The following is a 212,062-nucleotide window of genomic DNA, read 5'->3' as shown; positions in this document are numbered from 1 at the left end:
ATCCGTGAAACAAAGGATGAGATAAGAGAGCAAAGGCAGGCAATGAATGATAATTCCAATAAGCAGTTGAAACAGCAACTGCAGGAAGCAAAAGATCATTTCAACAAAGAGATAGAGATTCTCAAAAAAACAAACAAACAGAAATCCTTGAAATGAAGGAAACAATAAACCAAATAAAAAACTCAATGGAAAGCATCACCAATAGATTAGACCACTTGGAAGACAGAACCTCAGACAATGAAGACAAAATATTTAATCTTGAAAAAAAAGTTGCCCAAACAGAGAAGATGGTAAGAAATCATGAACAGAATCTCCAAGAACTATGGGACATCATGAGAAGACCAAATTTAAGAATTATTAGGATTGAGGAAGGCACAAAGGTACAAACAAAAGGAATGAATAACCTATTCAATGAAATAATATCAGAAAATTTCCCAAACCTGAGGAATGAAATGGAAAATCAAATACAAGAGGCTTACAGAACACCAAATGCACAAAATCACAACAGATCCACACCAAGGCACATTATAATGAAAATGCCTAACATTCAAAATAAAGATAGAATTTTGAAGGCCACAAGAGAAAAGCATCCGATTACATATACAGGGAAACCAATATAGATAGCAGCATACTTCTCAACCCAGACTCTAAAAGCTAGAAGGGCCTGGAACAACATATTTCAAGCTCTGAAAGAACATGGTTGCTAACCAAGAATCCTATACCCAGCAAAACTAACCTTCCGATTTGAAGATGAAATAAAATCCTTCCATGATAAACAAAAGTTAAAAGAATTTACAAATAGAAAGCCTGCACTACAGAACGTTCTCAACAAAATATTCCATGAGGAGGAAATGAAAAACAACAATGGAGGTCAGCAAAGGGAGGAACTACCTTAGAGAAAAACCTACTCAAAGGAGAAACCAAGTCAAGTTAAAAACCGAAAATAAGCCCAAATGATTGGGAATACAAATCATATCTCAATAATAACCCTGAATGTTAATGGCCTAAACTCATCAATCAAAAGACATAGACTGGCAGAATGGATTAAAAAGAAAGACCCAACAATATGGTGCCTGCAAGAGACTCATCTCATAGAAAAAGACATCCACAGACTAAAGGTGAAAGGATCGGAAAAAACCTACCACACACATGGACTCGGTAAAAAAGCAGGGGGTTCTATCCCTATATCAGATAAAGTGGACTTCAAGTCAAAGTTAGTCAGAAGGGATAAAGAAGGACATTTCATACTGCTTAAGGGAAGCATAAATCAGCAAGACATAACGATAGTAAATATTTATGCCCCAAACAACAGTGCATCCCTATACATCAAACAAAATCTTCTCAATTTCAGGAATCAAATAGACCACAACACAATAATTCTGGGTGACTTTAACATACCTCTGTCACCACTGGATAGATCTTCCAAACAAAAACCAAACAAAGAAACCATAGAACTCAATAACACAATCAATAACCTAGACTTAATAGACATATATAGAATATTCCATCCACCAATGAGTAGATTCACTTTCTTCTCAGCAGCACATGGAAACTTCTTGAAAATAGACCATATGTTATGCCACAAAGCAGCCCTTAGGAAATGCAAAAAATAGAGATACTGCCTTGTGTTCTATCAGATCATAATGGACTGAGAGTAGAAATCAACGACAAAATAAAAAACAGAAATTACTCCAACACATGGAAACTAAATAATATGCTATTGAATGAAACATGGATAACAGAAAACATCAGGGAGGAGATAAAAAAAAATTCTTAGAGGTCAATGAGAACGACGATACAACATATCAAAATCTCTGGGACACTATGAAAGCAGTACTAAGGGAAAATTCATTGCATGGAGTGCATTCAAGAAAAGAATGAAAAGTCAACAACTAAATGACCTAACATTACAGCTCAAAGCCCTAGAAAAGAAGAATAGAATAACAGCAAAAGTAGTAGAAGACAGGAAATAATTAAAGTCAGAGCTGAAATCAATGAAATTGAAACAAAAGAAACAATTCAAAAAATTGACAAAACAAAAAGTTGGTTCTTTGACAAAGTAAACAAAATAGACAAACCCTTAGCCACACTAACAAAGAAAAGGAGAGAGAAAACTCAAATTACAATTTGTGATGAAAAAGGAAATATCACGACAGACACCACTGAGATACAGAACATAATGAGAAGCTACTTTGAAAATCTGTATTCCAACAAAATAGAAACTACCAAAGACATTGACAAATTTCTAGAGACATATGCTCCTCCCAAGCTGAACCAGGAAGACATACACAATTTAAACAGATCAATATCAAGCAATGAAATAGAAGAAGCCATTAGAAACCTACCATCCAAGAAATGCCCAGGACCAGATGGATTCACAGCCGAGTTCTACAAGACCTTCAAAGAAGAACTCATTCCAATACTTCTCAAAGTATTCCAGGAAATAGAAAAGGAGGGTACCCTACCGAACTCTTTCTATGAAGCTAATATCACCCTCATACCCAAACCAGGCAAAGACACATCAAGGAAAGAACATTTTAGACCAATATCCTTGATGAATATAGATGCAAAGATCCTTAACAAAATATTGGCTAAAGCAATCCTTAGCAGGAAGAGTGAAACAGGGGGTATTGCAATACCAGAACTTCAACTATACTACAAAGCAATAGTAACAAAAATGGCATGGTATTGGCACCAAAATAGACAGGTAGATCAATGGTACATAATAGAGGACATGGACACAAAACCAAATAAATACAATTTTCTCATACTAGACAAAGGTGCCAAAAATATGCAATGGAGAAAAGATAGCCTCTTCAACATATGGTGCTGGGAAAACTGGAAATCCATTTGCAGCAGAATGAAACTAAACCCCTATCTCCTACCCTGCACAAAACTCAACTCAAAATGGATCGAGGACCTCGGAATCAGACCAGAAACCCTGCATCTTATAGGAGAAAAAGTAGGTCCAAATCTTCAACATGTCGGCTTAGGATCAGACTTCCTTAACAGGACTCCCATAGCAGAAGAAATAAAAGCAAGAATCAGTGACTGGGATAGATTCAAACTAAAAAGCTTTCTCTCAGCAAAGGAAACTATCAGCAATGCGAAGAGAGAACCTACAGAGTGGGAGAAAATCTTTGCCATTCATACTTCAGATAAAACACTAATTTCTAGAATATATAAAGAACTCAAAAAACTCTACACCAAGAATACAAATAATCCAATCAACAAATGGGCTAAGGATATGAACAGACACTTCACAGAAGAAGATCTACAAGCAATAAACAGATATATGAAAAAATGTTCAACATCTCTAGTAATAAGAGAAATGCAAATCAAAACTACCCTAAGATTCCATCTCACCCCAATTAGAATGGAGATTATCAAGAATACAAGCAACAATAGGTGTTGGAGAGGATGTGGGGAAAAAGGTACACTCATAGCTGGTGGGGTTGCAAATTAGTGCAGCCACTCTGGAAAGCAGTGTGGAGATTCCTCAGAAAGTTTGGAATGGAAACACCATTTGACCCAGCTATCCCACTCCTTGGCCTATACCCAAAGGACTTAAAATCAGCATACTACAGAGATACAGCCACATCAATGTTCATAGCTGCTCAATTCACAATATCCAGATTGTGGAAGCAACCTATAGATGTCCTTCAATTGATGAATGAATAAAGAAACTGTGGTATATATATCAATGGATTATTACTCAGCTATAAAGAATAATAAAATTATGGCATTTGCAGGCAAATGGATGAAATTGGAGAATATCATGCTAAGTGAGATAAGCCAATCTCAAAAAACCAAAGGATGAATGATCTCGCTGATAAGTGGATGATGACACATAATGAGGGGTGGGCGGGGGGGACCAGAATGGAGGAAGGAGGGACTGTATAGAAGGATAGGAGGGGTGGGGGGGAAGGAAAAAATAACAGAATGAATCAAACACCATTACCCTATGTAAATGTATGACTACACAAATGGTATGCCTTTATTTCATGTACAAACAGAAACATGTATCCCATTTGTTTACAATAAAAATAAAAAAATTAAAAAACAGGACTATAAATTTAAAAGGACTAATGTTATACAAAATATGTTTTCCAAGCACAATGATATGAACTTAAAAATCAACAACAAAAGAAAAAACTGGAAATGCATAAATGTGGAGAAATTAAATAGCACACTCCTAAATAACCCATGAATCAAAGAATAAATTAGAAGAGGAATTCAAAAATACTTCAATATGAATGAAAACAAAACACAAGATACCAAAATGTATAGGATGTAGCTAAAGCAGTGCACTGTAAATGCCTACAGTTTAAAAGGAAGAAGGATCTCAGGTCAACATAAGACAGAGAGAAGTGTGGGGCTCTAGGGGAATTCAGAGCGGGGAACTTAGTTTTCCAGCAAAGATGACATTTAAAGGATGAGGGAGGCTGGAGGAAGGTGGGGAGGGAATCCCCTCGTAACAACTTGAGTGAAAACTCAAAGGCTTGAACTAGCATGGTGTGTGGAAAGAGGAGAGAAAACTGTGGAGCAAGAGGTTCCCTGAAGATTTCATATGCTCTGCTGAGAAACCTGAGTTTCATTCTTTGGGTCACTAAAGGATTGTAAGTTGGTATGTGAGATGCTTCAGATTTCCTTTTAGAGAGATCTTTCAAGTTGTAGTTTTCCACATGAATTATCCAGAATGGATTGCATGGGTTTGAAGTGAGGAGACAGAGAAGCTAAAAAAGAGATTGTCTTCGTTAGTTTGGGCTGCTCTAACCCAATGCCACAGATGTGGTGACTTCAACATAATTTTGTTCTGTTCAGAAGGCTGGGAGTACACAATCTAGGTGCTGACAGACATCAGGTGTGTGCCAAAGGCATACTTGTAGCTTGCAGATGACCCACTTCTTGTTGTGTCCCTTCCATGGCAGAGAGCAGGAAGAGATCAAATCCATTGTGTCTCTTCTTAAAAGGGCACTAATATCGTTAGTGAGAGCTCCACCCTTAGGGTCTAATTTCCTCCCAAAGGCTCCTCCTCCAGATACACATTGGGGATCTAGGCATCAAAATATAAATTTATGGGTGACACAAACATCAGTCTGTACCATTTAATCTGTGTTAGGGTTCTCCACAGATCCCCAGAAAGGACAAGGAGCCAGAGGCAGAAGAAGATCAATGCCTCAGCTCAACTAGCCAAGCAGAGAGCAAATTTAACCTCCCTCTATCTTTTTTCTTCTATTTGGACCCTCAGTAGATTGGATGAAGCTCACCCACAATGGGGAGGGCCATCTGCTTTACTCAGTCCACCAATTCAAAATGCTCATCTCTTCTGGAAACATCCTCACAGATACATTCAGAAACAATGCTTAACCAGCTATCTGGGCATCCTGTGGCTCAGTCAAGTTGACACATAAAATTAACCATTGCCTCTGCTAATCCAGAGAGAAGGAAATGGAGGCTGGACATTCCAGCAATGGTGGGGCTGGAGGAAGGGGCCACACACAAGGGGTTTTAAGGAATCAGTCTGCAGATCTCGGTACTGATCGCAGCGGGGTAAGCACAGGAGTCTAGGACAACTGTGTTTGTGGTTTGGGTGATTGGTGGTCACATTATATGAGAACCAGAATATAGAGGAAAAACAGGTTTTAATGTCTTGTATGCTGACTTAAACTATTTTTCTTTTTTCCCCTTTTCTTTTGCCATGGGATAAATATCAGTTTGGGATTATCTTTTATTTATTTATTTATTTTTTTGCGGTGCTGGGGATTGAACCCAGAGCCTTGTGCTTGCAAAGCAAGCACTCTACCAACTGAGCTATCTCCCCAGCCCTGGGATTATCATTTCTTCCAGGGCTTTGCTAACCTCTCTGAAAATCCTTGCACATACCCTTCATGGGTCCCCTTGCACTCTCTTGCCTCAGAGACCTCCATGCCCACGTCATGTTCCCCACTCTTCCCACAGAGTTCCTAAAGGGTGCAGCAGGTGTGGCCGTAAGGTATTGGCTCTATTCTCTATGGGTTTGTAGTCACACTGTGTCAAGAATCTTGTCCTCCTCTGTACTGTCCACCTCCCTGATCCACAAACCTACCTTCTGGGGTAGGGTAACAAACTGAGACTGACAGCCAGATCAATCCATAGATGTGTGCTACTTGGCCTGCTCCATATTTAAATACATATACACGGACATAAGTTGCATAACAATGTGTCAATCAGTGATGGGCTACATATGCAATGATGGTCCCCATAGAGGATAATGGGCTGAAAAACTCCTATTTCCTAGTGATGTTGCTGTCTTAGTCAGTGTAAGTGCCTTTTATGGTGTTTGTGTAATGAAAAAATTGCCTAATGATGCATTTATCAGAATGTGTTCCCATCATTAAGCAATGCATGACTCTGTGTGTGTGTGTGTGTGTGTGTGTGTGTGTGTGTCTATACTTAGGTGTAAATGCTTTCAAAGATTTGTCATCTTTCCTGACACTCCTGGTGGTCCTACCCTTGCTCTGCTTTGCTCATTTCCTTTGTGTCTGGCAGCCCCAGCTTCTGAATGTTTAGGTTTCCTTCACTGGAAGGAAGATGTAGGGGTCTGGTCTACTGAGAAGCCAGCATCTTGACCACACGGGGTACTGACTTTCTTGTCAGTTCTTTCTCATTCTTGCTCACTGCTGGATGCACCTCCTCCTGAAAATAAAAACCAAATGCGTATGCATAAGATTAAACCATAAAATTGCCTATGTTCAACTGATTCTTCCTTTATAGATGGCAGTTTCACATGATTCAATCTATTAACGTGATCCTAGTTTAGTTGCTAACAGGACCATGGTTCTTAACTTTGGTTGCAAACTAGAATAAACTGAGAGCTTTTAAAAAATACCCTTGCTAGGATACCACCCTATGACAATTAATTTACATCTCTGAGGATGGGGGCCGACTTAAAGATACTTAACCAACCACTCCCCTGTGTAGCCAGCGTGAGAACTGCCAGTCTTGTACATCCCTGGGTTGGCCACAGGAAAGGCTCAGTCTCCTGCTGGACTCCTTACCACGTTGCCTGTGCCTGGGGAAGCTCTCTGGCTTTCTGAGCAGGGCCGCAAAGTGAAGTCTTTGAGGACCCGGAATTTCCACATGATTATAATCCCTTCAAGTGTTAAATTGAGTTAATAAAAATTAAAAAGCTTTCATCACACACACCCCCACACACAGTCTGTATTAAATACCCACGTACATGAGGTCCCATACCTAAGCACATTACCAAATTACTGCCTTGTAAGAATTAGTGAATTGGAATTTGCCGTGTTATCTCTGCTCAACCCATTTGAAGGCATATATGTCATAGCGAGGGCCACAACAAATGGAAAAATGTTCAGAAACATAACCCCAGACATTTACTGAGGAGTACGTATCACAACAAAGTGTACAATCTGGAGTGGTTAATTAAATTACTATTCCCAAACACGCCAGTTAATGACAGCTTTGAGAGCCATGCTCCTCTACATTCTAATTCTAGAAGTTTAACTTTCCCTAACTGTATTTTTCTTTTTTTTTTTTTTTAATTTTTTTAGTTGTCAATGCCTTTATTTTATTTATTTATTTATATGTGGTGCTGAGGCTCGAACCCAGTGCCTCACACATGCTGGGCAAGTGCTCTACCACTGAGCCACAACCCCAGCCCTAACTGTATTTTTTTTTTTTTTTTTTTTTTTTTTTGCTTTTAATACACAGATTTTAAAAACAACTTCACAGATAAATCTATTTTCAGGATAAAAGAGAAACTAGTCTATATTACTTTGGGGGTGACAAAAATGTCCTAAGATTGGATTAGAGCAGCAGTTGCTCAACTCTATTAATACACTAAAAAGCACTGAATTGGACACTCTAGACAAGTGAGTTTTATGGTAAGTTATATCTCAATAAAGTCTCTCTTTAAAAAAAAAAAAAAAAACTGAAAAATTTCCACCACTTTAAGAACGTAAGGCAGAATGTCTCCGCAGAGAGCTGGGTGTGCCCCTGTGCATGTAAGAGCCGTGTGCTGCCGTGGCTGGGACATGAGTGGTTTGCTCAGATGGCATTAATAGAGGGGCCACGTGAGGGTTAAGTGGGCCATCCATTGCCAGAGGCAAGGGGGGTGCTGGGAGTCGCTCTGCAGAGCTGGTGGCAAAATGAAAGACAGGCATCCGTTCCACTGGGAAAGATGCAAGAGCTGCTGTCCACAGAGAGCCGGCCGCAGAGAACAAGTGTCCCTGGGAGGCAGCGACAGGCTCCTGGCAGGGAAGGAGGAACACCAGCCTTCCTCACTCACTATCCTTTCCGGTCATCCTTTCCAAGTCTCCCAGCACCGTGGACAAGCACGAGCTTCCTAGGGTTCCCTCCACTTGCTTGATGCAGAATTCTCTTAATGAGTTTCAGGGGGATCCATCATTGTGGGTGTTAAGTGGCTTCAAAGAAAGTGTGTGTGTTCCCTTCATAAGCACAAGCACCGTGAGACAATACTTCCCTTCTGCCTTGGGACTGCGGGACTGTCACTGGGGTTTGGGGCTCAACAAATTGGCAGACAGGGAAATTCTGAAACCATTTTTAGAAAAATTCTGACAATGATGAAGGAAGCCAGTGAGGAGCCTCAGCACCCCCTTCCCCACCTGCTCAGGACCTGCTCTCCTCACACTCCCTTCCACATGTGGCGTGTCCACATGGCCACAGATGGCAGTGGCCCCACAGAGACAGATGTCAGCAACGCTGTCCTTGGCAGCAAAGGCTTTCTAACCTGTGGGAATGGCAACAGACAGGCCCCAAAGACTTCAATGCAAACCCTACCACCAGAGAGGTACAAATAAAGTGTGCTCTCAAGTTGAGGGAAGCACGGGCCATGGGAAGGGCCACAGAAGGCTTCATGAGCAAGTGGCACTGAGAGACACGTAACGTTTCTACAGGTGGAGGTGACGGGGGACCTGGAGGAAGAACTGGTGTGATCACATCCAGGGCACAAGGAATGGGCAGCAAGTGACCCTTGAGGATGGAGGATAAAAGTTCACAGGAAGTGGTTCTGGAGAGGCACACTGGGGCCATATGTGCCGACTGAATTCCCAGGCTATGGACAAGTCTCTGGGGGTCAAAGGCTAATAATCTCTGCTGAAGATGTCCACTGCCCACAGTTGGAGGGGGACATCTGAATCCTTGCCCTGGTTTCAATTCAATGCGCTGCAACATGTCAGTGCAGGGCAGGTACTCCACTAGCCAGGCGGGGAAAAAGATGAAATAAAGTCACAGTGTACATCTTTCAAAAAGAACCTTGTGGTTTGCAGACAGGGGAGAGACAGGCAAAGAGCTCAGACACCTACAACCACAGTACATCACACGAGTATGGAAAGGAGACATGTAAATCTTGACGAAGTGCTCTGACCCTCCTAGTGGGGGTTCCACCTAGCCTGTGAGATTTCAAGGACCTGAGTCAGGCTTTCTTCATCTCTGCATGGCCTGGGTCTAGCTCAGTGCCTGGCACTTGGTAGACATTCATTAAATGAATGAATTAATGAGTAAATGACCGAACACTTCTCCTACCATGCATTATCTGCCCAGGATGTCTGTTATAAGTTCACATGGCACAGCCTAACTGGGGTTCATATTGTTCCTCTTCCACCCATACTTTGCTCACCTCAATCTGCCCTCCCTCACAATACCCAGCCCACACTGTCTTCCCGGACTCTGATTCTTCCAGGGATGACAGTCTGCGCTGCGTAATTTAAGTATCCTGTATTCCTTGCAGCTGCTTGCTGTGCACTAGTCATGCAGCCTCCCTTCTAAAGTGACTGCATCCCTCATGACACTTAAAATATATTGACTGCTATGCTGTCACTGGAGTAGCAGGCAGACGCTGATGTCATGGAGTGTCGGACATGGTGGTGCTGCTGCACATAGTCACAAAGGGCCTGGGTAACGTAGCCTGGTAAAGACAAATCTGGAAGACAGAACAACTTTGCCATTTGAAAGTTTTTGACACAGAGGCCCTGAACCCATGGCTCCACATCTCTAAGGATGGAAGAGGAGAGATGGCCTATCCTACGGCATGTGAAATGGGCATGTGGAAGTAAGCGCTGGCCTGAGTTGCTGCCAGAAGCCATGAGCTCTCCCTCCGAAAAATCCTTAAACACAGAAGGGACCATTTGTCCAGAAAGCTGAGGCTACAGGATGAGCTGACCTTCTCCTGAGTAGTGACAGGTGGAGCGTCTACCCTCACTGTCCTTGTCAGAGTTGCACAGAAGAAAGGACATGTTTGGGTAAAAGTGTCTTAGAGAACTGTTGGTTTACCCTTTGGCTTTTCGATCTTCTGATGCAGTTGAACAAGGTTGAGGCAGATTAGCTGACTGCAGACAGACCTATGTTCCTTGGTAGAGAAATAAGGTAGATTCTCATTACCACCCAGCTAATTTTCTCAAGAATTATATATTCCATGGTCAGATAATGAAACCAACCTTTCAATACATCCCATAAAAGGCATTGACAGTATGCTCCTTGCAGTGATTAATGCTGCCCCCCTAGTCAAATTATCTAGTGGGTGTCAAACCCAATTATTTATCTAGGACCTACTGATAGAAAGTGCTCAATACACAACTGAATAACAACTAACTTCACACAATAATTTGCAAGTACTTTCTCTCACATATTGCCTAATTTAATACAACTACCCTGTGAAGTAGGTACTGTGATAAGTTCACATTTTCCAGATAAGGAAACTAATACTCGGACACAGTAAGAGGCACATCCAATATACAGCCAACAAAGGAGAGTTCTTTCCAATACAATTTGCTCCTTGAAGGAACTGTGGGGGGTGGTGCCAGAGTAGTCAGCTCAGTCTTTCCTCGCTGAAAAAAGCAACAGCTGAGTACCTCCCCACTACAGACACACAAATATTATTCCATGGAGCAACCTGCATTATCTTATATCAGGGTCAGGCACACAAAGTGCAAGATACGTTGAATGAACGATACAGGGGATGTGCTGCATGAAGTCAGTGGAAAGCATATACCCTAAGGGGAAGAAGATGCTTTCCTTCATTTATCAGGGGCCCCTGATTGCAGAGCATCTGAGTCCAAGATGCCACCGACCTGCCCTCATGAGGATTATGGTCTGTTGCAAGGTACATATGTAAAACAACTAATTTACAGCAAACGATTCACAATTCAGTTAAATGCTATTCAAAGTGTGTAACAGGGAATTTGCTCTGGTCCGAAGAGAGATTTGCGCTCAGTGTGGTAAGGTTGGCTTCTTTCCACCAAGGGAGGCTACCTTTAGATAAGAAGAACCTCCAAGCAGAAGGCAAGACAAGTCCAAAGGGCCAAAAGGGAGGAGCAAATTGCTCCTCATAAACAGAACTTGACCATGGAATTGCAACTCTCCGGTCCCATTGCCTGGCTGCCCACCTGCATAAGAGCAGGAAAGAAAAGGCGAAGGCCAGAGAGAAGCGGGAGGCCGGTTTATGTAAGCGTGGCGGGGAGGAGAGGAGAGCCAGGATCCGGCGCGGCTAGAGTTAAGCGGCCCGCCCGGGCCCGAAAGGGTTGCGCGGGGCGGGCGGGACGCGTCCGGCAGGGCCCGCCCACCGGAGGGCGGGGGCGGGGCCGCGCCGCGGGCGCCGCGGGATTGGCGGCCGGGCCGGTGTTACGCTGGGACCGTACCAAGAGTCGGGGCCGCGGAGGCGGGGGGTGGGTGTGGGACCGCCGCTCGGGCGCGGAGAGGTGGCCAGGGAATGGCCGGGCCGCGGGTGGGCGGGAGCCGCAGTGGCGGCGGCGGCTGGGGGCGGTGAGAGCGGCGTGGGGCTGCCCCTCCCCGGAGGCGGCGGGGGCGGCCGGGGCCGCGCCGCACCGCACCGCGCGGGCGGCCATGGAGCGAGCCTAGGGCCCGACAGGTGAGCGGCGCGGGGCGGGGAGGGCGCGCGACCCCCGCCCGGCGCGGCGCGGCGCGGCGGGAAAGTGCGGGCCGGCGGCGGGCGGGGCGCGGGGCGCGGCGCGCGCTGGGGGCGGGGCGCCTCCCCGCGGGGCCGGGCGCCGGTGCCCGAGCCGTCCCGGGGCGCCGCGGGCGGGTCTCGGGCGGGTCCCGGGCTGGGGGACGCGGCCGCCCGGAGGCTGGCTCGAGCCCGCGTCCCTGCGGACGGTCACGGCAGGAGGGACGCGGCCTCGACCGCCGCCTCCCGGCCCGCCTGAGGCGCGGGCCTTACCTGGGGCCGCCCGGACCGCCCGTGGTCCTTCTGGTGACCCGCTCTCGCGCCCGAGCGCGGTCCCCAGAGGCGACTGGCGCGACTGGCGCGGCTGCCGCCTCGAGTCCTGCCGAGCGCCCGTTGCGGCGGCCCGGGGGCAGCGCGCGCTCGCGGAGTCTCTACCGGGCCCGCCGCGTGGCCGAGCAGCGCGGGTGACCTGCAGGCCAGCGGCGAGGGCAGCGGTGCCCGGGGCCCGCGGTCTCCTCCGGGTCGTGCGCCTGGCGCTGGCAGCGGGCACGACTTAAGGAAACGACACGGCAGTCCCAAGTGGGTTGTGCTGGAGATTTCATTTCCGGGTGCGCCGGCCCCGCAAGTCAGAGCTGCCCGAACGTTGCCGTTAATGCTGACCGTGGACAGTGGTCACGCTGTGCCCTTGATTGTGGGGTCTGATACCAGATGGGTTTTTGTTACCTGCCAGTCTCCGCATGGGAAGGGGTGGAGGGTGTTGGAGGAAAGCGGAGGGCACGGGCACCGGTCATTGTGGAATTAGCCCTTTTAAAGGCCGTATCACCATTGGGATGGGGAAGGAGTTTCTAATTAGGGATCAGAGGAGGTGCTTGATAGTGCCGCTGGGGTCCAGGGCCAGGTATCAGTGTCATCTTTACCCAGTTTCCCTGTGGAGGTTTGATTTCTCACCTTGGAAGGTAGTGAAGTAGTAGGAATGTGGGATCTTTTCGCTATTAAAGACTAGGACTTTATAAATCTGTGATGGAGTAAAGTTAAGATTGCCACTTATTAGCCCTGCCTTTCATCCTCGTAAAGTCATGCAAAAATTTTACTGTGGTTGGGTTTGGCTTTTTTTTTTTTTTTTTTTTTTTTAATTGAGCAAAGGACCTCATTGTGCTTCTGTATTAAATTCCTTGAATGCATGCAGCATCTTTGAGCTGAGCTTAGAGTACTTCCACAAATATTAGTTATCAACTAGACGTGTCATTGAGAAACTGGTACGGGTGTTAAAGATACTAAATTATTTGCCTTGACTCTACCAGTCTGAGGTAGATTTAAAATTAAATTATTGGGCTGGAGATGTAACTCAGGTAGAGCCCTTGCCCAGCATATCATGGCCTTGGGTTTGATCTCCAGACTGGAGGAAAAAAAGAAAAAGGAAAAAAATTTTTAAAAGTTTGTGGCAATGTTAAACTTTGGCCCCGAGAACCATACAGTAGAATCAGTCAGCAGGCGGTTTTCCACATTTGAAATTGCTTGTCAAAAGAAAATAACAAGGCACTGCAAGTAATTCAGACTCATTCTCATTCATGACATAGTACAGTGACAAAAAATGATGGCGGTAAGAGATGATCAAGAACCCTAGGAGTTCATTACTTTCCTGGTGAATTTGTGAGGTGGATTTGCTTTGTTTAGAATTGGTAATGGGGGTGTTTTGTTGAAAGAATGAAAATTCATGCCCCTCTTTTCTTTCTGGGTGCTTTGGAATAGGGAACGAACAATTCAGTTTTATCTTTATTTTTCATAATTCTTTGTGTCATAGTTATTTTATGCTCAGTTGACTTTTAGTTCTCTTGGTTTCTGTTTGTAGATTTTCTTCTTTAAATATTTTTTAAGATGTTGTTAGACCTTTATTTTATTCATTTATTTTATATGTGGACCTGAGAGTCAAACCTAGCCTCACACATGGTAGGCGAGCATTCTGCCACAGAGCCACAAACCCAGCCCTATTTGTAAATTTTCTTTCACACAGCCTTAAAGCTTGTGCTTTTTATTATTTCTGAATATTGAATTCTGAATGAAATTTTCTTTGTTTACTTTCCAGACAGACTTCTTCCTGTACTTTGTGTGACTGTCATTTCAGTGGTATAAGCCTTGAATCCAGATACTTCATTTCTTATGATTGATAACTTTTTAAAACAGCTAACCACAATAGGCCCCTCTTGGTGATTGCTATACTCTGATAATAGAGGGAGGAGGCTTCTGTTGGTATTTTGTGTGCACAGTTGCAGGCAAGAAAAAGGAGACTATCTTCTAAATCCGAAGTCAGGTCACCCTGGACTGAGTGCCAGGTGGTTTTGTGAATTGTGGTGGGGAGCAGTTACAACGAGGCCGTATAGTTTGTTGTAATAGGCACGTAGCAGTGCTTAGCACCTAGTGGGTGTGAGAAAGTATTTGTTGAGTTAACGAATTGGAAATTGTTTGGGGGAAGCAGAAATATTCTAGTACAGATGCCAAATTGTTTAGTTCCTCTTTTTATCAGGAGAAAAAAGAAACTCAAGACAAATGTGTTTCAGATTTTCTATTGGAAATGTGCTGTAGGGGTGAGTATCTGTGAAGAGTGTTATTTGCTGGAGCTGCCTTGGCGGCTCCATCCTGTATGGTGTTCTAGCTACTTGAAGCCTGTATGGGCTCCAGTCAAGTGCAGCTTCACAGACCTGCTCCTCCAGCCTGTGGTGGCTAGGATAACTGAGCAGTTGGATAGATAGTTAATGTTTTTGCATTGCTGAAAGAATTTAGAGCCAAGTGTGGTGGTGCATGCCTGTAATCCCAGTGTCTCAGGAGGCTGGAACAGGAGGATTACAAGTTTGAGACCAGCCTCAGCAATTTAGCAAGGCCCTAAGCAACTTAGTGAGACCCTGTCTCAAAATAAAGAATAGAAAGGGCTGGGGCTGGGGCTCAGTGGCTAAATGCCCTTGGGTTCAATCCTCAGTACCAAAAACAAACAAAACAACAACCACCTTAGAGTTCTTGGTAATAAAGGCCATGCTAGCAGCATTGACTGACTGTCCTTCTCTCATCCCCCACATTGGAAGGAGAAGAGGGATGTTATTCCTCCCTGAGGTGCTTCTCCAGCAGCTCCTCCTTTCATACCTGTTCATCTCTCCCTCTTTCCCTTCCCTTAGCTGCCTCTGTAATTCCTAAGGCCTAATGCATGTATTAGTGTGGGCTGGGGTGCGGAACAGAAGGCCTTACTTTGCTGCTGAAACCAGGTTCTGACCAACTTATAATATCAACTGACAGAATATAATGCAAAGGTCTCTCTTCTGATTTGGTCTTTCTTACCAAAAACAAATGAAGAAATGCAAGTCTGTGGACCTAAAACATCTTGGAGTGCAACCGTCATCCCAGTGTGAGATAAGAAGTGGAGGCTGATAAAGAAAAAGGACATTGTGCTTTGGTTTGTGTTTGATGGTGGCCAGGTAACAGCCCCTTGGAGAAGAGCGTGCTCATGTGGGTACGTTATGAAAAGAGGTCAAAGATATAAAATTATAAATGTGTCAAAAGAAACAAGTACAGGGTGAGGCCGTAAAGTCTGTCATTCTGTGCCCTCAACTCTTGATGTTCTACTGTGTATGTTTGGCAATACCTTTTTTGCCAAATGTTGTGAAAATAAGGTGTTTTATTAAAAATTTCTTATTTTAGCCATATTTTTTGTGGAAAACTTCTTACAAGGTACTATATATTTTGCTTTCTAAGCAATATAGTTTAACCTTTTTATTATCTCAAGGTTATAATTACTAGTGTATATTACTGACAGTAATTATGCAAGGCTTTGAGGTGATTGAGAAATGTAGGTTGTTTGGTCTCTCTGCTTTTTGAATTATTTAATCTGCTTTAAATAGGCAGACTGTCCCTTCTTTCGGGGGCAGGAAAGCTCGAGTGCAGCTTCTAATCTTCTGGAGAGTAGAAACCCAGACCATGCTGCTTCCAGAGATCAAGTAAAGCAGCTACATGAGGTTCCACCAGCTCTTCTGGGTATCGGTACTTGAATTTGATAACCATGGTTTTGGCTGCACAAAGACCTTTTTTATTCATTTCTTGTTTCTTACTTGACTCAGTGAATTTGCACCCTGTATAGATGCATATGTTTGTGTGGTTCTTCCTGTCTTAAAAAAGAAACGGTATGAAAGCAATAGTGTTTCAAGCAATAATACTTGAAGATCTGGTTTCAGCCCTGTGTTGTGTCATTCTTGGGCAGTGTCTTCTTGGATGGTCTCCATTCTTCCTCTTAGCATTCCCAGATCTTTCCTCCCACTCCCAGCCAGCATCAGGAACCAGGTTAACAGCACTAGCCTAGAAGGTGGGAGCATGGTATACAAAAGACAGCGACTTCAGCAATTTTAAAATCAGCATATAAAATTAGTAAATGTACTTCTGTATTTTTACTGTACTGAATGCTTTCCAGGGCTTATTTCCCTGTATCTGTAAAAGACTTCATCTTTACACCACTGTGTTGCTTGTCAGAAGAAATGCTCATAACTGTAGAAGTCGTTCTCCTTGCTCTTCACTTTTCTTATTCACAGACATTTATCAAGTGTCACTCACTTGCCCTGCACTGTACTAAGCTCTTGAAAATACAAAGAGAGAGTAAAATATATTTCCTGTTCTCAAAGGACTCACAATATAGTAGAAGAGGTAGGTGCGCCAAAAAGTGTATGCGTGCTGTATTCATACTCTAACAAAGTGGTCATTCCTGGAGGCACCAACCATCACTTCAGCACAGACCCGTTTGAAGATTCTGCTATTCCTGAAAGTGTTTTCCTGTGAGCCTTCAGCTTGGCATGCCCTAGAATATTTGGTTAAAAATTAAATGCTGGACTGGGGAGATAGCTCAGTTGGCAGAGTGCTTGCCTGTCAAGCACAAGGCCCTGGGTTCGATCCCCAGTACCGCAAAAAAAAAAAAAAAAAAGAAAAAAAAGAAATGATAGCTGTGCACAGTGGCACACCCATAGTCCCAGGCAGTAGGGCTGCTTGAGCCTATGAGTTCAAGGCCAGTCTGGGCAACATAGCAAGACCATATCTCAAGAGAAAAAATTGAAGATTATTACATAAAGCTTATAACCTTCCAAGAACTGTGGTGAATTGAACATTTGAAATAAAAGTCTGCCTGGCGAGGTGGTGCACACCTGTAATCCGGGAGGCTGAGGCAGGAGAATCACAAGTTCCAGGCCAGCCTGGGAAACTTAAAAGATGCTTTCTCATATTAATATAAAAAGGGCTGAGGATTTATATAGCTCATTGGGAGAGTGCCCTGGGCTCAATCCCTAGTACCACACACACACACAAAAGATAAGGATATAAAAAGTTGAAGGAAAATATTCAAAATTCCATATTCCTACACTGTATAGTAATAGCATTCTGTAATATAGCCTTAATTGGTGGTTACATTCTGACAGTTGAGAAGTGAAATATCTAAAACATAGGAAACTTCATTATACTGAACTTATTTAAAGCAAAGTGCAAATTCATGCTTATTTCCACTGAGTGTCTAGATCACTGAACACTGTCTTGGTTTTTTGAAAAAAATCATTGCTAGCAGTATGTGCTAAATTTTTTTTTTTTCATTTTTCAAGGAAGAAGGTTAGAGGGTTTCCCTGAATTAAGGCTTACGCAGGACAGACTGCAGGGTTTTTGCCAAAAAGAGAACCCTCTTTATTGCCTGTTACATTTTTTGTCTCATACCCAGGAAGAAAAGGCTGTCTTAATACATCTTTAATGCCTGGCAGTTCTTTTAAGGTAGTTGACTACCTTCACAGGGAGCTGTTAAGAGGACCTCATGTAAGAGTCTCAGGTTACAGATACTGTATGAATGTGTAAGTAGACTGAAAAACAAGGAAAATCTAACACTTTGACCACTTTGGACTATGTGGGAGTTGGGTTTTATATGCCTGTAACTTTTTCTCAAGGCTTATCTTAAGAGCTTTAAGACATGCAGAGTTGCCTGGTTTAAAACTAGTTTTTGAAACTGAAGACTGCTGTGAAAGGCATTCAATTTCAGCTTTTTTTGTGAAATCGAGTGAGTTCATTCTCCCCGTCTGTTTTGGTTACGTTGAATGTAGTAGAATTGAACTTTGTAGAGGAAAGAAACAGGTTAGTCATTTTGGTGACATAGACTCCCAGTCCTCTGCTTCCCATCGTACTTTGAAGATACCTGTTCATTTATAGTTTTATCTCCTTCTACAGATTTGGGAAGGGATTTGGTTCAGGGATGCAAGACTACTATTTACTACTAAACTGTTAATAATTATTTATATATATATATATGTTTATATTCAGCCCCCAGTTATGTAACTAAAAATACAAGATTATAGGATTTTGACTTCAGCAGGGTTATTTTCTTTGTCATTCTTTTTTTCTGTTAGGAGGTCATCTTTGGATTTTTGATAGGGTAACAATGACTAACAAGTGACTGGTATGACTCTTATAGGCACTAGTCTTAACATGGTATCCATGGTATTCTCGTTCACTTTAACAACCCTGTACTTTAGGCAGTAGTGTTTTCGTTTCCCATTTTTCACCACATTAGGAGGTTGCAGTCAGGCCCGGGCATTCCTTTTTTTTTAATGATACTGCCACTTTGCCACTTTACCACTGAGCTATACCCCAACCTTTTCTGTTAAATTTTGAGATAGGATCTGGCTAAGTTTGACTGGCCTTGAACTCGTGATTGTTCTACTTAGCCTGCTGAATAGCTGGAATTACAGGCATGCTGTACGGTTCCTGGCCAGGCCCAGGTGTTCTGAATCCAGAGAATATGCTCTTCACCTCTCTGCTACATCCTTAGAATAAGAAGGTGGATTAAGAAGCTATTTCTTAAGTGGAGAATTGACAAAGAAAGGAAAAAATACCTACAGACACTAATGATGTTATTTTGTGTTAGTTTTGAATTTTAGTTGAAGACTCCCAAGTTGAAGATGAAGAGGGAGAAGAATGTGCCGTTGTGGCAGGCAAGTAGGTGTCAGAACAGAAGTGGGCTCGTTTTCTGGGGGTTCTTGGCATTTACTTAGGTTTAAAAACTTGGTGTTTGGTATTGGAGATTTTGATTTCCTGGAAGGAAGGACACATTGCTAAGCACAAAGATTTCTAAATGCTCTTGATTTTACTTATAATCACTGCCACTAACCATCAGAAGAGACTACATAAGGAGCAAGGGACATAAATAAATTCCTAACAGCTAATAATTAACACAGTACTGTAATGTCACTACCAGTTAAAAAACAAAAAAGGCTCAGCCCAGGGTGAAAGTGTGTATGTGTCTACTTTTTATACTAAAGGATTGTTTTTTTGCTATTATTTGCATTGGCTAAAATATAAAGGGTTACGCATTATAAACTGAGTATGTATACTTGTCTGAATGTGTAAGGTGAGCCTTGATTGAGCTACATATGTCTGAGTAGAGCTCTAAAGTTTGTAAGTGGATTTTAGTAATCCTGTTGAGAATCCTTTTCTTCTTCTGTTACCTTTAAATGATTTTTCTGTAGTACTAGGGATTGGACTCAGGGCCTTGCACGTGGTAGACAAGTACTCTACTGCTGAGCTACACCCTTAGCCCTCCTGTTACCTGTAAGAAACTTGCTTTTTCTTTTTCTTTTTTTTTCTTTTTTTTTTTTTTTTTAAGAGGCTTTCTTAATTATGTACCTTCCTAAACATCTGCGGTGAGCACAGGAAAGAGAGAAGTGTTTTATAACTTTTATGAGTATATTGTTCCTCAGGAGACATTAATAAACCAGGTGTGGTGGTGCCTGTAGTTCCAGCTACCAGGGAGACTGATGCAGGAGGATTGAGAGTTTGAGGCCAGCCTGTTCTCAGCTGCTTAGTTCCTGCCCACATGGTATAAGATGGGGTCATTTATGTGACTCTGTTCAGCTGGCAACTCAGTTGGGACTAGAATGCCCTTGATAACTTCATTTCACTCTCTGGCACTTTAGCTATGTTGACCAGAATAGCTAGGGGCCAGCCGGGCTTCTCTGAATAGGTCATTCATTTTGTTGTCTAGCTTAAGCTTCTTTATGTGGTGGCTATATCCCAAGAGTAAAAGTGGAAGCTGCCAGGCCTCTTTAAGTTCCAGGTGTAGATATGGCATGAAGTACTTCCACTGCAAATTGTTGTCAAAGCAAGTTACATCAGTAGAAGGAAAGGAAAGGAGTGGAAGGAAAGGGAAAGTACTAGGGACTGAACAAATTATGTCCCATGCTTTTATAATGATGTCAAAATGATTCCTATTGTTATATATAACTAAATAGAATCAATTAAAAAGGGAAAAAAAGGAAATCACAAACCATTTCAAATGCAAGAGAAAAAAGTAGGCTCCACCCCTTGATACAAGGAGTTGTTGGTGTCTGTCTTTGTAGACAGTCAACAGAAAGCTCCTGATAAATTCAGATCGTCTTATACTCACCAAACCTTCAGAATTTTGCTGAAACAGGCAATTATCAGGAAAGAAGTTTGTTGTAGTTCCTACTCAGGATGGAGGGGAGGGAGATAAATATGATTATGTAGTAGTTATTAAATAAATTCTACCCCTCTGCCCCAGATTTCTGTTACTAATCCTCTGCATGAAATGTTTGTAACTAAACATTTATTTGCCTTGTGGCACTTAATCAAAAAGTGCATTATATTCCACAAATGTAGAAGGGCCTGTCTTGAACATTGAATTGGAAATGCAAAAAAAATGCAGCTTTTATGTTTACTGAAAATTTCACTTTTAGTTGCTATGAAAAGAGGTTGGGATTTCTTCTCTGTAACTTCAGAAGTAGTAAGTGTGAAATTGTCAGCCTAAATCAGGTCAATTCAATGTGACTCTGCTACTAGCGAGGCTTAGAACCTCATTGGTGGCTTATAGGATGTCCAGTAAAGTAGTAAGCATTGGGGCCAGGTATCATCATGTTCTTTAGCAGCCACGTGTGTCGAATTTTATCACATGATTTCTAGACCTCTGCATTGATACATTTTTCTGTATCTGTTCCTCCAGCATCAGCCAGATACTTAAATTGAGGATTTTACAGTAAGATCTCACTTTTTCCCGTGAAATATATATCTCTTCTCCAGAAACAACTTTACAGTCATGCATTTGTCCTTGTAAAACATTTATCACCCTTGTAGAATGGTGGTGTGTGTATGTGAGAATGAAAGAGCCTGCAGGGGAGCCCTGTGTAACTGGTGAGCTGAGAGTGAAACCACGGTTCAATGGAAGCTTCCTCGTAAAGTCTCTTTTCTAGAACTCCAGCCTGGGAGTTGAAGCCAGCCTTTAGTGGGAAGGCTATTTACAAATGTACCATTTGCACTGCCTTTTTTATAGTTAACATTTTTTGAGTTGTGTTACTACCTTGAAACTGCTTGTCCTTTGAGGTAGGCTTTGTTCCATATATAACAGAAACATTAAAATAAATGACCATAATATAACTGGACAGTGTGGTACAATGTGAGACATTTATAGTAGGAGGTAAGGGTGGCATGAAATAAAGTACACTCCTCTGGGAATGCTAGGGAGGTATTTATGAATAGTTTGGAATATACCCAGTGATCTTGCTTTTATTTCCTTAGTATCTGAAGTGGGGAGTCTTCCTACAATCTGGTTTGCAGGGTATATGGTATGCTGCTTATCTGAAGAAAGAAAGGACAGTAATACAGCCTGGATACCCTGTCTTGAGCATCCTCTCTCAAACAAAAAGGAGCAAAGGGGACCCTTTTAAGGATTCTGAGAGGGGTATTAAGAAGTGTGTATGAGAAGGTATCATACACAGCAGGAAGTAGCCAGTATACTGGCTGAAAGAAGGGAGAATTTATGTAGAATGAGAGGAAGGGTCCAGAAACAGCTTTGGAGATGGGCCTTGAAAGAGGAGGAGATGGAAAGAAAAGATCAGAGAAAGGGATTTTGAGGATTTTCAGGAGTGAGGAGTGGTAGGGGCAAAGGGCACCTACCCATGACAGGAAGGTTGTGTTCAGGTGGTCCATTCGGTGGAAGCTGAGAAGAGAAACAATGAGAAGGATACCTGACTGAAGCCTAAATATTTACGGCAGGGCTTTAATGCCTTGCTAAGGAATACGCACAGTCAAAGGTGGCTGAGTGATTATTGACATGATTTTGTCCGTAGTAGCGGGGCTGGATTGAGAGCCTGGAAGCCGGAGGTCTCCTGCTATGGTCCAGTAGGAGGTGACGGTCACTACAGCAAGTTGGTGTCTGTGGAAATGGAAGGCAGTGATGAAGAACATTGTCAAATCACAGTGTCTACTTGTTCTACCAGGATGCGGTGACTGATCAATCACAAACACAAATGCTTGCTCAGCCTCTTTTTTTTTTTAACCTGCCCTTAATATCAGCAAATAGTGATGTAATATAACAGTCCCTTAATATTTCTGTCCTAGCTGAGCGGATGAATTATTTGCAACCTTGACTTGATGAGAGTGTTCTTCTGAGGCCTATTCACAAGGTAATAAGATTTCAAAACGTAAAAGCACACAAACTTGGATTTCAGAATCAGATCATTTGTCTTATCTGAATTTTAGAACTACTAGAACTTTTCATTGCTTTGATAATTTAAACAAAACAAAATCAGGGCTCCAGGTGTAGGTCAGTGATAGAACTGTGGCCTAGATGCATGAGGCCCTAGGCTCAATCCCCATCACCACAAAGAGAATAGAACAAAATACAGCCTGTATGCTGTATTTACATGGTTTAAGAGTGGATTTTCTTTGTTCTGCATGAAATGCACAACACCATTAGACAGTTGTGTGTTAATCAGACTAAGTCCTGAAGAATGTTTTGTAGAAAGGAAAAGCCTGCTTAGCTGACCCCTTCATGCCAGAACTGTACTGCATACATATAGGTGTCTGCTTTGCTAGTGCAGGTAGACTTCCATGTTATCTCTTGTCACTGCTGCCTCAGATGTGTACTGTTGAACAAGTAATCGAAAATGTGTGGTTAGATTGGGTTAGAACTAGCAACAGTATCGAAATCTGCTGTCCCAACACTGTTATCAGTAGTCACAGGGAACTGCCTTGCTGAGTTCCATACCAAATTTGATATCATCAGAGTTACATTTTAGATGTGCTTGAATTGTCTTTGTTTTAGCTAATAATGTTATTTACTTCCTGGGAGTTGATGAAACAAAACAGGTGGCTGGAAATAATTAGAATTTGACTCTCAGCTTAGGCTTTCTTCATAAAAATGGGCAAGAAAGGAGTGATTAATCACAGAGAATAAACCTCACATCAGCCTGCTTATGACAGTGTGTTGCCCTTAGAGCACATCTCTATGGTTTCAGCTGTTATTAGGGTAGTAGGGTATCAGTCTGGAGTTTAGACAGAGGAACCTTTTTTTTTTTTTAGTTGTTGGTGAACCTTTATTTATTTATCTATTTATATGTGGTGCTGAGAATCAAACCCAGTGCCTCACATGTACCAAGTAAGTGCCCTACCACTGAGCCACCCTAGATGAAGTATCTTAGTCCCAGTCCTTTGCTCTATTATTTGTTATGGTTTTATTTCTTCCATTAGTGGTTTGAGTTGTTAAATGAATCAGAGAGCAAACCAATACCCTGTTATCTTCTTATCATCTCTTTCTTGCCCCAGTACTGCACTGTCTGCAGACATAGCCGGGCATGCTTGTGCATGTTTTTAACTGGCCCTTCGGAGTGAAAAGCAACCTCTCAGTATGCAAATGAGACTGAACTCTGTTCTTGAACCCTTGCAAAAATCTTGTATTTGGAATCTTCTAGTTTGAGAATTTCCTCGAGTGCGGTCAACCCACACCAGAAGTAATACTTCTTTAGGTGTACAACATTAATATCCTCTGTGCACCTGACCATTCTAGACTTAGTAGTGCCAGATTTCATTAGTTTTCTGTAATATTCTAATGGCCAGATGGAATAGGGAGATGTTTTTCCTTTCCTTAATTTATTCAGATTTGATTATCCATTTTTATAGGGCTTTTAATTTTGAAAAATAGTTAGTGAAAGACTGATTAGGTAAAGATACATGTCTGTGGGTTGTATTTAAATACATGAGCAGCAACATGTTCAGGATTGCTGGTGATGGAGATTTGGAGGAGTTATTATTCTCCTCTGCACCCTCTTTGGCATTTTTTATGAGTTCCTGTCTTACAAAATGTCATATGATTTGTATTTGAACAAGATAAGAACTGGAAAATTAACCAAATTACTAGCAGGTTTGGATATTCAGAACTCCTTTATGAATTTTAAAAAGAAAAAAAATGAAAGTTAAGGAACTATGCACATCTAAAAGTTTTGCTTTTGTTGGTTTTTTTCTCATTGTTTTGTTAATTATTAGGCATATACACCCAAAAAGCTCCTATGTGGTTATGCCTCCCAATTAAAACAGGAATATTTGCTTAACTTTTCAGTGTACCCAGTTCTTACTTGTAAATAAGGTCCTTCCTGAGACTCATTTATTTTAAATTATTGGGTCTTCTTAAGTTTGGTCTTAGCAGTGCTAGAAGGGCAAATAACATGTTAGAGACTTCTAAAATGTTCAGGGGTAGGACAGAATTCCTTACTGAACTTTGCTTTTTACTTGACTTGCAGGGATTGTGGGGACACTCCAGTGAAGAAATGGACCAGTGTGTGTAATCATGGAATCTCCTTGCTGACCATCACCACTTGCTCTCCTTAATAAGTGAGAGAGTGGGTTAGGGGAGGAAGAAAAGAGGTCACCATGAAGCTTAAGCAGCGAGTTGTGCTGTTAGCAATACTCCTTGTCATCTTTATCTTCACCAAAGTTTTCCTGATTGACAACTTAGATACATCAGCTGCCAACCGGGAGGACCAGAGGGCTTTTCACCGAATGATGACTGGCTTGAGGGTGGAGTTGGCACCCAAGCTGGACCACACCTTGCAGTCTCCATGGGAGATTGCAGCCCAGTGGGTGGTACCCCGAGAAGTGTACCCTGAAGAGACACCAGAATTGGGGGCGATCATGCATGCCATGGCCACCAAGAAAATCATTAAAGCTGATGTGGGTTATAAAGGGACACAGCTGAAAGCCTTACTGATACTTGAAGGAGGACAAAAAGTTGTTTTCAAACCTAAGCGGTGAGTCTTCATCTCAGAAGCTATGCATGCTATTGATTGATTCAACCAGGGATATATAAGAGTGTTCATTTCCTATTGGTATTAGTAAAATGAAGGAAATAGACTGGAAGATCTTTGGAGTCTTGTCTAGTTCTGAAGATCCTATTATTCTTTGAGTAGAGGCAGTATATAGGATCAGGTTTTGGTTCTTTAAAAGACTGAAATTTTTAACAATTAGAATTATCCTTGATTTCTTTTTGTTTTGTTTTGTTTTGTTTTTTGCGGTGCTGGCAATTGAACTCAGGGCCTTGTGCTTGCAAGGCAAGCATTGTACCAACTGAGCTATGTCCCCAACCCTATCCTTGATTTCTAATTATCTGATAACTACTGTGGGTCAGATATTAGAGACACAAAATGAATTGGTCAGGAAATAAGCAACTTATCCCCCAAAAATGTGCAACTAAAGATTGTATAACCATGTTAGGGATGCTATAGAGTAGTAGATACCCAGAGTTGTCATGGGTTTTGGGGGACTGACCAAAGCCCCTTTCAGTACTGAAGCATTGATTCTTTTGGTTTTGTTTTGGTTTTCAGCAGTTTTAGATTTATAGATTTTTGGATTCAGAAATGGAAGGGATCAGTGTTTGCCTGGAACCAGAAAGTATTGTGTGAAAGAAGTAGAAATTAGGCAAGTTGAAAAATGCAGTAGACTTTTGGAAAACAGAAAAGTCTGATTGGCTGGTAATGTGGGAAAAGTGTGATTACATGGATAGATCTGATTTCTTTCGAATGCACACCATTTGCCAGGCATTACACCAAGTACTCTTTGTATCTGTTAATGCTTTCAGTTGTTTTTTTATTTATTTCTATCCAGTGCTGAAGATTGAACCCATGGCCTCACACGTGCCAGGCGAGTGCTCTACCACTGAGCCAACACCAGCCCTCAGTTGTTGTTTTAGTCAGTTTTTTCACCACTCTGACCACAAGTTCTGACGAACAATTAGAGGAGGAAAAATATATTTTGGGGTTCACTGTTTCAAAAGTCTTAGTCCATAGACAGCCTATGCCTTTCTTTGGGGCCCAAGGTGAGGCAGAACATCATGGCAGAAGAGTATGGTAGAGGAAAGCACTTTAGGACTTGGCACCAGAAAGCAGAGAGAGAGCACCACTCAACAAGGATAAAATATGTACAAAGGCCTGCCGCCAGGGACCCACCTCGGCCAGTCATACCCTACCTCCCTACAGTTAGCAACCAGTTAATCCCTGCCAGGGGATTAATTCACTGATTGGGTTAAGATCCTCATAACCTAATCATTTCATCTCTAAACTTTCTTGAGTTTTGGGGGGGTACCTAATATATAAATCATAACAGTTCTTCTTTCTAGAATAAGAAACAGTCTTGGGCTGGGGAGATAGCTCAGTCGGTAGAGTGCTTGCCTTGCAAGCACAAGGCCCTGGGTTTGATCCCCAGAACCACAAAAAAAAAAAAAAAAAAAAAAAGAAACAGTCTTAGTGACTTGACAAGGTCACCTTGCAATAATCAGTGGTGCTGGATTTGAACCCAGATTTGTCAGAATTGTAAGCAGCTTGTATTCTGCTACACACGTAATTCTCCAAGTTTCTTTCTTTGCTTTCCTGGAAGTGTAATGATGTGGCACACCCATCATCAAAAATTGCTAATCTAGTTCTGAAGTATGGTCCTAGACCTCTCAGATTATAGCTTAAAAGATTAGCAGCATGAGCAAAGTGATAGAAAGAAGGCAAACTACAAATAAAAATTAAATTTATCTTAGAAAAGTTAAGTTATGGAGCATTTTGCATTTAAAGAAAAGGAGGTCCTCTCCACACCTACTGCTTGTACACTAGAGAATTAAGGGTAAGTTGGAATGTTTTAGAAGACGGGTGTTCCTGATAATGTGCAGTGTGAACAGGGCTCATGTTCAGACAAGGTATAAATAGAGGAGAGAGAGACCAAACTGAATAATAGAGGAGGTGGCAATAGAAAAATGCATAAACCCTTGTCACTACTTGCTTCATCTCATATCTTACTGTGCCTGCAACTTTCCCAATATCTTCTTTTCCAGATCACCCTGAAAATCCTTCCCTAAAATACTTAACATTATCACTATGCTCCTTAGCTTTAAAACATCCAGGGACTTCCCTTTATCCAGTGGATAAAGCCCAGCTTCCAGCCCTAGTGATCAAGAGCCCCACAGTCTTGTTCTCCTCTCCATGCTCAGCCTTATCTCCCTTTAGTTACTGTTCTTATCAAACTGGGTGCCTACTCCCCCCTACCACCCACTGGGCAGCCCGAGCCTGCCCCCTTGCCCACACAGCTCATGCATGGCCCCTGGAAGAAGGTGTGAATTCAGTCACTGCACACACTGACCAGTGTTTCTTTATGCCAGGCACAATTGCAGCTTGGGGAAGGTGGGTGGTAGGGTTTCCATACTTGTAAGATTGACTCCGTCCCTAAACACCCAGCCAAATGTTCTGACCCCCAGGGCCTCACAAGCTATTTAGTCCCGCTGTAAGTACAAATTGATGTCCTTGGTCAGACTCTGATGTCCTTCACTAGAAGGATAGGAGTGATTTATTGGCAGTTACTGTATGAATTTTGCTGTTCTGTCAATGACATAAGATGGATCACTCTGCAGAGAGGAGGGTCTGAATCTGCCAAGTTGAGACAAACACCTTTCTTTAGAACCACTGTGGTTTTAGCATTTTTCAAGCCGGATTGTCCATGTCTTACTCTCAGATATGTGTAGGTAGTTGACATACATAGGAATACAGTGACACTTCTGTACACATTTTCCCTTACACTACCAAAGTAATTTTTTTTTTCAAGGTAGCTGTATCCATTCTGGAAGTAAATTGATTTTACAGGTGAGAAAAATGAGATCCAGAGTTATTTCACACAGCCAGAACATGAACCAAAGATTCAGATGCCTGACTGCAATGTAGTTCTTTCATTTTGATTCTTATTTCTTTCCCTTTCCTTCCCTCCCTCCCTCTCCAGCCCTGGACTCCCTAGGATTTTACATTTCTCCCCAGCAGCCTTTAGAGGTATTGGGAAGCGCTCTAATGCTTCACTGACTGGAATGTGGTGCACATCCCCACATAGCTTCCTGGGACCCCACTGAAGCCCTGATAAATAAAGTATTCGAGGACTGTCCCCTAGCTTTATGGATAGCTTACACCTGTAGTAGAGAGAAAAGTACTGTAGTGATATTTTAAAATGGACAGTTAATTTAGAGGCAGCCAGTGTAAACCTAGAAACCTAAATGATCGTTTGTGGGGAGCAAAAACTACATGGCCTGGGGAGGATGCTACATCGTGTACAACCATAGAATGAAATGATTTACCCCATTTGTGTTCAATGACTCAAAATGCAGTCTGTAAAAAATCTAGAAATGAATAGATAATTTAAAAAAAAAAAAAAAAGAAAGAAGAAATGTGCCTGTGTGCAGTGTTGCACGCCTGTAATCCCAGCAGCTCAGGAGGCTGAGGCAAGAGGATCGCCAATTCAAAGCCAACCTCAGCAAAAGCGAGACACTAAGCAACTTAGTGAGACCCTTAAATAAAATACAGAGTAGGGCTGGGGATGTGGCTCAGTGGTCAAGTGCCCCTGAGTTCAATCCTGGATTACCCCCCCCCCCAAAAAAAAAAGGAAGGTGGAGGTGATGCTATTTTCTAACATGAATGCTTCATTACTTTGCCTTGAGAACAAGTTTTGAGATGCAATTTCACTTTGTATCCTAAGGTCATTTAAGTTGGAGGCCACTGCCTTATAGTACCATTTTCCACCTCCTGGTAGTGGTTTCAGCATTGGAAATCTGACTGTCAGTAGTGGAACTGCTTTCCTCCACTTCAGACTCTATTTCTATTTCACAGTTCCCTTGTAAAATCAAGTAGGTCCCCTTTTGATTCAGGAATTCAGGTGAGCAGTAGAGGTCATAGGGAAATTAAATATTTTTTTCTTCCCTAAAACAGTTTTAAATTCTTTCTGGCTGGGGTTGTGGCTCAGGGAGAGCACTTGCCTAGCACTTGAGAAGCATTGGGTTCAATCCTCAGCACCACATTAAAAAAAATAATAATAAAGTAAAATAAAGGTATTGTGTCCCTGTATAACTAAAGATTCATATTTAAATTCTGTCTTTTAAAATGATTAGTAGGAAGCAACATGCTGGTTTTCTTATCCTTTGTTTATGTCATGTAGATGATATAAAATCTTCACAGTGTGGTTAGGATGAAAGAGACCTTTGAAATAACCTCCTGGGCTGGGTTTGTGGCTCAGTGGTAGAGAGCTTGTCTAGCACACGTGAGGCACTGGTTTGATCCTCAGCACCATATAAAAATAAATAAAATAAAGGTATTGTGTTCATCTACAACTAAATAAATGTATTATTAAAAAAAGAAAGAAATGACCTTCTGCTCTAGCCCTACTGTTGTAAATAAGGAATCTGAGACCCAGAACACAGAGGGTTGTGCTCCAGGTTACCCATTCAAGTAACAAAGAGCCACTTCAGCCATCACTGACTGGCCAGAATTCTTTCCACTCCATCATCACAAACTCAGAGAGAGAGCAAAAATGGTTATTCAAGCAGCTTTCTTCAGAATTACTTTTGCCTTCTCACTATCAAAAACTGAGGCATGTCAGTTAAATATTTCCTTCCAATATTTAAACTTCTTTTATAAGCCTTACCCCAGCTATTCTAATAAGTCAGTTTTTCTTTATTTCTTCAGTTCACTATTTAGTAGACATTTATTAAGCACCAACTCTAGTTTTAACATTGTTCTGGCAATACAAAGATGGTTCTTCCCTTCCAGTAAAGTGCTACGTAGCTATACTTTAACTGCGTTTAAAGCCCATTAGAGGAGTAACAATCACCTCTTCCATGTTTCAACCTTTGAATGGTTGCTGGGGCAGATAGGGAATTCTGGTTTCCTTCTTTATCTAATCTTTCTGCTGTCTACTGGCAATTTGTGCTAACCCTGAATTGTTCTTGAGGTTGACAGAGGAGGTGTCAAAGGAGAGAATCAGGCTTGCTAGCAGGTATTCTACCCCTTGTGCTGTCCCCTCTGGTACTGGTATAATTTATGTCAGTGCTTGTGCTTCCCATTCCCTCTGCAGGTATAGCCGAGACTATGTGGTGGAAGGGGAGCCATATGCTGGTTATGACAGACACAATGCAGAGGTAGCGGCCTTTCATTTGGACAGGTATGTGTAAACCCAATAGGTTGTGTTCACTTATTTCCTTTTCAAAATCTCTCTTAAAGAGAACTTGTGAACTTCTTCTAAAGTGTGACACTGTAATTACTTGGATTTGTTACCCATTTTAGATAACTGCTTGACTAATTCCATTAGGTTTGTGTGAGTCCCTCATATGGGTGACACCAGGAACACCAGAGTGAATTTTAACTCCAGATTTTTACTTCCTTTTACTTCATGTCATCCCTGGCAGTCCTTTTGTTGTTATCACGAATAATGATCTTGATAAATAAAATGGCAGGATGAAAACCAAAGTTTTGAATTCAGATCTCTGAATTATATCAATCATTAATTGGACCTTACCAGGTCCCTGTATTTTGTTTTGTTTGACTCATCCCTACATACTGGCAACATATAGCCTGAAATATAGTCTCTTGTATTTTAAAATTTTTTTATATATGTGTGTGTGTAAGTATATGTATGTATTTATGTGTGTGTGTATGTATATATGTGTGTGTATATATGTATATATATATATATATATATATGAAAAAACATATGCACAGCTTCAAAAACCTGAATAATTCCCAAAGAAAAATAAATGTGAATTCTATAATTAGGAAAATTAATAGATTTTTCTCAGTAGGTTGCTAGTCAGGAACCTGTTAGCTGAGGTGTCTAGTATCCTAGTTAACTCTTCTCACCAGTTCTTTCAGTAAGGCATATTGTCTAACTTTAAATGAAGTCTTTCACAATGTTTGTTTTAAAAATGAATCTATAAAAAACCCATAAAGAAATAAGGGTGAATTTTTTTTTCCCTGGATTAGGAAGGATTTTTTTTATATGTTTATGCAGATCTATGTATACCCTAAAACTATATGTGTCAAGAACACAAGAAGTTAACTGAATAGGAATCATCAACTGCTAATAATATGAGAGTTCTTCCGTACTAGAAATCTTTTAAAAACCAGTTGAAGCCATGAGTTACTATTTTTACCTGATGAAAATGGCAAAGGAAAATAAAAAGGAAAATACTTAAAAAGGAAAATACTTTATTGGAAGGAGTACATATGCCCCTTATAGAATTCTTAATTTCAGTCTTTGTGTTAAGAACTCGGGCATTTTGTATCAAAATCTTAAATATTCTTACCCTTTGAACAAATAACTACCTTCTTATGCATATATCTAAGACATTTCTAGGAAAGTACCCTAGAGAAATAATAAAAAATTTAAAGATATGTGTACAGTTATTTTAGCTATAGTATATTATAGTAGTGAAAAACTGGTAACAACCTAAATACCTACCGATATGGAAAAACTCAAATAAATGTTTATAATACTATGAATTTTGGCTACATTTTTTAAGACCTAGTGGTAGAGAGTTGGCTAAATCTTATTCCTCACTTTATGACACACTAGAATCAAGCTGTCCAAGACTTTGTTTATTTGCCTATTTTCTTCTTTCCCACCTCTTTAATTGTTTCCCATTTGTTAGACACCAGCAGGTCATGAAGAACATCATTTCCCTGTTTTCAGAATGATATTTGTATTACCCAGTATAGAAATTTTTGTTAATTTAATATAATAAAGAGGTATCTCATTATTCTTCTATTTTTTATTTTACCAGCTTCTGGCAAGGTTTATCTTTTCACAGAGTGAAAGTAGAGTGAGATACACTTTGTACAGAAATAGTTACTTTTGATAATAACTGAACATAATATTGTAGCTTATGACTTGTGCTTTGGGGGTCTTGTATATGAAAGTTCTTTACTTCCACAAAGCCAGATGTTCTCTGGACAACCTCCCCCGCCCCATCTCCTTTGTTAACTGCTACCTAACCAGCCCCAAGTACTGCTGTGATATTGCCCTTTAGCACTAAACTGCCTGCTCTCCTGGGCCAGCAGTGGTCAGTGGAGAGAAAGAATGTTTCCCACCCTTTTTTTTTCTGTTCAGGCTCCTGACACTTCTCTTTTGGGTTTGCTATTTATCTGTTTAACTCAGATTTAGATACCTTCTTGTGCCTTAAGGGTTTTTGTGTTACTTTGCAGACCTGTTTGCTTTTGTGGCTTTTCTAAGATTAGGCTTATGGCAGAATCAGCAGCCTAAAGAGAGGATTATTTATTACATAACCACTTTTAAAGTCTTTCTAAAGATATGGGGAAGGTTCATGATGCCAGTTTAAGTAAAAAATGGAATACAAAGCTGTACACAGTATAAGCTCAGTGGTGTGCACATATACATAAGTAGCTGTTTATACATACATGTAAAATTGCACAGTGTGAGCTCCATGGTATGTGCATATGTAAGTCAATATATTTCACACGCATGTAAAACAGTACACAGTATGAGCTCAGTGGTGTGTGCATATGTGTGAGTATGTGTTTATACATGCATGGAAAGGAAAATTCTTACGTGACAAAATGTCAGTAGTTATTTCTGGGTTGTACAATTATGGATGATCTTTATTTTCTTCATTATCAATTTTCTGGGTGTTCCAAATTCTGTCCCTCTAACTTTTCTTCAGGGAGTGTGTGTTTTTTAGCCAGGAAGTTTAATTTATTTGAAAAAATAATAATGACTGGTTGTTTTCAGTCATAAAGTAGTGCTTTTAGACCATTGATGACAGAGACCTACAGATGTTCTTTATTTGAGTTGTCTTGTGTTTGTCCTTTTAGATCTGTTGCATAGTTTTATTAGTGTGCTTTTTTACCCAACATTTTGAACCCACAAACAAGTTTAGGTCTAGTTTTTTTTTAATGCTTTGTTAAAATTTATTTTAAATTTTTATTATGAAAGATTTCTAAAGTAGAGAGAATAGCATAATGAACTGATATACTCATTCCTTAGATTTAACAACTGTTCACATTTTGGCCAGCTAGCCTAATCATTTTTACTGAATTGGAAAATAGATTACATAGATCTTAAAATTAAATTCCTAAATACATGTGCCTCTAAAAAACAAGATTTACCTGCCTACCTGAATTCCTTTATACATCTAACATGAGTAACCATAGTTTTGAGACATTTACTTAAATATATCCTTAAAGATTTTTCTCTTCTCTTCTTCAACCTTCCAAATCAGGATTCTGGGTTTCCGCCGAGCCCCCTTGGTGGTTGGCAGATTTGTTAATCTGCGGACAGAGATCAAGCCTGTTGCTACGGAACAGCTGTTGAGCACCTTCTTAGCTGTAGGTAAGAAGATTATAGAGGACATTTAGATAGGGCAACAGTTAATAAGTTAAATGGGGCATCATCAAACAAGCAGGTTCATGTTTCTTAGGACTTGAAGAACTCAAGGAAATGCAAAAACAAATAAGCAGAGCCAGGCACTGTGGCACATGCCTATAATCCCAGCAACACAGGAGATTGAGGCAAGGGGACCACAAGTTCAGGGCCAGCCTCAGCTATTTAGCAAGACCCTCAGCGACCTAGTGAAACCTCTCTCAAAATAAAAAGGGCTGCGAATATGGCTCAATGGTAAAATGCCCCTGGGTTAAATCCCCAGTACCAAACAAACAGACAAACTGCCTGGTCTTAGGTTGGTGGGGGAAACAGATTTAAAGGTAGATGGAAATTAAATTTTGCCCAGTGCACACCTTCTTGCCTCTGAAGTAAGAAGTAAGGTTATTTACTGATAGTGAAAATAGTAATAGCTTTATTTCTTATGCTTGGTTTTACAGCTAAGACTCAAATTCAAAATTTTGCCAAATTAGTTACTATTTACATATCATTGGCTCACTTATTTTTTCATGTACAAGTGTTTTCTTGGGAACTGTTGAAGAAACTTCAAGGTCACTCTGAAAGAGGATCAAAAATTCCCTTGTAGGGTTGCGTTTGGGCCTGGAACATCACCACCATCTCTTCCTACTCTGCAAGGGTCAGCTTAACTCATTGTGCATGGAGCTAGCTGTGCCTCTGGTTTCCATTATCTCACTCTGAAATGAGGAATCTGAGCTAAAATTCTCACTTCCAGTCCCTTTGTGGGCATGAAGAGAATGGGGAAAATTCAGAGGTGCTATGGTTTCTTGTTCAGCCTCTTCATAATGACTCTTCTTCAGCGATACGGTTTTCTGCTTTAATGCCATGAATGTTGAGACAGACATTGCAAGTGAACTTCCCCTTGCTTTTTGCTAGAATGAATGGATTTACATATAAAATGAGGTAAAACTGAATATTTAAAGAACTTGTGAGTCAAAATTCAGAATTTAAATTTATAAGACTCAGGCTGGGGAGATAGCTCAGTCGGTAGAGTGCTTGCCCTGCAAGCACAAGACCCTGGGTTCAATCCCCAGCACCACAATAAAAAAAAAAAATGAATTTATAAGACTCAGGCTATGCATTTCTACAGACAGCCAAAAGCATACAGTATCACTGACTTGTTTCAGATATTTTCTAATTACCTTTGGTGGTTCAATTTTATGCTAGACAAACATGAATTCCTGGTGGGTGCTAGGATATAGGGGACAAGGAAAAACCAAGGTGCTGCTCTTCAGAGACTCATAGAAGATCAATTCTATATTGTATGAAATATGGAGAGGTAAGATGCCAGAAAAAAACTTGTAGAGAAAGTTATTAACACTTGATCCAAGTGTTGAAGAATCAGTATGCGTTCCCCAAGCAACAATGAAGAGAAGGCATTGGGCAAAGTGATAGGTTGGAATAATGGAAACAAGGACACACATACATGATGCTAATGCAGGATCGATGGGTGCATTTGGAGAGTGGTGAGCTTCTGGACACCCTCCAGCATGGGCAGGTAGAGGGACTAGACTGAGGGTATAGTTTCTAACAATAGGCTCACTCTAGCACAATCTTCTTGTCCTGTTTTTCAAGACTTTTTTTTTTTTTTTTTTTTTTTAGAACAGTCTTAGATTCACAGTGAAATTGGGAGGAAGATACAGAGATTTCTTAAATATCCCCTGTCCCCTGCATCAGAGGTTCCCCCATTATCAACATCCCACATCAAAGTGGTATAATTTTTAAAGTTGATTGGCATATGTTCGTCACCCAGAGTTCATATTTTATATTAGGGTTCAGTCTTAGTGTTGTACATTTTGATTTTATACAAATATATAATTGCATGTGTCTAACATTTAGTATCATGCACTATTTTTACTGCTGTAAAAATCCTTACACTCCCCCTCCACTCATTCCTTTGTAACCACTAGTCTTTTTATTGTCATAATTTTGCCTTTTCCCAAATGTTTTCCAGTTATGTCCATGCTGCCACAAATGACAGAATTTAATTCTTTTTTATGGCTAAATGGTAGTCCTTTGGTACATGTACCACATTTTTCTTTATCTGTTCATCCATCTCTAGGCACCTGGGTTGACTGTCAGATGGAAGTGCAGAATGCACTTGGGGCTGTTGGGGTATATTCATATGCATTAAGAGACAGGGATAGGATAGAAGGATTTGAGATAAGAAGTGGAATGGAAAGAATTTGGTGAACAATGTGGCCAGGAATGGCAGTTAAGCAAGAAGACAAAATTAAGAATGACTGTTAGGATTTTGGACTGGATGACTTAGTGAATAATGAAGCTGTTAATTATCTGATCAATATACTGAAAGGAGACAAAACAGAGGAAAAGTGCATTTAATTTTGAATTTATTTCATTTTTAAACATTTTTTTTTTTAGCTGTCAATGGAACTTTATTTTTCTTATTTATATGTGGTATTGAGAATCAAACCCAGTGCATGGCACATGCTAAGGCAAGCGCTCTACCACTGAGCCAATTTTGGATATTCTGTGTCCTTAACAGGAACATCCAGGAGTACATGTTGACTGGTCATTCAGGAGAAAGTCTGGGCTGAGGTTAGTTTCCATTATCAAAGTTGGTAGTTCACCCAAAGAAAGCATGGAAATTGAGGTGATCAGAAAACCAGTTTCAAAAGTTTAGCATGTCCAGGATGTAGTTTAAAGGCTTGGAGCCTCAGGCTCATGAAGTCAGGAAAGGTAAGTGGAGCCACATTCCTACCATCAATAAATAATAAATAGCTGGCATTGATTGGTCTCTGACAGTGTCAGGCCCATGCTGTGCTCTGCAGTCTGACAGTGGGGGAACTGCTGTCTCCATTTTACAAAGGATGTTCAGAGAATTGAAATTATACACCCAGAGTTTTGCACCCTCCTGACTGAACTAGTTTTTATTTTATGGACTGGGGATGTTGCTCAGTGGTAGAGTACTTGCCTAGCATGAGAGCCTGGATTGATCCCAGCACCCAGAAAAATAAGGTTGTTGTTATTGATATTTTTAACTCCAGAAACCTGACCCAGACCCTGAACTCTTAAACCAATATGCCACCTCCCAGCTGGGTTTCTTACTTGCCAAATTCAAGGGTTTGGACTTTATCCTATAGGCAACAAGTCTCCACATCTAGCAGTATGTTTTTATTTTTTGAGACAGGGTCTCACTGTGTTGCCCAGGCTGGCCTTTAATTCCTGGGCCCAAGTGATCCTCCTGCCTCAAGCCTCCTGAGTAGCTGGGGTGATAGGTATGCACCATTGAGCCAGGCTTCTAAGCAGTATTTTATTTGTTTGTTTGTTTTAATTTTTTGAATAAGCAATGCATTCAAACAATTTGAATATTTTTCAAGTTTTAAAAGGGCTGCAGTTCAGATTTTCCTTATATTCATCCAGTTTTTTCTTCCTCCCAATGGTAACTTCTATTAGTCATTTCTGTATCTTTTTTGTATAAAATATGGATGTTTATTTATGATTAACTGTCATTTTATAATACAACATGGCACACGTACTTTTTCATCTTATTCTTTTTACTTAATATATTGTAAAAATCTTTTCATGTTATGTGCAAAAAGCGTCTTAATTCTTCTGTTGGTTCACCAGCTGCAAAGTGTTCCATTTTATAGATCTATCACAATTTATTTAACTAGTCTTTTAATGGGCTTACATGTTATTCCAGTCTTTTCTATTATTTTAAGAGCTTCCTAGCAGTTATTTTTCCTATGGCATTTAGAATTATCATGTCTGGTTACACTCTGAAAGATTTACTGTTATTTCTGATCCAATTAAATTTATAAATTTATGTTATTTTTAAAATTATAAGCATTCTAAATGTGATACCTTTCAAGCAAATCAAATCTTTATCTGAAAAGGTTTTTAAGGTAAAGGAAAGTGATATAATCAGCTTTGCAAATGGACATGTAGTTGATTCATTTCTGTTTACTATGTATGTACTCTGCTGGAAGTTAGAAATACAAATAACTGTGAATGTTGTTTGTCTCTTAAAGGATACACAAACCATTATTAAAAGAATAAGTGTGATTTTTAAGGCATAGGAGGTTGGTATATTTGATGGTTGTTTTTCATGGAGGTTGAGGGTAGGCAGAGGAAATGTTAACTTTAAACTTTCTATTTCGAATCAATTTTAGGTTTACATAAAAGTTGTAGAAATAATTTAGAGTCATCCAGATCCCTCACTTATCATTTCTGAACCACTTAAGAATAGGTTGCAGACATGAATGCCCATTACTCCATTGAATGCTTCCTAAAACTTAATTCCATACCACCAAGACACGCTCCAGCACAACCACATTCAGCCTTCAAAGCCAAGAGATTAACACTAACACAATATCACCATGCAATCCGTGAACTCTATTCAGATTTTGCCAGTTGTCTCTGGAATGTCCTGTATAAATCTAGAATTCATTTTGGGATCACATGTTATATTCAGTTACTTCTTTTTAGCAACTCCATCAGTCTAAACAATTCCTTACTCCTCAGTTTTCATGAACTTGACAAAGTGTCTCTTGGTTTGGGTTTATCTAATATTTACTCTTGATTTTAAAATTTTGGCAGGAATACCAGAGAGATGTATGTGTACTGTGGTACATGATGTAGATTTCTTGATAAGTTCCATTTCTGGTGATGTTAATTTTTCATCGTTTGTTCAATACAATGAGTTTTGAGATGCACTGTTTCTCCAGTATTAAGCTAATAAGTATTTTATATTTACTAGTGAGTACTTAGTACTTAGAACTGTGTAAATATCCCTTTCCTTATCAAATGTTCACCCGCCAGTTTTAGCATTTATTGAATCAGTTATTATGATAGTTGCCAAATGGTGATTTTCTAATTCTTGTCTTGCTTCTCAACTTATTTGTTGTCATACTGTTGTAGGGTAGACCTTTGCAAACCACCCATCCCCAATTTATTTAGTCATGTTGCTATGAATTTACAGATTTGATTTACTCAGCTATGATTTATTACTATTTTTATTTTGATGTTCAGACTGTCCAGGTTTGTCCAGAGGGAGCCCCTACAAACTAGCACCTTTGTGCTTTTGGAAAAATTTAATCATTCACTGAGCACTTCTTACAGCTGGCATGTTGTTGTGGCCCAGGCTCATCTTGTACTTTCCTTGCTCCAGCTTTGGAGTCAGCTGTTTCTTCAAGGAGCCCTTCTAATATAGAATAGTCTTCAGAAACTAATACGTGGTTGTGCTTATTACTACCTGGGTATCATTGTTTTTTGGTTTTCTTGAACTACAGACATAGAAATGTATGTATGCGTGTACACACAGAGATACATGTATATATGCACACACATACACAACTCTGTGTTTCTATGTGTGTACTAAAACCATCAGTTGAAACCAGCAGCTCCAATTCTAATTCACAATGGGGTTTATTCTAGCCATCTCCCTTTCTATGTATTTAACTTCCTTCTCCATCTGTGAGAAATCTGGTTCCCATTGTCCTTGGTCTATTATTTCCTCAACTCCCTACCCTCATCCCGTATTACCAAAACAGCACATGCCCCTCTCTCCCTTCCCTGGGCACACTGGCCTAAACTTCAGCCCTACTGTAGAGGAAAACATTTTCTCTAATCAAAATTCATATATAAAATTAACACCCATAAATCAATTGTGTTCCTAAATATCGTGATGAATCAACTGAAAGAGAAATTAGGAAAACTATCCCATTCATACTAGCCTCAGAGAAAGTTAAATATTTGGGAATCAATCAGGATCTCCTGTGTTCTTGGATAGACAGAATTAATACTGTCAAAATGGCCATACTACCAAAGTGCTACGCAGATTCAATACAATTCCTATTAAGGTTCCGATAACATTCTTCATAGAAATTGAAAAGACAGTCATGAAATTCATTTGGAAAAATAAGCCCGGAATAGACAAAACAATCCTCAGCAAGAAAAGGTAAGCAGGAGGCATCACAATACCAGACCTTAAATTATACTACAGAGCTACAGTGACAGAAACAGCATGTATTGTCACCACAACAGACATGAAAACCAGTAGTACAGAATAGAAGACACAGAAACAAACCCATGTAAATAGTTATCTCATACTAAACAAAGGCACCATAAATGTGTACTGGAGAAGAGATAGCCTCTTCAACAAATGGTGCTGGGAAAACTGGAAATCCGTATGTAATAAATGAAATTAGTCCCCTATCTCTCACCATGCACAAAACTCAAATCAAAGTGGATCAAGGACTTAGGCATTAGATCAGAGACACTGTGTCTACTAGAAGAAAAAGTGGGCCCAAATCTCCATTATGTCAACTTAGGAACCAAGTTCCTCAATAAGACTCCTAAAGCACAAGAAGTAAAATCAAGAATCAATAAATGAGATTTTATCAGACTAAAAATTTAGTTTCTTCACAGCAAAGGAAACAATTAAGAATATGAAGAGAGAGCCTACAGAATGGAAGAAAAATCTTTGCCACCCGCACCTCAGATAGAACATTAATCTCCAGGATATACAAAGGACTGAAAAAAACTTAACACCAAAGAAACAAATAACCCAATCAATAAGTGGGCAAAGAAATTGAACAGATACTTCACAGAGAAAGGAATATGGGTGGTCAACAAATATATGAAAAAATATTCAACATTACTAGCAGTTATAGAAAAGGAAATTAAAACTACACTGAGATTTCATCTCTAGTCAGAATGGCAGTTATCAAGAATACAAGCAACAATAAATGTTGGCAAGGATGTGGGGAAAAAGATACAGTCTGGTATGTGGGGAAAAGATACAGACTGCAAATTGGTGCAATCACTATGGAAAGCAGTATGGAGATTCCTTAGAAAACTTGGAATGGAACCACCATTTAATCCAGTTACCCCACTCCTTGGCGTATACCCAAAGGATTTAAAATCAGCATACTGTCATGATGTGGCAATATCAATGTTCATAGCAGCTCAATTCACAATAACTAAGCTATGGAACCAGCCTAGGTGCCCTTCAACAGATGAATGGGTAAAGAAAATGTGGTACACATACACGATGGAATGTTACTCAGCCATAAAGAAGAATGAACTTACAGAATTTGCTGGTAAATGGAAGGAATTGGAGACTATCATGCCAAGTTAAATAAGCCAACCCAAAAAGGGAAGAATAGAAGGAGAATAGAGGGAAGAATAGAAATTCATTGGATTAGACAAAGGGCAATGAAGGGAAGGGAGGGGGGATAGGAATGGGAAAGACACATAACTTTCCTATGTTCATGTATGAATACATGACTAGTATAACTCCACATCATGAACAACCACAAGAATGGGAAGTTGTATTCCATTTATGTATGATATATCAAGCTACATCCTACTGTTACATATAACTAAAAAGAACAAATTTAAAAAGAATTTTTTTTAATTAGTTCAGGAAGATAATATGATGGTAGTTGACTCCTAGGATTGAGACTAGGTAGAAGGGACAGGAGCAGGGGTAAGAGGGAAGCTTGTTTTTTTTGTTTGTTTGTTTTTTAGGGGTTTTTTGATCCTAGGGATTGAACCCAGCAATGCTTATCACTGAGCTATATTCCCAGTCCTTTCCCAGTCCTACTTATAATTTTACTTGGAGACAGGCTGTCACTAAGTATCTGAGACTGGCCTCAAACTTGTGATCCTCCAATCTCAGTCTCTCAGGTTGCTAGATTACAGGTGTGCACTGCTGCAGTAGGTGGCAGTGCACTTTTTAGTATATACCCTTCTGTACCTTGTAAATTTTTATACCACATGCTTTTATTATCTATTCAAAAAAATGTGTGAAATACAGTTAAGTTCAGGGTCTTTGCTCTCTCAGTGTCTGTTCACTTAGCTAATCTTTTTCCCATTGTTGGGGAGAATTTAGAATCTTGTTTTTTCCTTAAGCGCATATGATTCCTTTCTGTCCTTTAGGAAACAATACTTGTTTCTATGGGAAGTGCTATTACTGCCGAGAAACAGAGCCAGCTTGTGCGGATGGAGACACAATGGAGGGATCTGTCACACTTTGGCTTCCAGATGTGTGGCCTCTACAGAAACACCGACACCCCTGGGGCAGGACTTACCGAGAAGGCAAATTGGCCAGGTAAATCCTCCTTTGAGCCACAACTTAATTCTCCCCTGTGCCTGGCCAGGTGCCAATCCTGAATAGGAGCCAATCATTCTGTCCAAGAGTTTAAAAAAAAAAAAAAAAACAGAACTACCAGGTCAAGGGCAGATAGAGGGATTCTCTTTAATTTTGGCAATGCCAGTGTTTTAGAGACAAGTTTATGTCACTGTGACAAAAACCTGAGATAAATCAACATAAAAAGAGGAAAGATTTATCTTGGTCCTTCTTTTAAAGTTTTTAGGTCATGGTTAGTTGGCCATGTTGCTTTGGTCTTATGGTGTCACAGTACATCATGCCAGAAGTAGATGACAGAGAACACTCACATCAGGGAAGCCCGAAAGCAGAGAGAGGGTGGGGACAGGCTGGGTCCCAGTGGCTCTTCAGGTGCACACCCTCAGTGTTCTGACTTCTAGGCCTACTTCCTAGACGTTATACCACCTCCTAGTAGCTCCACATGTTGTCAACCAAGTCTTCAACACGTGACCTTTGGGGAACATTTAAGATCCAAACCATTACTTTCTGCTGGTGGCCCCGAAAGGCTTGTGTCCATCCCACAGTGAAAAATGCTGTCAGTTCATTTCCAAAAATCCCTGAAGTCTTTAACTGTTTCAGAATTGCTGAAGCCCAAGTTCAAAGTCTCTCTGCGACTCAGTGCAAACTTTTAGCTTTGAATCCCCATAAACATCAAAAAAGCCAAGTAACACACTTCCAAGCTCAGTGGCACAGAGTAAACACTCCCATTCTAAAAGAGAGAAATAGGAAAATAGCAAGGAGGAATCAGAACAAAGTAAGACCAAACTCCAGCAGCACAGACATGAAATTGTTTAGCTCCATGTCTGGCATCTGGGGCCCACAGTGGCATGATGTAGCTTCAGAAGACTTGGGCAGCCCCGCCCTTACAGCTTCGCTGACTGCAGCCTGCACGGCCTCTCATGGGCTGGCTCTGCTCATGGCCTCCATCTTCAGCAGGCTTTCCATATTCCTGGTATCTCTGCCCCTCCTCATTTTTCTGCTAAACTATTTTTCTGCTTACTGTAGTAAAGTACAACAAATACTGTACAGATTGGTGAAAAATCACAAAGGAGCCAACAAACATCCCCCCTCCCTAGGCCCATACAACATTACAAAGGAAACTAGAACATTTTCTTTAAGATTTTAAGCAAATGAGATAATGTGTCATTATCAGATGACTAAAAAAGGCAAAAAATGGCCCTCAAGCAGCAATGGGTCCTTATAGAAGGACCGTAGGCAGAAATATAAACATTTTAATTGGTATAGATCTCCAGATATCTGACAGAACTAGAATCACCAGGAGCTGAGGGTGTAGCATGTGCATGCATGAGACCCAGGTTCAAGCCCCATCTCTACAAATAAACAAATAAAAATAATCTTGGGCTGAGAATATGGCTCAGTGGCACAGTGCTTGCCTAGCATGTGTGAGACCCTGGGTTTGAACCTAGCACCACAAAAATAAAGTTAAAAAAAAAAAAGAACTGGAATCGCCATACTAATGCATAATTTTAGTACCTATTCAGAAAACAATAGAACAGAAGTCCTTAAGAATACTAAGTCACCTTTTCCATGGCTTGCTTTTGTAAGCACACTTTGAAGTAACTTACACAACATAACTACAGTTAAGCCACACTTAATCTTACTTTTTATATAGGTCATAATTATTCATCAGAAGTAAATACTGGAAGAAATCTGAGTCTACAATACAATTATCAAGTGAGAAACATGGAAATTATTTTCTTTTGTGTTTCAAAAAGGGTAAAAGCTGGGTTTTGTTGTGCTGATCTTTCCCCAAATAACCCATACCAGGCACTGAGTCAAGGGGTGGAATCCTGGGCCTCAGGCTTCAAGGACATGCTCCAGAGCAGAGAGTGAGTGAGCACTTGGGCCATATTATATGGAAGGGCTTAGTTTTTTTTTTACTTTTCAGAAGCATTCCAGTATTGTCTCTTCAGCTTTACCTCGTGCTTGACAGTGAAGTATTTAGCAATTTAGTAACCTGTACCTATAACAAAGTGAGTGGAATTCTGCCTCCCATACTGTCCTACAGATGGGCCCACTATGTGAACATGAGCTCAAGGGGTGAGAGCCTGCTACAGACTGAGAGCCAACATTTGACCACAAGTTTTGAGGAAAAAATGTTTTGGGAGGGGGGAATTAAGTAAAATGAAAACAAAGGCAAACCCCAAACCTCATAATTTATTTTACCTAAATAAAGAAATCAATCTGGCCCAATTTAAACTAGTAGATTCATCACTGCAGATACAGTTGTACACTGCACTTGAAGTGCATCAGAGAGAGGAAGATCGTTTTGGTGACTTTCCTTGTCTTCTACAGATCAGCTTGGTTGTCCATTCACCACTCAGTAGCAAAGGCAAGGACAATGGCAGGGTATGAGGAGGGCCTTCTGGAGACCACACCTCCCATCTGCTGCTGGAACACATCAATGGCATCTTCATCCTCCATCTCCAGCTGGGCTAAAGTGTCATTGGTTGCTTATCAGACCTGAATTTAATCAGACTTACTGACAAGTCTTTTCCCAGTAGGCCTTCATCAGCTTGCTCAATAGGAATGTGCCTTTGCTCTTGAACTGAGATGGACACTGAGCATCCTGCCCCACCACTTTCAGGTTGACGCGTCATTCTCCACTGTCAGTCCCTCCTCAGGCTTCTGCAACATGGCTGTGGTGGCACTGGAAGAGGCAGCATGGAGCGTGTGGGTCACAGTCTCAGTCCCACCCTTCTGTTGCTGGTTCTTGGCATCTCTAATTTCCTGGGGTCTCCGTTGAAGCTTCAGTTTCATTCTCATACTTTTATGTATTCACCTCTCAGACTGTCCTTTGAAATCTGACTGGAAGTCTGTGACCCCACAACTCTTAGATTCTGCATGCCTACAAAATCCAAATCACTTATGTGACACCTAGGTCTGCCATGGCTTGAGCAGTAGCCAGACCCACTTGATCCACAGCTGCAGTGGCCTCTAAGAGCCTTGATGGCCGAACACAGAATGTTAGAAAAATAATTCCTTAGACCCTGTGTGAGCAGGGAGCCCCAGGATTCTCTTCTCAAATGAAAGGTTTTTACACTTTTCCATCCTTTTGCACCTGCAATGAATGGAGTCTGGATGATTCCTGAGATGCCCTCAAAGCATCTTTGCTATTCTTCAGGTGCAGAGTACTTGGCTTCTTTTTAATGGCACTAATGTCCCCAGCATCTATACCCTCCTTGGCCTGCACGTTTTTCTGGACAACTACGAAATTTAAAAATCTTTTCTCTGCTTTTTACTACCATTCTCACAGTAAAGTTGACTAAAAGCAGCCTGTATTGCCCTAAATGCTCTGCTATTTTGAAGTTTCCTTTGCTAGATAAACTAGTCTGTCACCTTTAAACCCAGCTTCACACAAAGTCTTAGGGAATGAACAAAATGTGGACAAGTTCTCTGCCAGAGTTTAACATAAATGGCCTCTAGTCCAGTTCCCAATACAGTCCTCATTCCGTCTGAAACCTTGTGAGCACAGCCTTTACTGTCCGTATATCTGCCAAAATTCTAGTCTTGTGAGTTCCTAACAGAATCTCCCATTAATCTCTGCTTCCAGCATTCTAAACTTTCTCTAGCCTGCTTCTCCAAATGTTTCCAAACTCTTACAAACTAATTCCAAAGGTTTCTAAACCATATCGTAAGGTATAGTCACAGCAACAACCCTACTTCTCGGTACCAACTTTCCATGTTAGTCAGCTTTCAATCACTGTGACAGACTACCTAAGATAAACAACTTGCAAAGAGGAGAAATTTATTCTGGCTTTCAGTTTCAGAGGCATGATTGCATGCCATGGTCGCAGTTTTAGAGCGCATGGTTGGTTGGCTCTTAGCTCTCAGGCCAGTGGTGAGGCAGAACACCATGATGGGAGTGAGTTGTAGAGGAAAGCTACTTACCTCATGGTAGCTGGGAAGCAAAGAGAGTGGAAGGAGCTAGAGTCTCAACATCTGCTGTACGGACGGGCACATCCCTGATGCCCTGACTGCCTTCCACCAGGCTCTGCCCCCGATAGTGCCAGAGACTGGTAACCAAGCTTTCAACGCATGGCCCCTGGAGACATTTAAGACCTAAACTGTAACGTCCAGGTACGTTGTCGGCACTCAGTGACTCTTGTGGTGCTGCTTGCCATCAGGTGGGAGTATGATGAGAGCTACTGTGATGCTGTGAAGAAAACGTCCCCGTATGACTCGGGCCCACGCCTCCTGGACATCATTGACACCTCTGTCTTTGATTACCTGATTGGCAATGCTGACCGCCATCACTATGAGAGTTTTCAGGATGATGAGGGCGCTAGTATGCTCATACTTCTTGATAATGCCAAAAGGTAAGGCCTGCAGGACTGTCTTTTGTTCATTTCTGTGTATAAAAGGATATTTTCTAGTGTATTGTGTTAGTCAACTTTCTATCATGTGACAAGCGCCCGAGATTAGTCAGCTTCAGAGGAGGAAAAAATCTGTTTGGCTCATGGTTTCAGAGAGGATTGCTGGCTGTTGCTTTTGGGTCTGTAGTGAGGTGGAGCATTGTGATGGGGAACACTTGGTGCAAAAAGGTGCAGGGGGCAACTGGGAAGCACAGAGACATAGGGAGGGGCTGGCTCCCAGTACCCCCTTCAAGGGCATGCCCCCATGACCCCTCTTCCTCCCACTAGGCCCCACCTCGTGAAGATTTCCCCACTCTCCAATAGTGCCACAGGCCAGTTGGCACTCCTTTAGTATGTGTGCCCTTGCAGGTTACCTAGTCAGCTTCTTATTGCTCTAAGAAATACCTGAGATAATTTAAAGGAGACACGTTTATTTTGGCTCACGGTTTCAGAGGTTTCATTCCCTGGTCACCTGGCTTCATTCCTTCAGAACCTGTGGTGAGGCAGAACATCATGGGGCACATGTGGAACACCTGGGAGGGAGGGAGTGGCAGACAGACACTGGGACCGTCTCCAGTCACCTACTTCCTCCAACTGGGCCCCACCTCCTGAGTTTCCACCACTTCCAATAGGACCGCCCTCTGAACACCAAGCCTTCAGCCTGCGAGCTCTGGGGGGTGTTCCAGGTCCAAATGATAGCTGGTATCCTGGACATGTCCAGAAGACAGTCAACAGGCCGTGTCCTTCCCTGCACCCTCAGGACTTTAAAAAATGGAAATCGTGGTCCTCTGCAGACAACTGGAAGTCAAGGTTCCTAATTTGTTACTACATCATTCTTTTTTTGGTTATGATGTTTACAGAACATCAAATCTGAGAAATGCAGTTCTACTAGAACGTGAAATTTATTTATTATTAAATTTATTCTATCCTAAAGTTTGTGCAACTTAAAAATTTATTTGGTAGGATAGTTTGCTTTTTTGTGGCCAGCTCGGTTCAGGCTTTTTGCTGTCATGAGGGGAAGAATAATTGCATGGCAACAATATGTAAAGAAAGGTTACTTTTGTCTTGAATAAGACAAGTTTATTCATTTTGAATATAGGATGTCCTGTGTTTTTTTAGACCTCAACTATTTGGAGAGCACATTGTATTTTCATTTTGCACTCTGCATTTTCTGTGGTGGCTGGTTCATACCATATTTTTAGGTTTCGTTTAATAAGTACTAAAGGTGCTTCCTTAGAATCCAGAGTTGTCCAGAGTAGGCTACGACTGTTAACACTGGGTGCTGGGAATAAGCTGAGACATGGCTGCTCAGCAGTGTTGGGCAGAATTTGCAAATATGCCGCCTCATATATTGAACAACAGGCACCTCATGCTTTGTGAAAGATGGTAACAGCTACAGAAAGTAAAAGACCCACAGACACGCTGCCTTACCCTGTAACCCATCGCAGCAAAGCAAGGAGTGACCAGTGCTGTATACTTTCCTGAAAATCTTTATGCTTACTTGTAAAAATGATCAGTTTGTGCTCCACATGGTGGCGCACACCTGTAATCCCAGTGACTCAGGAGGCTGAGGCAGGAAGATCGCCAGTTCAAAGCCGGCCACAATATATATGCTTGATTATATCCAAATGATTGCTTAGTCCATTTGAGCTGCTGTAGCAGAATACCTTAGAGTTTTTAATTTATAAGTAGCAGAAATGTATTATTGACTGTTCTGGAGGTTGGTAAGTCCAAGAACAAGGTGCCCCAGATTCAGTGTCTGGTACGGGCCGGATCCTCATAGCTGGTTCCTTCTGTGTGTCCTCATGGGTAGAAGAGGTGAATAAACTCCCCAGGACTTTTATTTTTTTTGGTACCAGGGATTGAACTCGACCACTGAGCTGCATCCCCAGCCCTATTTTGTATCTTATTTAGAGACAGTGTCTCACTGGGTTGCTTAGCACCTTGCTTTTACTGAGGATGACTTTGAACTCTTGATCCTCCTGCCTCAGCTTCCTGAGCCCTGGGATTACAGGCATGTGCCACCACACCTGGCCTCCCCAGGCCTTTTTTATGAGGGCATGGATCTCAGTCATGAGATTCCCATTAATCACAAAGGCCCCACTCTTGCATTGGCGTTAGGTGTCACTGTGTTTAGAGGACAAAACATTTTACCATCACTGCCACTATGCCTTTCATTATCAGAGGACCTGCACTTGTACCAGGCTGTCTCTCCATTGGTTAAGGTGAGCTTCTGGGGGAAGCGTAAAAGGTTGGCACTTTTTCCAGAATCAGCTCTCCTTTCCTAACTCTGAATTACTGCTAATAAATACCATTTTTACATCTGCTCTGAATCAGTGTATTCTGAGCCTCTGGGAGCCATTTTCCAGTTTGAAGCTGTCCAAATACTTACCTGTGGGGAATAGGGTATTGGTGATTTTGGAAAAGGACAAATATTAACTTCTTTTTACCAGTAATGACCATCTACTTGTTTAAGACAACCTAATATGAGCAGCCTTTATGTCTCTTCTCACCCTTTAAAAGCTTTGCAAGTTTAGGGGTTTCACATCCTCCCTTCCGTCTGCGACCTCTGTGCTGTGTTACCATAGTTAAGCTCCAGCACCTTGCAGTGTGTTGAGAAAAAAGGGCCCTTGTAAATGGGTGTATTTGTTGTTAGGGATCCTTGTCTAATTGGTCATACCTGCTTCTTTTTAATTTAAGGGATTTGAGCTACTGGAGCATGAAATTATCTAGCGTCACATTTGGGTTTCTTATGGAATTTGCTGACGCTTTGATACTAAGAAGGGATCTGGTTGTTCTACCTAATTCGCTTAGTTTTACTTTGATTTTCAGCTTTGGGAACCCCTCGCTGGATGAGAGAAGCATCCTTGCCCCTCTCTATCAGTGCTGCATGTAAGTTACGCACAGCACACTGTGCCTGCATTGCCTTCCCTTCCAGCCTTACGGAATAGTGCATCCATTTTCTTGGCCTTAAAACTTCCTGGTTACCTGAGCAGTGATTTTCATACTTTTCTAGTTCAGAACCCCAGAAGATCCTGAGATGAGGTCAGGGAAAGGCGGAGGGGAAGCTCTGACGCTCTGGGCATTTGAAGTACATTTCTGAGGAAGCAAGCTGGCAGCATCGGAGCTTGACAGGCCCTTCTGCCTTTAGTGCGGAGATCGATTTCCTTGCTTTCTAAGTAGTTGCAGGGCAGGCCACCTCTGTCAGTCAGGCTGCCCACCTAGTAAATTCCACTTTACGCAGAGGGTAGCAAGAACTTTCCTTCTGAGATAAATAAAAGATCCTCTTTAGTTGGTGGCTTAGTCTGTTGTGTGCTTCTATTAACAGAATACCACAGACTGGGTCATTTATAATGAACAGAAATTGATTGGCTCATGTTCTGGAAGCTGAGCAGTCCAGTGTCACAGCACTGGCATCTGGCAAGGGCCTTCTTGCTGTGTCTTCACATGGTGAAGGCAGAAAGGCCAAGAGAGGAGAGAGCCACCTTTCAGAGCATCGTAAGAGAGCTCTGCCCTCACAGCCTGATCACCTCTTAAAGGTCTCACCTCCTAATACCGTAACCGTGACAGTTCAGCTTTCAACAGGAGTTTCAGAAGGGATAAACATTCAAACCATAGTAGTTGGTGAAATAATTAAGGAAAATATAGGTATCCTTAAGATAAATTTTTTTCTATTTAAATTATGAATGGTGAAACTTAAAAAATTCAAAAACAAAGGAAATTAAAAAGATCAGTGAACACTTAAAGATAATTCTCTTAACACTGTAATGTGCTTCTAAGCATGTGGTCTAATCATTCTAATAACACACATATTTTACTTCCCCACAGACTTGGAGTAACTTTTTCTCCCCACCCAGCATATAGACATTTTCCCATGCCATGAAATTTTCAAAGCTGACTTGTATTTCTTTGAATGGATAAGCTGTAATTGAACTATTTCCCAGTTGTTGGACATTCAGATTGGTTCACATTTTCCTGTTACAGATAGCACTGCAGTAAACGTGTAAATTCTTGTGTATATATATATATATATGATTACCCAGAAAAAAGTATCACAACCTGGTAATGTGGCTTACTCCTAATTAGATGTTATTCTGAAACAGAAGTTTTTTTTGTTGCTTTTAGTTAAAATATTTTACATTTTTTTTCTTTTATTTTTGTCTGCCAAGCAAGCTAACTCCGTGTGACAATGAGAGGTTTTTATGTAATTTGTCTTGAAACTTTTTCTTCCAGCATTAGGGTTTCTACCTGGAACAGACTGAACTACCTAAAGAATGGAGTACTAAAGTCTGCCTTAAAATCTGCCATGGCCCATGATCCTATCTCCCCCGTGCTCTCCGATCCTCACCTAGATGCTGTGGACCAGCGGCTCCTGAGTGTCCTGGCCACCGTGAAGCAGTGCACTGACCAGTTTGGGATGGACACTGTGCTGGTAGAAGACAGGATGCCTCTCTCCCACTTGTAACTCTCACACAAAATAAGTGAAACTTATTTTTACAAAGATAGAGAAACAGCACAATCAATTCCAAATGGTATGAGATGGCTTAGAAGTGGCCAGCAGCAAGTTGTGGTGGTGGAGGACAGGGTGGCCTTGGGTGTCTTTGTTTTTTCCTGTAATGGAAACTAAAGCAAAGACCACAAGTGTCAGAGCACGGGATGTTCCTTCACAAACACTTACGGCCTCCTCGCAGTTGCCCATTTCTAGTGGTGGTCATCAGCGTCGGTCAGTCTATATTCCTATACCAAAGGACACACTGGTGTGACATTTAGATAAGTGAATGCTGGAATTGGTTCCAGAGTGTGTGTTTTGAGGTGAACCTTGCGGTCCTTTCTCCACACCTGTGAATTTTGTGGAAACACTTTACAATCTCTTGTCTTTTTTACCAAGACTAGTCTAATTTGAAAGCTTACTGCCTCCTACGGAGTGGCGGCAAATAAAACTTTGTGTTCTGTTGAGCCAAAATAGCATTCTCTGTTGGAGGGGATATGTTTTTAAGATAAAATTGAAGGGAAGGGCAAAATCAGAAAGAAGTTCAGGTTTTTGAGCAACTGGATAGTATTGTGTTTTGTTTGTTTTAAATTTTGTTCTAATTAGTTATACGGTAGTATGGTTTTGATGATCTTAATGGAGGGAAGAAAAAAGACACTTGGTAAAAGCAGAATCCAGGAGATGACCGGTTTCCCTGTATTTAGGTTCTTGGGTATCTGAAAAGCAAACGTGACTTTTACGTGGGTAAAATCTACATTCCCATAATTGTGTCCAAATCAACCAAAAAATTGTCTCTAGAGAAAATTCTTTTTTTTTTTTTTTTTTTTTTTTTTTTTTTTTTTTTTTTTTTGCGGCACTGGGGATCGAACCCAGGGCTTTGTGTTTGCGAGACAAGCACTCTACCGACTGAGCTATCTCCCCAGCCCGAGAAAATTCTTTTACAACTCAAACATGAATTTTTTTCCTCCTCTTTTGCCTAAAGCAGCTGGCAGATTCTTTCCAAATTAACAAAGCAAACTGAAATAACCCCTTGAATAAGTGAGACTGCCTGTGATCTCTGTCATCCTCATTTCTCTCTTGAAATAAATTTCCACCACTGCCTTTAAGGCATTTGGTCATTGAAATTGGTGTTTTTGTGAGAAAAGGCAACTCTTCTACAGGGGACAGTGTATACCCTGCTGGTGGCTGGACTGAGCTGTGACTTGGAAGACTAGAATCAAAAGATTTTAAGCCTTCTGGGCCTTGAAATTAAGGAGTTGACAAAAAGAGCCTGAAGATTTTGGTTTACATCAAATCCTGATTTCATTGCTTAGTCTCATTTGATTTTTGACCCCATGATGAATAGTATTCTGTCTCCTCTCAGCACTCTCAAATTCAGGCTGTTGAAATACAGGTTCTGGTGTGTACACAGCTACAGAAAAGTCATAGCGCAGAGCAGGGCAGGCCTGGGAGACCCGCTGCCTGCGCCCTGCTTCATCTTCTCCAGGTGCCGTTGCAGTTTGGTACTTCTTTCAAGCACAGGCTAATATTTAAACAGTGGTTGAACAAACTTCATGACAGTCACTGGAGACCCGTTTGGGGCAATTACCCTTTCAAAAATGGCTTTCAAACTTATGCCCATTTTCTCACATTGAAAGATAACTGGGTACCTGTAACTACTTTAAAACGACGTGAAATTAGGAAACTTTCATACTTTTTATATACATCTTGAGGTGGTTATAAGAATAGACCAAGTTTTTAAAAGGATATTGATTTAAGAGGACAGATGTTAACACACAACGCTGAAATAGTGTTGACAAGGAGGCATGGATTCCAGTTGTTGGACCACTTGCTATGTGTGTCCAGGAACTTCACAGTCCAGCTTGAGAATACCTTGGTTGGTGCTTAACCTAATGCTTCTAGGAGCCAGTAGAAAGGACGCCAGTCTGCTCTGCTCTGCTTGTGAGTGTTCATGGAACTAAATTTTGGATTAGTGTTCTTTTCAAATACCTGCTGCCTTTGGTGTGTGACAAGGAGATGAGTAAGAACTGTTCTCAGAACGGGAACTTTATTCAAACATCAAAGGCAGAAGATTCTGCTAAGGGAAAAAACAGGAGGGAGAGCTGTTTTGACAAATGTTCCATCTGCCAGGCACATTGACACAGGCCTGTATTCCTAACTACTTGCAAGACTGAGGCAGGAGGATCACAAGTTCAAAGCCAGTCTCAGCAACTTAGGGAGACCCCATATCAAATTAAAATGAAATAGCAGGGAATGTAGTTGAATGGAAGAGTGCCACTGGATTCAATCCCCAGGGCTGGGTGGGGTTAAAAAAAAAAGAAGTCTCATACTTTCTTCAGAGCATTTGTAGAAATTGTACCATTTCATTCTTTTCAAACTCATGATCTTAAAATGTGTTCAGAGCCATAGTGGTCAAAATTAGAACTGAGCTGAAAGAGTGGTGTGACGTGATGCTGAGAACATAAACTTATATTCTAAGTTAAGGTTGGGTTAAACTGGAAAAGTATGTCTGGGTGAATCTTAGAGAAAACTTGCCATAAACTTAGAGCCCTTAAACTCACAAACACTAAGTTCTGTTTGAAAAAAGAAATCTTTTAGTTTTGTAATGCTGGCCTCTTTGGGTTTTGCTATTAGAATATACAGCTATTGCAGTCAGACTGTTAGAGGGTTTTTGTCAGCTCTAAGTTAGGTATGCCCACTGAACATCTAGATAGATGCAGATATATTTAATATAAAACTAGGAAAATCAGAACCGATTGCCATTTTTGCTCTCCTCCTACTTCTTAAAAATGTGTATTCCAAAGTGCATGGAAATTTGGGCATATAGGTCTCACTTTAAAACAGTTCTTTAATAATATAAGGTTGAATTGTGCTTTGGCAGGGAGGGTATAAGTAATTCTCTGTGCAAAACAAATTAATATTGTTGAATATAGCTTAAGGCACTTCTCCCAATATATTGGCACTCAGGGTTAATAGGTGAAATGTAAGAAGAAAATGGAAGAATTCGGGTATATTCATTTGCATATTATTTTGGGATAGTCAAATCCTGTACAAGGCAATTTTTCAGTGTCACCTGAAGGCAGCATTTTCTTCCACAGAAATCCATCTTTCATTTTTTTAAAAAAAGCACTTTGGCCTCCCCTTCCCATGCTCTGTGTTCCCCTGCCTCCTCCCTCAGTCCTCCCTGTACCTATCCTCTTTGCCAAGTAAGGGGCCACCCGTGGGGGATGGTAACGCCCCCTGCAGTGAACCATCTTGTACAAGTTGTCCTGTGAGCTTAGGCTTCAGGAAGCATGGGCAAAGCTGTTCGTATTGATAGTCACATAATTCTAGCAAGGAAAATGTATTTGTTTTGACACAGGAAAATACTGACTTACATTGCAGAAGGACTTGAAAAAAGGTTCTCTCCTCAGTCTCTGTACGTGGACTTCAGTAACACATAGAGTATCCATTCTGCACACACCTGCCAGGCAGGCCTGGTGGCCAGGTTGGACACCTGTCCCTGGGAAGCTTGCTCCATGGGGGAGGCCTGCTTCTCTCCCTTCCACTCCTTCAGTCTGGGTGATGAATAGGGTTTGGGTACTGTACTGTGGCAGGTTTTTAGGAACCAAGGTGTTCCTCACAAACAGAATGCTGGGGGAAACAGTAATTTACTGGGAAGCTAATTTATTTGCTTAAAGGGAGGTGTAGGATCACTACCCTCTTGTTTGGTCTGCCAAGGATTTCCTCTCAGAGCAGTTGCACAAATAGAGGATGTACTTGGTAAGACACCACACAGTACAGCTAATGTGTTCTGTGGGTTTCGATGCTGAAAATAAAGATTTTAATAAATATTGAGGTATCATCTTTTAATCATTTTTCCCCTCACTTCCAGGATTTTCCCAGTGTTTTCTACTTGTTTCCTACTCGTTTTTTAGGGGACAGATTATCTTTTGCACCCACTTAAACTTCCTCGGGATTGCTTCACAGCATCTGATGGATAAAATCTTTAAATTTTCATACTAAATAATGTCCTGTGGTTGTAACTATACCAAGTTTCCCATAAAATCATTCACAGGGTCAGGCATGGTGCTACATGCCTGTAATCCCAGCCGCTGAGGCAGGAGGAATGCAGGTTCAAAGCCAGCCTCAGCAATTAAGATCAAGGCCCTGTCTCAAAGGCTGGGGATGTGGCTCAGGGGTTAAACACCCTTGGGTTCAAACCCTGGTTAAAAAAATAATGATTTCTCATTGCTTTTTGTATATTTAGTAGTTAACTCCGTTCTTGCATTTTCTTGTGGCAAGAACTGTGAATTCTAAAGAACTTGTCGGCATAGTACCATGCAGGCAGAAGAGAAGACTGATTGCCCTGATTAGAATTCTTAGAACACCCAGATTTTTAGCTGTTGACATGGAAATCCATCCTAAACCTCGATAAGACAAGAAATCTCAAGCGTTCTTGAGATTTCCTCTTGAGTTGTGTCATATCTGCCAGCTTGGTTGTATGTTCTTAAACACATGCAGGAGACCAAGGCCTGGTATGTGCTCCTCACAGACCCACCACACACAAATCCTCTTGCAGGCTAAATTTCCGGGTTCATTTGCTTCTCAAATGTATTAGAATGACTGGTATTAGAACTTGAAAAAGGCAGCTGGGAGTGAATGGGAGATGTTCTGTTACTAGTGATCTTACCCAGTGTGTTTGCCTAGAAAACAAATTCCTAGCAGCCCTCATTTTGCAAGACTGGTTTCCTCAGTGGGGTTTGGTGAGGTAAGTGGCAGTGTAAACCCCAGGCAACCATGGCGTAAAGTCACCATTTGTGAGGTTTTGGTCTTTGTAGACATTGGATATTGTGAAATGGAAATGACAGTGACATCCCACTCTCAAAGAGCCTCTGATCTCATCCTGGAAGAGGATAACTTTGTGAGGCACCAAATGCTTCAGAAATTATGTAAATTAATTACCTGAAAATAAGGAGCAGGAAAGCAGCATGGCGTGGGGTCAGCAGTAGGCACACACAGAAGGGGATGTGGAGCCGACTACCCCTGGGCAGTAGAGCCTCCCAGGCCTCCACTGGGCTTAGTACCTGGGTGGCTAGGAAGACCTTCAGGAGTTTCCGTGGTCTCATGAGGAAACCTGGCTGTGCCCTGCTTCTTGAGAGGTGAGGCTCCAGCCGTGATGCCCCAGTGCACCGTGGCAGAGATGTTAAAGCGACCACTTACTTACAGATGAACCGGGGAACATTCATCTCATGTTTTGAGAGTTTTATTTATTCAGAGATAGAGACGATTTGTACCCAAAGATTTTCAAGGCAGATGGTTCTGCCCACCTTCAGCAAGTTCGGGAATGTCACATAAAGCTTGTTTTATTCAGATTACTTCAGCAAATGTGTCACATACCCATTTGATCTTAGGAAGACATTGTTAAAATGAAGATGTTGATTCTGTAGGTCTGAGAGCCTGAGAGTGCCTTTCTGACAAGCTCCCACGCAGTGCCAATGCCAATGCCAATGCCAGGATGCATTGAGGAACCAGTGCCTGTAGTTCTCACAATAGCCTCTAGATGTCCCCACCACCCATGAGCTCTTGCTCCAACCCCTGAGAATAACATGTTAGCCATTTGTTGAAATACTCAGACTTATCTAGATTCTGGTGTTTGGATTCGTTGTCTCTATTTTAGGCCTTTTTGGTGAAAAAAAGTTTACCTCTATTTTTTAGGAAAGTATCTCGAAATCAAGTTGGTTCAATAACTTTCTGGTGACCTACTTTATTCACCATTAAGTGCTAAATCCAGACCAAAGCATCTCAGGTATTAGCAGTTATCACTAGCTGACAGTTTCAAGTAGAGGTATTGTTTTCACAATCTTAAAACTTGGATTGTTTTTTGGGGGGCAGTGCACAGGGGCATGTAACCACTGAGCCACATCCCCAGACCGTTTTTATTTATTTTTTAATTTTGAGAGTCTCACTAAGTTGCTTTAGGGCCTCACTAAATTGCTGAGGCTGGCTTTGAACTTCAATCCTTCTGCCTCAGCCTCCCAAGCTGCTGGGATTACAGGTGAGTGCCACTGCACCTGGCTTGTAGCTCAGTAATTTGAGGGTAAGTACAAGAGATTGAACCCAGAGGCCTATGCATGCTAAGCAGACTCTACCATGAGCTTTATCCCAGCCCTGTTATTGGTAATTTATCACCATAAATTCACCTATAAACATCAATATTAACAGAGAAACAACATGTATCCCATTTGTTTACAATAATAAAAAAAAAAACATCAATATTAACTAATGGCATCCCAGCCTCCTCTAGTAGTCTATTTTATATATCATATAAATAAATACATTTGAAAATAAAAAAGTATTTTTATGATGCACTCGAATGAACCCATTTAATCTTAGCAGGCTTATGTATCGCGTCCCACCGCGTCCCTTTCTGGCCGCAGAAAGACACGACATACGTCTGAAGCTTCAGAAGTTTATTGTGCACGGTCTTCCTTCCTTTCCTTCCTTTCTGTCCCTCTCTCTTTTACTCTCTCTCTCTCACTTTCCCCCTCCTGCGCTCTCCTCTCTCCCTCTTACTTAGCCGTTCCTCTCCTTCTCTCACTCTGCTCTCGCCTGCTTTCATCCGCTTCTGCGACCGCCTTCCACCTCTCTCTTGCACTCTCTTCTGCATAACCCCCTCCCCCAGGAAGACGCCAAGCTTATATACACTTCAACCAATCAGGGGAGAGTACACGAGGTAAACGCGCGGACAGCTGCAGGCATAGAACAGTTACGGGAGGGAGGCATGCTCTAATCAATTAGCCACTCATCAGAATTTGCTGGTTGTTTACTGTATAGCTAGCCGCTTTTGGCCCAGCGCCAGGCGCCATCTTGACTATGCCCGAGGCTCTGGAAACCCCGACACTTATGATGCTTTTATGGGTGGGGAAATCGAGGCATAGGGTAGTTAGGTAACCCCTGAAGTTGCACAATTAGAAAATGGTAGAAGCTCTTCAGTTTTTCACTATGCTAGATTGCCATTCACGCTCAAACAACATTGACTGAGTTAAAGTTTTCGGTTTTCAAATAAGCAGGTACATATTAGCTCCACGTCACGTTATATAACAAATACCTGAGATAATTATAAAGGAAAAAGTTTATTTTGGTTCATGGTCTTGGAGGTTCCTTCCTTCCATGCTCAGGCAGACCCATTGCTTTTAGGCCTCTGGTTGGGGGAAGGAGGAGGCAGTGCATCGTGGCAGGAATATGTGGCAAAGCAAAACTGCGGATCTGGTCAGGGAGCAAAAAAGGAAGGAAACTGGATCCCACAGTCCCCTTTATGGTCATGTCTCCAGTGACCCAAAGACCTCCCACTAGGCCTCCAACTACTTTCCCCTACTTCCCAACAGCACTAGGCTGAGAGCCAGTCCTCCAACATGTGGGTCTTGGGGCGACTCAAGATCCAAACTGTAGGGCTTGGGTTGTCAGTGGTAAAGTGCTTGCCCAGCACTCGAGGCCCTGGGTTCCATCCTCAGCACCACATAATGATGACAAATAAATACAGGTATTGTATTCGTCTGAACTTAAAAAAAATCCAAACCATAGCTCGTGTGTCAAGGTTAACTCCTCTAAAGGAGTCCACTTTATTGCAAGCAAGTCATGCTGTACTGGTGCCTTGGCTGCTCTCTGTGGAGAGTTTAGGTTCCCTTTTGACATCACTGTAAGACACAAAATACTTAACATTTCTTGTCAACTGAACTCTCGGTGTCCTGGCAAATGCGCTTGTTTGACCTCTGTGGCTGAATAAACTGGCAAATTTGGCGAGCTGCTGAGGATGGGGCAGCCTTGGCATTGAGTGTGATCTAAGATTGGGATGAACCGACAGGCAATTTGTGATGTTTGTTTGCAAGGCACTGGTGCTCAGATTCACCTGACCAACTGGGGAGCCCAACCTCAAAGCACTAAACAAGACATTGTCCAGGTCCCTTGATCCTTTGGCAGTGGTTTCCAACTAGGACAGGATATTCTTTCGACACTGATTTCAGTACCTCTAGGTTGGTTTTGAAAATTGCATTAGGCTCTTCCGAAATTTAAAACAACTTTGTCCTGTACTCCATATTACAAAGAAGGGAATCTAAGGGAAGTTCCCCCTCAAGTCTCGCTCGTAGTCACAAACACTTGAAAGTCGCAAACCCAGCAGAGTGCGCAGAGCACTTAAACGCCTTTTTCATGAGACATAATCACATCAATAGGAGAACTCGTGATTTCCCCGTGATTTGGGGGACGGGGGTTTCCAAAACCCAAATGCCTCCAAACTTGAAACCTTCAGCTTCCTCTCTTTGGTGGAGGCCCTGCTGGTTTGGCTGCTGTTTGTTTCCCTCGGCAGGGGAGCGAGGGCGACCTCGGCCAGACGGGCTTGCTACTGCGCGCCTTCTTCCCGGGCCCCACCGGCGTCCCCCCTTCCTCAGGTGGTAGGCGAAGGGGCAGGGCACGGAGGGTGCCCGGATTCGGCAGGCCAGAGCTGCCGAAAGCCATGAGAGGACGACGCTGGCTTTCCGGCCTGGCGCCACCGCCTTTGCGGCCGCAGTCTGCCCCAGAATAGACTGCGTCCCTGAAGCGGCGGGGTGGACGGGGCCTTCCGTCGGCCTCGGGATGCCGTCCCGGGACACCGGCCTGGGTTTCGGTTTCCTGCTCGGGTCACGTGCGAAGGGCAGCCGGGCGGGTCGCCATAGCAACACCAATCGCGGGCCCGCCTGGCTGGTGCCCGCCCCGCCCGGGCCTTAAGGAGCGGCACCCGCGGCGGCGGGGGCGGCAGAGCCCGGCCATGCCTCGCGGCCCGCGGCGCCCGCTGGGGCCTGGCCTCCTGCTACTGCTGCTGCTGCCGCTCGCGGCCGCGCCTGGGCACCGCGGCGCCGAGGGGCCGTGGGAGGGCGCCGAGGAGCCGGGCTCGGCGCGGGCCTGGCTGCGCGCGGCCGGGGCCCTGTCCCGGCGGTACTGGGCGCTCTTCAGCTGCCAGGTGTGGCCAGACCACTGCGACGAGGCCGCCGCCGACGCGGGGCCCGGCGGTAAGGGACCCCGCGGGGTGGCGCTGCGCAGCCGCGCGGGAGCCCCGCCTGGCGCACAGCCCGGCGGCCGCTGATGGCTCGCGGGCCTCGGGCGCGCGGCCGCGGGCAGGGGGCTCGCCCTGGTTCCCTCGGGTGGCTCGCCAGGCCAGGCTTGAGCACATACAGTGGGCAGAAGCTGGACGGGGCGACTTGGGACCTGAGCCCTGGTTCCGGCGCTGTCACTGGCACATTGTGTGGTATGGTTGTCGCATCACGGTCGTGGGCCAAAGAACCTTGTCCTTGCCTCACAGCTCCTCTTTTCCAGGCTGGAGCCTTCCTGGTTTGGGTCAGCGGTACCTGGATGTCCTCTCCACGTGGTACCGCGGCTTCCAGGAGCGCTGCCCTGGCGGGGATTGCAGGATCTCCAACAACTTCCCAGGTGGGACCGGGCTTGGCTTCCAGGGGCCTGCGGGGAGGGGAGGTGGCTGCCCAGGTGCCGAGCTTTTGCCATCCCGCCCAACCTCCTCCCGCGCAGGAATTGTCACGCCGGAATTTCACTCAGGTCCGCAATGATTTGAGAATCTTCTTTGGACAAGACGTTAAACCTCTGGGCTTTCCAGAGATAACACCCTCCAAAATGGGAAGAATGTGAGACCAACATTAGTCACTAATGGATTTTGCATTCACCCATCTAGAGAGAGAGGCCAGAGCACTTCTGTCCCACCTGGGTTTTTTTTTTGTTCCATGTTGTTGTCCTGGAGATGGAACCCAGGGCTTCACACATTCTGGGCAAGGGCTCTAACATCGAGCAACGCGCCCAGCCCTGCAGCTGGCTTTTGAAGGAGTATCAAGGTACTTGAATCTGGGAAGAGAAAACCTTGTTCACCTTTAGTTTCATGGCTCAGAGCTTGTTGGAATCCATGGGAATGTCATGAACATGTCACACCAGACTAAGACAACCGGGAGGCGGGGGCACTGCCAGAGGTGGGACAGGCCTGTCTGCCCCCTGTGGAGACGGAAGATTTTCCTCTGTCCTCCCTCCCCATGTTCTGCCATACCTGAGAGTGGGTCCTAGGAAAAAGAATAGCTGATGTCTGTGGAGCTCTTGCTGTGTACCAGGATTGCCCCTTAACGCAGCATATCCTGTGACCCTCCAGGAGAGTCAGGCCCAGAGGACCTTGCTTCTCTAAACAGGAATAGTGACCTCTCAGAGTGGTCAGAAGGATCAAGCAAGAGAACCAATCAGAAAACTGTGTGTTGTGATTCAAACCCTTTCTAATCCTTGGCCAACAAATGTCTGGGGGACACAACTTGGGTTTCCAGTTTATCTTGCATCAGTGAAGATGGCTCAGCAGCTGAAATAGGAGATTGTTTCTGGTTGTAAACTAATCCATATTGGCTAGCACATGGACTGAAAATTGCCCTGCCCGTGTGCCTACGAATGCCGCATGTGCCCTCTCGTGTGTGTTTATTTAATTCCGGTGACTGTATTTGCATGCTGCAGGTGGTTCACATCTTAACTCTCAGAGGGTAACATTCAATCTAGTCTGTTAAAGGACCATTAGGCTTGCAGTGTTTTGCAGAAGTTCCCTGTTTTCCCCAGGAGCAGTTAGTTTCTTGCCTAGAGTTTCCCTGATCCCAGCATTTCCATCCCCACAAATGAGACCCACCCTGGACATTAGGTCGCTTGACTGGAAAAAGTGCCAGTGACACAGTATGCTAGGGACATGGTCTGGCACAGGACAGAACACCAGACTAGGCAGAGATCCGGAAGTCTTTATTTGATCTGCTGATTCGGAATAAGACCTCAGATGTGCAGTTGGCAAGTTTCCTCCCTTCCCCCAGCATACCAGTTGTTCCCCAAGATTGTTCTGGCTGGGGACACCTGTTCTCTCCCTGAGTTCAGTCTCCATTTCTCAGACTTCAGAAAATAGCCCTTGAGTCCACTCTGCTGCGAGGTCTGCCCTCTGAGGTCAAATGGGATGATCCCACCTGAGGGGTGACAGATGCATGGCTGACCACTGCCCCATTGCGGGGTCATGCCCGTGTGTGCCTCTCACTGTGGCCTCCTCTTTCCTGCCCCCAGGTTTAGAGTCTGACCTGAGTGGGCGTCTGCACGGCCAGCATTTGGCCCGAGAGCTGGTCCTGAGAACAGTGAGGGGCTACTTAGAGATGCCCTGGCCAGAGAAGGCCCTGGCTCTGTCATTCCACGGCTGGTCTGGCACAGGCAAGAACTTTGTGGCACGGATGCTGGCAGAGAACCTGTATCGGGACGGGCTGAGGAGTGACTGTGTCAAGATGTTTATTGCCATGTTCCATTTTCCACACCCCAAGTATGTGGACCTGTACAAGGTGAGGCGGGTGCGCCGGGGAGCCATGCGACCCAGGGCTGGGGCTGGAGGGAGGCCTCCGCTGACGGCGCCCCCAATACCAGCTCTTCTTCTCAAGGGGAAGGCTCTGGTGAAGCCTCGGGGAGGGCAGGACCCAGGCCGCTGTAGTGACAGACCCATAAGGCCCCGAACCTTCAGGGGACCACCTACTGTCCCGACTCCACTCCTGGGCTCTGTCTCTTCAACAGCCCCCCTCGAGAGGCCGGACCCAGCCTAACAGGACCATTGTGTGTTGACTTTCGTGTCAGGGAAGTAGTGAAATGTCATAGGGAATGTGGGACAGAGAAAAGCAAGAACTTTGCCATCACCTCCCCGCGCTGACAGCCCGGCTGGCTCTCAGCGGTGCTTTGGTGTCAGGCCTTTCCCGGGCGCCATTCCATGCCACTGCAATTTTATTGGACAGAAAGTTGCATGTCCTGCTTTTTTCTTTTTTTTTTTTTTTTTTATGCCGTGCTGGGATGGAACCCAGGGCCTCCAGCGTGCTAGGCAAGCTACCTCCTGAGCTGTGCCTTTTTACAAAGAGGCAAGTCACATCAGGTGTTTCTCCCTGTCTTCCCATGGTGACTCATTATGCCAACAAGTAGGAGGGCAGAAAGTTCTTTGCTGTTCTGCTATGTCCCGGTTCTTCCCATTCAGACCTGTAGCGTTTAAAATTAGCCAGAAAATGAGCAAATTCCTACTGCGAGGAAATGAGTGCTCTGTCTCTGGCTTTTAGTTACTAGAGTCTGAGGCTGGAGGTTGTCCTGGTCACCTGGCAGTGTCAGTGCGACCTTAGAGGGCGAGGGCAGGGGCAGGGCGAACCGTCCTGAACTCCAGATGGCCTGCAGGCAGACGGCCAACCAGCCGGGCCTTCTCAGGAAAAATTATCCGACTTTGTGGATCCCAGCTTCCCCACTGTGGAGACTGGCATGTCACCCCACACACACACCCGTGCCCTCGGGTGACTGGGGGCTGAAGTCGGACTCCAAGGAGGTTAAGGGTGGGCAGGGTGTGTAGACTAGGGTAAGAACTAAGTATATTCTTTGCGCAGTCCTGGGGACGCCACAAAAGAGCTTTTATTCAATCAAGGGTTTACTCTCTTGGCTGTAGCGAGAGCCCCCCACTTCGGGGATCCCTGCATTACAGGGTGGCTGGGCCCCAGAGGCGCTCAGGAGTCTCGCTCCCTGAGCTCTCGGCCCAGCCTGGGTGCAGTGGGCGCTCTGCTCCTGGGAGTGCAGGCAGGGCACTGGCCCCCACAGCAGAGCCTGCCCCTGCGCTTGGGGAGTCGACTTGGCAGGTACTCCCAGGACAGGCCTAGTCCTGGAGAGGAGGGAGAAGGCCGGAATGGGGGCCTGTTCCCAGGTCAGCAGGTTTCTTTCCATTACCCCCAGACCCCTTCCTCTCCCCGGGCTAGGGCTGCGAACTGCAGGTTCAGGGGAATCAGCTGGAAACCTGCCAGCAAATGGGTGTGAGCCCTGCCCCCAGAGGCATGGATTTGAGGTCCTAGGAGGGGTGGAACCAGTCCCAGGCAACCCACTGCAGATGTCCTGGGGCTCCGACCCGACCCGACTGGCTGGAGGGTGGGATGTCCCCAGGTTCCCGCAGCTGCCCACGTCCCGCGCAGGAGCAACTAGCAGGCCAGATCCGGGAGACACAGCAGCGCTGCCAACAGAGCCTGCTCATCTTTGACGAGGCTGAGAAGCTGCACCCGGGACTGCTAGAGCTCCTTGGACCATACCTGGAACGCCAGGCCACCGAGGGCTGCAGCACCAGGCCTCCCAGAACCCTCTTTCTTTTTCTCAGGTGAGGTCTGAGGAGGAGCAGTCGGCAGGGCTGGGTGCGGGGACTGTGCGGGGCTCGTTGCTGTTCTGGACAGCAGACGGCTCATTAGCTCAAAATCAAGCCCCGGCTACCCTGGAGAATTCCCAGGGCAGGCGGCTCAGCCCCAGAGGCCTGCAGTTCTTTCTGCTAAGAGGAAGCACTGGCCAAACCCCAGGGTGCATTGTGTTGGATGAGCTCTCTCCACTTGTGGCTTGATCCAGGCTACCCTGCAGGACTTAGCACAGGGCTGCATTTCCTGGCTTTTGTTCTGCGGAGTACCCCAGGCTCTTGAAATGGCCTTGAACTTGTCCAACTGTCTTTTTGTGGAGGCTTCGACTTGAAGCTCTGCGAAAGCGTCTTGCAGACTTCCTAAAGTCAGATCTCCCCCCTCGGCCTGCTCCTCCTCCCCACCCCTGGCTGCCCCGCTGCAGGGGATTTTTCTGGCCTTGGGGCACACCTGGTGAGGATGGGGAGGTGGGGACAATTCTTGCCCAGGCTTGAGAGTGGAGGGGTGAGCTGAAGGCAGAACTCTTCAGTGAAGGACCCTCAAAACAAGGTGGGACAGGTTTAAACTAGCACCAGGTCAGGATTCCAGTGTGACGGCAAGTCCACCATGCTGTGTGGGCTTGTGGGACTTGAGCTGTGAGGTGGGGGACGAGGGTCCCAGGGCGAGCTGGAGAGAAGAGACGTCTGATGCGGTTTGCAGGCCCAGAGGCAGGCATGGGGGACGGTTGCTTCTTGGACTCACTCTCACACCCATGTTCTAAGCAGCAGGCTCAGGGGTCCTCCTGTTGCGGTGAATCAGGCAGAGGAGGCCAGACAGAGGAGTGGCCTTGTGCCTAAGGCTTCTCCACGAAAGAAGTGGGGCGCAGGTGGTGGGGCGCGGGTGCTGGTGATACTGCCATTTACCGGTGACGAGTTCTGCTCCCTCTAACGTTGAAGATTGAACACTAGGGAAGCACGCCAAGGCAAGCATATTAAGCAGGTTTATTTAAAGGTAATAATACAGACTTCTCCCTGGAGGAAGAAGGGGGCCATGACTGATGTTCTAAAGTCCCAAGAAGTGAGTGCACCCTACATCTTTTATAGGTTAAAGTCTCTTTTGTTCTCCAGTTCTCTCCCCCTTATCTCTCCTTCCTGCCTATGTGACTAGGCCTGGTTTTGCATAAAGTGAGAAGCCATGGGCAGGGGGAGGGCCAGGGTGATTCAGCCAGGCGGGGGCCTGGGGGCATTAGCATCTCCTTGTCTGTAGTCCCTGACAAGAGCAGGTAATTTGGTAATCAGTGGGCTCTGGAGATCCTTGACATTCCATTCTCCCAGGGCTAGTCTCCTGCTTCCAGAGGCAGATGGCTTTCATGGCCTCCATTTCCTCGATTTGACCGATCCCCTGTTTCTACACTAACTGCCTGTCCCCAATTCTGCCTTCACTGGGGACCCTCTGAACCCGCTGCAGAAGCCCAGGGACCACCATGGGGATCCCTTTCACTTTTGTGTAGAAGCATTTGCTTCCCCTCTGGGATCAGGCCAGGGCCCCGCTGCCTCCGGGCCACCGCTGCACCCACTTCTCCACCTGGAAAGCCCTCGCCCAGCCCGGCCATGGTTGCTGAGCCCAGTGCCCTGGTCTCTAGGCAAACATTTGCCTTTGTAGCATTTTGGTTGCCGGCCAGCCAGCAGTGCTGTCTGTCTCCCCAGCAGTCCCACTTTCCCCCAGTGACCTGACCTTGGTGGACCGATTGAGGCCACGTGGCTGGTCACACGGGACGGAGGCACTGCCCGGGGCAAGTTGTCCTGCTAGACTAGCCCAGACCCCCCCTGCAGGAAGCAGCCAGCCTGCCCTCCAGGGGTAGCACACACCAGTGACAGGACTCAAAGGGTCACTAACTGTGGTGGCTCTGGCGCTGGTTTGCACCAAGCCCTCCCACCCTGAGAAGCTGTGGGCCAGGCTGCCATTGTCCACCCAGGTCATGCAGGGCCACATCCAGCAGGGCTTCCCCTCCCGCCGCCCAGGCCAGGTGTGACTGAAAGTGTGGCTCTGAACTCCTGAGGTGGGTGTCCAGTGGCAGGCAGGGACCGTGCCTCCGGACGTGCTTTCTACGATGAACTTCAGTGGATCCCCCTTGGTGGTGAGGATTTTTGTATTTGAAGACAAGCAATTTAAACTGCTAGCGTGACCAAGTCACACTAGGGGAACTCCTGCCATTTAATACTGGAAAATACCCTGAACCTGCTGTTTGAAATGAGACCTTGGCTTTGCTGGCCTGCCCTCTGCAGCGTCTGATGCCAGAGGCGACACGTCCCAATGCCACGGAACCCGGCTTTGAGGAAAGGCACTGGGTTGAAGGTCCGCCGACAAGGAGAGGAGGCAGCTCAAGCCTCTGCCCGTCCACCAATAGGTGGCGAGGGAAAGACCGGGCCAGAGGAGACCTGTGGGCAGTTCTGGTCCACCCTGCAGCCATCGAGGGTGCACCTTCTAATTTAGGTTCTGTCCTTCGGGTTCTGCTTGTTGGACGCTGGTTCCACCGGGCTCTCGGGTCATCTCAGGGCAGACCCCAGGGCGCCTGGTCCTGAAGAACAGCTCAGGCCCTTCTTAGAGCCTGGAGTTGCCTGTGTCATGGGGGCCTGGGAGGGCATGACAGGGAATTGTACTCCTGGAAGGCGGCGTCTGTCTGCAGGTGGCCTGTTGGTGGCAGCCCCTGAGGAGCTGAAGGTGAGGGGCCGGGGCACCAAGAGAGGGCCTCCCGGGCGATGCCTGGGTGTGAGATAAAGATGACATCCTGGCAGGGGAAAGACATCGGTTGTCCGGCCAGCAGAAGGGACCTTCAGAAGGGAGTGGGAGACGGTGCAGACAGACGTGCAGTGACGTCCACCTGCGGTGACGTCCACCATGCTGGGTACTGTGGCTCTTCAGATAAAGAGGTCAAGCTTCCGGGTCTCAACACACTGGAGTCTGGTGGTTTTCTGGGCGGAAGCCGGAAGGCACGGGGTCTGTGCCCCAGGGCTGGGTGAGCGGCCCCACTGGTCTCACCCTAACCTGGGCCTGCCCTTCAGGCCAGCGGGGACAGGCTACCCGCCTCTGCCTCCGGGGGAATGTGGGATGGTGCGGTCCCCTGCAGCAGGGTGCCTTGCGTCTGCTGATGCCTCAGGCGACCTGCAGCCCTTCCTACAGAGGTGGGAGCTGGGCAGCAGCTGCGGGCAGCAGGAAGCAGTGCTGTGAGCAGCCTTTCCTCCTGCCGGTGTGTGCAGGTGTGTGCAGGTGTGTGCCGGTGTGTGCAGGTGTGTGCAGGGGTTTGGGCAAGTCTGTCTGAGCAGCTGACCTGGAGGAAGCGGGGACTACCCTCGGTCCTGCAGGGTCATGGCCCCTAGTACAGTCTGGTCGTCAGGGATACATCGGTCCCTACAGGAAGGAGGCTCCGAACCACTTGGCTAGACAACCGGGCCGTCTGGCTTACCTGCCTGGCAGGGAGGGTGCCTGGCCCGGCCTCTCTCCGCCCAGCTGGGGAGAAGGGAGGCGGGGCGGGTGAGGGGAGGTGAGCGGAGCACCCAGCTCCTCCCCTTGCCTGGGAGCCTTGCGCATGAGCAGAGGAGGGAGTTGAGAGCAGGAGGGTGTCCCAGGGATGCAGTCGCCTGGAGAGCGGTGTGGAGGTGCTGGCCCCCATCCCTGCGGCCGGCTTGCTCAGTCCTCCCCATTGTCCCCCTCCCCATCCTGCAGGCCTGTGGACGAGCAGGTGACAGAGCCTGCGAGGCCCAGAAATGGAGCTGGGCAGGAGCTGCCTGGCCTGCCGCCTTGGGCGGGGTGGGAGAGAAGTGGGTGCTGGCACTGGGAGGAGGGTGCGCCTGCCTCTGCCAGCTCCTGTGGGTGGCTCTCCGGTTCCCCTCCTTCCCCCTTTCTAACCTCGTCCTGTCCTGTGCTTCAGGGCCCAATTCCCATTGCCTGGTGCCACCCCAAACCCTGGAGAGCAGAGGAAGGCTGGAACATGGTCGAGCCCGCTCGCCTCCCTCCCGTTAGGTCGACCCTGCCCGCTCACTGCCACTCAGTCCTGTCCCTCAGTTACAGGGTCCTGTGGAGGGTGTTGCTTTTCTTGCTTGCTTGCTTTTCTTGCTTTTCTTTTTGTTTTTTGGTACCTGGGATTGGCACTTTACCATTGAGCCACATCCCTCAGCCCTTTTTATTTTTTACTTTGTTAGAGGATCTCACTTAGTTGCTGAGGCTGCTCTTGAACTTGTGATCCTCCTGTTTCAGCCTCCCAGTTGCTGGGATTGCAGGCGTGTGCCGCCACGCCCAGCTCCATGGTGGTTCTTAAACTACTTCTTCAGTCCTCTCGGTCACCTTTCACCTCTAAGTATGGACTCCCGGCAGAAAGCTCTGGGACCCACTTTCTGCAGCCACCTGTGGCTCTTCAGTCCCCTCTCTGTAGCCCTGAGAGGGTCTCAGAACATAGAACTGACCGGTTGCCCCCCGAGGCCCTCAGCTCCAAGCCTCCAGTGGTTCTCCAGGCCTCCCCAGACCCTGCCTCTGGTGCTCGGCTGCACAGCCCCCTGCAGCATCTGCGCCTGAACACGCCCGTCCTCCTTGGGTCTGGGGTCACCGCTCACAGTAACCTGCACAGAAACGACGCCCTCCCTCTGAGGCCTCCTGCCCAGACGAGAGTGGCCCCTTCGTTAGCTCTTGCCACCATGTCCTGGAACCTTCCACACCTCTGCCCCCGTCCCAGACGCAAAGGAAGAACCAGGTCTCACCATGCTCGCTGCACCCGGCACGGTTTCCTAAGCCTTTGCCAAAAGGCAGCAGGAGGGGGACGACGGGTGGCAAAGCAGGACACCGTCTTTCCTGTGCAGCTGCTGGGGGCGCGAGGCCGGGCCCTTGACCTCCACTCTTCAGGCACCAGTGCTTTGGTCTCAGTGGTCAAGGAAGCCCTTGGGAATCTAGGTACAGAAACAAAGCGGCTGTCAACAAGCCTTCGTCTCTTGCAGTAACCTTGGGGGCAACGTCATCAATGAGGTGGTCCTGAAATGGCTTAGGGCTGGACATTCCCGGGAAGAAATCACAGTGGGACACTTGGAGCCCCATCTCCGGGCCGAGATCACGGAGTCCACAGGTGAGGGACCAGGTGGGATAGGCCACAGTTGGAGGTGACTGTCCTGTGAGGCGGGCAGGGGCTGGATAACCCAGAAGACACGCTGTGACCGGCTCCCACTGTCGACTGTGGGTGGCGCGAGGAAAGCGCCTTTTCCGAAAACGCTTTGAACGAGTCAGGGCACTGGCCCTGGAGATCCAGGAATGATCTCGGAGGCCCTGGGCTCTGAGCAGAGTGTCACTGTGCGACCCTCAGTGGTTCAGCCTCCAGCCAAAGGGAGGATGGCCCCTGCCTCCGGAGGAGGCCCCACACCAGGCACCACGCGCACCCCCTGGCCTGCCTCTGCTGGTCACCTGCGCTTGTCACTGAAGGGAGCCCAGCTGTGCTGCAGATAAGCCCCCGGGCACTGGCACAGGGACCAAGCCCTGCCCAGGCCGTAGGCTCAGGGACACATTAAAACCCCACTGGCTCAGCCTCGGGTCAGACCCCGTGTAACTTTCTTTCTTGATTTCAGACAGTGACTTTGGCCACAGCCGTCTTGTGAAGGGAAACCTGATTGACTTCTTTGTCCCCTTCTTGCCGCTGGAATACCATCACGTGAGGCTGTGCGCTCGCGACGCTTTCCTGAGCCAGGAGCTCCCATACACAGAAGAGTCCCTGGACGAGATCGCCAACATGATGACCTACGTCCCCAAGGAGGGACAACTCTTCTCCACCCAAGGCTGCAAATCTGTTGCTCAGAGAATCACCTACGTCCTGCCTTGAAGACCGAAGGAAGCCTTCCTGGAGCTGCCGGGCTGCCAGCCGGCATCCAGCAGTCACTGGCCAGGAGCTGTGACAGGAAGGCCTTACTCAGAAGCAGAGCCAGTTCTTAAAATCACGTGGTGCCTTAAAGACCCACCGACCAGAATGTGGGCCAGGAGGCTGGAGAAAGGCGGTGGGAGAGCGGCAGAGCCAGGGCTGGCTGCGGCTCTGCGGACCTGTCCCCAGCGGCCTCCCCGGCCGCCTGCGCTATAGCTCTTCCTGGCAGATGGCCAGGCTTGGGGGTTGGACCCGAGGCCGCAGGGTTCTTGGGTTACAGCAAAGGGCTGCTGTGGCCCGGCAGTGGGGACTCGACTGGCTTGCAGGGTGGGCAGGTGGCCTTCAAGCTGCTGCTCCCAGAGGAAAGCTGAGCAGCTTGTGAGCGGGTGGCGCCGGCCGCAGGCTGGGCTGCGGGGAGGACTGACCTCACGGAGGGCGCGCGGCCTGTTCGCTCCGCAGGGAGAGAAAACGTTCTTCACGCGGGGCTGTGACATACGTAGAGATTAAAGTTTTGTATTTTTGTAACATCCTTGGCCCACTTGCTCACTGAGACCTAACAGTTGTGCTCACTTAGCAAAATTTCAAACCCCAGGTGGTCCTGATGGGACCGTGGGGACAGGTGGACACCTGTATCCAGGGCTGGCCCTCCACGCGGTGCCCTCCACGTGAAAGCAGCCCGAGTCCGGGAGCGCGGTGCTCCCGGGGCTGAAGGGCAGGTCTGAACACCCTCCCCTCCGACTCCCTCTCGGCTCTTCCTTCTCTGCGGTCCTGGACTGCCACGCAGGTCTGCCCTTCCCTCGTCATATTTCCCAGTCATTCAAAGTCCCCCTGGACCCTCGCGTCTTCAGCTCTGTCTCCCCGCTGACACTCCATTAGGCTCAGCACTCAAGGGCAGGCGTAGCTGGCCCTGGCCACTTAGGTGCTCAAGAAACAGCCAATACATGAGTTAAAGGACTTGGTCTTACACCAGTCACAGGCCAGGAGTGAACTTGCCTGGCTCACACTCAGTCCCAGCTGCTGGTTTGCTGTCGCACCTCTGGAAGAGCATCAGCCACCTGGCCGTAATGCACACCCAGCTCTAAGTGCTAAATACACACTTCAGAAAGAATGTTCTGTCTTCACGTCTCAGAGACACAAAATAACTCATGTTCTGTTCTTTCAGCACCGCCTGTCACAGCACCGCCCATCTTGGTGTCATTGATAAATACAGGCTCTGAACCTCCCACCGCGGGAACAGACCAGCAAAGGAACACTTGCTCCCACGCATGTCCCACCGCCTCCCTGGGCTGCAGGTGGCGCCGCAGGCCGCCTCTTTGGGACACGGGAGTCTACCAACCTCACTTTAGCTTTCGCTTCCATTTGGCTTAACTGCCTGCCTTGTTGGATTTGAGTTACCTTCATAAAGTGCTGGGACACAGGGCCTGAGGTGGAGACGGAAACGCTCTCTCTACGGCCTCCGTCCAAGTCTCCAGGTCCCTGTGGAGCCGGCCAGTCCTGACATTGACCACCTGGGGCGCTGCAGGTGGAGGGCTCAGCTGCCCACAAGGTGGGATTGCAGAGAGCGTCACCCCACTTCCATCACCTGGGCGCGAGCCAGGGCGCCCACAGCCCTGTGATGGCGTGCACACTCGGGAAGCAGCTCACCGCTGCTGCTCTGACCCAGGTCAACAGTGACCGCCAAAGGAAGCCATGCCTGGAGCCCAGCCCCGGGCTGGCTGCGCTGCCACGGCTCTTCCGGCTCCAGGCCCTGTCCCGGCACCGCCTGTGCCCGCCGCGGGAAGTGCCCGGAGCCCGGCCCGGAGCCCCGGCGGTTTTACGGAGGCTGCACCGTGGGCTCACCATCAGTGAAATCGCTGGCTGCTGGCAAAAGTCCCTGCCACCTTCTGCTCCCACCGAGGTCAGGGAGTGGGGCTGAAGGTGCGACTCCAACCGCACATGGCTTCCTCTGGCAGCTGGTAGGCTTAAGGAGGATGTGGGAATAACCCTCCTGTCACCCCCACGCTCAGGAAATGCCAGCACCAGGAATGGAGGTCCAATGTGTGTCCCAGGCGGGGCTGTGGCCAGTGGCAGAGCGCTCACCCAGCATGCGGGAGGCACTGGGTTCGAGTCCCTGCAGTACATATAAATAAATAAAACAAAGGTCCATCGACAACGAGAATTTTTAAAAAATGTATGTCCTATTATAAAACTATCACAAGGTGTTTTAGAAGTGATAAAAGACAAATCTGGTCAATGTTAAATTTTTTGCTCAAAGTTAGAAAGCTAGTGGGTGGATGGTGGGATCCAACCCCAAGCAGTCTGACTCCGGCTCCTGGGCAAATCCCAGTCTCAGGTGCAGAGAATGTTGCATGGAATACAAAGAGGGCGACGACCCGCCTCCCAAATCAAACCAGAAGTGGTGGGAGAAGACACAGCAGCCCAGGAGCCAGAAACTGACGTCTAAACCCATTCCAGTGCCTCCTGGCCAGTGCATTCCACTGGTGCCTAACGAGGGCAGCGCCCACATGCACTGACCTTTGTTTTTAATTGAAGACCAAGTCAAGGAGAGAGTGCACCCCTGTAAGGACCTGCGCTTCATTTATCAATGCCACTTTGATGCCAAACATTTAATTTTTTTATTCTAATTGGTCATACATGGCGGTAGAATGCATTTTCACACATTGTACACAAATGGAGCACAATTCTCCGTCCTCTGACTGTATGTGGTCCTGAGTAACACCGGTAGTGTGATCACACGTGTAGAGGGTAGTAATGTCCGCCTCCATTTACTTTCCTTCCCATCCCCACTGCCCCACCCCTCCCCTCTCCCCCCTCTACATAATCCAGAGTTCCTTCATTCTTCCCTACCCACTGCCCACATGGATCAGTAGCCACTTATCAGAGAAAACATTCAGTCTTTGGTTTTTTGAGAATGGCTTATTTCACTTAGCACGATATTCTCTAGTTCCATCCATTTAACTGCAAATATCATAAGTTCATTCTTCTTTAAGGCTGAGGTAATACTTCATTGTGTATGTGTACCACATTTTCTTTATCCATTCATCTGTTGAAGGACACGTAGGTTGATTCCATAGTTTAGCTATTGTGAATTGAGCTGCGATAAATATTGATGTGGCTGCGTCACTGTAGTGTACTGATTTTAAGTCTTTGGGGTATAAACCAAGGAGTGGGATAGCTGGATCAAATGGTGGTCCCATTCCAAATTTTCTGAGCAATCTCCATACTTTCCATAGTGATTATACCAATCTGCAGTCCCACCAGCAGTGTATGAGTGTACCTTTTCCCCCACATCCTCAACAACACTTGGTATTGCTTGTATTCTTGATAATTGCCATTCTGACTGGAGTGAGATAAAATCTTAGTTTTGATTTGCATATCTCTAATTGCAAGAGACGATGAACATTTTTTCATGTTTGTTGATCGATTATATTTCTTCTTCTGTTAAGTGTCTGTTCAATTCTTTTTTTTTTTTTTTTTTCTGTTCAATTCTTTAGCCCACTTTTTGATTGGGTTATTTGTTGTTTTGGTGTTTTTTGAGTTCTTTATATATCCTGGAGATTAGTGCTCTCTCTGAGGTACATGTGGTAAAGATTTTCTCCCATTCTGTAGGCTCTCTTTTCACATTATTATTTTCTTTATTGAGAAGAAGCTCTTTAGTTTGAATCCATCACATTTATTGATTCTTAATTTTACTTCTTGCACTTTAAGAGTCTTGTTAAGGAAGTCAGGTCCTAAGCCAACATGATGAAGCTTTTGGCCTACTTCTTTCTTTTATTAGGTGCAGGGTCTCTGTTCTAGTGCATGTCTTTGATTCACTTTGAGTTTATTTTTGTGCAGGATAAGAGATAGAGGTTAAATTTCTTTTTTTACATACGGATTTCCAGTTTTCCCAGTACCGTTTGTTGATTAGGCTATCTTTTCTCCAATGTATGTTTTTGGCACCTTTGTCTAGTATGAGGTAACTGGGTTTGTCTCTGTGTCTTCTATGCTGTACCATTGGTATACCTGTCTATTTTGGTGCCAGTACCATGCTGTTTTTGTTACTATTGCTCTGTAGTGTAGTTTAAGTTCTGGAGTGTGATGCTTCCTGCTTCACTCTTACTGCTAAGGATTGCCTTGGCTATTCTGGGTCTCTTATTTTCCCAAGTGAATTTAATGATTGCTTTTCTAGTTCCATGAAGAACGTCATTGGGATTTTAATAGGAATTGCATTGAATCTGTATAACACTTTTGGTAGTGTGGCCATTTTGATAATATGAATTCTGCCTACCCATGAACTAGGGAGAACTGTCCCTCTTCTAAGGTCTTTAATCTCTTTCTTTAGTGTTCTGTAGTTCTCACTGTAGAGGGCTCTCACCTCTTTTGTTAGATTGATTCCCTAGTATTGTACGTTTTTCGAGGCTGTTGTGAATGGGGTAGTTTTCCTAACTTCTCTTGCAGCGGATCCACTGCTTATGTATAGAAATGCACTTGATTTATGGTATTGATTTTATGTCCTGCTACTTTGCTGAGTTCATTTATGAGTTCTAGAAGTTTTCTGGTGGCATTTTTTGGATCTTCTAAATATAGAATCATGTCTTCAGCAAATAGGGATAGTTTGAATTCTTCTTTTCCTGTTCGTATCCCTTTAATTTCTTTGGTCTGTCTAATTGCTCTGGCTAGAGTTTCAAGGACAATGTTGAATAGAAGTGAAATAGAATGTTGAAAGAGGGTATCCCTGCCTTGTCCCTTTTTTTTTTTTTTTTTTTTTTTTTTACAGGGAATGCTTTCAGTTTTTCTCCGTTTAGAATGATGTTGGTCTTGGGCTTAGCATAGTTAGCTTTTACAGTGTTAGGTATAGTCCTACTATCCCTAGTATTTCTAGTGTTTTGAACATGAATGGATGCTGTTTTTTGTCAAATGCCTTTTCTGCATCTACTGAGATAATCATGATTCTTGCCCTGAAGTCTGTTGATGTGATGTGTTATGTGTATTGATTTCCGTATGTTGCACCAACCCTGCATCCCAGTGCCTCAAAACATTTTTAGAACTTACTTGAAGTCAGCCTCATAAAGGATTTTGAAATAATTAAGTTTCCCTTTATAGTCACCTCATGTTGGAGACACACACAATCCACCTTATGCATACCAGCCTGGGCTCCAGAGGATGCCTGTGTCCACTTCCAGAAACGAAGGCAGGATCTAGAATACAACTAGAAAACAACAAAATGGCAATAATCAGTCCTCACCTATCAATAATCACCTTGAATGAAAATGGATTAAATTCTCCAATTAAAAGACACAATGGAGGGCTGGGTTGTGGCTGAGTGGTAGAGCGCTTGCCTGGCATGAGTGAGGCGCTGGGTTCGAGCCTCAGCACTGCATATCAATAAATGAGTAAAATAAAGGTCTATCAACATCTAAAAAATATTAAAAAAAAAAAGACATAATAGCGTAAAGCCAAAGATTTGATTACATACTTAAGAGAGTCACTTCACTGGGAAGGACACACAGGGACTGAAAGGGAAGGGATGGAAAAAAAGATTCCATGCAAATGGAAACCAAAGAGCAGGTGCATAGCAGACAAGACAGACCGTAAATTAAAAACCATAAGAAAATACAAAAGGGCATCGCACTATGATCAAGGGGCCGTGCCGCTAGAGGAACACTGAGTGTAGTGCACCCAGCGTCAGAGCACATGGGTGTGCAAAGCAAACACTAACAGAGCTAATGGAGAAAGCGGCTGCAAGAAAATAATAGGTGGGGCTTCAACACCCCAATTCCAGCAATGGACAGATCATCCGGACTGCAGATGGACAAGGAAACGCTGGACTCCAGACCCAAGGACCCAACAAGCATGGACAGGACATTCCATTCGCCCCAAGTAGAATACACATTCTCCTCAAGTGCACGCGGAGCTGTCCAGGATGATGTGTTAGACCACGAAACAAGTCCCTGCAAATTTAAGGCTGAAATCATATCAAGTAACTTTTCTGATCATAATGGACTAAAATAAGAAGTTAACAGGAGGAGCTGCAGAAAATTCACAAATACACAGTAGTTAAAAGAAATATGCTCTGTAACAATCAATGGGTTAATGAAGAAATTAAAAGGGAAATTATGAAATTTCTTGAGACAAATTAAAACACAACATACCAAAACCAGAAATAGAAGGAAAGAAATAATAAACATCAGAGCACAAAAAATGAAAAAAAATTCAAAAGATCAATGAAATGAAGTTTTTTTCTTAAAAAAAGATAAACATAATAAGAAAAGCTTTAGCCAGACTAAGAAAAAGAAGACTCAAATAACATCAGAAATGAAAAAGGAAACGTTACTAGAGATGCTACAGAAACACAAACGATCATAAGAAACCGTTATGAACAGTTATACACCAACAAATTGGATATTGTAGAAGAAATGGATAAATTCCTGGACACACACAACCACAACCTACCAAGACTGAATCACGAAGAAATAGAGAATCTGTACACCTATAATGATTAATGAGATTGAATCAACAATAAAAAGTCGCCCATCAAAGAAAAGCCCAGAGCCTATAGCTTCATGCTGAATCCTACCCTTTAAAGAACTACCGCCAATTTTAGTCAAGCCACAAAACTGAAGAGGAGGGTATACTTCCAAACTCATTCTCTGAGTCTCATACTTCTCTTGTACCAAAACCAGACAAGGATACAATAAAAGTAGGGGCCAGTAACCCTGATGAGCACAGATCGAAAAATTCTCAAAAAAAAAAAAAAAATACTACAAAAGCAAACTCAACAACACATTAAAGAGATCTTCCACCATGATCAGGTAAGGTTCACCCTGGGAATGCAAGGTGGTTCAACATGTGCAAAACAATACATGTGACCCATCACAGCAGCGGAATAAAGGACAAAAACCATATGATCACTTCAATAGATGTAGAAAAAAAATCATTTGACAAATTCAACATCCTTTCATGCTAAAAACTCCCAACAAATTAGGTACAGAAGGAATGCATCTCAACACTATAAAGGCCATACACAAGTCCACAGCTAATATGCTGAAAGTTTTTCCTATGTGATCCAGAACAAGACAAGGGTACATCCTTTCACATCTATTCAACATAGTACTGGAAGTCCTCGCAGACAATCAGGCAAGAGAAGAAAGGAGAAAAACGCTAAACACACCCCAAAAAACCCAACTGTTAGAATAAACAAATTCAGTAAAGTTGCAGGACACACAGTCAACACAGAAAAGCCAGCATGTCTTTTGGTGTACGCGGTGCTGGGGATTGAACCACGTCCCTGCACGTGCTAGGAAATTGCTCTACCACTGAGCTGCGTCTCCAGCCTTTTTAATTTTTTTGTTCAGAGACAATGTCTTGCTTAGTTGCCCAGGCTGGCTTTTAACTTAGGATCCTCCTGCCTCAGTCTCCCAAGCTGCTGGGATTATAGGTGTGCACCGCCATGTTGGCTTTAGTAGTATTTCTATACAATTATAGCAAACTATCTGAAAAATAAAACAATCTTATTGAAAATACTTTCCCCAAAATTAAAATACTTAGGAATAAATGTTACTAGGGAGGTGAAATATCTCTATGTTGACAACTAAAGAACGCTGATGAAAAAGACTCAAGACGAATCCCACCATGCTGACGGGCTGGGAGACTTAACATTGTTAAATGTCCATACTACGGAACGAATGCAAGCCCTCTCAAAACACCGGTGACATTCTTCACAGAAACAGAAAAAAAAATCCTAAAACTTGCATGGACCTATGAAGAGCCAAAGCAATTTTGAGCAAAAAGAACAGGCTGGAGGCATCACGACACCTGAACACACAATATGTTACAAAGCTACAGTGACCAAAACAGCATGGTAAGGACATAAGACAGACCCAGAGAGCAGTGGAGCAGAAGAGAGGACAGACACAAACCCATGCCCTTGCAGCAGCTCACCAAATTTTGACAAATGTGCCCAAGAAGAGAGAGAAAGGGCAGTCTCTGCAGTAAGTGGTGCTGGGCAAACTGGACATCCACGCGTACAACTAGATCCTCATCTCATCTCATACAAAAAGTAACTCAAAATGAATGGACTTCCTGTAAAACCTGAAGATATAAAACCTCTGGAAAATAAGGAAAATGGTGACATTAGACTGGGCAAGTTTTTGTTTTTTGTTTTCGTTTTGTTTTTTTGCGGTGCTGGGGATCGAACCCAGGGCCTTGTGCTTGCAAGGCAAGCACTTTACCGACTGAGCTATCTCCCCAGCCCTTTTTTTTTTTTTTTTTTTTTTTTTTTTTAATAGGCCCCTTGAAAACACAAGCAGTAAAAGCAAAAGGAAAAATTGACAATTGGGATTTTATCAAACTAAGCTTCTATGCCACAAAAGAAACAGTCAACAGAGTGAAAAGACGGTCTCTAGAACAGAAGAACATGTTCAGAAACTCTTCATATGACCTGGAGCTAAATCCAGAATGTAGAAGGTATTCAAGCAGCTCAACAAATAATCCAGTTTAAAAGTGGGTGAAAGATGTGAGTAGACATTGCTCAAAAGGTGGCGAAGAGCCGGACCAGGGGAGCACGCCTGTAACCCCCAATCCAGGAGGCTGAGGCAGGAGGATGGCGAGTTCCAGGCCAGCCTCATCACCCTAGGGAGACCCTGTTTCAAAAATAAAAAGCTGGGATATAGCTCAGAGGTAGAGAGCGCCTGCATTCAAACTCCTCTCCCACCAAAAAAAGAAAGAATTGACCAGTAGGTACATGAAAAAACTGCTCAGCATGGCTGACATGGCTGATCAGCAGAGAAATGCAAGTCGAACCAGTGAGCCACCTCCTCGCCTGAAGTGGTTACTTCCACAGCCTACAGGTGAGGATGCAGAGAAAAGGGCCCCACGCACATTCTTGGTGGGAATGTAAATTAGTACCACCATTGTGGCAAACTAGGGAGGTTCCCCCCAAATCAAAAAACATAACTACTGTATGATCCGGAAGTCCCACCAGGCATATACCCAAAGGAAATCAAATCGGTATGTCCTGGTGACATCTGACTGCAGTGCCATGCACCAGAGCCAAACCAGAGATCATTATGCTAAGTAAGCCAGGCACAGAAAGACAAGCAGCTCACACAGAATCTGAAGGCTGATCTCATACCAGGTGGGGTGGAATGGAAAGAGCCGGAGGGGAGACAGGAGGGGCAGAGGTCGATCAAAGGCACCGAGGTATCGTGAGGTAGGAGTGGAAGTTCCGGTGTGCTTTGCATGGTACAGTGACTATAATAACAAACGACCCCCCCAAAAAGCACTGCATATTTCAGTGAGCCAGAAGAATTTTGCATGTTTCACTGTAAAAAATGATATTTGAGGAGACAGGTGTGTTGAATTGTATTTAAACATTCCATAATGTACACATGTATCAAAACAGTACATAGTATGCAATAGATATGTACAATTTTATGTGTCAGTTAAAAACTTAAAATTTAATAATAAAAGAATATACTTTCACAGGTATGGGGGCACATGCTTATAAACCCAGCTACTTGGGAGGCAGGGGCAAGAGGATCTCAAGTTTGAAGGCAGCCTGGGCAACCTGGTGACATTCTATGTCAAAAAAAATTTTTTTAAAGGGCTGGGCACAGTGGTGTGTGCCTGTAATTCCAGTGACTGAGGAGGCTGAGTCAGGAGGATCACAAGTTGGAGGCCAGCCTCAGCAAATTTAGTGAGGCCCTCAGCAACTTAATGAGAACCTGACTCAAACAAATAAATAAAAAGGCCTGGGGATGTAGCTCAGAGGGGAAGTGCCCCTGGTTCAATCCCCAGCACACATATCTACATACAACCAGGTATGGTGGATCATGGCTCTTGGGAGGCTGAGGTAGGAGGACTGAAAGTTCAAGGCCAGTCTGCAGTCTAGGCAATTTAGCAAGACCCCCGTCTCAAAATAAAGAGTGCATATGCGAAACTGGGGTTGTGGCTCGGAGGTAGAGCACTTGCCTAGCACGTTAGAGGCACTGGGTCTGATCCTCAGCACCACATAAAAATAAACAAAATAAAAGGTATTGTGTCCACCTACAACTAAAAAAGGCTTTTTTAATGAGTATGTAGTGCACTGGTAGCGAGCCCCTGGGTTCAATTCCCAGTACCACAAAAAGAAAAGGGCTGTGGATACACCTCAGTGCTCGCCAGCACGGGCGAGACCCCGGGTTCCATCCTCGGTACTGCAAAGATACTACTGATAATTTTTTAAAAATGTGTTTAAATGCACTCTCAAGAGGACTGCTTTAAATACACTGTAATGTGTAATATTCAAACGTACCTGTGTTTTTTGGGAATGCTGAAAAACATTCACATACACATGAACATACACACACATATCAATTTACAACAGACCTCGGTAGGATTCGGCGACCCCACTCCTGGGCACATACCCAAAGGAAATCAGCCAGCCTGTTGAGAGAGCCACACTTCCCTGCCGCACTATTTACAACAGCCGGGAGATGGACTCGAACTAGGGTTACCATCAATGGCTGAAAGGATTGAGGAAATGTGGTAGAAAACAATGGAAAAATCTTCAGGCGTAAAAAAGAATGACACCATTTTTTTCTTTCTTTCTTTTATTTTTTTGGTACCAGGGACATTTACCCACTACGCCACTTCCCCAGCCCTTTTTGCTTTTTGAGACAAGGTTTTAGTAAGTTGCTTAGAGCACTGCTCAGTTACTGAGGCTGGCCTTGAACTTGCAATTCTCCTGCCTCAGCCTCCCAGGTGGCTGGGATCACAGGCCTGTGCCACTGTGCCCAGCAACACTGTCATTTGTACAACACAAATAAACCTGAGGACATTATGTTAATTGAAGTAAGTCAGACGCAAGAAAGACGGACATTGCATGATCCCACTTTGGAATGTAAAGCAGCGGACCTCATAGAGAATAGAAAAGGCGTTACCAGGGGCTGGGGAGGGGAGAGAGTGAGACTTCGGTCAGTGGTTACTGCTACAAAGGTACAAGTGACAGAGGAAAAACGAAGCCAGGTGTTCTGTTGCACCGTCTAGTGACCATGGTTAGCAACACTGAACAAACAGATGTTCCCAAACAAGATCTCAATACTCCCGCCCTAACAAATGCATGAGGTCACGGGTATTCTAAACACCCTGATTTTATTATCTTGTGTGCGTTGGAACAGAACAGCATACCCCATAAATATGCTCAGTTATCTGTCAATTAAAAATAAACACAAAAAATAAAAGGGGCTGGGGCTGGAGCTTGGTGGGAGAGTGCTTGCCTCGCACATGTGAGGCACTGGGTTCGACTCTTAGCACCACATGAAATTAAATTGATACTATGTCCGAATAACTAAAAAACAAAACAAACAACAAAACAATAAAAAGAGCCGAGTGCAGTGGTGCACATCTGTAATCCCAGTGACTGAGGAGGCCCAGGCAGGAGGATTATACAAGATGCCAATCAGTAGGGAAGAGAAGAAACTGTATTCCACAAAAGGTAGCATCATAAGTTAAATCAAGAATTCAGACGTAGCTCAAAAGGCATCAACAGGAAAGCATTCTCTGGCTATGCCAGAAGCCAGAAAAGGCTGTTGCCAACTTTTAATACAAAGCTGATAACTGATCATGTGAAAAATACTCGTCATGCCTATTTCCTCCAAATTCAAAGTCAAATGCAGACGAAATATTTTGACAAGGCCACACAGAGAAAGGGAGGAAGGCAAACCAGATCTGTGCCCGCAAATCTGCACAAAGGAACCCTCAGGAAAGTGGCCAAAGATAGTCCAGGAAAACTAGTATTTGTAAGATTCACGGAGGACTGATGATATGCTTGAACGACCTGGAAATGTGCCACCGTGATGTTGGTATTTATAAAGAAATATCGCAAAGAATACGTTCAAGGCCAGCCTGGGTAGTTTAATGAGACCTTGTCCCAAAAATAAATAAATAAATAAATAAAAATGGCTGGGAATGTGGCTCAGTAGTAAAGCACCCCTGAGTTAAAAAAAAAAAACCAAGGATCCCTTATGTGGATCTGTATGTATCCTATTGATGTTACTTTGGCTCAAAATATTTTTAGTACTTGAGATTGTCCTCAGAATGGACTTTGAGAGAATCAGGTTTGCTTTTATAGTCCTCTCACGTGGAAGATCCACACCACCTGCCTTGCGTATACCAGCATGGGCCCAGGCCTTAGGTACCAAAGGATGAGATTTACCCGCTCAGAGCGCACCTGGGGGATGCCTGCTAATCAGCTTCTTCACCTTAAAGCAGCTTCTTTACCTTAAAGATGATATTTATTTTATGTAAAGAGAAATTCTGCTTAGATTTCCTGTTGATTAAAATCATGGGAGAAACACTCTGAGTTCAAGCTTTGTCAATAAAATATTGCAACCTTTATTTAAAACAAAACACAACAACTTGCAAACCTTGTGAGACAACAGGCAGAGAGCAGTCCCTTTCAAGGGCATCATTTATTTACATCAAGTTTAACACTGTTAGCAGTTCACAGTCAGACAACAGAGTGAGAGAATTAAATTAGAAAAACAAAACAACTGAAAATATATTACAATAACAATAAAAAACAAATACCTGACAACACTGGTAGTGTGACCCATGATTGACATGTTTTCAGTTAAATCCCACCTTGTCTCACTGTGCACTGTGTCCCCGCAGCAACACACACAGCGCGGAGGCTCCAGACCTCCCCCTCTGTGCACCACACCCCTGCAGACCATAACCTTTGGTATAAACATTGAACACTTTTAAAATCCGAATTAGCATGTTTCAAAGTTCTGTCAACCACCACGAAATGCTCAAACTTATTTTACCAAGCAAGCACAAAACTGGGGGTTCTCTGCTGATAGTCATTACAGAATCAGAATGCAAAGAAGGACAAGTGCAGGGTCTGTAAGGGACGGGCCTGCGTCTGCACCAGCAGCTCGGCTAGCCTGTCTGTGGCCCTATCCAGGCCAGGGCCTCTGTGCACCACAAAGCAAGGAGATTCACTCCCCTTTCATGCACACCCCGCTTCTCAGTGAGTGGGCGCAACGGGGCATGTGCACTTACAGACACAAACGTGTACCCACCGCACAGATCTGAGAGGGGAGGGCTTTCAAGAGCAGGCCCTAGAGAACAAAATGGTAAGTACCCCACTGTTCTACTTCTGAACATTAATCTCCCTGAAAGACAGACAGCCTCGAGATCTCAGAAAATTCTCATAATGGAGTCCGAGCGGCCACAGTGAAGACTGGCTGTCAGAAAGGAAGCGAGCTGGTTTACGTAGCCCCCATCTATGGGGCAGCGCTCTCTCGGCATCGTCGCCACTCAGTGACACGTGGTGTGGTGCTTATAAAGGACAGAGCAGTACCTGGAATTTATTACCAATGACCCTAAAGCACTGCAGCGTCCTCAGATTAATTTCTAATCAAGAATAACTTTATTTGGCTTATCTATTTTTACTGTATAATAATTGCTTAAAATTAGGTACCCATATGTGGAAAAAAATGATCAAGCACAAGTCTCCTTCTCCAACCAAATTTTATGGCACCTAAACATGATTTAAACCTCTGATTCTGAGGCTTCAGTTCCAACCAGTGTAGGGAAACTCCCACATTTCCTTTTATAGAGCTTGCTAGCATTTGACAGCTTGCCTCTACCATGTCCTAAAGGGTTAAGGAGCATGTTCAGAGACCTCAAGCTGTGTGTGCATAGCACAGCAGCTTGGAGTGACAGACACGATGCTGAAACTGCTCTTACGAGGATTAGAAAATAATCTCCCGAAACAAACAGTTCGGAATCACAACTCTGCCCTGAATGTGGTCTGGTCTGAGGACACGACTGCCCAGTGTTTCCCCTGTCTGGTCTGCAGGTGTGAAGGTCTACTCGCCATGCCATCCGTCAACTGTCCCAGTTCATAGGGCTTTGCCACTGTGTTCAGTGTGTTTAGTAACGGGGTGAAAAGACGTTTTTTTCCTAGGAGAGGTCAACGATTTCAAATCTGTAGCTGTACACAGGAGGAAAGAAGCGCTTGCATCTGGAGGGAAGGCAGGGCCCAGGGAGCGCTCCCTTCCCTCAGCTCACTCAGCAGATCTGCCCATTCAGTGCTGGATGTGAGGAAAAGCCCTCCAGTGACGGAGTCTCACTGCCTGAGGCTTTGAGCCCCACTGAAGGCCATTTCTACCAGACCTAGTTCAATCATCATGACAACCCAGCAGACAAATCTCTTCTACTGCAAGAATCATAAACCCATCTTTGAAGGCACAGATCTCCATGGACGACCTCTGCCTCTCCAAGTCAGTTTAGAATCAAGATAACCTGCTGGAGGCCTCCTTACCCAGGGAGAAGCACTGGATCTTCTTTTACCCCAATTACAAGGGTAGAGCTTCCTAATTTCCTGGCCTATGGGTTTAGGATCATGAGTCAGAAACGCAGGAAACACCATCTTGCATACACTCAGGACAGAGCACACACCTTGGGTGGGTGGCATGGAAAGCAGCAGCCCCAGAGCAGAAGCCCATCCGTTCAGACAAGACACTGCACAAAAGGCAAGCTAGAGCTGTCAGCTGGGAAATCCTCTGCAGCCACAGGCAGCCAGTCCACAGCCCTGAAACCCGGAGAGTAGGGATGGCAGTGAAGTTGTGGTCACAGGACAGTAACAGTAACCATTACTCCAGGCACTACTGACAGGCACCCAACCCTGAAAAAACTAGCTTTGCAAAGTCTGGAAGCTGGAAAGCTGGAACTCTATACGAAAGATGTAGATATCCTGACTGTTGAGAGCAGAAGTTTTAGAACCAGCCAGACCCGGCCTCTCGGGTGGGGGCTGCGCTGCCAACAGCTTTCCCAGGCTGACACGTGGAATGGACAGGTGCTCTTGGAGCTGCCTTTCTCTAGTTCTCTTGCCGGCCCACAAACCGAACCAGGCATTTTCAAAGCTGAAAAATGTTTTCTCTTACTGGCTTGACAGAAGCTAAGAAATAAGGACTGGGGAGTCTACCATACACGAAAGGAAACTTAAACCCAGGGACCCACCTACTTAAAAAGGACTGGTCGTAAAAGATGTTTGAGACACAAAGATGAATCCCAGATCCAGGTGGAACAGGTGAATGCAAGCAAAAATGGAAAGGGGCGGAGGAGTCAGAATGAAGCACAGCTGTAAACCAAAGGAGCCACCACTGCAATCTACTCTGTGGTATTTGATAATCTAACAGGTAAATGAAGTGCACCTACTCTTCTTGGGATAAAAACCAAGACAGATGATAAATGTCAATGCCACTTACAACTAGTAAGAAATCGTAGGAAAGTAATAACACAATGCACCTGGATCTACGGCCATCCTGCCCCATCCATCCTTCCACCACAAAACCACACAGGACGCAGGTTAAAAAGATACTGTCAACACCAACAGGTAACCAGTCTGTTCCACCACTAGGATACCTATGGCAGGGCAGGTTGTGGACAAATGTTCAAGAGTAAGAGGTCTCATTCTTCTTGAGCCAAGGTCCCTGGAAGAGCTTCTGTATTCTGAAGCCAAGTACACTTCATTACTTTTTAAAGATCAGAATTAAACCAAAGAGTTGGTCCCTAGTTTTCCTGAAGTTGTTCAGTTCTGAACTATAACTTTAGCAAAACATGTACTATACCTGCACATATTCATGAAGCAGTTTCATATTTATAAATGTGATAAATTACAGAGGTGATTCTTCATATAGCTGCAGTTTCAGGTCCCCCATAGGTAAAAGCCTTTAGGTCAATCAGCACTAGTGAAATGTTTTCTCTTCTACACAGACATTCATAATACAACTTTATAGTTATATTACATTTGATACTTTCTCAAAGTGCTTTCATATACATTATCTCAGTCATTAAAATGATACTGAACGATAAAGTTGTTTAAGAAAAAGGAATGTAGGACTAGTTTTAAAAAACCCTTTAAATTGATATTCCTTTACTACAAAGTGCAGACTGCTGTTGGTGAGGTCAGTCCAAAAGAATGACCCCAAATAACCTTGTCAATTATGGAGTTCTACTGACGCCTGTTCTGGTAGTGTTGCCATTTCTCAACATTCCAGCCCCTCAAGGTCAGAGTGTGCTAGGAGTCTGTGCTTTGGGAAGTGTGCAGCACCACGCACACTGATTGTCTATCCAAGTCACTTTTTTTGCAGTGTCTCACAAGGCAGCAGGGATGTCGAAAAGCCCACAACCATAAGTCAGAAGACCTGAATTTAGCCTTGGTCCTGTCATTGCCTGTTGAGATAATGCTCAAGTAACCTAACCATCCTCCCCTCTAATTTCCTGACCTATGAAGAAAAGGATATCGACAGTTTTCAGACAGTGCTGGGATTTCAAATACCTGGCGAGGTTCTTTGAAAACACACTGGCTGAGATTTCACCCCATGGGGAATTCTGATCTGGAATGGGGCTAATTCATCGGTTTTTCTTTTTAAAAAAATCCCTAAGGGATTCTGCTGTACATTCCTGGATTAGGTATTGATAATAATAGCAGTTAACAGTTATGGAGTGCCACTGTGTGCTAGGCATTTGAGCTCTCTTATAAACATTACCTCATTTTAATCCTTACAACAACCCTGAGGTAGTTACTATTATTATCCCTGTTTTACAAGGAAGAAACTGAGGATCAGCAAAGTTAAACGACTTGTCTTCTCAACTGGTTTAAGAGTACAAACTCTAAACCATTATCTATACTGTATCTTTTAAACTCAAAAGCTCTGTAACTTTAGTTAAATGAATATGGGCTGTGTCTTAGCATAGGCAGCATGTTGCATGAACTAAGAGCTGTTTTACTAGCCAACTTTCAATTGAATTGTAAGAAAATTTCTAATTTAAACCTTAAAATGCATCTGGAAAAGGATGTCGACTTTAATGACCTCTGTACAAAGACATCTAGAAAAACACTCTCGCATAACAGAGCCCACAGCTTGGTATCACGTTCAATTCACTGGAAGAACATGTATAAAACACATCTTTTAGGAAAGGCCTTTTTTTCTTTTGGCCCTGGGGATTTAATCCAGGGATACTTTACCACTGAGCTACATCCCCAGCCCTTTTCATTTTTGATTTTGAGACAGGGTGCAAGATGCTCAGGGCCTCACTAAGTTGCTGAGGCTGGCCTCAACTTATAATCCTCATGTCTCGGCCTCTCAAGTAGCTGGATTACAGGTGTGCACTGCAGCACCCATCAGGGTCAAACTTTTTAAGGCTGAATCTCTGAAAATCATGAAAGGAGTCTGTAAGAAAATCTGTACATGTTAACTTTACACAAAATCTTTTAAGAGAAAATTCTATGTAAAACACAATTGATGTATTCAATGAAAAACACTGCATTTTAAGGTAGAAAATTTAAACTCAAATCATATACCTGTATATAAAAGGAAACATGCTGTGGTGACCCAAAGGTATGCATATATAGATGGCCACTTTAGAAACTTGTCAACACAATGTACAAGGGTCTTTTCTCTTACTATCTGCTTTTAGACTAAATTAAATTACACTTTTAGTATCTAGAAGCAGTTGTCTCTGCTTTGGATTCAAATCTTTTAATTCATAAAGTTTTGAATTTTTTTCTTTTTTTTTTTTAAACTGGTCTTTTACAAGGAGAAAAAGAAAAAACTTAAATTGTACTTTTATAGCAAGTTGACAGTGCCTCTTTAACCTGAACCCTGAGCCCTCATCCCCTGAAGTCACACAAGTAAGCATCATGTGGACGGGGAGTGCTACAATAGTTAATGCTACTTGTGACAGTGTTGAGAAAAATCAGTTCAATTCATGAATTTACTGAGCACCCACTGTAAGCAAGACAGAACTAGGTGCTGCCCTGAGTAAGACGCAGCCCCCACATACCACCCTAATGTCATTTTTCAGTGAGAAAACCAGGGAGCTGAAATACCTCAGTAGTGTTTCTCCAAGGCTTATTTTCGGAACTCTTAAGAAAAAAATAGAGCCCTTGTTTTAAAAAAAAAAAAAAAAAAAAAAAAAATCCCCTGAAAACAATTATAATCCCTTAACTTGCATTCCATAATGGCAGGGATAAACTTAATAAGCAGCATAACAATATTCTAAATTTCAGCTTTCTGTTCCCCACTTTTAAGAGGTTAACTACTAAAATAAGTTCAAGTTTATGGTATTTGATAAGGGGGAGCAGTAAGGAGAAAAGGTGGCTTTAAATCCAAGTTCTCTTCCAACTACTAAGAGGACCCCTAGTTGCTTTTGTAACAGTTACTGGTAACGTACTGACAGGGACCACTCAACTCCTGCCAGGATGCCTGGCACCGTCCCCTCCCTTCCAATCCTTTTCTTAACCTGAGCCTCCTTTGGAGCAGCAGTGATAGAATCAGCTTCTTTTCTTCCTAACGAAAACTTTGTTCCTTGATGAATGATGCCAAACTTCGATCAAGTTTCCCCCTTAACATTCTAGCCTAATTAACATAAGCTCAGCAGTTCTAAATTTCATTAGCATCTGCTATTCTGCAAAGAAAAAAATGAAAAACAATTCAACATAACAGTGCACTAAAGAGCTTTCCAGAGAGCCTATCGAAGGGTTAGCTATACACTTATTTGTAAAACACCCTTGAGAACATGCAATATTACCGTCATTTAAAAGATTAAGAGATGGGGCTGAGGCTTGACAGTGGATCGATGACAGAGCCAGGAAGAGAACTCACTGCTCAATGCAGAATTCTTATCTTCCTATGCTAATATTACTCTGGGAGAAGAAAATAGAAATATTTTGTACTGTGTTCTCTTTGGGGAGTGTACATGTGGGGTGTTCATAAAGCTTTTTAAAAAATGAAGCAGTAACTGGAAGTAGACCTGATATCAAGAATATTAATACTATTTAACCCATTAGATTCAGTTCTATGCCATCCTAGTTAGTGTTCATAATTATAACTGAGCAGGGAAGGGAAAGGCCTATTTTTCAAGGACAAAATATATTTAAGGATAAGTCATTAGGTTTCCAGGCTCTAACTGGTACTCCCTGAAAAGGACCTGCTCCTTCAATTATGTACTCTTAAAATAGAGATGAACCCACAAAATAAATAAAGAATATTCCCAACATGAACTACACAAACAAGCACAATGATGGGGTGGGGGCAGACATGTGTGAGGAGAGAAGCATGTGAGAATAATGGGGTCATTCAAGTCGAGAGAGAGAGAGAGAGAGAGAGAGAAAGAGAGAGAGACAGACAGACATTACAATGGAGCCAGCTTCTCCCTCTCAGTCACAGGCCTGGCTGTACGGCTTCAAGAAAGGACCATCTCCTTGGTATTTCAGCTGGTGAAGAAATTTGCAGTCCTTGGCCAGTCTGTCAATATGCGGGGGCACTATGTTAGACAAGGTTTCCCCTGTGAGAACCTGCAGTGACCACTACTTTCAAATCAATGTTAGTTAATGCCCTGAATGCTGCCAGAAGTAAAGGAAGACAGTCTGCCCTGCAAGGGACAGAGGAAAACCACCAAGGAGGTCCCCTACACCTATAGTTCACCAACAAGAAGGTCAGTCCCGGTCCATTAAGAAATAATATATGAGACTGGGGGATGTTTCTGATAATCAAGGAAAATTTCAGGAGGAGGTTTTAACTTCCCAGGCTAAACTTCCCAGCATTCTCTACTTCCTGCAAACAAAGGCAAACAAAGACAGGAGCAGACAGACAGGGCCACATTTCCCAGTTTTGTACTCAAGCGATCTGATCTGCAGTTCTTACTACAGCAGCAAGGACCTGTGGAAGCAAAGCTAGCAGCTGCTTCCAACAGCCTAGAACAAACCTCTTGGTACCTTCCAGCTTTCCTTTCTTGTCCCATCCAGTTTGTTAGGTGAATCGGAGCACAGCCACCCTTCGTACCTACCAGTGGCCCAGTCCGCACCTTGCGGGGTTCCAGGCAGGGATGGGCGGCACGTTCCCTGACTTCCTGTACAGTTTTCAACCTCGTGCATCACTGCCTTGCCCCCACCTAATTTACCTCTCCTGTATTTACGTGGTTTGCGTTTTTTATTTCTGAGATGAACCTGTAAACGTGAGAGCTCAGGGATCTGAGGTACTTCACATAAACACACTCAAGTATCAGTCTTTCATTTTTTGAAAACAAAAACACAGGAAAACATGTCCCTTTCCCTCTCCCTCCAGAAATGTGTATGCAAACTCCCACTGGGCTAACAGTGGCTACCTCTGCACCACATCGCTGATTTCCTGTACACACGACAATAAGTTATTAAGGACAGGGTTTGCCCCGGGCACACCAGCAGCTCCAGCAGCGGCTGAGGACACCTGCAGCTCCTGCAGGCTGAGTTCCAGTTTGCTCACAGCCTCTCGGAAGGCAAATTTGTTGCGAGTCTGAGGGATGCAGTCCACGTAGCCTGAGCAGAAGTCGAGCAGCTGGTGTCCAGTGTCCACCAGCTGGCTGTTGGGCACAGGTTCCGTGATTGCACTGGACAGTAGGTCGGCACATTCCAGCAGGGCCTCTTTGCTGATTTTGTCTGCTGAGATTTTCTCAGCTGCCTGTTTGGTTTTTCTCAGAGCCACCTTAGTACCTGCTGTGCCATTGGCCATCTTGGCTGGCGAGATGGAAGATGTGGGCAGAGGCACTTGGGGTGGAGGCATCACTGGCCTCGCGGCTTTCCCGCTGATGGGCACTGCCCCTGGAGCTGCCTTTTTCCCTCCTTCCTGTGTTTCTGACGTGGCCTGTCCTGCAGGCAGGGCAGTCGGCTCCTCTGCAGGGTCTGAGCACAGGGACGGATGCTGCAGTAGTCTCATCACTGGTGGTGGGGGTGGGGCACACTTTGGTTTTACCCGTCGGGGTCGGTCCTTGTCTCCAGAGGATGTGACCTGATGCTCGGATAAGAGCTTGAATTTATTCCCCTGAGAGTCTGTGCCAATGAGCTGCACGTCAGCTGGAGTGTGTTTCAGTGTGGGCGAGATGAGGACTGGCACTTTGTGGTTGTGAGTGGTTGGAAGGACAGCTGCAGCCTTGGCTGGGGAAGACCAGCCTGGCTGCTCTCCATCCTCTGGGACTCCAGCCGTCCCAAGTCGTGCCCCACCATTCCTCTCTTTGCCCTTGGGCGCAGCTGCCACTCCAGCCACCCCCACCCCTGGAGAGTCCTTCTCTGTAATGGCCGCATCCCCAGAAGGGGCTCTCAGAGGAAGAGCTGTGGCTCCTCTGGGCAACAGTTTGGCTTTTGGTCTCTCCCTGGCTGCAGCAGCACCTTCCTCTGATTTTTTTGGAAGCGTGTCATTGGCCCTGTCCACATTCTCTTCTGGCTGAGAAGAGGTGGACACTGTCCTTTCCAGCTGGAGTTTAGACCTCTGGCAGTTCCTGGGAAGGGTCATTGCCATCCTATCCTGCTCTGGAAGCCCTGAGGACATGGAAGATGTAGAGTTGGACCTTGGAAAAGGCTTGGAAGTGTCATCACTGGCTGTAGGTTTACCTGCTCGTAAGCCCAGTGTCTTTTTGATTAAGCGAGGTGTAAAGAAGCCTGTGATGCCAGACCACCCGCCCCCAGCAGCGCCACTGCCCCCACCCCCACCACCGTCGTCATTACAGAGGTTCCTCTGTGCAAAGCTCCCCCCATAGCACTTGGGTGGCACCAGGTTCGTCTCTTGCTGGGCAGGAGTGAAAGAGAACCCATCAGCATGCTGTAGAGAAGCAACAGGTGAGAAGTTACCAGTGAGTTCGTATTTCTTGTGGGGCTGGTTCTCCATTTCTCGGAAGGAGCTGCTGCGTTTGGGGGGTGTGGGAGCACTTCTCTTTTTCATGAAGGAACTGAAGAAGCCTCCCTTTCTGTCCCTGGTGAAGCACGTCTCTTTGGCATCTTCCAAGAGGCTGCTGGGTGACTTGTCTCTCTGCTTTCGTGGCAGTGCTGGGGACCCGCTGGTGGCCTGTACACTTCTAATGAACCCTGATGAGAAATGGACAATTGATATAATGTTAAAGACAAGAAGAGAACACATTAGAGGAACTAAGGCTGAATTATAAAATTCTGCCATCATCAGTAAAATGTCAGGTGTTGGGGTACTTAGAGGAAATCATACATTATCATTTCATGGCAATTAGTGTTCCAAATGTGATGTGGGTGTAAGTGGTGGAAATGACCTGATGGTTCTTACCTCAGTATTCATCCTGGCTCTAAAAACAAAGGTCCCTGGCATCACCTATCAGGCTTAAGGAAGACGGTTCCACCAGGACTATAAGGATGTGAACTATGTAGGAGCCGGGGCTTAGGAAATGGAGCCTGTGGCAGAGCTGTATGTTGGACAGACAGATCAAAACTACTAGCAGGAGCAATTCAGAGTGAGGACTAGAGGTAAAACAGCCATACTGTCTTTGGAGAAGATGGGCATGAAAGGGCACAAAAGCATCACACTCCATGCTTCTTTAAACAAGCCTAGGGACCCTCACCTGGTGCTGAACTGGAAGCAGGATTTTCTGTGGCATCTTGTGCTCCTTCAATGTTCTCCTTGTTCTCCACCTGTTTTTTCAGTGTCCGAGTCTTGGAAGGAAGTATAGGTAATCGGGGCAGATATGGAACAATAGATGAAGAGGAAGCAGCTCTCCCAAGTTCCTCGGCTACCTCTGTGAAGAAGACAAGAGGCTTGATAAAAAGAACAATTGTATGACAGAGAAAAGTTTTTCTTTTCAGAAAAACATACAACTGATGGGGAGCTGAGGCAGGAGGATCGTGAGTTCAAAGCCAGACTCGGCAACTCTGCAAGGTCCTAAGCAAATTAGTAAGACCCTGTCTCAAAATAAAATATAAAAAGGGCTGGGATTGTGGCTCAGTGGTAGAGTGCTTGCTGAGCACGTGTGAGGCACTTCATTTGATTCTCAGCACCATTTATAAACAAATAAATAAAATAAATGTCCACTGACAAAAAAAAAAAAAAATTTTTTTTTTTTTAAAAAGGGCTAGGGATGTGGCTCAATGATTAAGTGCCCTTGGGTTCAATCCCTGGTACCAAAAAAAGAAAGAAAAAACATACAACTGAGGAAGAAATGGAGAGTAGAAGTATATAAATGCACCTGGTGCAGTGGTTGGTGTAGGCTTATAGTTCCAGCTGAGGCTGGAGGATGGATTTTTTTTTTTTTTTGCGGCGCTGGGGATCGAACCCAGGGCCTTGTGCTTGCAAGGCAAGCACTCTACTGACTGAGCTATCTCCCCAGCCCTGGAGGATGGATTAAGCTCAGGAATTCAAGACCAGCCTGGGCAACATCGCAAGACACCATACCTAACCAAACTGATTCAGAGTGTATATTCTTGTCTTGGTTCTTTTACTCAACATTATGCCTGTGGATTTACATGCTGTTGCACATGGGAGGGATTCTTTCTCATTGTTGTCTAATATTCCGGTGTGTGAATATGTCAATATTTTTTTAGGTGTTGATAGGTCTTTATTTTATTCATTTGTTTTTATGTGGTGCTAAGGATTGAACCCAGTACCTCACTGGCACTGTACTAGGCAAAAGCTCTACCACTGAGCCAAACCCCAGCCCCGTTTGGTCTCATCTTAATGGATATTTAGGTTGTTTCCAGTTTCTAGCTAATAAAAAATATGCTGCTAGGAACATCTGCTACATGTCTTTTGGTTCATAATTCTATGCATGTCTGCCTGACATAAACCTAGGAGCATTGTCAGGTCACAGAATACATGTACATTCAGGTTTACTGGGTCCTGATAAACTGTCCCCAAATTTACTCTCCCACTAGCGGGATATAAATGTTCTAGCTACTCTGCATTCTTGCCAAAATGGAATGTTACCACGTTTTGTGGTGCTATTTTAATATTAGCCATTCTGGTAGGCATGTTGTAGTATCTCATGGTGGCTTAATTTGTCCTTTTCTGGTGATAAGGGATAGTTTTATATGATTATTGGTCATTTGGAAATTTTCATTAACTAAGTGTCTGTTCAGATGTTGAGAAAAGTGAACAAAAGTCTGCAGAAATTTTGGATTTTAGGTTATAACTTGCACTAAAAAGGATGGGTAGATATATTCTATTTCATGCAAATGAAGCAAATTAGCCTCTCAAAAAAATGTTCACTCCATTAGTAAGCCCTGGCTAATTTAAAACTTGGCCATGGGTTCTGTGGCTTTTTCTGAGGTAAACACACACTTTGCTATTCATTCCTAAACAAAAATGAAGTAAATGAATTGTGAATGCTTGTAATTATTTTACAACTTTTTTGGTAATTATTTTAGAATTTCTCACAATAGGGTACATGGCTATATATTGTAGCTGCAGTCAGACAAACTTTTCTGATCATGAGCTCTGAAGACAGGACCTCAAGGACACGGACAACTATGTCCATGCAACTTGGAGGATTCTAAGAGTGAGATCAGAGCAGAAGTACAAGTAAAGAGAAACTGGGAGCAGTGGGCGTGCAAGGAAAGGGGATGGAAGAAGTCATAAAGCTAGGGAGTCTGTAGTCAAGAACCAGAGATTAGCACCATCTCTGCTTTGCCATGGCTTGCTTACGAGCCACAAGATCTTCCTTTTATTGCTTAAGGAGTGTGGGTTGTGTTTCTTTCATTCACATCTTACTAATAAATTTATGTCCCTAATTTAGCTCTGTATCTCCAGACTAGTATAACACCTGCCCCAGGCTAAATGATCAATAAAATGTGAGTTGAAAAATGTCAAAATTAAAAACTGTCAAAAAAAAAAAATTCTGAGGTGAAATTACCTCTGAAAATTGGTAAGCACATCTAAAGGGATACATTTTCAAGAGAATCAGAAATATTAAACTAAGGATTTAAGAGAAGTTTGAAGCTGATGCGAAAGTACCAAAGAAGTGATCCCTACTCTTTGACTTCTAGTACTGACTCCATAGGAAATAAACACATAGAGGAAGGATGAGTGCTGTGACTGTCAAGTGCATTTAGGCCCCAAAGACCAGCTGTGCCTCCTAAACCAAACACCAAAGGGCAAGGATGAAAACATTTTTCATTAACGCTGGTGGAACACTTCTCTTTTTCCTTTCTCTTACCTGATGTGATAAATTACTAAGGGAAGCAAAAATCAACTTGCCTGATTTCTTCTTCTAATATAGAACTTGAACTTTAGTACTTGACCGTTCTATTGTTAAGGAAAGTAAAATTTGAAAATACATACCAATTCCAGCATGATACTACAGTGTCTAACAGGCAAGAGAAACTAAGAATTCTATAATTTTAGCTATGAATAGGCTTTCTCTCCTTATAAAAACTAAGTTTATTGTTTGATTTTGAACATGATTTTAGAGGCATTATATACAAAAGTAAAAAATTGCATGTATGTTTGTTTGTTTGTTTGTTTGTTTTGGTACCAGGGATTGAACCCAGGGCACTTAACCACTAAGCCACATTGCCAGTGCTTTTTATTTTTTATTTGAGACAGGGCCTCATTAAATTGCTTGGGGCTCCACTAAGTTGCCCAGGCTGGCCTCAAACTTGAAAATCTCATGCCTCAGCTTCCTGAGTGGCTGGGATTACAGGTATATGCCACCACTCCCTTGTTTTTAAAATAAAGAGTACTTTATCTCTGTTGATAGCTTAATTTATTTCTTTTAAATCCCTTTCCATATCAACAGATTTAAGAATACAATTTATTCAATTACATGGTTATAATTAGTATACTAGATGTTTAAGTTGTTCTTAAATTTTTCAATATTGTAAATTATGCTCTGATACAATATCCTTGTAGCTAAATCCTGTTTATACTCTTATTTTCCTATGATATATTTCCAGAAGATGAAATGATTGAATATTGCTTTTATAACTTAGTTCTGTCTTGGTTAAGTGTGGTTTAAAGAGTTTGGATATTTCACACTTACTTTTTCTTCTTCCCTTTATCATAAATGTTCATACATAAAGAGCTCTCAAATTTATTTTTTTTTGTGAAGGGACTAATTTCTAATTAAAATGTAATTTCAATATTAATTAAATGAGATGGAGAAACAAGGCAATTGAAAGTGAACAAAATAGCAGTTACACAAAATAGTTAAAAGTTAACTAAGTATCTCTTTTTTAAAAAATATATTTTTAGTTGTACATGGGACACAATACCTTAATTAATTTATTTATTTTTATGTGGTGCTGGATCAAACCCAGTGCCTCATACATACATGCTAGGCGAGTGCTCTACCATTAAGCTACAACCCCAGCCCTAACTAAGTATCTTGATATAGTTGTCAACTGTTAAGTGTGGATCACTTTTTTTTTTTTTTTTTGATACTGGGACCAGTTCCAAAAAACCCAGGGGTGCTTTACTGCTGACCCTTCTTATTTTTTTACTTTGAGACAGGTTCTCACTAAATTGCTGAGGCTGGCCTTGAACTTGGATCCTCCAGCCTCATTCTCCCAAGTCATTAAGATTATAGGCAAGCAAGTGCCACTGTGCCCAGCAGGAGCTAAACACTTTGGGAATGTAATTACCACCTACGTCTCCAAGCCCAGAACTAGCCATCAACACTAAATCCACGAGATTCTTACCTTCAGAAATGCTAGAGTCATGGAACATGGTTTCAAAAGCTTGATGTGTCTCAGCAAAAGAGGGCCTGTCAGCAGGGCTCCATTTCCAGCCTGTATGACCGAAGAGAATATTAAAAGTTCTTTGCCAGAATTACATATCCAATGGCATACCAGATAATGAGGTCATGCATCATGATGTGGGTTTAATTAGTTACAACAAGTTTGCTATGGTAGGGATGTAGCCACCTCTCAGTTCTAGATCCAGATGTATAAGAATCCACTTAGTAAGGCTGGTCATTCTGTTTGCTAAATAGTTCCCATTCTCTCTACTGTAAGAATGAGAAGGGGTGTAAAAATTGTTTAGAAAATTGCACATTTTCTTCCAGCAGAAAAATCAAGTATGTAAAACTTGTCCTTAAACTGAGTCTGACTTTGTGAAGAACCAAGTACATATATATTCAGAAATTTAACAGGGAGGGTATAAGAAAGGAGAAGTTTAAAGTTCATGTTTGCCAGGGCTCAATGAGAAAATAATATAGACTTGTATTTGAACACAACTGTAATTTAATCTACTACTCCAACACTCCCCTACAAACCCAATTCTTATGATCTTATTAAATATACACATTTTTGAGAAACTGGGTCAATATTTAGATGCAGAAAACTATTCTTAGGATTCCAATAAGACTCACTGGTAGAGCCTATATTCTTCCAGCTAACTGATAAACAGTAAACTTCTTAAATGTCATGAAGCTAGATTCAATCTAACAATACTGAGAGAGGAATGTTTCCAATTTTGTTAACCATCCCAACTTGTTGGCATTTCAAAATTAAAATATGCACAAATACTCACATGCCCTCATAAGTTCATAAACTTTAGGAGGGCATCCCTCAGGTTGTTCCATTCGATATCCTTTCTCCAGCAGATCATAGACCTGAGACAGGTCAATACCTGGATATGGTGACATTCCATACGTAGCGATTTCCCACAACAGCACCCCAAACGCTGTGCAGGAAAAAAGGGGGGGAAAACACAAAACTTAGTGTTTTCTCTGACTTATTATTTATTTTCTATCATTAGGTAACTTCTCTTTAAAATTATGGTTCACAGCTGGGCGCAGTGATGCACACCTGTAATCCCAGGGACTTGGGAGGCTGAGGCAGGATGACTATAAGTTTGAGGCCAGTTTCAGCAACTTAGGGAGACGCTGTCTCAAAACAAAAATTAAAAAGGGACGGGGATGTAGTTCAGTGGTAAACTGCTAGTACCAAAAAAAGTGGTAAATTCCCGGTACCAAAAAAAAAAAATTGGTTCACAATCATACAGTAACATTAATATATCCTTTTGCCAATTTTTATAGCATTATTTATTTGTCTAAGGTATCTGCCACAGGAATGCTGAAAAAAAAAAAAAAAAAAAAAAAAAAAAAAACTCAAGATAGTTTTCTCTAAAATTCACAATTTTTATTTAGGTTTTCCCTTTACTACAATGAGGCATAATAAACTAAAACCACATAAAAAGTCTGTGACACAAACTATTCTTAGAATAGTCTTTGATCTAGTTACAGAATTTCATGATTTTTAAAGTTGGCTAATATCAGAAAAGTAATGAAAAATAGATTCACTTAAAATCAGATAAAATTCACAGTTAAAAAAAAAAAGAATGTGCTTAATTATGTTGCAATTTGGTTATCTTTGAGTTTGAGCTTTCTAGAAAGAAGTGACTTAGAATACTATGACTATTTCTGCGTACAATCACATTTCCAGACTTGCTCAGTCTGCCAGCTAGAATCTACCAAGTCCTTCTGTTCTCAGGGTACTAGAAACAAGGTATGTTAGAAGGGCAAATACTAGATGTTACCTTCTCATGCCTTCTTTGAAAACAGTGTTCTGTGTCACATGCTCTGGAAACGAACAATATAACCTATGTGAAAAGCAGGGAGCTTTACAAAGAATGGGTCTTTAGCACTCCAATGCAATGAGTTCTAGACTGTGACCTCTTTGAAGGTCTAGACCTTTGGGGTCTTGGTATGTTACCCAGGCTGTTCTTGAACTCCTAATCTCAAATGATCTTTATGCCTCTGCCTCCTCCTAGTGGGGAGTACACACATGAGATACCAGGCCCAGGTGCAGTGCCCTTTTTTTGATGGGTTTATTGTGAACATCGTATAAAAGAGAAACTCAAAAGAATGAAAGGCATTTATAAAGAAAATAAAATGACATGCAGGAAAATCTCTTCCAACCTTACCCCAGACATCTGATTTAATTGAGAAAGTATTGTAGGCAAGACTCTCTGGCGCTGTCCATTTAATAGGAAATTTGGCTCCAGCATGAGCAGTATAGGTATCCCCAGTCATCAGCCTACTTAAGCCAAAGTCCGCCACTTTTACCACATGGTTTTCTCCCACTAGGCAATTTCGTGCTGCAAGATCTCTGTGGGAAAGAGAATTCTAATGTGATTGTATTCGTATGGTGAGAAAAATGGTCATGAATGTTCTAGTCTTAGTTCTTTGTACTGACAATTTTATGTCAGTAAAATTTTATGATAATCACTAACACGGTTGAAGCCACTACATTAGTACCACATACAGAATAGTCATCAAGAGGCAGTTATGTGATGCCAGGATAAAGCAGGTTTTACAAAATGGGTTTATAAGTATTAGGATAGGTTTCTGGGTAAATAAGAGTTGCCTACCAAGCTTTAAAATATTTCCATGAGACAGAAGTTATTTTTTTAAATTCAGTCGCTAGATGGAGCAAAAGGACCTTGGATTCAGTGCTGAGAAAATAGGAATTGCTACATTTTGAGAATAACAAAGATCTCTCATTAGTACTTTTAATCAAAGTACAGTAAGTTTACAAGTTAGAAATTATATTTAACAGGCCCTGTGATAGAGAAAATTAACTTTCTTTAATCATCTGAAAATTTTGGGGAAGGTTTTCTTCCCTTCAACTTCATGTCAAGCAAGATGGCAATAATGAGGTTTCACACACCTATGGATGAAATTCTTCTTCTCTAAATACTCCATTGCAGAAGAGATCTGAGTGGCCATGTAAAGTAGTACAACTGCAGTCACCTCTTCTCGGTTGCATTCTCTGAGATAATCAAGCAGATTTCCATATGGCATGTATTCAGTCACAATATAAAATGGTGGTTCCAAAGTACACACACCTGATAGACAAAGACAGAGGTTGTTTTATTAGTATATATTCCAATAATCCAAGTTGCACTGGGCAAGAATGTTTCAAAAATTCTTAGTTTGGCTCATTTTTACCACATTCTGTGAAATTAACATAGCAAAAACTAAGAAGTTGGTTGATAAGGAAGTCCTTGCTTCCATTATATTATTCTCTGGAAACTCATTTGCCTTAAAATGAGTTTTAAGTAAAAGGGGTACTTGGGTTAATTCCACAAGGGCTAAGATGACAAAAATTTCTAGAGTTCTATACATGCTCATGATTCCCCTACTCAATGACATGCTAACAATGCTTATCTTAAAGTAATAATGATTTTTTTTTTTTTTTGCGGTACTGGGGATCAAACTCAGGGCCTTGTGCTTGCGAGGCAAGCACTCTACCAGCTGAGCTATCTCCCCAGCCCAAAGTAACAACGATTTGTAAAAAGATTTTAATTATTTCCATGGTCAAGAATTTTAACATAGCAGATTTCTCATAAAGAGCCAAAAGAAATCATTTCCTTTGAGAGAGTTTCATTCTATTTGAACATCCAAAGATGCTGGCCCAACTTTATAAAGAGAAAATAAGGGTTTAGTCAAAAGTTTCTTTGTGACATGAATGAATAAAGTCAATCTATTACGGTACAGCATTTCCTGCTTAGGTAAAGTGATGAGTGTGGTAACAATTTTCTAATCTGCTTCTTTTTTACTGTGAAAGTTTACTTATGTTGTGAAAATACTGTGGTAAGTTTTTGACTTGGTAACATTTTGAATGCTTCTGAATTTTGAATCAAGGGCAATCATCATAAGCTTGGCAGTTCCTATATGGAAATGAATCCATGCCACTATTTGTTTTTTTGTTTTATTTTTGGCAAGGCTGGGTATGTGATGCAGGGCCTCACAGGTGCAATGCAATCACTCTACCTCTAAGCTACATCCCCAGCCCCCCTGCCCTGCCCTGTTTTTGTTTGTTTGTTTGCTTATTTTTGTTTTGTTTTGGTTTGTTTTTTGGTGCTAGAGATTGTACCTAGGGCCTCATGCACGGTAGGCAAGTACTCTACCTCTGAGCTACATCCTCAGTACATGGTAACCATTTACTGAAATGGATTCTCATTTGAAGTTTTATCATGAGGATTTCAAAGAATAAAGAAGATAAGGGGTTGGGGGCAAGCATCTTTATGAGAATCTATGGTTTGGGCTTACTCACCTAAGAGTTGCACCAGATTAGGATGCTTGATTTCCTTCATCACTGCAGCTTCTTTTAGGAATTCTTCAACCTCCATGGTATCTTCCTGGAAAAGAGGGAAGGTAAGAAAGAAAAAAAGGAAAGAGCTAAACCTCTATTTTAATAATTTGAATCAACTCACAATCCTACAACTTCAGTTTTAAAAGTAAAAGAAAGTGTCTCTTGAATATTTCAGCATATCACTTTTAAGATATTTTATTACAACCAAAAAAATTTTTATTATAACTTAATATGTTTTACAGAATTTTTTGGATTTATCCAATATTAGAAACTAGAGTAAAAATTAGGAGGGTAAGCAAAATGCAACAGTATGTCCTCCAATCAACTGAAACACAAGAGACTTAGATTGGAAATTTTTTACTTCTTTAGATACCTTGGCGTTTGAATAAAGAGACAAGAGCAGTTTACTATTTACCTGTTTATCTTCCTAATTAAATCACACACTTCTTAAGGAGCGATGCATATTTGTAAGGCCTCACAAATTTTGTCTTATACTCAAAATATGCTTAACAGAACTGATGACTACTCATTGTTGGAAAGTAGCCCCTATGAGTGATTTACCAGTCACTGAGATTCTGGGACAAGATTAGTAAATTGCATGAGTGACAAGCCTATAATCTGATCCTGAGATGCTTAAAGGAGAGAGAGAAGTATCAGGAAAAAAGATTTCTGTGAATTTAAGAACAAGAAAAAGCTATATAATTGCATGGAGATGGGAGGAGCAAGAGGCAGGGAGAAAAAGGACAGAATAAGAAAGAGCCATGATTCATAGACAAGGCATGAATTCTGTCCAGCAGGGGTCGTTGACAGGAAGCAAAACAGCTTGTTTTGTTTTTGTAACTTATAATTTGCTTTTCAACTCCCACCAAGATCTACATCAACATTCTAGAGACAAACCTTTCCCACACGTGGGTTTCACTGCAGTGAATAATCTGCCCTGCGTTGTCAGCAATGGCATTAGGGTTAATCATCACAATTTGCTGATTTGTTTGGCACCAGGGGGTGGAAAGTGTTCTACAGTTAAAGAAGAGCACACTGGTATTTCCCAATGATTTAGCACATACACAAAAAGATGCCTGAAAACTGTAATTCTCAGCTACCCACCTTCAATGTTTTCACAGCAACTGTAAGGCTATATTTCTTCCAGACACCAACGTAAACCTCTCCATACTGACCACCCCCAAGTTTGTGCTTCATGGTAATATCTGTTCGTTCCATTTCCCATTTGTCATGGATGGGGGACACCCCGTAAACTGTTGGCTTATTACACTTGGGTGCTGGGTAGTGTAATGTTGTCACTAGCCCATCAGCCACTGTGGAATGATGGTGAACAAGCTCCGCCAAAGTGCTAAAGCGGCTCTCAGCAGTCACATACACCTGGTGAGGAAAGGAGAAAAGGCAAACTTGAAAGAGATGAGGAGTTTCAAAGAAGCTTGAAAACATGAAGACGGGAATATATCTTAATTGAGGTAAATAAAGAGTTAAATGCTGATGGCGAGGGGCAACAACAGAACTTCAGTTTAATGTTTAAAATCACACCCTAGGGCTGGGGAGATAGCTCAGTCGGTAGAGTGCACGCCTTGCATGCACAAGGCCCTGGGTTCTATCCCCAGCACGGCAAAAAAAAAGACAAAAAAAAAAAAAAAACAAATAAAATCACGCCCTATTCTTAAATTAACTGTCTGGAAGGGAAAACTTCCAACATGTCTCTTGGATCATCAAGTTCACTCGTCTTCAAATAGTTTCTAGGCAACAATGTTAAAGAACCCAAATATATAAAGTAGGTAAAAGGAGAGATGATGTGATTAAAGTAGACAAGCAGGGGTTGGTCTCCTGTGTTAATGAAATATTACCCCAAAATCTTAGAACATAAGTTGACAACCAGTGATTTAGATTGGAGGGGGCTGAGGATGGCATTATGATTATTTTTTATTATCTTATAATTTTTAATTACAACACATAGGGTTTTTTGTTTTCTTTTTTGGTACTGGAGATTGAACCTGGGGTACTTTACCACTGAGCTATACCCCCAGTCCTTTATTTTTTATTTTGAGACAGAGTCTCACTAAATTGCTTAGGGCCTTGCTAACTGCTGAGGCTGACCTTGAACTTGAGATCCTCCTGCCTCAGCCTCCTAAGCTACTGGGAATACAGGCTACAATGTGCTTTCTTTCTTTTCTTTTCTTTCTTTCTTTTTTTTTACAATGTGCTTTCTTGAATGTCTAGGCTGTTAAAAAAGAGAAAGAGAAGGTGTGTGCACAGAAAGCACATGTGCATGCTACAGCTGGGTTCAGTTATAGACAAAACAGTTGTTTATTTGGGATAAGCGATACAAAGTATAAAGTAACACAGTCTTTGGCTTTATCTACCATGGGAGCTTATTTTTTTAAAAAGAAACTTTTGCTTGATTACATACAGAAAACTATATCAAAAACAGAGAATAAGGGGCTGGAGATATAGCTCAGTTGGTAAAGTGCTTGCCTTACAAGCACAAGGCCCTGGGTTCGATCCCCAGCACCAAAAAAAAAAAAAAAAAAAAAAAAAAAAAAACAGAATTGATGCTTTTTATAAAATAAACTCACTCATGTAAATATCAACCACACCAAGAACTTTAACACTGTGAGCACCCCAAACCCTCCCCCCAGCTACTTACTCTCCTGCAAAGGCAACCACTAGTTGATTCAAACATTTCAGGTAACTTTTGCCTGAACAACATACAAAGGAACTCATATAGTATGTCTGGTGTCTGCTTCCTTCCAGTCAGCGTTTGTTTTTATTGTAATATAATTCACATACCATAAAATTCACCACTTTAATGTACATAATTCAGTAGTTTTTAGTATATTTATAAAGTTGCCCAACCTTTACAACTCTAGAATATTTTTAATCATTCCCAAAAGAAAACCCATACCCATTAGTAATTATTCCCATTCTCCCCGCATCCCAATCCCCAGGCAACCACTAATCCCTTTCAATCAGCTTTATGTATACAAGACTCTTTTTAGCAGGGGCCAGCAAACTTTTCTGTAAGAGTTAAGAGATTTTATTTTATGAATGTACCACAATTTATTAATCCATTCTACTGTTGTTAGACAACTAATTCTATTTGCTGGGCCATGATACAACATATCATGTCTGTATGGTGGGGCAAAAAGAGAAAGAGAACTAGTAATTTACTTATTTCCTACTTTGTACCAGCTATTACATTTTACAGAAATTGTTTCATTTAATCTTTACAACAATCCTATAATGTGAGACATTTTTCCCTCTCAGCGATCACTATCATTGAGCTATAGCCCTAGCCCTTTGTTGATGAGGCTAGCCTTGAACTTGTGCCTACCTTAGTCTCCCAAGTATCTGGGATTACAGGCATGTATCACCATGCCGAGCATTAAGTGGGACTTTGGGAAATTGAGGCTTATGTAAATAACAAAGGTAATAAATGGTACAGACAAAGCAAAACAGGTGTGTTTGGTCTAAAGCCCATGCTATCTCCCTAATATACATATCACACAGAGAAAAAATGGAAAAAAGGATTTCACCTAAATTTACTGTTCAATAGAAGAACAAATGATATAAGTTCAGGCTTCATAATTCATAAAATATAACAATTCCATTCTAAATACATCCATTTGGGTCAAACATGGTGGTGCACACCTATAATCCCAGCAACTGGGGATGCTGAGGCAGGAGGATCACAAGTTCAACAATTTAGGCCCTGTCTCAAAAGACAAAAAACAGGCTGGGGGTGTGGCTCACTGGTTAAGGTCTCTGCATTCAATTCCCAGTACCACCCCCAATATAAATAAAATAAGTCCATTATAACATGTGATCTTCCCACCATAAAAAATGCTAAATGACTAAAATGATCTAATTTATGTTAACATACATTTAATGATCAATGCCAGTCTCAAAAATCTCAATTCTTACTCCATGAACTTTCTAGAGATGATCCTAATTTTCCATGAAACAGAGTTGATTCATAAATTCTGTCACTATATTGAGTGTATATTTTTGTGTTGATTAGATCACCTAACTTACATAGAAGTTCCCTTCATTGTTCACCTTCCATCTAGCTCATCTTTAAACTATTAACATACTCCCTCTTTTTAGTTTATATTACTTTATTGTTTTGGAAAGAGCAAGCTCTAACAAGCCAAACATTCTAACTCACAAATTTAGCAAATATCTTATTTCACATGAGACAGAAAAGCTATACTCCACTTGAGTCAATGAGAGTAATGTTTGTACAGAGCAGCCAGTCCACACTAGTGGTTACTAGCAAGTCTTACCTTGCCATCTGTGGTGGTATTGATCCTGTAGTGATACACACGTCCCTCATACCTGAGCGAGATGGACAGCTGCCCAGGGCTGCTCTCACTTTCTCGCACCAGGAAACTGCCATTGATTAAACTGCTGAGTAGATACTCCGCTGCACTGCGTGACACAGGCCCATGGTACCAGGAATGTTTTTCCAAGCTATTCACTGGGGTGATATAGTTGCTTGGCACCCAACCCTGTCCATTCTTAGAGCGAACTTCACTCCACTCGCCATTCTGGTTATAACCAAGAACTCGTAGCTTTTCACCTAGCCACAGAGTCATCGAGAACAAAAGAAAAGAGAGGACTTTATTTCAAACTGATGTGGTTTTCTGTTTATTACATTTAATACAAAATTTTATTATAAAATTTTAAAGGTTTATATACCACCTTAAAAATGTTCCCAGGAAACTGTATGGTGCTACAGAACAATTACTCAACTGGCTAGAAAAAAAAAATAGTGCAAGAAAAATAAAATTCACTTTCCCTCAAAATAGCTTATCATGATAATAATAATCAAAAACTAGAGATAAGACATGAAATACCAAGTTGCTTCTAAAAATCAGTTGGCACCAAGGCAACAAAACCACTTATATAAACAAACAAACACACACAAGACCAGAGTTTTCAGCAATGTTTTCACCAAGAAAACCAGGAGAGCAGGAGAAGGCAGAGAGGACTCTCAAAGCACAGCTACTTCCAGGACTTGAGTTTTAAAACAGTTACAATTTCCCAATATAGTTATGGTTTCCCTCCTATTATCAACAAAGAATGAATCCCCTATTCTTTCCTCTGAAATTAGTGTATGAAAGGGAAGCCGACTTCGAAGATGGAACCCCAAATCCAAGTCACTTAGTGTATCTTTGCCATCAATTTCAATGTTCTGAATTTCTCTATTAAAGTTAACAACAAATTTAGACTTTTTTTTGGGCGGGCAGCAGGTAACCAGGAATTGAGCTCAGGGGCACTCAACCACTGAGTCACATCCCCAGTCCTATTTTGTATTTTATTTAGAGACTGGTTCTCACTGAGTTGCGTATTAGCGCCTTGTCTTTTTTGCTAAGGCCAGCTTTGAATTCATGGTCCTCCTGCCTCAGCCTCCTGAGCCGCCAAGATTATAGGTGAGTGCCACCATGCTCAGCAAATTTAAGACTTAAATGTACATTTTGCCCCTAAATCTTCAGACATATATTAGAAGCTTCTTTGGAAAAACAAGGTGAAAAAGAGATCATTATTATTTAAGTAATGTATAAGTATTTCTAATATATAAATACTAGTTACATACAGGTATTTAGTAATGCATAAAAGTTAATCTAATGAATTCTTGTAGTGCCTCAGGTTCTTATCTCCAACAGACGCAAGGTTTCCTACAGAGTTCACCCCTACTTGCTGAGGGTCAAAAAGCAAAAGGATGTCAAATCAATCACATTGCCCAAAAAATACCAGGCAAAGGCTACTGAAGAAAAATTCAAAATAATTACTCTGGGATTCATCTATCTTTTCCCAGTGACCTCCAGGAACATTTACAGAGCATAACTTTTTAGCCCTACTATCTCACCTGAAACACCTCCATATGAGGAAAAATACAAAAGCACATGTATATACACACGTGAGTATATAATATTCATACAATGTACACAGAGAAGAGAGTGTCTTGTGCAGCAGTGGATATGCGTAAGTGCACAGGTGAATACTAGACAACTATATTTTCTATATTTATAGAAAAAGTTAAGAAAACTTGTTGCTCTGTTCCTTTTCTCAACTAGTCCACAGAACTAGAAGACCAAGGATTTTGTGTGTGTGTGTGTGTTTTCATATTGCCCCTTCCTTAAATAGAACTGGTAATTATATACCATCATAATTAGGATACAAACATCATAGGCTTTTGTTTTTTTCTTTTTGGCAGTTAGGAGAATTTTATACTCTGGAAATTCTGACCACCATAAAAATTGGGACTTTTGGCAGAGGAATCCTAAAAGAACTTTCTTTTCTTTCTTTTTTATTTTTTTCCTTTCTTGAGACAGAGTCTTGCTATGTTGCTTGGGCTGGTCTGAAGCTCTTGGGCTCAAATGATCATTTTGTCTCAGTGTCACTGAGTAGCTCAGCTACAGGTAGGCACCGAGTCCAGCAGAATTCTTCTTTTTACTTCAAGTAAAGTATCATCTTCAAAGAAGAAGGAACTAGCCAGGCACAGTGGCACACACCTGTAATCCCAATTATATGGGAGGCTGAAGCAGAAGGATCCCAAGTTTCAGGCCAGCCTGGGCAATTTAGGAGGACCCTGTCTCAAAATAAAAAATAAAAAAAGACTGGGGACGTAGCTCAGTGGTAAGAGCACCCCTGGGTTCAATCCCCAGTACCAAAAAACAAGGAAAGAAAGGTAAGAAAAATCTGACATTTCATGAATTTAAGAGAAACCACTCTTGGCTATAAGATAAAGGGAATCCCAATCCTTGAGCAGCACATTAGTGGTTGCTATACCTGGTAAATGAGAAATGAAGACTTTCTACATCAATGTTCCCTTGGTGACTGTGCTGTCTTGGAAAATACCACAAGAAAACCCTACTTAGGAAAGAATGTACTGAGTCATCGCTCTGCAAATTTCTCCACTGAAGTACTGGTAAAGGTAAAACAGAGTGCACTGTTGCCCAAGAGGCTACAGAAGAATATTTCTTTGAAGTCCTTTGTTTAATCCTCAAACTTTATGTAATATTTTCCTTCAACTACATAAACACAACACCCCCCCCACATATACATATTGTCCACATCCTGCTCCTAAAACTACCCAAAATATTTAAGTTGATGCCTGGAGAGAAAGCACTTTTACTTTTCCTATATGCCTTTGAAAACTCCTGAAACGTGCTAATATACAATCATATCCACTGTGGGACACACCTACACCTCAGTTTGAGAATTCAGTTTTAAGGATTTCTCCTTTTGATGAATGGGATGGGATGTTAAGAATTAATGTCCAGGGCTGAGGCTGTAGCTCAGTGGTAGGGAGCTTGCCTACCATGTGTGAGGCACTGGGTTTGATCCTTAGCACCCCATAAAAATAAACAAAACAACAACAACAAAAAATAAAGACATGCTGTCCATCAACAACTACAAAAATAAAATTTTTACATAAGAGCAACATTCCTCAAGTGGGGAAGGCTGCCTTCTTGACATGGAATGACCACTCCCATTTAATTCTTTCTGAAACTTACAAGCAGCAGGCATCTGTTTGACAAAAAATCATTAAGTTACAACTTCGCTTAGTTAAAAATTATCCTGAAATACATTTTTCCCCAATGGGAGGCTTTATAAATGCAAAAGCCAAGAACATACATATATACATATATATGTATGTGTGTGTGTAAATATATATACAGAAAGAGCAAGAGACAGAGAGAGAGAGAGCGTGAGAGAACACAAAATTATATACAGTACAGATTTCTGAGAAGACAGATTTTTCCCCCTTAAGGTGTTTTAACTCGGTTTTATCCTCCAAAACCCTAAAAAATAGAGTTACGCTTTATAGGTCAGTACTCTTACACAGCTAAAAAAGAACCAGAAGTATCTAAGCCCAAATTAGTTAGCTATTTTAGTCAGTGGCAGAAGCCAGACAGTCTCCTTTATTTCTTAACCACTAATAGAAACTGGATGTTATATAGAAGCCTCACCTTTAGTGATGCTGAGTGTGTTATCACCACTTGCTACAAAATCATAAAGTGCAACAAAGAGATTAGGGTCACTCTCAGTGGCTCCAAGCAAGTTCTCTTTGGAGCTCCACCTAATGGCTTCATTCAGTGCCTGGGATTCAACATCACAACCATAGGGGCGGTGCAAAGCTTCTGAAAGACACAAAAAGGGAAAGGAATTCACGATGAGTTCAACAGCTGAAAATTCATTTGAATTCAGTATAGACACAGTATTTCAGTTGCTGGCCTATACCCACAACTCCAAAGACACAGAACTGTACAGTTTACAGTCATGAAGATGAGCAATTAGGCACTGTGTCTCCTGAGCATTAGATACAGAATTATTTCTTGAAATGGTAACAAGGTAGTCACAGAAAGGACCACAAAATGAGAGTTTAGCTCTGATTTATATGTATGCACCAAAGTCAGACAAGGTATAGTTTTTCAAAATGAAAAAAAGGAAGCTCAGAAAGAGGCTCCTAGCTTTAAAAAAAAATAGGATATTTTGTTGTAGTGATGGCTTTAAATAAAGAATTGTTATGTTTTATAAATTCTCAACTACATTTCTTCCATTACTTTCTCCATAGAAATCAAACTACAGAAAAAAGAAAATTTTCAGAAATATAGAAGAATAAATCCAAACCTTCTATTTACATATAAAAATTGTAGAACAATGTTTTTAGCAAAACAATCCTAAAATTTCTGCTAAATGAAAGAAACAGGTTTTGGTTCAATGCAAAGTATTCTTGACATTCCAAAGAATCTTTTTAGGTTAGATTAGTTTGCAACTGTTCATTGTTTTAATGACTTTTTAAAAAGCTTTAATTTCTTTTCCTGAGCAGATCTTTGTAAAATACTGATAATTTAGTCAATGGATATTTGAATTTCTACCATGAGCAGTGGTTGAAGCCTTTTAAGATATTTTTCTTCCTCAAGGCTTTGTAGTTCCTAACTTTATTCATACATGTAGATAGGTGATCCCTATATTGTCTGAAAGATCACCTGTTTTACACAGCCCAGATTGCTAATTCAAAAAAATAAATGTTCTTCCAAAAGGAATTTTCTAGATTTCTGGGACTGATTTTAGTGGCTGTGTGCTAAGGCAAACCATAACTGTATGTCTTATAACAAATTTTTGTATTACATCTCTCTTCTCGCTTTTTTAAATTTAAAATTATTTTTATCATATTTGAAGGGAAAAACCTTCAAATCTGTGGTTTTATTTTGCATCAAGTCCATTCTTCTTTTCATCTCTACTTCCAAGACCTCAGTTCAGATTCCCAACATCTCACCTGGACTACTGCCTCCAGTCTTGTCTCCCTCAAATCCATCCTCCACACAGCTGGCAAAGTGATCTATTTAAGACAAAAATTTGACCACATCACTCTTCTTAAGCCTCTTCAATAGTTCACCATCAAGCTGAAGTCTCCTTATCACAGCCTTTGAGACCTTTCAGGTCAGTAGGCAATCCAGACCTACTTCCCCAGCTTTGCCTCTCCCCACTCCTCACCTCAAATATAACATATGTCACTTTGCCTCCCACCTTTTGGCCTTTATTCATTGAGTCTTGTACACATGGAATGGGTTCTGAGCCTACTTTTTTCTAACTAACTTGACTTCTCATCTTACAACACTTAGCTCCCCTAGAAACTGATAACCTCACCTAGGAAACCATCTCTCTGGGCTCTCAAAGCATGACACTTGTTCCATCAGTCATTTCCACACTTCACAATGGACTCCTTAGGGGTAAGAACTAAATCTTTTTCCTGTCAAGTTTTCATAATATGTGTTCAATAACTATTAGCTGAATGAATTGCTAACTTACACAAAAATGTATGACAGGAAACAATGAAATGTATTTTAATCTTAAAATCACACTAACCAATGTTTAAAAATTGGTTTTGTAACTGTCTACATGACATTGACAGAAATTCCCATGGCAGGTTGGATCTGCAATTCTCTTAACAGTGGTATCCTTTCACTTCATCACATTCCTTCCTTCTCTGAAAAGAAAGAAATGTCTACATTTCTAGAGTTAACTAAATTTTGTTTTGCACTAAGAGTATTATGATAAACTTAAAGATATGTTCAGGTGTCCTGAAAAGTCAACTTAAAGCAAATACTTGCTCCCTGTAAACACAGAGCATACAATGAATCAAACAGTTAAATTATACACAAGATAAACCAATTTAGGATTACCAAATAAATAAAACACCATATTATAAGAAACATTCTTTAAAGAGGTCACATGTACTGTATTTTTCTTTATTTCAATGAAAAAATTATTTGCTCCAGCATACTTTCCATTGGGTCACAAATGCCAGTCCTTTATTAAAATCAAGAGCATTGTTCAAAAAAAAAAAAAAGCCCAGAAAATATCGCTTTTATCACATTTATTATTATCACATTTATTATTGCGTCCACACTAATAAATGATTTTGTCAGAAACAGTGGTAACACATTACGATGTTTTGTAGTAATTACTATCTAATGATTATCAAACAGTTTCAAGTGTTCTTCATTCTTTTTAGAAAGAAATCGCTTGTTTGAAATTATAAAAGAAAATCTCACCCCTGGAGAACTGTTCCATTACCAATGACAAGGTAGAGATACTATAGAATTAAGCAGACTGTAGCCAACCTAAACCCTATTAGAACAAAACCAGCAAATGCTATACGTTTATACCTAACTTTGTGAAACCCAGTGTATTAAAGTTTAAGATTGGGGCTGGGGAAGTAGCTCAGTTGTAGAGCACGTGCCCAAGTCAACACTCCTCCCATCCCACTCCCCAAAGTTGTAAGATTTACAAAACCAGTAACTTGAAAGAACATCTATTGTATGCTAAGTATTGTGCTGGATTTCAGAACATAAAGTCTAGATATCTCTAATAACACTATTTAACTAATATACAAAACTACTCTCCATTTTCCCCACCCCACCCCAAATCTGTTTCTTCCACAGAATTCCCATCTCGGCTGATGATAATTTCATCTTTTCAGGTGCTGAGGTCAAAAACTTTTGTAATCATTCACAATTTCTTTCTTGCTTGCTTGTTCTCACCCCACATCCAATTCACTCAGAACTTCTATTGGCACTGTCTTCAGGAATATCCAAAGTCTATCCATTTCTCACTCACCCTCTCCACGACCACTATTCTGTTAAAATAATCATGTATCAACTAGATTATTTCACGATGCCACTGATTTCCTCTTGTCTTCACTTTCTGCCTATTGCTTGTCAACACACCAGTTATCTCTTAAAGCATAAACCGAACTGTGTTACTCCTGTTTAAAACTCTTTCAATGACTCCCCATTTTAGAGTGAAAATCAAAATCCTTAAAAAGCCATGAGGTCTTTCACAATTTGTCTTGTGCAGTTCATCTTTTACTACTCTTCCCCTAGTTTATGTCATTCTGACCACTAACCCTACCCCTGCTATTGTTTAAACATGGTAGATACACTCCTGCTTCAGGATCTTTGTGGTGGTTTTCCTTCTGCCTAAAACACTTATGACATTTTACTCAAATACTACCCTCCCAGCATGGCATTTTCTGATTATTCTATTTTAAAGTGCAACTATTACCAACACTTCCACATCTTCCATGTTTCCTTTCCTGATATATTTTTCTCCAGAGTTCTTATTACCAAACATATAATTTACTTATTAATTACTATATTCATGCTTATTATCAAACTCCTCCTATTAGAATACATGTTTTATGAGGACAGGAATTTTCTGTTTTGTTCACTGAAACAGTGCCTGGATATTAAGAAGTTTTCAAAAAAAGAATAAATCATGTCGACTGCCATACCTGGAGGATGCTATATGAGGACAGAATACAAAACAAAACTCTACAGCCAGGCAAGGTTTCAGACTTTAGATTAGGTAAGCATTTAAAATGGATAAGTAGGAATTCTGTACTGATGACTGTCGATGTGCAAGGACATGTCTATAGTATGTGATTCATCTATCAGGGGAGGAACTCCAGGTCCAAGGAAAGATTGTTAAAGGCAAGTTAGCTTCTTTAAAACCATGTTATTTAGCCAGGTGCAGGGGTACATGTCTGTAATCGGGAAACTGGGGCAGGAGGATTTCAAGTTCAGCAATTTAGCAAGACTCTGTCTCAAAATTAAAAAGAAAATGACTGGAGATGTAGTTCAGTGCTGAAGTATTCCTGGGTTCATTACCAGTACCCCCACCCAAAAAAAAGTTATTTGACAAAAGGAGAAAACAGGATAAGAGTCACAGCACAATTTACATAAATTTTTAAAACATCTAAAGGTCAAAAATACTACATATTCCTGAAATATACAAATTAAGAAAAATACAGGATAAATATAATTTTGTAGGCAAAAATACTAAAAGAACCACCACTTAGAAAACGATCCTTTTCATTTCCTACCCCTCCACTTCTTCCCATCTCTGGTTTTATGGTCTTTTTGGTTGAGTCAAAAGATCTTCCTTCCTTCTTTTCTTCTTTCTTCCCACTCACTCTTTTGTTCTCATAGAACTGAGGGTCAATTTCCTGTAAATTTGTCTGCACAGGATATCCACTGAAACCCCATCCTACCTACTAGCACCAAACAAAAGACAAACTTTTTTAAAGAAAAGAAATCCAACATTTTTCTGGGGCCAAGAATGATTATATATTGAATCACACAGTTAAAAAAAAAAGAAACAGAAAAGAACAAGCTAAGGGGTAAAGGCAAAACCAAAATGAAACAAAAGCCTGTTGGAAGAGCAAGTAAACCTCAGTGGCCTAGTCTGTGGCTCTTTCCTCATCGGTTGAGACAGACATGTCTGGATGCTTCAGATATACTGCAAAAGCCTGAATGGAGGTATGTAGGCTGAAAAGTTTCATTTTTGAACAGTGTGAAGTGACCACTATATACCAAGTTAACTTACATAGTAATTTAACTGATGTTCTAGTTAATCACTGCTATAGAGGTAGATGATGGACTCATGAGAGACTGAAGTTTACTTATGTATGTAAAGGAACTAAGTGGCAAAACTATTTTATGATAATTTTAAAAAGGTAACTTTGTTACTTCTTTCTCTCTTTCTCTATCCTGCACACTCCGTGTTTTTTCCTTCAGTACTAGGGATCTGGGGATTGAACCTCGAGGCACTCTAGAACTGAGTTACATCCCCAGTCCTTTTAATTTTTTTATTTTGAGGCAATGTTTCAATAAATTGTCCAGACTGCCTCAAACTTACAGTCCTCTTGTCTCAGCCTCCCACTTCACTGAGATTATCAGCATGTGCCACTGCATCTGGCTCTGTGAACTTTTTTCTATTAATAAATGTGTAGTATACAACAAAAATAAAGCAAAACAGCAGTAACAGCTTGTACAAAGTAAATTATCATGATTAAACAAGTTAAAATCTAGAATAATAAAACTCAAATTCAGAGTAACCTGAAACTTAATGTTTAATTTTATCAAAAACTCTTCCAACAATTAGTTATTCAATAACTTTTTATCAGTTTTATTAGAAATTTGCCAGGCAGTAATTGGAAAAATTAAAATACAAATTTTCAGTTTAGGTAGTTTCGGGTATTTCATAAAAATTTCTCTTGACTGAATTCTATTTCATCTATGTATTCTCCAAGAAGCTAATAACTTTAATGTCTTTTAAAAACTAAATTGGATAAATTATTCAACAGTTTTCAATACAGCTTAAGTCCTTCACATCAAGACGTATGTGGGGGCTGGGGTTGCAGCTCAGTGGTAGAATGCTTGCCTCACATGTGTGAGGCACTTAGTTCAATCCTCAGCACCACTTAAAAATAAATAAAGGTATTGTGTCCATCTACAACTAAAAAACAAAAACAAAAAAAAGACATATATATGTCTTTAGCATAAAATATCACATTATTCATATATTCTTTCATTTAATAAATATTCAATATTTGATAAATATTCAATAAAGATTCTACCATGAAAGACTAAGGAAAAAAGCAACACGAACCTTTACTGACAAAAAAAAAAAAAACGTAGATGCTAACAGTAGCATGTAAGATTAACTTTTTAATATCTCTAGTCATACTTGACTCCTGTGGTTATCTACCCTTTCCCAAACTATCGACTCCGAACCATACCTGTCAAGTTGGGTACAGCAGATCCTGAGGCCTCACTGCACAGGCAGCAAAGCGATGGGTTCTGATCTCTGCCATAACTATTAGGAGGAAGCAGAACTGTCCCCAGGACCATGCCGCTGATCAGAAGCACAAAAGTTAAACTGTTCTATGTAAAGAGGAAGTCTTAGAATTCCACTCTGACAAGTAATACCACATGCATGTGACATTTACTCATGTACTGAGTGGCCAGACTTAACCAATAAAAGGATAAACATTCACAACTCCCAAAGTGGGTGGAGGAAAATGTCTTGTAATCAGCAGAACACTGAGTCAGAACAGAGTTACTTCTAAAAGGTCTGGGAATATTAAAAGCGTGTGTGTGTGTGTGTGTGTGTGTGTGTGTGTGTGTAAAATAAAAACACAAGGCTATTTTCATCACACATGTGAGTACCATATAGCTTAATAATAAACTAAGAATAAGTACATATAGGAAGGTTTTCATTTCTAAGGGTTGATGAGGTAACACTGCAGATAAATGTTTCCTTGGAGAAAACCTGTTTACAATAAAACACCAAATACACTTTTAAAGAGGAGAGGAAACGCCTAACAAGACTCATCTTTTACATCACTCAAGTTAGCTCAAGAAACCACAATTTCAAAATCAAAGAAATAGTTACAATCTGATTCATAGCCAAAAGCCAGGAAATAACTGCCTCGATGAACATTTTGGCTCTATAGCTTAATATGGGTTAAAAGCATCGCAAGATTATACTGAAACTTTTCAATGTTAAAACTTCAAAAGCAAAAGCCTAATCTTTGTTAATGCAGAGGAAGAAAGTGAAATAAAATTTAAGAACTTAAAAATGAGTGTCTTATGAGAAACTAGTAAAATCTATAAATGGATGACTTTAATGATATGATCTACAAAAATAATACAAAAGAGTGTTTATAACTGTGTAGCTAAGAACATTCATTGATTTAATATTTATTAAGCACTTAATATATGCACCAGCAATAATTCTAGGTCAATAAAAATAAACAAGGTAAAATTATAGATGGCAATAAAATAAAACATAAATTATAACTTAATATTATTAGATAAAGAATGACTTAGATGTAGGTAATTATTAACAGTTTAAAAAAAAAAAACAAAGCTTGTCAGGTATGGTGGCACATGCCTGTAATCCCAGCTACTCTGCAGGCTGAGGTTGGAGGATCACAAGTTCAAGGCAGCCTCTCAGCAACTTAGTGAGACCCTGTCTCAAATAAAAAATAAAAAGGACTAGGGATGTGGCTCAGTGGTAAAGCATCCCTGGGTTCAATCCTCAGCACCAAACAACAACAACAAACTTAAGCTTCCAATGAAATTAATCTTTATAAAGCCAATAATGTCCATATCATGGAGAAAACAAGAATTAAATGACTAATGGTGACCTCAAATAATGACTCAGAATTTCAAATACCAAATTGAATCTCTCTGGATTATAAAAATTTATGGGGAAATATGTAGATTCTATACCATATGATTTACTACTTAATTATTTGCTATTTAAATTATCAATACATTTTAAATTGCTCTTGTATTGTAACTAAGATTAAAGAGGAAATAAATGAATAAAACAAAATGTATCATACATACAATGGAATATTAATGGGCTTTTGATATATGCTACAACATAAATGGGTTTTAAAAACATTACACTAAGTGAAATAAGAGCCACAAAAGGCACATATTGTATAATTCCACTAATATGACACATCTAGAATTCTCTCATTTTCAAAACCTAGTTCTGCAAATAGACTGTTGTACCACATTGTGAATTTCTTTAATGTACACACAGAAATAGTTAAAATGGTAAAGGGTATTATGGATAGCTTATCACAATAAGAATTAAGATTACTGGGGTCTCCAAAGATCTTTGGTTTTTGTGGGTTACAAAATTTATCATTACACACCACATTTGAAATTAAAGCTGAGAAATTTAAAAAATATTTAATTCTAAAATAATAAACCCATTGTTTAATATAAAACATTTAAAAATAACTTTCAGAAGAGAATTAAGAGATAAGAATGACATTGTCATTTTTTTTTTTTTTTTTTTTGCAAATCTCTTAAATAACAGGTTAAAGCAGGAAATTATACTATTTAAAGGAAGTGATAAACTAAAGCTGGAAGCAAAAGAAGGATCTAAGCAAAGAATGGATGGGAAGGGAGGGCAGAGAGAATGAAGCAAGTGCAAAAATAGTTAAGAACCTGGTTATGTATAAAAAATGAGAAGAGTAGCCACTATTGTGGATGTCGGGAGTTGACCAGATCAAGCACTTAAGGGTTTAGGTTTCTATTCCAAGTATAAAGGAAATCCAGTGAATGGTTTTAAGCAAGGAGGTTATACGGTTAGACTTCCATTTTACAAAATTAGAAACAGAAAAATATGCAATAGTTCAGGAAAAGGATCATGTTGACTTGGAACAGGATGGTAACAGTGGAGACAGAAAAGTAGAACTTAAAAGATATGGTTCGCAGATGGCCATGTAACTCACTCAGAAGTAATAATAGTAGTATATCACAAGTCCCATGGACAAATAAATTTGAGAAATATAACTAAGATCTTTGATATAAAAATTTGGAGCTCAGAGATGATCCTGGGCTGCAATCATCAGCATTTATATGGTATTTAAAACTATGGACCTGGATGAGATCACTTAGGGAGACAACAGTCACACCAAAGTATAGAATCATATTTATAAGGGAACAATGATTCAAGTCACTTAAGATTTCTCGTTTGAAATCATGGAGTCTTGAAAAATAATGGAACACATAATCTTAAGTGCTGAGAAAAACAAAAAAAGACTGGGGATGTAGCTTAGTGTTAGAGCACTTACATGAAGCCCTGGGTTCAATTTCTAGCACTGTTAAAAACAAACAAACAAAAACCTGTCAACCCCAAATCCTATATCGACTGACACTATCCTTCAAAAATGAAGATGAAATAAACACATTTTCAGTTGACAGCAAAAACTTGTTGCCAGAGACTTGCTCTAAAGGAACTGTCAAAGATTTTTCAGATAGAATGGGAAAGAATACTAGAAGGGAATTTTGGAACATTAAAAATAACTACAAAAATTGATCAACATTTAGGCAAACAAAATACACTATTCTCCTTTTGAGTTGTTCAAAGTATGTTTGATGACTAGAAACAAAAAGTATGTAATACCATCTGTATGGGTCCTTCAACTTATCTAGATATAACATGTAACAATTATAACAAAGATGAAAAAGTCAAGAGAACTATATGATGGTGCTCGCTTCGGCAGCACATATACTAAAATTGGAACGATACAGAGAAGATTAGCATGGCCCCTGCGCAAGGATGACATGCAAATTCGTGAAGCGTTCCATATTTTTTTAAGAATGAAGTCTGGAGATGTGTGCCTAGTGTTAGAGAAAGTTATCTAGGATCTCATTAAGTAAAAGAAATAAGATATGGATTTGTTGTTCTGGATTTACTATTTCTGGAACAATACATAAGAAATTTGAACAATGACTACTTCAAGAGAGTATATCTGAGGGTGAGTTGGAATGAAAGGGGCATTTACATTTCAACTTAACCACTTACCATGCTATTTGAATTCTTAAACCATAACCATAATATTTTTGTAATAAAAATGATAATTTTAAACATATTACTAAGTGCTATTTACAGTGCATTCATTCAATATGAATCTGAAAATGCCAAACTTAAACTCAAAAGAAAATGAAAGAAAAATGTCTCATCCCATAAAAAAAAAAAAAAAAAAAAAAAAAGAACTATATGATGGTAAGATTTCCACACTGCATTGAAGTGGTAAATATTAAGTCTAAGCAGTGTGTGAAAAGTTCAACATATATATATTGAAATTCCTATATGGATTTCAACCAAACAAGAGATACAGGCATACACGAAAAAAATAAAATGGAACACTAAATAACAATGATCAAATAATTCAAGACAGAGAGGAGCAAACAAAAAATGATAGACCTGGGGGCTGGAGCTGGAGCTCAGTGGTAGAGCGCTTGCCTAGCATGTGTGAGGCTCTGGGTTCAATCCTCAGCACCACATAAAAATAAATAAAGACATTGTGACCATCTATAACTAAAAAATAATAAAAAATAAAGTAAAAGACAGACCCAAAATCCAAACACATCAGTAATTATACCATATATAAATGATCTAATCACATTTATGACACTGTCAAAATGGATATGTAACAATCCAATGAAAGACTGTCGAAAAGAAAAAAATCATACAGGTAGTTTAAAAATTAAAGAATGAGGAGGCCGCTCAGGCGCGGATGGCGTTGGTTTGAAGAAGACCTTCAGCGTTGCCCTGGCGGAGCCCAGACAGGCCCTTAGGTTGGAGATATGTGTAACACACTAACTTACTGTGACCCAGGAAAGGCTGCCAAGGATATCTTCAACAAGGGATATGGGTTTGGCATGGTCAAAATAGATCTGAAAACCAAGTCTTACAGTGGAATGGAATTTTCTACTTCAGGTCATGCTTATACTGATACAGGGAAAGCGTTGGGCAACCTAGAGACTAAATATAAGGTCTGTAACTATGGACTTACCTTCACCCAAATATGGAACACGGACAATATTCTTGGGACAGAAATCTCTTTGGAGAATAAGTTGGCCGAAGGGTTGAAACTGACTCTTGATACTATATTTGTACTGAACACAGGAAAGAAGAGTGGGAAATTGAAGGCCTCCTATAAATGGGATTGTTTTAGTGTTGGCAGTAATGTTGATACAGATTTTTCTGGACCAACCATCTATGACTAGGCTGTATTGGCTTTTGAAGGTTGGCTTGCTGGCTATCAGATGAGTTTTGACACAGCTAAATCCAAACTGTCTAAGAATAATTTCGCCCTGGGTTATAAAGGCTGTAGACTTCCAGCTGCACACTCATGTGAATGATGGCACTGAATTTGGAGGTTCTATCTACCAGAAAGTTAATGAGAAGATTGAAACGTCAATAAAGCTTGCATGGACAGCTGGTAGCAACAATACCCGTTTTGGCATTGCTGCTAAATATAAGCTGGATTGTAGAACTTCTCTATCTGCTAAAGTAAACAATGCCAGCTTGATTGGACTGGGTTATACTCAGACCCTTTGACCAAGAGTCAAACTGACCCTATCAGCTTTAACTGATGGAAAGAACTTCAGTGCAGGAGGGCACAAGGTTGGGTTGGGATTTGAACTGGAAGCCTAATGTGGTTTTGAGTAAAGCATCAGATTTGTTCTTGGAAGTGAAGAAAAATGAACCCACTATGTTTTGGCCTTAAAATTCTTCTGTGAAATTTCAAAAGTGTGAACTTTTTATTCTTCCAAAGAATTGTAAATCTCCCCACACTGAAGTCTAGAGATTGCAAGTCCATCCTAAGGGAGGTTCTTGAAGGCATGCCTGGAAGTTGTCATGTTTGTGCCACATTTGAGTTGAGTTCTGCAGTGTTAATTTAAATTTGTTCCTCAGCGACAGTGTAGTGTCATGTTAAAGGAAATGACCTGACCCTCCAGTTTGTACATCACATCCTGCATGTACCATACCACTTTTTCATGATGTTTTAATATATTGGTCTCTATGCTGTAGTGGAATCTTTGGTTTTGCATCAGAGTAAAATAAAATAAACCCATCACACTTGGGAAAAAAAAAAATTCAAGAATGAGGTGCCCAATTTGTTCTGGACTTTGTTCCATGTGCTTTTACCTTTTGATGGTTCTGTTGTGTTTCTTACCACTTTAATAAATTATAGCCAAAGTACAACCAAAAAAAATATTAAAGGATGAAAATATATGTCCACAAAAAATTTGTATACTATGATTCACAGCATTATTCATAATAACCAAAAGTGGAAACAACCCATATGTTCATCAACTAATGAATGGAAAAATTATTCAGGAATAAACAGGAATGAAGTACTCATACATGCTGAAATAGACACATCTTGAAAAGCTTATGCCAAATGAAAGAAGTCAGTCAAAAACTAATACATACTATGTGATTCCATTTAGTGAAAGGCCAAAGGTTTATGCAATCTGAAGAAAAACCAGAATATTGTGATTCCATTTAGATGAAACACCTAGAATAGCTAAATTCAAAGAGACAGTAGATGATGATAGTCTAGAGCTGAGGTGAGGAGAACACCACAGATTAATTGCTAATAGTTTCAAGATTTCCTTCAAGGAATGAAAAAAAAAAATTTCTAAAATCTAAAAAAAATAAAATCAGATTGTGCTGATGGTTGAAAATTCTGTTAATGTACTAAAACCTACTGAATCCTAACAGTATAAATGGGCAAATTTTATGATGTGTATTACATCTCCATAAAACAATTTTTAAAAAGTCTATATATTTCAGGACTCCATTCATATGAAATCCAAAAAGTAGATTACTGTTACCTGGAACCAGAGATAGGAACACAGACCGACTGCCAACTAGTACAAGGGATTCACTGGGTGATAGAGATGCTCTAAAACAATTGTCGTAAGGGTTGCACAATTCTGTACATTTACGTAAAATTATTGAATCGTACACATTTTAAGACAGGTGACTTTTATGGAATGTAAACTATAACTCAACAAAGCTGTTTTTAAAAAGGTATATACTCTGAGACTCTGTTAAGAGAATGAAAAGACAAGCTATAACCTGGTAAGAAATATTTGCAAATTATATATCTGACAAAGGACATACGTTCAGAATATGTAAAGAACTCTCAAACTTAAAAATATGAAAATAACTCAATTTTAAAATGGGTTAAAAATTCTCATCAGCCAAGAGGATATAGGAATGATAAGTAAGATGTTCAACATCACAGACATTGAAGAATACAAATTAAAGTCATAATAAAATACTATTACATATCTATTAGAGTGACTAGCAAAAAAATACTATAATACCAAATGCTAACTAGGATGCAGACAAAACTCTTCATACATTGATAGGATAATTGCAAAATGGTACCACTACCTTGGAAAATAATTTGGCAATTTCTCAGAAAGTAAACCATATACTTACCATTTGATCCAGAAATCCGTTCATAAGTATTTATCCTGGAGAAATGAAAATTTTGTTCAAACAAAAATCTGCACACAAAGTTTATAGCAGCTCTATTCATACTTACTGCAAACAACCTAAATGTCCGTCTTCAGATGAATTAGATGAACATATTGTGGAACACATACATGATGGAACACTACCCAGCAATAAAAAGTAAAAAATAAAAAGGATACCTGAAGCAAGTGATACACACAACTTAGATTAATTTCAAAAGCATTAAGCTGAGTTTCCCAAAGAAGCCAGTAACAAAAGACTACATTTTCCAAAAGACAAAACCACTGTGGTTGCCAAGGTTTAGGAAAGGTGTGACCGACAAAATGTTTTTATTATTATTATTTTTTAAATGGGGTAATGGAACTACTCTGTATCCTGACAATCACACAAAGCTAGACACAGACTCGTAATTATCAAACTGTACACACAAAAAGGTCCATATTACTGTATGTTCATTTAAAATATTTAAAAATTAAAGTGCAGAATCTAGGACTAAGCACTGAAAACTACATTTAGAAAGCACACACAGAAAAATAAGACGTCAGCAAAGGAGACTAGCAACGTCAAGCAAGGATGGATGAGAAAGTTAGCAGAGACTAAAAGGGTAACTAACTTCTGAGGGATGAGGGAATGACAGAAAGTAACTACTACTGAGGTATTAATAAATGAGTAAAGTATTTATTTCTTTTTAAAACTATATTGTACCCCAATTAGAATGGCGATTATCAAGAATACAAGCAACAACAGGTGTTGGCGAGGATGTGGGGAGAAAGGTACACTCTTACATTGCTGGTGGGGCTGCAAATTAGTGCAGCCACTCTGGAAAGCAGTGTGGAGATTCCTTAGAAAACTTGGAATGGAACCACCATTTGACCCAGCTATCCCACTCCTTGGCCTATACCCAAAGGACTTAAAATCAGCATATTACAGAGATACAGCCACATCAATGTTCATAGCTGCTCAGTTCACAATAGCCAGATTGTGGAACCAACCTAGATGTCCTTCAATTGATGAATGGATAAAGAAAATGTGGTATATATATACAATGGAATATTACTCAGCCATAAAGAATGATAAAATTATGGCATTTGCAGGCAAATGGATGAAACTGGAGAATATCATGCTAAGTGAGATAAGCCAATCTCAAAAAACCAAAGGAAGAATGATATCGCTAATAAGTGGATGATGACACATAATGGGGGGTGGGAAGGGTTAGTGTTGGGGTTGGAGTTGGGTTTAGGGAGGGGGGCAGGAATGGAGGAAGGAAGGACTGTATAGATGGAGGGGAGGGGTGGGAGGGGAGGGGGGAAGGGAAAAAATGGCAGAATGAATCAAACAACATTACCCTATGTAAATTTATGATTACACAAATGGTATGCCTTTACGCCATGTACAGACAGAGAAACAACATGTATCCCATTTGTTTACAATAAAAAAAAGAAAAAAAAAACTATATTGTAAGAATTTTCTCAAACAAATCTTTGAAAATTGATTTCATCTTGCAGAGGAACCATCATTTCCAATTTTGGCCTACTACCAAATAACACACATACTTTGTACCTCCTAATTTTTTTCCTAACATTACTTCATTAGGATAAATTTTCAGGTTAAGGGTATTTTTAAAGCTCATGATACACCCTTCAAAAAAATCTTATACTCATCAGCTATGAGTGAATGCCACTTCACTAGGGTGAACAGCAAGTTGTAAAAGAAACAACAGTAAGTTATTTAAATTCATTAGTAAAGTGAAGAAAATCAGAATGTTGCCCCAAAATATGCCTCTGACATAGAAGTTATTTTTGAGTTAAAGACAAGTAAGATACAAGTGAGCTGGGCATAGTGGTGCACACCTGTAATCCCAGCAGCCTGGGAGACTGAGGTAGGAGGATTGTGAATTCAAAGCCAGCCTCAAAAAAACCAAAATCCCCCAAAAACAGTGAGGCACTAAGCAACTCAGTGAGACCCTGTCTTTAAATTAAATACAAAAAATAGGACTGGGGATGTGGCTCAATGGTTCAGTGCCCCTGAGTTCAATCCCTGGTAACAAAACAAAACAAAACAAAACAAAACAAAACAAAAACCACAAGTGGAGGACAATCTCTTCTTATCCTCCTGTTTTTCTGCCTAAAGGCAGAAGAGAAATTCTCCTTTACTGGTGATACATCTAGATTCATTTGCCCAGAGATAGTACCAAAGGAACAGGCAAATAGACCTTACTCCTCCTTTCCACAAATTTATATTTCCACAAAATTTAGACTGTAGTAAGAATTCATAGTAAGTCAAATGAAAGTCATTCTAGATTTGTGAGAAAGAGTAACACACCTATTGTACTCTTTAAAAAAACATTGGTGAAGACTCCAGGTGTGTGCAGGAGTAAACTGAACTGAGAGGAAGAGGGCCTGATCACAGAACAGAGAAGAATAAACAGATTCAAGAAATCTTTTAAAACAAACTGGATAATTATTTGGAAAGAGGATATGGAAACAAATATTAAAACTCTGGTTTGGAGCAAGACGAATATAAAGTAACATCCAGAAGATATCAAAGAAAGAGTTACAAAAACAAGACTAAAATATACTAAGATGCAAATATGGAAGTTAACAAGGTTTGACATTTACACAAAAGATAAAGGAAATTGTTAGCATTCCATCAAAAACTTTTTATCATTTAAAAAACTGGTAATAATTACAAGGTTTTATATTCAGTTTCTGAAATACTAATTCAAAATAATGTATGTCTGAGTGGTACCAGATTATCACCCTTTCGCTTCTCATGTGATGCACTCTTCACAGGTGAAGTCATTCATACCCATCCTTTCTCATCATCAACTAGAACAACTGGCTGCTGTATTAGTTTCCTTTATCTGCTATAACCATAAAATAGATGGCTTAAACCAACAAAAATGCTTTCTTTCATAATTTTGAAGGTCAGAAGTCTAAAATCAGAACACTGAGACAAAAATCAAAGGGTCAACAGGGCGGTGGATCTCTTTGGAGGCTCTCTGGGAGAATCCACTCCTGACTTCCTTTAAATTTCAGAGGTTTGTGGCCACATCACTTAATCATCAAGAGCAGTGTCTTCAGATCTCTCTGCTCCATCTTCACATTGTCTTCTCCTTTGTGTCTATGAAATCTCTCTTATCATAGTGTTGGCAATAATCCAGGATAAGTTATATACATACGTTTCTCCCCGGTCCCCCTTGGCCATAGGAGGTAACATGCACTGGTTCTGGGAAATAGGACATAGCTGTCTTTTGAGATACTGGCCTACCACAACTCCCAAATAAACCCTATAGATCCAAAAACACTCTCCTGAGAAAGATCACTTGACTCTTACAGCCTATGGATAAGTACACTTAAGATGTTCTTAAAAGCAACCAAAACTCATTTTGTTCCTACTTCTGTCTTATTTCTTAGATTTCTCTGACCTTCCTGACTTCCATCTCACTCTGCTTCAATCTAATATCCACACAGTCTCTAAACTCCCAATTTGAAAAGGCAAATCTTGTACATTTCTATTTAAAGCCTTTGGTGGGCTCTAGATAGTAAACAGGATCCTTAAACAAAAATCCTTAAGAATCCTTAGTATACAAAAGAGCCTCCATGGTCTGGCCCTTGCTTACCTTTCCAGTCTCATCTATCATTCCCTTTCTCTCAGACCTTATGCTATACGGTGGTCCCCTCAGTGACCATGAGGGACTGGTTCTCAGAAACCCTGAAGATATCAAAATCTGTGGATGTTCGAGTCCCTCATATAAAATGATATAGTATTTACATATAAATCAGACACATCTCCTAGTATGCATCAAATCATCTTTTGATTACTTATAATATCTGAAACAATGTAAATGCTGTGTAAATAGGTGTTATAATGAATTGTATAAATAATAGTAAGCCAAAAAAATGTCTGTACATGCTCAATATAGACACATTTTTTCCCCTGAATATTCTGGTCCACAGTTGGTTGAATCTGAGGATGCAGAACCGACAAATACAGAGAGTTCAATGTATGGCTCTATAGCAGTTCTCTCAAGATTCCAATATGTTCATCTTTCTCCCCCCCATCCACTTCAAATTTTTTTATTTTTTATTTTTACAGATTGCATTTAATTCACTATACACAAATGGGGTACAACTTTTCATTTCTATGGTTGTACACAGTGTAGATTCACACCATTTGTGTAATCATACATGTACATAGGGTAATAATGTCTGTCTCAGTTCACTATCTTTCCTTCCCCCACCTCCTAATATATTCATCTTTGTAAGTGCTAATTCTCTTTTCCTAAAATCTTCTTTCCTTCCAGTTACCTAGTAAATTCATCATTTAAAACATCTGATTTATATTTTATCTCTTCTGTTCCATATTCTTAAAGTGTTTTCTCCCATGCTCAAGGTAAACTTCATAATTCTATTCTGCATCACAATCACATGAATTTGTATTATTGTTATTGCAGGGGAACAAAATATTGCACAATACAGGGGAATATAAAGTACTGTTATGTCTGACCCACTCCCATTTCTGCCTGTTCCTACCCAATCCCACTCAGTGGCAGAGATTACATGTCTTATTCATATTCGTTTTCCTAGCATATGTATTTAAAAAATATTTGTTGACATCATTTTTTCCTACTTATAGAAGTTTGTGAGTGCCCATTTTCTAGAATCCTGAACACAGAGTAATGAAGGCAATTAAAAGCAATAAGGATCCCCGTGCTATGGTTTGACTGTGTCCTCAAATTTCATGTGTTAGAAACTTAATCTTCAAATTAATATGTAAATGACTGCTTGAGAGGTGGAACCTTTGGGAAGTCACTGAGTTGTAAGGATTCTGCCCTGTTAATGGATTAATCCATCTGTGGATTACTGGGTTATCTCAAGAGTGGCTTCATTTATAAAAGTGACCTTTCTCTGGTTCACTAGCCCTTGGCACCATGGATGCCGTCCATGATCCAGCAGTAAGGCCTTCACCAGATGCTAAACAGATTCCAGCACTATGCTCTTAGACTTCCTAGTCCTCCATGAGCTAAAGAAATTCCTATTCTTTATAAATTATGCATTCTCCAGTATTCAGTCATAGCAAATAGACTAATTCTTTTTTTTTTTTGACTAAGAGAATTCCAGTACCCAGAAATAATTACTGATAACATTTTCCACACAATTTAATCCAGTCTTTTCCTTATCTTGTTCTTAAAGAAGTCCTCGAAGACATACTCAGCAATTTTCAGCCTTCAAACTAAAATTAAAATATAACCTACCAATTCCTATAACTTAAGATTACAGGGCTAGGGATGTAGGGTAAAGTATGTGCAAGGTCCTAGGTTTGATCCCCAGTACTGGGATGGGGGGAAGCGGGGGACACTTGGCAACAGAAGAAATTTAGTTCATGTGGACCCCATGCTAATTTACTTATTTATTTCAGGGTTTTGTTATATATTCCTATATACAGATCTGTGAAAAGTGTAAAAATTGATAAGTTTTTCAAGAGGCACTCCAGTAATTCTGATATATTATAACTTACAATATCACTACCTAGAACTCTAATAGGCAGGCATTATCCCCAACCTACAAATGCTCAGAAAGTTATTTAAGTCCCAGGGCTAACTGGTGAAATCAGGATTCAAAATGCAGGTCTTATTGAACTCCAAGGCCCACATGCTTTTCACTTTATCAGGCAGCCTCTATAATGCAACAGAAAATAATACAAAAAGAACTGGAGGGCTGGGGAGATAGCTCAGTTGGTAGAGTGCTTGCCTCACATGCACAAGGCCCTGGGTTCAATCCCCAGCACCACAAAAAAAAAAAAAAAAAAAAAAAAAAAAAGGAAAAGAACTGGAAAGTCCTTGATATAGTTTGGATCTTTAATGTCCCCCAAGGGCTGATGCACTGAAGGTTTGATTCTCAGTTTATGGCACTACTGGGAGGCAGTGGAACCTTTAGTTGGTGAAGCCCAATGGAAAGAAGTTAGGTCATTGGTGTGTGCCCCTGAAGGGAATTTTCCCATTTCCAGGTCCCCTCCCATCTCTCTCTCTCTCTCTCTGATTTCTGGCCATCATGCTGGTAAGCAGCTTTGCTGTGCCATGTGCTCTCCATTAGTACAAAAGCAATGGAGTCAACTGACCACAGACTGACACCTCTGAAACTGTGAGCCAAAAATAACATTTAAGAGTCAACCCAAAGAGACTAACTAGAATGCTGTGCGTACACTTACCAACTAGTCTGTTCCATCAAAGGAAACTGGAAGTATCTACCATTTACTCCCAGCAGAACAATCACAATTTTTTCCTGAGCTGATACACAATGATTCAGAAAAGTTTTCAGAAAATTGTATGGATCACACTAGAACCTAGCATCCATCTAAAAATATAACCTTTTCTCTAGTGATTGGACAACTTTCATCTCTTCTTGGAACACCCTTATTTAGACCAAAAATGGAATAGAGTATGCTTCCTTTTGATTTTTCCTGAAAAAAAAAAAGGATGACTAAAACCAAGAGTCTTCCCTTAATGTATGGCTCTTTTGTGTGTGTGTGTGTGTGTGTGTGTGTGTGTGTGTACTGGAGATTCAACTTAGTGGCGTTTAACCACGGAGCCACATATTCAGCCCTTTTTATGTTTTACTTAAAGACAGGGTCTCACTAAATTGCTGAGACTGGCTTTAAACTTGTGATTCTCCTGCCTCAGCCTCTGGAGCCTCTGAAATTACAGGCTTGCATCACCATACATAGCTATGACTCATCTTAAGAACATCACACCAAAAAAAAGTAATGTATATGTGGGTATCATTAGGAGATAATATAGTTCTAGTTTCTTTATCCTAATTCTGTTTGGTTACCTTCACTGCCTTGTAATAGACAACAATCCTATCGGGTAATGCCAAAAGTAAAAATTAAAGTTGACTCTTCCTGTTTCAGACTTGAAGCGCTAGTTCTCCAATTCTATGAAGAGGTACTAAGCATATATACACTCCCTGTTTTACTTGGGTACTGGCTATAAGCTCTTTCCTAATGGCTAAACACAGATATTTTGAATATCCTTAATTGAGAAACAAAGCAATAGAATCCTCTTTTTTCTCTTCTTTCTGTTTTTACAGTACTGGGGATCAAACCCAGGGCCTTCTGCATGCTGGACAAGTATTCTAACCACCAAGTAACACACCCTAGAATCCTAATCCTCCCTATAGTATGAATGGTATAGGCAAGAAGAAAAAAAAATTGTAACTTCAAATTACAAAATTCCTTTGGTTCAGAACACACATTAATTTTTTTGTTGTCCAAATTTATGAAAGTTCAGGATTCAATCTATTATTTTCATTGCTGATCTCTATTCTTCTACATCTTAAAATAAGACTATCAGTGAAATTACCAAATTATTGGAAAACTTTTATGACATACTTTAATCAAGCCCTCTATGAAATTATTCATTTTACTAGAAGATCCATCAATATCAAACTGTTAATGACTCATAGTAAAGGTCACCACTATCACCAGCTTAATCTACGATGTGAGATTAAAAGAACAATAAAAAATCTGCTTTCACTCAATCACCATCACCAATTGTCTTTCCAGTTCTCTAGTTCACAGACCAGGCAAGAACGTAAAGAATTTTTTTCTTTTTTTTATATTTTTTTTAGATGTTGAGAGACTTTTATTTTATTCACTTATTTATATGTGGTGCTGAGAATCGAACTCAGTGCCTCACACATGCTAGGCAAGAGCTCTACCACTGAGCCACAACCCCAGCCCCCTGTAAAGAATTTTTTTAAAAATAAAGAAAGAAAAACAATCTTTTAAGGACTGGAAATGTAGCTTAGTGGTAAAGCACTTGCCTACCATGTACAAGGTCTTGGGTTCAAAACCTAGCCCTGAGGGCTGGGATTGTGGCTCAGTGGTAGAGCACTTGCCTAGCATGTGTGAGGCACTGGGTTTGAATCTCAGCACCGCATATAAATAAATAAAAGTCTGTCAGCACCTAAAAAAAAAAAAAAAAAAAAAACTAGCCCTGAGAAAAGAAAGGAAGGAGGGAGGGAAACAGAAAAAAGAGAGAATGAGGGGCTGGGGATATAGCTCAGTTGGTAAAGTGCTCGCCTTGCAAGCACAAGGCCCTGGGTTCAATCCCCAGCACCGCAAAAAAAAAAAAAAAAAAAAAAAAAAAAAAAAAGAGAGAGAATGAAAGTACATTTCTAATATTGCTCAGAGATGATACTGATGCTACTGGTCTAAGGTTCAAACTTTCAAATCACTGCCTAGAATTTCTTTTAGAAATGGGAAAAGGAGTCATAAAGAAAACATTTGGAAAAAGAAAAACTCAATAAGCAACATAACTCATCTCAAGATATACAAGGTATTCTAAATGCTTATTTCAAGTCTTAAAAAGCTAAATGATATCATGCATCTATATGTTTGATAAACAATGAGTATTTATCATGTGCCATACTATGTGGGACGACATGCTAAATAAGTCAATATTTGCCAACGTGTGTTCCATAACAGTACGTTAAAGAGCTGTCTCAAGCCTATTACTCCATTGACAAGAAAATGCTGAATACAAGTCTTAGAACAAAGAAATGTCGGATTTATTAAAATATCAAGTACTGAGGGGAATGAAAAATGGCACAGCCACTCTGGAAAGCAGTTTCTTATGAAGTAAAACACTTGCAGTATAACCTAGCAATCCCATTCCTGAGTAATTAGATGGGAGAAATGAAAACTAAGTTCACACAAAAACCCATACACAAATGTTTATTGCAGCTCTATTTGAAATTACCTTAAACAATATACATGTCCTTCAATAAATGAAAAGATATGCAAACTATGGTACATTCCCACAATGGAATACCACTCAATAATAAAAAGAGGGGCTGGGGAGATAGCTCAGTCGGTAGAGTGCTTGCCTTGTAAGCACAAGGCCCTGGGTTCGATCCTCAGCACCCAAAAAAAAAAAAAATAATAATAATAATAAAAAGAAATAAACTAATAATACATATGTGGATGAATCTCAAAGGCATTATGAAGAAGCCATTCTCAAAAGGTTATCTACTGTGTGATTTCACTTATATGACATTCGTGAAGAGCTAGAACTATAATGATGGATAACAGATAAGTGGTTGCCAGGGGTAAGACTGAGGAAAGCTGTGTCTACAGAGGGATTCATTGCATGAGGAAATCTTTTGGGGTGATGGAACTGTTCTGCTGATTGTGGGGTAACATGAATTTACACGTTAAAATTCATAGAACTACACAATAAACAAAAAAGCTAACTTTTTATAATTTTAAAAATAAAGAGAAAAAAACAAAAAGTGTTAACTATGTTGAATCACATTTTAATAAGTTACGTGAAAATGATTTTAAAAATTGTATCTTAATTATCACAGAAGCTAAATTTTAGCAATACCCAAAAATGAGAATTTTCAGCTTAACCTGAATTTTAAATTTCCATACTTATTTTAGATACAAATAAGTACTTCTGTTCATAAATTGTGACAAAGGTTTAGGTGAACCTAAGCTCCTGTCTAAAATGCTTAATTAAGTTTGTGGAATTCAGCATTATGAGAGCTTAGTTTAGCAGAAACACATCGCTGCCTATGTTGTTGAGGCAAAAGATAACAAAATATCTAAGGGATGAAAGGAATGTGCCAATCTTCTTTCCTTCCTGGAATCCCCAGTTAGTGTAGCTAGCACCTGGTACAATGACTTCAATGCAAGCTTAGAGCTGAATTCCTAGGAAGGGACTTACAAATAAATCTAGATCATTCCTAAAGATCTATAATACGATCCTTTGTAATCTAAGCAGTCAGCTGTTTCACTGAGACTATGGAAACATGCAACAACTGCTTACACACACATAAGCACACTACTACAGCTTCTGTGCATGGAATGCATATGAAGGTATGTGTGTACACATAAAGAAACAAAGTAACTCAATCCATAGGAAATTATAAAATGTGTAACTATCCACAATCCTTCAATTAAAATACTAAAATATTACTCAGCTATAAAGAATAATAAAATTATGGCCTTTGCAGACAAATGGATGAAATTGGAGAATATCATGCTAAGTGAGATAAGTCAATCTCAAAAATCCAAAAGGCAAATGATCTCACTGATAAGCGGATGATGACACATAATGGGGGGTGGGAGGGGGGCAAGAATGGAGGAAGGAGGGATTGTATAGAGGGAAAAGAGGGGTGGGAGGGGTGGGGGGAAGGAAAAAACAACAGAATGAATCAAACATCATTACCCATGTAAATGTATGACTACACAAATGGTATGCTGTTACTCCATGTACAAACAGAAACAACATGTATCCCATTGTTTACAATAAAAATAAATTTAAAAAATACTAAAATATTTATTGAACTTTGTACTGAGCACTATAACAAGAACCAGGAATATATCAGTAAGCTGAAAAGATGAGGTCTGTGACTCCATTCAGTTTAATACACCAGTAAGTCATTTTTTCTATTAAATACTTATTTATTTCTGTTTTATTTATTTATTTATTTTGTGGTGCTGGGGATTGAACCTCAGGCCTTGTGCATGTGAGGCAAGTACTCTACCAACTGAGCTATATTCCCAGTTCTTATTTTTAATTTTTTATTTGTTCTTTTTAGTTATACATAACAGTAGAATGTATTTTGACATATCACACATACATGGAGTAAAACTTCCCATTTTTGTGGTTGTACATGATGTGGAGTTACAATGGTCATGTATTCATATATGAACATAGGAAAGTTGTGTCCGATTCATTCTACCATCTTTCCCCATTCCCATCCCCCATCCCCCCACACCTTCCTATCAATCCAGTGAACCTCCCCCTTCCTTCCAGCCTTTGGTGAGTCAGCATCTGCATATCAGAGAGAATATTCAGTCTTTGGTTTCTTGGGATTGGCTTATTTCACTTAGCAAGACAATTGCCAGTTCCATCCATTTACAGGCAAATGTCATAATTTCATTCTTCTTTTGGCTGAGTTATATTCCATCATGTATATTTACACAAGCAAGTTATTTTTACATTAACCATCTAAAGCACATGTAAAGTGAATGAGGAAGAAGGCATTCCAGATAATGGGTAATAACAACAAAACGGTATATTACATTCTAGAAACAAAAAACTATTATGACTCTGGGATTTCTAATTGTTTTTGTGTAAATGATGTGTGTGCATGAAGAGAAGTGTTAACAAAGCAAAAATAGAAGCAAAGACTAGATTCCCCCCCCCCCCCCGTACTTGGGATTGAATCCAGGGGTATTTCGCCAGTAAACTACACCCCCAGTTCTTTTTGAGATAGGGTCTTGACCAGGTTCACCTGGAACTCACGATCCTCCTGCTTCAGGCTCCTAAATCACAGGGATTACAGGTGTGTACCACCATGACAGGCAAAGACTAGATCTTGGGAAGACTTGAATGCCACACCAAGGACTTCGGATTTATTTTTGGCAATTAGAAACCATTAAGGAATAGTGGGAATTTCAAGAGTTTTTTGTTTTGTTTTGTTTTGTTTTTAAGATAAATACATAGTTCTAATCTGGATTATGGGGGTGGGCTCAAACAGACCAGAGAAATACAAAATACACACAACCGATACTAGGTCACTGAGATAAAAGCTAAATAGTGATTCTCTAGCTTCAATACAATAAAATATTCAATTAACTCTTTTCCCAATATTAAGAAAACTTCCATAATAATTAATTAATTAATATTTATATTAACAACATTTATACTGTTAAAGATTGGAGGACACATGGGAATTGAAAAACTGCTCTTATTCCAACAATCAAACTATATTTATGTAGCTCAACAACATCTTTTTCTGGCCCTAATTCTACTACTTTGGTTTAGGTCCCTTTTATTCCTTACTTGAGTTTTTGTGATGGTCTTCCCATGGTCTCTCAGCCCCTGGTCTTATCTAACATCAATCTGATATGCACATATAAATAGCCAAAGATTTTTCCTAGACACAAGGAAATCTGATTACATAACTACTCTGTTTAAAACCTTCCAATAAGGGGCTGGGACTAGGTCAGTGGCAAAGCACTTGTAGCCATGTAAGGCACTGGGTAAATAAACAAGCAAAATATAGGCATGCTGTCCACCTACAACTACAGAGAAGAAAACAAAAAAACAACCTTTCAGTGGTTTCCCCACTGTATTCAAATGACAGTCTCTCTTTTTGATAAGCACCCAACTGTTCACCCAAAGCTTTGGATGTACTGAACTCTGTAGTTCTCCAAACCCTCCTCTGTCTGGACAAATCACCTTCAAATATTTTTTGCACATTGCCTCCATGCCTCTCTGCCTGCTAACTCCTACTGTGTCAGATCTCAATTTAGATGTCACTCTAGCAAACAGTATTTACAGACATAAGAAAAAACATCACACCAGGCACGGTGGTGCACGCCTGTAATGCCAGCAGCTCAGGAGGCTGAGGCAGGAGGATCATGAGTTCAAGGCCAGCCTCAGCAACTTAGCAAGACCCTGTCTCAAAATAAAAAAAAATTGAAAGGGCCGGGGATATGTGGTTAAGGGGCCCTGGGTTCAATCCCCAGTACAAAAAAAAAAAAAGAAAAAAAGAAAAAAGCACCAAGAGGTCTGGGGATGTGTCTCAGTGATAAAGCACTTGCTTAGCATGTGCAAGGCCACAGGTTCAATATTTGTTATTATAATTATGTACTAATAGGTTAATAACAAATAAGAAAAGTTTTTAACAGAAAAACTAAAAAATTATATTTCAATTTATATATCTTTGTTAGGTACAGAGAATGATATATTTGGTTAATAAAAATGTAACATAAGGGGGGAAAATTCTATAAGGAAGCCTGGGAAATATAAATCCAAAGAAAAATGAAATAATTTACAACTTTCAAGCATTAAAGAAGAGCTTGGGGCTAGGGTTGTAGCTCAGTGGTAGAACGCTAACCTAGCATGTGTGAAGCACTGGGTTTGATTCTCAGCACCGCTTACAAATAAATAAAATAAGGGATTATTGACAACTAAAAAATACTTATAAAAAAAGAAGAAGAGCTTGTTCATGTATTTTTAAAAATGGATAATGGTAAGTAATAAAATATTGTGGTATTTACATTCCTGGATTGTCATTATTAAAATAATGATCCAATAGTTTCATGTTAAAACGTCATTGTTTATAACACAGGAAAATGATATAATTTACAATTACTTAAACCGGTAATGAAAAAAAATTTAAATATCACCCTAAACAAGTGTAAGTGAGAAGATAGCTATTTTTTCTTTTGGTGTATAGCTCTATGAATTTTAATACATGCATACATTCATATGACCACCACCTGTTTGTACAAGATACAGATTAAACAAATCTTCACTCTGTTCCTCTTTCCATCTAGGTAGCTTTTAGAGCATCTTTTAGGAAGCACAAGAACACTACTATAGTATACTAACTAGGTATGATTTAGTAGTCTAATTACTGAGGCTTTAAAATTTTTGGTCAAACCCTAGTTCACTTAGTAATGTATATGTATGTGTGTGTGTGTGTGTGTGTTTTGTTGTTGATGTTGTTGTTGTTTTTGTACCAGGGACTGAAGCCAGGAGTGCTTAACCACTGAGCCACATCCCCAGCTCTTTTTGTATTTTATTTAGAGAAAGGATTTCATTGAGTTGCTTAGGGTTTCAATAAATTGCTGAGACTGGCTTTGAAATTGTAATCCTCCTGCCTCAAATTCCTAAGCCACTGGAATCACAGGTGTGTGTCACCATGTCTGGCTCACATGGTAATATTAATAATGCCAAAAATATTTGATAACCAATGGTAGAAATCTACACCATGGACCCAAATAATATACAGTATTCAAGTCAATCAACAGAATTGGTTAATACACTTGCTGACTCACAGACCCTAAAGACAAGTTTCTCCACAATATATATAGAGGATGAATAGTCTGATTTCATCTGGAAACTAGTTATATCTTCAAACGGAAATGCTTTGTTATTTCCCATGGTATTAAAAGACCTCAGAGAACTCGGCACAGTAGCAAATGCCTGTAATTCCAGCTACTCAGGAGGCTGAGGCAGAAGGATCATGAGTTCAAGGCAGCCTGGGCAACACTGTAAGACTGGTACTTTTTTTAAAAAGGCCTCAGAGTTAAAATTTTCTCCTATTTTCTGCTTGCCTTATTTTTTATAGAAAGTTGAAACTTAGAAATGAAAATTCTATGATAAAATGAACAAAACAGAAATGGAATCATTTGTACACAAACAACAATAAATCCTTTGATAAGAAAAAAAGGGTTTTTAGCCAGCCCTTGTCAAAACACCCAACACATCACCACTTGGAGAAGCACCAAGAGTCAAGACCAATGAACTTAAAACTAAGAAAAATTGAAGTGGGGAAAATCAAATATAGGAAATTACCTTAAGTAGTTATTGAGTTATTTAAGCACATCATTTTAATTCTATCCAACTCATAATATCCCTTAACAGTTACATACTCTTTCCACCTAAGTAGTTTTTAGGAAGTTGAGACTGAGAAATGAAAATGACAGGATAAAAACCACAAAATAGAAAGTATTTCTTGTATACAAACAAGAATAAACCCCTTTGCACACAACACAAAAGGTGTTCCTTACTGAGTGCTATAACATTTCAAGAAAAGAGGGGGAAAAACTAAGGAAAATCCCAATATATACCACAAATTTAATTTGTCCTCATTAAAACCAAGTACAGAGCTAAAGCCCAAAATAATTCAGGACAAAGTAAAAATCAAATTAATCCACTTTAAAAATCATAACTAATAGGTTATCAGCATTTTCAAAACAGCAAACACGAGAATTAGAAGTTAATATATGCTATACTTTTCTGTATGCACTTATGCATGAATGTATATATACACATTGTCCCAAGTCAGTCTTTTTCTACCTAAAGGACTGCAGTGACTTTAACTTCGACTAAAGGAAGAGAGGTAATAGGGGAAAGAGAATGGATCCAATTTATTTTAACTACTCAGGAGCTGAAGGTTGAGGGTGTTTACTCCTGTAAGGCAAGGTCCCAAACAACTATTCTCTAGAGCCTTAGAACTTAAAGACAGTCTAAGAAACTTGTTCTAACATATAAATAGTGACACTGAATCTCCCCCACCACAAAAATATGACATATGAATTAAGTTACCCAATTAATTTAAAAGAAATTTCCCTAAAGAATTTTAGGTATTAACAAGTAGGAAGACATTTCTCAGCCGGTATTTCTCAAATGATGTAAGAAAGCCTCATCTGTCCCTCTTAGAGAACACAAGGCCTAAAATCAAGCAAATCTCTTCTGAAGATATTAAACTGAAAAAAACAAATGTCAACCCAAAATATTATGGGGTACTTTAACATTGTAAAACATGGATATAATAAACCCATCTAGACATTCTCAAACTATTAAACATCATAAATTATTAAGAAAAGTTTTTGATTAAAAAACTTCCATATATATTCTTCTGAAACCATCAAGAAATGTTTTGATAAGCGGTTCCAGAAAATAGCTCATACATTCAGAATAATGTATCAACAAAATTTAAAGTTAGAAAAGCTTTTAAGACTTTTTAGAAAACAAAATCCTTTTGCTTTGCCCAAAAACAACACAAAGAGTAAAGGCACAGAACCTACAGATCAAGAGACTTAAGATAATATCACTCTCATTAGATATATATATTAAACATATTGTATCAATTATTAAATATCATTAAGTATAATAGCTTTTATCTGGATATTAATTCAAATAAACTTAAAAAATGACATTTGACACTGAATGGATATGTAACTATACAAAAGCAAAACATAAATGTAAAATAAAGAGTAAATTACAATGCTACCTATCCTCTCCAATAAAATAAAACAAAACAAAATAAAATAAAATAAGACCCCTCTGAAGTATGACAAGGCTACTTGCAAGGAAAAAAATTGTTTCAAAAATACTGGAAAGGGCCAGGATTGTGGCTCAGTGGTAGAGCGAATGCCTAGCACACATGAGGCCCTGGGTTCGATCCTCAGCACCACATAAGAATAAAATAAACATATTGTGTCTACCTACAACCTAAAAAACTTTTTTTTAAAACTGGTAAACCAGCACATTTATATACCTATGTGTTCATATCATTCTATATAAAGAAAAAAGGTCAATACATACTTTGACATACTGTTCTATACATATATATGCCTTCCAAGCAGCTGTAACACCACCTCTATCTCCCCCATGCCCACCCTCACTTAACTTCTAACAAGTTTTTAGAGTGCTTTGTTGTCCTCTGACTTTCCTTTTTCCCATCCTGCATATTCCGGGAATACGGCACAGTCTTCCCTCAGTATTCATGAAGGTACTGGTTTCAGAACCCCCCATCCCACAAAGGATACCAAAATACAAGATATCAACTGTCTTTATATAAAAATGCATAGTATTTGCATATAACCTATGCACATCCTTCCACATACTTTCAATCACCTCTGGATTACTTATAATACCTAATACAATGTAAATGCTATGTAAAATAGTTATACTGTAAAGATTATAGAATAATGACAAGGGAAAAATGTCTTATATGTTCAGCACAGATGCAAATTTTTTTCTGAATATTTTTCATCCTTGGTTGAAAGCATGGATACAGAATTCTCTTCCTCCTATCACCTCACCTTGGGATCAAGGACTAAGAAATTTACCCCACCTTCAAATGAGTATATCGTTCTTCGATATTCCTCAATGATATCCCGTTCCTATATGCACACCTACCTAGAATGAGTCTGAAATACTTTGAAATATAATCATAATAAATGATTACTTCAAATTCAGTTCACAGCGTAGTTTTAAAAGTTTCAACCTTGATTTTCCTATTGGTTCTAAAGAAAAAGAAGAAGGTGCAGAAAAACAAAGAGCTTACCCTGAACTCCTCTTAGTACCTTTTACCTTTCTTACTCCCTGTGAAATTTCTTTCCTTTTTGGTGATGCTGGCGATCAAACCCAGGGCCTCACACATGTTAGACAAACACATTTACTCTGAGATACAGTCCCAGCCCCTCTCTGTGAAATTTCTTAAAGCATAAATCATGCAGAAGAAAGATATGAGGTGGGGTTTTTTCTTTCTTTTTTTTTTTTTTTTTTTTTTTTTGGTACCAGGGTTGAACCACTGAGCCACATTCCCAATCCTTTTTAAAGTATTTTATTTAGAGACATGGTCTCACTAAGTTGCTGAGGCTGACTGTGAACTCTGATTCCTCTTGCCTCAGCTTCCTGAGCCACTGGGAGGTAGGAGTTTTTGTTTGCTTTTTGTGGGTTGTTTTGTTTTTAGCAATGGGTAAAGTAGAAAACTCACACAGCCATAGAAGCAATAGGATGACAAGGCCAAAGAAAGAAAATAAAAAGGGGCAAGATGTTATACCAGCTGATGGATATCGATCTAGATACTTTACACGATTCCCTATACCCTTTCTGTTCCCTGCCCTGCCCCAGAACAGAAAAGAAGAAACATTCTTCCAGTCCCTAGGAACTGGTAAAGACCATACTTTCACTCAAAGAATGTTTCTCAATAAAAGTTTACTACATATTTGCAGGCTTAATCAGAATATTAGAACAGACAAGTCTGAGGCTATCTAAAGGAAATAAATTAGCTCTTTAAAGGGTAGGGTGGGAGCAGGGGACTCCTTTCCTTAAATGGCTATCCTTAAGGAATAAACATCTAGCTCTTAATTTTAGTCTCCTGGCAGACACATATCCTAGAAAGTTTTACTATTGTCTGGCATACCACTGTCTTATAAATCTAATAAATGAGAATGTGAGATCATGCCCCAGGCAATAGAGCTAAAGGCTGAAACCAATGACGCAAATTAATAAAGGAGATTACATATTTGACAAATTCTTTCCACAGTCTGTAGTCAAAAGGGGTTATAAGGACTTGATCAATATCAATCATCATTCCTTTTTAACTATATGCGCCAAATATTTCTTAATATTCTGTTTAGAAAATATCACTTTGGGAGATGAAGGCACATATCTGGCATATTCAAGTGCTAGTCAAGAAATCAAAATTGGGCTGGGGTTGTGGCTCAGTGCTAGGGTGCTCACCTAACACGTGTGAGGCCCTGGGTTCTATACTCAGCACCACATAAAAGAAAAGAAAAGAAAAAAAAAAGGTATTGTGACCACCTACAACAGAAAAAAAAAAAGAAAAGAAAAAAATTAATAAGGTTTTTGTTAGCAACAGCTTTAGATTTTGGGGTCATTACATTTTCTTAGCTTAGGAAAAAGGTAAGCAGTTGAATGTTTTTTTTAAAGATCTAGTTTTTAGGACTAAATATTTTTTTAAAAATATTTTTAGTTGTAGATGAACTCAATGTCTTTATTTATTTATGTGGTGCTGATAATTGAATCCAGTGTCTCACACGTGGTAGGCAAGCGCTCTCTACCACTGAGCCACAACCCCAGCCCAGTGGCTAAACATTTTTTGAAGTAAAATCATGCTTTTGATGTACAAAACCTAGGACTAAGTGACAATGGAAAAATAAACTTTAGCATCCTGGCCTGGGAGAAGAGAGAGACGAGTGAGCAGCAGGTTCCTATTTCTTACAAGAGGAGTAAGGATAAAAAATGCTTTAAGAGATAAACAAAAAATAAAAAAACACTGCCAGAGCACTGAGCCTTGGCTGCAAGTCAGGCTGTTACTACAAGCATCCCGATTATGCCAAAGATGCCTTGAGATCCAACCCAAACCCTTCAGTTTCTGCCAGAGGCTCAGAAACAACCAAGTCAAATTCCAAGAATAGTCATGACATGCCATACCCTTCGAATTACAGTCACCCTCAGGGAGACTGTTGGTCTTTGGGGAATATCTTGTTCTATTCCTACCTTACCCACCAGTAAACAGTTGATTAAGGAAACTGAGATTTAACAGCAAGAAATTAATTTAATAGCAATTAATTCTAATTGGAGGGTGGGTGGCTAAATGGCTACCTCTTTGGTAAATCTGGTCTCTCAAGGCTGTCTGGAAAACCATAGGTGCTAAAATCAACTTTCAAAATAATTATGTGTAGGGAAATAAGAATGTGAAGAGAGAACCTACATAATAGGAGAAAATTTTTGCTAGCTAGTCTTCTGACAGAGGATTACTATCCAGAATATATAAAGAAATCAAAAACTTAACACCAAAAACAATTAATAAATGGACAAATTAAGCAGATATTTTTCCAAAGAAAAAAGGACAACAAATACATGAAAAAACATTCAAAATCATTAGCAATTAGGGAAATGCAAATCAACACTACACTGAGATTTTACCTCACTCCAGTCAGAAATGGCAGCCATCAAAAATACAAACAATAATAAATGCTGGAGAGGAAGTAGAGAAAAAGGACCACTTTTACACTGTTGGTGAGACTGCAAATGAGTACAACCACTATGGAAATCTGTGTGGAAGTTCCTTAAAAGACTAGGAATGGAACCTCCATATGACCCAGCTATCCCACTCCTAAGTGTTTATCCTAAAGAATTACAATCAGCATACTATAATGAGAGATACATATCCATGTATACAGTAGCACAATTTACAATAGCCAAGCTAGGAAAGCAGCCTAGGTGTCTAACAATGGATGAATGGATAAAGAAAATGGAGTTTCATTCCACCATTTTAAAAAAGTGAAATTATGCCATTTACAGTAAAACTGATGGAACGAGACCCATATGTTAAGTGAAATAAACCAAACTCAAGAGATCAAGGGTCACATGTGGAAGTTAGGAAAAAGGAAAAGGTGGGGGTGGTTCTCATGAAAATTGAAGAAAGATCAGTAGAACAGAGAAAGGGATGGGGGAGGAGGAGAGGTGGGAAAGGGGAAATACTAGGGAGCAATATTGGCCAGATTATACTGTTATACTATATGCATGTACAAATATGTAATAATAAATCCCACCATTATGTATAACTATAATGCACCAATAAAAAATATGGAAAAAAATACTTATTATAAAAAGTGGCTGGCCCTCTCCCTGCAAAGTTGAAGCCTACTATGTATTAACAGACTGTACAACCAGTTTAAAGGGGACATTTTTGTCAGAAAATAAGAAATATTCATAGTCCTTTCCCTATTCAGTCATCAGTAGTCAAGGGGAAAATTCATACTAAAATTCTTTTCCTTAGAACATCTAGGAATAAGGAGGTATTATGCCTTCTAACAGAATGCCTATAACATGGATCTAGGACTCTGGTTTCCCTACTCATTGTATGTATAATATAGAATACATTGTGCTACACATTTGAGGTGCTATGCAAATACACTTGTATTATATCTGCAGGGATGTGATTACATAAAATGGAATACACAAAATTTCAACATATAAAAATTCCATTTAAAATTAACAATTGTATTAAAGCTTGTACTGACTTGAACCCTTATATGCTAACAAAATACACTTCTATTTTAAATTCTTTTTGTTGTTGTGAGAAAAACTCTTAAGATTTGAAATTCATGATTTCATTGAGGTAACTATGCAATAATGCTACATTCTTAAATACTACCTGTTTTCTTATAAAAGTCAAGCATATGCTATCCTATATAATATCACTCACGTGGATAGCGTATACAGCAAGACCACTGACGAAAGATTGTATAAAAGACAACTGATCAGCTTATGATTTTCTTTTTTTTTTTTTTTTTTTTTGCAGTGCTGGGGATTTGAACACAGGGCCTTGTGCTTGCAAGGCAAACACTCAACCAACTGAGCTATATCTCCAGCCCCAGCTTATGATTTTTATAGCCAGAGTACAAATTCATAATGTATTTCATTATAAATCCACCTGAAAAGTCTTTGATAACTAAATCTTCTTTAAAGGTTCATATCTAACAAACAAGAATTAAAAGAGTATTTGAAGACTTTTATATACTTGTACTCCTAAGCATACAGAAGTTGTCTCTATAATTAACTGCTCTTTAAAATGCATGTGGAGAAATAAAATCACAGTAAATGTGAACATCATGGCAAGTCACTGAAATACCAGTTATAAAACTTAGAGACAGAAGAGAATTTATAGGTTATATGATTCAAGCTCCATTTTAGAAAAATGATATCATTATATTTCTTAATGGAAAACATTCATTTTCTTGTCAGTATTAAATTATTAATCCCTCACAAGAACATATTTTTACATACTTGTATACGAAAAAATTTGGAGTAGTTATATAAACCTTTCACAGAGTTTGAAGAAAACATTCATTCAGATTACCGATTGGTTTTCAAAAAGTTGAAGTTGAATTTTTATTTTTTTAACATTTGTACTATTCAGAACCACAGCCAACTTACATAAAATTATCTTCAACTTTTGGTGAACTATTATGTGTGACACTTTTTCACACATATTAGATTCTAAGTAACCAATTACTGTTTACAAGATACATAAAAATTCCTACATGATGTATTTTCTCACAGAAAGCAGTAACAGATGTTTTAGGTGGTCACATTACTTGCTTTTGATTTTGCTAGTCCTAAAGTATTTGCTGAAATATGTCCTTAAATATATTAAATTTAAGAAACAACTTTTGGAGTTCAAAAAAAAAAAAGCAACAACACATTAAAAATATATATAGAATTAGAACTCTTCTTTGAAGAAGTTCAAAATAATTTATTTATCCAAATTCTTATAGAATATTTTAGCACTGAAATTCTATTATTGCTTGCCTAATATGAAACCAATTTTAAGTGTCAATATTCACAATATTTATAAATAAGTTTTGATATGTGATTATTATTTTTATGGTACTGGAGACTGAACCCAGGGCTCATGCACAATAGGCCTTCACTTTGTCACTAAAATACATTCCCAGCCATACTATATTATTTTAATTATTAATTTTAAATAACAAAAAAATGCAAAATAATCCTAATAGCTTTATGGGGAAAAATATTAATTTAAAAAGAAAAAGAAAATGAAAGCTGTAAATTTTAATACTTTTAATTATGGTATACATATGATTGATATTCTTCCAAATGACATCTTAAAATTAAATTTATGCTGGGTGTGATGGTGCACAACTATAAGCCCAGCATCTTGAGGGGCTAAGGCAGGAGGATGGCAAGTTCAAACCAGCCTTAGCAATTCAGCAAGGTCCTAAGCAACTTAGCAAGATCATGTCTCAAAATAAAACATAAAAAAAGACGGGGATGTGGTTCAGTGGCTAAGTGCCCCTGGGTTCAATCCCTGGAACCAAATAAATAAACAAATAAATTTATAAATTTTATTTATAAAAGTATAGTAATATTGGAATGCAAAACAACAATAAGCTTATGGCACCATGTATAAAAATATAGATAATGGAAAGATTAATCCAACTGTAACAAATGAAAATGAAACAATATATGTCATATACCCGACACTATGAAACTAACAACTGGTGCTGAAATAAAACTGTATTGATTAAAACTCAGTTTTATCTGTAATCTTATGATATAGAGTAGGGATTGGCAAACTACCACATGGGAGACAAATCTGGTTCACCTATAGATCTTGAAAATGATCTTTTATTGGAACAAAGCCACACTTTTTCTTTACATAAGATCCAGGGCTGCTTTTGTGCTACAGTGGCATCAAGCCCCATTTTTAAAGACAAGGTAACAAAAAAGAGAAGTTAAGAAGTTATGTCATTCGAGGTCATATGACTAGTTAAAAGACCTTGTGGGTAGAATTATCTACTCAGAATCCCTTGAATATTGCTGGTGGGATCAAAATGATGAAACCACTGTGGAAACAATGTGGCAATTACTCAAAAGCTTAGCAGAGGGGCTGGGGATATAACTTGGTAGAGTGCTTGCCCTGCATGCACATGACTCTCGGTTCAATCCCTAGCACCACACTCACACACAAAAAGCTTAGCAGAAATGCCACAAGATCCAGAAATTCCACTCCTAGATATATATTCAAACACTCTCCCCAACCCCCTGCTCAAAAAAAAAGAACTCAACTCCAACAGTCAGATACAGTGGTGCATGCCTGTAATCCCAGCAAATAAAGGGCTAAGGAAAATATTAAAGATCTTCCACATGCCAACCATGACCCTCACACATCCTTGATGGAACATCTAAAGAATCTAACTTTATCCTAATTAGAATAAGACATATTCTATGTTTGTACAAATAAGTCAAAATAAACTCCTAATGTCATGTATAACTAAAAAGAACAAATAAAAAAATTTAAAAAGAATGCTGATTTCTTGGTAGGTTTGGCTTACTCAGGAGAACTTACCTTAAGGCCATGACTCCCCGCTTCAGGGACCTGGCCAATCCTTGGGAGGATGAAGTGTCCTTGAGGGGATGACTAGGTCACACAGGTTGTAGAAAGGAGTTTCCTTTATTCTAACTTGTATTTAAGGAACCCCACTGGAAATAAAACTTTGGAGTCTCACTTGAGGAAAGGATGCTCAGTCCAAGACTTCCTAGTCAGGACCCTGAAAAGCTACCCTGAACTCACCAGCTACATGACTTTAGATATTGGTGTTTTCCTCATCAGAGGATGTATTTTCTTCTCTTTTTTTCCTCACCTATCACTTTTGCTTTTGCTCCCATATAATTACTGAAATAAATGCTATCTTATATGAAAAGAGTGTCTTTATTGTCTATCAGATCCAACTTGCCAAATTCAGCAGCTGCACACATACGTAACACTTTCTTAACAATACAGCAGCTCAGGAGGCCAAGGCAGGAGGATAGAAAGTTCCAGGCCAGACTCAGCAACCCAGCAAGACCCTGACTCAAAATAAAAAATAAAAAGGGCTGGGGTTATAACCCAGTGTTAAAGCACCAATGGGTTAAATCCTCAGTGTACACACACACCGCCTCCCCCCTAAAAAGAAAGAAGGCCTCAAACTGTTATTTGTATGTACCAATGTTAACTAAGGCATGTTTCACAACAGCCAAAAGGTGAGAACAACTCAAGTGTCTATCAACTAAAGAGTCATAGACAAATAATAGAATATCATTCAGCCATATCAAGAAATAAAGTTCTGATAAATGCAGTAACATGGATGAAACTTGAAAGCATTATGGCAGGTAAAATAATCTAGACACAAAAAGATAAATATTGTATGATTTCTCTTATACAAAATATCTAAAATAGGCAATTCATAAAGACAGAAAGTAGATTAGAGGTTACCAGGGACTGTGAGGAGGAAGGAATGGAGAATCACTGCTTGTTGATGACAGAGTTTCTATGTGGGTTGATGAAAAAGTTTTGGAAACAGATAGCAATGGGTTGTACAACCCTGTGTGTAAATATAATATAATATAAAGCTGCTCCCCCGCCCTTAACCGGGCAGCCATTTTTCCACCTCCCAACTTACATTCTAGCTTGTCAGTCTGTGGACATCCTAGCTAGCTTTTGGTTCATCAAGTATCCTTCTCAGTTATTGGCCCTCGTTAATCCGCGAAATTCCAAGCTCCCCCCTGTCATTTTCTCTCTCTCTCCTCCTCGTTTTCATGCTCTCTCCTCCTGGCTTTCTTTCACTCTCTCTCTCTCTCTCTCTCTTTTCCTCTCATTTTCTCTCTTACCCTGTTGGGAGACACTCTGCCTGTTTGCTTAATAAACTCTCTCGTATGAGTTCCCGCGTCCGGAGTGGTTTCTGGGTTCTTACATAATCAATACTACTAAACTGTATACTTTAAAATAGGCAAAAGGAAAAATGTTATGTTATATATATTATATAACAATTTTAAAATGTTTTTCAAAGGGTGACTCTCAGAAAAACTGCTCTTCTGTAGACAAATAGCTCTTCCATGAAGAGTTGACCTACTCCAGGAAAAAAGTGATCAGACGTTCTTAACACCACACTCTAACCTGTTAATTTAAAATAATTATCTAGATAAATCTAAATAAACTTTGGATTTTCCCATCATTGTTTTTACAGTACACTTTTGCTGTACTTAGATTTGTGCCCTAAAAATCCAAGACATTTTTAGTATGTTTATGATTTCCTTGACTATCATTTTACCTAAATGCTCTCACAATTAAAATGAGGAACAGAAAGAATGAAAATTTAAGGTAAAATGATTAAGATTCTGAACTTTACAAAAAGGAAAACCACCTAATAGACAGTTTTCTTGTGGAAACAAATAATTTATCACCCACTAAGTCATTAATTCTAAGGAATACTCAGATTACACAACCTTTAATGTCAGAATATAAAATAAAGCAGCACTGATGAGAGTGGAATGGCATTAACAATAGTTACAATTGAAGTAGGAAAATAATTAATGAGTCACCAGTTTAAAATGTGCAACTCACATGTACTGACCTCAAAGGGTAAGACTTATATAATCCTGTCCAATTATTAAAGAGCTCAGATAATTATTCCACAAGAAAAAGAACTCTGCAATTCTAAAATTGCCACTCAACACCCCAATTCAGTAATAGGCAATCATATTAAACTAATTATGACTGTTACAAATTTGTAGTCATTGGAATACTGATTACTTTCCAAATCCAGTATTGAAGCAACTTTCACCTTGAAAAGGCTCTACCATCTGCTTATCTATCTCAGCTTATCAGTAGAGTACTAAATTTGATCCTCAAGTGGGGGGGGGGGATGAAATTTAAAAGCCACGGACATTCAGTATGTAACATTACATACTATAAATATTAGGAAACAAGAACATCTATCTTAAAAGTTTTTTGTACTACAAAGTGCCTATAAAGAACAGGACCAAGAGTGGGATACAGTGGTGCATGCCCATAATCCCAGCTACTAGAAAGCTTAGGCCCAAGGATTTCAAGTTTGAGGCCCTCTCCAGCAATTTAGCAAGACCTGGTCTCAAAATAAAAAATAAAAAGGGCTGGGTGCAGTGGCACATGCCTGGGTGCAGTGGTACATGCCTATAATCCTAGCAGCTCAGGAGACCGAGGCAGGAGAATCGAGAGTTCAAAGCCAGCCTCAGCAAAAGCGAGGCCCTAAGCAACGTAGTGAGACCCTGTCTCTAAATAAAACACAAAATAGGGCTGGGGATGTGGTTCAGTGGTCAAGTGCCCTGAGTTCAATCCTCAATATGGGGGGTTGGCAGCATAGGCCCAGAGTTAGGTGGTACTAAGGTAAACAGGACATGGTTTTTGGCCCTCAAGAACCTCACATACGGGAAGGGGAGATAGCTCAGTCGATAGAGTGCTTGCCTTGCAAGCACAAGGCCCTGGGTTCGATCCCCAGTACCGCAAAAAAAAAAAAAAAAAAAAAAAAAAAAAAGAACCTCACATACAAATAATGGCAGAAACAAAAAAGCAAATCAGCCATTATATAAAGAGACATAACCTGAATGTTTTCACAGAGTTAATGTCTACTAACATTAAGAGAGGAAAGAAAAAAAAAAAAAAAAAAGCGGTAGGGCCTCTTTAAGAGTATTCTTGGCCTAAAGTTTAAAGAAAGTTAAGAGTTAGTAAGTAGATAAAAACTAGTAGATTAACATGTAAAACAGTACAACTGGGATATATAAAATTCATTCAAAAAATACCAGGCCATGTTTAGAGAGCTCCATTTCACATAGACTGCATGTAGACTGTAGTATGGGTGGAGCCTAGGGAGCATGTATGAGACTGGGCCTGCACCAAATTATGAAAGCCCTCAATGCATGGCAAAGGAGCTGGACCCCACCCTACAGATGGTGGGAAATGAGTGAAAGCTGTTTAGCAAGGAAGTAAGGACAGAGGTCTGTACTCAGGCTTTCCTATACATCCTCTAGGAGGAACTGTCAGGAAGGAAGGAGCTAGCATGTCATGTGCTTCACAGACACTACAGTGGGGGATCTGCTTCTGAAGTCTACCACCTCTCTACCACCTTGCTCCATCATCAGACTCCACTGTAGTGGAGTATAAAGTTTTCAGTACTAGTACCAGGTAGGAGACAGACAAGGTAACAGGAAAATGAAGTTCCCCTAGCAAAAATGCATAAGGGTCATTCCCAGGAGCTATTCATATTCTAAAAAGGATATTATACCAATAAGAACATATTAAAACATTACTTGATAAGATGGTAATTTTTATGTTATGCATACTTTATCACAATTTAAAATAATTTTTTTTTTTTTTTTTTTTTTTGGGTGCTGGGGATCGAACTCAGGGCCTTGTGCTTACAAGGCAAGCACTCTACCAACTGAGCTATCTCCCCAGCCCCAATAATTTTTAAAGAAAGAAAAAATTGGGCAAGGGTGGTAGCTCAGTGGTAGAGGACTTGCCTAGCATATGTGAGGCACTGGGTTCAATTCTCAGCACCGCATATAAATAAAATAAAGATCCACCAACAACTACAAAACAAAATTAAAGAACAAAAGAAAGAAATTACCTGAAATTTAGCCATAAGATTTTTCTACTATGGCAAACATTAAAAATTGTAAATATCAGTTCATATTATACTTAATAATTCCCTCATTCTTCTTTCACATTTAAAGAACTCTTTAAAGTCTTCTCTTCACCAAACTAAAAGTGTGAAAACACAAAGGAAAAGCACAGTATTATTTCATTAGGGGAGGGAGAAAAAATCATGTCTCAAATAGACAACATTCAAAGGTCAAGTATCCTTGAGACGTGTAATGGTGTAAACTGCCACAGCAAAGAATGCACATGGTTGGGGCAGCCACATTCTAGCAGTACAGCTGTCTGTCCAGGCATGCTGCTGAAAGAATATTACATTCCTACTTGGTCTCCCCACCTACCCACCTTCAGTTCCCTTATAAGAGGGAGTTTAAACAAAACTGTCATGTTTAAGCCTCTAATGTGTATGTTTCCAATAAAATCAGCGAGATAATAATAGTAACAATGAACTCCTTCAATATTACCCTTAGATTAATCTCCAAAGAGTCATAAAGAAGGCCAGGAGTGGTGGCCCACACCTGTACTCCCAGTGATTTGGAAGGCTGAGGCAGGAGGATTTCAAGTTTGAAACCAGTCTCAGCAACTGAGTGAGACACTGGCTCAATAAAAAATAAAAAGGGTCAAGGATGAAGTGGTAAAGCACCTCTTGGCTCAATCCCCAGTACCAAAAAAAAAAAAAAGTTTAAGTCAGATTGCGGGGGAGGGGAGTAGCTCAATGGTTGAGTGCTTGCCTAGCATATATGAGACCCTGGGTTCAATTCACAGCAATGCACACACACAAAACACACAAAAGTCTCAATTTCAGATCACTCAAGGTTCAAAGTTACTAACTTTCAGAAAACTGATTTAATAGGACATAGTACAGAGAATCAGATTAATGGAGTGTGGGTCTTAAGTAGCCAACCTATCACCACCGTGACCTTAGGAAAATTCCAACCTCTCTAGGGCTTCAGTTTCTCATCCACAAAACACAAATCAAAAGAACTACATGTGGGGGGCTGGGGAGATAGTTCAGTCGGTAGAGTGCTTGCCTTGCAAGCACAAGGCCCTGGGTTCATATCCCCAGCACCCAAAAAAAAAAAAAAAAAAAAAAAAAAAACTACATGTAACCCTGCTTCAGCACACACTCCAATACATCCTCCCAATGATCTCGGTCCTGTGCAATCCCTTTTGAATATTATCTTTCTAGCTCCTTCCTTCAAGTACACAAATCATTTGACCCCACCAGAATCTCCAATCTATTGACCTATCTTTTTACTACTCCTCACCCCTTGAAGTTCTCTTCTCCCCCTATCAAGTTTAAATTTCATGATTCATTATTATAATTTGCTCCTCCCTCCAACCTGGACATACTTCCTTTGCAAAACCACAAGCCTTGCTTAAATTCAACTCTCTACCATCCTCCTCCTAAAATGAATGTAGTTGGAAAAGAACCAACCAACCTGACAGGCCTCACTTTTAACTCAGGACCTTTCACTTCAAATGAACCCTGACCTAGTGCCTGGTAATCACAGTAAATTTCCCTGGTTCATTAACTCTACCACATCTCTATATGAATATTACTTGCTCTCTACCCTCTCTTCAAACTTCTAATATCTTTTTCCACCTTCTTTCTTTTTTTAAATATTTTTAGCTGTTGATGGACCTTTATTTTATTCATTTATTTATATGTGGTGCTGAGAATCAAACCCAGTGCTTCACACATTCGAGGCATGCGCTATACCACTGAGCCACAAACCCAGGCCCCACCCTCTTTCTTAATTAGCTGATTACCTGGCTTAGAAAATTAATCAGGGACTAGGGTTGTGGCTCAGTGGTAGAACACTTGCCTCACACATGTGAGGCACTGAGTTCAATTCTCAGCACCACATAAAAGAATAAATAAACAAAATAAAGCTACTGTGTTCACCTACACCTAAAATATGTATTTTTTTAAAAAAAGAAAATTAACCAGAAGAGAACTTCCAGGGATCACCATTATATCCATCCACAGAGACAGCATCTAACTGCATCTATATGCCTTGCTTCCTTGTTATGATAAATGAACGACTATTTGCTCTTTCCTAGCCCAGTCTCTTGTGTACTAATCCAATCCCTATCACCAACTCAAGGGTACCTGCTCCTCTACATCATTAATTTCCATCCTTCCTCCTTCCCTCTCTCCTTGTTGTTCTCTCCCTCCCTCCCAAAGCCACCCTCCTCACTTCCTTCAGCAAAGAAAATGTTTCTTCCTTCACAAAACTGTACTGGCATACAAATGACATGTTGAACAAAAAGAACAGATAGTACAAAATGTAAAGGGGTCTTTGATTCCCACATTTCTATGAGCAGGAAATGGGCTGAGAAAGTGATTAAGCTGCCAATACAGGTTATACTGTATGGAAAAGGAAGATCCGAGAGGACTGAGCAAAGTTAAGAGGGGTTAAATGCCTTTTTACAGGGTATTACAACCAAATAAGTGGCAAAGCTGAGATTTGAACTCAGAAACTTTGTATTCTTAACCAGGATTTACTAGGTGCCAAGCACTACACGTTATACCATTTAATCTCTAAAATCCTGTAAATTATGTACTATTATCCCCATTTTACAAATGATAAAATCAGTTTAGCTAGATTCAGTTACTTACAAAACATTTACAAAAATATATATTTAGCCCAGCATGGTGGTACAACACCTATAATCCCAGCAGCTCCAGAGGCTGAGGCAGGAGGATCATGAGTTCAAAGCCAGCCTCAGCAACTTAACTGAGGTTCTAAGTAACTCAGCAAGACCCTGTCTCTAAATAAAATATTTAAAAAGGCCTTGGGGATGTGATTCAGTGGTTGATTGCCCCTGGGTTCAATACCCAGTACCAAAAAAAAAAATTAAAAAAATATATATATTTATATATTCCTTAAACATTTACACTATATTGACAATTGAGAAGAGAAATTTGCAAATAAAAGGACAAACAGTTGGGCACGGTGGTACATGGCTGCAGTCCTAGCTATTTGGGAGGCTGAAGCAGAAATAGCACTTGAGCCCAGGAGTTTGAGGCACCTGAACAGTATCAAACTCCTGTATTTTTTTTTTTTTTTTCTTTTCCCTTGTGGTACTAGGTACTGAACCCAGAACCCTGAGCATGCTAGGCAAGTGCTCTACCACTGAGCTATAACCCTAGTCTAATACCCTTTCCCTTAAACACACACACAAACTCACGCAAACTGTAAACATATTAAAGTCATTTTTCTTATTAAGTATGATACCATATGAGAATACGTTATCTATTTCAAAAATTTTAAGGAAAGGATATGAAAGATGAAAGATACATCAAAAACAGCAATGTCTAAATCTTTTTAAAAATGTTTCTGGGGGCTGGGAGATAGCTCAGTCGGTAGAGTGCTTGCCTTGCAAGCACAAGGCCCTGGGTTCGATCCCCAGCACCCAAAAAAAAAAAAAAAAAAAAGTTTCTGTAGTTGTAGATGGACAACATGTCAATTTATTTTTATGTAGTGCTAAGAATCAAACCTAGTACCTCACATGTGCCAGGCAAGTGCTCTGCCTCTGAGTTACAGTCCCAACCCCAGAACATCTGAATTTTTAACCTACCAAAATATAATGATGTAGAGGAACAGGTATCCTTGAGTTGGTGATAGGGATTAGATTAGTACACAAGAGACTGGGCTAGGAAAGAGCAAATAGTCATCCATTTATCATAACAAGGAAGCAAGGCATATAGATGCAGTTAGATGCTGTCTCTGTGGATGGATATAATGGTGATCCCTGGAAGTTCTCTTCTGGTTAATTTTCTTTTTTAAAAAAAATATATTTTAGGTGTAGGTGAACACAGTAGCTTTATTTTGTTTATTTATTCTTGAATCTGATAATAGTTACTAAGTATGACTATTCTCACTAAATCTACTTACTATGTAACTAACATAAAATTCTTTTTTAGTCTTAGAAACTTTTTACTGCTATTGTTATGGTTGTTTCTGTAAATTATCTACAGAGCTATATTTATTAACTGCAACTGCTTTTGCAGCACGATTTCCAGGTAAAATTCTCTCTCTCAGGCAAATGCAGCAGGCCTTGATGTTTCTCCAACAATAAGTTTTCAAACCTTGAAATGGATATGACTAATCAAGCACTATAATGTATATTACATAATATGCTAGTTGTGCATCACCTTATAGACAGGATGGTTTTAAGACTGAGGTGCTCTTTCCATTGCCACTGATGGTTTTGACTTTCTTGCCAATTGTTTATTTTATAACTATCAGGAGAGCTGGCTATGTTTGTCTACAATTAGTATAAAAAAAATGCTCAAGAAAGCAATTTCTTTTAAAACACTTCCACAGGCACAGAGGTGCATGCCTGTAATCCCAGTGATTTGGGAGGCTGAGACAGGAGGATCACAACACCAGTCTTAACAATTTAGTAAGAATGTCTCAAAGTAAAAAATAAAAAGGGATGGGGATGTAGCTCAGTGGTAAAGCACCCCTGGGTTCCATCCCTGTACCATCCCCCCTCAAAATAAATACATATATATGTTAAACAAAAGGAAACTATAGAAATGAATTTGAAAACTGAGAAGTTCTAGTCTTTTCTCTACCATCACTACATGAGAAGTTACCATCATTCACATTTTTCCATTTGTAAAATTAAGGAACAGAGGAAAAGATCACTCTTAGTTATTTTTAGCTCAAAAATCTTGGGCTGGGGTTATGGCTCAGTGGTAGAGTGTTTGCCTAGCATGCATGAGGCCTTGGATTTGATCCTCAGCACCACATAAAAATAAAAGTATTGTGTCCACCTATAAATAAAACAAAACATTTTTTAAAAAATCTTAAGATTCCATGAACCAAACAAAGGTATGCCATATTTTAAATAGAAATAAAAGGGTAATTATGTAATAAGTTTATAGCAAAAGTAAAAGTTCATGAAAGGTCTACAAAGTATCTATTAATAAAAACATATTTGTCCTCCTGAGAAAGTTCTTTCTGTAAACACTTTTTTTTAAAAGTTCTTTTTATATCACCTCCTACACCATACCATCAACTTGAAACACTTGGTTACTTTTTAAGTCATATTTTAGAAAGTCTCAACAAGCAAACGAAATTAATAAAAAGTAAGAGAAAATTAGTGATGTCCCTTTACACTGAAACTGCTTTATGAATAATATAAGCCTTGGAATTCATTTTCAGTTCTTTTTGAGCATGTGCATATGGCTGTTATTTGACTCTCTTTCCTAACCTTGACTGGATCCAGCAAATCCTTATTTAAAAGTTTTTTCTTAAGTTTTCAATATTGTGAGTGTTCCCTGAAACTTAAAGGTTCTATTTCTCTTTTTTTCCAAGACAATTTCTATTTTAAAGTGCTTCAAAGTGTCTACTTTGCTTTCCTACTTCCTACATTTTTACCATATTTTTTATCTCCCTTATCCATTATTTCCTTGATTTTTAACATACCTGTACTTACCCCGGGAGACAGTAAGAGTTCCTGAGACCGCCTCAAATTTCAGATTTCTCTTTTCTACAACAGACACAGCAGGTTTGCCAGCAAATTCAGATATATTATTCAGTCACTGAAAAGTTTAAATTTTACATTTTTATATCCCATTTGTTTTTATCACTAGCAACTTGCTTCCTTAAGGCCTAAGAATTTTGTCTTTTAATACTTTTTAGCATTTTGACACATTACCAGAGAAATCAAAGCAGTTCAAATTCAAAATGTCATCTAGTCAAAAATGGAACAGAAAAAGAACACCCAATATTTTTTTGTCAAACCTGTACAACATAGCCTTTTTTGGAAAGTCTAAAGAAAAAAAACTTATTGCATTACATAAACATAAAAGGTATTGAGCTGGGCACAATGGTCAGTGTCTGTAATTTCAAAGACAAGGGAGGCTCCTGTAGCAGGCAGATCTCAAGTTTGAGGCTAGCCTCAAAACCCTTTTTTTTTTTTTTTTTGAGACTCTGTCTCAAAATAAAAAGACTGGGTATGTAGCTTAGTGGTCAAGTACCCTTGGGTTCAATCCCCATATCAGGAGGGGGGAGTAGGTGAGATTTCTTTTGGGAATCTTACCATATTTCTGCAAGATATAAGTGATACCTGGAATCTATACGAATGTAAATTACTAGAGAGTTTAATTCCTAAAGTATCATTTACAAGTATTATTATGAGTTTATTCAGTGGCAGAATTCAAATCTAGAAGGAAAATACCTAACTAAATGTAATAAAACTCACTGTATCTGGCACAGTGTCGTATATTCTAGTTATTTTGGCCTCAATAACTATTCTGTTTTCACTCTTACCCACAAGAATTTACTCTCCACAAAGCAGCCAGTCTAAGCCATCCCACTCATAAAAAAATAATCCCAATTCCTTATGATGGTACACAAACTCTGTATGAACCAGCCACCAGTAATCCCCATCATCACCCCCACTGAACTCTCTTACTCTCTTCCTCCTTCTATGTATTACCCACTAATCCTCTCCACTGAAGTCAGTCCTCTGGAGCCAATCTAACCCCCTTCAATCTGGAAGGATTATATACCTCTGTTTTAAATACACTGTCCAAAACTTAGCTCTTGATGGTTCTTTCCCTGGAATGCTTTTCTCCCAAAAGCACAAATCTGACACTTTTAGATCACAGTTTTCTGCTCAAAGTCGCTTCATCAGAGGCTTTCTTACAACAACCCTGTCTAAACAACACCTCCGCCATGACCCTGTCCATTTACCCAGCTTTAGTTTTCTTTCCAGAACCTATCACCATATGATACAGTAAATAAATAATTAGTGTCTGTCTCCACCTACCACAATGTAATCTCCATGAAGGCAGGGACTGTGATTGGTTCACTGCTGTATTCCCAGTGTCACCGAAGTGTATGCGAGGTGCTCAGTAATTGCCGAGTAAAACAAAATTTCAAACGTCTGACTCTAGACTCCATATTGTCAAATTAATTATTTATGTATACCAAAGAAGTCCTTTAAATAATAAATGTTAAAAGTATATTTATGTTGGGAATATTGATTGCATCTTAGGAAAGAGAACAGGGTAGTTAAAGGAAAAGAGAGGGAGATTAAATGTATACTCCTTAAATTCTGAACTATATTAATATGTTAAATTTTTCAAAAGTTAATTAAATAATTTAAAATTTGAATTTAATAGCAATAATGCTGCTTGAATTACATTAACTTTCCAGTTCAATTCTCAAGATGCAGAACATTAGAGGCAAAAATGTAGTTCTCTTTGTGTTGTTCTGGGTTTTTTTTTTTTTTTTTTTTTTTTTTTTGGAAGGGAGGAGTTTACTGGGGATTTAACCCAGGGGCTCTTTACCACTGAGTTATATATCCGGTCCTTTTTTTTATTTTTTATTTTGAGACAGAGTCTCACTAAGTTGCTAAGGACCTCACTAATTTGCTGAGGCTGGCCTTGAACCTGAGATCCTCCCATCTTAGTCTCTCAAGTTGCTGGTATTATAGGCATGTGCCAATGTGCCTGGTTTCTGGGGTGTTTTAATACAATTTTTTGAGGATTTCTCAGAGCAAGATGTTGAATGTTTCCTTCTTATATGATCCCTTACTTTTCCACCATATAACATAACTAGCAATCACCTGTCTAGTCACTAGGAAGTTTTCAGCTACATTCAAAAAGTCATCAAACTTCAAGAACAATATTGTCTTCACTAACTAATTATAAAGTCTGAGGAGAGGGAGAAAACAATCAAAGTGTTTTTCCCACTCACACACCACTCAACACCACTCTTCTGACACCAGATGTAGGGCATTTCCTTACAAACTGAGCAAATAATTCTGGCCTGGGTATCCTTCTTACAAATCAACTCAATTCTGACATTAGGTGGAGACAGTATCAGATCCCACAGGCTGAGGGCTCAGTCCCACGGAACTGCTTCCCACTTCAGAAGCCAGCCACAAGCACGGATCAGGACCTCTGCTTCTGATTGCCAACTATAAACTGAGCACTCTACCACTAAGCTACATCCCCAGTCCTTTTTATTTTGAGACTGTCTCCCTAAATTACCAAAGCTGGCCTTGAACTTGGAATTCTTCGGCCTTAGCTCCCAAGTAGCTAGAATTACAGGTCTGTGCCACCATCCCCAGCTTTTTCTTTCTTTTATTTTTTGGTACCAGGGATTAAACCCATGGGTTGCTTAACAACTGAGCCACATGCCCAGTCCTTTTATTTTATTTTGAAAACAGGTCTCACTAAATTGCTTAGGGTCTTGCTAAATTGCTGAGGCTGGCCTCAAACTCAGGATCCTCCTGCCTCAGTCTCCCTGTCGCTGGGATTACAGGCATGCGCCACCATACTCAACATCTTTTTGTTTTTATGTATTGCCTTTAAGAAAAATACTATTGCAAATAAATGAAAAATTATAAAAACAGAAGAATAACCAACCATCAGTGTAACATTTTACCTTTCCCCTCTAATCACGACAAACTATGAACCATTCATTTTCGCTCATTCATTCATCATTCAATAAAGCAGGGAGCTTAACTACACTCTGCAGTTATAGAACTAGAGCTGTCAAAATGATCCACAGGAACAACTTCCCTCATTCTACCAAAGGTACTACTGGGTATACTAGGCAATCTAACTAGATACACAACTAAAAGACATATTTATCTTAACGCTCTTTAGCACTTTCCCTCCTTCTTTAGGAAGATGAGATAAAACAAAAAATATGTCAAATGTAACCCTTCCAAATAACACTACTAAATTTATTTAGTAAAAAAATAAAAATAAATAAATAAATAAATAAATAACTATTGGGGTTGGGGAGATAGCTCAGTTGGTAGAGTGCTTGCCTCACATGCACAAGTCCCTGGGTTCAATCCCCAGCAACACACACACACACACAAATACTACACAGGTGCTAATTAAAACAAACCCTCATTCTTACATAAAACAACCTATATATAGGCATAGTTATTCCTATACCACCTTTACTTTCACTGGACAAATAATTATACTTGTTTGTGTCCCACTGCCTTAATTTCCACTTTCCAAATCATGGAGTCATGATAGCACACAACTTCACCTATCTGCTGTATTTATAAAATAGCATAAATCAGATGAATTGATGAGTTAAATCTAACAATTCACTTAACTTAAAAGTACTTATATGCCAGATGTAGAGAAATGAAATACACCATATGCAGAAAAATTGCACCATTATATCACACAGAATTTTTTAAAAGTTAAGAAAACTAAATTAAAAATAAGGCTGGGGATTTAGCTCACTTGGTAGAGTGCTTGTCTCGCAAGCATGAGGCCCTGGGTTCAATCCCCAGCACCGCAAAAATAAATAAATAAATAAATAAATAAATAAATAAAACTTTGAGTCCGGTGTGGTGGTGTGTATTTGTAGTCCCAGCTATTAGGAGACTGAGGCAGGAGGATTACCTGAGCTTGGGAATTTGGGGCCAACCTGGGCAAAATAGCAAGACCTTGTCTCTTAAAAAAATAGTAATAAAATAAATAATTTTTTGGTTATTTCAAAATATTTTCTGAAACATTAATTCTGATATCAGAATTCTCAAGCTCAGGTGATATATGATAATAACAACAACAAAAATAATAATATATAATAATCAGGTTTTTTTTTTTAATTGAATTGTACACTTTTTCTTTTTTTTTGCTCTGCTAGGGATTAAACCCAGGCCTCACACATGCCAGGCAAACACTCTACCACTTAGTCACATTCCAAATCAAATAATCAGTTTTTCTAAATTGCTCAAGGAAGGTGGTGTGAAGAAACAGCAGTAGAAAATGTGGCCAAAGAACAACACTATGAATTTCTACACTTTAAAAATGCAGCAAATCCTTCTGAAAGGTGAAAACTATTGTCAAATTAATAGCCTAAGCCAGTCTGAAGTCCACTTTCTTTTTTTATATGTCAACAAACAGGAAAGAGATAATTATACTAAGTGGGAGATAATTTTTAAGCTACAGTAGCAAATGGATTTTCTTCCTAAGTACTGGAGTATCCCCTAGTGGACTGGTGAGGAACACCAGTTTACTAAATTAAACATTCTAAATCTGATCCTAATTAATTCACTTAAAATCTCACCCCAAAAAAGTAATTTTTTTCTCAGGGTCAAAGCAATGTTACTACTGGTTTTCATAAATTTGACAATTTTTAATTCAATAGGAGTCCTAAAAAACAGAAATACATCTGTTTCTTCAAAAAAATATTGTTTCCAAAGTCTCTAATATTATAACCTCTTCCAAGAATTCTATATTAAAAGCATGAATTTAGAAATTTTAACTCCATCTTGATAGTTTCCTAATAGCAATTTAAAGCAAAGGAAGTTATTTTGGAAATTAAACTACTTCACTAATCCAAATGTCAACAATCAAATCATGAATATTAAACAGAGTACTTTCTGAAAAGCCAATGACTGCCAATGACTACTCTTGAGAGACCAAGAGTAGCCTGGAAAAAAATTTTTTTTTACATATCACATAATTTCTGCTAAAGTAGAATAAGAAGAATGACTACAAACAACTTTTAAGTCATCAGTGCCCTGCACACAAATGAAAAATAAACGACTACTTTGTGTTTTTGCTAATATGCAAAATATACTGAAGAATACAAAGAGAACAAGGGTTTTTCAATCATACTTGAACCCACTGAAAATAATACTACCCCAAGTCCTCATTCACATGGTCTTTGCACATTCTGTTCCACTTAAAACACTCTCCCTACCGCTCTACTCGTTGACCTACTTAATTACTACCTATCCTTCAAATAACAAATTCAACAACCCTAAGTATAATTCCACTGTTATTTGTCCCTAATAGTACCATGTGTCCTAACTTTTCTTGATTTATTTAAGTTATGGCCACTAATAACATGACAGGGCTATTTAGAGAATTCTATTACTACCTTATACAGTTGTTATGAAGATGAAATGATAAATTTATAGACCATTTTGAACAAAGCCAGACACCATGTAAATATTACTGGTATTGTTAACATTATTTGTATTGGCTAAAACCGGCCAGCTAAGTCACTCTCACAATTCTGACACTTGGAAATTAAGTGATAAATATTGGTTAAGATGCTAAACTTCAGAGTAACTGGCTACTCCACTATGAATATAATACATGACATTTAATATGCATGGGAAAAAAGTAATGATAGTACATGAAAAAAAAAAGGACATGATCAAAAAAGACCCAAGTGGACAACAAAACAGCAAATAACTTGATTTAGAAGTGGGCAAAAGACTTGAAAACTCCAAGAAAGACATACAAATGGTCATTTGAAGATGATCAACATTGTCAGGCATGTGGCACACACCTTTAATCTCAGCGACTCTAGAGTAGTAAGTTTTAAGTACATTCTGGGGCAACTTAGCAAAACCCTGTCTCAAAATAAAAGTAAAAGGGCTGGGGATGTGGCTCAGTTGGTAGAGTGCCTGCCTCGCAAGCACAAGGCCCTAGGTGCAATCCCCAGTACTGCAAAAAAAAAAAAAAAGTAAAAGAGTTGAGGATGTAGTTCACTGGTAGAGTACTTCCTTAGCATGTACAAGGCCCTGGATTCAATCACCACTGCCAAAAAAAAAAAAAAAAAGAAAAAGAAAAAGATGCTGAACATTACTAATCATTAGGGAAATATACATCGAAACCATACTGATATATGACCTCAGTAATATGACCATTACTGTTATTTTTTAAACAGAAAATAACAAATGTTGGTGAGATGTAGGAAAACTAGAACCCTTATGCACTGTGGGTGGGAATGTGAAATGGTGCTGTTACTATGAAAAACAGTATAGTGGGGATCCAAAAATTCCACTTCCAGATATATACCTAAATGAACTGAAGCAGGCACACTCATGTTCATAGGATCATTATTCACAAAAGTCAATAAGTGGCCCATGGACACATGAATGGGCCAAAAAAAAAAAAAAAAAAAACCAGTATATGCAGAAAACAAAATATTCATCAGTCTTAAATTCTGACACATGGTACAACATAAATGAAACATGAGGATAATATATTAAATGAAGTAAGCCAGACACAAAAGAAAAAATAAGAGTCCACTTATAAGATATCTGGAATAGTCAAATTCATAGAGACAAAGAATGGTGTTTATCAAGGTTTGAGAGAGGAGGAAAAGGTTTTTGTTTTTGTTACCAGGAATTGAATCCAAGGGTGCTTAACCACTGAGTCACATCCCTAGACCTTTTTTATATTTTATTTAGAGAGAGGGTATTGCTAAATTACTGAGGTTGGCATTGAACTCATGATCATATTGCCTCAGTTTCCCCAGCAGCCGTGATTACACAACCAGCAGGGTTATTTTTTTAATGGATACAAAGTTTCAGTTCAGAAAAATGAAAAGAGTTCTAAAGATAAACGGTAATGATGGCTGTATAACAAACACACTGAACTATACCTTTGAAAATTGTTAAGAAGGGGCTGGGGAGGTAGCTCAGTTGGTACAGTGCTCGCTTCGCAAGCACAAGGCCCTGGGTTCGATCCCCAGCACCGCAAAAAAAAATTAAGAAGTTATTTTACATGTTATGTTAGTTATGTTTACAGTATTTTACCAAACTAAAACAAAAAGGCTGGTATGGTGGCACAAGTCTGCCAGGAACCCAAGGGACTGAGGCAGGAGGATCACAAGTTTGAGGTCAATCTCAGCAGCTTAGCGAGACTCTTAACAACTTAGCAAGACCCTGCCTCAAAATTGGGAAAAAAAAAAAAGAGAGAGAGAGACAAACGGACAGACAGAAAGACACTGGGAATGTAGCTCAAAGGCAAAGTGCCACTGGATTAAATCCCCAGTACCAAAAAAAAGAAAAAAAGACCAAAGATTTTAAAAAGAATCATGAGCTGGGAGTGTAGTTCAGTGGTGGAGTACTTGCCTAGCAGGCATAAAACCCTGGGCTTTGCAGTCCCCAACACTGTAAGTAAAATAAATAAAATATGACTTGCAGAAGTGAAAAATATAACTGAAATTAGAAACTCAGTGCATGGCTTAAACAGTCATTAAATCAACAAAGGGCACTCTGAAAAAATAAAATTTTGCACAGTAATACAACTATGAAACAGAAGTTAAACAATATAAAGGCAGAACAGGATGTCCAACATATGTCTAAACAATAATAAAGAAGGAAAACTCAGAAGGAGGCAATATTTGAAGATATAATTACTGAGACTTTTCCAAAACTGTTGTAGTTTCAGGAAGCATGAAGAATTGCTAGCAGAATAAGAAATCTATACCTAATTACTTTGTAGTGAAAATGCAGGATACTACAGACAAAAAGATTTATAAAACTGCCGGATAAAAATGACAAACTGTCTCTAGGAAGGTCAATTTACTGACAGTTACTTTTCTCAATAGCAACAATGGGACCCAGGAGATAATAAAATATTTAAAAAGTTTAAGACTAAATCAAATATACTTTAAGGATATGCAATTAAACCTAATGCAATTTTGAGGGTCCTTCTGTCCACATCAAAAGAATATAAACTTATCGCCATATTATAAAGAACCAATTCTTTTGTTTTGAATTTTTATTTTTTTGAGATGGTGTTTAACTATGGGTTATTCTCAAACTCACAATCCTGCCTCAGTCTCTTGAGTATATGGGATTACAGGCAGTGTATAGTGAACTAAATTTTAACTGATGTACATATCCAAATCTCCAGGAAGTGTTTATTTTTTTCTCCAGAATACATCTTCTTGGTTCAATAGGAACACCTATTTTTTTAGTGTTTTCCAGGTGATTTTGATATACTTCTTTAAGGGGAGGAAAAGATAGAGGGACTAGAATAAGACAAGAAGAAATATTAACAAATGGAGAATCTGGACAAAAAGTAACTGAAAGATCTTTGTGCTATTTTTTTTTTAAAGTTGTCAATGGATCTTTTTAGATTTTATTTATTTATATGTGGTGCTGAGACTCAAACCCAGGGCCTCACACAGGCCAGGTAAGCACTCTGTCACTGGGCCCCAACTCCTGCAACTTCCCTATACGCTTCAGTTACTGAAACTTGACAACACACAGGTATCAACTAATTCATCTTTATCTTGACAAGCTCAAGATAAAGGTACAAAAACATTCATAAAGTTTCCATTGAATCCATGTACTTTCTTCATCACAGCATTATGAGTCACATTTATGTTGTCTTTTAGTTCTCCCACAAGTACATATTTCTTTTATTTATTTTTAGTTGTAAAGGGACACAACACCTTTATTTCATTTATTTATTTTTATGTGGTGCTGAGGATCAAATCAGTGCCTCACATGTGCTAGGCAAGCTCTCTACCACTGAGCTACAACCTCAGTTCTACAATTACATATTCTATAACATACAGAACTTTAGCACATAGCAAGACACCAAAATGCAGTTTCACAAAGAAAACCTTAGAAGTTTTTGACTCTTAAGTTTTTTTACTCCTTCAGACTCCAATTTTTTAGCTTTATTTATTCTACCTACTACCCTACTTACACACTATTTAAAACAAACAAACAAAAAAGAATCTAGTCATTAGATGCTTCCACATAGAGGCTTTATATGAACACAGCAGATTCCAGTTACATGTGTATCCAATCCACTGTTATGTTGGGACCACCTATAGCCTCAATGATTCACTAGGTTTCAGAACTCAGCACACAAGTGTACTCATGGCTGTGATCTATTATAGCAAAAGAATACAAAGCAAAATCAGCAAAGGGAAAAGGCACATGGGACAAAGTTTGAAGGAAACCAGGCATAGCCTTCCAAAAGTTTCCTCCCACTGGAAGCACATAGAACTCACTTAATTCCTCCAGCAATACATATAAATAAGAATCTGTGTGTGGGTGAGTAGATGAATGAGTGGATGGATGGATGGGTGGGTTGATGGATGGATGGATGGATGGATGGATAGATCGATCGATCGTGTAAAATGTCTTCAAGGAAGCTCATTAGAGACTTGGTACCCAAAGTTTCTCTTGGGACCCTGTCATATAAACACCCTCTGCCTATTTGGGCACAGTGGCAAACACCTATAATCTTAGCTACTGGGTAGGACGAGGCAGGAGGACTGCAAGTTTAAGACCAGCCTGGGCAATTTAGTGAGACCTGATCTCAAAATAATAATTGTTTCATTTGTTTGTTATTTCCACAATCCCACAGTGCTGGGGACTCGAACCCAGGCCTCCAGCATGCGGGTCAGGCACTCTACGTGATGGGCTATATTGCCAGCACATAATAATTGTTTATAAGGGTTGAGGATGTAGCAGCTTGGTGGTAGAGTGTTTGCCTAGCAATGCTCAAGGTCATGGGTTCAATCCCCAGTACTGAAAAGAAAAAAGAAAAACCAGACACCCAGAAAGAAAGCAGGTGTTCAAAATAAACCACATTGTTTATATAAACACTTCAGGCACAATGAGCCTCTCTTCATTTTTGGGACTGGTGGGAAACCCAAAATCCAAGTTCCCAGATGTCAGCCAAGGGTCAACTTTCAAGCAGGCCTCCCTAAGGATATGAATCTCAAGCCTGCTATGTTTGCCTCTTTTTGCCTAATTGAGATGTTCTATTTGGAAGTTACATGTTTTTGTTTGTTTCTGGTGATTCCTATTTTCTGTCCAAAATGTGACTCCATTTATACTGTCATTTTAACTAAAATTTCCATCACTGATATTTGTATCTTTTTGATAACTTATTATTTATGCCCAACTCTTACAAGCCACAAATATACTAGATATACTATGGGATGATTAAATTCTAAATTCTATATCTATACTTAAATAGAATGCTTTAATATTTAAAGATGGTAAAAAATAATCTAAGATTATTTGATTATCTAATATATCTAAGAGATATCGAAGATAGATATTATTTGATGTAATTTAACAAATAATATCAGCCATCTACATTGTAAAAAAAAATCTGGTAACTATTAATACTTTTTCTAAAAGGAAAAAAGTATAAGTTCCAATAGATTTCTACTTATTACCAGTTAACATGTACATGTGCAAATTAGCTATTAACACTGTGGGAGTGCTATTCCTTTATAAATAACCACCTAAAATCTAGACAGGAAACCCACGCTTCCCTTCTTGAAAGAAATTAAACTGATGACATTTAAAAAGGAATAGCATATAACCTTGCTGTCCTCCTCCACATTTATGTTTTCAATAGTTAACAAAGTCTTAGAATAAGTACGTTCTGTTCAAAGGTCACATAAAAAAATTAACATCAAAATGATATTTCACTTTAAAAAATAGGAAAGGACTTCAAATGTCTGTATATAAAATTAAACATTCTTGGTTTCTGGTTAATTTAGCAAATTAAGCATCACTGAACTAAAGTGAATTAGTGACTGATCTGAAATAATTGCTGAAGTATCTTCGGCTGTTACCCTTACAATCATGTCTGTGACAAAGCATATTCTGTCCTAAAGCAAACCCAAGATGAGCTCAACAGAATAGAGAACACAGAAGCATTCAAGAAACTTAATTTAACTAAGAAAACAGAAATAATAAAAAATTTAAGATAGATGTATTAGATGTTAAACAGTGTCAGGAGTAAATATAAAAGATACTGAGGCAAAAATAAAAAACAAACCTTTCTCCTTCAATTTAAAATCTCAGGTTTAGAAGGTTCAAATATTCAAAGTCTAAAATACAATTAACAAAAAATTGAACTTAATGTTTTGTGTATGTTTTGGCTAGCTATACAAATGACATTCATCAAAGAGATTTTTTTTTTTTTTTTTTTTTGGAGGGGGACAGATACCAGGGTTCACTGAACTCAGAGGCACTCGACCACTGAGGCACATTCCCAGTCCTTTTTTGTATTTTATTTAGAGACAGGGTCTCACTAAGTTCCTTAGAGTCTCCCTAACATGTTGAGGCTGGCTTGGAACTCACAATCCTCCTGCCTCAGCCTCCCAAGTCACTGGGATTACGGGTATGCGCCACCACACCCAACCCATGAAAGAGATTTTAAAAGGGTAATACCAGGGCTGGGGAGATAGCTCAGCTGGTAGAGAGTGCTTGCCTTGCAAGTACAAGACCCTGGGTTCAATCCCCAGCACAGCAAAAAAAAAAAAAGGGTAATACCAGAACTTTAATGATTGTTCTCCAAGTAAGAAGGTGATGAATATACTGCACCGGGGAAAAGAACAGAAAAACTAAATACAGTCACATCTGTAATCCCAGCTACGCTGGAGGTTGAGACAGGAAGATGGCAAGTTCAAGGCCAGTCTGGGCAACTTGGTGATACTGTCTCAAAATAAAAACAAAAATAAAAAATAAAGGATTGGGGATATAGCTCAGTGCTAGAGTACTCTTGGGTTTAATCCCCAGTACCACAAAATAAAGAATATTTATAAGGAAAATTTTTTTTCATTTTCTACTACAAAAGGGGAAAAGTACAAAATGTGCTATATATTTTTCTTTTTTCTAGTTTAAAGACAATGCAGTACCTCTGTATTTTTTTTTTTTTTTTTTTTTTTTTTTTTGGTGCTGGGGATCGAACCCAGGGCCCTGTGCTTGTAAGGCAAACACTTTACCAACTGAGCTATATCCCCAGCCCCGATAGTACCTCTGTATTTTAAAGAACATTTTGTACTTAAATTTTTTTCCCCATTCTTCTGTTGGCTTTGTAAACTATCCTCTTAAACCTCAAGGATTAAAAATAAATTTAATAAGGCTTTGGGGAAGTGACTGGATCACGAGGGCTCTGATCTCATCAGTGAATCCACTGATAGCTGAATGGACTATCTAGAGGTGGTGGTGCGTGTGTGTCTGTCTCTGTCTCTCTCTCTCTCTGCTCAAAGCAGTGGAGCCAGCCAACCACAGACTTGGTCTTCTGAAATGGGGAGTCAAAGTACATCTTTCCCCCTTTAGGGTGTTCATTTCAGGTTTTTTGGCCACAGTAACTAAAATCTTACTAAGAGTATTATACTAAGCACTTTATATGAATTACCTCATTTAATTCTCACAACTACCCTAACTGTATTAGGTATTATAGGTACTTAATAATGGGTATTATCATTATCTCCATTTTACAAATGAAGGCATTCAACTACAGCAATGTTAAGTAACTTGCCCAACGTCACAAAGCTAAGGAAATAGTAGAGACAAGATTCAAAGCCAGGTGGTTTAGCTCAAGTCTACATCCTTATCAGCATGCTATACTGCATATTATAAAAGTGTAAAAATTAAAACAGTGTAATAACAGATCATAATTTAACAAGCAAATCAAGAAAACAGAGGGCTAAAAATGAGTTCAAATGCACACAATGTATCAGTACAGGTTGAACATACTTAGTTTGAAATTCTCCAAAATCCCAAATACTCACAAACCAAAAACTTTTATTTCATATTTTTGAAGCATTTCAGATTTCAGAATTTTTGATTAGTGATTCTCAATCTGCAAAATCAATGCAAATATTCCGAAGTCCAAAAACTCCCAAATCTGAAATACTTCTAGTCCCAAACATTTTAGATTAGAATACTCAATCTAAAAACAAAATGGTGAATAAAAGTTTATTCAGGGGCTGGGCGGATAGCTCAGTGGTAGAGTGATTGCCTAGCACACACAAAACCTGGGTTCAATCCCCAGCGCAGGGCACACACAGAGATGCACAAAATTATTCAGTAAAGGTTATTATGAAATCCCCATACCCCTGATGTCCACAATTCAAATTCCAGGCATTTATTCTTGGGTTTGGTTTATCATCATCATTCTGTTTTTTGTTTCTGAGCAAAAGTCTCACTAAATTGTTGAGGCTAGACTGGAACTTATGGTTCTCCTGTCTCTCTCAAACTCCACAGTAGCTGGGATTACAGGTGTATGCCACCACACCAAGCTTCTTGGGCATTTAATCTACAGCTATACTAGCACTTGTCTAAAGTGACACAACACTCATTAGAGCACTGTAAACATCCTAATTTATAACTCATCCACACAATGAAATGCTGTATTTCCATTTTTAAAAAAAGCAAGTTCTTTCTTTATTGACACAGAATAATCTCTAAGAAAAAGGGGGAAAAAGCAAGGTGCCAAACAGTTTGCATAATATGTTGTCATCAATCTAAAAGAAAAAAGGGCCAGGGGATATGTATGCATAAAACATTTCTGGAAACAAAAAATTAACGATTTGTATTACCAAAATTAAGATGGCTATAGGAAAAGGAGTGGCAGGAAAACTTTAACATATCTTTTGAATTTTTTTTTTTTTTTTGGTACCAGACATTGAACTCCGGGGCTTTACCACTGGGCTACATCCCAAGTCCTTTTTATTTTTATTTTAGATAGGGTCTCACCAAATTACTGAGGCTGGCCTCAAACTCTCAATCCTCCTGCCTCAGCCTTCCAGAGTCTCTGGGATTATAAGCATGTGTAGGTCACACACCTGGCATACCCTTTGGATTTTGAACCACTTAAATATACTGACCCTTCAATAAATAAATGATATAAATTAAAAAAAAGACTGAGTCATTTGACAATGGGGATAATTGCCAAAAAGTACACTGAGAGTTGCCATGATAAGAGGAGCTGAAAAACCATTATACTCCACAGACAGACAAACTGAAACTAAGAAAGCCAGCTGGAAGGAAGGAAACTGAACAGACGTACAGAGCAAGAGTTGCCAAAACCTTGCGGACCCTGAATGAGAAAGATGGAGAATGCAGTCTTGTTTTCTAATAGCTCACCGGCCCCAGTTTCCAAGAGGCCCAGCTATGCAATGGTTGCTGTCAACAGAGTGCCATGATCTCCAGTCATCCACATACAACATTACCTCAAGCCACCTTCTGGTTCTCTGTTCCTTTTTATTTATTTATTTATTTTCTTGTTTTAAGGCCCTGACAGCTAGACTTTCAATGTGTAAGAGTGAGAATGGGAGCTGAGGCTGTGGCTCTGTGGGAGAGCGCTGGCTTAGCACGTGTGAGATCCTGGGTTAGATCCTCAGCATCGCACAGAGAAAAATAAACAAAATAAAGTTATTATGGCCATCTATAACTAACAATATTTTTTTAAAAAGAGTGAGAAGATATTTTAGGATCACTTCAAAGTGACTTTGTGAGCAAAGAAAGGCTGTGATTTACCTAAGATCTCAAAATTATATGCCTTTAACGCCTTTCAGATTGCTTTCAAATATATTTAGAACTGTTTGAAAGGACTTCAACCAATAAAAAAGATAACTTTTAAAAATAATAATAGAATACAGGTTATACACACCTGTAATACTTGCTACTCCAGAGGCTGAGGCAGATAGATCACAAATTTGAGGCCAGTCTAGACTATTTAGTAAGAACTTGTATCAAAATAAAAAGGGCTAGGGATGCAGTTCAATGGTAGACCACATGCCTATCATGTGTGAGGCCCTGGGTTTAAAAAAAAATTTTTTAAAGGTAATAACAGCTATGACTAGTACCATTTACCATTCACTCTCTAGGAATTTTATAATTATTTCTCACAACAACTTTATGAGGTAGGTACTACTGGCATGACTTTTTTTTTGTTTTGTTTTGTTTTGTTTTGTACTGGGGATTGAACACAAGGGCACTTTTACCACTGAGCTACATCCCCAGCCATTTTATTTTGTATTTTGAGAGATAGGGCTTTGCTAAGTATGCAGAAACAGACACACAGAGAACAAATAAGTTGTCCTGGAATACAGGATTTCCAAGGTCTCTTCAGGCTCTAAATGTTTTTTTATAACTAAGTCAAGCTACCAACATCATAAATTTAATCCAGTATCTAAATTCATATAGTCTGACACCAGAGTCCATGCTATATTAACAGCATGCTCAGAAATGGTTACAGCTGTATTATAATTGAAAGTACTCAATTAGAAAACCCAAATGCTTTAAGAATTTTAAGAATTGTAAATGTAAAAAAAAAAAAATTTACATTATAGTCAGGAAATCTCAAATCTCAAATATACTTTTTTAGAGAAATATTTTTCTAGTAATAGTAATTATCTAGGTTACTTTTATTAATATTTCTCTTAGATTTAATTTTAAAAAATGAGGCACAAAAATAGTATATGAAGACTAGTCTCAAAATGAATTAATCAGTTATTCATTAACCCTAATAAAGTGAATTATATTGGATTTTTCCTTTTATTATATTGTCTTGAAGGTTTTGTGAAAATAGTGCAATATCAGTACAGGATTATCTCCCCTAGGTGTAGCACAGAACTGGGGAAACCATAAAACTTGAAGTCAAGCTCTGCTACCTACTTAAGTCAGGAAATAAGTTCTTTGAGCCAAACATTTTTGTCTGAAAAAATAAAAGATGTACAGATCCTAGAGCTAATTTTTAGGATTAAATAGGATAGAATAGTGCATCTGGCACACAAGCACCCAACCCTTACACCATCATCCTACTATTAAAGCATAATAATTGAGTATAATTTTTGGAAATATACATACCGCATTTTGAGACCCATTTTCATCATTTATTGGTGATTGATTAAATGAAATAAAGTTTGTGGCATAGTTGGCACATAAATACTCAATCAACATTGTTACATAATAACAGTATCAAAAGAAAAAAGATACCAACAAAAAATAAACTAGAAACTACATTTAGAAAACAAGGTTGGATCCCAAATTTTCTGTGCTCTATGACTGGGTTCCGGGGATACAACCCCAAAACATAGCAACTTAGTGTTTGAAGAAATAGCAGAAGCAGGATGTTCTCTCTGACCTTCTCCTGCCTTTCTACCCTGAAGCAGAACATAAAAGAATCTGACCTTCCTGTCTGAAGTAGGTCATAAGGCACTCATTCCAGAGGTTCCTCTGTACCTCATTCCTCTATACCTAAAGGAAAGGCATGTCTTTGTATCTGAAGATACAGGAACACTGAAAAGAATCTGAACCAAAGGCACTGCTAATCCATTTTGTTATCATCAATTCATTCTCCCTTTTTCAATTATACTTCTACACAACTGTCTAATCTTAATTAAATCTAAGCATTAAAATTACACTTGTTTCTATTTCTGTGCCTGCATTTCTGAAGGACTCAGTGTCATACATAACTTAAATAAATTTGTATGCTTTTCTCTTATTATTCTGTCTTTTGTTATAATGATCTCAGTCATGAACAGTGATGAATGAGGGAAAGATTACTTTTTCTCCCCTGCATCTACTCTATATATCCATGACCAACTTGTTTCAACTCTCCAAGCATCAGTTTACCCATCTATAAGTCACGGGTATTAGAATATACTATTTCTAAGGTCTCTTCCAGTTCTAAATTTTTACACCTAAGCCTATGCAGCCAAAATAATAAATTTTATCTTAAAAACAACCAACACCCTAGCATATGCCTAGCATGTACAAGACCCTTCATTCAATTCCCAGCACCACCAAAAAAATAAAATAAATAAATAAATAAAATCCCAACTATTATGAAAAAGTGTTGAATTTAGAGTTGCTACAAAAAACTGGAAATACCTACCCAGCCTCATAAAGATTCTCCCCAAATGTCCTCACACAGTGGAGGCTACAGCACTCAAATACATTCGAGGTTAGAGGTTCTCAGACAGGGTAGTTTTATTCCTATACAAACATTTGGCAATATCTGGAGACATTATGGTTTATCCAAACTGAAGGGAATGCTACTAAAACTTAGCTGAGGATAGGATGCTACTAAATATCCTATAAGACACAAAAACTGTCCCCAAAACAAATATTCATTCAACCCAAAATCTCAATAACATTCCAAAGCCTGTTTATAGATGATGTGAGCACCAATGACAGGGACACTCCTGGAAACTTGGAACTGAGACTGAGAAATTAAGGTCCTCTTCATCAGCAGAGAGGGTTAAAAAAACGGGAAGTATGATATGAACTGAATGTCTGAGAGAAGAATAAAACAAGCAAACAGAAGTCAAAACAAGAGACAGAAAATAAATATTGGCTGAGTTTCTAGTCGTCTTCCACTTCCTGTTTCTGGACAAGCCTCACCGCATTCCTGTCCCTGAGTTCCCTGAGCTCCCACTATCTCCATGTGAGTTTTCTATGTATTATACAAGTTGGAGTTGGTCTCTACCCATGGAAAACCACTGAGGTAGAAGAACTGACTTCTGCAGAATATAAACAGCTCAATACAAGCATATCAGAAAAGAATCTGATGAAATTTAACAATGAAAAACCAACTCTGAAGTTCAGAAAAGAGATCAATTTACAAATACAAGGACATTGGAGGAAATAATAAAAGGCAAATAACTGTGAAAATCGGAGAAATAATGAAAATGTCTTGAACTAGAAAGACAACCAAACCCAAAGACGTAATAATCCTTTAAGACAGACTTCTCGGACATCTACCTATCAAGTTCTTAAATTTTAAGAGGAATAATTTTAGCTGGGCATGGTGGCAAATGTCTATAATCTCAGAGGTTCAGGAGGCTGAGGCCCTAAGCAACTTAGTGAGACCCTGTCTCAAAAGAAAAAAATAAAAAAGGACTGGGGATGTGACTCATGCTTAAATGCCCCTGGATTAATAATCCCTAGTACCAAAGAGGGGGTGGTAATTTTAAAGGACAAAAAGGATCAAATGGAAAGATTTTATACACTATCAACAAAAAAGAGGAGGGCTGGGGTTGTGGCTCAGTGGCAGAGCGCTTGCCTAACGTGTGTGAGGCACTGGGTTTGATCCTCAACACCACATAAAAATAAATAAAGATATTGTGTCCTTCTACAACTAAAAATATTTTTTAAAAAAAGAAAATATAAATATTAAATATAAAAGGATAAATATAACCTCAGACTTGAAGAAACAGCTTGACAGGTATTTGCTCAGAGCTGAAGCCACCTTGACAACCACAGCCAATGGCCAAGATGACTTTTCTCTTTGAAGGCAGTTAATAACTTCAGGAAACATAAGACTTGAACCAATTATTGTGAAAGAACTTATAAAAGCATTAAAATTTTCCCAAACAGCAGGATTAATTATAGAACAAAATAAAGATAGGATTTCATAAAAGTTTCATTTAAAGACTTAAAAAGTACAGTTAGGCTAAAAACAGGGTAATCAAATGAAGTACATCCACTGGGGAATAAAGGCAAATTTAAAATAACTCTTTACCAATCAATGACAACAAAGAAATCTCAGGTCAGTTCAAAGCACTCCATTGGCTAAAGCATGCACTGTAACATGCCAGGTATAATATCCCTGAGGACACAATGAAGAAAAATACCCTACTTGCTAAATATATCTATTCATTTAAATATTTATTTTCTACTGCATACCTGCTGGCACTGTTAAAGTACAGGAAGATGGTACATGCTTAATTCCAGCAACAAGGGAGGTTGAGGAAGGAGGATTACAAATTTGAGGCCAGCCCTAGCAACTTAGTGAAACTTTTACTCCAAATGAAAATGAAATGGCTGAGGATGTAGCTCAGTGGTAGAGTGCTCCAAGGTTCAATCCCCAGTGCTGAGAAAAAAAAAAAAAGTATAGGAACTACAAGACCAACTTCCTGCTCTCACAGAGTTTATCATCTAAAGCAGCATCGTTCAACAGACATATATAATCAAGTCACATGCCATTTTACATTTTCTAGTAACTGTATCAAAATTATAATTCATAAGGTTAATTTTAATAACATACTTTATTTGGGAGCTGAAAGTGTAGTTTAGTGATAGAATACATGTTTAGAATTCATGCAGCCTCTGGTTCAATCCCTAGCACCAAAAAAAAAAAAAAAAAAAAAAGTGTATGTGTGTGTGTGTGTGTGTGTACATATTTTTTATTTATTCTGATATATCCAAACCATAATTTCAACATGTAATCACTATAAAAAAATTAATGTAGCACTTCACATTTTGTTCATACTGTTATTGAAAGTGTGCATATGTGTGTTTTATTTTGTTTTGAGACAGGGTTGCCCAGGCTGACTCAGAACTTGTGATCCTCCTACCTCGGTGTCTCCAGTACCTGGAATTACAGGCAAGCAGCACCATGCTTGGCTTCAGTATTTATTTTATATTTATAATACTTATCAATTAGGTGAAGGGACATCAAGTGGTCAATAGCCATAGTGGCTAGTAGCGTGCTATACCAGACAATGCCAATCTATGAATGGAGATGGGGCAGGTGCTGTTTTGTTTTGGTTTTCCACTTTAAACCTTGTTATATTGACTTTTTTAAACTGTCCAAATGCATAAAAAAATCTACATGTCTAATAAAAATAACCAAAAAAAGTTTTCTAGTCAGAATAGAAACTTCAAGCACCTATTGTTTGCAAAATTGGGAAACAATCTCTCATTGATATGAAAAATTCTGAATAAACAGTGAAATCCTACATCAAAAGTTATATATCGAATATTCGTATAATAAAAAAATTGCAAGAAGATAGTATGGTATAGAATTTGTGTAAATCTTTCAAATAAACAATATTACATACTTTGACATATATCATAAATAATTAGGTATGAAATAAATTTACATGGAGGAGGAAGATAAACAGTATCAGGGTAGCATTAACCTTAGGGTAGGAAGAGAGAAGAATGGGTTTAAGCTGCAAAGGTTACTCAACTGTCTCAAATGTATTCTTTTTCTAAAAAAGCTACAAAATATTAACATTTATTAAACCCGAATAATGGAAATCTGGGCCTCCTTTTACCTTCCACACTGTGCTTTTCTTATTTCTGAAATATTTCCTTTTAAAAATACAATTTCTTCAGATACTAAAACAGACTTAAGAGTTTACTGATATCAGAAAATTAACTTCTGATAAACATTTTTATAAAAGAAAATATTCTTTCTTGAGACTTCCCTGAAGTTAAATACCAATTTCACACATTAATCATTCCACACTGAATCTCGTCTTATGAGTTAGTTAATGGGCTACCAGCAGAGCTAGAAAAACATATTGTCTCAGTCAGGCATGGTGATGCACACCTACAATCCCAGCAGCTCAGGAGGCTGAGGGAAGATGGCAAGTTTGTGGCCGGCCTCAACAATTTAGCAAGGCCCTATGCAACTTGGTGCAACTTCTCAAAATAAAAAACAAAAAAGGGCTGGCGATGGGGTTCAGTGGTAAACTGTCTCTGGGTTCAAACCTCAGTACCAAAAAATAAAAATAAGTAAATGAAAAAGAAAATTAAAATGTTGATGGCGTCTAGGGAAGTAGGTTAGTGGTAGAACACTGGCCCAGCATGCTGGAGGCCCTAGATTTCATTCCCAACATTGCAAAAACAATAAGACATAAAAAAGGGAGGAGAGAAAACTTTGGTAGAAAGATATTGTGACAGACAATAATATGATTGCCTGTGTAGAAAGAGAAGTGAAAAACTGCTAAGTACAACATAAGTAAGATAACCAGCAAGACAACACACACACACACACACACACACACACACACACACACTAGCCTTCCATACTAGTAATAAGTAAATAAGCAATTAGGAAATGTAACACAGAAAGATTAACTTACAATGACAACAAAAATTACAAAACACCCACTAAGAAGCCTAACAAGAAAGGTACAAAAACAATATGAAGAGTATGAAAAATCTTTAACTGAAGGACAAAGAATTGCCTGGACTGGCAAAGGGGACAATGTTCTTTGACATGAGAACATAATAATGCAACAATACCAATTCATCCCTCAAATAACCTATGATTCAAATACAATCACTATCAAAATCCCATCAAGATTTACAAATTTTATAACCTAATTCTAAAGATTTTTGGAAGACAAAATGCAAGAACATTCAAATACATTTTCAAAAGAACACAATGACCAGAAACTAGCCAGATAAACACATACCCTATATAAGCTTATAATAATTAAACAGGTCAGGTGTGGTGGCGCATGCCTATAATCCCAGCAACTTGGGAGGCTGAGACAGGAGGCGACAAGTTCAAGGTCAGTCTCAGCAATTTAGAGAGATCCTGTCTCAAAATAAAAATAAAAGGACTGAGGGTGTAGCTCAATGGTAAAATGCTCTAGGATTCAGAACTAAAAAGAAGCCTGCTAACAATATGCACGAGACAGATCAATGGGATGATATAATTTTTAAAAGGCCTGTAATCTATTCTTATGTGTACATATGAGAATTTAATATAGGTAAACAGGCTCTTCAAATCAGTGGAGACTTGATGGGTCTACTCATTAATTAGTACAAGGAAAAAACATCAAGTTGGTTCCAACCTCAAACATACATAAATTTCAAATAGATGCAAATTAGAAATAAAAGGGGAAAAAAATACCAGGTCTAGGGATGCAGCTCAGTAGTCCAGTGCTTGCTTAGCATGTGTGAGACCCTGGATTCAATCCCTAGCACAGGAAGAGGAGGAAAAGGAAGAGAAAGAAGAGAAGGAGAGTGAGGGGGGAGGAAAAAAAAGACCAGAAGAAATGTCTTCTGAACTAATCTCATAAACAAATACTCATCAATAAGGAAGTAGTTAAATATAGCCAGAATATAGAACACTATAAGGGTGTCAAAAAGAATGAGAAACGTATACATAGCGGTATAGAAAGGTCTTCCAGACATGTTAAATACAAAACCAAATTCGGGGAGAAAATTCCTGACTTCCTGACTGTATTTATAAAATATCAAGAGAAACATACTCATTTTACACACACAGACCCACACACACACATACACGGTTCTGAAAAACACTCAAACCATGAAGAGTAGTTTTCTCTAATAAAAGAATATGTATGGGGAGCAGCAATGTCAAAGGGGACTTCCAGGTCTAATTTATGTGCTTCAGGACATTCTTTTTTAAGAATTTAATTTTTATTTGTTTTTATGTGGTGCTGAGGACTGAACCCAGTGCTTCACATGTGCTAAACAAGTGCCCTACCACTGAGCTACAATCCCAGCCCCAAGAATTGTTTTTTACATTGAGATCTTTGTATAATATTATGCAGTCAGAAATGCAAATTTCAAAATTAATACAAGAAAGCTATGCAACAAAAACCTTCATGGATCGACCTTTCTTTTCTATGAGGAACAGATGGGTGATACAAACTGTTAGTACTGTTAGTTTTAAGAAAATGTTTTCTTAGTAATTACCTGGAACCACAAAATGCTAAGTGGCAATCTCCAATCCTATCTCAATACTGCTACTTTAATTTGCTGGAATTAGTGTACAAAAAAGAACATGTTAACAAAATTGTATGGGCACATACCAGTATTTATTATGTTACAGACATTTTCTTTGACCTTGTCCACATCAAGTAAAAAGTTTCTAAACCCTTCTCCTTGGACAGCAAACCCAGGAATACAAATGACTGGGCCTGTTGATCAAGAGCCAAGGCTGGCAGAGTTCACTATGGAGGAGTCTGCAGTACCACCACACAGTCTCAGCAAATTTACAGCACAAAGCAAAGTGGAATAATGCCCAAAGCTGTTCTTCGTTCTTGAAGCAATCAAGTTTAGATTGGGCATACTCATTTATTTAATGTGTACTTATCAATGCATTTGAGTGAAAGACCAGTTGAAAACAACGTTGAGAAAATTTTCTTATTAGTATAACGACCACATATTGAAATTGTGCACACAAATCAAAAAGGCAGTGATCAGAAACCAAGAGATACTATACAAAATATCACACTTTCACACACAGAAACACAAAAATTTTTACTTTTTTTGTTTGTTTGTTTGGTGCTGGGGATTGAACCCAGGGCCTTGTGCATGCGAGGCAGGCACTCTACCAAATGAGCTATATCCCCAGCCCCAATTTTTAGTTTTTTTTTGTGTGTGTGTTTTGTTTTTTTGTTTTTTTTCGGTGCTGGGGATCGAACCTAGGGCCTTGTGCTTATAAGGCAAGCACTCTACCGACTGAGCTATCTCCCCTGCCCCTTTAGTTTTTTAAATAAGGATGTTCATCAAAATCTTTCTGAGCAGCAACATTCTTCTGGATAGCAGTTCTGTCTAAATTAAACCTAAAAATTCTCTCAGAGATGTTAACATGGGCAATTAGTACAGAATAAATGAAAATGAAATAAAGAAAATGAGAGTTTTAAGCTAAATTTTTTTTTAATTCTTCCACCACCTAAGAATACAAAGATCATTAGAAATTACATATTACAATAATAAAGCTAAATAAATCACTTTAAGTGATTCTAATACAAGTTTATTAGAGTACTTAATTTTTAATATTAACATTCTGTAAGATAATAGCCCAAAAATACCACAGAAGCTTCTACATCTGAATATTCTAATATTGAGGGGAAAAAAGTGAACTAGTAAGTTTTATCATGTAAAACTGTTTCTAAGTGGACATACTATTATTTAAAATGTTTTTAACTGACACTATTATAGAAATATATAAAAAGATGTATAAATGTTAAATTAGAAAAAAATTGTTCTGCAGTTACTCAAGAGTATCTACTATGTAGCAGGTACCATGGGAAGGATACAGGACAAAGAAATCCATCCTTATAACCCAGTATCTTAGAATCCAAAAGCTATTCACACAAATATATTTATGCAAACAATACCTATAAGTATATAATATTATCGGTTAGTATTTCTTTAAAAAATCTTCCACCAGTATAGTCTGCTGCTGATATTAGAGGGCACAGGTAACTAATATTGTACACTCTTTTCTATATTCATAAAGAAACACAGCTTAGGGCTGGGGATATAGTTCAGTGGGCAGAGTATATACTAGGTAGAGTGCTTGCCTAGTATATTCAAGGCCCAGGGTTCAATCCCCAGCACAAGAAAAAGAAACATGGCTAAGTGCATCCTTTTCCTATAGTAGCCCAATATACTACCACTGACATCTGTAAATCTTTGTGTGGATAAAACCCAAGTCCTCATGCACACTAAGCATTCACTCACTGAGATACACTCCCATCCCTATAAGTCTTCTTGATAATTTTCTTAAAAAATCAAAAGGATAAAATAAGTTTTAACCAATTGGGGGGGGTTGGCATAAAAGTCTTTAATAATACTAGTAACCTTAAGCCTAGAGATTAAGATAGTAGATCAATATTACCATGAGATTCCAAATAGCAGTAGTGTCTACTGCTCCCTTCATTACAACATCATATATAAGTCTCAATCCACAGTCACTATACAATTTTAATCCTTGCCCACCACTCTGAAAACCTCACCACTGGTCTCAAGAGAGATGAGGTAAAAATCTTGGTATATACATGTACACACACACACAAATTCATATACACTACAAAAGTAACAAGTACACCATCATATACCAAAACTTCAGAATCACAAATAGATATCCCAATTTCTTCAGTGCCTAACCTTTTTCAATTTGGGAAAGTAGGGTTTTATGAGGTATAAGTTAAAAACTAGATATAAAATACTTAGAACATGCCAGGTAATAAATGGCGTTATTTCATCATTTAACTCTTAGCCCACACTACTCTAGCACAAGTCTGTCGACAGAACATTATATTCCCTACCTTTCCTTTTCCCCGATGACTCCAGATTCTCTCGACATACAAACTCTTAGAGATAAACCACAAAAGATGCTAACAGTGGTCACTTGCATGCAAGACACCAGATTTGGAACAAATGGAATTTTGCACTAGTTTTTAGCAGAGAATCAGTACATTGTGTTTTCTGACAGTATCTGAGTCACCTCTGATCCATTACTCTTCTTCATCTCCCATTACCAATAGCTTTCAATGTATGGCCCCACAGCAGCCCTAGCAACCCCTGGAAATTTTGTCAGAAATGAGAATTCTCACCAGGCACAGTGGCACACACTTATAATCCCAGCTATTCAAGAGGCCGAGTCAGGAGAATCTCAAGTCTAAGGCCAGTCTTAGCAACTTAGTAAGACCCTGTCTCCAAAATAAAAAGGGTTGGTTGGGAATGCAGCTCAGTGACAGAGCACCTCTGGGTTCAATTGGAAGAGAGGGAAGGAAGGGAAGAAGGAAAGGAAATTCTTAGACCCAAATCAGAAATTCTTGAGGTGGGACCCAGCAATCTATGTTTTAACAAGCTCTCCATGCTAAAGTGACACTCCCAAATTTCCTAATCCAGGAAAAAAAAAAAATTGAGATTGATGAGGTTCTTAAGCATTTTGAAATCTCTATATGTGGAGTACCCCACTGAGAAAATGCCCAATTTGACAACTTCAAGAATATAAGGGCTGGAGATATAGCTCAGTTGGTAGAGTGCTTGCCTTGCAAGGCCCTGGGTTCGATCCCCAGTACCGCAAAAAAATAAATAAATAAATAAATATAAATAAAAATAAAAATCCTAGACCACAGCTTCTAATAGGAAACTTTACAACCAGAGATAAAAATAATAAGGGGCAAACAAAACAAAACAAAAGGTCTGCAGGAATATCAAATGAAGGTTATAGTATATATCATAAATTTTTATCTGCAAAAAAAAAAAAAAAAAGTCATTAAATTTAACTAGCAAACCAATATGCCAGCTTAGAATGAGGTCCCTATCAACATGTTGGCCAGTTCCTCATTCAACTCTCAAGAAAAAAACATCCACAAGAACCATGAACTACTTATCCTCTGCCACCCAAACCCTGTAACAACTGTCTTGAGATGATACCATACTTTCAGACAGATCTAAAGTGATTTCAGATTCCCAAAATTCCCCTTTTTGCTGCTTTATGAAAGCCTTTTAGTAATCAGAAGTTACTTAAAAAGGAGAGAAAATAAAGACTTAAAATGTAAATGCTAAGACACTTCTACACTTCAGCCTGCCTTCACAGGAGTATCAGTGCTTTACCTAGTTTACAAATCTAGATCTATCAACATCTAAAAAATAGGACTGGGCTCAATCCCCAGTACTGCAACAAACAAACAAAAACACCTACGCATAAACTCAAGAGCCTGTCAGATGTGCCCTGGTGGTATACACCTGTAATTCTAGCCACTGTGGAGGCTGAGAAAGGAGGATCACAAGCTCAAGGCTAGCATTGGCAACTTTGTGAGACCGAGTCTCAAATTAAAAAATAAAAATACCCTCCCCCTGCTGGAGAGGTAAACACGGACAACTGGGATCATCGTAGAGGAGACGGCTCAGCACAGCGCTTGGACTCGGAGCAACCACTGGGGCTCCGGGCGGCTGCCTGAGGAGGAGCTGCGTGGCGAGCTGTTTGGACTCAGAGTGACCGCTTCTGAACACCAGGGGGCTGCCCGGAGAAAGAGGAGGAGCACGGCGGTCGCTTGGTCTAGGAGTGACTGCATCAGAGCCACAGGTAGTTGCCAGAGGAGCTGCATGGCAAGCTGTTTGAACTCAGAGCGAGCGCTCCTGAACACCGGGGGGTTGCCCGGAGGAAGAGGAGCGCGGCGGGTCGCTTGGTCTAGGAGTGACTGCATCAGAGCCACAGGTGGTTGCCAGAGGAGGACACGAGTGGTGAGTTGATTGGACTAAAAACGACCGCTCCTGAACACCGGTGGCCTGCCTGGAGGAGGTGCGTGGTGGGTAACTTGGTCTCGGAGCCACTGCTCCTGAACACCCGGGGGGGCTACCCCGAGGAGGAGGAGGAGGAACAGGGCGGGTCACTTGGACTTGGAGTGACTGCCTAGGGCTACGGGCGGTTGGCGGGAGGAGGAGACGCGAAGTGAGTTGCTTGAACTCCTAGTGACTGCCTCAGAAACCGGGCAGCTGTCCGGAGGAGGAGGTGTGTGGCGGGTCTCTGGGTCTCGGAGCTATTGTACAGGGCTCCAGGTGGCGGCTCGGAGGAGGGGCCACACAGCCAGGCAATTAGGTGCAGAGCAGGGTCCCAGGAGCTAGGTGGCTTCTTGGTGGAAGAGCTGCACAGAGACACGCCTAGGGGCGGAGCGAAGTTTCCAGGACTGCGGGCAGATTCTCTGGGAGAGGCAGCCTAAGGAGACTCGCCTGCGAAGGGTGAGGCTCCCAGGCCCAGGAGGTAGGTCCGGGCCCCTGGGAACGTTGCAGACGAAGACAGCCCAGCCCACACGGTAGTTGTAGAGTGAGGGGAACCTCTAGGAGGAGAACTGACCAGCGAGATGTCCCCACCAGGTGAGTCTTCCCTGCCGGGTGAGGTTTTCCCACAGGGACGGTAAAACCAGAGACACAGGCACAAACAGGACTTGCCTCAGCCCGCAGCCTAGTTCCCCGTTGGATGACCATTGGTCAACAAGTGGAGGCACCTCTGCCCACTAACAGGGAATATACACCACCTGAGGGTCACCACCCCTAGAGAGGCAGCTTCTTCGTGGAGCTCCGTATTATCAACTTCCTCCAAGACTTCAGGCTACTGAAGGATAAGAGGGGATATACTAGCAATCTTCAGGGACATTATAAGTCGATAGAGGAAATCTGCAATATCTTAATGACCCACTGATTCCTGAACAATATGAGAAAACAAGGGAAGAAAATGCCCCAAACAAATCTAGATGTTACATCAATAAAATCCAACAACAGCATGGCAGAAGAAATGACAGAAAGGGAGTTCAGAATGTACATAATTAAAATGATTAGGGAAGCAAACGATAAGATGAAAGAGCAAATGCAGGCACTGAATGATCGCACCAATCGACAGTTAACAGAGCAAATTCAGGAAGCAAAAGATCATTTCAATAAAGAGAGATATTGAAAAAAAACCAAACAGAAAAAATAAAAATAAATAAAAGGACTGGGAATGTGGCTCAGAGTAGTGCACCTGCATTCAATCCCCCGTACCAAAAGAAAAAAAAAAAAAAAAAAAAAAAAGCTGTCATACCTAACTTTCATTTATGAAGTTACATGCTAATATCTCAACATTGCAAATGAGACAGTGATTTATACACTAATTCTAGGGTCTAGATTTTTCTTCACTTATGTCAAATGGTATGTCCAATGAGGAGCTTTTGAATCTAATTCATTTATTCATGCAATTCAGAATCTACCATGTTTCTCCCAGTGATTATCAAATAAGGGTACTTTTCACCACCCATCAGACCCCAGGATTTAGCAATGACTGGAGAGTTTTGGGGGTTTTGTTTGTTTGTTTGTTACCAAGGACTGAATCTAGGGGCACTTCACTACTGAGCTTCATCCCCCACCCTTTTTATTTTGAGACAACTGGCTAAGTTGCTTAGGGCCTCCCTATGTTGCTGAGGCTGACAGCCTCCCAAGCCACTGAGATTAAAGGCCTGCACCACTGCACCTGGCAAATAGAGACATTTTTGCTTGTATTGTGAGAAGCCAAAAGTGGGTACTAATGGCATCTATAGTGCCAGAGATGCTAACTAAACATCCCACAATGCTCAGGACAGAGCACTAATACAAATATTCAGCCCAAAATGTCGATACTGTCAAGGTTGAAATCCTGATCTTTAGAAAAGTTTTTAAATACTCATTTGTCTAAGAGACAGTTCCAAGTTCATCTTTGTTTTCTATATTATTTGTTAATCTCATTCTTTTCATACTAGCTTTGGCAACAAACTTATCCTATACCCATCCTTTCAATCAGCTTCCAACTTCCAAACTTGTCAATAAAATCACCATCATCCCCATTAGCCAGGTTTAAAACCATGGTGTAACTTTTTGACTCATCCCTATTTTTAACAATAACAGTAGTAGTAGTAGTAATAGTAATGGGAGCAGCTAACACACTGTGAGCTCTTAATATGTGCAAGGCACTATTCTAAGCGGTTTGCATATAGAAACTCATACTTCTAGGTATATTATTATCCCAGTTTTATAAATTGAGAATCCAAGAAATAAAAGTTAAATAATCTGCCCAAGGTCACACAGCTGAGTCAGGTTTCAAATCCAGACAAATGGCACCGGGGTTCATGCCCTTAACAAGAACTCTGAAGTGATCTCTCTGCTTTCTTCCTCTAGAGCAAATCATGAGTGCTGGGTTGTAACTTAGTAGTGGAAGGCTTGCCAAGCATGTGTGAGGCACTGGGCTCAATTCTCACACCGCATATAAATAAATTAAATAAAAGTCCATTGACGACTAAAAAAATATTTTTTTAAAAAATCATAAAGGTGGATTCTATTATGTTTACATCATCCCAGAGCACAGTAAACAGATGAATGAAAGAAATGTCCCCTGAACTCACACCTCCTATATCCATTACTTCCAAATCCACTGCCTTCAACAAGGTGGAAGAATGCTTACACATTCTAGCATCTCAGTATTTCACACTTGGTTTTACTGATGAATCCTATAAACAAGCCAATCAGTAAAACTGATCTTAATTTCTCTGCCAGATTTCCCATAACCCAGTTCAATTGAGTTATTCAAAGTTTTCTTCCTACTACTTCTCAATTAGAATCATAAAATTGTAAAGAAACAAAAGGTATCTCCCATTTTATAGATAAAGAAATTCAATGATTGTAACTAAATCATCCAGTCAGGTAGAGCCAAGACCTGAACTTGACTCTCAATTTTTGCTCTGATTCCCCCAACCACCCAACTCACAGGTAATTTCACTCCTGACAGATGCTTCTCCTCACTATCCCTCAACAAATTAGGTTCATTCCCACTGTTCCTGTTTAAGTTGTTTCTCCTACCCAGCCTGCCCTGTTTTTCCTGCTCCACAGATCCAAATCCTGTCCATCCTTTAAAATCTCTTCCTATTCCATTCTTCATGACTTCTTCCTCCTCTGAAAATCTTATGTCCTGAATAAGATACCAGAGGAATAAGATACCAGAGTATATAGTTGGGCCAAGTTTAATGCACTATAACACTTTCCATAATGAAGCAAAGGTATATGGATGATTTTTCCCTAAAAACTATGAATTCATCTTGTGTTTTAGGAAGTAATTCCAATAAAAACTAACTCATCTAGCACCTGCATATAATATTCATATATATATATATATATATATATATATATATATATATACACACACACACACACATTTTGTTTGTTTTGTTTTGCTTTTGTTCGGGGGTGGAGGGCAGCAGGGTACCAGGTATTGATTTCAGTGGCACTTGACCACTGAGCCATCTCCCTGGTCCTACTTTGTATATTATGTAGAGACAGGATCTCACTGAGTTGTTTAGCACCTCGCTTTTGCTGAGGCTGGCTCTGAACTGACAACCTTCCTGCCTCAGCCTACCAAGCTGCAGGGATTACAGGCCTGTGCCATCAGGCTCAGCTTTATGTATTTTATGAAGAGATGCTGGAGTACATCTTTTTTTTTTTTTTTTTTTTTGCGGTACTGGGGATTGAACTCAGGGCCTTGTGCTTGCAAGGAAAGCAAAGCACTCTACTAGCTGAGCTATCTCCCCAGCCCTGCAGCACATCTTTAATAGTAAACATGTAGAGCTTGGATGGTGCCAAATCATCTATTTCTCCTTCTCTAAGAAATAACAATTTAGGCTGGGCATGGTGGTGCACACCTGTAATTCAGTGACTCAGGAGGCTGAGGCAGGAGAATCACAAGTTTGGGGCCAGCCTTAGCAATACAGAGAGACTCTGTCTCGAAATAAAAAACAGAAAAAGGGTTGGGGATGTAGCTCAGTGCTAAAGTGCCCCTGAGGTTCAATTCACAGTACTTAAAAAAAAAAAAAAAAAGCGACAATAGTTTATTTAAAAGTCGAATAGTTTTGACTATAGAACTTCCTAACACAACTCACCTAGTAGCCAAAGATCCTTGAATTCATCTCTCTTGCCACCCATCATTACTTCCTCCAAAATTTCATTTCTAATGAATAGTTCACACATTTTTTTCTTCTTCTTCCCTAAAATATGTAAAACACCCTGCCTCCTTTATTCTTTATTATTTTCTATATGCATCCTCACTGAAACTCCAGTTTGCTACTTCTCATTCAATTTCAATTACGAGTCCTTTCTATAGAAGTCATATCTGTTAACTCCAGCCCCTCTCACGTTTTGGATTATCTACCCAAGAAGGTCAATTTTGTTTTCTCCCCTTCTCTACTCTTCCTCCGTCTAGAAAAATGGTCTCAAAAAGTACACTGTTGTGCCGGGTGTGGTGGCACACTCCTGTAATCCTAGTGGATCAGAAAGCCGAGGTAGGAGGATCGCAAGTTCAAAGCCAGTTTCAGCAATCTAGTGAGACCGAAAGCAACTCAGTGAGACCCTGTCTCTAATAAAATATTTTTAAAAGGGCCAGGGATGTGGCTTAGTGGTTAAGCACCCCTGGGTTCAATCCCTGGTACCAAAAAAAAAAAAAAAAAAAAAAGTACACTGTTGAAAAGGTGCAAAAGGATCCATTGAATTGCAGGAACAAAAATAAAAAGAACTTTTTCTTTTTTATGCAGTACCAGGGAGTGAACCCAGGGCTTCATTCATGCCAGTCAAGCACTCTACTACTGAGCTACATTCTCAGTGCTTTTTTTAACTTAAATAAAGACAGGATCTCACTAAATTGCCCAGGCTGGCCTCGAACATGCAATTCTCCTGCGCTGGCCTCCAGAGTAGCTGGGATTACAAGCATTCACCACTACACCAGACCTTAAAACTCTTATCATACTTATTTTGTTTTCTTGGTATTCGTAGTAGTGGTGCTGGGAATTGAACCCAAGGCCTCACACATGTTAAACATGCACCCTACCACTGAGCTGCATTCCCAGGTCTATACTTATTTTTTCAACTCATCCTCTTTTTTTTTTTTTTTTGGTACTGGGGATTGAACCCAGGAGCACTTTAGCATTGAGCTACATACATTCCCAATCTTTTTTTTTTTTTTTTTTTTTTTGAGATGGGTTCTTGCTAGGTTGCTGAGAACCTCATTAAATTAGAGGCTAGCCTCAAACTTGTGATCCTTCCACCTCAGTCTCCCCAGTCACTGGGATTAAAGGCATGCACCACTATGACCAGCCATCATCTCATTCTCTTAAATTATATTTCTCTAAATGTTTGTTAAGTTATGTAATACATAATAAGGACACAAATTATTAGAGTGCATGCTCAAATTTTTTGCTAAGAGCATATGACATAAGGGTTTGGAGACAACTCTTCTAAAAATACAGAAATATGAATAAATAAGTTCCAAACTGTATAGAGGATATATGCATGTATGTATGTATACAGACACACACAAATGCGGTATAAAGAAAAAACTCTTGTTCATAGCCCCATCAAAACACTAACCATGCCCACCAACTCACAGTCCCTGCCAACCATATCAGAATTGTGTGTCCTACTCAAAGACGCAGAACAGTACAGTCTAGAAAAGCCCTTCATTTCTAGTTTGAATACAAAACAAAAATGTCAGAAGTGATGAGATGCTACTCTTTATTTTTCCTATAGAAGGATATGTCAGGGCACTGTTCACAGTTCACCACTCTGCCGCTGCTCATCGCCTGACTGTACACACAACCTTATAAGCCACCATCTCCTGGGATTCAGTTCCTATTCCCCAATCCCTTGGAGCACAACTCAGGTTTCCTTCGCTAACAACCGGTTTATCCTCCCATATTCCAGATTCAGCCCATACCTCCCTTCGCCTTTCCCTCCCCAGGGGATACCAGCCACTGTCCTCCAGCCGCATAGCCCCGTCCCACGGCAGAAGACCGTCCATCCACCGTGCCGGAGACCCCGGCTCCCCTCCGCCCCCGGAGCTGCCAGCCAGACTGGAGACGGGAGGGGGAGGGGTGTGACTGCCTCCCGTGACTGGCCCAGATGGCAGCAGATTCCGCCCCCACGCTCAGGCACCCCGCCACCCTGAAGCCCCCAGGGCTGCCTGTCCGCCTCCCACCCCGCCCCGACCCCACCCCCGGCCTCCCCCACGCCCTCACGCCGGCTCCCGGACACACTCACCATGCTGGGTGAAGATATTGAAGCCGGTCTCCGTGGTGCGCCCCGCCGGGTCCCGCCTGCGGCCCGAGGGCCTGGCTGCACTGCTGCCCCGAATGCCGCGCGGCTGGGGCTGCTGGAGCCCCGGAGCCTCCCCGACGCGGCCCACCTGCTGCCCCATCCCTGCTCTCGCGTACTCCCGCGCCCCCGCCGACCCCTGGTCACATTCCTCCTCGGCTCCGGCCTCGGGCTCCTGGCGCGGCTCCGGCCTCTCCCGCCCAGCCCAGTCCCGGGGCCGGGCTGCCGGCGGCTCCGCGCCCGGACTCCTCACAGCGACCGCCGCGCTACCTCTCGGCTACTCACAGATTCTCCTTCTCCCTCCCCCTCCGGCGGCTCCGCGCCCCCAACGCCGCCGCCGCCATCTTTAAACCACCGAGCGCTGGGCAAGCGTGGGACAGAGCGTCTCCCGCCCCCCGCCCGCCCAGTCACCGCCGCTACCCGGAGGGAGGGCCTCCCGCCGGCCACGCCCCCGCCCGCCGCCGGGCCCGCTGCGGGGCCGCCCCCGGCCGCCTCGTCCGCTTGTCGTTGGCGGCTGCAAGACTTTGGTCTCTGGGTCCCTCCGCCGCCCCTGGGCTTCCCACGTTTGAATCCGCCTTAGCCGAGCCATGTTCTGCTGCACAACCTGCAGCCTTTCGGGAGGGGACGGTCTCTGACCTGCCCTGTCCCACCTCCACCTGTCAAATCAGTGGAGGGCTGAGTACCCACCACGTGCGCATCTCCATAGCAAACACAGCTGGGGTTTGTGAAGCCTGTGTTTCTCTGCCATACAACTGGGAATCCTCAAATACCCAGGAGCATCCCTTTAAATACCCTTGTTAGTAGCAGGCCTAGAGTCAAACTATAATTGTACGAAATTCACAAGAAGGTAGTACACTGCCGTATTATTATTTCATTTTAACTTTTTTTTTACCCCGGTACTGGAAATTGAACCCAGGGGAGCTTTACCACTGAGCTACATTCCCAGTATCTTTCATTTTTTATTTTTGAAACAGGGACTCGCCAAGTTGCGGAGAGGCTCGCTAAATTACAGAGACTGGCCCCGAACTTGCGGTCCTCCCACTTCAGTCTGTCAGAGTCAGAGGGATTACAGGCCGACGTCCACAGTCCTGGTTTGTTTTAATTTTTTGAAATTAGTTCTTGATGTTAAATTGCACTCGCTTGGGTATGTGCACCCTACAGTCTCATTGGCAAAGCAGTTTCAGTTCATTTCCTCCTATGATCATGAATTTCTTTTTAAACTGCTTTACCATCTCTCTGACCACAGTTTCTGTCTTCCTTACAATGCTGGATGGTAAAGTTCATCTTCCTACTGGCATGCTTTACTTATTGTGCACGTGGTCGGGCCTTCTTCTGATGGCAAAAGAGAAAAAACTATATATATCTTTAACCCTGTTTTTGAGTCCGAACTTACCCGTCGTTATCTTAATGTTGCCTAAAGGGAGTGAATTAGGCAGAAGAGAAGTGGTTTTTATACACACACTTCCTGGTATGCAATTCAACTCACCATCCTCCCTCCACTGTGCATTCTTGTTTCTTAATATCCATCCAGCTTTAAAAATTCTTAACTCAATAATGAATAGTCTCCTGCTATTCTTTTAGCTTCCTTGTTTGCTTTTTTAAAAAGTATCAGTTACTGGAGGTACCACCTGAAATTTTGCTTAAAATTAAAGAGGATGGAGCTGGAAAAGATGGTGCGTGCCTATAATTCCAGCTACTCTGGAAGCTCAGGCAGGAAGACTGCAAGTTCAAGGCCAACCTGGGCAACCTAGCCAGACCCTGTCTCAAAAATCAAAAAGCCTGGGGCTGGGGATATAGCTCAGTTGGTAGAGTGCTCACCTCGCAAGCACAAGGCCCTGGGTTCAATCCCCAGTACCCCCCCAAAAAAAAAAAAAATCAAAAAGCCTGGGGATATAGCTCAGTGGTAGAATGTCCCTGAATTCAATCCCCAGTACCAGAAGAAAAGAAAAACAAAATTAGAGGGAATGGAAGCCACCACAAAGAAGGACCAAAACAACCACTGAGAGGATAGGTTTGGGGGAAGAGGTGGCTTTCCATGTTTTCCACAGAACCATGCTGACTTGAGATGAACTGAGATGGATATTCACTGTTATAAGAACACTATGAAAATATTCCATTGCCAAAAAAAGGAAATATTCTATTTCCACCCAGTAACCAATGAAAAGGTGTGGAATCATATATCACTATTATTAGTCATTCCTACCTGATTATCATCAGGTTACCACCAAGTGAATCATTAGGTACACCTTGGTTTTGCATATAGAGATTCCCCTACCACTGATTCTTGAGATCCTATCTAGACTAAAGTAAATACCCTGTAAGTGGAGACTTAGAAAGCATGCTTGATCTTGTCAAATGTTTTCAACTCTTTTATTTTCAAAGTGACATGGGAACTTTCAAAATGGGGGATGGTAGGCTAAACTAGAGAGATGTGTGGGAAACTACCTCACCTCAACATAACCAAACCAAAATGACTTGCCCATGAATTGCTTAGGGTTCATTATCACAAGCAGTGGTCGCTGCCACAGTTCAACATTTAAAACAATTCCCAGTAGTACCTCCTCAACCTGAATTGAAGGCAGCTGGGAGCTCAGGGCATGGGCAGAAGCCAGGGAAAGAAAAGTGATAGAGGCTTGGGGGTGTCACTCAGTGGTAGAGTGCTTGCCCAGCATGAGTGAGGCTTTGGGTTCCATTCTTAAAGTAAATAAATAAGTAGAAAGGAGAAGAAAGTAGCAAAGATAAGCAGGCGGGGGTAGTGGCACCTGCCCTTAATCCTAGTGACTTGGGAGGCTGGGGCAGGAGGATCGAAAGTTCAAAACCAGCTTGAGCAACTTAGCGAGGCCCTAAGCAACTGTCTCAAAAAGAAAGGAAAAAGTGGGAGGTGGCTGGGAATGTAGTTCAGTGGTAAGGCACCCTTGGTTCAATCCCCAGTACCAAAAAAGAAGAAAGTAGCAGGGATGGTGTATACTGCCTGAGGAAGGTCCTAGCCAGGTTTCAGCTGCTCAGGGTCCTCACTACCCCTATAAAAGGAGCAATGACCACATTTTCCAGAAGCAGGGAGCTTGTGAGCAATTCACACTGATCCCTGTCTTCACCAGTCTGTTTCCAGTAGATTGCCGTATTTTTACAGTTTTTACAGTGCCTACTGCATCCGCCTCTCTGTGCACAGGGTTATGCAGGACACTACTACTGCAGGCACAGCTCATCTCTGCTGTCTCCTGCTACTGGCTCCAGTCGCCTCTCTGCTGTCTCTGGCTACTGGGCTTTGGCATCAAGCAATCTCTTAACAGAAACTATTTCTTTCTCTCATTGCTTCAACCTTGTTCTTCCTACCTTTATTATGTACAAAGCCTAAATTTCCACCTAATGTTTCAAAGCTATTTTCCAAAATACCCTAGTTCATAACTGCCTAATGTTCTTTATCTCCTCTTCCTCCACCCAGAACCTTCCAGTGGTAGACATACATGCTCTATTCAGTCGGCCTCATTCTGAGACGTCTCCTTCGTAGCTATAACTTTTGTAATAATTCTATTTTCCCCATCATGATTCTGAGTGTTCCCCTTAGAGTATTCAGGATTCCACTTAACTGTACCTCCTTCATAAAAGAATCTCAGAAGTATCAATTGAGGGGCTGGAGTTGTGGCTCAGTGGTAGAGCGCTTGCCTTGCATGTGTGAGGCACTGGGTTCAATTCTCAGCACCACATATAAATAAATGAATAAAATAAAGGTCTCTCAACATCTGAAAAAATTTTAAAAAAAAAGAAGTATCAATTGAGACCCAACAATTTCCCAGGACTCTAGAGCCCATACCAAAAACAACCACAACTGCTAACAATTCTTTGCCTATAAAATTCACTTACCTTCCTCTACATCCCCCAAATATGTTTAACTTTTTGTAAGTAGATTAGTGTTGTTGGGTTGGAAAGAAACTGATCACCTAGTCGAATCTCCTGTAATCTGCTCTATGGTAACTCCATTGAGGGAGTCCATGTATTTTGAAGAGGTCTAAATTATTAATAGGTTCTTCCTAAAGATAAACTGAAATACACTCCCTTGAAACTTCCACCTGTTTTACCGTGGTCCTAGTTCTACCATGGCGCTAGAGAGAACACATCTAACCTTACTCATACAGGACAGTCCTTGAAACATTTGAAAGCTACTATGTTTCCCCAAATCTTTCCTTTCCCTGCATCAGTGCATGTGCCTGTATAGTTAGGTTTTTCTCTGTTTATCTACCTAGTCTGAAAATGTTTTTGGAGATAAGTAGGGAGAGAAAACAAATGTTATCATTTTATGTACAGCATTTTTCTTCAGCTGTCTGTGCATGCAATACTTTGGGATTTATGTATGCTTTGTCTCTGCATTGTTGTGTTAAATCTTTAAAGGCCTATGGAGTGCCAAATGCAGTTCTACTTCCAGATCAACATTTTAAATGCTTTTTTGGATAACAATAATGAGGAGGAAGAAGAAAGATGAGGAAGAAGAGGAAGACAGTAATTCTTATCTGGCTGGCATAGAATAAGTTCCTCTCTTTGAAGGTAAGGAGATGGATTAAATGACCTCTTGTTCCTTTTAGTCCCCCAGAGTCTATCATTCAATATTTCTTTGATTAAAAAACCTTATAAATTATTAAGCGATTACATCAAACAATTGGCAAAGGGCTATATAAATGTTACCAGTAGCAATATCTATTCATTTGAAATTAATAAATTAGTACTCACTTCCTTTTCAATGGTAATAATGAAAGAGCTGACTAAACAATCCGTTTACATGTAACCTGTCACTAACTACAGGGTAATGGACTTGGATCTGGCGTGGAATTTATGTGCAGTGGGTCTGTTTCAGTTAACCATTGCTGCATAACAAACAATTGGCAAAAACTTTGTGGCTTAAAACAATAGTGATTTGTTGCTTCTTGTAATTCTATGGGGGGTGGGCAATTTTATTGATCTCACCTCATGTAACAACATTCAGTTGGAGGGTCCACTGGGCTAGAAGGACATGATGGTGTCATCCCAATGTCTGGCAGTTGGTGCTGCTGTCAGCTGGAGTTTCTTTCTTTCGTTCTTTCTTCCTTTTTTTTTTTTTTTTTTTTTTTTGTTGTTGTTGGTACCAAGGATTGAACCCAAGGATGCTTAACTACTGAGCCACATCCCCAGCCCTTTTTATATTTTATTTAGAAGGAGGGACTTGTAGGATTGCTTTGGGCCTCGTTAAATTGCTGAGGCTGGCTTTGAACTCGAGATCCTCCTACCTCAGCCTCCCGAGCCTCTGGGATTACAGGCATGCACCACTGTGCCCAGCAACTGGAATTCTTGGTTCTCCTCTGTCAGGCCTCTTGCCATGTCCTGAATTGTGTCCCTCCCCGCTCAATTTATATATTGAAGTGCTAACCCAGGACCTCAGAAAGTGACTAATTTGGGGTAGATGATCAAATTAAAATGAGGCGCCAGGTGTATTGGCATGGTTTTGGAGATCGAACCCAGGGACTTAATTATGAAAGGGAAATGATATTCCACTGAACTACATCCTCAGCCCATAAGTTTGAGCTGATGTTCAATCATAATAATTGATACAACGAATTCAGTCAAAATAAATGCTCTCACCAAGCGTGGTGGTACATGCCTGTAATTCGAATGACTCAGGAGAATGAGGCAGGAGAATAGCAAGTTCAAGGTCAATCTAGGCCAATTCATGAGACCCTGCACAAAATAAAGGTTGAAAAGGATGGAGAACATAGTTCAATGGTAAAGTGATCCTGGGTTTAATACCTAGTATTGAAAAAAAGAAAGAAAGAAAGAAAGAGAGAGAAGGAAAGGAAGAAAGGAAGGAAGGAAGGAAGGAAGGAAGGAAGGAAGGAAGGAAGGAAGGAAGGAAGGAAGGAAGAAAGAAAGAAAGAAAGAAGGAAAAAGAGAAAAAAAAAAGTTGTGGTGCCACCATGTTGACTCCATGCAAAAGACTCATACATAATCAGCGAATTGGAGAATGGGGTCAGCAGAAAATGTAAGTTGTGTTGCTTCACTCCTCATCATATTAATGTTTCAAAGTGATCAGTTCAAAACTTTCTCACTACTAAAGAGAAAATTTTAGCAATTTATGAAGACTTGTGAAAAAAAAAAAGTATTCACCTGCAGAGGTGCAATCCTTTACTATAATGTAAGTGGCCTGCTTAGTAAGTACCTTTTTTTCCTTAACTTTTTGCTGTTGATGATGGACCTTTATTTTATTTATTTATTTATTTATTTATTTATTTATTTATTTATTTATTTATTTATATGTTGTGCTGAGAATCAACCCAGTGCCTCACACAGCTAGGCAAGTGCTCTACCACTGAGCTACAACTCCAGCCCATAAGTTCCTTTCTTCAGTGAACGAGTGACTGCCTCTTCTCCCCATAACAACTACCCTGTCTTTGGTGGTGCTGGGGATGGAAGCCAGGACTTTGCATATCCACAGCTATTCGGAAAGCTGCTAGTGCAGCTGAAGAAGTTGAGAAGTTTTCCCATGTTTTCCTTCAAGAGGACTGGCTAGACTTCCTCAGATCATTACTTCCTCTCCAACTTCATAACTTATATCTCTTGTAACTCTTCTTTGCAAATAAAGCAATTTAATTTATTTTTCCATATTCCCTCTGCTTCAAATGCAGTCCCCATCCCATGTGCTGGGTTAACTCCTACCTGCCTCCTCTCAGCCTGCCCCTCTCTCTGGAAGAAGTTCCTGCCTCCCTGATAACTTCACATTCACGGGGCTGTGTTTGTAGAGCAGCTTCTAACACTTACCATGTGTTGTTGTAAATACTCGTTTGATGTCTGACTTCCTGTGAGGCCAATGGAAGGTTGGTCTTATTTATCAGGGTATTCCTAGGAATTAGTAGAGGGCCTGGAACCCACAAAGTGTATACACAAAGTGCTCATTGAACATTTGTTCAATAAAAGAAAACATTTAGAAACCTCTATTTTCTATCTTTACAAATAATTTATTGAATTTATTTCTTTTGAAACTTTAAATTGAAAACCATCAGGGTAATAAATTCTCACTTAAGGAAAGTTAGAAAATGCAGAAAATTAAAAAGAAAAAGAAAAAGCTATAATTCCATTACTCAAGTATCAATATTTTCATTTTTCCTTTTTATTATTTTCCTTTTAATTGTACATATATGCACATTTAAGTGTTCATTAAGTTCTATTTTTCTGAGTAAATGCATTACTTGGGGAGAGCAGGGTGGGGTAAAATGTCTATCAATGGGTACACAGGAGCAAGAGGTTCTGGTGTGCTATTGCACAGTAGGGTGCAATATATAGATAACAATAAAGATAATAATGTGCTGCACAATTCAAAAAGCTGGAAGAAAGAAATTTAAAAGCTGTTATCATAAAGAAATGATAAATGGTCAGGCATACAGGCACCTTCCTATAATCCCAGCTCCTCAGGAGGCTGAGGCAGGAGGACACGTTTGAAGTCAGCCTCTTAGATTTATCAAGACCCTCAGCAACTTAGTGAGAACCTGTCTCAAAAAGTAAAGAGCTAGGGATATAACTGACTGGTAAAGTGCCCTGGGTTCAATCCCCAGTACCAAAAAAAAAAAAAAAAGAGAGAGAGAGAAATGATAACGAAATAATTTTTTTAATTCTTTAATAATAACTCAATGTTTATTCTTTTTGAAAATATTGGGAATATAGTGGTGAACCAAACAAAGTAGATAACTGCTTAATGGAGTCAGCCTTCTGGTGGAAAAACATAAACTTCTCTATCACTGTGGCCATGTTGATGCTTCCTTATTTGCATTTTTCATCTTTTGCTTCCATCACATCAATATCATGTTCTAATAGTTTTTCTCTTATCTGGCGGTTTGTTTCTTAGTCTCATTTTCTACTCCATGCTTTAAAGACTTTCGAAGTTCCCTTCTTATCTCATTTTGAAAAATTTCCTGAGGATAGTTTACACATATTTCTCAGGCTTAATTATAGAATTAAATATTGATATTCAAGGAGCCACCCTTTTTGACTTATAATACTGTATATTTAACTGCCCACTGACATCTTTCTGGGAATAGTTGCTGGCAACCCTAACTCAATATATCTCCGTACCTTTTCCTTCCCCCAATTTTGTCCTCCACTTTGATTTTCTATTTAAGCAAATGGTACCAAACTTAAAACTAGAAGTTACTAAATAAATGTTTAAAGAGATAAATATGTTTGACCTGATTAAACATTACTCAATATCCATGTATTGAAATATTATATGGTACCCCATTAATATGTATAATTTTTTTATTATAAAAGGGAATTTATTAGATTGGCTTACAGGACCAGAAGCTGGATAGTCCACAATGGCTGTCTGTAGCTGGAGAGCTGGAAGAACCAGTAGCTGCATAGTCCAAGAGGTGGAAGCCCCAGAACAAGAGAGATCAACAGTGCTACCCTAGTCTGAGACTAAAGGCTTCTGAAAACTATGTGGAGAGTCAATGACAGAGTTCATCTTGGAAGAGTGAAGGGAGAGTCCTATAGCCTCAGGCAATCGAAGCTGCAATCAAGAACCCGTTCAAGAAGAGCCGAGCTTGTATCTGCCAATATGTATAATTTTTATGTTATATATCAGTAAAAAATAAATTTAAAAAATACACTCACTATTCATGTACAGCTAGAGGAATGAGAAGTTATGCTCCATTTGTGTATAATTTGTCAAAATGCATTCTACTGTCATGTACAACGAATTAGAACAAACTTTTAAATTTTTAAAATGGGGGTGGGAAAATAGCTCAGTTGGTAGAGTGCTTGCCTCCCAAGCAAAAGGCCCTGGGTTCCCCAGCACCACAAAAAAATAAATAAATAAATAATAAAAATTTAGTTTGAGCAACAACGATAACAAAAAATACACTACTTGGGCTGGGATTGTAGCTCAGTGACAGAGTGCTTGCCTGGCATGTGTGAAGTACTGGGTTAGATTCTCAGCACTGCATATAAATAAATGAATAAAAAATAAGGTCCATCACCAACTAAACTATATATATATACATATATATGTATATATATGTTAAAAAAATACATTACTTACTCCCATAAGAATTAAAGTACAGAACATAGATTTTAAACGTGATGGGACCAGGGGAATAGCTCAGTGGTAGTATGCTTGCTTGCCTACCATGCACAGGGCCTTGGGTTAGTTTCCCCAGCATCTCAAAGAAGAGAAATGAAAAGATTTTGTGACATACTCATATTTTATATCCTAGTCTATTTCTATATCCTTTTTACTGAGGTGGGGTACCAGGGATTGAACTCAGGGACACTCAACCACTGAGCCACATCCCCAGCCCTAGTTTGTATTTTATTTAGAGATAGGGTCTTCCTGAGTTGTTTAGCAACTCACCATTTCTGAGGCTGGCTTTGAACTTGAGATCCTCCTATCTCTAGGATTACAGGTATACCATGCCTGGCTGCTCTCTATGCTTTTGTTTGAGCTCTGTGTGAGAAGGGGCAGCTCTATTGGGCTATCAGAGCCCAGGCACAGGAAAGGAGAATCCATGCTAGGAGGACAAGTCAACTAGGAGGAGAGGGTGTGGGGCCCAGGTGGGATGAGGCGGACATTCCCAAGGAGGGACAGTCTTGCAGAGCCACGAGCATCTGAATAGGGTGAGAAGAGCAACCACAGGGAAGGAGGGTTCTAGGTACTGGGATAGGACAGGAAACCCAAGTGGAGGTTGGGGAAAGGTGCAGAAACCACATAACATCTCAAAAAAATACAAGTAAAATAAAAACAGAGCCCGAAAGCAATACTTCTTTTAGTGCCAACAGGATCCAACATAAATTATCTGACTTCGGTCTCCTGGTTGCTTCGCCCCCTCCAATGCCCCAGGCTGATGTTTTCCACCTTGATTAGTAGTTCAGGGTAACTGATCTTGTTGCCTTACTCTGAAGGATGTGATTTAATGGGGCAATTTACCTATCTTGTAATAATCTGTTTTTGACTTTGCTTGTGGATTAACCAATGTGCTTGTATCAAGATAATGCTAGCTTAATTTTTATTATTTTGACCATGTTTTCTGCAAAGTCAAGATCATGAAAAAGACCATTACAATATCTAAACCAATATGATCTATACAACATTACAAAAGAAGGCTAGACGACTGTGTTATTTTAATGATAGATAGAACCCATATAACAGGATTAAAGAGCTAGCTAACTAAATGGAGCATACTGCACGGTTCTAGGGAAAAAATTGGGGGTTCAGGCAGCAAAAACACTGAGTCGAAGACTGAATCTCACAGGTTCAGGATGGGAAAGCAAACCACTTCACTCACTCAAAAGTCTTCATAGCTAGTTGCACATTCCTGTAATCCCAGCTATCCCAGAGGCTGAGGCAGGAAATGGCAAATCGGAAACTACCTCAGTAACTTATCAAGACCCCTTCTCAAAATGAAAGAGCTGGGGATGTGCTTAGTGCTAGAATGCCCTGGTTCTATCCTAGTACCATAATACATACATACATACATACATACATACATACATACATGTAAATCAATTTTTTTTTTCTTTCTTAAGGCTGGGAAGTAACTCAGTGGTAAAGGTCCCTTGGGTTCAGTCTCCAGCACTGCCAAAATAAAAAAAAAAAAAAAAAAGTCTGTCCAGTTCCCCAGAGGCCCACCACTGCTCATTCTAAATAGTTGCTGGCTGGGGCTGGGGAGATAGCTCAGTTGGTAGAGTGTTTGCCTTGCAAGCACAAGGCCGGGGTTCAATCCCCAGCACCGCACAAAAAAAAATAATAAATAAAATAAATAAAATAAAATAGTTGCTGCTGAAGAGCTTGGGCATACCTTGCAAACTAACATGAATTCACATACATTATTGTATTCATTCCTTGATTGTTCTATGAAACTGAGTAAAGTTATGCTTCCTGATTCAGAGGGTACAACTAAAATGCCTTGGTTGGCCAACAAAGGGGAAATTTTGATGACAGATGAGTGGCCCCTTAGAGTGCAGAGATGAATTTAAGTCAGGCAGTCTTTTAATGATGCCTCAAATCACAGAACAACGGCAGTAGCAAAATGTTCTTCCGAGCTTGTCGAGACTTCAGATTTAAAAAAAGAAGTTTTGAGTCATCTTTCCAAGTTGGGTGAGGATTTTAAATGAAGTAGAAGAACACATAAAATAAAACAAAGATTATTTATATCTCACTCCATTGCAAACTAGACTTTCAGCGACCACACATAAATGTATATATTGGCAAATTCCATCGTTTACAAACTTGCCTGAGAAATAAAAATATCCTACCTGTTAAATGCCCAACACTGCTACCTCATACACAACACTGCTTTAAAGAGATGTGAATTGATCAAATACTTATGTGCATGTCCAAATATGCCACAACGAAGCCCATATTCTGTATAATTAATATGCACCAATAAAAACTTTAAAAGATACACTTATCCATTAATCAACACCACAAAAAGTATGCACATTTGTATGATTTGTTTAATATGACTTTGAGGCTTTCATAATTGTTATGGTCTGACTGTTTGTGTTCCCACAAATTCCATATATTGAAACCTATCCCCAGTGCAATAAGTAGGACCCCACTCTCCTGAATGGTATTGGTGCCCTTATAAAGAGGTCAGAAAAACTGATCACCTACGGCCAGTGGAGCACCAGTTGCCTGCTGTGGCCTGGAAGTTCACTGTTACAGTACCTGCAGGTTTGATTACACGTGGCTGCCGCCATTTTTAGACAACAGCCAGGCCCCATAGGACCCCTGGCCAGACTGACTGAGCCCCGTCTCCAGGATCCCTCAGTCCGACCGACCACTCCCTGCCTCTGGTACTCTCATATCGACTGACTGCTCCCTGCCGCCAGGACCCTGGACCAACTGACTGCGCCCTATCACTAGGACCCCAGACTGACTGATTGCAAACTGGCCTCTAGGATCCCACAACCACACCAAACACACCGGACCTCCAGGACCCCTGCCGGACCAACCGCATCCCACCTCCAGGACCTCCAGCTGACCACGTCCACACCCTGAGCTGCAGCTCCCCATTTGCCAATACAGTTCAAAGCCAGAGCGGTTATCTTGTATAATCCTGGAAGTCGTAGCTCCCATCTTTAGGTGGGGCAAATCCATCTTGAGACGCCTGCTGGAGGCTTGATGATCATTGTCAGGTACCTCTCATGCATCAGGCTACTGAACTCTGGGAGGTTTCATTACTATATGACTGTTATACTGTAGATTTTCTTTTTTCTCCTTATTGAAAAAATTTAAGTTTTTATTCTTTACTTTTTCTTGCTCTCTTTTCCTTTTGTTTACCTGTTTCCTCAGAGTCTCTTTCTCCCTTTTTTGCATGCTAACATCCAATTTCTTTTGATTATGCTCTCACCCTTTCTATTATCTAGAATTCTGTATATTCTTTTCTTATCCCATTAACAGCTACATCCTACATGCCTCTGCATCCTCTTTGTCCTCCATTGAAACTGCAGACCTTATTGCAAATTTGTTTGTTTTACTGAAGATAATATTTGAACTCATTCTGTTTATTATGACAGTTTTGTTATTGTCCTCATAGGGGCTATTGGTCTAGGATTGCACAGTGTCTGAATTGGGCACTGCTAATATTGATCTCTCCCCTTAAAGAAAGGGTTTTGGAACCTATAGGGCCACTATAAGCCTAATAGGGGGAATCTGCAATACCCCAGATCAGCACTGCTAGAGGGGAAGATACATGAACAACATGAAAAAACAAGGGAAGAAAAATGATCCAAACAAATCTAGATTCTATAGTAATAGAATCCAATGACAGTATGTTAGAAGAGAATGTCAGAAAAGGACTTCAGATTATCATAAGATGATTTGTGAAGCAAAGGATGAGATAGAGAGAAAATGCAGGCAATGAATGATAATACCAATAAGCTGAAAGAGCACCTGCAGGAAGCAAAAGATCCATTTCAACAAAGAGATAGAGATTCTCAAAAAAATAAACAAACAAACAAACAAAAAAACAAATGGAAATCCTTGAAATGAAGGAAACAATAAACCAATAAAAACTCAATGGAAAGCATCACCAAAAGACTAGACCACTTGGAAGACAACCTCAGACAATGAAGACAAAATATTTAATCTTGAAAATAAAGTTGCCCAAGAAGATGGTAAGAAATCATAAACAGAATCTCCAAGAACTATGGGACATCAGGAAAAGACCAAATTTAAGAATTATTGGGATTGAGGAAGGCACAGAGGTACAAACCAAAGAATGAACAACCTATTCAATGAAATAATATCAGAAAATTTGCCAAACATGAAGAATGAAATGGAAAATCAAATACAAGAGGCTTACAGAACACCAAATGCACAAAATCACAACAGATCCACACCAAGGAACATTATAATGAAAATGCCTAACATTCAAAATAAAGATAGGATTTTGAAGGCCACGAGAGAAAAGCATCAGATTACATATAGGGGGAGACCAATACAGATAGCAGCTGACTTCTCAACCCAGACTCTAAAAGCTAGAAGGGCCTGGAACAATGTATTTCAAGCTCTAAAAGAACATGGTTGTCAACCAAGAATCCTATACCCAGCAAAACTAACCTTCAGATTTGAAGATGAAATAAACTCCTTCCATGATAAACAAAAGTTAAAAGAATTATAAATAGAAAGCCTGCACTATAGAATGTTCTCAACAAAATATTCCATGAGGAGGAAATGAAAATCAACAATGGAGGTCAGCAAAGGGAGGAACTACCTTAGAGAAAAACCTACTCAAAGGAGAAACCAAGCCAAGTTAAAAACCAAAAATAAGCCCAAATGATTGGGAATACAAATCATATCTCAATAATAACCCTAGGGGGCTGGGGAATAGCTCAGTCGGTAGAGTGCTTGCCTTGTAAGCACAAGGCCCTGGGTTCGATCCCCAGCACCCAAAAAAAAAAAAAAAAAAAAAAGAAAAAGAAAAGAAAATGTTGAATTCAATAATAACCCTGAATGTTAATGGCCTAAACTCATCAATCAAAAGACATAGACTGGCAGAATGGATTAAAAAGAAAGACCCAAAAATATGCTGCCTGCAAGAGACTCATCTCATAGAAAAAGACATCCACAGACTAAAGGTGAAAGGATGGGAAAAAAACCTACTACGCACATGGACTCAGTAAAAAAGTGGGGGTTTCCATCCTTATATCAGATAAAGTGGACTTCAAAGCCAAAGTTAGTGAGAAGGGATAAAGAAGGACATTTCATACTCCTTAAGGGAACCATAAATCAGGAAAACATAATGATAGTAAATATTTATGCCCCAAACAATGGTGTATTGCTGTACATCAAACAAATCCTTCTCAATTTCAGGAATCACATACCACAACACAATAATTACGGGTAACTTTAATGCACCACTGTCACCACTAGATAGATCTTCCAAACAAAAACCAACCAAAGAAACCACAGAACTCAATAACACAATCAATAACCTAGACTTAGTAGACATATATAGAATATTCATCCAATCAACGAGCAGATTCACTTTCTTTCAGCAGCACATGGAAACTTCTCGAAAAATAGACCATATGTTATTCCACAAAGCAGCCCTTGGGAAATGCAAAAAAAATAGAGATACTGCCTTGTGTTCTATCAGATCATAATGGACTGAGAGTAGAAATCAATGACAAATAAAAAACAGAAATTACTCCAACACCTGGAGACTAAATAATATGCTATTGAACGAAAACATGTATAACAGAAACATCAGGGAGGAGATAAAAAATTCTTAGAGGTCAATGAGAACGATAATAGAACATATCAAAATCTCTGGGACACTATGAAAGCAGTACTAAGAGGAAAATTCTTGCATGGAGCGCATTCCAGAAAAGAATGAAAAGTCAAAACTAACTGACCTAACATTACAGCTCAAATCCCTAGAAAAAGAAGAACAGAATAACAGCAAAATAGTAGAAGACAGGAAATAATTAAAATCAGAGCTGAAATCAATGAAATTGAAACAAAAGAAACAATTCAAAAAATTGACAAAACAAAAGTTGGTTCTTGACAAAGTAAACAAATAGACAAACCCTTAGCCACACTAACAAAGAGAGGAGAGAGAAGACTCAAATTACTAAAATTCATGATGAAAAAGGAAATATCACAACAGACACCACTGAGACTACAGAACCATAGTAAGAAGCTACTTTGAAAATCTGTATTCCAACAAAATAGAAACTAGTGGAGACATTGACAAATTTCTAGAGACATATGCTCCTCCCAAACTGAACCAGGAGGACATACGCAATTTAAACAGATCCATAACAAGCAATGAAATAGAAGAAGCCATTAAAAATCTACCATCCAAGAAAAGCCCAGGACCAGATGGATTCTCAGCCGAGTTCTACAAGACCTTCAAAGGAGATCTCATTCCAATACTTCTCAAAATATTCCAGGAAATAGAAAAGGAGGGTACCCTACCAAACTCATTCTATGAAGCTAATATCACCCTCATACCCAAACCAGGCAAAGACACATCAAGAAAAGAACATTTGAGACCAATATCCTTGATGAATATAGATGCAAAGATCCTTAACAAAATATTGGCAAACCATATCCAAAAACATATTAAGAAAATTGTGCACCACAATCAAGTGGGGTTCGTCACTGGAATGCAAGGATGGTTTAACATCCATAAATCAATAAATGTAATTCATCATGTCAATAGACTTAAGGATAAGAATCATATGGTTATTTCAATTGATGCAGAAAAAGCGTTAGACAAAATACAACACCCCTTCATGTTCAAAACACTAGAAAAAATTGGGATAGTAGGAACATACCTGAACATTGTAAAGGCTATTTATGCTAAGCCATGGCCAACATCATTCTTAATGGAGAAAAACTGAAACCATTCCCTTTAAAAATGGGAACAAGTCAGGGATATCCTCTTCACCACTTCTATTCACATTGTCCTCAAGACTCTAAGCCAGAGCAATTAGGCAGACCAAGAAATTAAAGGGATATGAATAGGAAAAGAGAAACTTAAATTGTCACTATTTGCTGATGACTTGATTCTATATTTAGAGGATCCAAAAACCTCCTCCAGAAAACTTCTAGACCTCATCAATGAATCAGCAAAATAACAGGCTATAAAATCAACATGCATAATCTAAGCATTTATACGCAAGCGACCAAACATCTGAAAGGGAAATGACGGAAAACAACTCCATTTGCAATAGCCTCAAAAAAAAAAAAATACTTGGGAATCAATCTAACCAAAGAGGTAAAAGATCTCTACAATGAAACTACAAAACATTGAAGAAAGAAATTGAGGAAGACCTTAGACAGATGGAAAGATCTCCCATGTTCTTGGATAGGCAGAATTAATATTGTCAAAATGGCCATACTGGGGCTGGGGAGATAACTCAGTCAGTAGAGTGCTTGCCTTGCAAGCCCAAGGCCCTGTGTTTGATCCCCAGCACCGCAAAAAAAAAAAAAAAAAAAAAAAAAAAAAAAAAAAAAAAAATGGCCATACTACCAAAAGTGCTGTACAGATTCAATGCAATTCCAATTAAAATCCCAATGACGCACCTTACAGAAATAGAGCAAGCAATCATGAAATTAATCTGGAAGAATAAGAAACCCAGAATAGCTAAAGCAATCCTTAGCAGGAAGAATGAAACGGGCAGTATTGCAATACTGAACTTCGACTGTACTACAAAGCAATAGTAACAAAAACAGCATGGTATTGGCACCAAAATAGACAGGTAGACCAGTGGTACAGAATAGAGGACACAGACACAAATCCAAATAAATACAATTTTCTCATACTAGACAAAGGGGCCAAAAATATGCAATGGAGAAAAGATAGCCTCTTCAACAAATGGTGCTGGGAAAACTGGAAATCCATATGCAACAGAATGAAATTAAACCCCTATCTCTCACCCTGCACAAAAATCAACTCAAAATGGATCAAGGACCTTAAAATCAGACCAGAGACCCTGTATCTTATAGAAGAAAAAGTAGCTCCAAATCTTCAACTTATTGACTTAGGATCAGACTTCCTTAACAGGACTCCCATAGCACAACAAATAAAAGCAAGAATCAACAACTGGGATAGATTCAAACTAAATAGCTTTCTCTCAGCAAAGGAAACTATCAGCAATGCGAAGAGAGAGCCTACAGAGTGGGAGAATATCTTTGCCACTCATACTTCAGATAGAACACTAATTTCCAGAATATATAAAGAACTCAAAAAACTCTACACCAAGAATACAAATAACCCAATCAACAAATGGGCTAAGGATATGAACAGACACTTCACAGAAGAAGATGTACAAGCAATCAACAAACATATGAAAAAACGTTCACCATCTTTAGTAGTAAGAGAAATGCAAATCAAAACTACACTAAGATTCCATCTCACCCCAATTAGAATGGAGAGTATCAAGAATACAAGCAACAATAGGTGTTGGAGAGGATGTGGCGAAAAAGATACCTTCATACATTGCTGGTGGGGATGCAAATTAGTGCAGTCACTCTGGTAAGCAGTATGGAGATTCCTTAGAAAACTTGGAATGGAACCACCATTTGACCCAGCTATCCCACTCCTTGGCCTATACCCAAAGGACTTAAAATCAGCATATTACAGAGATACAGCCACATCAATGTTCATAGCTGCTCAATTCACAATAGCCAGACTGTGGAACCAACCTAGATGCCCTTCAATTGATGAATGGATAAAGAAACTGTGGTATATATACACAATGGAATATTACTCAGGTATAAAGAATGATAAAATTATGGCATTTGCAGGCAAATGGATGAAATTGGAGAATATCATGCTAAGTGAGATAAGCCAATCTCAAAAATTCAAAAGACGAATGATCTCACTGATAAGCGGATGATGGCACATAATGGGGGGTGTGGGAGGGGACAAGAATGGAGGAAGGAGGGACTGTATTAGAGGGAAAAATTGGGTGGAGGTGGTGGGGGGAGGAAAAAATAACAGAATGAATCAAACATCATTACCCTATGTAAATGTATGATTACACAAATGGTATGCTGTTACTCCATGTACAAACAGAAACAACATGTATCCCATCTGTTTACAATAAAATAAATTAAAAAAAAACAAAAAAAAAAAAGGCCGGTGGGAGTCGTTGGCCCTTTCCACCACATGAGGACACAGCGGAAGGCACCCTCTATGAAACAGTGTAAGCCCTTATGAGACATGGAATCTGCTGGCTCTTTGATTTGGACCTCCCAGCCTCCAGAACTGTGCAAGTAATACATTTCTGTTATTTATAAATTACCCAACTTAGCTGGGCGTGGTGTTGCATGCCTATCACGCCAGTGACTCAGGAGGCTGAGGCAGGAGAATCAAAATTCGAGGCCAGCTTTATCAACTTAGTGAGGCCCTAAGCAACTTAGTGAGACCCTGTCTCAAAATAAAAAATAGAAAACTGGGGATTTAATTCAGAGATAAAGTACCTCTGAGTTCAAACCCTGGTACCAAAAAATAAAATAAAATAAAATAAATTACCAGTCTAAGGTATTTTGTTATAGCAGTACAAATAGACTAAGAACATAATAAAAGATTTTGGTGACTGTCAGTTTTTTGAAACATGTAAAGGCACTAAATAAGTTTTTTGTTTTTTGTTTTTTGTTTTTTTTTTTTACTTCTCCAAAATGAAAGAGGTTGTTTCCTACCATAGAAAAGATGTTAAAATGTTGGCCTACCATAACATCATATTTTCAAAGTATGTGACAAGAAGAATGCCCATTTCTAATTTGTAAATTATACTATGGATGAGAGTGAAGAAAAGGATTATCATTTGATGTGATTTCTCCAAAACTGATGATCTCAAAAGTGGTCATAAAAGCCTAAAAGGGAGAAGCTGGAGGATATATGACTTCCCTGACTTGCTCACCGTTATGTGTAGGTTGCCAAAAAAAAAAAAAAAAAATCACAGTAAAATAATAAAAATGACTCATTTTTTGGAAATAAGATTGCACAAGGGGGAACAAGGTGTCACCAGGAAAAGATAGCCAAGTTAAATATGACTTTGCCTATTTCAGTACAAAAACTGTAACTTATTTGCAATCCAAGTCTGATTTCATAAATTCAGATTTTCTTTGTGCTTTAAAACCATTTTTGCTAAGAAAAAGGCTTAACTTACAAATGACATCCAATGTGCTTCAGAGTGTATAATCTCTTTCTCTTCCTTGAATCTAGGCCGGTCTTATGGTTTGTTTTGACCAATGGATAGAGCAGAATTGACTCTGATTTCTGATGCCAGTCATAAAATACCTTTTATCTTGTACCCTCAACACCTGGAAATCTACACACACAACATACACACACACCTGTACTGGCCTTGCATATGCTAAGCAAGCACTCTACCACTGAGCTAACATCCCCAGCACTTTATATTTAATTTCAAGACATGATCTTACTAAATTGCTGAAGCTGGCCTCAAATTTAGGATCCTTCTTCCTCAGCCTCCCAAGTAGCTGGGATTACATGCATGAGTCACCATGCCCAGTTGGAATGCTCCCTCTTAAAATGTCGCTGAAAGATGTTAAACTCAGAAGGCATCCAGTGTCACACTTAAGAAGGGAAAACAAACTTCAGTTTCACAATTACTTCATTCCTTGAAGTAATGAATACAATTAGTGCAATTATATATATTAGTACATAGAAATCTGCTATATAAAGAGAGAAGAGATACAGAAGGAGTTGATGAGAAAATAAGTAACCTTAAGAAGTTAGTCGTGGGCTGGGGTTGTAGCTCAGTGGCAGAGCACTTGCCTAGCATGTGTGAGTCACTGGGTTCAATCCTGAGCACCACATAAAAAATAAATTAATAAAATAAAAGTATGTGTCCATCTACAACAAAAATTAAAAAAAAGAAGTTAGACAAGTTAGCAAGAAAAAAAGGCACTACTGAATGCTAGTAATGCACCTAGTTTCTTGATACAATTACATATTTAAAAATTAAAATCATTAAAAATTTTCTGAACTCTACCAGGCTCTTGCCTATAATCCCAGCAACTCAGCAAATTAGTGAGCTCCTGTCTCAAAATAAAACTCAGAAGGAGTTTTAGGATGTAGCTCAGTGGTAAATCCCCCCTAGATTCAATCCCTAGTACCAAAAAATAATTAATTAATTCTGAACTCATAACTGGTGCAAATTCTTCTACTCAATAAAAGGAAGGTAAGGTGGGACACACTTTAGGTGTCAGGAAATCTCACTGGGACCCTGTTGCCTGCAGTATTGCTCCTGTAAAGGAGAGCTGTATTTCCTTACTTTTCTCCAGCATTCCAACTTGTTTCTTCATTCTAAAACTCTAGAGTTAAGTGTGCTAGATTTTCTAAATATACAGTCATAGCTAAAGCTAGTCAGTTGCCTAATAATTACACCATTTCATTTCCCTGTTTAATCACATTATTTGGAACAATAGTCTTTCAATTGACATTATTCTTTACAGGAGGAATAATGAGTTAGAATTATAAAAAGTGAAAATAAAAAAAGGAAGGGTGAAGGGTATAACTCAGTGGTAGGGTACATGCTGAGCATGTGTAAGGCCCTGGGTTTGATGCCCAGCACCAAAAAATAGAAACAAAATATATATATACACACATATAGGTATATGTATTTGAAATGAGTCAATCAGAAGTCAGTATTGTGAGACACATGAATTCATAATAAGAGTATAGTGGGCTGGGGAGCTAGCTCAGCTGGTAGAGTGCTTGCCTTGCAAGCACAAGGCCCTGAGTTCGATCCTCAGTACCGCAAAAAAGAGTATAAAGGTAATTCAATACGAAGAAAGTCTTGATTGAGGATTTCTAGTCTAGTTGAACTCCAGTTTGGTTCTCAAAAGTTGTTCCTTCTGGCATTGGCCATCCGTTCACTAAGTCTTTTTTAAGCTCTTACTGTGTGCCAGATACTATGTCAGTGACTAAGTTTATAGCTCTAAAAAGACAAACAAAATTCCCTTCTCTTCCAGGAAACCCAAGTCCAGTGGAGAATTCTGTCAAGAGAACAGACAATTAGACTGTGCTGTGTGCTAAGTGCTGAGGAGGGGAAATGACCTAAGAGCCCAGGGGCAGGGCAGGGAATTTGGAGGACAAATATGAGTCAGCCAGGGAAGCTGGGGGTGGTGGGAAGACGGGAAGGAAGACCAGAGAGAGCACAGCAGCAGAGGGGAGCTGGGAAGTCGTCTATTATTTTCTAGTCTCTGCAAATATCTGTGCATGTTTACTGTGTGCTGCATGAGATGCAAAGAACAGAGGGTGACCACATGAGTTGATACGATGTGGCGGGTTGTAAGGCATAAAAGTTAAATTTCAACAAAAGAACAAAGTCCAGTAGAAAGGAAGGCATGACATTTGAGATTCAGATTCAGGTAACATTTTTAAAAAATATTTTTTAGTTATAGTTGTTGATGTTCCTTTATTTTATTTATTTACTTATATATGGTACTGAGAATCAAACCCAGTGCCTCACACATGCTAGGCAAGCGCTCTGCCACTGAGCTACAGGCCAGCTCCCCAGGTAACATTTTAAGCAACTTTGTTCAGTGTTTTTGATGTTCTAATTTTTTTGGTACCAGCTGTTGACATCCGCCACTCAGCTTTGTCTCGGTGTGCACACACTTCCCTCTGACTAAAGCATTTGGAAGTTGGTGGCAAACATCCTCCCACTTGTCTATATTACCCTGAAATACCTTGCCAGCATCTCCCAAGATCTGGTACATTCTCCTACACAGTACAATGCCCTGACCACACCTGGAAAATCAACACTGGACCAGGTGCAGTGGTGTGCACCTGTGGTCCCAGCCACTTAAGAAGTCGAGGTAGGAGGATTGTTTGAGCCCAGGAATTCAGGACCAGTCTGAGCAACAGAGAGATCCCATCTTTAAAAAAAAAAAAAAAAAAAAAAAAAAAAGAGGGAGGAAGAGGAGCAAATAACAAAGGAAATTGATATTATAACTCAATCACATCCACCAACATTCTGTCAACAAATTTCCTCAATTGTCCCCAAGTGTCCTTCATAATTGTTCTCTTTTAAAGTCTTTTGTACCTTGAAATATACTTCTACTGTACCTGGAAAAATAAATATAACCTCTTTAGGTTTGGAAAAGGCTTCTGGGATAGCTGATGCATCGCAAGCAACCTCTAGATGTCCCCCTTGGACAGAGGAAGCTTGTAGTTACTCGCTACCGAGACTTCCAGGGCAGTCTGGAATAGTAGAGCCAGCAGAGCCAACTGGGCTGGGCTGACTTCTGAGCCTGTGTCCTTATGTATTTGACTCTAACACAACCGTATGTCACTGTCATGTGTGATCTGGCAGGATATGCAAGAGCCTGAAGTGGCCACACAACCCACTTTCAGGACCTAGGTCACTTTCTGCCAAAATTGTACTTGTCTTGGGAGTTGCTACTGTGACCTTGGTGTCATCAAGCCCTCAGTGTTCAGAGTTCTGGGGGTTTACATTGGTGGTGCTGTGGACTTGAACCCAGTGCCCAGTGCATGCAAGGCAAGCGCTCTGCCACTGACCCCTAACCCCAACATTGCAGAGTTTTGAACAGTCTACACATGTTCTCAGAAAGTAGCTATTCTTTTTTTTTTTTCAGGAGGGGGGGTAGGTGGGGGGGTACCAGGGATTGAACCCAGGGGTGCTTAACCTCTGAGTCACATCCCAGTCCTTTTTTTTATTTTTTATTTTGAGACAGAGTCTCGCTAAGTTGCTGAGGCTGACTTTGAACTTCCTCCTCCTTCTTCAGCCTCCTGAATTGCTGGAATTACAGGCGTGTGCTGCTGTGTCTGGCAAAAAAATGTAGTTATTCTTATCACTATTTCCTCATCCATATTAGAGAAACAGTACCCCTCTTCTCTCTCTCTCTCTTTCTCTCTCTCTCTCTCTCTCTCTCTCTCTCTCTCTCTCTCTCTCTCTCTTTAACAGGTATGGCATTCAGGTTGCCCACTGCTATTCTTTGGGAAAAGAGCATCATTGAGAAAATGACCTACATAGCCTACATATAATTCAAAGAAACATGAACAACAGGAAGAAGTTCCTTGCCCAGAGTAACGAGTAACCAATGCCTCCCTCCCAAAGATATCCACATCATCTCTGGATCTTGCAAATCTGTTCCCTACATGGTAAAATGGCTTTTTGCCGATGTGATTAAATCAAGGACTTTTTGTTGCTGTTGTTGGAGATCTGGGGATTGAACCTGGGGCACTATACCACTGAGTTATGTCCCGGTCCTTTTTAATTTTTATTTTTAGACAGAATCTCACTAAGTTGCTCAGGCTGGTCTCAAATTTTCTATCCTCTTTCCCGAGTAGCTGAGATTACAGGTCTGTATCACGTGCTCAGAAAATGAAAGATTTTGGGGCTGGGGATATAGCTCAGTTGGTAAAGTACTTGTCTCGCAAGCACAAGGCCCTGGGTTCAATCCCCAGCACCACCAAAAAAATTAAAAAAAATAAATAAAAATAAATAAAAAGAAAATGAAAGATTTTGATTTGGGGAAATAGTCCTAGATTATCCAGCTGAGCCCAAAGTCATCACACAGATCTTAAAAGGGCAAGGCAGGAGATTCAGGGAAAGAAGATGTGATGACGAAGCAGAGGTCAAGAATACGGCAGGGCCAAGGCTGGGAATGCAGGCAGCCTCTAGAAGGTGGAAAAGGCAAGAAAACATTCTCCTATTCAGACTCCAGAATTTGCCACAGCAACAACAGGAACATGACACACTCAGTATAGGATTCGTGAAGTGCTTGCTGTTCTGTGTCCTTCAGTCAGACTTGCAGACACAGCATGAAGCTGACCCTGGAAACCCAACCATAGCATAGCCTGATTGGTGGCAGAGTTCTCTTCTTAAGACCTAATTTTTCTACATAGAGAGGAAACAAGAGCTTCCCCAGTCTTGAATAGTGGTCAAAATTCACACTGTTGGTATCCTGTGCTGGGCACTGTCGTAAGGACTTGTCTATTGTTATATCATGTAATCCTTGAACAGATGAGGAAATTGGAAGCACAGAGAGACTGAGCCCTCTGTCTCCATGACACTTCTTTTATCCTGGGTTCCCTAGAAAACAGAGTCAGAGGCAAGGATTAACTGTCAATGCCTTCTTCAGGAGCAGCAAATCAGAGCAGTCAAGGGGAATTGAAACTTTCTGCTGCAGAGATACAGCAAGTCATTTAGCTGAGATAAAACAGCTGAGCAGCGGCTCCAGAGACCCTGCACATAGCCACCATTTATGCCATGCTATCTCCCTTGAAAAGAACTTTCCATACTCCCCACCGCCCCCAGCTTTGGGCACTCTCTCAGTGTTCTAGAATTCACATGGCCATGTGCTACATGTCCTCTTTTTCTTTTCTTTCTTCTTTTCTTGTTTTTGGTACTGGGGATTGAACCCGGGGGTGCTTAACCACCGAGTCACATCCTCAGCCCTTTTTACTTTTACTTTTGAGACAGGTCTTGCTAAACTTGCTTACGGCCTA

At 40.3% G+C, this 212,062-nt stretch overlaps 3 protein-coding genes, 1 non-coding gene and 1 pseudogene across 15 annotated transcripts; 4 read left to right on the top strand and 1 right to left on the bottom strand.

The window, feature by feature from the left end:
• Positions 1-11,731: 11,731 nt before the first annotated feature.
• Fam20b (FAM20B glycosaminoglycan xylosylkinase) lies at positions 11,732-50,938 on the top strand. Of its 6 annotated transcripts, none has more exons than XM_047520235.1 (10): positions 11,732-11,893; positions 18,852-18,922; positions 22,337-22,401; positions 24,514-25,020; positions 30,134-30,220; positions 33,294-33,403; positions 41,378-41,549; positions 45,755-45,946; positions 48,815-48,874; positions 50,216-50,938. In XM_047520235.1, the coding sequence occupies exons 4-10, from the start codon at positions 24,644-24,646 to the stop codon at positions 50,445-50,447; spliced, it is 1,230 nt and encodes a 409-aa protein (XP_047376191.1). In that variant the 5' UTR covers positions 11,732-11,893; positions 18,852-18,922; positions 22,337-22,401; positions 24,514-24,643; the 3' UTR covers positions 50,448-50,938. The 6 variants fall into 6 exon arrangements, with proteins under 6 accessions (XP_047376191.1, XP_047376192.1, XP_047376194.1 ...); XM_047520234.1 differs by lacking the exon at positions 11,732-11,893 and adding an exon at positions 12,035-12,508; XM_047520236.1 differs by lacking the exon at positions 18,852-18,922.
• Positions 50,939-58,822: 7,884 nt separating this feature from the next.
• Positions 58,823-70,068, top strand: Tor3a (torsin family 3 member A). The gene is made up of 6 exons (XM_047520962.1): positions 58,823-59,494; positions 59,799-59,912; positions 61,560-61,825; positions 63,467-63,645; positions 68,635-68,759; positions 69,253-70,068. Exons 1-6 carry the CDS (start codon positions 59,254-59,256, stop codon positions 69,501-69,503), a joined length of 1,176 nt encoding a protein of 391 aa, XP_047376918.1. The 5' UTR covers positions 58,823-59,253; the 3' UTR covers positions 69,504-70,068.
• Positions 70,069-81,954: 11,886 nt separating this feature from the next.
• Positions 81,955-187,914, bottom strand: Abl2 (ABL proto-oncogene 2, non-receptor tyrosine kinase). Of its 7 annotated transcripts, none has more exons than XM_047520170.1 (13): positions 187,527-187,914; positions 109,679-109,741; positions 108,369-108,539; positions 104,676-104,971; positions 101,488-101,760; positions 100,345-100,429; positions 98,956-99,133; positions 98,210-98,394; positions 96,815-96,967; positions 95,983-96,072; positions 91,914-92,087; positions 91,180-91,413; positions 81,955-90,870 (listed from the first exon to the last, which is right to left on the bottom strand). In XM_047520170.1, the coding sequence occupies exons 1-13, from the start codon at positions 187,681-187,683 to the stop codon at positions 89,681-89,683; spliced, it is 3,249 nt and encodes a 1,082-aa protein (XP_047376126.1). In that variant the 5' UTR covers positions 187,684-187,914; the 3' UTR covers positions 81,955-89,680. The 7 variants fall into 7 exon arrangements, with proteins under 7 accessions (XP_047376126.1, XP_047376127.1, XP_047376123.1 ...); XM_047520171.1 differs by lacking the exon at positions 187,527-187,914 and adding an exon at positions 114,488-114,621; XM_047520167.1 differs by having other exon boundaries at positions 81,955-91,413.
• LOC124962518 (U6 spliceosomal RNA) lies at positions 117,766-117,872 on the top strand. Its single transcript, XR_007104525.1, has one exon. It is a non-coding gene; the product is annotated as a U6 spliceosomal RNA (small nuclear RNA).
• On the top strand, positions 118,854-120,011 carry LOC124961526 (voltage-dependent anion-selective channel protein 3-like; annotated as a pseudogene).
• Positions 187,915-212,062: the final 24,148 nt, after the last annotated feature.

Source organism: Sciurus carolinensis, chromosome 12, assembly GCF_902686445.1.
Source record: "Sciurus carolinensis chromosome 12, mSciCar1.2, whole genome shotgun sequence".
In the NCBI taxonomy this organism is placed as follows: Eukaryota; Metazoa; Chordata; class Mammalia; order Rodentia; family Sciuridae; genus Sciurus; species Sciurus carolinensis.
Note: the sequence above shows the minus strand (reverse complement) of the source record. Positions and strands in the feature narration are given on the sequence as shown.

Excerpts from the sequence above, each read along its gene's own strand:
- Fam20b (XM_047520237.1), top strand. The coding sequence starts at position 24,644 with ATGAAGCTTAAGCAGCGAGTTGTGCTGTTAGCAATACTCCTTGTCATC. Across the intron at positions 41,550-45,754 it reads CGAGAAGGCAAATTGGCCAG|GTGGGAGTATGATGAGAGCT; the intron begins GTAAATCCTCCT and ends GCTTGCCATCAG. Across the intron at positions 45,947-48,814 it reads CTTCTTGATAATGCCAAAAG|CTTTGGGAACCCCTCGCTGG; the intron begins GTAAGGCCTGCA and ends TTTGATTTTCAG.
- Tor3a (XM_047520962.1), top strand. The coding sequence starts at position 59,254 with ATGCCTCGCGGCCCGCGGCGCCCGCTGGGGCCTGGCCTCCTGCTACTG. Across the intron at positions 59,913-61,559 it reads GATCTCCAACAACTTCCCAG|GTTTAGAGTCTGACCTGAGT; the intron begins GTGGGACCGGGC and ends TCCTGCCCCCAG. Across the intron at positions 68,760-69,252 it reads CGAGATCACGGAGTCCACAG|ACAGTGACTTTGGCCACAGC; the intron begins GTGAGGGACCAG and ends TCTTGATTTCAG.
- Abl2 (XM_047520167.1), bottom strand. The coding sequence starts at position 187,683 with ATGGGGCAGCAGGTGGGCCGCGTCGGGGAGGCTCCGGGGCTCCAGCAG. Across the intron at positions 98,395-98,955 it reads AAGAAGAATTTCATCCATAG|AGATCTTGCAGCACGAAATT; the intron begins GTGTGTGAAACC and ends TCTTTCCCACAG. Across the intron at positions 91,414-91,913 it reads TGCTTCCAGTTCAGCACCAG|GGTTCATTAGAAGTGTACAG; the intron begins GTGAGGGTCCCT and ends ATTTCTCATCAG.